Raw genomic sequence first — 288,358 nt, 5'->3', positions numbered from 1 at the left:
CTGAAGCTGCCGAGCTGTGAAAATCATGTCCACTATTCCATAGTTTGGTCAGAAGTCACAATGGCTTTTCAGAAGGATTTCTTCAGAGACAGGGCTCCCTGGAGTGGTACCCCTATTATAGGGGTCCCTGGGGTGGCGGGTTGGGTCACCCCCGTTCTTTGGGGTAGGCAATCTGGGGTGGGGTGGTTCAGGTCCAATTTGCTGTGGGGACAGAATCAGGGCTGATTTGCGGTGCAGCGGGCCAGCCGGCCAGGGGACCTCAGTATTGGTCCACCACTCAAGATGACGGGATTCCCGGGGAATCCCTTGTATTCCACGCCCTGCATAAATTTGCATGGCATGGAACACTAAATTGCATCCTGCTTTATGACCACAAGGGGGTCTTGAAACTGGTGCAATTTAGTTCTGGTGGGGAGAATAGGGCCAGATTCTCCGATTCTCCGGCCTTTTACGTGGAAAAAATCGGCACCGCCACCTCACCGATGCTGTGACTGTAAAACTCCCGGTCTGCATGAAATAAATGACTAGAGAATTGCCGGGTCATGCCGCGCAAGCGCTGTAAAACATGGCGCTGGCCATGCGTGGACCCGACCTGCCAGATAGTTCCCCACCTGGTCAATCCCTCACCACCCCCCACCAGTCCCCCCCAGCCATCGCGGTAACCGCCCTGGCCAACAGCACGGCTCCCACCCGACTTTGACGGCGCTGGACACAGTCCACAGCCACCATGCCGGGTTCCCGCATGGCTGAGACAATGAGTGAACCGTGCCTTTGTGAACTCAGCCCATCGGGGGCAGAGGATCGGGGGAGGGCCTTCAGGGGAACGCGCTGAGGTGTCCCAATGCTGTTTCAGAGGGGGTGGCACATGCAAAACCTGTGTCAAACAGGCGCCACTTCTGATTTCGGCATCTAAAGGGAATTTCCACCCGATCGCCGATTAAGAAATTGGCATCAGGGATTGAGAATCTCGCCCGTAGTCTCCGAAATGGAGAAACCCGCCCCTAGTTCCCGCACAGTTCAGTTGTAGAATATCCTGATGGTGTAACTCTCACTTTCCCCAGTACTGGTGCCAGGGACCCGTGAATTGAAATCAATTTCTCCCACACCAATCTTTGAGTATGTATTCATCTCTCCAGTTTGATTAACCCAAAACCAATCTGCTCATAACTCTGGATTATTACCTTTGTGGTTATTCTTTTTAATTTAGCACCTAGATGCTCATAATCCTGAAGCAAAATCTCTGATACCCATGTAGACCATGATAACTGGATCCTTTCCTTCCCACAGCATGTTCTTCTCCAACCCTGGGCAGATGTCTCAAACCCTAGTGTTAAGCATTCAACACAGCCTTTTAGACTGTCTCTCTCGATGAAAGAGAACTGTGTCTATCCCCCTGACTACACTGTCCCATTCCATTCCTCTTTACTCTTTCCTCGCCCCACCCTCACAGCCACTTGAACATCTGCCTGAACCATGGTCCTGTGGTCAGTTCAGTCCTCCATCCTGCTGCACCCTCACTCATCCATACCAGCTGCAAAAACCTCAAATCTGTTGGACAGTTGCAATGGTTCCACCACTCCTACTTTCTAGGTTCCCACACCTGCTTCACTCACAGTCACAGCCTCCTGCCCTTGACCATAGACTGAATCTGAAGGGTTTTTCAAAGTGCGGGTTGCGACCCATGGTTGGGTTGGGGGCGAGAGTCAGAAGGGTCACGGAGCCAAGTGTCGTGGTGTGCTCGCCGCGGACTGAAATAGTTCTTTAACAGGTAGATTTTGCATCATGTTCTTTGTATCAGTATATCTTACCCTCTATGCTTCACTTCTGATAAGCAGCATCGGGAATTACTTCCGCCAGCCTTTGCCTGGCAGATAACGATTTGTGTTTATATATATATAGATTTAGAATAAGCAATTCTTTTTTTCCAATTAAGGGGCAATTTAGCGTGGCCAATCCACCTAGACTGCACATCGTTGGGTTGTGGGGGCGAAACCCACGCAAACACGGGGAGAATGTGCAAACTCCGCACGGACAGTGGCTCAGAGCTGGGATTCGAACCTGGGACCTCGGCGCCGTTAGACAGCTGTGCTAACCACTGTGCCACCATGCTGCCCATGCAGATAACCATTTTAAAACAAAATGTTAAAGCTGCACTTTTCTCCTGAAAGCATTATATAACTTGCTCCTGAGAGACTGCAGGGGTATTACAATGCATGATAATATCAACACTGTTAGTTTCCTTCTTGTCGATTCCCTTATTTCCCGTTCCTTTAATTTTTGCCGTTATAGCTTTTGATCTATGGATGCTTAATGGACATGTATCTTAACTGAAGCAACAGAGAAAACAGAGAATTCAAAAAGTTGCGACATAGTATATGGTGGTCAAACAGAACTCAGAATTGTGCAGCCGAGAGATGGGTGGGACTTGGTTTGATTGGTTTGTTGGTGGCCAAGGAATTGGACAAAAGTCTGTTTTCTGCCTGGTTACAGGTGGTGATTGAATCCTGCCTGAGTGGGATGATTTCCAGAGACCTGGACCCCTCAGGGGAAAATACCTACTTTCTCTCTTGTCTTTTCTCCGGAAAACCTACTGTATTTTTGAATCTGCAGAGACCTGTATGAATCTGCAGCGAAAACCATTACAGACTGCAAAGCAGACATCTCGATCTGTAAGACTGTTTGAAAGAAAGTGTGCAAGCAACAACTATCTGAAACAAAGACTCTTTTACTTTTACTTATTATTTCATCCCTCTCTTTCCCTCTGTGTTTGTTTGTCTTGTGTGTGTTTGTGTGTGTATAGCTGGTGGGGGCAAGTGATAGTTGGGGATTAGGAATTAGGTGATAATTAACCAGTTGTATTTGCTGCATATTTCATGGCATCATAGAATTCCTACAGTGCAGAAAGAGGCCCATTTGGCCCATCGAATCTGTACTGACCCTTCAAAAAAGTACCCTACCCATCCCAATTATCCCACCCAACCCAACCTTTGGACACTAAGGGGCATGGTCAATCCACCTAACCTGCACATCTTTGGATTTCATTATCGTTCTTATAAATAAAATGCAATTGTGTTTACATTTATGAACCTTGTAACTGTGGTTATTGGGCAGCCAAGGGCCAAAGACGTTGGGTTATTTTCCAAGAATTATTGGTTAATTCAATTGTATTGCCACTCCGGGGATGGAATAGACCATGCCTTAGCCCAGGATTTCATAACAGCACAAACTATATTCTAACCCAACAGTTAATCCGGAGACTATAATCATTTCCATATAAAGCACATTCTAATTTTTAAGCTATTTGTAATGCCAAGCAGTGGCTAGATTTCGGGGCCAGAAATTTGTTCAAGTCACTGGATTTTAGACAACTGACTGCAGGTTTAAACGGCTATTCCTTCACATGAACACGGGGAAGATGTACAGAGAATAATCCCAGTTTTATGCTCTCCGCCTAACCAAATTGCCACATTCCTGGCAAGGCAGAGGAGCACAAAAGGTTTGTAAAATATTGTCACTTGGGGCGGGTAAAACGGAAAGGGAACAACATAGAAAACACAATCTCCAGCTTTATAAGTTTTGAGAAGAGCTTGGGGGAACGGAATCAAAGGCTAATGAAGTGTGAACAGTTGACTGATCACAGACAGTCAAGGCATCTTTCCCATCTTCCAGACGCTGAAAGGCCTATTCTGAACTGATTGGAGAAATTGACCAAAGTTAGTAAATTATGGGACTTTGGTTACTGTAGATCAGGGAATCAATCGTAATATTGGTTTGAGGACAATCCAAGTATCTGGAAACAGAAACTCCAATAAAAGGCTGGAATGTCGAAAGCTGAAGATTAGTTATTCATGGTGACATGAATGTTTGTGGAATGGGGAAGATCAGATCGTTCCCAAGTACCCACCATAGATTTCCCGTGTTTTATTCTGGTTTTAGTAACGATTGGCGTCTCTGCAGCACAATGGCTTAGCACATTCGGCTGTTGGCGTGCTGCTTCGGTCACAACCAAGAATGGCGCAATTTGCTATTGCCCCACTTTAATGCTTGATCCCACGCAATTTGGTTCAGTTGCGTTCCAATAATTGTCGCATATTGTCACCTCTGTTGTTAACTAGTGTGTCCCCATCACGTAGCTTGATAGTATTGGTGACAAATAAAGGATATCGACATCAACCTAATTAGGAATATGCCGTAATTGATTCTGAAGCTGAGAAAATTCATTGATACTATTTCTACAGACACACTCCAAATAGATCGCCAGCATTGGGTACCAGCTGAAATTCACAAGGCAAATCCATCTTAAGCACATGTCTACGCTATAGGTTTATCTACACCAGTTGGCATTTGATTCAATGGCGGCCCCTGCCTGCACATGGTTATGCACGGTGTCTGCACGGTGGCGATATCCAACACCTGGCCATGAGTAAATTAAAAGCCAAACAGTCTAATGTTGTATATATTTACAAGAACCGGTCACTAGTGACAGATTGATTCAACATCGGAATGACTGTGAAGAAGTATCACAAAAATGGTTCATAGTGTTAGAACATAGAACATAGAACAGTACAGCACAGAACAGGCCCTTCGGCCCTCGATGTTGTGCCGAGCAATGATCACCCTACTCAAACCCACGTATCCACCCTATACCCGTAACCCAACAAATCCCCCCCTTAACCTTACTATTAGGACACTACGGGCAATTTAGCATGGCCAATCCACCTAACCCGCACATCTTTGGACTGTGGGAGGAAACCGGAGCACCCGGAGGAAACCCACGCACACACGGGGAGGACGTGCAGACTCCACACAGACAGTGACCCAGCTGGGAATCGAACCTGGGACCCTGGAGCTGTGAAGCATTTATGCTAACCACCATGCTACCGTGCTGCCCCTGTTGAAATGTATTTTTAAAATTCAGTGGCATGATTGATTATTACCCCCCCCCCAAAAAAAATCTACAAATAATTGAGAGATTTCGTAAACATCATCGGATTCCAGCTGGCGAGGGACAATCCCAATGGCTTGTCAACAATTCCGCCCCTACTGCTGACGTTTCCTCGTGGTACGGCCTGTTTAAAAATCCAATAGAATTAAGAATGAAAGTATTGTATGAAATTGCAGAGAAAATCAGGACATCCGTGATCACAGATAAATCATTCCTTAGGTATGTAATCAGTGCCCGTTATTTTATCGCTTCCCAGTTGTCATGGAAACAGTTATCAATAGGTTCCAAATGCTTTCTGCTGGCTGTACGTCTCTCTCTGGCCACGCCCCTAAACATTTTCCATATAATTATGTTTACAATCGAAAATCATAATCAAAAGCAAGAGTGGAATAAATACAAGCAAAAAAAGGTTCAAGGTGAGTTGGCAGTAGTTGGTTCAATGGCAGCAAAAAATACTAGGAACATACGAATTAGGAGCAGAAGTAGGCAATTCGGCCCTTCGAGCCTGCTCCGCCATTCATTCAGATCATGGCTGATCTCTTCCTTCTCTCAAATTCCTGCCTATTCTCCATATCCTGTTTAGGGGCTGTTTAGCACACTGGGCTAAATCGCTGGCTTTGAAAGCAGACCAAGGCAGGCCAGCAGCACGGTTTGATTCCCGTAACAGCCTCCCCGAACAGGCGCCGAACTGTGGCGACTAGGGGCTTTTCACAGTAACTTCATTGAAGGCTACTCGTGACAATAAGCGGTTTTCATTTTCATTTCATTTCATATCCCATGTACTGCGTTGTATCGTTCTATATCCCTTTAACGGGTTTTTATCAATAATGGAACAGCAAGTTGGAAGAATTAGGTGGCAAGTAGCTTGAAAATCAATGGAAAGTTGTGGGCAGGAAATGAAACAAAACTGTGTGGACAGGCTAGAAGACATGAAACCTGATTAGAGTTAGATTGTGAGGACCAAGCAAGCTCACTGGTCACATTAAAGGTAGGCGAACATGGCATGGGTCCCAAAGGTCAGCTGGTTGTCACAAATGGGTCCAAAGAAAAAAAGTTTGAAAAACACTGACCAAAGAGGTGTGACTGCCTTATGGAACAAAGTGTCCAGTTCTCCTGACCTTGGTCCAGTTCTCCTGACCTTGCCCCCCCCCCCCCCCCCCCCCCCAACCCCGCACCACCTCCCATGATGCTTTGCAAGCTCAGGATCAGGCTCATCAATTCTGAGCTTAATATACCGATTCTATTCATTTAGTTGGCACGTTTGTGTTAACATAGAGATACACAACACTGTATGAGGTTATGAGAGAGGATTAGTTGGAGCATTGTGGCAGTATAATGGTGGAACAATGGCACAGTGGTTAGCACGGCTGTTTCACAGCACCAGGGATTCTGGCCTTGGGTGACTGTGTGAAGTTTTTACATTCGTTCTCCCCATGTCTGCGTGGTTTTCCACCAAGTGCTCCGGTTTCCTCCCACAGTTCAAAAGATATGCAGGTAAGGTGGATTGGCCACTCTAAATGACCCCTTAATTTCCAATGATTAGTTGGGGTTATGCAGATAGGGTGGGGGAGTTGGCCTGGGTAGTCTGCTCGTTCGGAGGGTCGGTGTAGACTTGATGGGCTAAATGGCCTCGTTCTGCACTGTCGGAATTCTCTGATTCCATGATTATGTTCAAAATGTCATTGCTGACATCAAATCAGCATTGCACACTGATTGATATCAATGTCTGCTTACTCTACATAGCTCTGGCAAACGTTCACTATGTGCATGCAAATACCTCACCAAAATTAAAGTTGACATTATTCACTCAAATTGTATGAGTCAGGATACCAGTTTTCAGCGCAAAGGCCCTTGACACACCAAAGAAAATGGGTGTAATAAGACAAAATGTCTCTGATGTCTTCAGATATCAACATGCCACTTTTCCAGTTGTCCCGCACTGCCACTCGCAATAATCCTGCCTCAGGTTAAAAGCAAACCTACCATCGTATCAACATATATCTGTGTCATTTTTTGCACCATGTTTAATAACCTGCATCTGTGATCCATGTTGACGAGAATTTTTACAGAAATCTGTAACTCACTGCTTAAAAGGCTGGTAGAGAGAGAGAAACCCTTGTCTCATTCTTTAGTTCCCTAACCTTCGCCCTTCCCAAATTCATAGGGTGGGATTCTCTGTCCCACCAGAAATCTGGTGCGGTGCACCCTCAGGATTCTCTGTCTTGCCAGCTGGCCAGTGGGGTTTCCCATTGTGCGCAGCCCTATGCCATTGGGAAATCCCCGGGCTGCCGATGCAATGGAGAATCCCGGAGAATCCAGCCCATGGGATCTTCCTCAGTTTGGGTGAAAGACAGTCCAGCTCATAAAGGCTTCATTTATGCCTATCCCAACAATTAAACTGAAATCCAACCTTTAAGTCATGTCTAAAGATGAATAACAGATGAGACTGGGATTTAATTTTATCTGTAAGTCAAGGGTCTGATGCTGCAACATTATAGCTACCAGCTCATCCTTGTAACATCTTTAAATTCAGCACTTGTATAAATATAGAGAAGATAAAACTCTAATTGCAAAATGCTAACCTATTCTATAAAACATAAAAGGGTAAATGCAGCAGAGGCATTGGGTGCTATCAGTTACAGTAAATCAATCAATTCATAGAATAAAAATGCTTATTTAAGTACTAAGATACTGTGCCAAATGGGTTTCAATAGGTTGGTTATGAAAAATGATTGACAAAAGTATTTGGTACTCTTCTTAAAAGATACACTGTCTTTGCACAGTTTTTCAGTACAGGGGTTACTTTTAAAGTAGAAAGATTATTAATCATACTGAAATCTGCAGATGACTTTGTTTTCTACTTGTGAAAATCTTCAATCTGGGTGATCTGTATCTCGACAGTTTTTGTTTGATTATTGTTCAGCTGTAAAATCTACCTGATTAATTGTTTCTGGCATCCAGTCAAAAGGCTGGAAGGCATGGAGCTTGGAAACAGACTCAAACCAGGACAGTGTGCCAGACTGTAACAGTAAAACAGAGCCCCTATTGTGTAATCAAGAGTAGTGTACTCTGTATTTCCAACCTTTTTTCTTCCTGTGACAGTGTGAAGAGCGGAAATGAACTGTTGGTTTCTCAAATGAAGCATGCTGTGAAAAGTGAGTGCACATTTCATCTTTGAAAACCAGATAGGTCATTAGTCTTAATCTCAAGGGCTCAGTTTGTCATTATTAGTTAGCCTCATAATAGCAAGATCTTGTTACTGCAGCTATTAACCTGTTTCCACGACCAATTGTACGTGCAAAAAGGTGATTATCTCCAATAGTAATTGTTACCATTTAGAGACTTCTTACAAATACAGAAATACAGCACAGAATGAATGTGATATTCTTAAAATATTAATTTGCACATTGATATAACATACTTTTATATATCATTGAAAACAAACATGTTTAATAGAATGTCCCATTGGTGATAATGCGCAATGTCATATTCTGAGTTCTAAAAGAGATTAATACAACAGAATAAAAGTTCCTCCATATTAAATAACTGTACCTGGAGGTGAGAAATGAATACAGGCTCAGAAAGTCCAGGTCCAAGTCCTGGATCATTGAAAAGTCACATTGTGTTGTTCACTGTGCTCACAGTCATGTATTAAGATGGACACAGTGTCACAGGAAGACAAGCCCTTTGCAGCTTTAAGTTGACAAGAAAAAGTTTTGATGGTTCCACTCCTGCACACCTCAGCCACTTGGAGAAACATTCCAGCTGCATCTTGTCCCCATGATTAATAATCTGCGACCTATGTTGAGGGGGAACTTGTATACAGAGGATGGTGGGGATCTGTAATTAACTGCCTCAAAGGGTGGAATAGACAGAAACCCGTGAATGTAATAAAGAAATACATGGCAGCCAAGTATCGTACACTGTAATTATCTCCCCGGTACCTAAATGTATATTTTCCTCCCCAATTCCTGCCCCCCCCTTCCCCCCATCCCTGCAAACAGTCGCCTACCTACGTGGTGTAAATAATTTTGCGAGGTGTACAGAGCTGCCGCTGTCGAGCTGGTGTACAATACCCTACCAGTTATTCTATTTCATATTTTATTGTGTTTTATGTTGGGGTGTGCCCTTCTCTTCCAAATATGTGTGTATATATATATATATATGTTTCTTATTCTGTGCACATAACGGTAATTATACCTTGTTCAAAAACCCAATAAAAAAACATTTACATTTAAATAAAAGAAATACATGGCAATGCACTTGTAGTGGCATAATATGCAGGGCTACAGAAGAAGAGCTGAAAAGTGGGGTTCTCTAGATTGCTGTTTTCCACTAGTACAGACAGACATGATGGACTAAAAGGGTAATGCCTGGAAGGGTAAAACCTATAGTTCGATTCATGCTGAACAAAAATATTTGTAAGTGCGGGGATTCGTTAAGTTCTAACTGTATTTCTATTGTGCTTAGAGAGGGATACATTATGAAGAAAACAAACCAGCAGTGGTTGCTTAACAACTGGGGCCTTGTAAGGCAGAGAAGTTTTTAAGTGTTCATTTAGCTAATTTGATTGCTGTTGGACATGTCTAGTGAGAGAAAAAGCAGCTCTCACAGCTCTGCTAGATGCAGTTTGTTTTAGAAGGCTAAAGAGGGAGCATCTCTCTCAAGATTTCTAGAAGGAAAAGCATACTGTGGAGTAAGGGTTAAGAGAACAAATGCAGGGCAGCACGGTGGCACAGTGGTTAGCAGTGCTGCCTCATGGTGCCGAGGTCCCAGGTTCAATCCCGGCTCTGGGTCACTGTCCGTGTGGAGTTTGCACATTCTCCCCGTGTTTGCATGGGTTTCGCCCCCACAACCGAAAAATGTGCAGGGTAGGTGGATTGGCCATGCTAAATTGCCCCTTAATTGGAAAAAAAAATAATTGGTACTCTAAATTATTAAAAAATAGAGAACAAATGCTGGAAATCCAAAGTCCAGCTAGTTCAGGAAACTGGAGAAATAAGAAGTTTTGAAGAAGTCTGGAGGTAACAGAACAGAGGAAGCTGCATGGGACTCATCCGGTTAGGGATGATTGTCCCCTAGTGCTGATTGGGCTATGGGTTAACCAGTACAAGTATACAGGTCAGCTGCTGTAGCAGCTGACAGGAAAGAGTAAGGACCCTGAGACATGTAACTGGGTCCTGTGCAAACACTGTTGTTATGCTGAATAAATGTCTTTCCTATGAATACTTTGGACTCCCCTTTGCTGTTTACTTCATTGGCGATGAGTATGGGGTCATTGCATATCGTGTAGCTAAAGCCCTGAAAATAAATCTTTGATTTCACTCAACTCGGTGTTGATTCCCTTTCCTTGTGGATACAAAAAGAACAGATTACTGTTCATTAAATTTGCAGAGAGTTGAAAAGACACTGGATCGTGAGAGACCAGAAAGATATCTGCATTAGTGCTAAGGTTTGTGAGAAATTCCTACAGTCGGGAGACATTATTTGAAGTAATTGTGGAAATCAGAGGCTGGGTGTCGGAGTTTGTGTAAAAGCCTTCACGGCTAAGAAAACCTGAAGGGAGAGGTATAAAACCAGAAAGAGAAAATTTGATGGAAGCAGAGGAAGGAAAGAAGGAAAAAAAGCGGGAGCTGAGAATCAGAGCGGAGATTTAAAAAGAGCGGGAGCTGAGAGTCAGAGCGGAGATTTAAAAAGAGCGGGAGCTGAGAGTCAATATCATAGCCCAGCGCTGAATCCTTGCAGATGCAATGGGTGGGACTGCTTTGTCCTCATGGAAGAGGCCTAGCAATGGCTTGTGATTGGTGATGATAGGAAAATGACAGGCAAATATTGGTGAAACAGTTTTAAACCAAATATGACCACCTGATCCGCTTTTTTGATCTATGCAGTTTTTCTTATGGCCGCAGCCAGTGTTTGGGAGGCAAAAAAAATCAGACCTCATGGCCATCCTCCATTCAATGGGGCAAAACTGTCCAGTGCCATACGATGAAGTTACGCACATGACATACAATGGTTTTTGTGGCGTCAAAATGTGTCAACACTTCGGAAGAAGATAACCATCGCTTCACCGTGTTAATGCCGTATCGTGGGCAAGTGGAGGGGGGGTGAGGATGGTAGCTAAATATAGAAATAAGGAATTCATAAAGTTTACAAATCCAAGAAAAAAGCAAAGTTCCGTGGCATCTCGCGCGCAGTGATATTGTGATCAGCTGTACCTTCTCGGTGACAGTGTGTAGGCCATCTCGGTCCACCCGATATCCCAAATATACCATTTCCTTTGCATGAAACACGCATTTTGCGTTATGCTGCGCAGGCAGACCCCATATTCTGAAAACCATTTTAACACTGCCTCGATGTTCTGCAAATGTTCATGCTCCAAGCTCCTGTGACTAATGATGTGTTGGGCAGGCTGGGTCTATGTGGACTGCGTTTGATGCAGTGTAGTGAGAGACAGGTTTCCAACACTTGATGAGATGCAACATGATTTTATTTAACATCTAACTATTTTACATGTTCAACTGTGGGTTGACACTAGGCTGACTTGACTGGAGACCTGAGGCTAGCCTGACCAGACTTACTGACTACCACATGTTTGCACCGGCTATGCTCATGAGCTCTGACTGTCTCAGAGGCTGGATCCCAAGAGAGCGGGAAAACTGGTGCCCTCTGGCTTTATAGTGGTCGTGTCCTGTCTGGTGATTGGCTGCTGTGTTCTGTGTGCTTACTGGACATCCTGTGTGTCAATCACTGCCTGTCTGCACTCTATCATATACCTGGATGTATATTATGACAACTAACACATCACCTAAGTAAACCGAACTTACGGCAATCCACGCAGGATGTTCTCTATGACACATTGGAAGACAGTGCACGCCAAGGAGACTCCCAACGGAAGCCAGGTATACTCCAATGCAATCTGCATACCACCACAACCGGTCCTCAGCAGACGCTATCTCCCTGGCCTTACACTCATACCTGGAGAATCTCAACAGCAAGGACTCCTACGTCAGACTCCTATTCATTGATTACTGCTCCGGTAGCACAGTGGTTAGCACTGTTGCTTCAAAGCACCTGGGACCTGTGTTCGATTCCCAGCTTGGGTCACTGTCTGTGTGGAGTCTGCACGTTCTCCCTTTGTCTGCATGGGTTTCCTCCGGGTGCTCCGGTTTCCTCTCACAAGTCCCGAAAGACGTGTTGTTCGGTATTTTGGACATTCTGAATTTTCCCTCAGGTTACCCAAGGTGCTGGAGTGTGGCGACTAGGGGATTTTCACAGTAACTTCATTGCAGTGTTCATGTAAGCTTACTTGTGACAATAATAAAGATTATTATTATTATCCCAGCCAAACTCATATCAAAACTCCAAAACCTAGGACTTAGCGCCTTCTTCTGGATCCTTGACTTCCTGACCCATAGACTACAGTCAGTAAGGATAACAACAACACCTCCTCCACAATAGTCCTCAATACCAGGGCCCCACAAGGCTGTGTGCTTAGCCCCCTACTATACTCCTTATACACATATGACTGTGTGGAAAAATTCAGCTCCAACTTCATCTACAAGTTTGCTGATGACATAAACATAGTGGGTCGGATCTCAACCAACAATGAGTCAGAGTACAGGAGGGTGATAGATAATGGTGCAACAACAACAATCTCTCCCTCAATGTCAGCAAAACTAAGGACCTGGTCATTGACTTCAGGAAGCGAAGTATCGTACAGATCCCTGTAAGTATCAATGGTGCCAAGGTGGAGATGGTTGACATCAAATTCCTGGTCGTGCACATCACCAACAATCTGTCCTGGTCCACCTACGTCGACGCTATGACCAAGGAAGCTCAACAGCGCCTATATTTCCTCAGGAAACTAAGGAAATTTGGCATGTCCAAATTGACTCTTACCATATTTTAGAGATGCACCATAGAAAGCATCCTATCTGGCTGCATCAGTGTGTGGTATGGAAACTGCTCGGCCCAAGACCGTAAGGAATCACAGAGAGTCATGAACACAGCCCAGTCCATCAGACGAACCCGCCTGGCATCCATTGACTCTGTCTATACCTCCTGCTGCCTTGGGAAAGCGGGCATCATAATCAAAGACCTCTCCACCCGGCTTATTCTCTCTTCCAATCTCTTCCATCGGCAGAAGATATAAAAGTCTGAGAACACACACTAACAGGTTCAAAAACAGCTTCATCCCCGCTGTTACCAAACTCCTGAATTACACTCTTATGGACTGAACTGATCTCTCCAGGCATCCTCTTTACTGTGTAGCACTAGACCCTGTGTGGTTCACCCAATGTCTATGTCGATGTATTTATCATATGTCCGTTGTTTTTCATATATGGAATGATCTGCCTGGAACAATATTTTTCACTGTACCTTGGTACACGTGATAATAAATCTAAATCTAAAAAATAATCTAAATCTGTACTCCGCGTTCTTTGTGCGTGTTTATTGTGATGTACTTCTGTGAGGCTTTATCGAGCTCCAGCTATAGATAAGCGTTGCTCTTCTCCAAGTTTTTGAATGTTACAGCCACCAGCCAATGTTTCCCATAAATCCTCGAGGCGAGGTAAAAGGTAACGGTCCAACCTTGAAGTCATGTTCACTGTCAATTTATAGTCTCTGCAGAGGCAAACCATCATATCCGGCTTCATTACAGTGCCACCCAATCAGTGAAGCGCCAAATGATATCCAAACTTTCCAAACGCTGATGTTCGATCTCAACCTTCTCCACTAGAGTGAAGGGGAACAGGGCGAGCATGAAATTAATGGAGCAGGGCTTCTGGATCCACCTGGATATTGGCCACACACCTTTAGTGGTACCAAAACCTGGCTGGAAAACCTCCGGGAATTTGCTCGGTACTGTACACAACTCGCCAGACCCCACTTAGAGCAAATGCTACCAATCCAACTGCAGCTGTTGTTGCCAATCATGGCCCAACATGCTAGAGCAGTTCCCCTGCACAACAATGAGATGAAAGACACTGTCTGCTGCCCACAAACCACCGGAGTGAGAATGGACCCAATGATATTTAGCCATTTCCCTGTAGAAGTGGCCAAACGAGCCCTTGTGTTAGCCAAAGACAAAATCTGCACTCTTTGCTTGATAAGATCAAAAGTGCTCTCTGCCACTACCGAAATGGCTGCTTCCATATCCAGCTCCATCTGGAGCATATGACTATTAGCTTGTATTGGAACATGAATAGGGGCCATACGGGGCACTGCCAAACATTTCAGCTGCATCTCAACCTCATCCTCGGCCTCTTCTGGGTCATCCAGATACACAGCCAGGCCCCGGGGCTGATGCCTACCTTGCCCGGGTGCTTGGAGTGCTGGACCTGCTGGTGCTAGCAGGTACGCCCAGACCAGCGTCCACATGTAGCACATGGGCCAGAATCACCTTCAGCCGAGTTCAGATACGTCACACATCTCAGCGGCCTGCTCTTTACCCAGAAGGCAGAGTCACAGCGGTGTTCAGTCGGGGCCACGGGGATACCATATGAGGGGAGACACCCCATAATGTTTACCTCCATCCCTTGTATCGCTTGGATGCCACGGTTTGTGTGTTCTTAGCATAGGAAGATCTGCAGCACCTGCTGAAAAATTAGGGAAACTTCACCCAAAGCTTTTTCTGGGTTTCCATATTGTTGCCACCGCAGACCAAGCGATCGCGGAGCATATCCGATAAAACAGTTCCATGCTCACAGATCACGTCTATCTTCCATAACCGAGACACAAACTCAGTGATGGACTCACCGGACGGCCTCTCCACCCTTTTAAACCAATATCTTTGAGCAATTCACAATGGGGTTGGGTTAAAGTGTTGCTCCACAGTCCCATGAGCTGGTCAAATGTTTGTGTACCCAATGGTGCCAGGTACTAGAGACTCCGGATCATTCCGACGCAAGCCGTCCACAGGCCATTAATACTATAGTAAGAAGTCTTGCAACACCAGGTTAAAGTCCAACATGTTTGTTTCAAACACTAGCTTTCGGAGAACTGCTCCTTCCTCAGGCGATTCACCTGAGGAAGGAGCAGTGCTCAGAAAGCTAGTGTTTAAAACAAACATGTTGGACTTTAACCTGGTGTTGTAAGACTTCTTACTGTGCTCACCCCAGTCCAACGCCGGCATCTCCACATCATCAATACTATGGCTACTTGGTGCCCGTTCTCCATGATATTGCTGGCCCAGGTGAAATAACGCAGTCGTTCAGCTTACTGACTCCAGTCTTCAACACCAGCGTCAAATGCATCTACCCACACAAACAGAGGCAAGGCGAAGCAAAGAAATCCAAACCTGAGTCCAGAAAATCAGGGAGGTGGCTCAGCTAAATAGGTCGCAGTGTGGACAGCAAACCAGTTTACTCCTCGTCGCAAGTTAATAAGGACACTGGTGTCCAAACCAAGTAAAAGTAAAAACAAAGTTTTATTTACAAACAGTGTATTTACACTCCCTAGTAGACCCCTACCGGATACTTCCCTGGTCAGTGCCTTACTGGCTTACCTTATATACACTGGGTAATAGAGGCACCCTGCATCTACCGGGAGAAGTCGTACTCCACAAGGAGCATGGGGAAGACAAGCATTCTCACCCCATCGTCCTCATGCGGGATATTACAGCAGGGTTGCCTTGTTAGTAAGAAATTAAATTAAATCAATAGCAAAAAGCGTAAGGTGTAGAATCTGTGTGGGTAGAGTTGAGGAATCGCAAAGGAAAAAAGACCCTGATGGGAGTTATGTACAGGAATCCTAACAGTAGTCAGGATGTGGGGCACAAAATAAATCAGGAGACAGAAAAGGTATATGAGAAAGGCAATATTACAGTAATCATGGAGACTTCAATATGCAGGTGGACTGGGTAAATCAGGTTGGTAGCAGATCCCATGAAAATAAATTTATGGAATGTCTAAGATAGTTTTTTGGAGCAACTTGTGGTAGAGCCCACTGGGAACAAGCAATTCTGGATTTGGTGATGTGTAATGAGGCAGACTTGATTAGGGAACTTAAGGTGAAGAAACCTTTAGGGAGCAGTGACCACAATATAATAGAATTCACCCTGCAGTTTGAGAGGGAGAAGCTGCAATCAGGGGCGGGATTCTCTGATCCTGAGGCTAAGCGTTGGCGCCGTCATAAACGCCGTTGAGAAACGCAACAGCATCAACATGGCCTCAGGAGCAGCAATTCTGACCCCTACAGGGGGCCAACACGCACTGGAGCAACCCACGCTGCTCCAGCTGCCGATCCCAGAGTCAGATGTGCACCGCGGATCTTCGCATGCGCAGTGTGACCGGCGCCAATGTGCGCATGCACAGTGGGACCGGCGCGATTGCCGCGCATGCGCAGTGGCTCCCTTCTCCATGCCGCCCCCGATGCAACATGGCATAGGGCTACAGGGGTCGGTGTGGAACAAAGAGGCCCCTAGCCCGAGAGGCTGGCCTGCCGATCAGTAGTCCCCCATCATGGGCCAGGCCACAGCGGAGGCCCCCCCGGGGTTGAAGTCCCCTCCCACCCACCAGGCTGCTCCCGGATGCATCCACGCCGAGGTACCGCTGGGTAAGAGCAGGTGTGAATGGCGCCGGCGGGACTCGGCTTTTTTTGCGTGGCAGCTTGGCCCATCCCGGGCTGAGAATCGCCGGGGGATCCCCATGGAACGGCCCCCACCCAGGCCGGCTCCAATGGCGCCGATTCTCAGAGGATCGGCGGACCGGCGTCGGGGCAGTGTAGCGCAACTCGCACCCATCCCGGCGATTCTCTGGCCCGGCCCTGGGGTGAAAGAACCCCGCCCAGATGTAATGGTATTACAATTGAATAAAGGTAACTACAAAGACATGAGGGAGGATCTGGCCAGAGTTGATTGGAAAGGGAGTCAAGCAGCGAAGATAGTAGAACAGCATTGGCTGGGGTTATTCTTTGGGGTTATTTGGGAGGCACACTAGAAATTCATCCCAAGGAGGAGGAAACATATTAAGGGTGGACTAGGCAACCATGGCTGACAAGGAAAGTCAGGGATACCATAAAAGTAGAAGAAAAAGCATACTGTGGGCACAACTCTTATTGAATAAGGCCGTACATAGCCCCGTTCTGTACACTGGGAAGCTCTGCTTGCCAGAACTCCCCATTGTAGCCAGAGATCGAACAACATTTTTAAATGGTGCCCCGATCTCCAAGGCCCCTGGAATCGACCTCCAACCCAGCACGAATGCACCATGGTTGGGTCCCTGCCCAATTCCTGCTTTCCCCCAGAACCCCAAATACACACGCAGGGAAACATGCCCAGTCGCGTGCAAACAAAAAAAATGTGAGCTTGGCACCTTGCCAAATGGGCATGCAGCTGGGGGCCTCCGGTTCCCTGGGAGACCCCCACAAGTGCCGTTCTGTCTAGTCCACATTTGTGGTGACCAGTGCCGAACAACACTCACCCAAGGTCTTTGAGACAAAGGGGTTGAATCGTTAAGCCTCAGGTACCTCGGGAATCTGCACATTAGGGTGAGGCTTACTGCCTCACTTTAATATGCAGTTTTGCCAAGGAGTGATCCCGCCCATTGTGGATAAAACACCTGGACCACTGACTACACCCCAGAGTTCTGAAGGAGCTGGCTGTGGAGATTGTAAAGGCATTGGTAGTGATGTTTCAGGAATCACTGGAGTCAGGGTGAGTTCCAGGGGACTGCAAAATAGCTAATGTAACACCCCTGTTTAAGAAGGAAGGGATGCAAAAGACAGGAAATAATAGGCTAGTTAACCTGACTTTGGTCATTGGTAATATTTTGGACTCCATTATTAAGGATGAGATTGTGGAGTACTTGGAGGTGGATGTAAAATAGGACTCAGTCAGCATGGCTTCGTCAAGGGGAGGTCATGCCTGACAAATCTGTTAGAATTCTTTGAGGAGGTAATGAGGAAGTTGGACAAAAGAGAGCCAGTGTGCGCATGATTTATTTGGATTTTTTGACAAGGTGCCATACAGGATGCTGCTGAATAAGATAAGAGTCCATGGTGTTAGGGACAAGGTGCTGGCATGGATGGAGGATTGGCTGACTTGCAGAAGGCAGTGGGAATAAAGGGATATTTTTCAGGATGGCAGCTGGTGACTAGTGGTGTTCTGCAGGGGTCAGTGTTGGGACGACAACTATTCACAATGTACATTAATGATCAGGAAGAAGGAACTGGGGGCATTGTTGCTGAATTTGCAGATGATACAAAGATAGGTAGAGGGACGGGTTGTGTTGAGGAAGTGGGGAGGCTGCAGAAGGACTTGGACAGGCGAGGAGAGTGGGCAAAGAAGTTGCAGATGGAATGTAATGTGGAAAAGTGTGAGGTTATCCACTTTGGTAGGAAGAATAGAGGCATAAACTATTTTCTAAATGGGGAAAGGCATCGGAAATCTGAAGCACAAAGGGACTTACGAGTCCCAGTTCAGGATTCTCTTAAGGTAAACAGGCAGGTTCAGTTGGCAGTTAGGAAGGCAAATGCAATGTTAGCATTCGTTTCAAAAGGGGTAGGGATGTACTGTTGAGGCTGTATAAGACTCTGTCAGACTCCATTTGGAATATTGTGAGCAGTTTTGGGCCCCATACATAAGGAAGGATGTGCTGGCCTTGGAGGGGCCCCCGTGGAGGTTCACAAGATTCATCCCCAGAATGAAGAGCATGTCATATGAGGAGTGATTGAGGACTCTGGGTTTGCACTCAATGGAGTTTAGAAGGACGAGAGTGGGGGGGGGGGGGGGGGGGGGGGGGGGGGGGGGGATCTCATTGAAACTTGCAGAATACTGAGAGGCCGAGATAGAATGGACGTGGAGAGAATGTTTTTCACTAGTAGGAGAGACTAGAACCTGAGTGCACCACCTCATGCTCAAGGGACGATTCTTTAAAACTGAGATGAGGAGGAATTTATTCAGACAAAGAGTGGTGAATCTGTCGAAGTCATTGCCACAGAAGGCTGTGGAGGCCAAGTTACTGAATTTTTAAGACAGAGATAGATAGGTTCTTGATTAATAAGGGGATCAGGGTTACAGGGAGAAGGCAGGAGAGTCAGGATGAGAAACATATCAGCCATGATTGAATGGCGGGGCTGACTCAATTGCCCGAATGGCCTAATTCTGCTCCTATAGCTCATGGTTTGATGGTTCTGATGGGGCTGTGAGGTGTTTGCAGGGAAAGGAAAGGAGTGCAGCTGCAAAAGGGTTGACCTCAAGGTGCTGTGTAGAAGAATGCTGGAAAGTCAGTAGGTATTGGCATGTCAAAGTGTTATACCGCCCAAGTTTTTTCATGCCCTCCTGCGGTCCTGGATCCTCTTGTTGCACTGCCTCCAGATTGAAGAGAATACACTCTGACTGATGATGTCCTCTGCCACTTCCGCCACACCTGATTGGTTGGAGAAGTTGTCCTCATGCTCCTGTCGTTGGCTGACTCACCTCACTGCAGCCCCCTAAGATTCTGCAACAGGGCCTTCATGCAGCCTTCCCAGGTCATCCACTTACCTGAGGTTGGCACCACCTCAAATACCCAAGTATTAATGAGCACTTGTGACCCACATTCCAGGTTCCTTTAGTTAGAAATCCTTCCTTTGGAACAATGGGCATGTCCCTAAATTGGTTAGGAAGCCCAGAAATGCAAAAATGTTTGATTTTCTTTGGTAAGGAAAAAAGGCCGGCACACAACTCAATCAGTCAAGTTCCCAACCCAGAAGTGACTGCCATTCAGGCAGGAACTAAGGTCAGAAGAATCTGCCCTTTGAGTAAATTACTGGTAGACTACAGACTATATAGTGGTAACTCATTTATAATCCATGCATTAGGTCAGCTTGGAGCTACTGATATTATTAACTTGGCCAACTCACCTGGCTACATTGTGTCAAACAGACCCATATAATATATATTGCAATAATAAGTACTTCTTGAAAAGACAATAGAGTTTGACATTGCATTAATTTGGAAAAGGATCTACTCAACAGTCAAGGTTTTGTTCCTTTCAAGAGTTGCCGGAGAAATATGACCTCCTTGAATCTGTATTTGTATAATATCTACAATTCTGAAATACAACCTTTTATTTATTTCCATGTCCCGGTTTTCTCCCTTTAGCCTCTGAAATGGGTATAAAATCCTTCTTAGCATGTGGTATCAATCATGTTTGTAATTTTCTATTATAGGCTAAATGTAGAGATGGTCTGGTACACTTTATTAACAGTGCTCCTAACAATAAGGCAGACAGGAAGAATATTGGGAAAGTTAATTACAGCCTCTAATAACTATCTTTATTTCTGTTAAAGTTGCACATACAATCTGCAGACACTGATGTAAATCTTGATGGATTTCAAAATGTGATACTTGAGGATCATGACAGCTTGTTGCCCTGTTTACAAATGTTAAACTTCTGTCAAAATAAACTGACTTCACAGAATTTCTGAAAATGGTGGGCATAAGGAAGGTGTTTCATACCAGATGACAAACGCACAGAAAACATTGCCCTGTTGCTGGACAAGTGCAGTAACATTTATCAAAGAATACATTGCAGCATTGATACATCCAAGACCGCATCCATTTTCAAATAAGTTGACAGGCATTGGTAATACACTCTATAGATTTTTCATGTCCAACTCTCTTGTGCTTCTTAAGCCACACCAGGCGATGTTTAACATAAAGCTGAAACATAATGCAAATGATTCCGCCCGCATTGCCGATCCCGCACGTGGTTAGTTTGGGTTCAAAATCGCCTCCCATGGCACAGTTCTGTCAGAACCTAATAAATATATTAAAGAAATAGTTTTGCATTTATAGTGTGTCTTTCATGATCCCATGTGTTTTACAGTAAATTAAGTGAAATTACTGAAATTCACGACCCAAAGCGATTAATTAACCATATAAAATGCGTCAAAATAGCTTGTTAAAACTCCAATTACAGCTGATGAAACTAGTGCAAGGTGCCAAAGAAATGGATCTTTAAATTCTCATCCTGTAACACAATGGACAAATATGCAGTCATTCAAATCACTGCTGTAATATAGGAATCATAGCAGTCAACTTGCGCCCAGCAAGGTGAAAACAATCAACACTGTGTTAACAATGAGGTCATCCTTTTTGTAATACTGATAGAGAGATAAATATTGACCAGGGTATAGGGGATAGCTATCGCGCCCTTCTTCAAAAATAGTGCAATGGGACCTTCTACTTGGACCTGAGAGGGCCGATGGGCCTTGGTTTAAGGGGATGATGTAGCACTCCTTGGCTGAGTACAGGACTATCAGCCTTGATTTTTGTACTTAAATCCCAGAATGCGGTTTGAACAAAGAACCTTCTGACTCAGAGGCTTCCAACTGAACGAAACGCGTGCATGGATCTGCAACTATTCAGGGGCTTTTCACAGTAACTTCATTGCGGTGTTAATGTAAGCCTACTTGTGACAATGAAGATTATTCGTATTATGTGGGTGGAATGGGTTGAAAATGTTAAATTTGATTATTTAAATCACTGACTAGATTGTTAGTTTGTAAACTGGGTTTTAAATAAAGGCCCATCTCAATTACATACTACAGTGGATTTTCCCTCTAGCTAAAGGAAAATGATACAGCTTCTTTTATCCAAAATAATCTGCAACTGGCTGTGCTGTCAACAGCCAGTAAAGCCCCAAGAGCCTGAAAGGATTTTGTTTTATATTGGTGGGGATCTTGAAGTTATCAGCTAACCTTAACTGTTAAAGAGGTCACCTCCCTGTGTGGGAACCAATGGTTTGTACTCATCAACTGTTGCTCAAGTAGATGGACATTGGATCTGGTTTCTTCAGCCGCAACTACATATGGCCATGATCTGCCTGTAAGGCTGGATTCTCCCAACACGTACACAATACAAAACACATTACAATGCTGCCTGTAAAAGACGGAAGTTAGTGCCAGAAGTGCTCAGCTGTTAAACTGAGATCACTTCAGCCCTGTCTGAAGCAATGGCACAAAGCACACCGAGACAATCACTTTTTGTCAGGCTGTCAGATTACTATACACAGAGTAGAATAGCATAAGCAAAATGGACGCTTCTCAGTTACACCAAGGAATCTTAATTCCTATCTCGCCAGCCTTTTGTCATTTATTTACAAGCATGATGGACAGGACCAGAAATAATTTATATATCAGAAGGGAGTTATGAAGAAATGTTCTGGCAGGTTTTGTTGAATCCTGTCTTAACAAAGGATAAAAATCAATTTCTTGCTTTTTAAGAAAAATTTAGATTACCCAATTAATTTTTTCCAATTAAGGGACAATTTAGCATGGCCAATCCACCTAGCCTGCACATCTTTGTGTTGTGGGGGCGAAACCCATGCAAACACGGGGAGAATGTGCAAACTCCACACGGACAGTGACCCAGAGCCGGGATCGAACCTGGGACCTCAGCGCCGTGAGGCTGCAGGGCTAACCCACTGCGCCACCGTGCTGCCCAATTTCTTGCCTTTTAATGGTGGTTTCGCAGTCTTTACAATTGCTGTGAAAATCAGATGGTGATTTCTGGGGGGAAATAAACCATGCTTAATGATGCAGGAACATTAGATGAGGATATAGGATATACATCAAAACTAGCGAACTTTGTGTCAGAAATTAGGTACAGCACTGGAATTCAAGTCAAAAGTATTGCAAATTATAGTCCTGACTGACAAGAAAACTTCTTGTCCTCAATGATTTGAGTTTTCCAGGTTCATGGTTAGTTAATTGAATGGGGCACTTTAATCATGCAAGTAAAGTATCGGATTTCAGAAGCAGGGAAAAATATGATAGGTTTGCTTCTCTAGTGGTTCAACATCCATTAAACCACTGATTCTCAGTTGTGTGGCTTATTGCCATTAAATGATGGCAATCATAAGGAGTGCACAGATGGCTATTTTTTTTCAAAGTCTCAGGAATTAAATAAGCCTAAAGTTAAGCAAATTCTTTGAGCTTTTAAAAGTAAATCAGCATTCGCTTTTTTGTGGATGCTTCTGTTCTTCTTTCCTGGGACCTTGTGGGCGGGATTATCCAGCAGCTGATGCCGAAATTGGGAAAGGAGATTGGGTGGAGAATCGATTTTGGTGCCGAAATCGTAGCCAATGCCGGGTTCATGCCATATCGCATTCTCCGGTGCCTCGACAGTGGCACCAATGCGTTCTACTCTGCAGGTTCATTTGTGCTTTTATAAATCGGAAACATGCGCTGTGGTTGATGAGGGAGAGAGAGGAGGAAGGACAAGGAGAGGCGCGACCATGGGCTACGGTGCTGACATTGACCGGGCTGACTTGGTTGGGGGGGGATGTGACCAGGGGATGGAGGGGGCACCAGAGGGTTACAGGGCTGACCCAGGGTGTCCAGGGACAGACCACCATTGCCATAGCCTGCAAGGCAGCCATCTTGCTGCGCACCCCACTGATCACCCACCTTGGCCCATGGTTCTGCAAAGTGGCACCAGCCATATGCGTGCCCCCAACCCCATCACCCCCCTGCACCCCAGCTCCCACCCGCCACCCCACCAACCTCATTCAGGTGCCAGGGCCGCTCTGGAGGTGCCCTCCAGTATAGCTCTGGGAGGGTCTCCCACATCGGGGTGCCTGCCGCGTCCACCACAACATTGCGGAGCAGAGGGGGGATGTGCTGGAGGAGGAGGATGAACGTCAGCCTTGGTACGATGAGAAGGATATAGGGGAGGGCAGGGTTGGGGAGGACATGGTGCCTGGGAAGGCACAGGAGGCCACACGAGTTGTGCACCTAGGCCGATGCACACGGAGCACTCTAATCACCTCCAGATTCACCGACTGGGAGGCCTGGCTAGTGGCATGGACATCCAATCCTACCCCCACTGCCCCCACAGCCAACTACCCCCTCCTATGAACAACCCCCTTGTGCCACCATGCCCCTCCCGCTCGCTGCAACCTGCGCTGTGATTCCTATCTGCTTTACTATGGGGTTTGGCAGTAACAGCGGTATTGTGTTCTTTGTTTTTGTTCTTTCAGGATGGTCAAGGTTGTAGTTTTAACAAAGAATAGCAAGCAGTGTTTAACAAACAAAGCTCATTTATTACACTACACTGAATTAGATTTGAACATATTACCAAGGAGTAGTTAAGATTGCACTACACATCTACAACTATGCTATCAGTTAAGCTATCTCACACCTACTCTGTCTGGCTCCCTTCCACTCTCTCCCAGAAGTCAAGGAGGCATGTGATATGTATATGGTTGCTCTATAGCACCATCTAGTGACTATAGTAGTAGTAACATGACATTAACCCTTTATGTGCTTTACGATATTCACATATTGTGACATCCCCCCCCCCCCCCCCTTCCTTTGAAAAATTTGAATTTGCATTCACATATACATGCAGGTAGTGTATGGGAACTGTACAACAATGAACATCATTAAAAGTTACACGAGTTAAATCAGTGTTTTACAGTTCATAAATTGATAAGATCAGGTTTCTTTCTGGATCTCGTTGATCTTCTCAATCCAACTGCCATTGATACTCAGTTTTCCGATTTCTGATTGATTATTGCATCAGTAAGTTGAGTATCAGATGATGAAGTATTCAGTTTCACACACCTCCAGGAAACCTACTGTTGGAAAATAATTGTTGAGGCTTAATTGGAGGTTGAATCGGCTTTGGAGATTGCTTCACATTCAGCAATGTGCAACGATTTCTCCTGAATATCGAGCCTTCAGACATTTTTACACGATAGGAATGTGGTGCTGTCTGACTTAAAACACGAGCAGTGCAGGACCATCCTTCTGTTGGATCTTGTACATGTGCACAATCTCCTGGAACTCCCGGAATCAGCTGTTTGGTTGACTTGTTATAATACAAGCTATGAGTTTGCTACTGCTGTCTCATCTTGTTAAAAATTGGTTTATCATCAAGATTCGGTACAGTTAGACTTGATAATGTGGTACGCAGATGTCTGTTCATAAGAGGTTGCGCTGGCGAGAGACCTGTCGATAAAGGAATAGCTCGTTAACTTAATAAAGCTAGAAAAATCTTGTCTCTATGTCATCTTGCTGTGAACCAACTCACCAATTGGCGCCATGAATCGTTTTCACAAGATTCAGCATTAAACAAGCATCAACTATTTCAAATTGCACTGGCAAGTGGATATCATTGTTACTTACTGTTAGACAACACAATCCTCTTCTGCGAAAGATTTTGACATTGTAGTTCCTTAATTGGCATTTAGTAGCTTCAATTTGAGGAGGACATTGTATTTTAGAGAGGTTTGATTCAGTGATCAAATTTGCATGAGCTCCAGTATCCAACTTGAAGCCATTTTTGGACCCATTTACTCTTAATGGAACATTCTAATCTTTCTTTATATAAGCAGATGATATCTCCTTGAAATGTCGTGTTTCAACATTATCAATCTTGTTGACTGCATCAACAAAGAATATGTCTTCTAAATCATATTGTTGTGCTTCAACATCGGAATGAGAAATTCTTTCTTTATTTGATCCGGTTTGCACACTTCGAATCTTCATGGCCTTGTTAAAAGAGCTTTTTGTTTTAATTTGAGGCTGTTTTGTACTTGAATGGCACTGTGAAGCATAATGATTATGTTTGCCACAGTTCGCGTGTACTTTCCCGATGGCTGGGCATTGTTTCTCTGGTGGGCGTGGCCACAACATGAACATATCACCATGCTGCTTATGTCATTAGAAAAATGGCCGACAGCTGCAGCGTGCCGATTTTTAAACTGTGCCACAGCATTAGTGGTGTCAGCCACGTTGTCGTTTTTTGTGTCGTTTTACTGGGATTGTACATCTGCATACTGGCAGCTCATTCGCTCGACATAAACTTATTTCATCTTCTAACAATAAATTGTGCTGCCTAAGCAAACGCTCGCGAAGTTTTTCAGTATTAATACCAAACACAATTTGGTCACAGAGGAATCTACCACTGTTGAAAAGTTGAAAGTCTGCGCTCTTAAACGGAGACTCATGATGAAAGAATCTTCCCACTCGCCTGCTTTTTGGACCCGTTTTTTAAACATACATTTCTCATATGTTTCATTAATCTGAGCCTTACAATGCAGATCAAACTTTTCCATTACTGCCATAACGTTTTTCTTGTCATCACTATTTTCAAAGCTAAACGCTTTGGGGACAGTTCCATGGTTTGTGGTGCAGCCACAGTGAGAAACAAGGCAATTTTCTGCTGGTTACTGGCTGACTCTACAGCTGGAGCAGAGAGGTACAACTGAAATTGTTCCTTAACATTTCTCCAATTTACATCTAGTTTACCAGAGGTTTTGTAGTGTTTGGGATTCTCCAGTCTTTCCATCTCTTCTATTTTCACTCTATGTTTCTGGATGTGACTGGCTTGTAGCGTGCAATGTTTAGATTTTTTCGATGATTGTTTTTTTTGACAAAGTTTTTTATTGACGATCTTCTTTCTAATCTAACTAAACCTTACTAAAATTCTTGAGCAACCACTTCTGGTACCATGTTGTGTTCTTTGGTTTTGTTCTTTCAGGATGGTGTAGGTTGTAGTGTTAACAAAGTAAAGCAAGCAGTGTTTAACAAACAAAGCTAATTTATTACACTACATTGAATTAGATTTGAATATATTATTAAGGAATTAGTTGAGTGAAGATTGCAGTACACATCTACAATAATAAACTGCTATCAGTTAAGCTATTTCACACCTACTCTGCCTGGCTCCCTTTGACAATATTTATATGGTTGCTCTATAGCACCATCTAGTGACTAGAGTAGTGACATTACATTAATCCTTTATGTGCTTTACAATATCCAAATATTGTGACACGTGAATCTGGTCCATGGGATGGAGGATGATGACAACCTGTTCTGCGATGAGCTCTGGTGCTGCAAACCATTTGCCAATGTCTGACTCCTGCCCTCGGTAGCCCATTCTACCTCCACCTGGGTGATCTCTGCATGCAAGCTGGCCATTCCTTCACATGGTCCCACCTAACCCCTGGGGTGGCAGAGGTTGGAGTAGGGGGGATGGGGCATGGCACGGGAACAGTGAGCGCTGGCTGTACTGGGGTCTGTGGCCAAAGCCTCTCCTGACCTTCCACCCAGCAGCACCCTTGCCTCCAGCACACCTTCAGCAGCCAGCTCTGCCCACGCCTCACTCCTTCTGACAGAGCACTGAGGCAGGTTGTTACATAGTGAACACGTGTTTATCGTGAACATAAATGTACAGGTTTGGGCCCTAGCCCCTATCTCTATGTTGTATGCTGCACCCGTGCCAGTGCTGTACCGTGCCTGGTATCTAACATCCTGGTCGTATGGACCCTAACGCTACATCTAGGTAAATCACCAGATGGTACATTAGGAGTGGATGCGGCCAACTGCGATTTCCACCCTGTGAGCTGGGTCCCATTGGCAGCCATCATCTAGGGCGACCAAGCCTGGACGGGGCCAGGTATCCCAGGTGATGCGGTGCTACCTGTTCTGTCCGCTGCCCATTGTTGTGCCAGGGAAGGAAGGGCGGGCAGTCTGTGATGCTGCAGTGTTCTGGCACCTCCCCTGCAGGAGTCACCAACATGGACCCGATCACCTTCTCCTCCCTCGGGGTGCCCGATGACCCCCGGGCTACTCCATGGGACAAGGGTACGAGGGGAACTAACCCCTGAGGCTCCCCTGCCACCTGGCACTTCTAGGGTTAGTCCTGGAGTCCTGCTTTCATCTGGACCAGGGTCTGCATGCTCGCAGCCAGGGAGCATAGGGAGTGGACCACCACATTCTGGGACTGCACCACATCACGCTGAGAGTGTCCCACCACCTACTGGGTTTGTGCCACATCAGCAAGTGACTGCGCCATCTCCCTCTTGGATTGGACCATATCTCTCAGTGTCTGTGCCACCTCAGCCAGCACCCAGGCAATTCCGCCGACGCTGTCAGCCATTACGAGCTGTGACTGGGCCAGGTTCTGGAGCACCACTGCAATGGCCAGGTGGCTCTGCTACATGACTGCTTGTGAGAGGGCAGTCCTGTCCTGGGCCTCAGCCACCGCTTGCACAGATAACACCAGGCCTTGGACATATTGACCCATGGCCGAAACGTTCACCCCCAAGATCTCCACCGTGAACACCACCCATGCGGTGTTGGCCTCGGTGGCACACATGGTTAGCACCATCTCCTGCTCCTACACGTGGTTGAACTCCTGCAGTGTACCTGCAGGTGCTGGATGGTTGCTGACAACACATCATGTAGTCCCTGGCTCTGTGACTGCATCTGCACGATCAATGGGACCGTCCTTTCCAGAAGCCCGATACCCATCTGAATGGCGGCTATTCCCTGGGGTAGACTTGCCCTCTGACCCTCTACCCCCTCGGGGGCTCCTAGCTCCATCTGATGTATGTGTGTGATGTGCACCAGATAGAGCCCAAGGATCTTTACATTTTAGGTAGTTATTTAATGAAGCATATACTGCAAAAAGCAAAAATCACACATTTCAGAAGTGCCCAACCAAGGTGAGTGTCTGGGATGGTGGAGGGTGTTGGAGACAGCTGTGACAGAAAGTCGGTGTCATCACTAGACCCGAGCTGCAGGGTGTCACAGGGTACGCGTCGAGGGCTCCTGTCGCTGTCCGTGTCCCCATCCTAGCAGCTATACACTTATGGTTTGGGTTGGAATTGGGGGTAGTGACCATGAGAAGGGCCCACGCCTTCACCAGGAGCTCCTGCAAGACACAGGACAGGATGCATGATTGCATCATGGGCTGGGGGGAGTGGATGTGGAGGGGATGTGTGTGGGAAGGGGGGAGGGGGGATGGAGGGTGCGTGTTGGGTGATGGTGGGCGTGGAGATGGGGTGGCAGTGGTGGGGGGGGTGGGACGCATATGCCATGGGGAACCTCAATGCAGCGGGGTCTCACTTACTCCCCCAATGCCGACGTCCGCCTCGGCCACTGCCATCTCTCCGGGCGCACGGTCCACGTCCAGTACTCTCTGTTCCACTCCGCTGAGGGTATCACAGGTCCAGCAGTCCCCCTCCAATCTTCCCCCTCTCATAGCAATTGTGAGCAGCACGGTAGCACAAGTGGATAGCACTGTGGCTTCACAGCGCCAAGATCCCAGGTTCAATTCCCTGCTGGGTCAATGTCCGTGCGGAGTCTGCACGTACTCCCCATGTCTGCATGGGTTTTCTCTGGGTGCTCCAGTTTCCTCTCACAGTCCAAAGACGTGCAGGTTAGGTGGATTGGCCATGCTAAATTGCCCTTTGTGTCCAAAAAAGGTTAGGAGGGGTTATTGGGTTGCGGGGATAGGGTGGAAGAGAGGGGTTAATGTGGGTCGGTGCAGACTCGATGGGCCGAATGGCCTCCTTCTGCATTGTATGTTCCATGTTCTCCTGGGAGGAGAGGAAAGAGAAAATGCACAGTTAGACAGTCCGATGATACATGAAGCCAAGGAGGTGGTTAGTTGGTGGCTTCATGGGTCAGGGCACCCGGCCATTGCAGCTGTATGGGTGATGGCATGAGGTGCAGGGTGGGTGTTCGGCCACTCTCTGGGTTGGGGGGTACGGGAGGGTGGTGCTCGGGGCACAGTGCTGCCTACTCACCCTAGCCCCCCTGAGGAGGCTGTACAGTTTTTTTACGGCACTGCTGTCTGGTCCTGGCAGTGTTGCCCAGGGCGCTCACAACCTCTGCCACTTGCGTCCAAGAATGCCAAATGGTGGAGGCTGGCAGCCTCCTTCCCACCCCGGGATCTCCAATTCAGTGTCCATGAAACGGGATGCCACTCTCCTTCAACCATCTTGTTTGCTGGGGTGTTCAGTATGTGCATGCGGCTGCAGCTAGTCAGCCTTGAGTGTTATGAAAGAATATTTATCAATAAAAGCATTAAAGTAATCTCAAAATTGTTAACCTTGCTAGACAGCACTCATCCCTGTGGCAATGGAGAATCACTGTCTTAAACTAAGCTTCCTGGGATCAAAGCTGCCTGTGTCGTGGTGCCTTTGCTATACAAATACCTTCTGTTGTGACATGTGGTTCCAATCGTTATGTTATGTAAAATTATGACACCTCCATGTATCTTTGTAGGATAAGGAATTTTATCAGTTTCCTTATCAGTATCGATGTTACTGTATTCACATAGGAAAATAGATTAAGCCAATGCATTGTGTTTCTTGTGTCAGTAAACTTGCCTTTTTTTCTGTTTAAAGATCCCCACCTCCAAAACTTTGGTAGACTGAGCTGCAGGAAACAGAGAGAATATCTTTCTCTCTGTGTTGTTAAAAGCTATGTCTCCTTGCAAGCAAAACAGACGTGAATAATGATTACCTGTATTTACGTCTAAACTCTTGTTTGAGAGAATTTCTTTGACAGTGTCAATCGCAAATCTGGCGAATCCAGCACCATTTCTCATTACAATCAATTGTGTTCTACGTGGCACCAGTCCTAGCTCCTTAACGGTCGGTGAATTGGTCAAGGTGCGGCGGCAGTTTTGCTGTGGTCGAAGTTCACTAATGTTGCCCCGCCATCAACACGTAGTCTCAGGAACGGGAAATCCAAGCCAGTATATCTCCCACATAATGGGCGGGATTCTCTCAGCCCGGGGCCGGGCCGGAGAATCCCCGTGACCGGGCAAAGACCCTCGACGCAGATGTGGTTGGTGCAGCGCCGGTCGCGGACTGCTCTACGCGGCCGGCCCGCTGATTCTCGACCCGGGATGGGCCCAGCGGCCGTAATTAAAACGCTGAGTCCCGCCCGCGGCGTCCGCACCTGCTCGCAGGCGGCGGGAACTCTGCGTGCAAGGATCAGGTGGCGGCATGTCGGGGGAGAGAGGGGGGCTCCGACTCGAGGGGGTCTCCGATGCGGCCTGGCCCGCGATCGGGGCCCCCACCAATCGGCGGGCCGGCCTCTCTGTCCCCCGGCATCTTTTCTTACGCACAAGCCCCTGTAATCCAGCGCCATGTTGCGTAGGGGCCGGCGCATTGAAGGAGGCCACTGCGCATGCATGCGTTGGTGCTGGTGCCACCGCGCATGTGCCATTGGCACCAGGGCCACTGCGCATATGCTGAGCCCGGGGCCTCAGTTCACGTCGGGATCGGCAGCTGGAGCAGCGTGAACTGCTCCAGCGCTATGCTGGCCCCCTGTAGGGGCCAGAATAACTCCTGGCAGCGGCCCATTCACACCGTCGTAAAACGCGACGGCGTTTACAACGGCGTGGACACTCTGCCGCAGGATGAAAGAATCCCACCCAATGTTTCAGCTGTATTTCCCTTTTGAGAGACTGCCTCTGTGATTTGGACCAACAATAATGAAACACGTTCTGGTTCACCTCCTCTATAATTAAAGGTGAGCTATTTTTTAAATAAAATTGTTTTGAGTTGCTTTTTGATGTTGAAACCATTGGGTCTGTGCGTAATCATCTTTCTCTGCCACGTCCTAAGTGATTGGTTTATTCAGAAACAAGTTTATGCGTGTGATATAATTAAAAGACATTGGACATGATTTAAGCACTGCGTTGCACCCGGCGAGGATCTGGGCAATTTGGTTCGGTAGTGAGAAAGGCCAAAATCAAGATTCGCACGGAGCGAATAAATTTGCTATCTAATTGGCCCACTCCCGATGGTCAGTTCTGGATCACGTCCAAATATGCCGAGCATAACATTAACTCTCACTTGCATTCATTTTCATCTCATTAGTGAGATGGAAGTTGAATGCAATGGCCTCCTGGGAATTAACCGGCTACCCAGCGAGAAATCATGTGGGCATCGTTTAGTACTCCTTTTTTAAAATATGAAGCCTGCGCAATGGCTGATGAAGGGACTGAGGAGGTGAGTCATGAGGGAGCTCAAGGGCTGCATGCCAGAAAATGGCATTTGAACCATCTTTAGATATTGTGAATACTCATAACAGGGGCAACTGCAGCTGCTGTCTATCTGTCCTACCAAACACATCCAGGACAGAACCCTGTTTTTGGTTACATGCTGAAGTACACTTGAGCTCCCTTTGATATCTATTGGCAGGGTCATGTGCTACTCCTGCAGGATGTGGGGCATCATGGACACTTCAAGTGTCCCTAAGGACTACATCTGTGGGAAGTGCATTCAGTTGCAGCAACTCACCGAACACATGGATCAGTTAGAGCAGCAGCTGGAAGCACTGAGGAGTACACAATTAGCTGAAATTGTTATAGGTAATAGCTACAGAGATGTGGTCACACCCAAGGTACAGGAAGATAGATGGGTGACCGCCAGACAGGGTAGGCAGACAGTGCAGGGGTCCCCTATGGCTGTCTCCCTATCTAACAAGTGTGCCGTTTTGGATACTGATGAGGGAGAAGGTCCAGCAGCAGTGGCCAGAGCGAAAGCACCATGACTAACCCTGCTGCACAGATAGGGGGTAAAAGCATAGCAAAGCAAGAGGGATAGGGGATTCAATAGTTAGAGGGAAGATAGGCACTTCTGTGGCCGCAAAAGAGCCTCCAGGATGATAGATTGCCTCCTTGGTGCCAGGGTCCTGAATGTCTCTGAGTGGGTACAAAGCATCCTAAAACAGGAGGGAAATCAGACAGAGGTCATTGTCCACATTGGCACGAATGACAGAGGTAGAAAGAGTAGCGAGGTCCTATAATGGCAATTTAGGGAGTTAAGTGGAAGATTAAAAAGCAAGACCATTAATGTAGGAATCTCAGGATTACTCCCCATGCCACCTGCTAGTGAGGCTAGGAACAGGCAGCTGAACATGTGGCTAAGGAACTGGTGCAGGAGGGAGGTCTTCAGTTTTTTTGATCTTTGGGATGTCTTCCAGGGAAGGTGGGGCCTGTACAAGATGGACAGATTACACCTGAACTGGAGGGGCACCAATATCCTGCCTGGGAGGTTTGCTAGTATAGTTTGGGTGGGTTTAATCTAATGTGGCAGGGGGGTGGGAATCAGAACAGTAAGCCTGCAAGTGTAGACTGGGGATGAGCATGCTGCCAGAGTCAGGCTGGCTAAGAGGAAGGGTAGACTGGGGGAGGTCGAACTCAGTGGGCCTGGAGGTCTCGAGTGTATCTGCTTCAATGTACAGAGTATAACAGATAAGACAGATGAACTTAGAGCCTTGATTCATGCGTGGAACTTGGATGTGGTTGGTGCAGCAAAAGGGACAGGACTGGCAGTTAAATATTCCGGGATATAGGTGTTTTAGGTGAGACGGGGGTTAGGGGGAGGTAATAGAGGTCGGGGAGTTGCAATACTGGTTAGAGAATGTATTACAGCTGTTCAGAGGGAGAACACCTTGGATGTATCTAGTAACGAGGCATTGTGGGTAGAACTCAGAAACAGGAAGGAGGCAGTCACTATGATGGGGATGTACTACAGCCCTCCCAACAGCCCACGGGAAGTTGACGAACAGATATGAAAGCAGATTCTGGATAGATGTAGAAATAATAGGGCTGTTGTAGCGGGAGACTTTAATTTTCCTCACATTTACAGGAAATCCCTTAGGGCTAGGGGTCTGGATGGTGAAGAATTTGTTAAGTGTGTCCAAGAAGGTTTTTTGGAACAATATGTGGATAGTTCGACGAAAGAGGGGGCTATATTGGACCTAATACCAGGGAATGAGCCCGGCCAGGTCATCAAAGTTGCAGTGGGGGAACATGTGGCGAACAGTCAGCACAATTCCGTAAGTTTTTGGATACTCCTGGAAAAGGACGGGTGTTGTCCTAGGGTTCAGGTGCTAAATTGGGGGAAGGCTAACTACAACCAGATTAGGCAGGATTTGGAGGCTGTTGTTTGGGAGAGGCTGTTTGAGGGTAAATCCACATTTGGCATGTAGGAGTCTTTTAACGAGCAGTTGATGGGAGTGTAGGACAGACATGTGCCGGTAAAAAGGAAGAATTGTAACAGCAGGATTCAGGAACCATGGATGACCAGGGAAATTGAGAATCTTGTCAAAAAGAAAAAGGGTGCATACCTGAGGTCTAGGCAACTAAAAACAGATGAAGCACTTGAAGAATACAAGGAAAGTACAAAAGAGCTCAAGCAGGGAGTTAGGAGGGCAAAAAGGGGGTCATGAAATGTCCTTGGCAGATAGGATTAAGGAGAATCCCAAGACATTTTATACATATATTAGGAAGAAGAGGTTAGCTGGAGAAAGTTGGCAAGGACAAAGGATGGGAATTATGCATAGAACCAGAGTAAGTAAGTGAGGTCCTTAACGAGTACTTTGCATCGATATTCACAAAGGAGATGGACACGTTGATTGGTGGTGTCTCAGAGGGATGTGTAAACACTTTAGAACAAGTCGTTATTATGAGGGAGTTATGTGTTTTGTGTTTTAAAAAGCATTAAGGTAGACAAAACCCCAGGGCTAGTTGGCATCTATCACAGATTACTGAGGGAGACAAGAGATGAAATTACTGGGCCTACGACAGAAATCTTTGTTTCCTCGATGGCCACAGGTGAGATCTCAGAGTATTGGAAGCTGGCCAATGTTGTACCATTATTTAAGAAAGGTAGCAAGAATAACGCAAAATTATAGGCCAGTGAGCTTGAGATCAGTGAAAGTGAAATTGTTGGAAAGGATTCTCAGAGATGTAGGGCGGGATTCTCCCGTACCCGGCGGGGCGGGGGGTCCAGGCGGGACGGAGTGACGTGAAATACTCCGGCATCGGGCCGCCCCAAAGGTGCGGAATCCTCCGCACCTTCAGGGGCTAGGCCCGCCCCGGAGTTTGTGGCGCCCCGCCGGCCAGCGGGATCGGGGCCTAGCGCCATGCCAACTGGCGTTGAAGGGCCTCTGCCAGCCCGCACGAGTTGCCGCATGCACGGGAGTGCCCGCACGTGCTGGCGGCATGCCCGCGCATGCGCAGAGGGATTCACTTCCGCATCAGCCATCGCCGAGGACTGCAACAGCTGATGCGGAAGGAATAGAGTGCCCCCACGGCACAGGCCCGCCCACGGATCGGTGGGCCCCGACCGCGGGCCAGGCCACCGTGGAGGCACCTCCCGGGGCAAGATCCCCCTGCAACCCCTCAGGAACCCCGGAGCCCGCCCAAGCCACCAGGTCCCGCTGGTAAGGGACCTACTCTGATTTACGCCGGCGGGACCGGCTACAGGCAGACGGGACTTCGGCCCATCGCGGGCTGGAGAATTCGGGTGGTCCCGGCGCCCATCGAGTCGGGCCGGACCCCACCATTCTCCGAGGCGGGTGGCGCGACTCACACCGAGCTGGTTTTTGGGGGTCGGGAAAATTGGGAGGACGGCAGGGGCGGAATTCATGCCTACCCCCGCCGATTCTCCCACCCGGCGGGCGGTCGGAGAATCCCGCCCAGGAGCTATGCACATTTGGAAGTGAATGGTCTTATTAGCGACAGACTGTATGGTTTTGTACGAGGGAGATCATGTCTCACTAATTTAATTGAGTTTTTTGAAGAGGTGACAAAATAATTGACGAGGGAAGGGCTGTGAATATTGTCTACATGGACTTCAGTAATGCATTTGACAAGGTCCCTTATAGCAGGCTGGTGTAAAAGAGTAACTCAATGGGGTCAGTGGGGAACTAACTAAATTGATTCTGAACTGGCTTGGCCATAGAAGACAGAGGGTAGCTGTGGGTGGAAGGGTGTTTATCTGAATGGAGGTTTGTAACTAGTGGTGTTCCGCAGGGTTCAGTACTGGGACCTCTGCTGTTTGTAATATTGTAAATGACTTGGAAGTAAACGTAGATGGTCTGATTAGCAAGTTTGCGGATAGTGATGAAGATTGTCAGAGAATACAGCAGGATATAGATAGGCTGCAAAATTGGGCGTGGAAATGGCAGATGGAATTTAATCCGAACAAATGTGATGCATTTTGGTAGATCCAATTTAGGTGGGAGCTACAAAATAAATGGCAGAGCCTTCAGGAGCATAGACACGCAGAGAGATCTGGGCGTGATGGTCCATAGTTCCTTAGAAGTGGCAGCGCAGTTGGAAATGGTGGTAAAGAAAGCATATGGCATGCTGGCCTTCATAGGATGGGGTATCGAGTATAAAAGCTCGAAAATGTTACAGTTGTATAGAACATTGGTTAGGCCACATTTGGAATACTGTGTCCAATTCTGGTCATCACACTACCAGAAGGACGTGGAGGCTTTGGAGAGAGTACAGAAAAGGCTATGTCCGTCAGCTCACCCCCATTTCCCAATCCCTACTTCCTCCCAATCCCCCCCTTACTCCAATCCAACCTTCCCCAATCCCTCTACTCTTCCCCCATTCCCCTACTTATCACTCATTTCCCTACACTCTCCCCCATTCCCCTACTTCCTACTCATTTCCCTACACTCTCCCCATTCCCCTACTTCCCACTCATTTCCCTACACTCTCCCCTATTCCCCTACTTCCCACTCATTTCCCTACACTCTCTCCATTCCCCTACTTCCCACTTATTTCCCTACACTCTCCCCCATTCCCATACTTCTCACCCATTTCCCTACACTCTCCCCATTCACCTACTTCCCACTCATTTCCCTACACTCTCCCCCATTGCCTTCCTTCCCACCTATTTCTCTTCTCCCTCCCCCCACCCACCATTCCCCAACCCACCCACACCACCTTCCCCCCTCCTCCCCCACCTACCATGTTCCGCCACCCTCAAAGGGAGGAGTAACATTACCCCAGGGTAATGGGCCTGTGTCGGCACTGTCAATGTATCAATATTCAAGGCAGAAGAGTGATGACAACTCACCGTGAGGTTAGCTCTGATGCTCCTCAGTTTATGCCAACGTCTGACTCCTGTCTTTCTGCTGACAGCGTGCTCACACCCATCCTCTTCTAAAGGGGGTCTACATCGGGGGAATTTGATCTTGGATCATTGAAGCAGCCTGCTGCTTACCACGTCCTGTGGCCTTTGATGTCCCTGGCTGGTGTTCACTGGGGTTAGAGGGACCCCGCGCATTTGCCAATGGCACATGCATAGCATGTCACCCTGTTTCAGGTGCTGACTGCAAGTTGCAGTGTCGTCAGCGGGGTGGAACCCAGGGGATTTGGTGGCCACCGTCACCCCTCCATAGGACAGGTCCGGCTTGGCACCCAGCGCTCCTCTTCCCGGTCGATGCCACTGGGTCCGTCCGGGAGTTCATCTCAGGATGGAGAGGCAGCTGGATTGAGCCCCGACATTCCCTGCGCCACCTGGCCCTGCCAGTCCTTGCTCTGCAGTTCCTCGGCAATGCCCACCTGCAACTGGGAAAAATTCCGCAACATTTCAGCTATTCCCATCTGAGACTGGGACATGTACCGCAGCGCCTGATCAAGGTCCGCCTGGTACTGGGACAAGTCCCCCAGCAAGTCAGACAGTCTACTGAGACTCTCAGCCATGGCTGTCACCAACTGCGCCAGACCTTGGACACCTCCACCCATGCTGCCAACATCGTGCACCAGGTTCTCCACTCTGCTTGCCACCCTCGCAGTGTTAGCCTCAGTGCACGCATTACCGGTGCCAATGCCTGCACCCATAGCATCTGGGACTCCGCAATTCCCCTATGGACCTGTTGGGGTGTTGCTGACATCCCCCTCTGAATATCATGGCTGAAACCTAGCCTCTGTAGCAGTTCTGGGTTAACCAGGTCCAGAGGCTTAGCATCTGACTGGGACCCCTGTCATCCAGGACCTCTGGCTGCTGTCTCACCTGGGCATTCCTGCCTCCACCTGATGTGCATCTGCAATTGTGTGGTGCTCACCAGAATGTGCCCCAAATGCCTGACCACAACCGTTGCCCACCAATATGCGTGTCTGCGCTGATGGAGACTGCTATGACAAATCATTGGTGGCATCCCAGGAGCTCTCATCTGAGGTATTCTCATGGGAGGCTGGGTGAGGGACCACCCCGGATGGGCCAGTGCCATTAGCTGGAGGTCCTGTGGGAGAATGGACATGTGGTCAGTGGGAGGAATGGGTCATTCAATATGGCAATAACAACTCACGGTTGACAGTCCATCTGAATGGGACCCGGTGGATCCTGACCTCTGCCCCATACGCCAACCTCCTCGTTGGTGACCATTCTGTCCTCGGCCACCCCCATAACCTCCAGGGCCCGTTCTTCAAAGGCGGCAAGTTTCCTGATGTCCAGCACCCTGCCGCCGGTCTGGATCCTTTCCCAACGGTTGTGGGACTAATTCTCCTGTGGGGACAAAGAAGGGGCATTGTTAGCCGCATGAGTGGTTCACCTTGGAGGGATAAGGCTTGGGGGGGGAGGAGGCTTGCAGTGAGGCGGGGCACCCGGGGGGGGAGGGGGGGGTAGGATTTTTAGGGGGGTTGGGAGGGTGTGGCATGGGCAGCATCATTGACCTTGTGACACTGGGTGCTGGACCTCCTGATAACGCTGCCAAGCTTGCTGCTGCTGCCTGCTCCATCCAGACGACCCCGGCTGCCCAGTGTCTGACCCTCCTGGGCCCTCGGGGGAACAGGACATCCCTCCTGGCATCAACCACCTCTAGGAGCCTCCCCAGGTCGGCATCCCCAAATCACGGGGACCGGTCATCTTGGTGCCATGGCTGCGAGCTGAGTGGGGTTGGCTGTGCTGGAGCAGTTTGTGTATTAGCCAGAGGCTGACGAGCACAGTCCCGGCGAATCAGCTGGCGAGCTTTGATTTGCAGCATGAAGGCCTGCTTCAGTGGATCAATTAACATTAGATTACGGTGGAGGCCTTGATGGGTTGAGTACCAAGAAGCTGGCGGCAGTCCCTGCTCAGTCCCACACTTGAATTGCACCCATAGAAGCATGCAGCACAGAAAAGGCCATTCAGCCCATCAAGTCTGCACCAGTAAAAAACAACCACCTAACTATTCTAATCCTATTTCCCATCACTGGCCCACAGCCTTGTGTGCATTGGGATCGCAATTGCACATCTAAATACCTCTTGAATGCTATGAGGGTCTCTGCCTCCACCACCCTTTCAGGCAGCGAGTTACAGACTCCCACCACCCTCTGGGTAAAAAAGTGTTTCTCCACATCCCTTCTAAACTCCTGCCCCTTAACTTAAATCTATGCCCCCTGGTCATTGATCCCTCCCCGAGGGCGAAGAGTTCCTTCCTGTCTACTCTATCTATGCCCCTCATAACTTTATACATCTCAATCATGTCCCCCTTCAGCTTCCTCTGCTCCAAGGAAAACAATCCAAGTCTAACCAATCTCTCTTCATAAATAAAAGCCTTCAGCCCAGGCAATATCCTGGTAAATCTCCTCAGCACCCTTTCCAGCACTATCACATCCCTCCTATAATGTGGATTCCAGAACTGCACACAATACTCTAGCTGTGGGGTAACCAACATTTAATACAGTTCCAACATAACCGCCCTGCTCTTAAACTCTATGGGCACGATTCTCCACAAATCCGGCGTGCCGTGAAGGCTCGGAGCTCCGTCCCGAGACCCGATTCTCACCCCCGGGCGGGTCTAGTATCGGGGCCGGGGGAATCACGGCGACGCGGAGTTAGCGAACGTCGCTAACTCCGCCTGCCAAGAGTCCAACCCGCGCACGATGAAGTCAGCCGTGCATGCGCGGATGACGTCATCACGCAGACGCATCAAACCCGTGCATGCGTGGGCCGTCATGCCTCTCAGCCGCCCCGCGGACTGATCCTGCAGGGCGGCGGAAGAACAAATAATGCGCGGGTATCGGACCTGCTGCCCGCGATCGGTGCCCACCGATCACAGGCCCATGCCACCCTTGGTGCGGCCGTGCCAATCGGTGCCATGGTTGTCCGGGACGGGCACTTTGCGGCCGTTTTCACGAACACTGAAAGCAGGTGGTATTGGGGCCATCGGCCTGCGGAGAATCGCTGTTCGCCGTAAAAAACGGTGAGCAGCGATTCGTGTCGGGGAGCGGCCGGAGGGGGGGAGAATAGCGGGAGGCCGTGAAAATTGTCGGGAAGGCCCTCCCGCTATTCTCCGACCTGTCGTGGGTAGCGGAGAATCGCGCCCTATGACTTGGCTACTAAAGGCATGTATACCATATACCTTCTTAATCACGATATCCACCTGCTCTGCTACCTTAAGGGACCGGTGTAGATGCACACCAAGATCCCTCTGATCCTCGTTGCGTCCCAGGGTCCTGCCGTTTATCATGTATTCCCTTGCTAAGTTTGTCCTTCCCAAGTGCATCACCTCACACTTAGCCTGATTCAATTCCATTTGCCATTGATCAGCTCATCAGTCGTCTATATCCTCCTGTAATCGAAGGTTATCCTCCTCATTATTTACCACCCCACCAATTTTCGTATCATCCACAAACTTTTGATGAACCCTCCTTTATTCATATCTGAATCATTTATATAAACCACAAACAGTAAGAGCCCCAACACTGACCCCTGGACCATCACCCTCTGCTTCCTGCCACTCAGCTAATTTTGGATCCAATTTGCCCAATTTCCTTAAATCCCATGGGCTCTTACCTTCGCTCTCAGTCCCCCATTTGGGACCTTATCTAAAGTCCATGGCAAATGCATTTCTCTCATCTACATACCTGATCACCTTTTTGAAAAACTCAATCAAATTGGTCAGTCATGACCTTCCATTAACAAAACCACATTGACTGTTCTTGATTATCCCTGCCTCTCCAAATGCAGATTAATTCTGTTCCTCAGAATTGCGTCCCATACGTTCCCCACCACTGAGATTAGACTGACTAGTCTGGAGCTTCCTGGTTTATTCCGTCCTCTCTTCTTGAATAGTGGCACCACATTGGCTATCCTCCAGTCATCCAGCACCTCTCATGTGGCTGGCAAAGAATTGGAAATAATTTCCAGTGCCCCTGATATTTCCTCCCTTGCCTCACTCAACAGCCTGGGATAAATTTCATCTGGCCCTGGATATTTATCTACTTTTAAGCCTGCCAGACCACTCAGAAGCTCCCCTCTGTCTATGTTGATTTTATTATTGTCCCTCTCATGGGTGAACACAGAAACAAAGTATTCATTTAGAACCCAACCTACATCCTCTGGCTCCACACACAAATGACCACTGTGGTCCTTAATGGGCCCGACTGTTTCCCAAGTTATCTTTTTACCCTTAATGTACTTGTAAAACAACGTAGGATTTCCTTTATTTTACCTGCCAGTATCTTTCATGTCCCCTTTTTGCTCTACTAATTTACTTTTTAATAATAATAATAACCTTTTATTGTCACAAGTATGAAGTTACTGTGAGAAGACCCCTAGTCGCCACATTCCGGCGCCTGTTCGGGGATGCTGGTACGGGAATTGAACCTATGCTGCTGGCCTTGTTCTGCATCACAAACCAGCTGTCTAGCCCACTGAGCTAAACCATCCCTGAATTCCTTCTTGCACATTCTATAAGTTTCTCGGGCTTCTGCTCTTTCTGCTCCTTGATATCTGCCATAATCCTCCCTTTTTCTCTGTATCAAATGTTGTAATATTCCTTAATATCCTGATAAGGGGTATTGTTGGTCCCACCCTTTTTCTTGATTAGAACATGTTGGCCCTCTACTCTCCCTATTTCCTTCTTGAATGTGGTCCACTGGTCTGTCACAGATTTACCTTAAAGTGTCTGCTCCCAGTCCACTCTGGCCAAATCATATTTTATTAAAATCGGCCTTCCTCTAGTTTAGAAGTTTGATTTCTGACATATCCATATCCTTTTCCATAACAATCTTAAACCTAATGGACTTAGTCGAAGAGCCTTCTAAGATATCGTCCCTCCTTACTGGTGTAATTGATTCCCTGATTAAAATTGCGCCACCCATCCCTCCTTTTGTATCTCCTTCCCTATCTCTCCTGAAGATCCTGGGCGGGACTCTCCCATCTGAAGGCAGAGTGTTGACGCCATTGTAAGAACTGGAGTGTTTAACGAAGGCATCATCGGACTGCTATGTGCAGCGATCCTCTGCGCTACAGGAGGCCAGCACGACACAGGAGCGACCCATGCCACTCCAGCTGCCGATACCGGCGTCAAATGGGCGCCACGGGTCTGCGCATGTGCGCTGTGACCGGCGCGAATGCGTGCATGCGCGGTAGCTCCCTTCTCTGCACCGGCCCCGACACAACATGGCGTAGGGCTACAGGGGCCAGCGTGGAGCAAAAGAGGCCCCCACCGCGAGAGGCCAGCCCACCGATCATAGGCCCAATCGCGTGCCAGGCCATGGTGGAGGCCCCCCCCCCCCCGGGATCAGAACCCCCCGCCCCCTCCCCCACTAGGCCACCCCACAGGATGGAAGCTGAGGTCCCGCCAGCTAAGACCAGATGTGAGCGGCGGCAGCGGGACTCAGGCTTCTTTGGAAGGCCACTCGGCCCATCCCGGGCAGAGAATTGGCGGGGGGGGGGCCACATAGAGCGGCCCCTGACCGGCGCCGCGCCGACCGCGCCGGTGCCAATGGCGCCGATTCTCCACTCACCGGAGAATCAGAGGACCGGCGTGGGGCGGCGTCACGCGATTCATGTCTGGCCCGGCGATTCTCCAACCCGGCGTGGCCTGAGAGAATCCCGCCCTCTGTATTCTGGAATATTGAGCTACCAATCCTGCCCCTCTCTCAACCATGTCTCAGTGACAGCAATGGCTTTATACTCCCATGTTTTAATTTATGCCCTCAATTCATCTGCCTTGTCCATCAGACTGCTTGCATTAAAATAAATACCATACAATCTTGCCAAACACCCTTGTGACTTAACTGGTCTAGACATTCTATGACTTCCTGACTCACTTGATGTCTCTTCTAACTTTGGCTGTGGATTTATCCCTGCTGAACCTTCTCTGAGGATCCCAGCTGCCATGTTAGGTTAAACCCTCCCCAACAGCACTCGCAAACCTCCCTGAAATTGGTCCCATTTCAGTTCAGGTGCAAACTGTCTCCCTTGTACAGGTCTCACTGTCTCCAAAAATGGTCCCAATGTCCCAGAAATCTAAAGCCCTCTTTCCTGCATTATCTCTCCAGCCACATATTGGGGGCAGCACGGTAGCATTGTGGATAGCACAATTGCTTCACAGCTCCAGGGTCCCAGGTTCGAATCCGGCTTGGGTCACTGTCTGTGCGGAGTCTACACATCCTCCCCATGTGTGCGTGGGTTTCCTCCGGGTGCTCCGGTTTCCTCCCACAGTCCAAAGATGTGCAGGTTAGGTGGATTGGCCATGATAAATTGCCCTTAGTGTCCAAAATTGCCCTTAGTGTTGGGCGGGGTTATTGGGTTATGGGGATAGGGTGGAGGTGTTGACCTTGGGTAGGGTGCTCTTTCCAAGAGCCGGTGCAGACTCGATGGACCGAATGGCCTCCTTCTGCACTGTAAATTCTATGATGATATTAATCTGGACTAACCTCCTATTTCTATACTCACTGGCATGTGGCACCAGAAGTAATCCAGAGATTACTACCCTCTTGGGTCCTGTGATATAATCTACATCCAAGCCCTCTAAATTCTGTTTTCAGGATCTCATCCTTTTTTTTCTGCTTATATTATTGGTACCGATGTGTACCACCAGATCTGTCTGTTTGCCCTTCCCCTTCAGTATGCCCTGCAGCCGTTCAGTGATATCCCTGACCCTGATACCAGAGGGGCAACATACCATCTTGGAGTCTCTTTTGTGGCCACAAAAAAGCCTGTCATTATAGCCCTGACATTCTTCCTCCTCCCCTCTTGTGTAGCAGGCCCGCCAAGTTGGCTGCCACTGCTCTCCCCTATCCAGTCATCTACCCCAACAGGATCAAAATGGTACATCTGTTAGAAAGTGGGATGGCCACAGGTGATTCCTACACTACCTGCCTTCCTCTACTCTGCCTGATGGTCACCCATGCCCTCTCTGCCTGTTCAATCCTCAACTTCAGTGTGACCACCTCACTATTAAACACTATTCATGGACCATGTGTTGCTGCATATTTTTCTTCCTCTTCTACACTTGCCCACTTGCCATTTGGGGTGGATTCTCCATTGACCGACGCCAGTATCAGGTTTCCTGATCTGATGAAGAATGAAGCGGTAGCTGAAAAACAGAATTGGCGCCGAGTGCTAATCCCATTCCGATTCTCCTGTCCCCCACCAGCAGTGGCTGCGAACTACACACCCTTGCTAGCAGAAGCCCGAGACTCCACACCTTGTTATCCACCGACCCACACAATGGGAAATCCTCTTGTCAGGAATTGGTGGAAGTTTTGCTAGGTGTGTCCCTGATGCGTGGACACCGTATTGAGTCAAAGTGGTCGCTGAATAACTAAGGTGCTCCCAAAGGTTTGTTGGAAGGCCCCTCCCCCCGCAATGCAAATCCCGTCTCCCCCGCCTAACCTTCCCATCAGAAACCCCCATCAGAACACCAGTCAGTCACCCCCATCAGGGACCCCTGCTTGAAAGCTTAAGAGCAGTCCAAGAAGTATAGTGAAACATCATTGCATTTTGACTTACCCTTCCCTTACATCTGCTGCATCAGGCACATTGTTTAAAGCAGCATCTGTTACAAGTGTCAGAGGATTCCTCAAACGCCCAGTGCACTTCAAAGGGTTTCAAATCGCTTGACAGACTGTGAATTGCAAATCTTCCATTCAATTTCACATAGCAATACATTGTATTAGCCAGTGATTCACAGTTTTTTTTCTCCAGAGGCAGGTGCTTGGTGGATTGTTGATCTATATTTCTCTTGAATGCATGGCTTCAATGAATCTCCATCACCCTGCTTTGATGCTAAGCGCAATGCTTATAAATACTCTTGCTATTATTGGCAGTTCCACACCACATCAAAAGCAGCTAAGTGCTTTCTGCTGTGAAAAATAGGAAAATAGAAAACTCACTGCCTTATTTCATAACTTGAGCCATTGGCAGTATATGTACCTAGGCTACCACTTTACATTATCAGTTTGCTGGCAACTAAGCATTGAACACAATAGCAGCTTTATCTACTCTGGCTAATATAATGCAAATTAATTGATATCAATTATAGCACTTGATCATTCATTGACATTAAACATTGATCAGTAAGATACTTTCACTGGATTACAGATTTGGCGAATTTATCCCTTTAATTTCTCAACTACAAAGTGCTTTAGGGCATAACGTTTGAAAGCTGAAAAACAGTTCAAATACATATAAATTTAGCAACAAAGTTAAAAACAGTGCAGCTTTTGAAAGGGCATTGTACTAGAGTCCATCATACTAAGAGGGAACTTTATTGTTCATAAATCTTCATAATTGTTTCCTTTTGGAATAGCTGTAAACTTGTTTAAATTACTGTTGCCTCTGACATCACACATATGATGTGGTAGCTTGCTAAATGAAATTTTATGGAGAAAAAATTAATTGTACAGATGTTATACATCATATGTTCACTGTTAAAATTGCTACAACAAAAAAAATAGTATTTCTTTGTTTTTGGCAGTTTAGCCTGTTTCCACTGTGCACTCAATCAGCAGAAAGAGGACTGAGATTGGATGAAGCATTTTTTCCACTTCAGAATTCAGACTTGGGGAAATTGAGGATTATATTCCTGGATATCTTTTTTTTTTTACCTCAGGAGTTCACATATCACCACAAGCTATTTAGCTACTTCTCTGTTGTAAGTAGTGTGTAATCCAATTCCCCCTGTTCTGGAGCATGTGTTACCTGGCAGAAAAGACAGAGGCTTCAGTCGAGAACTGTTGGCAACACACTGAGGGTTTCCTTAAGGTCAGCATCCACTGTGTCAGCAAAATCCTGACTGCTAATTCAGATGAACCTTTGTTCACCCCAAAGTTTAAATTCTGCATAGTGACATTATAAATATCGAAATGTATTTTTCCAAATGTGTTTGCGGACTTAAACATACTTCAAATTAGGTCTAAACTGTTGACAAGTGTATGCACGCTGAGTAAAGCGTACTGAAAATAGGTCATATATTTGGAGGGGAAAATAAGATATAATACTTCAAGTATCATTAACACTGTTGTATTGAGGTTGAGTTCTACAAATTTAATAAAACCCATGTAGCGAGGGCAGTGTGTTAATCCCTTGGACTAACTGATCAGTTTACTGCATTCTTACGACTAGTCAAACAGACGTACAGTTTATGTAACCCTATTACCTCTAGTCAGCCAACAGAGCCAGCTCTCTCCCAAAACTCTTGCAGATCTGCAGCCTCATGACCCAGAGCCAAAGTGATACTTAGAGTATAAAGAATCTTTAGTCATGGCCAGGACTTGCTGAATTATTCACATTGCCTGCAGCAGTCTTTTCTTTTTGGAAGGTTATTATGTTTAAAATACTTTGCTTTATCTAGCAAGTGAAAAAAATACCTAATTTGGATATAGTTAACAGTTAAACAACACAAACAAAGTTCACCTTGACAGGAACTATTTTAAAATATAAATACTTTGCAAAATTACAGCATAACATTGTAATACTGAAAACATGCCTTTGAAGTACTGACAGTTTTACCTTTGCTTGGAAAATTTGAATTATTTCCCTGCAGTAATAATGTTGAAAAACACCCTGGATTGATCATTAAAATAGAATTCTTGGCATATATTGCAAAAATGATTGTAAATCCATAAGAATGTGTTAAAAACTGCACATTACAAACTCTGCTCAAATGGTATAGGCATTGGTGAGATTAAGGATCTAAAATGTACAAGATGCTTTTTATGACCATGTACTTTTACTGAATGCGGCTAACAGACTTTACTTTACCGCTTACCAATTTGAAATATACAATTATTAAATCTAATATTATTAAAACCTTACAATAGTTCAAACTATTTTAGAAGAAATCAGCAAGAAGAAAAAGTTATAACATATAATGAGACCTCACTTCTGTTTAGTCTGTACTTTAACCTTGAGATAAATGTAGCTCTAAACAATACTAAACTCTTTGATCATGACTACTTCATTTAATGCTTCCCTGGGGAGGTTTCATAATCTCTGGGAACAGTCTGAGGGACTGACCACACCTGTTGTGCTTAGGTTTCACGCATATCCCATGAATGCCTTGTTACTCTTCTGCTGTTGTTACCCTTGGGCAGCGAAACACTTTTCTCAATGACTTGCTTAAAGGGATAGTATCTCTTTTGTCTCAATTAAATAAGATGAATTTAAAAATGATCAAAAGCAACTGCTTCATAATTTACTGTATTACTTACATCATTAGTTTAAGATGCTTCAGCAAAATTCAGGGGCGGGATTCGCCGTTTGAGAGACTAAGTACTGATGCCGGGACAGAATCAGTGGACTTCTACGACTGCAAAGTTGGCGCATGTCCCGGAGCAGGTCCCGTTAATGGGCTAGTACCGGTGCCTCGTACGATTGATTCCAATAAGAAACGGTGTCGGATACACCGGAGTCGGGATTGACACTCGAGAGGTTGACAAGCTGCAGCCGCATATTAGCACTTCACTTCCCACACACACTCACCCAGCCAAAAAGATGGTAGCCTGGAGAGTGGCACCCTCGTTCGCGGAAGCTGAGCTTGAGACCCAGCTGGACGCCATGGAGGAGAGGTGGGCTACATTGAACCACGGGGTGGGAAGGAGGCTTCCGTGCACTGTTGTGCACTGGGTCTGGACGCAGGTGGCAGACAGTGGTAAACCACTGTATTGTATTATACCTGCTGTATGTAACATGCCTGGGCTTGTCCCTGCTGGCTCCGCCTGTGGCTCCTCCTCTCGGGCTCAGGTATAAATGTGGCCAACCTCTGGCCCTGCCTTCAGTCTGGGGCCGGCTGCCAGTAGGTATCTTTAAGCTAATTAAAGCCACTGTTTCACTCTCAACTCATCTTCTGTCGTTATTGATGGTACAGGACAGGACAGCAGTGGCCCAAACAATTGCACAACCTCCTCAGGGTGGCCAGGGTGAGTAGGCAGCACTGTGCCCTGGCACCAATCCTCATCCCAAACACCCGTAACCATGCTCCCCCGCCCCTCCCACCCCCCAGAGGGTGAGTACCCCACCCTGCACCACATGCCTGCACCCATACCGGCCACCTAGCCCTAATGCCTTGGCCACGAAGGCCACCAGCTATCCACCCTCCTGTGCGGCCTGCGGCCGACTGTCTAACACTGTGAACTTTCTGTCTCCCACCCCAGAAGGCGATCAACTACTGCCAGGAGAGGGAAAAGACTGGAGGGGGACTGCCGGGCCTGTGGTCCCTCACCGCAGTGGCGCAGCGGGCACTGGACCTGGTTGGTGGGCCCGGGGAGAGGGCAATCACTGATGTGGAGGTTGACATTCTGTGAACAAGGGAGACCCTGCTAAGTTGCGGTTCCCTATGGCACGTGTGTCACCACCCCTATCACCACCCGCACTACCCCACTCTTCCCACACCACCTGAACACCCACTCCCCCAGCCTGCTCACACCATCCACACCCCTCATCCTCCACCACCACCCCTACAGCACCCACCACCCCAACCCACTGTCCAAACATGCGCCATGTCTTGTGACTTGCATGATCACCAGGTGATGAGGCAGGCCCTTCTGGTGTTGCTCGCCCCCGACCACAGCGACAACCCCAACCCCAAGTGGATAGCAGTCAGGAAGAGGATACGGATAGCGACAGAGCCCTCGAACCTCAGCCCGAGGCACCCGGAGCACCAGTCCGGGGACAACAGTGACTTCCTGACACAGCTGTTTCCAACACCCTCCACCATCCCACACTTACCTCAGTTGGGCATGTTCGTGAAGAGGTCCTGGGGTACTATCTGGTGTGCACCGCAGAGGTGCTGTTGTCCATCAGTTGGAGCTAACAACCCCCGAGGTCGCTGATGGTCAGAAGGCAGCCGACCCCAGGGACCAGATGGGTTTTGGGCTTCTGGACTGCCGGCCTCATTGCTAATGGAGATGCAGTCACAGAGCCTGTAACATAAATTGCATTAAGCTTTTCTTTGTATGCATAGGCATGGTCTGAAATGATCTCACTATTACGACATCTTAATTGCACCTTCTGCAGCGACAGTGCCTGTTTTCCTTTTAAATCAGGATTTTAAAATATTATTGAAGCAGATATTACTGCTGCCTCACAGCGCCAGGGACCTGGGTTCAATTCCAACTCTGATGTCTGTGTCGAGTTTGCACATTCGCCCGTGTCTGTGTGGGTTTTCTCCGGGTGCTGTGGTTTCCTCCCACAATCCAAAGATGTGCAGGTTAGGTGTCTTGGCCATTCTAAAGTGTCCCTCAGTGTCCAAAGTTAGGTGGGGTTATGGGGTTACAGGGATCGGGGAGGAGGGGAAAGGGAGTGGGCCTAGGTAGGGTCATCTTTCAGAGGGTCAGTGTAGACTCAATGGGGTAAATGGCCTTCTTCTACACTGCAACGATTGTATGATTCTATGCTATATACACTGCACCCCACACTTTTAAAACCATTACACCACATATAATATTATATATATATATTCCCATTCATTACATTCAGCACGCCTCTCCCATTTAAAAAAATGAAACAGCAATATCCAAAGATGGCTTCATTTTCCAAAGCCTTTTAACTTTAAACAATACTCATTACTAAACACCACTAATATTAAATATACATATCTTATTATATTTAACCATGCAAAATTAAACACGAGTATCGCCCATTTCAAACTTTCTTTTCCAACTTCCAAAGTTCCAGCCGTCTTACATCTCAGTCATGATAAAGCACCCGCAAACACATTTTCTCTTCTAGGTATAATATTTTAAGTTAAATGGTTATAGCAATAAACTCGATCGCTTCTCAATGGTAGAATACTTCTTTTGATTAATATTCAGTTTCCGAAAAAAATAACCAACAGGCCTTTCTATCCTTTCGTTGTCTTCCTGTTACAGTACAGCACCAACACAAATTGCATCAATTGCCGCCTTACATTCCTTGCTTAATGAGGCATTGCAAATACTGGTGTGGTGGTTAACACAGTTTTCAGGGCCTGGATTCTCCACGACCCGAGGGGTCCCGGCGTGTTGGAGTGGCGTGAACCACTCTCGCGTCGGGCCGCCCCAAAGGTGCAGAAGGAAGCAACTTTAGGGGCCGATCTCTCACATTGAGGGGCTAGGCCCACACCGGAGTGGTTCCCACTCCGCCGGCTGGCGTGAATGGCCTTTGGCGCCACATCAGCCGGGGCACAAAGGACTTCGCCGGACGTCGTAAGTCCGCGCATGCTCCGGAGCGTCAGCAGCTGCTGACGTCATACCGGCGCATGCGCAGGGGAGGGGGTCACTTCCACCTCCGCCATGGTGAAGACCATGGCGAATGCGGAAGGAAAAGAGTGCCCCCATGGCACAGGCCCGCCCGCCGATCGGTAGGTCCCGATCATGGGCCAGGCCACCGTGGGGGCATCCCCCGGGGTCAGATCGCGGCGCGCCCCCCCCACACAGGACTCCGGCGCCCGCCCGCGCCGCCAACCCTGCCGGTCAGGTAAGTGATTTAATCCACGCCGGCGGGAGAGGCCTGTCAGCGGCGGGACTTTGGACGGGCCGGAGAATCGCCGCGGGGGTGCCCGCCAACCGGCGTGGGGGCCCGCCAACTGGCGCGGTACGATTCCCGCCCCCGCCGAATCTCAGGGGGCGGAGAATTCGGGGCACGGCGGGGGCGGGATGGACACGGCGGGGGCGGGATTGACCCCAGCCCCGGATGTTTTAGTAATAAAAAGGAATAAGAAAAAAAAGAGAACAGGACACAAATAAGCAGTGCATGAAAAGGAACGAAGCAGGGGAGGTAGTGGAAGGATGTGGAATAGGGGGGCCCGGGTCGGGCATAATTAAGGAAATTCCATGTTTTCAGCAAGAGTGTGTGAATTTAAAGATAAAGTTACAATTCGTGATTTGAGATGGTCGGCAACTTCAAAGGATATCAAGCAGTAGTCTTGGTTCAGCCGGTACATCGGTCCGGGGCCCGGAGAGACAAGAAGGGGCCCGTGAATCTCTGAAGGGCTCTTAAAAATTATAATTAATTAGATAAATAAATCTCCAACTTCTTTCCTAAGATTTGTATTCTAACTTAATTAAATATAATTGTTTTTAAAAAGAGCAATACCAAATAAAAACACAATAAAGAAACAAACAAATAATCACTCAGGGTATGAAGGAACGAAGCAGTGTTAAACGGATGTGAAAAGGAGTGGAGGCGGGGGGGGGGGGGGGGGGGCTGGTTCACCTGGGTCGGACATAGTTGGAAATCCACGTTTTCAGCAAGAGTGTGTGAATTTAAAGATAAACAGTTCGTGATTTGAGATGGTCGGCAACTTGAAAGGATATCAAGCAGTACATAGGGTCGTGAGGTCAACGAAAAGGAGAAGCGGTACCTTTGACCGTGAATCATGAGGTCAAAGATATTGAAGTGATAAGCCATGATCGGTAAACTCAAACGGTTGCGACTTGTAACACTACACTGGTATCAAACTGGACATGTTAACTTTGGTCGTGGGACCATTCTTAATGTCTTACTATAGTCGGACCAAACTTCTAAGTTTCAACAGATGTCTCAGTTGCTTGCTGGTGTGAACACTGGACAGTGGATTGTCTCCTCTTCTGAAGCTGCATAGGCTACAGTAGTATTGACTAATGAACATAGCCTATTGAAGTGCAAGTAAGTTATTTTATATTTTTTATCAAGTAGGGGTTTATCTGGCGTTCCTTCAAGTTATTCTTGCAATCATCAATATTCATTTTTCCCAATGTGGGCTATTTTTAATTAAGTTTTTATTTCAGGAATATTACCCCTACCAGCATGGAAAAGAAAAAGCATAAAGCTGGGTCACTAAAACGCAAAGAACAAAAAGACGCAGAAAGGAAGGAATCAGCCAAGCGATGCAGGCCTATTACAGAGTTTATAATACCATAAGCACAATCCACATCAATATCCAGTTCTGCAACAAATAATCAAGAAGCAAGAAACAATGCTCATGGTGATGATGCAATGACATGCGAGTTACAAGAACATAGAAGAGCTACTTTGAATGTAGAGACAAATACAAGTGCATCCATTACTAATCAACCCAGGCCCAATATTTCTTCTGGCTTCCTTGTTCCGGTATCTGTACTGCCTGTAGTTGCAACATCTAAACACATAGCTTCAACTAGTGACAGGGAATCAGTTATTCCTTCAAGCATAAATGACTTGGTTTCTGAAGCACATCCTGTAAATGAACCTACGCAAGAAAATGAAAGATCAATTACTGGAATCTTCCAATATCCATCACGAGCAAAGCTAAAACAGTTTTTTGCTCAACATCCACTTCAGCCACTTGATGATCTGCCATTTGATGCTCGTTTGTATGAGAGGAAAATTATGAATGACTCAGTCCCAAGAAAATAGCTAACATATAACAAAGTAAATAGATGCTTATATTGTTCATACTGCTTAGCCTTTGAGTTTCCCAACACTTGTAATCCATCACCCTTTGTACGTGGCTTTAGTGACTACAGGTGTATTAGCCAGAGCTTGACTTTACATGAATCAACAACAACACATGTCAGAAATGCTCAGCAATATATCAGTGTGGTTAATGATAGCACCTTAGATAATTTTTTTGCAGCATCACTAATTAAAAGGAAAGAAAAAGTATTGAAGCAGAGAAGTATTGTCATGAGGATTATAGACATCATAAATATGTTAGGCAAGCAAGCACTTCCTTTTCGAGGTCACAGAAATGAATCGGCCTACACTCTAGATAATGAGGTTCTGAACCATGGCAATCTTTTAGCTACAGTGCAGTTGATGCAAAATATGACCCCATTATGGTAGCTCACATTTCTGCAGTGCAAAACAAGTCTAAACAAAGAATCAAACAATTAGAGCAACAAGGAAAGGCTCAAAGTAAAGACCGTGGTGGACTTGTTACATACCTGAGTAAAACAACTATAAACATGTTAATCAAAATTATGAAGAATATGATACAAGAAAGAATTAGTCATGAAGTTTCTCAAGCAAAATATTATTCTATTCAGGTTGATTCAACACAAGATAATTCATCCATCGATCAGTTTAGCATTATTATTCGGTATGTACTTAAAGGTATTATCTGTGAGCGACAACTTTCAGTTGTGCCAAGTAATGATGGTACAGGACAGGGACTTTTTGATCTATTGATTGAAACATTACAGCATCTTCAAATTGACTCCCAAAAATATTTATCTGATAGCACAGATGGCGCTGCAAGCTACCATGGCCAGTATAATGGTTTACAAAGTAAAATTGCTGATGTGGCTGCTCAACATGTTCATATATGGTGCTATGCCCATGTCTTGAATTTGGTGATAACTGAAACAACAAAATGTTGTGTGCCTGCAGTTTCTTTTTTCAATTTGCTCCAGAATATAGCAACTTTTGTGAAAGCATCATACAAGAGAATGGCTGTATGGATAGAAGTTGTTGGAAAACATCTATGACAAGAAAAAATGAAACGATTAAAGCTAATTGGTGAGACCAGATGGTCAGGAAAATCCAATGCAGCAACAACTATATTTGGACGTTTTGATGATGCCGCTGCCAGTACTTTCGTAAATCTGCTGACACGCTTATCAATGATACAAGATTCAGAAAAGTTTGATGCAAAAACAAAACATGAAGCAAATGTTTTACTTCAAAGTCTTCTAAAGTTTGAAACCATATTGACAGCATTTACTTACTTGTATATATTTGAAACTACAACCCCGTTATCAAGTTAGCTACAGACAAGTGGTTTAGATATGTTTACTGCATGGAGTTTGGTAGATTCAGCTATAACAAAGTTAAAGGAACAGACAAAAACATTTGATAACGTTCACAGCAAGGCTTTGGAATTTGTAAATAAATGTAATGACAGGATTTCACAGATAAATATGGATGAAAATCAAACATTGGAAATTGATGCTTTGGAAACAGCATTGCCAGTTAAGAGGCAGAGGAAGAAGAAAAGAATGGCAGATGAGCTTATTGATGATGAAAGAAATTCCTCAGATTCTCTAGCTGATTTTCGAGTAAATGTGTTTAACCTAATAATGGATCGCATTGTCCAGTCACTAGAATCACGCTTTGTACAACACAAACAGTTGTATAAAGATTTGTCCTGCTTGGACCCAGCAAAGTTTAAAACTATTGCAGAGAAGGGCCTTGAAGATGAAGCATTGGAAGTTATTGTTAAGCTGTTTCCACAAATCAGCAAAGATCAAGTTATATTGGAATTGTTTTCTTTTGCTTCAAACTTTGATGTATTAAAGCTGTTGCTTAATGATGGTGAGAATATGGATTCCAGTTGCAACAATTGTAAAATTTGCAGCACTTGCCTAAAAATTCTGGCATCCAACAGACTTCATGACAAGGCATATGATAACCTTTCTGAACTTTATAATGTCATCTGCACACTATCAGTTACTCAAGTCCAATGTGAGAGGACATTTTCAAAGCTAAAGATCATAAAGACAAGGTTAAGAAATTCGCTGTCTGAGGAGAATTTGGAATCATACATGTTGCTATCTATTGAAAAGGAATTGTTAGATGAATTGGATGCAGAAGCAATTATTGGCAGATTCGCACAATCATCTAGCGAACACAAACAATTGCTCTTAATATAGTGGACTGCATGCAATGCTCTATTGTGCTTTTGAACTATCTGTTAATGTGTAATTTGTGCAGTAAACTATTTAAAAATATCAACCAATTACTTAAAATTTTAAAAAATAAATAAAAAATGCAATTATAAAATTCTGTATATTGGTATCTACTGCCAGTAATATGTACAGTACATGTACACTGTAATTACTAAGAAATACACATTTTTTTCCACAAAAATTTTAATTGTACCCTTTTTTCCATATGTATTTTTTGAAAATGTTATTTATTAGTTATGAAACTTAAATGATAGCATTGTAGTTGTGGGTGGGCCCTCTTTGTCTCCTGGCAACCAATATTTTTAGACCCAGTCCGCCACTGCCCACACAGACATGGGGTGAATGCGTGAACTCCACACAGACAGTCACCCAAGGCCAGAATTGAACCTTGGTCCCTGGCATTGTGAGGCAGAAGTGAATATGAATGTCACTGTGCCACCGGGTCTTGGGGCTAACTGAGGCAGGGAAAGGAGCTTGAAATGCTGTCTAAGCTGCTTCCAAATTCTCAGGGAGAAGATCACTACTAGATTCTATGAAAATCGAACAGCGGAAAAAGGCAATACTGCATCAACTATTGCACGAAGATTAGAGGCAGTATAGGACCGCATTTCCATTTGTCACTGTGATCGCTAAACCACGACAATATTTTCCGAATATAGGCTGCCCAATAGTAAAACAAAACAGTTGGGGAGGGCCAAGCCCCCTGGCTGTCTGTCCCTTTGGATCAAAGGACCATGGATTCTGGGAGCCCTACGCACCAAAATAAAGGAAGATATTGCTGTGATGCCCTGGGCTAGTGCACGGTCAAGTCCAGTCCCACAGGCTCCCTTAAAATGGTTATGGGTTTGGCTACATCAGTTGAGGAAAACGGGGTGATCTTCCCCATAGGCACAAATTTGTATATCTCTTATTCCTCACACCTGCTCCCACAAGTGTTCACCTCAACTCTCCTAACCCTACATTCGGCACCAAAGTATTCTCCAATTTTGTTCCCTCTTCACAATCCTCCCAATCTACCCTCACAAATCCCATGGGCTTTCCTTGCAACTTCTATCATGCTGAATGAATGTGTCCCACTTTGTTACAAAGGGTGACACCTAAGTTGCCTAGGCTCATCTCCAGCCACAATACCTTCCTTCCTGGTCTGAGGAGGAGATCTTGGAGCATTCCTCACTTTCCATTGTCTACCTTGTCTATCTGCCTTCCTCTCACTCTCCCACTTCCTATCCTTTTCAAAGTTATGGGGGTGAAGGAACAATGGTTTAAATTTATAATAATAATAATCTTTATTGTCACAAGTAGGCTTACATTAACACGGCAATGAAGTTACTGTGAAAAACCTCTAGTTGCCACATTCTGGTACCTGTTCGGGTACACAGAGGGAGAATTTGGAATATTCAAATTACCTAACCGCACGTCTTTGGGGACTTGTGAAAGGAAACCGGAGCACCCGGAGGAAATCGGCACAAACACAGGAAGAACGCGCAGACTCCACACAGACAGTGACCCAAGACGGGAATCAAATCTGGGACCCTAGAGCTGTGAAGCAACAGTGCTAACCATCAGCCATAATTGTGCCTGTCTCGCAGTTTGCACCTCCTGGTCTTCAATTTGGGTTTTTATTATAGAAGGTAAGGAATTCTTAAACTCCTCGAAAAGAATGACCTCTCTCAGAGCCTCATAGGTAGATTAAACTCCCAATGTTCATACTCACCAATTAAAATTAACCCTTTCAAATTTTGTCCCGGCTGTCTTCTTAAATTTCCAAACTACTGCCTATATGCCTCAGGAACCAATTTGCATGCATCCAGAATAGTCTTCTTTAGGGTCCCATAATCCTTAGACTCCTGATCTATCTGGGTTGTATGAACATCTTGCCCTGTCAATTTTCTCTGTAGTGGTAACGTCCTCTTTGCTTTTGGCCACTCTATCTGGGTTGCTATTTTCTCAAGTGCCCTAAAGACCATTTCCACAACCTTCTCTTCAGATTTTTGGGAGAGCCTGTGTAAATTTAAACATATTGCCACTGGGTTCCGTTCTAGGACTAAACTCCCCTCTACATTCTGGCAGCTTCCCACCTATTTCCAGTACCCTAAAACTAAGCTGGAAGTCACTCTCCTTTCTTGTTCTCTCTCTCTTTCTTTTCCTTTTGTCTCTCTTTTTGTCCTCTCATTTTCTTTTTGCTCTCTCCTCATTTCATATCCATTTCTCTCTGTTTTTGCTGCATCTCTATCTCTATTCATTTAAATTCCCCTCTATGCTCTAACTACAACTGAACTCTCTCCAATTCAATATCCCCACCAGAAGACATCCCTGATGCAACACTAACTCGTTGGCTCCACTGTGCTCCTCACACCTCCATCAAATTTAAATGTTTAGCAATTTCTTCGATTACCTCTGTCTTCTTAGCTCTTGCTGATATAACAAATTTTAATTTCCCTGCCAATTCAACTAGCGGGTCTTTGTGAAGCCCCTCCAAATAAACCAGAGTTAAATTTTTCACCTGAACAAATTGCGATGCAGCTTCCATGCCATTCTGTGATATCACTACAAACCTGGGGCTCAATTCTCCAAAAATGGGGCTATGTCCCCACGCCAGTGTACAAACGCTGGTGTTTCACTCTAGACAATTCTCAGAAAATTCTACAGCTATTCTCCTACCATGCAGGGGTTGGGTGGGCCCCGGAGTGCTTCTCGCAGCTTCAGCTGCGGATACAGGCCCCCACACTTCCGGTCGTGAGTCCGCGCATGCACATGGCGGCGACCTCCAATGGGCACACCATTTGTGATGGCGGGCTCGGACCGCGGACCGGCATCTATAATGTAGGCACCCCCGAGATGGCGCATGACCGTGGATCCGAGCCACCCGATCGTTGCCTTGGCCACCCATGAAGGCCCCCCCGGTGCTCGTTCCCCCCCCCGCCCCAACTGGGGCGGCCGTGAACTGAGTCCGCAGCCACCACCTGAGGGTCCCGATGGCCAATACATGGGTAGAACCACGCCATCAGGAACTCAGACAGTTTTGCCCAGAGAGTCGCGCTGTGTAAATCGCGCGAGTGATTCTCTGGGGGCAGCACCGGCTACGATTTCTACGTAAACGGGGATTCTCCGCCACAGCGCCGAACATGTTCTCAGCACAGGGTTGCAGAGAATCCAGCCCCTGGTGTCTCTTTTTAGTTTATGCTGTAACCTTAATTCACCGTCTAATGTTTCAAATCCCGGACGAGCTCCCAATTTATGTTACGACACCCTGGGTGAGGGCACAGTCAATTCCGGCCCCACACGCCCTTGGGTCCAAAAGAAATGAATGAACCAATAATTTATATATAGTTTCTAAGATCATTGGCCCTTGACTGCTACAATGGCTTACAGGCACCAGATACGTAAGTGAAACACAACAATTGTGTATTTATATCAAAAATAGAGATAAGGTATGCAAAAATTATAATAGAATAACAGTCAGTTAATCTACTGCTCCCTCCTTTTACCGTCCCACCCTTTACCCAAACACAAATCGAGGCAAAAAATAAAGAGAATTAATATGAAATAGAAGATGAGTGTACTTGCTTTGGATGTTGAGGTTGTTGTAGCAGGCTGTCCTCCCAGGATATTTATGGATCAAAGCTACTAATGTATGATTAGGGAGGATCTCCTGGAAGTTGCATTCAGTCAGTACTCTCCAGCTGTAAGATTCTCTCTGGGAAGTACTTTCACGTTTATTAACCTGGGCCTTCACTCAGAAGATCCGCCTCAGGCCTGTGTAATTCGTATTTGTTTCCAACTCCACCAGAATGGTCCCCAGCTTTACTGAGAAAAAACAGAGTGTCCCTTTCAAGATTTTAAAGAGAGTTCTTTAAAGAACTGTCCCTGCCTGCAGCTATTGCTGGACTGAACTTCCTCGAAGTTCTTTCTGACTGTAGAGAAAGAAAGGTCTTTACTTTAGTCAGTGTCCATCAGGTAAGAGAGAGAAAGATCAGGGCTGATGCCCTCCAGCTTCTTGATCAAACCAAAACTAAAAGTAAAAAACACAGGGCGGAATTCTCCGCAGGGGGGGGCGAATTCGTGAAGGCCGTCATGAACTCGGCCAAGTTCACGACGGCCTCGGAGCCCGCTCCCCGCACCTAATTCACCCCTACCCGGGGGGCTAGGAGCGGGCCTCCATCGTTCTCGGCAGCGACCTCGTCACGCCAAGAATGTGAAGTCATCCGCGCATGCGCGGGTTGCCGGTTCCAACCCACGCATGCGCGGATGACTTCATTGCGCAGACGGCACGAACCCGCGCATTCGCGGTGGCCATCTTTTTCCTCAGCCGCCCAGCAAGACGTGAAGGCTTGATCTTGCCGGGCGGCGGAGGGGAAAGTGTGCGTCTGTTTTGGACGCTGGCCCGACGATCAGTGGGCACCGATCACGGGCCTGTCCCCTCCCAAGCACAGTCGTGGTGCTCCCGTCCCAATCGGGCCACTAGATGCCCCAAACGGCGAGCGGTGATTATTCTGAGCGGGGGGGAGGGGGAGAATCGCGGGGGCGCCAGGGGGGCGAAATAAATGTCGGGGGCCCTCCCGCGATTCTCCCAGGCCGCGTGGGGAGCGGAGAATCGCGCCCACAATCTCACAGCTTATGGAACATTCCAGAGAAAACCAACCAATCAGCGCGATTCATTGATAAGGCCCGGCAATCTGAAACAGTCTATTGGCAGACAGTCAAGTCCATCAAGATGTGTCATCATTGATGTCAGAGCAACAGCACAGTCTCTTCAGGGTTCATTTTTTTAAAAATTAGTGAAGTCCATCCTAAAGGAATTCGCAACTTTCTGACCAGGTACAAAAATATAAAAGCCACAACAAAAGAAAAGCAAGGGAATAAACAAGAGGTGGACAGGGATACAACATTAATTTGCTGACCTTAAAAAAAAGGATTTGGGGCGAAAAATGGGGAGAAACTGAAAGAGAAATAAAAATCTCATGAGCATGTTCATTTTAATAGTCTGAACCTCACCCCCCAAGTACAGGGGGAGGTTGTTCCACCTCTACAAGCCTGTTTTAATACTGCTAACCAGACTAGTGTAATTTATGAAGTGAGGCCCAGTTGTGGCCACAGATAACTAAAGCTAGTCTTGGCAAGGCAAAAAGGTAATGTCTCTAGTTGGGCTCTCCTCTCAGGGGGGTTGTCATTCTTGTCTAAGTTCAACCTGTACCTAGAAAAGGAGCCAAAAATACGAAGCAACTTCATTATCCTGTCCATGGAGGATGCTGGGTCCGTAATATAGAGAAGTAGGTCATCCGTGTCGAGTGCCACCCGATGCACCACCCCTCCCCGATTTATCGCCCTCCACTTAACAGTGGACCTCAGCACAATAGCGAGCGGCTCCATTGCCAAAACAAACAGGAGTAGGGCAATGGACAGCTCTGCCTCATGCACCTGTTCAACAGAAAATAATTAGAATTCAGGACGTCCATACAAACATCTGCGGGGGTGCCTTATACCATAGATGAAACCAAGAAATAAATTTGTGGCCAAAACCAAACCTCACATGTATCTCAAATGATACTCCCTCCCACTGCTCTTGATCAAATGCCTTTTCTGCATCCAGGGAAACAATTACCTCCAGTTCGAGCACCGAGAAGGGGGAAAGGGCAGCATTTTAACAGCTGACATATATTGGGCAACAATTATCGATCCCTAATGAAGCCCGTCAGATCCTTTGAGATTATGTTTGGTAGGCAAGGCTTCAGCCGAAACAGCAGCCCCTTGGCAAGTAGCTTGACGTCCGAGTTCAAAAGTGGAATAGGACTCTGTCTCATCTTTGCCTTCTTATGAATCAAAGAGATAGAGTCCTGTGTGAGGGTAGAAGGCCATGATCCCCGGGATAAGGAACATGTTCAGAAATAAAAGAACAAGTGCTCTGAGAACTTATAGAATTCAATCAGAAAGTTATCCAGACCAGGGGCTCTGTCAGTCTGCATCAAACCGAAGCATTTTAAAATTTCATCAGGGTATTACCGGGATTCCAACTCACCGCTCCTCTCCACCTCAACATTTGAGGCTGGCAAGGTAGTCCAAAAAGTCAGACATGACAGAGTCATCTACAGGAGACTCCGATCTATAAAGATTGTGCAAAAAAGATTCTAACGCTGCATTAAACTGAGGAGGGGCGGAAACTAGGTTACCGCTCAAATTGCGTGTGATCTCCTGGGAGGCCGGCTGCCATTTAAGCTGGTGAGCCAAAAGACAACTGGCCTCCTCCCCATATTCGTAAAATAGGCCACTTGCAACTGGCTTACTGCTGTGCCAGATAGCAATAGTTGGAACTATGTCTGCAGTTTTTTCCTACTTGCCAACAACTTTGGGGTAGGACCAAGCGAGTACTGATGGTCCACCTCAAGAATGGAGTCAACCAGCCTCTTCTGCTCCACCCTCGCTGTCCTCACCAAATGTGTTTGAGAGGAGATAATTTCACCCCTAAGGACCACGTGCGTTCCCCAACCAGAAACCATGGTTTAACCGGGAGATCCACTCCCTTCTGAAGTGCAGGTCTGAGGCATTCAAGACGGGCGACCCTGACCTCGACAGGAAATCTAGGTAAGACCTCCGCAAAACCATCAGGGTCGCCAAGAGACTAAGCTACAGTCACAGACTAACGACACAGACTCTCGTTGGTAGTGGCAAGGCTTAAACAATAAAACGAGCTACAAAGCAAAGCCGGGTTGAATCTCTGGCAACAGAGCACTCCTCCCGAATGAACTCAATGCATTTTATGCTCATTTTGAGCAGGAAGCCAAAGAACCAATGTCACCTTCCCAACAGCCTCGGACATACTACCTACCTTCACAGCCTCAGAACTTAGACCTGCTTTCCGTGGACCCACGGAAAGCAACGGTACCTGATGGAGTTGTTCATTCAGATCCTGCATGGACCAACTGGAGGCTGTATTTGCAGGCATCTTGATCCTGTCTCTACTTCATCTGCGGTCCCCACCTGTGTGGTAAACCACTGTTGCACCTATATTAGGTGATGTATGGTATGACCTGTACTACAGTACGATGGTAGTCCCTGCCTGCTGGCTCCGCCCAGTAGGCGGAGTATAAATATGTGTGTCCTCCGTGCAGCAGCCATTTCACCAGCTGCTGTGGGAGGCCACACATCTTAGAGCAATAAAGCCTCAGTTGTATTCACCTCTTGTCTTTGTGCAATTGATTGTGCATCAACCTGCTTCAAGAAGATCACCATTGTACCGGTGCCAAAGAAGAACCAGGCAACGTGCCTCAATGACTACCGTCCAGTGGCCCTGATATCAACCGTAATGAAGTGTTTAGAGAGGTTGGTCATGAAGCGCATCAACTCCATACTCCCAGAACGCTTTGATCCACTGTAATTCACATACCGCCACAATATGTCCACAGCAGACGCCGTCTCCCTGGCCATAAACTCATCCCTAGAACATCTCAACAACAAGGACTCCTACATCAGATTCCTAGTTATTTACTACAGCTCCGCCTCCAACACCACAATCCCAGCCAAACTCTTAGCAAAGCTCCAAAACCTAGGACTTGGCTCCTCACTCTGCAACGAGATTGTCAACTTTCTGACCCACAGACCACAGTCAGTAAGAATAAACAACAACACCTCCTCCACAATAATCCTCAATACCGGGGTCCCGCAAGGCTGGGTACTTAGCCCCCTACTCTACTCCCTGTGCACACATAACTGCGTGCCAAAATTTGGTTCCAACTCCACCTACAAGATTGCTGATGACACGACCATAGTGGGTCGGATCTCGAATAACGATGAGTCAGAATACAGGAGGGAGGTAGAGAACCTGGTGGAGTGGTGCAGCGACAACAATCTCTCCCTCAATGCCAGCAAAACTAAAGAGCTGGTCACTGAATTCAGGAAATGAAGTACTGTACACATCCCTGTCTGCATCAGTGGGGCTGAGGTGGAGATGGTTGACAGCTTCAAATTCCAAGGGGTGCACATCACCAAACATCTTACATAGACATAGAATTTACAGTGCAGAAGGAGGCCATTCGGCTATTCGAGTCTGCACCGGCTCCTGGAAAGAGCACCCTACCAAAGGTTAACACCTCCACCCTATCCCCATAACCTAGTAACCCCACCCAACACTAAGGGCAATTTTGGACACCAAGGGCAATTTATCATGGCCAATCCACCTAACCTGCACATCTTTGGACTGTGGGAGGAAACCGGAGTACCCGGAGGAAACCCACGCACACACGGGGAGAATGTGCAGACTCGCACAGACAGTGACCCAAACCGGAATCGAACCTGGGACCCTGGAGCTGTGAAGCGATTGTGCTATCCACAATGCTACCGTGCTGCCCTGTCCTGGTCCACCCACATCGATGGTCCCACCAAGTAAGGACAACAACGCCTGTACTCCCTCAGGAAACTAAGGAAATTCAGCATGTCCACTGACTCTTACCAACTTTTATAGATGCTCCATAGAAAGCATCCTCTGTGGCAGCATCACAGCCTGGTACGGCAACTGCTCAGCCCAAGACCGCAAGAAACATCAGAGAGTTGTGAAAACAGCCTAGTCCATCACTGTTACCAGACTCTTAATTGACCCTCTTATGGACTGACCTGATTAATACTACACTCCTGTATGCTTAACCCGATGCCGGTGTCGAAGGGCGGGATTCGCCGACCCCCCGCCGGCTGGGAGAATCGCCAGGGTTCGGCGTGAATCCAGCCCCCGCCAACCTCCTAATTCTCCCGCCCCTCCAAAAATTGCTCCAGCGTGAGTCGCGCCGCCCGCCTCGGAGAATGGCGGGGTCTGGCGCGACTCAATGGACCCCGGGGCTGACCGAATTCTCCGGCACGCGATGGGCCGAAGTACCGCCGGTTCTTTGCCAGTCCCGCCAGCGTAAATTAGAGTAGGTCCCTTACCGGTGGGACCTGGCGGCGCGGGCGGGCTCCGGGGTTCCTGGGGGGTCGTGGAGGGATCTGGCCCCAGGAGGTGCCCCCATGGTGGCCTGGCCCGCAGTCGGGGCCCACCATTCCGCGGGCAGGCCTGTGCCTTGGGGGCACTCTATCGTTCCACACCGGAGGCCATGGTCCTCCGCCATTCCTGGTGCGGAAGCGAATCCCTCTGCGCATGCACGGGGATGACGCCAGCACACGCTGGCGCTCCCGTGCCAACTCTCACCGGCCGGCGGAGGCCCTTCGGCGCTGTTTGGCGTGGCACCAAGCCCCTTTCCCACTGGTCGCACCTTTGGGGTGGCCCGACGCCGGAATGGTTTACGCCACTCCTTCCTGCCGGGACCCCCATGCCTCACCGGGTAGGGGAGAATCCGGCCCTATGTATTTACACTGTAGACCTTGTGTTGCCCTATTATGTATTTTCTTTTTATTTTATTTTCTTCTCATGTACTAAATGATCTGTTTGAACTGCTCTCAGAAAAATACTATTCACTGTACCTCGGTACACGTGACAATAAACAAATCCAATCCAAGCGCAGGGCGTGGCCCGAAGAAACAACCCACTGAGCACTCAGTCGTCACCATTGAAGGCAGGCCCCCTTCTCCCCCCCCCCCCCCAATTTGCGTCATGAAAGGTGACAAAGCCCTGGCCACCTCTGATGTATCAAGAGATTTCAAACGATCCAACCTAGAGTTGAAGATACACTTCAGGACCCCACCCAAAATAAACTGATGTGAGTCTTAATTAGGGAGAGAGGCCAGCAGGGTATTAATAAAATTTGTGTTGTCCGAGTTGCGGGGGGTAAATGGTATCCATGAAAACCGGGGTGCTCACCAGGGAACCACAGACAATAACGTATCTATGTTGGGGTCAGTTAAGATCTTAGAGGCATTAATTAAAATCGCCGCATCCCTGGTCCTAACATCGAAACCCGAATGAAAAACCTGCTCTATCCACCCATTGCGCAGTCTAGTTTGGTCTGACCCACAAGTGTGCAAAAACACCACGTCGGAGTTTGAACTCTAAAGATGAACAAATGCCCTTGATCTTTTCACTACGCCATTGAAACCCCTACCATTCCGGGTGACCAGCCCTGTCCACCAAGAGAGATTACCCAAGGGATATTAAAAAGGTAAGAGCAAATAGATCCACGCAAGATGGCCACCCAACCAAATCAAAAACCTGGACAAAGACAAATCTGCAGACACCATCAGTAAACTACCGCCACCCCTTTCCCCCAATACCATCGCACTTGATACGCCCACACCCAAGCACAAATACAAATAGAAACAAGGCAAACAAAAACTACTAAAGTCGACATCTAACAAACCCAAACAAAAGAAGAACTCAAAAGTCATTATCTAAAATACTACCATAATGAGCTGCAGCGAACCCTTCAAAGCCGCTCCTATTACTTAGCCACTTCAAAGCCGCTCCCGTTACGTTAGCAGGGAAGTTCCCAACTGGAGATAAAGAAAATAGTTATAATCAACAAAATAGCAAAACCCCATGTACCGTATGCTCCAAAAAGAAGCTACATATTATCATAACAAATAGAACCCCACATGGTGCAAAGCCCCAAGCGTGGCTCCCTGGCTTCCACGGTTTCATTAGTTTTTCATAGAGCTGCTCAACTGGGGGCCATTTCACCAAGATATTAGAAAGCACCTTGGTAGACAGAGCACCAGACACTGACTCCGCCATTTTACCTCCTGATGAACTCCGAGAGCCTTCGACTCTGTCAACAAGCTTCTACTCTCAGCCTTCTCTACCCTGACTTTTTTTGGGGCATTTCAGTTGTACAAAATGTTTACTACAATAACTCTGTGCGTTTTCAAGAATAAACAATCTGTGGTAGTAAGAAGAGGGCCAAAAGGTACAATACTCCAGTGGGAGCCAGCACATGCGTGCCTTCCCTGTAACATTACACTACCAGAAATCCATGTTAACACTTATAAAACAAGACAGCAGAATCCAACCGGTTGAATTTACACATGTAGTGCTTTTGTAGTTTGGCTCGCTGTGGGATGGAGAGTAACCTTAAAGAGTTAACACTCCATGCATAACAAACAGAAACACTACCTGTGTGAATTTCTCTGCGGTGTTGCTTGGAGACTCCCAAGCATGGGCTGTGTGCCAGGCTGACTAAAGGAAATCTGGAGGGTATTCCAGCTTTCCTTTTATCCTATTCTCATCCAATATCTAAACTTTCAGTAGGGTTCCATTAGACAGTGATTTGACAAGAATAGAAACAGAGGTTGACCCTTTTCCCTGACTTCATGGTTCACGATCTCAGAGGCCAATTTTACGACCCATGACCATCCTGCCAGGATTGTCCAGGAGTCTCCAAGAATTAAAAATTCATCTCGAGGAAGAAAAACAGGGATATTTAAAATTTATTTTCAAACATTTTTTTTTAAGAAACATTTTATAATCATAAAAATGTTGGAAATGGGGTGGGGAAAATGCATTTTAACTGGACTGGTAACAAAAAGTGGCTACTTCAGTAGTTGAGAAGTTGAAGTGACTGTTGGATTGTTGTATGCAATGCATTCAATGTCTAGTTCCTAGCAGTAATTCATGTTTTATCGTTCCATCTGCACAGTAAATGATATATTTTCTAGTTAGCAAGTTGCAGCAATTAACCACTCTATTGGGGAAATAAGTGGACAGTCTTTTTGTCAGAGGATGCCATGCAACTTTGCATTGCTGTTTTCAAAATGGAGCTTTTTTGCCTTTCAACAAAGCACACAGAAATGTTGAATCAATAGATAGGAACTGAGTGTCCATTTTTACCAAGTGATGGTGCTGTATCCTTGGTTGAAACTACAAATATCAACATGGAGAGCCTTTTTGCTAAACATCAACTTTTACTCTGGAACAATGGGTACTAACACTTACACACGCGTCAAATTCCACCCCCTGTCAGTTCAAGCATGAACCTGTTTCATTTGAATAGGTTAATGGCTTACGTAAAATAGCATGGGTAATTTCAAATGACAGGTGAGACAGTGCAGCTAGAAACAGGATGTTTCCAATGATCGAAAGGAAAAAAACATAAGATTAAATAGGGAACGAGAGGAATGTTTTTCACATGGAGGGTTTATTAGGTTGCGATTGAAGCAGAGAAGTTTGGAGGCATGGTGGCACAGTGGTAAGCACTGTGGCCTCACAGAGACAGGGAACCAGGTTCAATTCTGTCCTTGGATGACAGTCTGTGTAGAGTTTGCAATTTCTCCCCGTGTCTGCATGGGTTTCCTCATTCCAAAAATGTGCAGGTTAGGTGGATTGGCCATGCTAAATTTCCCCTTAGTGTCCAAAGATATGCAGGTTACAGGCATAGTGCAAGGGAGTGGGCCCAGATGCGGTGTTCTTTCAGAGGGTTGGTGCAGACTCAATGGGCCAAATGGTCTCCTTCTGCACTGTAGGAATTCTATGAAGGTACCAGCATTTAAGAATATATTTCATAGATGAAGGTAAGAGGAAATGCAAGTTGCAGGGAATAGAGCCGAACAGGACCGTGGATTGTGTGAAGGTGTGAAGAGTCTACATGGATTTCAGTAAGGCCTTTGAAAAGGTCCCTCATGGCAGACTGGTGTAACCAATCACTATTTGTCGATGTACTTTGTCGATTATTCTTTTTATCTGCTGTGTACGTACCGTGTACGTTCCCTTGGCCGCAGGAAAATGCTTTTCACTGTACTTCGGCACATGTGACAATCAATCAATCAATCAATCAATCAATCAATCAATCAATAAATCAGAGGTGAACTCATACAGGATCAAAGGTGAGCTGGCAAGATGAATATAAACTGGCTCGGTCATGGAAGACAGAGGGTAGCAGTGGAAAGGTGCTTTCCTGAATGGACGGCTGCAATTAGTGGTGTTCTGCAGGGATCAGTGCTGGGGCCTTTGCAGTTTATAGTATATCAATGATTTGTAGGAAAATGTAACTGGTCTGATTAGTAAGTTTGAGGATGACACAAAAGTTGGTGGAATTGTGGATTGCGATGAGAACTGTGAGGGGATACAGCAAGTTATAGATCGGTTGGAGACTTGGCTGGGGAGTTGGCGGATGGAATTTAATCTGGACAAATGTGATGTAATGCACTTTGGAAGATCTAATACAGGTGGGAATATACAATAAATGGCAGAACCCTTAAGAATATTGACAGGCAGAGGGATCCTGGTGTACAGGTCCACAGGTCACAGGTGGAGAGGTTAGTCAAGAAGCCATACGGCATGCTTGCCTTCATCGGCCGGGGAATTGAGTATAAAAATTGGCAAGTCATTTTGCAGCTGTACAGAACCTTAATTAGGCCACACTTAGAATATAGTGTTCAAGGGCAGCACGGTGGCCTAGTGGTTAGCACAACCGCCTCACGGCGCTGAGGTCCCAGGTTCGATCCCGGCTCTGGGTCACTGTCCGTGTGGAGTTTGCACATTCTCCCCGTGTCTGCGTGGGTTTCGCCCCCACAACCCAAAAATGTGCAGAGTAGGTGGATTGGCCACGCTAAATTGCCCCTTAATTGGAAAAAATAATTGGCTAATCTAAATTTAAAAAAAAAAAGGAATATAGTGTTCAATCCTGGTTTCCACACAACCAGAAGGATGTGGAAGCTTTGAAGATGGTACAGAAGAGGTTTACCAGGATGTTGCCTGATATGGAGGGCATTAGCTATAAGGAGAGGTTAGATAAACTCGGTTTGTTCTCACTGGAAAGACAGCGGGTTTTTTTAAAGAATAATCTTTTTGCCACAAGTCGGCTTACATTAACACTGCAATAAAGTCACTGTGAAAAGCCCCTAGTTGCCACATTCTGGTTGAGGGATGATCTGATAGAAGTCTACAAAATTATGAGGGGCATGGACAGAATGGAAAGCAAGAAGCGTTTTCCCAGGGTGGAAGAGTCAAGTACTAGGGAACATAGGTTTAAGGTGCAAGGGAAAAAGTTTAGAGGAGATGTGCGAGGAAAGTCTTTGACACAGAGGGTAGTGGGTGCCTGGAACCTGCTGCTGGGGGAGATAGTGGAAGCAGGTACGATAGTGACGTTTAAGGGGCATCTTGACAAATACATAAATGGGATGGGAATAGAAGGTTTTAGGTTAAATGGGCAACATGAAGGGCTAAAGATCTTGTTCCTGTGTTGTACCTTTCTTTGTTCCTTGGGTATTCAATGTCCTGAATACCCAAGGAAGATAACCAGCAAGAGTTGGCACCTCTACCTATCACTGCTCTATACCTCAACAATGACTGGGGAAATTCCTACCTTGTCAGTGTGGCTTCAAACTGAATGGGTTCTTTGCAAATTGAACCATTGAGATACTAGATAAATGGCAAATAAAAAGATTGGAAGGATAGGCAACTTAAAGCATGCGAAAGAAAGGCTCAGGAACAAATTAGTTACATCTTCAGCATTAGATACTACTTGAATATGAAATATAAATGGCAATGTTCTAGAGGTTATCGACTGACAAAGCTCAGCCACCATACAAGTATGACATTTCAATGTGCTTGAATTGTGACTGAAAGACACTGGGCAAAGAATATGCACTCACTGATATCAATCTTAAAGCTGTAATTTCCAAGGCTATTTTGAAATACTTTTAGATTCAAGATTAGAACATCAAATTATTTCTTCTGATTGAAATGCACAGTATTTTGATTCATGACCACTTCAAATACAGACTAAGTAGTCAACTGAAAGCAAATCTAGTGCAATGATAAGACTGAATTACATTAATGCATAGAGTGGAGACCACTGTTCAAACAGTTTATTGGTGTTTGGTGTGCTTATCGTTCCTGAAGAAAAGGTGATGACTGAGAAGCCTCTAATTCTGTCAGTGTTCAGCTTTATACAGTGCCTTACCAGGCACACTGGGAAATCTTATGTCACAGTGGTGATGCTTCTGGGGAATATTGCATGAGTGACTAAAGTATACACTTCTCAGTTAACACCACCAGTGCAACTTTAAGTGGATTTGGTTTCCTCATTTGTACAATGAGTAGCAGGTCACAGCTACCTAATCCCTTACTTGCCTCAAGTGACAAGTCCGATGTATTGTAAATAACAATGAATTCACCCCAATGCGAGGATGAGAGAACATATCTTAAAAAGCTTCTGAAAGTGTCAAGGTGATTGAAACTACATTCCAAGCTCAGAAATACAGTATACTTTGTAAAAGAATGCTACACATAAACTGTGTGTATCCTGTAAATCAGTTTACAAGTGACATCTACTGGAGTTGCACCACAACTTCATAAAACACCCTTTCTCTTTAAATTTAAAAAGGACATTTTAAATAAAATAATAAAATTTGTCAGAATCATGACTTGCTTTGGATGCTTATAGGCAGTGAGCATTTAAGAATCATAGCAACAAATGATACAGTACTGGCTCTGAGCCTTGTGTTTGTCCAGCATAACACAAAGTAGGATAAATATGTTAAAATATCCACATGATGAATAGGATTAGTGCAGCATTTTCAATGCTGTAGGTGAATTATTTATTCAACTAATTTATTATAAGTCTAAGAGTAAATATTTGGCAATGTTTCTTGGTAGAAATTGATATGATGTTTTGATGGTTTAATTTTCCTACATGGAATCATTTAAATATTTATGTCCAAATTTCTCTACCCCTGCGATGGCACAAATTATAGTGATAAATCCAGTCTACCTCCATAATACAAGAGGGGGAGTTTCTAATGCTGAATTCACAAACAGTTATGTTTGTTATTCATTTTCTAAGTGAAGACCTGCTCCGTTTCCATGGAGGGTTTGACAGGATCTTGTTTTTCTGCACTATCCTTTAATGCTAGTAATGAGTAACGTAGAATAATGTGCCCACAAATTGTAAACCATTGGTTGAAGATGTCCACATAGAACATAGTCAGTCGTGAGGACTTTCCTGGGTCCAAATTGTTGGCAATGATCTATTCTATCTGATAACAATGTTATAGAACATTTTCTCTATCACCATTAGAGGGTGCAGATTTGAAAGAGAGAACAATTAATTATCTGTCAAATTCTCTGAAATTTTGATACCATGCTGGAACATGAATGATGATACAAACCCATAACATTACAAAGATACAAATAATCAAGAGAAGATTTTACTGACGGTGGAGGAAACAATTAGGCAAAAACAATTAGTTCAGCCATTTTGTCCAAAGATATAAGTGTCGAAATGCTGTCGAAATAGATTGACAGTTAGAAGTCTTACAACACCAGGTTAAAGTCCAACATGTTTGTTTCAAACACTAGCTTTCGGAGCACTGCTCCTTCCTCAGCTGAATGAAGAGGTATGTTCCAGAAACATATATATAGACAAATTCAAAGATGCCAGACAATGCTTAGAATGAGAGCATTTGCAGGTAATTAAGTCTTTACAGATCCAGAGATAGGGGTAACCTCACGTTAAAGAGGTGAGAATTGTCCCAAGCCAGGACAGTAGGTAGGATTTTGCAAGCCCAGGCCAGATGGTGGGGGATGAATGTAATACGACATGAATCCCAGGTCCCGGTTGAGGCCGCACTCATGTGTGCGGAACTTGGCTCTAAGTTTCTGCTCAGCGATTCTGCGTTGTCGCGCGTCCTGAAGGCCACCTTGGAGAACGCTTACCCGGAGATCAGAGGCTGAATGCCCTTGACTGCTGAAGTGTTTTCCGACTGGAAGGGAACATTCCTGCCTGGTGATTGTCACGCGATGTCCGTTCATTCGTTGTCGCAGCGTCTGCATGGTCTTGCGACTGTACCACGCTTCAGGACATCCTTTCCTGCAGCGTATGAGGTAGACAACGTTGGCCGAGTCGCACGAGTATGTACCGCGTATGTGGTTGGTGGTGTTCTCACGTGTAATGGTGGTATCCATGTTGATGATCTGGCACACCTTGCAGAGATTGCCATGGCAGGGTTGTGTGGTGTCGTGGTCACTGTTCTGAAGCCTTCAGAGAACACCACCCACCAGGTACACAGTACATACACATGCAACACGGTATAACCCATAGTATAACCTTTCAGACTATGGAGATTATCCTGGGTTGGAGCCACTTGGTATACTGAATGGGCAGCATGGTTGCATAGTGGCTAGCACTGCTGCCTCACAGCTCCAGGGACTCGGGTTCAATTCCGGCCTTGGTTGCCTTTGTGGAGTTTGCACTTTTTACCCCATGTATGCATGGGTTTCCTCCAGGTGCTCCAGTTTCCTCCCACAGTCCAAAGATGGGTAGGCTAGGTGGATTGGCCATGCTAAATTGCTCCTTAGTGTCCAAAAGGTTAGATGGGGTTACTGGGTTACAGGGTTAGCACGGAAATTCAGCTTAAGTAGAGTGTTTTTTCAGTGCGTCGGTGCAGACTCGATGGGCTGAATGGCCTCCTTCTGCACTGTAAATTCTATGAAATCTATGAACATGGAATTGGAGTGAATGCCCGTGAAGGTAACCACCTGAACCGCCCATATTTATCTTTCCTGTTTTACCAAATGATTCATCAGCTACGCTATACAAAGAAAGGACATAACATTGTGCGTTTCTCAGAAAAGAGACCTGGTGATGTATTTCATGGTGTAATTTACTGAGTTGTTTTATTCCCTCCGCAAAATATGAAGCTATATTCCACTGATTCTGTGTGAAATTGCATTGCATGGTGTGATATAGAACCATAGATCATGCAAGTCCCAGGGTTGATTACTGGTCAATGCTGTGTTATTGATCATTACCAGGATTACAGGTCACTACAGCTTGGTTCCATTTCCATGAAGCAGCAGAAAAATCAGGTAAGGTTCCCACCTGTGACCATTAACCCTTGCAGACATGCACCTGGGTGAGAACTAATCCAACCACCTGTCTTATAGAAGTGGCAAGGTGGCATTCACAGTTTCAGAATTCAAAAGTCAAACTTACAATGATTTTCGACTTTTGTGGATCTATCTTCCTGATATTTTCACCAAGGAACATACAGTTCCATTAATTCAAAGGTTATAGAAAATTGAAGGTGACCTTACAAAATGTGCCTCCAACCCCTTAATTTTCTCTTGGGATCTCCAAGGCTTTCCTGGGTTTTGGGGCAGAACGGGGGTGGTGAGCAGAGCTAGATTTACACCTATCAGTGACAACAGTTGGCACGCAAATATGGCCAGAGGGCTCATTCATTGCTGGTGTCTTATTTTGCTGAGATTCCACTCATTGAGCCAAGCGATGGAGTGGCAGTAAAATGCCACTCCTGTGATTTAGATCCGTAAAGAAGAACTAAAGAGAAACTTTTAATTGTCGCCACACATCCATTCACTGGGAAGTTCAAATGTAGATAGGGCCTTCTGGATACTGATTTCCAATAGTCTTCTGAAGGTCCCAATCTCAGAAGACTGATAGTAGGTTTCAGATGGATGAGGCCTGCAGCTGCACTATTGTCTGCTCCATTTACCAGTATTAGGCCATGCCAGGGGCTGAGCTTGCACATGTACCCAGGCCATGTTAACCTTAAGAGACTACCGGATAAGGACCACCTTTCAGTCCATTTTAAATCATCCATTAACCCCTTGTTCCCCATTACCGCATCTTATTGTCTCTTAAATGATTCCAAGGTTATCTTCTCCCTCTCACTGCCCAGGAGTCCTTCCCGAGTGTTGATCACTCTTAGCATGGAAAAACATCCTGATATTATTCCTAAAGTAATCCTTTAAAAAACAAAATGAAAAGAATGGCAGTTATTGCTTATCTGTGTCCCCTAGTTTTACTCCTTTCCCGCACCCAGGCAGAAAGATTTGACCAATCAAATTTGTTTGTTTGAAAGGATGCAATGCTGCAACGCATCATACACCATCTCAAGAATGGGTGGTCGAAAGGGCAGTGTCCTGAATTTCAAAATGTTTTTGTTATGTCACAAGAAACATCCCTGGGGACTTCCATAACGTGAAAGATCAAGTGAAGTGAATTACTAAGAGTAGAGCCCCATCATTGTGAACATTCATTCGAAAGGTGGGGGCAAAGGCAGATCATTTTGTAGCCCAGAGTCTGAAACTTGTTGAATGACAATACAATTTTCTCCTCAGTTTTACTGAAGGGATGGCGGGAGACGGAAACAGCAAGAGAAACCAACCGTTAGGAAAAGGTTATGTTCATGGCAGTAAAGAAATATAGCATTGTTTACTAACTGGACTGTTGTTGACTGCTGGCATGTCATTCTCCAACATCAACCTCCATAAATCCGACAGGAGCAAAAGCCACGGTTATTGGTCTTTTGTTCCATCACCAGAGGCACTAACACTTTGTCAATACGCTGAACCACTCCAATGCAAAAATGGAAAATGTGCATTATGGCACATTGACAAATCTTTGCAAGCCGGGTCGTAAAGGCCGGCTGGCCTGGGTCCCGAAGGTCATTGGTTGGCAAAAGTTACTGGGTTAAAAGTTTGAATAACACTGGCCTAACCATTTGTGAGGCATTGAGGGCCAGTGAAAACAACTATGTTCCGAAGGGGAGAAGCACTATGGCATTGGGAGGAGAGTTAACAATTCTGAGGGGTTAAGGTGGTGAGCAGCAATATTATTTAATTCAATGTCCTACCCAATTGTAAAGTGACTTTGTCCCCCAACTACTAACCTAACTTTACCCACACCCATGCGGTGCCCCTACAATTCTATGGACCTCCAATACGTCTAGGTGTGTTCCCAGGATGCATATCAGAGGTGGAGGTGGCCCCTGCATTTCACACGCTTGGCAGACATCTTCTGGACGGCCAAGACCTAGAGGGCTCTGGCCTGCCTTCGAGTGACGCTGGTGTTACCACAGCACCCTGGTCAGCCTGCTGTGCATGTGTTGAGCCGGTCTCAGGAAGGGGGGATTCTGATTCCCTGGTCATTCCCAAGTTCTTCTGCGTGGAAGGCCCCGGGCTGTGCTCCAGTGGATCGTCCTCCCTCTGGGTGCTCGTGGGCCGCTGCATAGGATGGAGGAGCAGCTGGAGTGAGCTGCAGAATTGCCATTGCCAATCCTGGAGGCCTGCAATTGTCTGAACCATTCAGTTGAACCCCTCAGTCATGGTCTTCAGGAGTTCTCCCACCATGGATCTGACCTCAAGTCCCAGGCCAGGCTTTCCACTGCGGACACCACCATTGCTGTGATGGCCTGGGTGTCAAGCATTTTTGCACCATCTCCTATGACAGAAGGTTGTGAGATTCCTCCATTCAACCTTGCAGTTGCAGGGGGGGGGGGTCAAGTCAGGCCAATTTAAAAGACCAACTTGTAACTCACTCCCTGTGAGTTCTCCCAGTGATCCAGAGAAGACACAGCAGAGTGAGACACAGCAGAGTGAGTTTGGGAATTTGAAGCTAGGTGGGAATTCAAAACTGGGTGGGGAAGAGATGCTCTTTATCCCTGGTAAGTGACTGGTAAGTAGTTTTTCTTTTCATTTGTCTAATTATTTATTTATTTATTGTTTTTTTGAATTCTAGTTGTATAAGTTAACTTAAGGTTTAAGACATGGCAGGAGATCCCAGACCCGTGTCATGCTCCTCGTGTGCGATGTGGGAGCTCAGGGACACACTCACTGACCCTGGCTCCTTCACGTGCAACAGGTGTGTCCAGCTGCAGCTCCTGTTGAACCGCTTGACTGCACTGGAGCTGCGGGCGGACTCACTTTGGACCATCAGTGAGGCTGAAGACGTCGTGGATAGCACGTTTAGCGAGTTGGTCACAACGCAGGTGGAAATTACTGAGGGAGATAGAAAATGGGTGACCAAAAGACAGAGCAAGAGTAGGAAGGCAGTGCAGGTGTCCCCTGTAGTCATCTCCCTGCAAAATAGATACAGCACTTTGGATACTGTTAAGGGAGATGGCTCACCAGGGGAAAGCAGCAGAAGGCAGATTCATGGCACTGTGGCTGGCTCTGCGGCGCAGGAGGGCAGGAAGAAGAATGGCAGGGCTGTTATAGGGACTCAATCGTAAGGGGAATAGCTAGGCTGTTCTGCAGATGCAATCGAGGCTCCAGGAAGGCATCTTGCCTCCCTGGTGCAAGGGTCAAGAATATCTTGGAGCAGCTGCAGGGCGGGGTGGGGGGGGGGGGGGGGGGAGGAGGGTGAACAGCCAGCTGCGTGGTGCACATAGGCACCAATGATATAGGTAAAAAACAGGATGAGGTCGTACAAGCTGAATTCAGGGAGTTTGGAGTTAAACTAAAACGTAGAACCACAAAGGTAGTAATCTCAGGATTACTACCAGTGCCACGAGCTAGTCAGAGTAGGAATGTCAGGATGAATACGTGGCTCGAGAGATAGTGCAAGAGGGAGGGATTCAAATCCGTGGGGCACTGGAACCGGTTCTGGGGGAGGTGGGACCAGTACAAACTGGACGGTCTGCACCTGGGCAGGACCGGAGCCGATGTCCTGGGGGGGGGGGGGGGGGGGGGGTGTTTGCTAGTGCTGTTGGGGAGGGTTTAACTAATGTGGCAGGGGGATGGGAACTGATGCAGGAAGTCAGAGGGAAGTAAAACGGGGCCAGAAACAAAAGCAGTAAGGGGGAAAGTGTAAGGTCGTCAAAAATCAAAAAGGGCCACAGACAGGGTACAGTGACTGAGGAGAGTGTGAAAAGGGAGGTGTCAATGCAGGATTGAGGGTGTTGTACCTAAATGCGCTCAGTCTACGGAACAAGGTAAATGAGCTTGTTGTGCACGTTGAAATTGGCCGGTATGGTGTTGTGGGCATCACAGAGACGCAGCTGCAAGGGGATCAGGGCTGGGATCTAAATATCCAAGGATATATGTCCTATCGAAAGGACTGGCAGATGGGCAAAAGGGGTGGGATTACATTGTTACTAAGGAATGAAGTTAAATCGATAGCAAGGAGCGATATAGGATCAGAAGGCATAGAATCTCAGTGGGTAGATTGGAGGAATCGCAAAGGTAAAAAAATCCTGATGGGTGTTATGTACAGGCCCCCTAGCAGTAGTCAGGATGTGGGGCAGAAAATAAATCAGGAGATAGAAAAGGCATGTAATAAAGGCAATATTACAATAATTATGGGGGACTTCAATATGCAGGTGGACTGGGAAAATCAGGTTGGTAGTGGATCCCAAGAAAAATAATTTGTGGAATGTCTAAGAGAAGGTTTTTTGGAGCAGCTTGTGACAGCCTACTAGGGAACAGGCACTTCTGGATTTGGTGATGTGCAATGAGGCAGACTTAATTAGGGAACTCAAGGTGAAAGAACCCTGAGGGAGCAGTGACCACAATATGATAGAATTTACCCTGCAGTTTGAGAGGGAGAAGTTGCAATCAGATGTAATGATATTACAATTAAATAAGGGGAACTGCAAAGACATGAGGGAGAGCTGGCCAGAATTGATTGGAAAAGGAGCCTAGCAGGGAAGACAGTGGAACAGCAATGGCAGGAGTTTCTGGGGGTCATTAAGGAGGAACAACAGAAATTCATCCCAAGGAGGAGGAGACATGCTAAGGGGAGGACAAGGCATCCATGGCTGACGAAGGATGTCAAGGACAGCATAAAAACTAAAGAAAAGGCATACAAAGTGGTGAGGATTAGTGGGAAGCCAGAGTATTGGGAATCCTTTAAAAGCGAGCAGAGGAAAACTAAAAAGCAATAAGGGGGGGAAAGATAAAGTATGAGTGCAAGCTAGCGAGTAACATAAAGGAAGGTAGGAAAAGTTTTTTTCAATATATAAAAAGTGAGAGAGAGGCAAAAATAGACATTGGACCACTGGAAAATGTGGCTGGAGAAGTAATAATAGGAAACAAAGAAATGGCAGACAAACTGAATAGCTACTTTGCATCAGTCTGCACAGTGGAAGGCACTAGTGGGATGCCAGAGCTCCGGGAGACCCAGGGGCAGAGGTGAGTGCAGTGACCATTACTAAGGAGAAGGTTGTGGGGAAACTCAAATGTCTGAAGGTGGATAAGTCACCTGGACCAGATGGACTACACCCCAGGGTCCTAAAAGAGGTAGCTGAGGAAATTGTGGAGGCATTGGTGATGATCTTTCAGGAATCACTGGAGGCAGGAAGGGTCCCAGAAGACTGGAAAGTGGCTAATTTAACACCCCTGTTAAAGAAGGGAGGGAGGCAGAAGACGGGAAATTATAGGCTGTTTAGCCTGACTTCGATCATTGGTAAGATTTTAGAGTCTGTTATTAAAGATGAGATTGCAAAGTACTTGGAAGTGCATGGTAAAATAGGACTGAGCCAGCATGGCTTTGTCAAAGGAAGGTCGTTCTTGACAAATCTGTTAAGAGTTCTTTGAGGAGGTAACAAGGAAGTTAGACAAAGGAGAACCAGTGGATGTGATTTATTTAGATTTCCAGAAGGCCTTTGACAAGTTGCCACATACAAGACTGTTAAATAAGTTAAAAGCCCATGGTGTTAAGGGTAAGATCCTGGCATGGATAGAGGATTGGCTGACTGGCAGAAGGCAGGGAGTGGGGATAAAGGGGTCTTTTTCAGGATGGCAGCTGGAGACTAGTAGTGTGCCTCAGGGGTTTGTGCTGGAACCACAACTTTTCACAAAATACATTAATGATCTGGAAGAAGGAATTGAAGGCACTGTTGCTAAGTTTGCAGACGATACGAAATCTGTAGGGGGACAGGTAGCATTGAGGAAGCAGGCGGGCTGCAGAAAGACTTGGACAGGCTAGGAAAGTGGGCAATGAAGTGGCGGATGGAATACAATGCGGAAAAGTGTGAGGTTATGCACCTTGGAAGAAGGAATTTAGGCATAGACTATTTTCTAAATGGGGAAATGCTTCGGAAATCAGAAGCACAAAGTGACTTGGGAGTTCTTGTTCACGATTCTTTTACGGTTAATGTGCAGGTTCAGTCAGCAGTTAAGAAGACAAATGAAATGTTAGCATTCATGTCAAGAGGGCTAGAACACAAGACCAGGGATGCACCTCAGATTGTAAAAGGCTCTGGTCAGACCCCATTTGGAGTATTGTGAGCAGTTTTGGGCACCGTATCTAAGGAAGGATGTGCTGGTCTTAGAAAGGGTCCAGAGGAGGTTCACAAGAATGATCCCCAGTATGAAGAGGTTGTCGTTTAAGGAATGGTTGAGGACTCTGGGTCTGTACTCGTTGGAGTTTAGAAGGATGAGGGGGGAATCTTATTGAACCTTACAGGATACTGCGAATCCTGGATATAGTGGACGTGGAGAGGATGTTTCCACTTGTAGGAAAATCTAGAACCAGAGGACACCATCTCAGACAAAAGGGACGATCCTTTAAAACTGAGGAGGAAGAATTTCTTCAGCCAGAGGGTGGTGAATCTGTGGAACTCTTTGCCGCAGAAGGCTGTGGAGGCCAAATCACTGAGTGTCTTTAAGACAGAGACAGATAGGTTCTTGATTAATAAGGGGATCAGGGGTTATGGGGAGAAGGCAGGAGAATGGAGATGAGAAAATATCAGCCATGATTGAATGACGGAGCAGAGTCGATGGGCTGAGTGGCCTAATTCTGCTCCTATGTCTTATGGGGAAAACATTTTCAGTTCAGTTCTGAGCTGAATGGAGCTGCTGCACAAGTGAGGCAGTTCTGTTCTCACTACGGTTAGTTGAAATAGATTAACAGTATTTAAAGCAGAGCCACCTTGCTCAGGCTAAGGGGGAGCTGAAACAAGCCAGTTGAAAGTTTTTGAAGACATACAGCCTTAAGTTGGTATTTAAGGTGGATTGAGAGCTGAGATGATTGTTATCTTGTTGTTTAAGTGGGAATAAAGATAGCAATTAAGGGTATTATATTCACTGTATTAAGTAGTATTGTTTAAGGAGCAATTGTAAGATATTTTTAGGCATGACATTAAAGATTTAATACTGTGTTAGTAATAAAGTTTGTTTTAATGTACCTGGGGCAAAGCATCCTTTCCTCAGAGACTTACAAAATTAAAACAAAATATTGGAGTTTCTGTCCAGTATCCTAGTCACTGTTAGGGTCTGATCTGGGACCGTAATAGATGGAAGAATGCCAAATTTCAATGGTAACAATAAGTTATACAGTAAGAAGTCTTACAGCACCAGGTTGTAACCTTCGGAGCATAGTTCCTTCATCAGGTGAGGTTGACTCACCAGATGAAAGAGCTGTGCTGCGAAAGTTTGTGATTCGAAAAAACCTGTTGGACTTTAACCTGGTGTTGTAAGACTTCTTACTGTGTCCACCCCAGTCCAACGCCAGCATCTCGACATGATAACAATTTATACTGCATGAGGAAAGAGCTGCTGACTGGTTGGTAAGCCAATTTGGATTAGGCGAGAGATTGCCATGGCGAATGCAACAGGGTGCTATTGTCCATCATGCTTTTATTTATTCAGAAATAGGTGCATTCTCTGGCCATATTCTATTTGCCTGCAGAGGACGGATCCCTGCATATGAAAATATGTAGCTTCTAGTCTTGTAAGTTTAAGTGAGCTATATAGCAAGCCCGGCTAATGATCTTAAATTGATTGTTAGTGTAATTCTTAGCACACTCAGGATTGTTCAGCTAATGTTGCCCAATCTCAGAATCACGTCTAATTTTAGACATTGGACGTGATCAAAAGTGTGGTAGCGAGCGGGAACTGCCATGAGCACCCCGATGCTCAGCCTGACAAGGCCATCACTGCTATAAAATGTTAATGAGTCTACTTAAAAAAGCCCCACGGGCTTCACGCTGCAAAAGATGGTCCCATCGACTGATCTGTCGGGACTGAACTCGCTGGCCCTCCGCTAACAATGGAGAGCAGTATTTAAACAAATCCCCACTGAGCTTGCAGCCATGGTGTCGAGAAGACCAGCCCATGATTCTGGGATGCTGACCTGGGCAGATTACTGGATGCGGTAGAGGCCAGACGGGATTCCCTGTTCCCCCGAGGATCTCGGGGAATCAGCCACAGGGCAGCCAGCCAGATGCCTCCAATCAGTGGGAGGTATGGGTCGCCACTGGATCAGGCAGGGAGGGTTGCCCCCTCCGGAACAGGACCACATAATCCAGAGGTTGGCATGGCAGATGTACAGCTATGTCCCAGCCCAACCCATAGGCAGCCACTCCCCCACCCCCCACCCATGGCGGCCCACCTTGACTGAGACTGGCACCCCCTGGGGGGCTCCCCCACCCCTGCTCCCAGCACCAGGGCAGCAGGCCAAGTGCCTCCCCGGCTCATTGCCTGTGAGCAAAGATGGCTACTCACCTCCTCGAGTCCCTACAGCAGCCTTCCACCAGCTTTACCTTTTTAAAAGGAGAACTAATCGGCTCACATGATCATTTGCTGGGGAGGCCTCTCGAACCGGGGAGGCCAGTAGATAAGGGGTCGCTTCAGTTAATTGTATGGAAAATGGGTTTAAGTGGTGATTATTGGTTTCTCTCTATCGCGGGATGCAGATTTTGCCAACAGAGCGGGTCGGTTAGATTGCGAACAGATCCGCGTCCGGTACCGTTCTCGATTTTGGCCTCTCCCGCAATTTAACGGCCGGATCACGCTTTCGCTTAAGTGCAACATGGTCATTAAATCGTGCCCGTTATGTTGAGTGTTGCAATGTGGATTAGTTGAGCATGGTCAGTACTCTGCCTATTGCAAGGGATGTGCTGATTGATACAATCATCTAATCGTTGGGATGAAGACCTATATATCTGGCATTGCACCAGCAACAACCAATTACTCCCCTGTGGGCGAGGCAGGATACCTTGACAGCAGCATCCCATTCGTGGAAAACACTTGTGTTGCTGTGACATCTTAACAGTGTGAACTGGCTAGCTTCACTTGTTGGTCAGGTTTTATGAGATACCTTACCCTTCCAGTGAAACATGACGTAGACTGGGCACATTTCAGGACCAAAAGTAATAGCTTTATACTGATTTGAGAGTATGTGTGATATGCAGTGAGTAGTGATTTGATTGATATAGCTATTATCCAGAGGATAGCTTTGATATTTTGGTGTTCTTAATGCAGCTGCAGATTCAAATATAACAAATGTGCCATTTATGCATCATAAATGTACAAAGGGTGGAATGTTGGTGATCATTCTGTCAAAAATGCATTTGTCGTGGAAACCGATGAAAATGTTAGAGAGTCAGTTCTTGTGAGTCTGGGGCGGCCGATACATACATGAACAGAGTAAACCGTGAGGATCTTATCATGTACAATACAAGGCAGCTCACTATCTTACTCTGACAAAGCAATGCTGACTATTCTTGATCAAACCTTACCTCTCCGTGTCCAGATAGATTCTCTCTTAACAGAACTTTCTCCAGTAGCTTCCCGACCACTGACGTGAGACTCACTGATCTGTAGTTCCCTGGCATATCTCTACAACCTTTCTTAAATAATGGGACCACATTAGCTGATCTCCAGTCCCCTGGCACCTCCCCCGAAGTCAGAGAGGAATTAAAAATATGGGGCAGAGCCCCTGCAATCTCTTCCCTCAGCTCCCCCAGCATCTTGGGACACAATTCATCCAGATCTGGAGATTTGTCCACCTTGGTGCCTGTTACTCCTTATGACAATTTTCTCAAGAACCTCACGGTATCTCTCCCAGAGTTGCTTATCTACCTCCTCATTCTCTTGAGTGAAGACAGATATGAAGTATTTTCAATCAGCTTTTCATTATATTTGCTTTTTCATTAAGTATATTTACAACATTGGAAGCTGAAACAATCAATCAATGAGGTGGAAACTGTGTTCACACTCTTTGTTAGATTGCTATAAGGAAAGTGGTTGTGAGGGGACAACTTAGAAACCAAAATTGCAACCTAGAATATTTATTCCAGTTTGATTAGAAAGGGCAAACTTGGCCTGGCAACAAAAGCATGTCGTTGGGTTGGGGGGGGGGGGGGGGGGGGGTGGTTGCCGAGGCTCAAAATTGTGTTATTGTCCCATTAAGAGATGATGAGCAAATTTAGCGTAGAGGGACACTTTAAAGGCAAGTCACCACATCTGGGGACTCAAATATGTTGATAAACCTATATAGAGGCCGATAATATTTTAAAATCTGTATATTAAGCCTTTCTAAAAGATTTGTGGGTAACAAAAATGACTGACTAAAACAAACAGCTAGAATATTACTCCTGTGGTCAGAAGAACATTTAAGATTTTTACCAGCTAGAAACTTTGGTTGAGGAAGGTGATTGTTTGCACTCCAGGCATGCTCTGCAAAGCGCTGGAAGGATGATAGTCCTACTAATGTAGTAGCACAGTAATATAGAGATTGTGTTGTTCAGCTAAAGCATGAAAAAGTAATTAGGCTCATATGTGCTCGTCCCACTCTTCATGGGCTCATCTCCACGTACCTACCTTTCTTCTCCCTGCACCAACTGAGTCAGGCAAAAAACAGAGACCTGCGTCCAATTTAGGAAACTTGTCTCAAAAAGTACTTCAAATCCTCAAAAGCAATCAGACAAGTCCCAAGAGATGCCAAACATGTTTGAAAAATCCATCTCCTTTTTCTTCTGCTGTAGTCATTTTGCTTTTCAAAAAAATATGGCCGATGCCTCCTTGAAGGGGTGCAGAGCCACTCCTCACTGCTACCTGTGGAATCTAGCTCCGCAGGCCAATTAAACTCAGAAAAAACATTTTGAACCTCATTCCCTGCTTTCCTGGTGTAAATGAGTGGCCCCTTGTTCCTTCCAACCCCATTACTTTGCACAACTTATTTTCATGCTTTGATGCCTTTAACCGTAACTATACAGTTGCTTAATAGCTCCATGCCCATGTTCGATTCCCGGCTTGGGTCACTGTCTGTGTGGAGTCTGCACATTCTCCCTGTGTCTGCGTGGTTTTCCTCCGGGTGCTCCGGTTTCCTCCAAAGATGTGCAGGTTAGGTGGCTTGGCCATGCTAAATTGCCCTTAGTGTCCATAAAGATTAGGTGGGGTTACTGGGTTATGGAGATAGGGTGGAGGTGTGGGCTTAAGTAGGGTGATCTTTCCATGGGCCGATGCAGACTCGATGGGACGACTGGTCTCCTTCTGCACTGTAAATTCTATGATCGATGATCTCTCCACCGGTTGGAGTCAGTGGCTACCCCACCGTAGCCATTCTGGACCTCCTCACTCTGATTTAATGTCAATCAGAAACTAATCTGGTTGATGAAAGGTTCTTTAGCATCTTTAGGGTAGATATTCAGGTTGTCACTGCCGGTACTGTAGTAGGTCAGGTTGAAGATCATCACTGGAGCCTTGAAGGAATGGTCGGTGAGGCAGGAGGTCATGGTGTCGGGTGGGGGCAGTGCTTAGTATAAAGGCCAGTCTGGGGCTTCACACATGTGCAGCCTTTGCCACTGACAGGTCTCTCCATTGGGGACCCCCTCCACCAGGCACCAGGTTTAATACCAGCGGCAGAGCGATGAGGTCCTAAGTGGCCATTTGATGGCCTCAAATAACTTCTGGGTAGAAAGGCCAGTAAGAAGTCTTACACCAGGTTAAAGTCCAACAGGTTTGTTTCAAACACTAGGTTTCTTACTGTGGTCACCCCAGTCCAACGCCGGCATCTCCACATCATGGGTAGAAAGGCCGTTGTTGACCTTTCTCACCCCGGACTATACGGTGGGAGTCAGGAGGGCATCCTTGTGGAAATTCCTATCCCAAATGAGGCTCAGCAGTGATGTGTACCTTGGTCAAGCAGCCTTGTGAACACTCAGCGCTGAGATTCAAAATGGGAAGAATATCAATTTACTTTTGATAGTGATGCGTGATGAATTTGCAAGTATACCCCATCACCGCTTAGTCCATGTACAGTCCATAAAATCTTTGATAAACCTGGAGTAAAAATTATTTTGGGGGGTGAAACATAAAAGTACAATTTTCCTTTGTACACTTGTTTAAGCCAAAATGAACCTCTTAATAAATTGCTAAATTGGCTGATATCAATTAAATAAAATTAATATAAACATTACTTGTACCAATGAGAAAAATGTGAAACTGAAATATTTTCAGTTAACATAGGCTATTAACCTAATTTGCGTTCATGTAGATTCAATAATTAAAACAAGACCAACTTCTGTAAATCTCTTGTATTTGTATAAGCAGATGTGCATTCAAAAAGAGCAGTAAAACATTTTTATTCCAATATATTCACATACAAATAAAACCTGGATAAAATTTACAAGGTTCAAGAACAACTATATCCCAGTTACATCAGCCCAACAATACTTTAAGCAGCTCATATTCTACTTTACATTGTGCATTGAGCAGAGAGATCTGCTTGGAAAGTCTGTAATATAATTGCAACATAACTCTATCTTTATGCAATACATGACAAAAATCATTTAAAAAATATCAGAAATGTTTTTAAACAATTGAGCCTTCATTCATATTGCAAGTATTGTGCATCTAGTTAACTACCATTGATACATCAATGAGTTATTTAAAATACAATAAGAATTATGAAGTTTGCAGAGGATTGTAGACAATTTATTTTATAATTTAATTAGTGTGCCTTTGTGAGCTGAACTTATCTAGTACCCTGGTTGGAATATTAGTGAGGAAGATCATAGTAAAGTTGATAGAAATGCAATGTGCATTTCTCATTGCTATATGAAACCATAAAACATGCATGGTATTTATAAAACATGGAGTTGACCCTGTGTATGGTGCTTTGTTGAACTACAATTGGAAATGCTTCAAAACTATTACCAATGATGGAGATATATTGGACTGCTTTCACAGAATGCAAGGATACAATTTATATAGATTGTGAATGATAAAAAGATAAAAACAGTAGGTGCTGGACAAACTCAGCAGGTCTGGCAGCATCTGTAAAGACAAACAGTGTTGACATTTCAAGTCCAATATGACGCTTCGTCAGATGAAGATCAATATAAACTCTCAGTAACAGATAAGTTCCATTATCAGTGGAAGGGAGAGTGGGAAAGGAAACAAAAATGCAAACAGTACTGACTTAGAAAATTACAGGCACCTGTTCTAATATCTATATTAACATAAAGTAGGGGAAATTATTCTAATAGGTTACATTCTGAGACTTCCCTTTGAAATTCCATTCTAAATGGCCACAGCTCTTTCAGAAGGACTCAAAGTCAATGAAGAGCTCACCTACTGAACACCACAAACCTTTAGCAGACTACGGTAATTCATACACAAAACTGAAATATTTTCTTTGGCCCTTCTGGACTGCTCCATCTCACAAGGGCAGGGTATATAGGCTAATGCTCGCCCCAGGAAAGCAAATTATCTGCCCCTAGGATTCAGGGCGGGATCTTGGCCTAGGGTAAGACGAGTGAAAGTTCTGATCTGCCACATTTACCCCAGCAGATGGAATTTCAAGACCATAGCATTAGGCTTGGAAAGAAAGGAGTGTTGGGCAGAGATATGACTCTGTTCTTGAATCCTGCTTCTAAAATATCTTAATTAACCTGAATGTGTTTTCCAAAAATAAACCAATATTAACAGGCTGCAGATGAAGATTTGCAGAAAGATGGAGAAATGAAATTTAACACTAACAAATATATAGTGCACACTGGTTAAGTAAAGGTGGTTTTTAAGTATACCATGTGCTCATTTGCATGGGGTTCCTTTCTCAACTGCTGAAATTTAAATGTTTAGACATTCAGATGGCAACTTCCACACACTGTAAACATTTAACATGAAGATGATTTAGAAATGCCCCAAGAATTGAAATTATACACACAGTGAGACTGCTTCCTTCAGGAGCTCCAACACTTAATTAGACCAAGATGCCAGCTTTAGTGTGAAACCTCAGCATCGCAGTTTGGCAAAAGCTGCCATATAAATGGATTCTTAGAAAAAGACCTTGCAATGAAGGTGGTCATCACTTTTAAAGGTTAGATTACAAACATTTTTAAAATGTTACCATAATGCAAAGACACACTGATAGAACAGTAGAGTACAGGTCTATAAGGAATTATCTTCGGACTTTGTAATGTACGGTCTCAGGTCACACTTCAATGTTGCAGTTAATTCTGGTCATGCCACAAAACGTGCATGTATAAAGCAGACAGACAGATACACACACACACACACACAAACATACAGGTGAGGATGAAAAGGGCAGCAACATGCTTGATTCCCAAGTGTAAAAGGAAAGGGCTATAAAGAGAAACTTAAACCAAAACTCTGGAAAGAAAATGATTAAGGAGAACCCATGCAGGTACTGAAAATATGCAAGGAATTTGACTTGAGGCTATGAGAATATTAAATTAAAATTGCTAAAAGCATATTTAATCACCTTACCAAAAGAGTGACAAATGTATGGAAAATAGTAAAGCTGGAAATATTCAGGGCATTCAAGAAGCATTTGGATGATGTAGGAGAGTAAATGTACAAGAGGGCTGCGCTTCAATGAGCCAAATTAATTTTCATGAGCGTGACTCTTTTTCTTAAGTAGATTTTAAGCAGGATTCAGGTCCTCGTAGCAATCTGCTACACAGCCCACATTTTTTGTTCAAAAAAATTACAATAAAAAGTTGCTTGTTTTTGCAGATCAATACAACGTTACCTATTGTTATTTTAAGTGAACTTACAGTTAAAATAAATTTCTGTAAATGCTGAATTACATTTAAACACATTGCTCTATAAATTAGACTTTTGATAGTTGTGAAGTACATATCTGATGCAGTTACACCATTATATTAAACAAAATGGTGAATATCTTCTCATAACTCAATTCTGGAAATCATACTCAAATGTGTGGTCCAACCTCTTGGATCTCTGCAGTCGACAGTGGCTGCCTTGTTTCTCAGCATACGGTAATGCAGTCAGTCCGTGAAGTCTTTTACTGTGTTGCTGAGATGGTTGCTGTCAAAACGAAGTTCCTGAGAAAGAATGGGCCTGTGTGAACGAAGCAGGATTGCCAAATGTACTAATATGGGGATGTGACGGGATCACTGAACTGCACACATTGAACTTCTAGGAGGGTTCACAGTTCTCACCACAGGCTCCTGGCTGTAATTCACAATATCTGCCTTCACTACACACTGTCAGAAAATAAGAAGTAGAGATGTTATGGATCATTCTGCAAATTCAGCATAAAATACAAGTCAAAATAGATTTATTAGAGAGGGCATAAGTTTGCTAATACAAGTCCAGTAAAACGTTCAATTACAAATGAAGTAGATAATGTATTATTGCATTGCTGAGCATCGAGGCAATAAAGTAGAATTAGCTTAATACCCCATAAAAATAAACGTACAAGCTTTAATAAACTGTCTCTTACTATGCGTGAGTTAAGTTTCAACAAACAAACGACTGAAGGGGATCTACTATAATATGACAACCACATGTTAGGGTTTTTTATTTCTTTAAAGGCACAATACTGATGCAAGAATTGCTATACTGAATGGGGGTGAATATGCATGAAGTTATAAAATTAATATTTAAAATTTAAAATAACTGTCTAAATGTGCTACATTTTTGTCCTTCATTTTATGCAACTTTGCTAAAAACAAACTGATGGGTTCAAGTTTCTGCTGCAGTACCTGAATTATTGTATGGCACATACTTTACTCCGGCATGGTGCAGAGCTCCGTGATAGATTCGCATCATGGGGGTAATTTACCAACTCGGCCCTGACAATATGCTGCCATCAAAAAGATACCAGGACAACAAAAGAGTGAAGAAATAGAGGGGAAAAAATGAAAGGAGAATGAAGACAGAGTTGAAATGTTTCACATTTTAAACGAGTAATGACGAAAGTGAACTTAAAATATAGCAAAGTAAAAAAAAAAAACAGATTTCTCAATTGACTTTATTTTGACACCACCAGCAACCCATTCTTCAAATAAATTATTAATGTTAAAATAATGTGGATCAGTCTAATGTCGATCCGTAAATTCAAGCAATGAAGAAAACGTACAGAGCAGGACAGGAGGTAAATTAAGCCAAAGGACATAGCTTTCCTTTGTAAAATAAAGATCAAATTTAACCTTATATCTACAAACAAAGTTGAATTGCAATAGTTTATAAAGTATTAAAAAGCACACAGCTATAGAGCAGTTTAATTTTTTTTAAGAAGTTTTAATAACAGTGATATCTGGATGGAAAAAAACATTAATTATGCACAGAAAATGTTTGAACATAAAGTACAGAGAATAACTGTACTCTACTAGGCCAAGGAAAAGTAACATATCGCAGGTTTGCCTCCAGAGTTAATCCTTTAAAAAATGACATTGGATTGGGATTCCCAACCCTGCCTTCTGGGCTTCACTGGGGTGAGATTGAAGGAAACCTCGGACAGCTTCCCGTTAAGTAATCAAAATATTCAAGTAACGCCTTGATCCCGGGTGAGCTCGCTAAAGTAGGTTTCAAACCTACTTAAGCGAGTGCAGCTTGGTCACACCCATTGTGGGTAGAATCCCGATCTCGACACCTTGTGAGATCTGCGTAGATCTCCTGTGGGAGGCTTCACCTGGCAGGCATCTACCAGCCACACCACACTCTTGTTTGACTGTGATGCGGCCGGTAGATCAGGCCCCATCATTTTTCACCAGCCTCTTTAACCTTACATAATGGAATACTGCTCACTTCACCATTAATTCCACATATTACCACCCTTTTTGGCAATGCTCTTTCTGAACTACATATAGAACATAGAACATTACAGCGCAGTACGGGCCCTTCGGCCCTCGATGTTGCGCCGACCCGTGAAACCATCTGAAGCCTATCTGACCTACAATATTCCATTTTCATCCAAATGTCTATTCAGTGACCACTTAAATGCCCTTACATTTGGCGAGTCTACCACTGTTGCAGGCAGGGCGTTCCACACCCCTACTACTCTCTGAGTAAAGAAACTGCCTCTGACATCTGTCCTATATCTACCACCCCTCAATTTAAAGCTATGTACCCTTGTGTTGGTCATCACCATCCGAGGAAAAAGACTCTCACTGTCCACCCTATCTAACCCTCCGACTATCCTATATGTCTCTATTAAGTCACCTCTCAGCCTTCTCCTCTCTAACGAAAACAACCTCAAGTCCCTGAGCCTTTCCTCGTAAGACCTTCCCTCCATACCAGGCAACATCCTAGTAAATCTCCTCTGAACCCTTTCCAAAGCTTCCACATCCTTCCTATAATGTGGTGACCAGAACTGCACGCAGTACTCCAGGTGCGGCCGCACCAGAGTTTTGTACAGCTGCAGCATGACCTCGTGGCTCCGAAACTCAATCCCCCTACTGATAAAGGCTAGCACACCATATGCCTTCTTAACAGCCCTATTAACCTGGGTGGCAACTTTCAGGGATTTATGTACCTGGATGCCGAGATCTCTCTGTTCATCTACACTACCAAGAATCTTGCCATTAGCCCAGTACTCTGCATTCCTGTTACTCCTTCCAAAGTGAACCACCTCACACTTTTCCGCATTAAACTCCATCTGCCACCTCTCAGCCCAGCTCTGCAGCTTATCTATGTCCTTCTGTAACCTATAACATCCTTCAGCACTATCCACGACTCCACCGACCTTCGTGTCATCTGCAAATTTACTAACCCATCCTTCTACACACTCTTCCAGGTCATTTATAAAAATGACAAACAGCAGTGGTCCCAAAACAGATCCTTGCGGTACACCACTAGTAACTGAATTCCAGGATGAACATTTGCCATCAATCACCACGCTCTGTCTTCTTTCAGCTAGCCAATTACTGATCCAAACCGCTAAATCACCTTCAATCCCATACTTCCGTATTTTCTGCAATAGCCTACCGTGGGGAACCTTATCAAACGCCTTACCGAAATCCATATACACATCAACCGCTTTACCCTCATCCACCTGTTTGGTCACCTTCTCAAAAAACTCAATAAGGCTTGTGAGGCATGACCTACCCTTCACAAAACCGTGTTGAGTATCGCTAATCAACTTGTTCTTTTCAAGGTGATTATAAACCCTATCTCTTATAACCTTTTCCAACATTTTACCCACAACCGAAGTAAGGCTCACAGGTCTATAATTACCAGGGTTGTCTCTACTTCCCTTCTTGAACAAGGGGACAACATTTGCTATCCTCCAGTCTTCCGGCACTATTCCTGTCGACAAAGACGACATAAAGATCAAGGACAAAGGCTCTGCAATCTCCTGCCTGGTTTCCCAGAGAATCCTAGGATAAATCCCATCTGGCCCAGGGGACTTAGCTATTTTTACACTTTCCAAAATTGCTAACACCTCCTCCTTGTGAACCTCAATCCCATCTAGCCTGGTCGACTGTACCTGAGTATTCTCCTCGACAACATTGTCTTTCTCCAGTGTAAACACTGATGAAAAATATCCATTTAACGCTTCCCCTATCTCCTCTGATTTCACACACAACTTTCCACTACTATCCTTGATTGGCCCTAATCTTACTCTAGTCATTCTTTTGTTCCTGATATCTCCTTATCTCTTGCCATTAAAGATTGTCTTGCTCTTGTATCCCTTAAGATTTTAACCTCCTTACCTACTCCACCTTGTACACGAGTAAATCTTACCCTCAAAAATGAAATCTTTTAAAAAAATTGACACCTGTTTATCAACCAACCTCTGAACAGGCTATACACACTTTTGCACCTCTTCAGCTGTAACCATGATTTCCTGTGCCACTATAATAAACCCCACTGGCTTATCCTGTTTTAAAGAGCCTGCATTCCCAGTACTTTTCTTAAGCAACCGACACTGTGACGTTGTGTGTCCAACTTTATTACAATGAAAACATCAGAGTTTTCTTATCTCTCTTTCACTCTCGTATCTCTCTTTCATTCTCATGCTTCCTTTTTAACTGGAGGTAAAATCTCCTTTGCCTTGACCACCTGTGGATTTTTCATATCCCAGTTTCTATCCTTCACAGACTGAAAATGTTAAAAACGAAGCCTTGGTTGAACATATTCAAAATCATCTACTATTTTGCAGCCTGTCTTGCAGTCTTAACCCTTTGTTCTTTCACAAGAGTTCTCACTACTGTGGAAGTGAATCTTTAAATTCCTCCAGAATAATAATTTTCCCAAGAGCTTCATACGTTCGGTCCATTTTTAATGCTGTTATTCATGTTTCAAAATTATTTTTGTTTGATTCTTTCAAATTCTATATAGGTCGGACCGGTTTCTTTCCTTAGATTCTAAACTTCAGTCTATAGACTTCTGGCACTAGTTCCTACGCACTTAAAATGGCTTTTCTCACCTCATCATAATCCTTCGATACCTCCTCTGACAGTGACGCAAACACTTCAATAGCTCTACCTACAAACTTTGATTAACCCAATAATACCCACTAGGCTTTTGGCCAATTCAATTGTTTAGCTACTTTCTTAAGAGATTTTTTAAAATGCTTCTGCATCCTTGTCGTCAAACCTTGGCAATGCTTGAACATATTTAAACTTATCACCACTAGGATTTGGACTGGGAAGGGTTAGTCCTTCCTCTGGACTTTCCTCAGCTTTTGCCTTTAACTCCAACCTTTTAAGTTTATATTCTCTATGTCTTTTCAACTCCCTCTCCTTCAGATCTATTTTCTGAAGTTCAAATTCTCTCTTCTGCTTCTAATTAAAGCTGTTTAATTTCTTTATCATGTTCCAATTGTTTCATTTGTGATTGAATTTTAGCCAATTTCAATGATTCTTGCTGTGTCTCTGGCATTCCTTACAAATTTAAATTCGGAACGATCGCTTCAATTATCTCTACCTTCCTTATTCCTACAGATAAATTCAACTGCAGCCTGCCCACCAATTCAAAATGTTTTCTTTTAACCACCTTTTGTAAACCAGCCCAAGTTACTTCTTCAATGCCCAAGAAATTCTTAGCCTCTGAAAGAGCCATTTTACAATCACTCCCTATTAAACTGACAGAGTAACACCACCTGAAAGCAACAGTGCCTCGCACTCGCTTTATTTAAATTCAACAATTTGCATTTGGTAAAACTGTGAGGAAATGGTACGACACCACAGGCGTGATAACACTGACCAGTAGACAGCTTTTAAATTAATAATAATCGTTACTACTGTCACAAGTAGGCTTACATTAACAGTCAATGAAGTTACTATGAAAATTCCTTTGTCGCCACACTCACGCATCTGCTTGGATACAAAGAGGGAGAATTCAGAATGTCCAATTCACCTTAACAAGCAAGTCTTTCGGGACTTGTGTGAGAAAACCGGAGCACCAGGAGGAAACCCACGCAGGCACAGAGAGAATGTGCAGACTCCGCACAGACAGTGACCCAAGCAGGAATCGAACATGGGACACTGGTGCCGTGAAGTAATAGTGCTAACCACTGTGCTACCGTGGCACTCTATATTAAAACAAACTTTAATTTAAACACAGAATTAAGCACATTAGCAACAAAGTAATAGCTTGATAGTTACAGTTACAACATCTTAACTTGCTTCTTGAAAACTGCCGTTACTTTCCAATTAGCAAACCCATATATGCCACTTATCTATGAAGTTGACAAACAGGTTCTACTTGCTTTTCTTGGTGCAGAGTTCTTAGGAGAGAGAAACCTTTTTTTTTAAAAAAGGGACCACGCTGAAAACCTTCTGTTCAGCTAGGAGCCCTTGAAACAACTCCTCTGCCCAGGTAGAACTGGCCCCTCCCATCAGATACACCAGCTGCACTCAAAAGCACACAGGATTCGTTTTCTCTTTTTACATGAAATGAAAAATGAATGAAATGAAAATGAAAATTGCTTATTGTCACAAGTAGGCTTCAATGAAGTTACTGTGAAAAGCCCCTAGTCGCCACATTCCAGCGCCTGTTTGGGGAGGCTGGTACGGGAATTGAACCGCGCTGCTGGCCTGCCTTGGTCTGCTTTAAAAGCCAGCGATTTAGCCCAGTGTGCTAAGATGTGACTTGAGTTGTTTGGCCAGGCTCAAACTGTTGCTACACTATATTATTTGCACAAAGGTAAAATGTTTTTTTTTTTTTTTTTAAATCACAGCTCCAGCAGACATACTGGGCGAGATTCTCCGCAACACTGCCGTGTTGAAACTGGCGTGAAGGCCCGGCCGCTCGGCCTCGGAGAATCGCCACTCCCGTGCGTCGGGCGTGGGGGGGTGGGGAGAATAGCGGGAGGGCGTGAAAAATGTCGGGAGGCCCTCCCGCTATTCTCCCACCCGGCATGGGGGGCGGAGAATCGCGCCCAATGACTGTAAGCATTTTAAAACTAGGTTTTTAAAAGTAATTTTATTAAATTCATCACAAATATCATTGTCCCTTTAATTAGACATTTATTTTAACAAAATGAATGCGTCAACCTGCTCACTGCGACCCCCCCAATATTCAGGGAGCCAGAGATGAGATGTGAATGCCATGGCTTGGCAAAACAGCCTCAGCAGAGACCATTTCTTCATCATTTGGATTCCCAACTTGAAAATGATCCTGTTGTTCTGGCAGTGGCCATGTCTAAACAAATTCCATCCGCTAACTATTTCCAGCATTTTTTATTTCCGACTTAACACACCTATAATATTTTGCTTTTAAAGTAGATACCTTATTTGAAGTTTTCGGATGAAAACCCACTTGAGGCAACTGAGATCTTGGTCCTGCTCTGGATCAAGCCAGCTGAACTCCATCAGTGGCTCCATGTTCCCAAACTATTCATACCTCAGAACGAGAACATGATGCTAGCCACCCTCCCAAAACCTCTAGTTACCCACATCTGTGCGCCATGCTACTACTGCTATCTTTATCCCATCCTTAAAAACTACCAAGAATATAATTGGCAGGGTATAAAACAGGCAAACAATCTGATCCTATTTGTTTCCCCGTGTGATTGTCCAGGATAGAGAGCAAGAGAATGAGAGAGTACCCTTTGAGTTGGAATTACTTTCTTTTTCTTTCCTAATGCCAATAAAATCTTCTGTCCAAACCAAGTCTTGGTTGGAGCAAAAGTAAAGCATCAATCTGGGCAAAAAAGTTCCATTGACTGCAGTTCTGAACCAAAGAAATGTTTGGACAATATTGCAGTGGGGTGTGGAATCAAACTTGAACTTTTCAAAAAATAAATTCCAAACATCAGTAACCTTTGGCTCCTTCAAGAGAGCAAGTCCTTAAATAAATCTGAATAGTAGTTATATATTCACTACGTAACTGAAATAAACAGAGCTTGGACTGAAATTGCAACTCTTGAGCTTTGGTTACACTGGAGAGGTGGGTGGGTTAGCTAGAATCTGTTATGGTCCTGGTAACAGAGAACTTTGATAATCAGAAAAGGATTACGGAGTCAACACTGTTTAACTGAAACAAAAAAAGTGTTTGACAAATCTATTTGGGTTTTTGAGGTTGGTAGATAAGGGGAAAACACAAATGTAGTGTACAATTATTTTCAAAATGCATTCAAAAAGGTGCCACGGAGGATATTATACAAAATGTGTGTTGTAGATTTGGAGGTAATCGCATGAACTGAGGACTGGTTAATGATCAGAGCAGAGGTAGTAATAAACAGTAATGTTCAGGTTGGAAATGTATAACTAGCAGGGTACGACAAGCAGCAGTGCTTGGTCCTCAGCTGTTTAAAATTTATAACAATGACGTTGATGAGGAGAGTGAGTATAATTCTGCGGACAACACAAAGTTAGCTGAGAAAGCAAGCTGTGGTGAGGATGCAAATGGAAAAAGACTGGTTAAATAAGTGAGCAAGAATAGGGGGCGGGATTCTCCCTTCTGGGGACTAAGTCCCCATGCCCACCAGAAAACGGGCGGGAATCACTCCGGACTTTTTCCTAGAAGGTCCGGGGTGATTCTCCATCTTCAAGGGGGCCAGCTCTGGCTGCCGGCGGCCCTGCAGATACGCCCGCGCATAGCAGCCGGTGGCGGATCCGCGCTTGCACACACCAGCCATCTTCGCGCTTGCCCCCTGTGCAACATGGCAGTGTCCTACAGGGGCCAGGCATGAGCGCGCCCGCCAATCGGTATCCACTGATCGCAAGCCTGCCCATCGTGGAGGCCCCCTCCAGAGTTTGATCCCCCCTTCTCCCCACCAGGACGGTCCCCGCAGCCAGAAAGCCAAGGTCCCGCCGGGTGGGACCACATGTGAACCACGCTGGCGGGACACGGGGGCCACTCGGCCCATTGAGCGCGGAGAATCGCCGAGGGGGCTGCTTTCAATGGCCCCCGACCGGCGTTGTGTCGATCGCACGCGCGACTGGCGGCGATTCACGGAGAATCGCGTGCCGGCCTGGGAGCCTATTTTGGGTAATTCACCGCCCTTGCGCCGAGCGCGATTTTGGCGAGAAGGGTCGGAGAATCCCGCCCATGGTCAATGGAATATAATCTCGGTGGGAGCAGAGGAGATGTCACTGGATCAGCAATACCAAAGCCCAGGCTTGTATCCTGGGAACATGGGTTTAAATCCAACGACAGCAGCTGGTGAAATTTAAATTAAATTAATAAATCTGGAATACAAAGTTAGTCTCAGTAATGGTGACCATAACAAAGATCATCAATTGTTGCCGTCTGATTCACTAATGCCCTTTAGAGAAGTAAATCTGCCATCTTTACCTGTTTTGGCCTACTTGTGGCTCCTTGACTTTTAACTGCCTCCTGAGATGGCCAAGCAATCCACTCAGTTCAAGGGCATTTAGGGCTGGACTGCAAATTCTGAACTTGGTATCTCTTTAATTTGAAAAACTTCCTTTGACAAAATGGACATGCCATCCTGATCACCCACCCTGAATGACTCAGGCCAAGAGTGTACAAGGCCTTGTTGAAACCACACCTGGAATACATATATACAGTTTTGGTGTCCTTACCTACAAAAGGATATATTAGTTTTGGTGGAAATGCAATGAAGGTTCACCAGACGGATTCCTGGGATGCACATATGACCTAGAGGACAAAATATGGATGAGGCCTATAATCCCTACAGTTTAGGATGATGAGAGGTAATCTCATTGGAACGTATTAAATTCTTAACAAGTTTAACAGTGTAGATGCTCAATGAAGTCTGGAACTGAATCACAATCTCAGAATAAGAGACAGCAATGAGGGAGAATTTCTTCACTCCCAAAGTGTTGTGAAATTCTCTATCCCAGAGACCTGCCGATGAATATATTCCAGACAGACACATAAAGATTTTTGGATACTAAGGGAATTAAGGAATATGAGGATAATGTGGGAAGGTGGTGTTGAGGTAGATCATCCATGACCTTATTGAATGGTAGTGCAGCCGCGAAAGGTCTAATCTTTTTAATTACTTCATTCATGCGATGTGGGCGTCACAGGCTGGGCCATCCCTTGAGAGGGCAGTTAAGAGTCAACCACATTGCTGCCACATGTAGGCTAGACCAGTTAGGGATGGAAGATCTCCTTCACCAAAGTGCACCAGGTGGGTTTTTATGACAATTGACAATGGTTTAATGGTCTTCATTAGTCTTTTAATTTCAGATTTTTACTGAATTCAAATTTCACCATCTGCAGTGGCGGGATTTGAACCTGGGTCCCCAGAGCATTACCCTGCGTTTCCGGTTTACTAGTCCAGTGACAATACCACTATGGCATCCCCTCCTACTTCTTATTCTTATGTACTTGTGCATGTGGGACATACTGTGAATGCCAAAGTGCAAACTCTCCATCCTTCCTAATGTGCCCCCTACCGAGTTGCTCATAGCAGGACCCAAAGATATTAATCTTTTACTTTGGAAAATTCCTGGTGAATTTGGGAAGGTATGCATGAGAAAACAGTTCCATCATCTAGGGACTGTCACAATGTGATAATGAGCGTCTTAACACCTCATTGAAACTTACAGAATACTGGGAGGCCTAGAGTGAACGTGGAGAGGATGTTTCCACTCGGAGGAGAAACTACAACCTGAGGGCACAGCCTCAGACTGAAGGGAAGATTCTTTAAAACAGAGATGAAGAGGAATTTCCTCAGCCAGAGGGTGGTGGATCTGTGGAACTCATTGCCGCAGAAGGCTGTGGAGGCCATATCATTGAGTGCCTTTAAAATAGAGATAGGGCAGCACGGTGGCACAGTGGTTAACACTGCTGCCTCATGGCGCCGAGGTCCCAGGTTTGATCCCGGCTCTGGGTCACTGTCCATGTGGAGTTTGCACATTTTCCCCGTGTTTGAGTGGGTTTTGCCCCCACAACCCAAAGATGTGCAGGCTAGGTGGATTGGCCACGCTAAATTGCCCCTTAATTGGAAAAAAATAATTGGCTACACTAAATTTATTTTTAAAAAGAAAGAAAAGAAAAAAAAAGGATAGAGATAGATAGGTTCTTGATTAATAAGAGGATCAATGTTTATGAGAAGAAGGCTGGAGAATGGGGATGAGAAACATATCAGCCATGATTGAGTGGCAGAGCAGACTCAATGGGCCAAATGGTCTAATTCTGCTCCTATGTCTTATAGTCTTGTGGTCTAACATCAGATACTCTTTTTAAAAACTGCACAAACAGGGGTGAAGATTGTCTCATAAGCCATCTGTAAAGAGTAATTTCATTGACTGATTCAAATTCAATTGTCAAACCTGTGAAGCCATAATATCTCCACCTAGATTGATTACATTTTGACAAAGTGCCAAGCGAACAAAGTCATGTTTGACTTTCGAAAAAGCCAATAAAAATAATCACTTCTTTGAAATGGCTGAAACAAACTGACAGTTCCCACAGAGCTGAAACTCCACCTGCAAACACTGCTGTTCTCAGGCCACAATAAGAAGCTCACTGTGGACTTGACAGTGCCCAGCTTATTCCACAGATCTTGGCATTTTTCTTAGACAAGTACTTCACAAGAAAAACATAAGGCTGTTCCTAAACATCAAAGGGGTCAATTTCTTCAGAGGTTCTGTGGCTGTTTTGCGGTAACAATGGAAACTTTGTTTACATTTGGGAAAAGGGTTTCTGCCCAACTTTCACTCAAATTACCATGTCTAGTGGGAAAAGCACCAAGAAAATCACCCCTTCATCCACCTGCAGAAACATAGGGTTGAATCATCACAAAAGGTAGTTTGGGGCTGAAAGGGTTTTCTATGCACAAAACTGCCTCCAAATTGCCCATTTTTGTATTAAGTGAAGCCGGAAGGTGGATTGCCCACTAATCTAATCCAAGGAGTTGGATTGCAACTTTAAATATGATAACGAACCTGGTGTAGGGAGGGAATTTCAGTGCTTTGTGCCTAGGTGACTGATGGCACAGCCACCAATGGTGCTTTAATGATGATTGGGAATGCATAAGACGCCCGAATTAAGAGTGGCACACATATCTTGGAGGGTTGAGGTTCAAGGAGAGAACAGGGGCAGCACGGTGGCACAAAGGCACATGTTGCCTCACAGCGCCAGGGACTCAGGTTCCATTCTGTCTGTTTGTAGTTTGCTCTTTTTCCCCATGTGTGCATGGATTTCCTCTAGGTGCTCCGGTTTCCTCCCACAGTCCAAAGATGTGCAGGTTAGGTGGATAGGCCATGCTAAATTGCCCCTTGGTGTCCAAAGATGTGCAGGTTAGATGGGGTTACAGGATTACGGGGATAGGGTGGGGGAAGTGGGCTTAGGTAGGATGCTCTTTCAGAGCGTCAGTGCAGACTTGGTGGGCCGAATGGCCTCCTTCTGCACTATAGGAATTCTATGGTTCCCTATGATAGAGAAGGGCAAAAGGATTTTAAAATCAAGACGTTGCTTGACTAGTGAGCACAGGGGTGTTAGGAGAATGGGACTCGCTCAAGCTTTGGACATAAAAGTAATTTTTCAACTTTGAAATTATATTTTGTGTTCTTCCATGGTTGAAACAAAGCTGCTCCATCTCACCCAAATCTGCCTCAATCTCACCCTTGAATTTTCCAAATGCAATTACACAATAGGATCCTACAACAATTTTTCATTCAGCCCATCGAGTCTGCACCGTCCCATGGAAAGATCATCCTACGTAAACCCACACCTCCACCCTATCCCCGTAACCCAGTAACCTTTTTGGACACCAAGGGCAATTTAGCATGGCCCATCTACCTAACCTGCACATCTTTGGACTGTGGGGGGAAACCGGAGCACCTGAAGGAAACGCACGCAGACTGGGAGAACGTGCAGACTCCGCACAGAGTGACCGAAGCCGGGAATCAAACCTGGGACCCTGGTGCTGTGAAGCAACTACCGTACCCCCCGTGGGCACAACCTGTTTGCTCTGCATAATGCAATGCTAATCCAACCTTTCATCTCTTGACCCGTCCAACCATGCCTTTTTTCCCAATCTAAGATGCCACCTACAGATGAGCCAAAAACAAATGGTCCAATATATAGTGGTCAGTCTCCCTTCTATTTATTCCCAATTCAGAATTTATAGTTTGAAACCTGCCACTTGCAAAACCACAGGATAAGCCTACATATTTCCCCAATATTCTGGGGATGTGGGCGATGCTAGCAAAGCTGCATTTATTGCCCACCGTTTGTCATTATTTGTACAATTGAGTGGATTATTATGTCAGAAGATGTGGTGTTGGTTAAAGATATATGTAGGCCATATGGATTCACTAATGTTTGTAATAACAATGCACACATATACATATAAAACATACATGCATGTATGTATATGCACACATGTACACATACATTTATAGGAATATATACAATAAGAATATTTGTGGGATAAATACATGGACAAATATCGCCACAGCCAAGGAGGTTACAAAACAAATTACAAAAAATTCAAATCACTTAAATCCTAATATTTAAACATTCATTTCTTTGAATCAACTTTTTGTTTCTGTCTTACTACCAATTTTGTGTTTTGCAAAAGGCACTTATGGTTTAAGTTCAGCAAATTAGTAGTATAAGATTAGAAAGTAGTACCCCACCATTTCTACTGGCTATACTCAGTAATGCCGAACATGCATCCCAATTTTGTCACCTCAAACATAAGAGCTTCAGGTGAAATAATGTCACAAAAACAGAAATTGGTTTCAGTAGAGGCCTCAATTGACTGATACAAGTTTAAACACCCCTGAACCAGCAGACTCAACCATTAAGTAGACTTAAGTTTATCTAAACCGTATGCAAACTGGTTTTATCAAAAATTTGGACCACTGTTGTATTACGGCCGTGCCGCAGTGCAGTGTTTAGAATCTTAAAAGAAACCGAAGCTTACAATAGGGAGGCAAAACTCAACCAAAAAGTGTGTAAGCAAGACTGTGTGCCTCTTTATATGTATTTCATTCATATCAACACTTGCACAAGTCTGATACAAAATTGCTTTAAAAATTGTTCCTTACAGACAGTTCTAAGTCTGTGCACTACAATGGAAAGGAAAGAAGAGTCTCAGAATGTTCTCTTTTTCAGTGCAACTGCTCCATAAATTGATGATTTCACGCACTACAGGTATTAGTATTCAATCCAAATTACGTTTTTGTTCAAATAGTCATCAGTTCAAGTGGTGTAAGTAATGCTAAACCAGAAAATAGCTTTAGACTGCAGAGATGAGTTCAGTACCATAAAAGGCAGATTTTGCCCATGATGCTTAATAATCAGTGCTCTGCTAAGGTTTCAATTGATCACCTTCACTTCATCTTATCTAAAAATCTAAATTAATTAAAGCTTCCCTTCTGATGCGATCATAAAACAGGTCACTAATTTCCACCTAAGGTCATACAGGCTGTAGACTTCTCAGCAGCTTTATCTAATCTCAAAATTTCTGGCCTCTTCATCCAGCAATCCATGCAATCCACCCCAATTAACTTCCAACATGTTGGTTTAAATTGCAAGATCCAATCATACATAACACGACATTTAACAAAGAATAATCCTTTTTAAGTTAATATATGTAATTAATTAGAATGAGATGAATTCAAAATGCAAGTCATTAGATACAAATCACATTAATATGATCATCCACCAGTCAGGGGCATGCTGCCAATCGCCCATAATAAGCCACTTCCTAGAGTTTGCACCAATCCTTTGTCAAAATTATGGTGGTACATCAGGAACTGTTTATAGAATTTCGCTTATCATTCTCCGACCCCCCGCCGGGTCGGAGAATCACCGGGGGCCGGCGTCAATCCCGCCCCGGCCATGTCCCGAAGTCTCCGGCACCAGAGATTTGGCGGGGGCGGGAATCGCGCCGCACCGGTCGGCGCCCCCCCCCCACCCCCCGGCAATTCTCCGGCCCACAATGGGCCGAAGTCCCGCCGCTGTCATGCTTCTCCCGCCGGCGTGGATCAAACCACCTACCTTACCGGCGGGACCAGACGCCGTGGGCGGGCTCCGGGGTCCTGGGGGGGGCGCGGGGTGATCTGACCCCGGGGGGTGCCCCCACGGTGGCCTGGCCCGTGATCGGGGCCCACCGATCGGCGGGCGGGCCTGTGCCGTGGGGGCACTCTTTTCCTTTCGCCTTCGCCATAGTCTTCACCATTCCACTTTCCGTTATCATATTTGAACATTAATGATAACAAGAACATTGACCCCAAAATGTTAATCCATCCTTTACCTTTTTGTTGGAATGTCATTGAACGAGTAATCCAGAGAGCCAAGATAATGCTCTGGGGACATGTGTTCATAACACTACTGCAGCTGGTTTAATTTGAATTAAATTAATACATCTGGGATGTGAAGCTAGTCTCAGTAATGGTGACTACAAAATTATCATAAACTTCCACCTGGTTCACTTATGTCCTTTAGGGAAGAAAATCTGTTCTTACCCAGTCTGGTCTACATCTGACTCCAGACCAACCGCAAGATGGTTGACTCTTGAACTGAACATTTCAGAGTTAAGGACAATGAGGGATAGCAATTAGCGATGCCTACATTTTATGAATGAATAAAGAACCTCTGTCAGTTCCGGGAACTGGAGGTCAAAATGGATAGCTTCTAGAAACTGGCATCAGATGGCACCAAAGACTTTCAGACTCTGTCCAGCACCATTCCTGCCCTTGGTGGGCCTGAAATTCAGCTTTATGAAAGATAGATCTTTCTGTTCCCAAATAGACATCCATTTCACTGGATGCAAAGATTTGGTTGTATTTTAGGTGGATCACTTATTTTTTTACATTTCCCTGAGATTTGTGGTATCTGAGGTGGCAAAGCTGTACCTAGGCACATTACAGCTTTGTAAATGTGACAGTGTGGATCTGCTCCCAGCATCCATCATTTCTTTGCTGGGGCCTACTGACTTCAAAATCCAGTGCATGGGCACCAAGTGAAACGTGACTTGATGGCTTATCTCTCAGTACCAGAGTATTCTACAGAGCCCAGGGGCAGGTTGAAAGTATGGCAATAGCAATTCCTTACTTCGTCCACCTCCTAAAATTATGTTTTGCGACATGCAGAGCTGATCTTGAGCAGCCCAACACTGTTGAAAAACTTCCAACTATGTTAATATTTCCTCCCCTTCAGCCATATACCCTATCAGAGGGTGGTTTCAAGTGTTCCTGAACCTGGGAAGGTGTGATTTTATGGATCCCATTTATGTGCCATCAGTCTGTCAAATGTCATATGATAGCTCTTTATTCTTACTTACAGATGGAACTCCATGTTAAGCTCCAATGATAACTATATAATAAGAACTAGGAAGCAAGTCTGGATTTCTTAGACTCCAATTTTATTTTCTTCATTAATCACGTCTCCATTAACAAAACAGTGCCATCTGTCTCCCCTTTATATACTGGTGCAGTCTATTAAACAATTAAAACTCCAGTTCTAACTTAAAGTATTAGGGAACATTAGCTCTTTCCTAACAGATTCCCCTCTTAAAAGACAAAAAGAATTATTACGTTTGACGCAAATTATAAGATACAATAATATAAATGTTCATATATATTATTTTCTTCTGCAAAAAATGCACCCTTTTCCCAACTTTTTCCACTCACATATCCCTTGTTAATAGGGAAAGACCCCCCTCTTTAATAAGTTCTTTGAGCTTTGTTTAAATATTGCTTTGTTCAAACATTACTTTCTTCAGAAGAAATCATGAAGTAGAATTGGTAATTTTTAATAAGTGTTCAAACACGGAATTCCAATTTTATTAAAGTTAGAGCTCTGAAACAGAATAAAACATTAAATAAGACAGACCCAAAATTCTTCATCTCAGCATGTAGCTTTCAATCAGTTTCTATTTGCAGATATTGAAGGTGAAAATATGCAGTTATTTTTAAGTTCTTATATTATTTGCTATCAGGGATTAGTCTAATAATATTACTGCAAGGTAAAAGGTACAACATTTGAAATTATGAAATGCAAAACCAATTTGAAGAAATTTGGAATCAACTTAAAAATGTCATATTGAGAAATGCTCAGTAATTAAGAGTTCATACCCATCAAATAAAACACTGATGCAACTTGGTGCTCCAAACCACTGGGGAAGGAACTGAGCAATGCAGTGTTTAAGCAGTGCAAATGATTCTTTTGGGCAACAAATAAAAAATATAAGCTGATGTAACCTAGGCATTTCACATGCATCTCTTTGTAGCTGGCTCAAGGCCATCACTGTCAGAGACCTGGGAGCAGATTGTCTGCCCACCCACTTAGCTGGGAAATACTGTACCACAGGCAGAGATGTTGAGGGAGTGGGTGGAAGTTGAGACAAATTAGATATGACAGGGTATGGAAAAGGAATCACTCAATAGAGGTTATTAGCAGAAAAATGTATGACCCGTTGATAACTAATCAAACTTTCAGTACCAAGGTAACTTTAACTGAAATAAACTAGATACTTCATCATCCAAAAATAAGGTGCTGAATCTGCCATATCACCCTAGTACACTTTGTGAGTGTGAAGAGGTCAGGCTGGATGACAACATACTGAATGACCCCCACATTTTCCAGAGCCAACATGTCTCCACCAAAACAATCCCAGAAAAAGAAAAATGGATTCTTAGGAAGCTAGGGAAACATATCATTAAGGTCCCAGACTTCCCAGATAACATATCTATTTGGGAGTAAATGCTTGTCACTGCAGCACATACCTAAAATCAACATCCCAAAGTATTAGAATTTTCTTACTGTCTACTGAAACTACATTTTTGTGAAAAATGCATTCATAAGAGATCGTCGATATTTATTTTTTCTTAGTCTTTCAGTCTTTTGCAACAAAGGAATGTGCATTGCTAATTTACAGAACCACCTTCTTTTGAATAACTACATTTTAGTTATTTTTCTTGCACCTGAAAACTTTTTAAAAACACTACATACAATTGTCAAATGCCCTTTCCAAGTACACTCAATAAATTCTGACCATGGTATGTTTATTTTGAAAAAAATCTTCCGCTCTCCCATGATTGATAGCTAATACTGGGTATGGTTACTGACACAGCCTTCTGTACCTTGCCCAAACAACTTCAGTATTCTTCATAGGTGAGCCTATAAATTGTATGTCAGCAAGTTTTTATTGACAGGGGAGAGAACTTCACAACAAACTGCATCCTGATCAACAAAATAGAGCTGAGCAGCAGAAATCAATCAGCAATTAATAGGAGCAAACACCTGCCCCCCACTTCCCCCGCCCCCTCATCTAACACTGTAATGAATCACCTCTACCCTAGCTAAAGTAAGTTAATTCAGCACAGTCCATGGATCAAACCTGGACCTGTCTACTCAGAATAATTCAAGACTAAAGTGACTTTACAAATTTTAGGTTATCACTCAATAACCTTTCAGGTTTTATGTCCTATAAGCTGATCCTTATGATCACAAATTGCTCTGTAGCCCAATATCTGGTCATACAATTGCATTACCCAAGTGTCATAACCATAGAATTACAGAGAACAGACACCACAGAAGCAGGCCACTTGGCCCAACAAGTTTGTGTAGGTGTTTGTACTTCACTTGAGTCCCATCCTATTCTATCCACCATATATCAGCCTTTCAGCATATCCCATTATTCTCTTTACTCACTGGTTTCCATTTTGAAAGCAAATGGTCAATTTACCTCAATCATTTCTTGTGGGATACAGTGACATCCCACGGAAGCCATCATTGCTGGCTGTCCTGTGGGAGAAATCTGCAGTTTGTTGCAAAGCCTTCCACTACACCAAGGGAAGAGAAATGTCATGGGTGAGTAGGTGACATTGGTTGCATTGTCTCTGTGCCTCGGTCTGGGGCCTCCTCAGTAGGGTCAGTTGCTTCAAGAGATTTTCCTTATTTCCAAGGATCCACCCTTACACTTTAGGGGTGGAAGTGAAGATTGGAGGCAGCCTGAACGAACTGAAGAGGTCATGGCAGCAGCCAGGGAAATGCTCGCACACATGGAGGAAGCATTTGTTGTGGTCAGAGATTTGTCGACTGTTGAGGGAATGCAAGTCTTTACTGTAGATTGGTCTCACTGGCCGGTTACTGAGTGCCTTGATGGGCACATAGGTTTCATTCTCCTGCACTTAAGGGAACCTAGCAATGGAGGCAAGGCTCTGCAGCTGATCCTTGGAAGGACTGTAAGTGAAGAAATCCAAAGCCCAATGACTTTTATGGCCACTGACAGGGCATGGTAACCAATTCATGGCTTTGGGAGCACAGGAATCTGTGATCATCTGCCGGAAAAGTCACAGGCTCTGCAGCAGCATTTTTCAATCACTTGTGTTGAAGATTTTGCTCCATTGCCTTGCTGCCCTTCTTTCCTCTCCTGTGTCCTCTTGATGCCCAGTGTCCTTCCTGCAGGGTGCATTGTCCCTCATCGTTACTGTGCCCAAAATGAGAGAGCTGTGCCCCCGTTGTTGGCTAAAGCGTTCCTTGCAGGCAGGTGACAACAAAATTGTCCTTGATATTCTTGCTCTCTTTCCCCACAATGGGGGAAGGAGGAGATGATTAGGGAGCCAGAATGATACCATGGGGCAGTCATAACTGGTTCTTCATTGATTTTAAACTATTCTAATTGACCTGAATTGGAAAGAGAGCAGGATTCCTGCCCCACTCACCCCCCCAATGCAGCTCCTTATTCCTGGTGTTGTGAATGATACCGTGACATTGACATTGTTGAAAGGAAAAATGGCTAACATTATGTCGTGAGGCATGTTGGTAAAAGAGGCCAACACACAGTGGAAAACTGCAACTCAGCATAATAAGTTTTGTGAGAAACAACTTGTACATCTGGACTCTTCACTGATCACATTTTGTGTTGAAACAGCGAAAACAAGACTACCCAAGGACAACTGGGGTGGGATTCTCTCATCCCGCGGCAGTGTCCACGCGTGTCCGTCGCGTTTTACCCCAGTTCAAGCCGCTCCAGCTGCCGATCCGCGCATGCGCAGTGGCACCGGCACCAACGCGCGCATGCACGGTTGCCTCCTTCAACGCACCGGCCCCGACGCAACATGGCGCAGGACTACAGGAGCCGGCGCATAGGAAAAGAGGCCGGGGGACAGAGAGGCCGGCCCGCCGATCGGTGGGCCCTGATCGCGGGCCAGGCCGCATCGGAGGCCCTCCCCGGGGTTGGAACCCCCTCCCCACAGGCCGCCACCTGAACCTTGCACGCAGAGTTCCCGCCAGCTGCGAGCAGGTGTGGACGGCGCCGGTGGGTCTCAGCGTTTTAACTACGGCCACTCGGCCCATCTGGGCCGGAGAATCATCGGGCCGGCCGTGTAGAGCAGTCCGTGACCGGCGGTGCGCCAACCACACCGGCGCCAATGGCGGGAATTGCGTGCCAGCGTCGGGGGGCGTAGCCCGGTCACGGGGATTCTCCGGCCCGGCCCAGGGCTGAGAGAATCCCGCCCCTGATACCTACATGGCAAAGGACTGTTTGTAAGAAAGAACTATAAATGAAAAATGTATAAAAATAAGCTTCCGAGATTTAAGCAGTGATAACCCTGCGAGCAACATTCACAAAAAGGGACCTTGTGTTTGGAAACTCAGAGCAGAGCACACCTCCAGAACCGGCTTAGTCAGTTCTCTCTATTGGGCAGCATTTTGAGTTCAAATTGTGAGTCTTGAAACTTATGTAACTGTCCAAATAAGCAACTAAAGTCTTAGTGAGCTGAATAAAGTTCGTATTGTGTACAATCGCCATTATGACTGATTTGTCTGTCTCGTCAGCTGAAGCTAGTAGAGGGCAATAACATGTTACCGAGTGCCAGTATTTTCAGCACCATCCCCGCTTCCGTTCCCATGTTCAGCATCTATGAAAATTCAGCCACTAGTTTTGGATTCAATCACAAGTAAAAACAGTTTGTCCACATCTATTCTGAACGACCCATACATAAAAGGCTTTTTATCCAGTCACCTCTCCTCCAAGTCTTATATTTTCTGCAGAAATAAGTCCCAACCTGTTCAATCTTTTTCAACAGTTGTAATCTCTCAGTTCTAATATAATTCTTGCAAATACCGCACTTTCTCCAGTGCTTTCAAGTCTTTTTTATTTAAAGTTGGCAGAGCTGCACAGTACTTCAAATGCTGCCTCACCAACTCTGATATAACATCATTACTTTTGAATCATTCACAGTGCATTGTTAGCATTTTAAATTGCTTGCTGACCAGCTGCTTTAAATGATCTGTTTATCTCTTCCACTTTCTTGACTAGTTTTTATTCTTTGAGGGATGTGGGCATCACTGGCAAAGCCAGCATTTGTTGTGCATCGCTTATTGAACTAAGTGGCTTACAAGGTCATTTCAGAAGACAGTTAAAAGCCAACCACATTGCTGTTGGTTTGGAGTCACTACAATGATAGTTTCATGCTGCCATTACCAAGAATAGCTTTCAATCCCAGATTTAGTTAATTCAATTAAAATTCCACCAGCTGCCATGGTGAGAAGATTTGAACCCACGTCCCCAGAGTTGGGCGTCTGGATTACTTGTCCAGTAACATTATCAAGACACCGCCATCTTGCCTTCTGGTTTTAATAGGCCAGTTGAGTTGACAATTTCCAGGCATGAAGCCTTGGGGTCAGATCAGGTGATGTTTCTATTTCTCAGCCTCACATTTATGCACGTTAAATTTCATTAGGATGTTACAATTTAATCAATTATGCCATGTACTTTTTCAGGATGGTGGACTGATGAATATTTTATGGAGGCAAGACCAATTAAACGTCAATAGGCAGATTTACTTCACAAATAATTTGTGAATTTGTAGTGAATTTTAATTTATTTTGCAAAACAAATCAAAATATACCAGCACTTTTATCAAGCTAAGTCTGTCATTTAACGTCTAATTTTCCCCAAACTGCCCACCTTAAAGCTTAAAGTTTGATTGTCAGCTGTCAGCAGACTATGACAATTTCCCACTTATTCTTTCATAAATGAGTTTGAAATGAAAAGCTTGACGTCTGATCTGACCCCAAGGCTTCATGCCTGGAAATTGCCAACTCAACTGGCCTATAAAACCAGCACCTGATTGCAGCTTGATCTTACTTATTTCCCATTTTTCTGGTATACGTCTTCCAAACATTACTGTGTTAAATTAAAATTCAGAGTTTATTTCACAATGTTTGAAGTCAGATTTTTAAAGTATTTATTATATTCATAACTAATATTTTTTTGTAAAACTTAAGTTGGAGAGATGGACAGGAGTGTCCAGTTATATTTAGTACCAGGCTTTGTTCAACCTACAGCCCGGTTTCCATAATTGCTACCACATTATAAACCTCTCAGATTTTAGATCTTCTATTTTATTTGAAGCATGCCTTTCAGTGGCAGAAACATTTGATCACCTTGAACTCCAGTCCATGTTTATATTACCTACTTATCATTTTCTATTTTCACTGCATGAGGCAATTCTCATGATTGAAATCTTATGTCTCAAAGTAAAATCATGGGGCTGGATTCTCCGTTAGCTGACGCCGATATCGCAAAATGCAATCGGGCGGGGAATAGGTTCCGTCGGCGAAATCGTGCCAGACGCCGGTTTCATGCCAAATCGGGATTCTCCAGCCCCCGAAAAACGTCGAAATTGCGACACCCGCTGCGAGGCTTTGAAAGTACAGTAGGCATACCATTAGTGGTCCTGATGACCGATTCTCCGGGGCCTCCGTGATTCAGCGCCTCAGATGGGCCGAATTCACGACGGCATGTTTCTAATGTGCCATAAAAATTCATGAACCTGGCGTGTTGGCTGCAGCAGAGAGAGAGGGGGTAGGAAGTGCCGTGGGGTGACTGTGGGCTTCCGGATCGGACACCGGCCATGATTTCTGCTGGGGGCGGGGTGGCGAGCAGCTGGGGAGCCCCCGACAGGACAGGGGCGGTACCCAGGCACCGACCGACATTACGGCGGCCTTTTTGCTGGCGGGGTTCGTTGCCGTCCCCGGGATGCCCTGGGTCCAGGGGTTCATAGACGGGATGCATGTCACCCTACACCCACCGGCGAATAACAGGTCGTTGTTCACAAACAGAAAGGGCTACTATTCGATGAACATTTGGAGAAGGGATGCTGGCGGCGGTCAGGGAGAAGGGGTGCTACACGGTCCACCCACTGGGCCTCACTCGTCCACCATCCCCCACTCACACTGGCCAGCACTGACCGCCCCACCCACACTGATCAGAAGAGCACCAAGGCAGGTTTGAACGGTATGACTATGCGTTTATTGTGAACAAATAGACAGCCTGCGCTCTAGCCACTGTAACTAAACTCTGCCCTGCACCGTGCCAACGTAACTGTTGTCTAACTTTCTGGCCTTACGGGCTTCAACACTATGCCTAGGTGGTTCCCCAGACGGGAAGTGTACTGCAGAAGTGGAGGCGGACTGCTGTGACTCCTGCCTTGCGACAAGGATTCCTGTTGGCGTAAGTCTCCTGGGACGGCCCGGCCTGGATGGGTCTGGCTGCTCCTCGGGCATCCTGGGTGGCGTGGTGCCACCCTATTCTACCCACTGTCCACCAGATGCACCAGGGACAGGAGGGTGTGGGGGAGGAGGGGTTCAAGGTGCTCCGACACCTCCCCTGCAGGAGTCACAGGCAAGGGCCCCACCACCTCCTCCTCCATTGGGGTGCCCGATGGCCCCTGGGCTTCTCCATGGGACGGGGGTCCCCCAGGCAATATGGCGGAGCCCTACAGGGGCCCGGCGCAGAGGAAAGAAATCCCTCCATGGAACAAGCCCGCCCGCAGATCGGTAGGCCCTGATCGTGGGCCAGGCATCATGGGAGCCCCCCTGGGGTCGAATCCCCTCCCGCCCCCCCGCCCCCCACCCCCTCCGAGGACCACCCCTGCACACTTACCTGCCACGTCCCGCTATGTGGGATCTGAATAACACACACCAGCGGGGCTGGCAAAAACTGGATGGCTGCTCAGCTCATCGGGGCGCGGAGAATCGCCGGGGGGGGGGGGGGGGGGGGGGGGGGGGGGGTGGCGTTGACCGACGTGGCGGGAATCCTTCTGCCATCTAAAAAACGGCACCGGAGAATAGGGCAGCCGATGTCGGGGCAGGTTTCGTGCCTCCCCCCGGGGATTCTCCGACCCAGCTGGGGGGTAGGAGAATCCCGGCCCATATCGCTCCGAGAAACAAGAAAGTGGAGCGAGTCAGATCGACCATGATCTTATTAAATGCCGATACATGCTCAAGGGGTATATGGTCTATTCTTGCTCCTATTTTGTACATTCTCATTAAAAGGCAGCGGCAGATAACATCGATTACAAACATAAATTAACTCCTGGTGCAAGATTAACAGTGCGAGTTTTACTCAATCCAGAGATGTTCTACAGCTTTGAAAAGTGTATGTTATAGTAGGCAATAAATGCAACTTGCTTGCATCCCGAAAACTAATGTGTTGAATTACAATGATTTGCATGGTTTCTAAATTCAATTTAGATTTTTTTTTTCATTGCTTTTGGATGGTAATGGGAATGTTTAGCTCCAATTTGTGCACTGTTAGCTTAAAAAAGTGATATCACCATTTATTTTGGATATAAAGCAAAGAAGATAATTTTATGCCTACCTAAATAGAAATTAACTGCTTCATAAACACGTCACTCGCGACTGAAATTATGTTTCTCACAGATCTGCTTCAGCCTTGACCAAATCAATTCTGGGATAGCCCCACAAATTACATATTAATTTATTTCTTCGTTAAATCCTGACAAGAGCCCTTAGGTAAAATGAAAATATTGAGTAAAGTGAAAGAATTTAACAAATAAACATTAGGTTTATGTTGCAATTCATTCATTCATCAACGTTTTACAATACCTGTGACTGTTCGATTTCTGCTTTATTTAGCTTGATACCAATGATGTCAGCTGCAAATCTTTGAAAACAGAGGAAGACCTGCAAAAGAGAACAGATTAAATTATCAGAAATAAGCAAAGATACAGCAGGCAAAATACCAGATTCATCCCTTTTATCCCCCAATCAGCGGACATTTATAAGACCATAAAATGTAGGAGCAGAGTTAGCCTATTCAGCCCGTCGAGTCTGCACTAGCGTTCGATCATGATTGATATGAAGCGGCAACATGGTGGTGCAGTGGTTAGCACTGCTGCCTCATGGGGCTGAGGATCCAGGCTACTGTCCTTGTGGAGTTTGCATTCTCCCCATGTCTGTGTGGGTTTCTCCTCCACAACCCCAAAAATGGTTGATGTTCCTCATCACCATTCTCCTGCCTTTTCCCCATAACCCTATTAATCAAAAACACCAGATTTGTGCTTGAGGTGCTGTTACCCACAAGTGACCAAGAGCTGGAAGGTGGAATTTGACAGAATAGTTATCTCGTAGAACACAAGAACAAGACACAGGAGTAGGAAGTTTAACGACTTGAGCCTACTCCACTGCTCAATAAGATCATGGCTGATTGTGGATGGAAACCGGAGCACCCGGAGGAAACCCACGCCGGCCAGTCCTCGCATGCGCGAGATCACGCTGGCCATTCCACGCATGCGTGAACCTGCGCCAGCTGGAGTGGCAGCAACCCCTCCGACGTCCACCTAGCTCCCGAAAATTCAGAAAATTCCTCACTTTCGTTGATGCTGGAGTGATTGGCACCGGATTTCCCGCCGGCGTGGGGACTTGGCCCCCAGAAGGGAGAATCCCGCCCCACAAATCTATCTATCCCAGCCTTGATGCACACTCAAGAGGATGGAGCATCCACAACTCTCTGGAATAGAGCATTCCAAAGGTTCACAACTCTCTGAAGAAATTGGTCTTTATCTCAACCCACAATAATAGACCTCTATCATGTGGCTGTACCCTTATGTTCTAGATTCCTCAACCAAGTGAGCAACCTCTTAGTAGCTATGCTGTTAAGCCCCTACTGAATCTGTATATAGCTAAACTGCTCAATTTCTCTTTGTAAGACAAACCCCTGATGGAATCCCTACAGTGCAGAAGGAGGCTATTCTGCCCATTGGGTCCACACTGATCCTCTGAAAGAGCACCTTATCCATGCCCACTCCCCGCCCTTCCAGCCGAAGGTGGTTATATAGTTCACCCAGCCAGGTCGCTACCCCTAGTGGCGTTGCTGACCGCCCCTCCAATGAGATTTGTCGCCGGGCAATCAGAGAGGCGAAGGCCACAACATCGGCCTTCCTCCCCTCCATCAGCTCCGGTTTTTCAGATATCTCAAATATTGCCACAAAAGGGTCCGGCTCCACTTCCTCCCCCACTATCCTTGCTAGCGCCGTGAACACTCACGCCCAGAATCTCTCCAACTTTTTGCAGCCTCAGAACATGTGTGCGTGATTCGCTGGTCCCCGCCCGCATTTCTCACCCTCATCTGCCACCCGCTGAAAGGACCCACTCATTCTTGCCCAAGTCATATGTACCCTGTGTACCACCTTGAAAAGTAGCGGGCTCATCCTTGCGCACGAGGAGGTCGCATTTACCATTCGTAACGCCTCACTCCATACTCCCCAGTTTATCTCCCAACTCAGCTCCCCTTCCCATTGTTCCTTAATCTTCACCACCTGCTCACCTCCCTGTTCTCCCAGCCACCTCTAAATGTCTCCTAACTTACCCTTCCCTTGTGGGCAGCATGGTAGCACAGAGGTTAGCACAGCTGCTTCACAGGTCCAGGGTCCCAGGTTTGATTCCCGGCTTGGGTCACTGTCTGTGCGGAGTCTGCAGGTTCTCCCTGTGTCTGTGTGGGTTTCCTCCGGGTGCTCCGGTTTCCATCCACAATCAAAAGATGTGCGGGTTAGGTGGATTGGCCGTGCTAAATTGCCCTTAGTGTCCAAAAAGGTTAAATGGGGTTTACAGAGATAGGGTGAAGGTGTGGGCTTGAGTAGAGTGCTCTTTCCAAGGGCCGGGGCAGACTCAATGGACGGAATGGCCTCCTTCTGCACTGTAAATTCTATGACTATGACTGTCCCTGTAACCCCATAAACCCATCTAAACTTTTGGACACGCCAGGCAATTTAGCATAACCAATCCACCTAACCTGCACATCTTTGGGTTGTGGGAAAAAACTGGAGTACCCGGAGGAAACCCATGTTGACCAGGGGGTGAATGTGCAAACTCCACGCGGCCACTTGGGGATGGAACCAGGTCCCTCGTGCTGTGAGGCAGCAGTGCTAACCATTGTGCCACTGTGCCGCTCTTTCTGGAATCAATCTCCTGAACCTCCTCTGAATTGCCTCCAATGCCACTACATCTTTCCTCAAAGGGGAGCAAAATTGTGCACAATACTCCAGGTACAGTCTCACCAATGCCTTGTATCCATCAACACTTCCTTACCTTTATACTCTATTCCTTTAGCTATAAATGCTAACATTCCATTTGCTTTCTTTATTACCTACTGACCCTGCATGCTAATTTTCTGCAACTCCTGCACGAGAACATCCAGATCCCTCCACAGCGGAGGAATCCAAGTCTGGACTGCCTCCAATAACAGTATATCTTTCCTTAGATAAGGAGATCCAAACTGTTCACATATGCCAAATCCAAAAAAAGTTGATTGATATAGGGCGGGATTTTCCGACCCCCTGCCGGGTCGGAGAATCTCCGGGAGGGCGGCGTGAATCCCGCCCCTGCCGGCCGCCGAATTCTCCGGCACTGGAGATTCGGCCGGGGCGGGAATCGCGCCGTGCCGGTCGGTGGCCGCTCGCAGCGGCACACCCCCCGGCGATTATCTGGCCCGCAATGGGCCGAAGTCCCGCTGGTTCTTTGCCAGTCCCACCGGCGTAGATTAGACTAGGTCCCTTACCGGCGGGATCTGGCGGCGCGAGGCGATCTGGCCCCGAGGGGGTGACCCACGGTGGCCTGACCCACAATTGGGGCCCACCGATCCGCAGGCAGCCCTGTGCGGTGGGGCACTCTTTTCCTACGCGTCGGCTGTGTCAGCCTCCGCGATGGCTGATGCGTAGGTGAACCCCCCCCATACGCATGCAGCCGCTGACACTCCCACGCATGCGCGGACCCACGCCGGCCAGCGGAGTCCCTTTGGCCCCGGCTGGCGTGGCGTCAAAGGCCTTCCACGCCAGCTGGCGAGGTGCAAACCACTCCGGCGTGGCCTAGCCCCCGAAGGTGCGGAGGATTCCACACCTTTGGGGCGGGCCAACGCCGGAGTGGTTCATGCCACTCGGTCCCGCTGGGACCCCTCGCCCTGCTGGGTACAGGAGAATCCCACCCCTGAAGTGTGATCAACCACCATTAAGACCCAATGTAACATGGAAAGGTTGAGGAAGGAATGACCTGCAGAAATTACTTTGTTTTCTAATGCAGCATAATGCAAGTCAATTTTGTTAAATGTATTTTCTTAGAAGCCAAATATAAATTGGATCCCAATATCACACAATGAGTCATTCATTGCTACAGCTGATTCTGCCACAACATATTGACAGAGTTGACATTTGAACCCAGTGCTGATTCTAAACAGACCCAACTTTTACTGCAGCAAGGGTCTTATCCTACAGTGTGGAAAGTACAATTCTTTGGAAAGGTTGCAAATACACTTGAAGGGCGGATAAGGTGTGTAAAACTGTCAAGCTACCAAGTTATTTAAATGGCCAGCCCTTGAAAAAATTTTTTAAAGGCTGTCATGTGTTAGAAAGAATTAACAAAACTGTTCTAGCAGTTTCAATAGCTGTTCGTTGATATAATCCCAAGTACTTCCACTAGAAAATTATTAATGCTTGGCCACTTTCCTTAACCTACCATCATCATAGTGTAGGGTTAGAAGTTTGGAGTGTGATTGACAGTTCAGAGGGTTTTAAAGGATCGCTAACTTTGATATGACGTTACGAATGCAAATAAAGGAATAAGCGTTTGAGAGGATATAAATTAATTAAATGGGCATTTTGGTCAACTTTGTAATCGACATTTAGAACTTTATTTAATCTCAGAATATCTCGAGGTCTGCCAGATTCAAGCTACCCGATTCAGTAGCAAAAGTTCGGCTCATAGTAACCATTTAATGTAGAATATTTGCTAATTCACATTCTACAATCCCAACAGCAACGTAAAACCTGCAGTGGGGCTTGACCCCAAAACCTTGTGACACATAATGTAATAATAAACATCATTTTAGTCAACCTTGAATTGTTCTGAAAGTTAGAAGAATGAAAAATACAAAGCTTCAATGTAACATTAAGAACTTGTATGATAATAAGCATGATAAGTATGATAATCAGTGAACTAAAATGCCTTCTAGTTTAATAGAAATTAGCTCAAAGCATAATATTCTACCGAAAAATAAATTATGACTTTTGATAGGCAGTATCAACACGTGTGGTGGAACGTGTACTTCAGCTCCCTGGCTAAAATCCAAGCCCAAATTGGTGAGGGTCTTTTTTTTTTTACAAAATATGCTTCAGGCTCCTTAAATAAGTAAATGAGGTGTCTATTACCTATTTTGGATTCCCTGGCAGAAATTGCTTTGGGATGAGGAGACAGGCCTGTTCTGCTCAGAACATATTAGTATCTGCTGTGACCAAAGGAGTGGCTATTGCCAAAACAATAAGTTTAAAAAATAATCTGATCAAAATCATTCCCATGGAACCAGTAGGAGTAGGGATGCTCCCCCCAACTCCACAACAGACTAATTGATTCCACCCCTTGTTGCCCTCAGGACTTGCCTTTTAGTTGCTGTTGGCATGAGTGTCGCTGGCAGCTGTGTTAGATAATGGCCATGAGACCAGAGGACCAACTTTAAGCTGGCCCTGAACCTCCTAGTTGGTAAGCACGACACACTGCAAATGCGCCTAAATGAATTTCTATCCCATGTTGCCTTGTACCAATGAAGCAAATTGAATAGAAACATAGCAAATAGGAGCTGGAGGTGGCCATTCGAGCATACTCCGCCATTCATTATGATCGTGGTTAATTTTCCAATTCAATAGCCTAATCCCGCTTCCCCCCCACCCCGTATCCTTTGATTCCCTTCCCCCTCAATACTATATCTAACTGCTTCTTGAAAACATACAATGAATTCCAGAGGCTCACCACTCTCTGGGTGAATACATTGCTCCTCATCTCTGTCCTAAATGGTCTACCCCATATCCTCAGACTGTGAACCCTGATTCAGGACACACCCACCATTGGGAACATCCTTCCTGCATCTACCCTGACTAGTCCTGTTAGAATTTTGTAGATTTCTATGCAATCTCTCCTCGTTCTTCTGAACTCCAGAGGATACAATCCTAACAGATTCAATCTCGCCTCATACATCAGTTCCACCATCCCAGGAATCAGTCTAGTAAACCTTTGCTGCACTCTCTCTAGAGCAAGAACATCGTTCCTCAGATAAGGATACCAAAACTACACATAATATTCCAGGTGTGGCCTCACCAAGGCTCTATATAATTGCAACATGGCATACCTGCTCCTGTACTCGAATTCTCTTGCAATGAAAGCCAGCATACCATTTGCCTTCTTTACCACCTGCTGTACCTGCATGCTTACCTTCAGTGACTGGTGTACGAGGACACTGACGTGTCATTGCGCATTACCCTCTCTTAATTTATGGCCATTCAGATAATAGTCGCTTTCTCGATTTTGCTACAAAAGTGATTAACCTCACATTTATCCAAATTAGACTGCATCTGCCATTCATTTACCAACTCATTCAACTTGGAGGGCCGAAGGGCCTGTTCCTGTGCTGTACTTTTCTTTGTTCTTTGGCCAAATTACACCAAAGGATCTCTGCAACCTATGCATATTCCTCATAGCGCACATTCATTCCATAGCTCAATACTTGAGCTTGTGTAAAACCACTCCAGATGTGGAAGTTGATTCGCCATCTTTGAATCATGAAAATAAATAGAGGCCCTAGCAAAAGCCATTTGGGATTTGTACAAGATCATTGCTGTAGATGTTCTGGTTACAATCAGATAGGTAAGAGCGTTGAACCAAGCAAATGCAATTCCATTGAGCTAGACTCATTGTTGGTCCCTTTTGACTGTGAATACAGTATGATTTTGTTTTGAGACAATAGGCAGTTGGCCGTCTATGAGGCAACGCATTAGCCTGGTTTAGGACAATATATAGAATAGTGTTCATTTTAAGTCTGGCTAGACTCAAACAACAGTATTCGTACATGTGTATTTTTACTCAAAGACAAATTGTACTTATATGCAAAGTGATTCCAAGCACATTTATTGTTTCATATGTTCACTTGTTGAGAAATAAAACAGCTTAAATTTGTATGATTGCATCTCGCCAAGTCTTTCGTCAATTCACCAAAGTGTTGAAAAGGTACATGCATGAATATTTAGTTCAGATCATAAAGAGATAATATAGTTAAACTTTTAGATCATGTATCATATTGTTAGATATTGTGCAACATATCCTTAAATACAAGGCACCTGGACTGATTAAGGAGTAACTGGAACTACTCTACCCACGAGAATAATCAAGGCAAGGTGTTAAACTTGTAGTTTTGAACTATACATTATAGGAATGATTTTAAGGCAACTCACTTCCATTGCACATAATTTGTGATCGAGGGATGAAACTTTCACTCAAAATTGTGGTGAAGACACAAGTTAATAAATCCAGTCAATCTGCTGTTTAATTGTACCAGTAATAACAACACATGCAAGCAGTTCATTAAATGTTAGGCAGAATTGTTAAACAGCATATGATACAAAGTAGGGAATGTGGTATGTTATTGGTTTAATTTGTAGTGCTCCATGTCACGAGTTCCATTTTTCATCTATGATGGCAGAAGGTAAACGGATTGGAACCAAGAGTCATACACTCACTAGAGAGAGAGAGTAGCGTGGTATAATGCTTGTTTGATGCACATTTCATAAAATTGCAAAACTCATAATACTCATTTTTGCTGTGAGAAGTCATTAAACTAAATTGTACAGATCAGGAAGCAGCCTGATAGACCCAAAATGCAGCAGTCACACATTATTAGATTGATGCATTAACCTCAATCAAAGAGAACAAATATTGTGGAAAGACAATATTAAAAAAACAGAAGTCAAGTGAGCTACTTCAAATTTTCTTTCCACAGCTAGGCTTTTCTGTGCAATGCGGATCCTATTTTGTGCTCTTCCAGCACAGGACTGGTTCGAGAAATATCAGAAAACAGCTGCCTGTAATGTCAAGTACCATGCAAGATATTCTATCAAGCTCCAAGGATTCACTACACAGCTAGCCTCCATTATCAGGCACAGTAACTTACAGTAAATGCCAGTGGAAATGTGCCTTTGAGGTAAAGGTACTTTCTCCTTCAAAGAGATCTCTGCACAATGTATAAAATCCATTTAACTTGACCAGTAGATTTCAATGTCATTTGGGTCTGATTTTTAATTATCACCTGTGTTGCTAACAACGGGAACATCTGCACTGCCAATCAATTTGTTGTCCTTCGGTGTAATATTCAATAAAATGACTGATTCATCACTTATTGGAGTCATATCTAATAGCATATAGAAAGATGATTGGGGTTTTGAAGACCAAACATTTTTATTTTATTCATTCATGGGATGTGGGGTCTCTGACTAGGCCATTGTTTATTGCCCATTCCTCGAGAATGTGATGATGAGCTGCCTGCATGAACCGCAGCAGTACATGTGGCGTAGGTACACTCACAGTGTGATGAAGAGGAAGTTCCAGGATTTTGACAAAGGGACAATGAAGGAACAGTGATATATTTCTAAGTCAGGATAGTGATTGGCTTGGAGGGGAATCTCTAGGTAGTGGTGCTCTCGTGTATCTGCTGCTCTTGTCCTTCGATTGTAGGTTTGGAGGTACTGTCTAAGGGAGCCTGGATGTGTTCCTGCAGTGCATTATGTAGATGGTAAACACTGCTGCCACTGTGTGTCAATGGTGGAGGGAGTGAATGCTTATGAATGGTGTGACAATCAAGTGGGCAGCTCTGTCCTGGTTGACGCACTCATCCAGCGCCATCACACTCCTGACTTGTGCCTTGTGGACAGGCTTTGGGGAGTCAGGAGGCGAGTTACTCACTGCAGGATTCCTAGCCTCTGATCTGCCACATGAAGTCACCAGTATTTTTATGGCTAGTCTAGTTCAGTTTCTGGTCAATGGTAATCCTCAGATGTGGGGAATTCAGCTATGGTAATGCCACCGAATGTCAAGGAGCGATGGTTAAATCTCTCATTGAAGATGGTCATTGCCTAGCGTGAAGGTTAATTGCTACGTGTCAGCTCAAACCTGGATATCGTCCAGCTCTTAGTGCATTTGGACATGGACTGCTGCATAGTGTCCGAGGAGTCATGAATAATACTGAACACGGTGTAATCATCAGCAAACATCCCCACTTCTGAGTTTATGATGGAAAAATCTCTGCACTAGTTCCTCGGGATGGTGCCCGAGACCCAATCATCTTCAGTTGCATTATCACTGAATCTCTCATCAACATGCTGGTGGTTACAATTAACCAGAAACTTAATTGAACCAGCCATATAAATACTGTGGCTACAAGAGCAGGTCAGAGCCTGGGAATTCTTCAGCAAGTAACTCACCTCCTGACACGCAAAGTCGTCCCACAATGTACAAGACAAGAATGGTCTCCATTTGCCTGTTGTTCGAGCTCTTATCTACAATGTTGTGTTCAGTGATACGAGTGCAGCTGATTCTCTGGACATTGGAAAACATCTAGAGTTCTGAAGAACCTTGTTGCTCTCTTTTGTTGTTTTTGGCCAGTGGTGAATGTCTTTTATTCTAATTGTTTAGGGAATGTGAGCATAACTGACAAGGGCAGCATTTATTGCCCATCCCTAGAACTACCCTTTAGGTAGTGTGAGCTACCAGCTCGAACCACAGTTCCCATGTGTAGGTATGCTCATACTGCTGTTAGAGAGTGGGTTCCAAGATATTGACCCAGTAGCAGTGAAGGACCAGGATTTATAGTTCCAAATCAGGATAGTATTGGACTTGGTATTTCAATGTGTCCACTGTTTTTGTCCTTCCAGCTGATAGAAGTTAAAGGTTTGGAAGATGCAGCCCAAGTAGCTTTTACAAGTTGCTGCACTGCATCTTAAAGATAACAGACACTGCTGCCATAGTGTGCTAGTGGTGGAGTGTATGAATAAGTGGTGGATGGAGTGCCGGTCAAGTGGGCTGCTTTGTTTCGGTTGGTGTTTATAGAATCCCAACAGTGCAGAAGGAGTCCATTTGGCCCATTGAGTCGGCAACAACCCTCAGAAAGAACACTCCACTTAGGCCCACTCGCCCTATCCTCGTAACCCCCACCTAACCTGCACATCTTTGTAGACACTAAGGGACAATTTAGCATGGCCAATCCACATAATCTGCATATCTTTGGACTGTGGGAGGAAATCAGAGCAGACGCGGGGAAAATGTGCAAACACCAGTCACCCAAGGCCAGAATTGAACCTGGGTCCCAGGTGCTGTGCCACTTTGCCGCCGATTAAGCGGTGTGGGAGCTGAAATCACCTAGGTAAATGGAGAATATTACATCACATTTCTGCTTGTGCCTTGTACATTGTGGACATGTTTGAGAGTCAGGTGAGTTATTTGCTGAAAAATGCCCGTGCTCTAACCTGCTCTTGTTGCCACAGTATTTATATGGCTGGTCCAATTATGTTTCTAGTTAATAGTAACCCCCAGAATGTTGATGAGAGGTTTAGTGCTAGCAATGCCATTAAATATCAAGGAGAGAGAGTTTAATTCTCTCTTGTTGGAAATGGTTATTATCTGGCACTTGAATGGAGTGAATGTTACTTGCCACTTGTCAGCTCAAGCTAAAATGTGTCAAGGCATCCATGCAGGCATAGAGTGCTTCATTATCAGAGGAGTTGTGAGTGGTACTTAATACTTTTTAAACCTCCATGCTGATGTAGTACGTGACAACCAACATTTCTCATTGGAATGCATCTATTCTATTTGGGGCGGCCTGGTGGCACAGTGGTGAGCACTGCTGTCTCACAGCGCAAGGGATTCTATTCCGACCTCAGGTGACTGCCTGTGTGGAGTCTGCACATTCTCCAGTGTCTGCATGGGTTTCCGCCGGGTGCTCCAGTTTCCTCCCACAGTCCAAAGATGTGCAGGTTAGGTGGATTGGCCATGCCAAGTGTCCAAAGCTTGGGTGGGGATACAGGGCCAGAGCAGGGATTGGGCCGAGATAGGGTGTGCTTTCGAAGGGTGTGTGTGGACTCGATGGGCCGAATGGTCTCCTGCACTGTAGGGATACTGTAATAGTCTGTGTATTCTGAAATATCCCCCAAAATGTCTGCCATTTTATTTCGATTGACCTATTCCTTAATCTAATTTTCCTGGTCACTTTGCCAGCTCTGCTTTCATGCCTTCATAATTGGCCCTATTAAGTTTAAAATCCTAGCCATAGACCCACACTTCTCTCCCTCAAACCCAACGTGAAATTCAATCATATTATGATTCCTACTACCTCGGGTGTCTTCAGTAGAGGTTATTAATTAATCTTCCTGTTACTTTGGCCCATCTGATTTTTCCAGTCTATAAATAGATCAAAATCCCCCATGATTATCACTGTATATTCTGGTAAGCTCCCATTATCTCTTCCTTTGTACTCTGTCCTTTTGTGTAGTTACAATTAGGAGGCCTGTACATCACTCTCACAAGTGACTTCTTGCCTTTATAGTTTCTCATTTCAACCCAAACTACTTCTACATCCTGGTCTCCTTGCCATTTTCTCTGCAGGCTCAGGGGGCACAATTTACCGGCCACGTTATGCCCGAAAGGCAGCGCAGTGGGTTGATGCCGGGAGGTCCCTCTTCCAGGATCTACCCAACTTGCCATGCCTTGCGAGATTTAATGTGATCTCATGAGACGTCACAATGTGAATCCCACTCACATTTTAGCGAATCTGCATAGAGTGAGACAGCTAGTCTCACTCTAACATGCACTCCCACGATCTACCCAGGTGTTGGGATCTAATCCCTTCACCTCGGAAACCTCGGGTGAGTGTCATTTAGTGCTAGTCTCTACAAATGGGGACTAGAAAGAGTGGAACCCAGGGGATCAGAGGCCCCCACTGGGCAGGGTGTCACCCTGGCAATGCTGGTGGAACCCAGGCACCCTGACAGTGCAACCTGGAAGTTAGCCTGGCACTGTCATGGTGCCCAGGTGGCACTGCCAACTGGCAGGGGTGCTGCCAGGTTGCCAGGCTGGTAGTGCCAAGCTGCCATTTTTACCGCGCCGGGGGTCTTTCCAGGGGTGCCCTGCTTCTAAAAACAATCATTTGGGGCTTCCAGAAATAATAATTCTGTACAAAATTAAATGTGACTGGGGAAATTGTAGGATAGTTGCGAAAAGCGTTGAAGAGGTAACCAAGGGTTGATGAGGACAATATGGTTGATGTGGTGATACAGCACCGCACAACAGAATTGTGAAAAAATTGAGAGCTCAAGGAATAAAAGGGACAGGAGCAACACGGATATGAATTTGGCTGAGTGACAGGAAACAGAGTAGTGGTTAATGGTTCTGTTTTTTGGACTGGAAGGTTCACAGCGGTTTTCCCCAAGGCTCTGGACCCCTTCTTTTCCTGACAAACATTAATGACACAGGTCTTGGTTACAGGACACAATTTCAAAATTTATGGCCAATACAAAACTTGGAAGTATTGTGAACGGTGATAATAGTGTAGACTTCAAAAAGAACATAGACAGGTTGGTGCAATGGGCAGACAAGTGGCAGATTACATTTAGTAAACAGAAACGTGAAGTGATTGATTTTGGTAGGAAGGACCCAGAGAGACAATTTTTAAAAGGGGTCCAATTCTAAAGGGGGTGCAAAAGCAGAGGGGTCTGGGTGTATATGTGCATAAATCATTGAAGGCAGAAGGACATGTGGAGAGTGCAGTTAATAAAGCATATGGCATTTGTGTCTCGGGGCAGAAAGTATAAAAGCAAGGAAGTTATATCAAACTTGCATAAAACACTGGTATGACCTCAACTGGAATACTGCACCCAGTTCTGCACACCACACTTTAGGAAGGATATAAATACATTAGAGATGGTGCAGAAAAGATACACAAGAGTAGTTCAAATCCCTTCATGACCTCTCATCTCTCCATCTCTATAATCTTCTCCAGTCCCACGACCTTCCAAGATCTCTGCGTTCCACCAATTACAACTCCTTGCGCATCCCTAACTTTAATTCTGGAAATCTCTCCCTAAACATCTCCAAGACTCTACCTCACCACTCTCCTTTTTTTTTTTAAATAATTTTTATTGAATTTTTCAAAATACAAACATTTTAACCCCCCCTACCTTTACATTTAAATTATAACAAAACAAAGTCAAACCCCCCTACTTAACAAGAAAAAGAAAAAAAATCCCCCCCCCCCCCCCCTACCCGCGCGTCCCCCCCCCCCCCCCCCCCCCCCCCCCCCCCGCCGGCGAACCGACAGTCAGACCAACTTATCATTTCTAGCAGCGTCCTCGGGCAGGCCTTGCCCGTGCCACCGCCGCTACCGTACTTCCTTCGTCGTTGTCCCCCCTCCCCCCCCCCCCTCCCCCCCTCCCGCCCTCCCCTCCCCTCCCGGGTTGCTGCTGTCATGGCCTCAGTTTCTATCTCTGATCCAAGAGGTCTAGGAAGGGTTGCCATCGCCTGGAAAACCCCTGCACCGACCCTCTCAGGGCGAATTTGATCCTTTCCAATTGGATGAAGTTTGCCATGTCGTTTAACCAGGTGTTAACACTCGGAGGCCTTTCGTCCCTCCACTGAATCAGGATCCTCCTCCGAGCCACCAAGGACGCAAAGGCTAATATTCCAGCCTCCCTCGCCTCCTGTACCCCCGGTTCCACCCCAACCCCGAAGATCGCAAGTCCCCATCCTGGCTTGACCCTGGACCCCACCACTCTCGACACCGTCCCTGCCACCCCCTTCCAGAACTCCTCCAGTGCCGGACATGCCCAAAACATATGTGCATGATTCGCAGGGCTTCCCGAACATCTAATACACCTGTCTTCACCCCCGAAACACCGACTCATCCTTGTCCCCGTCATGTGGGCTCTATGCAGTACCTTAAATTGAATGAGACTTAGTCTCGCACATGACGACGACGAGTTGACCCTCTCCAGGGCGTCTGCCCATGTCCCGTCCTCTATCTGTTCCCCCAGCTCTAACTCCCACTTATCTTTCAGCTCCTCTACTGGTACCTCCTCCACCTCCTGCATAATCTTATAGATGTCCGAGATCTTCCCCTCCCCGACCCAGACCCCTGATAGCACCCTATCACTCACCCCCCTGTCGGGGAGCGCGGGGAACCCCGCTACCTGTCGTCTGGCAAATGCCTTCACTTGGAGGTACCTGAACGTGTTCCCCGGGGGGGAGCCCAAATTTCTCCTCCAGCTCTCCCAGGCTCGCAAACCTCCCCTCTATAAACAAGTCCCTCAGTTGTCTAATACCCGCCCTCTGCCAGCTCTGGAATCCCCCTCCTGTGTTTCCCGGCGCAAATCTGTGGTTCCCTCTTAGTGGTGCCCCTATCAGACCTCCCACTTCCCCCCCTGTGTCGCCTCCACTGCCCCCAGATCTTGAGGGTGGCCGCCACCACCGGGCTCGTGGTATACCTCGTGGGAGGGAGCGGCCATGGTGCCGTTACCAGTGCCCCTAAGCTTATGTTGCCGCAGGACGCCCTCTCCATGCGCTTCCAGGCTGCCCCCTCCCCTTCCATCATCCACTTTCGTACCATCGATGTATTTGCCGCCCAGTAATATCCTGAAAGGTTGGGTAACGCCAGCCCTCCACTATCCCTACTCCGCTCCAAAAAGACCCTTCTAACTCTCGGGGTACCATGTGCCCACACATACCCCATGATACTACTCGTTACCTTCTTGAAAAAGGCCCTGGGGAGGAAGATGGGCAGACACTGGAACAAAAACAAGAACCTCGGGAGGACCGTCATTTTAACTGACTGCACCCTCCCTGCCAGCGACAGCGGCACCATGTCCCACCTCTTAAACTCCTCCTCCATCTGTTCCACCAGTCTGGAAAAGTTCAACTTGTGGAGGGTCCCCCAGTTCTTTGCCACCTGCACCCCCAAATACCTAAAACTTTTAACTGCTCTTTTGAAGGGGAGCCTCCCAATTCCCTCCCCTTGGTCTCCCGGGTGTATTACAAAGACCTCACTTTTCCCCAGATTTAATTTATATCCCGAAAAGTCCCCGAACTCCGCTAGTATCCCCATTACCTCCGGCATTCCCCCCTCCGGGTCTGCCACATACAACAACAAATCATCCGCATAGAGCGAGACCCGATGTTCCTCCCCTCCCCTTGTCAGTCCTCTCCACCCCCCTGAACCCCTCAGTGCCATCGCCAACGGCTCGATCGCTAATGCAAAGAGTAAGGGAGATAGGGGACATCCCTGCCTAGTACCTCGATGGAGCCCAAAATATTCTGACCTCCTCCCGTTTGTTACCACACTTGCCATCGGAGCTGAATAGAGCAGTTTTACCCACTTGATAAATCCCTCCCCAAACCCAAACCTTTCCAACGTCTCCCACAAGTATTCCCACTCCACCCTGTCAAATGCCTTCTCCGCGTCCAGCGCTACCACTATCTCCGCCTCCCCTTCCACTGCTGGCATCATAATCACATTTAACAATCTCCGGACATTTGTGTTAAGTTGGCGTCCCTTCACGAACCCCGTCTGGTCTTCATGGACTACCCCTGGCACACAGTCCTCTATCCTGGTTGCCAGGACCTTTGCTAACAGCTTGGCATCTACATTTAAGAGGGAGATAGGCCTGTAGGACCCGCACTGGACCGGGTCCTTGTCCCGCTTCAAAATCAAGGAGATCAGGGCCTGCGACATTGTTGGAGGCAGAACCCCCCCCTCGCGCGCCTCATTGAAGGCTCGCACCAGCACTGGACCCACCAAGTCCACAAATTTCCTGTAAAACTCCACCGGGAACCCATCCGGCCCCGGCGCCTTCCCCGCCTGCATCTGGCCTATCCCTTTAATTAGCTCCTGCAGCTCTATCGGCGCCCCCAACCCTTCCACCAGCTCCTCCTGTACCTTTGGGAACCCCAATTTGTCGAGAAAGTTCTTCATTCCCCCTCTCCTCTTCGGCGGTTCAGACCTATACAATTCCCTATAGAAGTCCCTAAAGACCCTATTCACCTCTTGCCCCTTCTGCACTACATCCCCACCCCTCTCTCTCACTCCCCCAATCTCTCTGGCTGCATCTCGCTTACGAAGCTGGTGTGCCAGCATCCTGCTCGCCTTTTCCCCGTACTCATACGCCGCACCCTGCGCCCTTCTCCACTGCATTTCCGCCTTCCTAGTGGTCAGTAGGTCGAACCTGGCCTGCAAGCTACGCCGCTCCCTTAATAGCCCCTCCTCTGGCGCCGCCGCATATTTCCTATCTACTTCTAGGAGCTCCCCCCACCAGCCTCTCCCTTTCCTGCCTCTCCTTCCTCTCTCTGTGTGCCCTTATGGAGATCAGCTCTCCTCTAATCACTGCTTTCAAGGCCTCCCAGACCGTCCCCACCTGCACCTCACCTGTGTCATTCGTACCCAGATAGTTCTCAATGCCCGTTCTCACCCTTCTGCACACCTCTTCGTCCGCCAACAGCCCTACATCCAGGCGCCACAACGGGCGTTGGTCCCGCGCCTCCCCCATGTCCACGTCCACCCAATGTGGTGCATGGTCCGATATCGCAATGGCCGAGTACTCCGTGTCCTGCACTCTCGGTATCAGCCCCCTGTTCAATACGAAAAAATCGATCCTAGAGTACACTCTGTGGACGTGGGAGAAAAAAGAATACTCCCTCGCCCTAGGCCTACCAAATCTCCATGGGTCTACCCCTCCCATCTGCTCCATGAACCCCCTTAACACCTCTGCCGCTGCCGGCCTCCTATTCGTCCTGGAACTCGATCTATCCAGCCCAGGGTCTAACACCGTATTAAAGTCCCCTCCCATGATCAGGCCCCCTGCCTCCAGTCCCGGGATGAGGTCCAGCAGGCGCCTCATAAAACCCGCGTCGTCCCAGTTCGGGGCATACACATTTACCAGTACCACATTCTCCCCCTGCAGCCTACCCCTCACCATCACGTACCTGCCCTCCTTGTCTGCCACCACCTCTGCCGCCACAAACGACACTCTCTTTCCCACCAAAATCGCCACCCCCCGGTTCTTGATATCCAAGCCTGAGTGGAACACCTGTCCCACCCACCCCCTTCTCAGGCGGACCTGATCTGCTACCCTCAAATGAGTCTCCTGCAGCATTGCTACATCAGCCTTCAGTCCCTTCAGGTGTGAGAAGACCCTTGATCTTTTGACCGGCCCATTCAGCCCCCTTACGTTCCACGTGATCAATCGGGTCGCAGAGCGACCCGTCCCTACTCCCTGTCGATTAGCCATGTCTTGTCCCTTGCTCGCCCCGGGTCATCCCTTCTTTTCTGACCCGCTTCCCATAGCGATGACTCACCACTCTCCTTTAAGGCATTCCGTCAAAACTAGTTCTTTGACCAAGCTTTTGGTCACCTGCCATAGTATTTCCTTATGTGGCTCAGTGCCATATTTGATTTATGTTGTTCATCGTTCAAGGTGAACTTGACCACGTCCTTCACCTGGAGCGTTTGGTAGGGTTCCAGTGGGTGCGTAGGTGACCGCGCCAGAGGGTTCTGCAACAGAAGGTTCTGTTGCAAATATAACAGGATACCACAGATAATTGAGTTTTGAACGAGTTGTCGGCTCAGAATCTCCTCTCTGTGCATTTTTGCTTTGTTTCAGATTGTGCTTGCTTCCAGGATTGCATCCTTTATTTGGTTATCCCAGGTGCAGTGATGCTTGACCAGCTTTCCCCAGAACTCGGGGTCAATATTAAAACTCCTAAGCAAAGTCTTCAGAATATCCTTGTAGCTCTTCCTTTGACCGCCATTCGAGCACACCCTAGACTCGACCTCTCTGCCTGTGTGAATATCTTGGGATTTTTTATTAAATGTGTTTTGTAAATACAAATTGTTGTCGTTTCTAATAATATGACTGCCTGTTATAATTCATACCTTAGGGCTATGCATTTCAAAAGGCCAATGTGCATTCTGCCTACTCCTTCAACGTATGGTACCCTGGGAGATGGCGAAGAGGTGGAAAGGCCATAAATGGAGTGCCTTCACAACCAGAGTATCACAACAGGACTTTGCAATATGTGGTCAGCAAAATTGGCATTCTCACTCTATAACATCCAAATTGACAGCAATTTGCTCAGTAAATATTTGGATTTGTCTTTCCAATGCTATTTTAGCTGCTTAACTGCCATTTAATTACAATTCAAGTGCTGGTCTCTTTTAACAAGCTTTCCCCTTATAAGGAAAATATAGCCCATGTTTTTGCTCTCAGATTGAAAATCGCACAATCATGAGTAAACAAGCACTCTTGGTTACTTCCAATAGTATTTACTACACCAACAATAAATTATATGTTTTTCTGCATTTGATGACAACTGTGCATTTATTTCCTGGAGGGCTACAGTCAAATCTGACTAGTTTAGTCAAACATAACTGCATTCATACAGTACACAATGTTGCTCTACCCTCCTGCAGCCCTACAACTACCTCTCTTCCTCTCCACTTCATGATAACTAATTTCTCTGACTCTAGCCTTGTGCATTCTCCTCGTCCTCCCATTGCCCCACCATTAGCAGATGTGCCAGGGCCTCTGGAGTTTCCTTCAGAAACCTCTCCACCTCCCTTTCCTCCTTACGGCCCACTTATTCAATCAATCTTTCGGTCACCTCTCCTATTTTTCTGCACAAAAAGTGTTAAGATAGGAGACTAGGAACGGGATTCTCCAGCCACGTCCGCCCAGCGACCGGAGAATCCCGTCTGAGGTCAATGGACTTCTCCATTGTCCGTGGCTAGCCTGTGGCGTTCTTGCGGCGGGCGGGGTGGAAGAATCCCACCCTTGGAGTTCAGAACAATTTAGAAATTGATCTGTATTGAGATGGTGTGTTTTTCATTAGTTATCATTGTATGATATGATGCCCAGTTAAATTACAATCATTAAAAAAAGGATGCGGCAAATGTGGCCTTTGTCCTCTCAGTGCCTACTACAGCAAATGTTAATTAGCAATTTATGAGAAACATCCGTCTATCTTCATTTGTCCTGTTTTGTATGCATTATGATGTTTATCCAAGACATTCTTACTCTAGTCTGATTTGTGCAGATATGGTATTATTGACAACACAAATACACCATTTTTTTAAAGCACTGTAAAGAAATAAAATAATCTACACATCAAGTAAGTGGCAGTGCCTTCCATGTTACTAATTCTGGCTTCAATCTCAGTCTGGTCATTTTACCATTTGCCCATTTCTATTATCGTCAGCTGTTGCAAAATGGTTTATATGTTTTGAAGAAGCAGTTCAAACTTACAGAGTCTCCAGTTTTGGCAGAGACGAAATGACCACTGATGTTATTTTCCTGGCAAAATCTTTGATGCTTGTCTGTCTTCACAGTTCGAATATGTTCCAAGTCAACTGGAGAGGGGGGGGGGGGGGGGGGGGGGGGGGTAGGGGGGGAAATTGAGAATTTGGTTATGCATTTTGTGGACATGTTTTAATATTTAACCATACGCCTGTTTCATTCAGGAAACTAAGCCAATTATATAACTATAATGGTGTTTTGCCTTTTGTTTGCCAAGCATGTACTATAGAATACACAATTCATACTGACGCAATTATCAGCATCAAAATATTACTGAATCACTTATTGTATATGATCTGATGACTGAAATAATGCAGATCTCCTTTCAAAGTGTGAAAAGCCCAGAATCTTAAATATTTTGACTATGCTTCATTGCTTTTTCAGTGCAATTTGCCCAGATTTGCCCAAAGGAGCACAAAAGATTCCAGGATTTTAAGTGTACATAATACCCAGGACATAATGATTCCATGAACATTTGCGCTGATTTAAAAATATATCGGCCAGGATTCTACAGGGCCACTCGCTAGCCGAATGATTCAGTGGGTCTACCCTTTCCGCAAGTAAAATACTAGTGGGGGCAGAATTGGGCCCCTAAAAGTGCCCGCATAAGAGTCTCAATAGGCCCAAGAGCAGGCAGACAGGCCTTACCCACCCGCCGCCCAATAAATTTTCAAATGACAGGCATGTGGTGGTAATGCCACCCTCTGGATTTCATGTGCAACCCCCTACGTTCAAAATAGAGAAGCGTAAAATCTAGTCCATAGTGTGGGCTTTGAAGCAAACAATGATTTAACTTGTTCAGACTGAACAAGTGTCTGAGGAGGGAGTAGAGTCATTATCAAAGAAGGGGAATTAAACCAGGGGCTGAAAAATGGCTTTGGTATTTCCCCAAGTGCAGTTGAAGAAAGTCACAATTCCACCATATCAGATATGCAGTCTTACAGCACAGAAATTAATCAAGGGTTATGGGGAGAAGGCAGGAGAATGGGGATAAGAAACATATGTCACTGAATGGTGGAGCAGATTTAAATGGGCCGAATGGCCTAATTCTGCTCCTATGTCTTGTGATGTTAAGTGATTGTACATTGGAGAGATAGAGATGAGCTCCTTCAGCATATAGGAAACAAAGGTCGATTGAACTTTTGATTGGTGATACCTGTCTGCAATTCATGTACAGGGTTTTGTGCCTTTCATTAATTGTACACTACTGGTGTTTTTTTGAACAGTGGTAAGTCAGTAAGTTCCAAAATATGTTTCAGTCCCACAGATGCTTCAGTGAATAGTTTACTTAATTTAATTAATTAGAAGCCCATAGGATCAAATTTTTATCACAGCCTACTGTACAATGTCCCATGCAAAAACTGCAGTTTTACAGTACATATTTAACAGGAATAGACTGTGATTGTTACCTAGATAAAGTCTTAACAGAGCACAATCACACATGAATCATCTGCTTCGAGTTACAAATGTCACTGCTGAAATAAGAAACTGCATCATCAACAGTGTAGAAGATATACATCTACAAGTTTCAAACAAAAATGGTCAGTTTCAATTTGAATTACTAAACGATGCATAAACATTCAAGTTAAAAAGCAGTCTGATATTGAACATTATTACACTGTGAACAAGTCAATTAAATAGACAAATTTTATCACAAAGCACCATCAGATGCAAATGCAGTAGCTTTCACTAGATGGGAGTACTGTTCTGACAGAATTTTCAAAATTGCTAATGGTTCAGCAAGATATAGACATAATTCATAGCTTTGTAATGCAACAGTAGTCAAAAGGGCTGCTTATTTCTTTTTCAGTGTGCACAAGATGACTGGCATAACTATTAGAATTGGATTCAATTACATGAAATGTACATTTTTTCCAGCAACATTTTATTCTCTAGAGAATCATACCAGACGAAAGCAGGTTAAGTACTGTATGAATCTGTATACTTCCAGGTCTACAAGCAATAAATTTATTTAATAATATATTTTGCTCAATCACTGCTTTCAGTATTGCTTCAGTTTGAAGCTGGCCAGAGACATGCAATGAGTGTCAGAATTTTCATGTTTACAGAAAACTCAAAATGGTCTTGGATTCATTAGCAGTTTGTTTATGGAGCCTGTTTAGTTGTATGACAAACGGATTGCTCTTAGTCAGGAACATTGAGAATCGATCCTGGTTAGTAACCTTCTATGGAAGGATAAAGCAGCTATGCATAATAAACACGATGCTACTCTGACGATACATAAATGCCCAACCTCAAAAGTTTCTATTAAATCAAGAACAGGAGGAAACAGAGCACCACTATGAGTAACCTCCCCACCACCATTAGTACTGAAGCCAGCATGCCTCATAGAATATTTAATAATCTCAATATATATCCATTACCTCCAAACTCCTTACAGAATCAATGTTACAACAAATAAAAATAAGTTTATTCAGCCATCAAATTTGTAGATATTCTTCTCCACGATCTACGTGGCCAAATTCCAAAAGTAGAATCCAGCAGATGCTGGGAAACTGAAATAAAAACTATAAATGTTGAAAATACTCAGCAGGTTGGGCAGAATCTATGGAGCGATTTGAGTTCGGATTTTTAAAAAAGGCCATTGACCTGAAAACTATATTTTCTGTCCACAGATATTGTTTAACCTACTGTGTTTCCAGAATTTTCTGTGGTATAATCTCACTCTTTTGCTCACTTTCCAGATGTTAGTGATCTGCCCAAGGCAGGCCCGGTGCTCATTTCTTCACATCTCATGGCTTTGAGCTTTGCTGCTGGTAGTAGCTTCTCATTTTCAGTTTCAAATTGTTGAACATCATTATTGTTCTCTCTCGATCTATATCCCTCTGATCTTTCTTCAATTATCTCTTAGCAAGTTCTCATCCCTTGGAATATGGTCAATTCAACATCATTGCCTTTTCTTAATTATATCTACGAACTACCCATTCTCCTCCACCATCCTCAGATCTTCATTTCTCCCAGTCCCTCCAACTGACCGTTCTCTTTTCCCGCTGGCAGTGAACCCCCGCCCGCGGGTTTCCTGGTGACGTGGGGTGGCTTCAATGGGAAATCCCATTGACAAGCAGGTGGACCGGAGAAGCACGCAGAAGTTCTTACATGGACTTGATACAGACGGGGAGCGGTGGTGGAATAACTTTTCCCCTGTTTCCTCACCTCTCAGCAAGATATATATATATCCTTTTCATATATATATATATATATATATATATATATATCTCTAGTGGAAAGGAGATTTCTAAACCTTTTGAGTGTTGTGACTTTAAAGAAAGACACAAACAAGGTTCAGTTAACAAAAGAACAGTGCAGCACAGGAACAGGCTCTGCGGCCCTCCAAGCCTGCACCAATCATGTGTCCTACCTAGACCAACCGCCTATATCCTTCTATATTCTGTCTGTTCATGTGTTTATCGAGATAAGTCTTAAAGGTCGCTAACGTATCTGCCTTAACCACCTCACTGCAGTGCAATCCAGGCAACCACCACCCTCTGTGTAAAAAAAACATCCCTCGCACATTTCCACTGAACCTAGCCCCCCTCACCTTGAACTTGTGCCCCCTGTAATTGTCATTTTTGCCCTGGGAAAAAGGCTCCAACTGTTCACTCTATTTATACCCCTCATAATTTTATAAACTTCTATCAGATCGCCCCTCAGCCTCCGTCTTTCTAGGGAGAACAATCCCAGTTTATTAAATCTCTCCTCATAGCTTATCCGTCCGTACCAGCCAACATCCTGGTAAACCTTTTCTGTACTCTATCCAAAGCCTCCACATCCTTTTCTGGTAGTGTGGTGACCAGAATTGGACACAGTATTTTAAATGTGGCCTAACCAACGTTCCTCTAACATAATTTGCAAAGTTTTATACTCGATGCCCCGTCCGATGAAGGCACGCATGCCATATGCTTTCTTTACCACCATTTCTATCTGTTAAGTTTAATTTGTTTAAAATTAAAGGGATGTGGCATCCACACAAGGGATGTGGCATCCACACAAGGGATGTGGCATCACTGGCTAGACCAGCATTTATTGCCCATCCCTAATTGCACTTGAGGTTAGGGTGAGATGTCTTCTGGAACTGTTAAGTCCGTATTGTGCAGGTATACCCTCAGTGATATTAGGAAGGGGGATCAAGGATTTTGACCTAGCGATAGTAAAGAAATGGGGTGCTAGTTCCAAGTTATGTTGGTGTGTGCCTTGGAGGAGGACTTACAGGCGGTGGTGTTCCCATGTGTCTGTTGTCCTTTTCCTACTAAGTGTTAGAGGTCTCGATTTTGGAAGATGCTATTGAAGGAGCCTTGGTGAGTTACTATAGTGTACCTTGTAGTTGGAACACATTGCTGTCATTGTGCATCGATGGTGGAGGGAATGAATGTTTAAATCAAAAGAAAGGGAACATGTTTATTTACCCAACATCCTAAAAGTAATACAACAAAACACCCATCCTTTAAACACACAGCAACACAAGAAAAGATGAACTCTAGAGATGAAATATGCACTTAGATTACTAACAGAGTAACGAGAAACAAACATTCTCTCTGATGGTTCTTTGAAGATAATGAGGTTGGAAGTTTTGGGGATTTTCATACAATATCACGGCTGTGCTTTTGTAGAGAAAAAATATATAATCTTGCAGGTGTAAACAAATTAGCCTCTTTCACAGTCTGAGATGATGGTCTTTCAAAGGCAGATTTTACTTTCTTCTTTGCAAGGTGTCATCCCTCTATGCTGTTGTCCCAGGCTACCTCTCTGGGTTGTTTTGTACACAAGGTTTTGGCTGGCTTTGGCCATGTGATGACAGTTTCAATGCGCCTCAATTTCCATATAATAGGTTGGAGCCGAGGTGATTGCTGCACAATGTGGTTGGGGGCACGGAAAGAGGGGGTGGCAGAGGATTGGTATCCTGTCAACATATCAGTTATGCACATTCTCCCCATGTCTGCGTGGGTTTCACCCCCACAACCCAAAGATGTGCAGGTTTGGTGAATTGGCCACTCTAAATTGCCCCTTAATTGGGGAAAATAACTATTTGGGTATGCTAAATTTATTTAAAAACAAAAAACATACTAGTTATGATTAGCTCACTGAAAGACCTTATTTGACATTCGATCTTTGGGTGGCACGGTAGCATAGTGGTTAGCACAATTGCTTCACAACTCCAGGGTCCCATGTTCGATTCCCGGCCTGGGTCACTGTCTGTGCGGAGTCTGCACGTTCTCTCAGTGTCTGCGTGGGTTTCCTCCGGGTGCTCCGCTTTCCTCCCACAGTCCAAAGATGTGCAGGTTAGATGGAGTAGCCATGATAAATTGCCCTTAGTGTCCAAAAAGGTTAGATGGGGTTCCTGGGTTACGGGAATGGGGTGGAGGAGTGGGCTTAGGTAGGGTGCCCTTTCCAAGGGCCGGTGCAGACTTGATGGGCCGAATGGCCTCCTTCTGCACTGTAAATTCTATGATTCTATGATTCATGGTGTCGACACATCTGGTAGCCATTGTCTTTTAAATCTTTTGCATTGAAATGGTGAGAGGCAGTCAATTTGTACCTGGAACACACCATTCGCAGTTTTAAGCAACTTCCGAGACATTTTCTTTCTGTGTGTCCAGAAACCACAAACCGAAGTTACCGGACTTTCCAGAAACCATTCTGAGAGTACACAGTGTCCATTGTTCCATGTTGCTTCCTTTTCTTAAAAAAAAAGAGCCCTCTACCCTATTATTTTTATGGGCACGACATGACCATCACTGACTATACCACACAGCAACCGACAAAACTCTCAGATGAAATTTGGCTAAGGCTAGACAGTTTCAGATATATGTGATCATGCTTCTGATTCAATACATTCTAGACGGCAGTCAAGAACTTCCCAAATCCCATGATTGCTTTCTTAGTCCCTATAATTTAAATTTTACAGTGATTAATGACCCTTACAGTATGCAAACTGGTACAATTTTTGAATCATCACAAGTGCGTTCATCCCTCTGCTTCACTCTCTTCCCCAATACACAAACGTGTAGCTAAAGCAGCTATATAAGAATGGAAAATAGTAATATTTGTCCCCTTTCAGGAATGGACAAATAGCAAGTGGCCTTGGTACATGTGATGCAACATCCTCCATAAATACTATAGCACATCAATTTAATGTTGGCGATACAAGGGGGTGATGCAAGTGGAAAAACAACATGGCAGCTATGATGTTAAATCGGAGATCCAACAAGCCTCAAAGCCCATTAAAAAAAGATTCCAAGTTACTTTTGTCCAACTGTCCCTTGGATCTCAACAGAAATTTGGATCTGTACAACACTCAAAACCCTGCAACAATATCTAGCCATTTTATTCACAATGTAAGAACACCCACTAACAATGACTCAACTAATATAACTAATATAACACCAGAATCTTTGGACCCAATCACACAATATACAATAATCACATGTATATGCAGCACTTTTCACAACCTCATGTCCCAGAGATTTATAGTCAATTAATTACTTTTAAATTGTAGGCACTGTTAAAAGGCGAGAAATGTGGCAGCTAATTGTACATAGCAAGGACCCACTAATAATCATTAGATAATGACCAAATAATCTATTTTAGAGATGTTGGTTGAGGGACACGAAGGCAAACCACTTCAAAAGAGTTCATGGGATCTTTCACATCCTCCTGGGAGGGCAGAAAGGGCCACAGTTGAACATCTCACCTCAAGGACTGTGAAGGATTTTCTTAATACTGTAGCGCAACTCAATTTTGTGCACAACTGCCTGAAGCAGAATTTGAACGCATAATTTTCTGACTCTGGAGGGGGGGGGGGGGCAATGTTACTAATTGAGACATAGTCGACACCCCATGAACACGGACACATCCTGTTCGTTGTACCAGGGACATTTCCTGCCAAAGGTGATTGGGTCGATCTTTTATTCTGGGTTTACATTTCACTTTTTTTGATATCAGCATACTATTTATTTGGATTGGTGGGAGAAGGTGATGGTGGTGGTAGAAAGCAGAATGGGGGAAGAGAGATAAAATCCCAGTTAGGAAAACTGCAACTAACTGTTTACTTATCAATTATGGAAACTGTCCACATTCTGTAGAGAAAACGTTTCTAATCATACATGATTTCAGTTTGCTTTTAGCATAGGTGTGTCTGAATAAACCAACTGCATTCCAGCTAAATGACCTTTGATTGAGTGAGGGTCAAAGAGAGAATGGGAAGAAGAAAATTTATTTAGCCTAAATAAACACATTTTCCTAAAACTGAAGGAAGGAGGGGGAAAGGGAGTCATTAAAATCTAATCCAGAAGACACTTAGTAGTAATTATTAGGAGTTCTGCCATTGCTTACAAACAACATTTCATGAAGATTGATGGATATTAATATGATGGAAGCCATGCCAGGATGGAGGTTACAATTGATTTCAAAATACAAGGCTTCCCCTGCAAAGTGTTTACAGCTGTGCATGTTGCTGACTAGACCACAACGATCACAGAACACTACCAATAAAGGAGGACACTTTCTGTACATTCTTTCCAATGATTTTTAAAGAACTGCATAAACAAAGAATCTTCCCACATGAGTTGGCTGTGCTTAGTTCCTTTAAGCTGAGAAGTACAATTAGTTTATAACTAGTTTTCATCCTTTGTAATTATGCGGGATCAGGCAAGAATCTTGTTCACTGATCTGGTTTTGCTCATTTCTAACAAACTGCGTGTCACATTAACTACCCCCAGGAAGTAATTCCAAACACAAAATAAACTGTTTATGCTTTTGCTCAGATGCCTATGGCAGATTGCTATTCGTTGAAAACAGATGAAGTACATTCATTTAACTCCTCATATTTGTTTATCTTAAGTACCTTTATGTACAATATTGTGAAGTGCATAGCAACCTTAACACTAAGTAGTACAAACTATTGAAACAGGAGGCACAGTAATACTCAGTCATATAAATTTGAAAAATGTGCAGCTGGTGGAGACCTGTTCATAGAAACATTAAAAGACAAAAACTACTGAAAGTATGAGTACTATTTAACACAGATATCACAACATTTTGGCTTGTTCGCACCATAAGTCTGTTATACACTTGATGGACAAAGTGAGCTTATGGTCAGCACATCAACAGGTTGCATAATAGTCACAAAACTTGACTCTATTCAATGCATTCTATGGTTGTGAAATCTGATCATATTACTGTCATGTTGGAGTTAAACACGTTCTCCTGGATCACCATAGATCATAGAATGATACAGTACAGCCGTTCAGCCAACTGTGCCTTTACTGATTCTTTGAAAAAGCTCAGCAATCAGTTCCACTCTCCTGATTTTCCTATAGCCCTGAAAATTTTTATAATTAAAACATACTCCAATATTATACTCAATTGAAAGTTATAATTGAATCTGATTACATCAAATTTTTCGGGCAGTCCATTCTAGATCACGGCACAATCATTTTCTCTTCCCACTTCTAGTTAGAGGGGCTGGTTTAGCACAGTGGGCTAAACAGCTGGCTTGTAATGCAGAACAAGGCAAGCAGCGAGGGCTCAATTTCTGTACCAGCCTTTCCGAACAGGCGCCGCAATGTGGCGATGAGGGGCTTTTCGCGGTAACTTCATTGAAGGCTACTTGTGACAATAAGTTATTATTATTTTGCCACTTCTTTGCATTAAATATCCTCCATCATTTCAACCCTCCTCATTGTTCACTAAATTTCTGAGTTTCATATAATCTGCAGACTTTAAAATTATGTCCTCTATTCCTGAATTCAGGTCATTAATCTGAAAGTGCAGTGGTCCCAGTACCAACCCCTCATGGGCACAACTGTCTACTACCAACTCTTCACCATTACGCTGTGCTTTGTTCCTTAGTAAATTATGTATCCCCTGCAGACAATGCGTATTTAATCAAATGGGTTTAAATTTTTTTAACAAGTCTATTGTGTAAAAGTCTACACAACATAAACTGCACTAGCCTCATCAATCCTCTATTATGTCATCAAACAACACAATAAATTTAGCCAAACACTATTGGCCTTGAACAAAATCAAGTTAGCTTTCATTTATTAACTCAAATTTGTCAAATTGTCAATTAATGCTGCCCTGGATCATTGTCTCTAAATAGGTCTCTGCGCCACCAATGTAAACTTGCGAGGCTGTAATTGCTAGGTTTATCCCCATTTTTATTTTTTTAATTCTTGAAAGGTTGTGGGCATTTCTGGCCAGGTCAACATTTATTGCTCTCAGGAAGGTGATGAGCTACCTTATTGGAACTGCTGCAGTCCCTGTGGTGGAGGTACATCCACAGTGCTGTTAGGGAGGGATATAATATTTGCAATCCTCTAATCCTCCAGCACCACCCCCATATTCAAGGAAATTGTAAAATTGTGACCAAAGTCTCTACAATTTCTACCCACTTGGCTCAGCAACCTCATCATTACCATCATTTCCACCTCTGTCACACTGGACTCCACCCATGCTTCAGTTTATATGCTGCTTAAACCCTCATCCATGCTTTTGTTAGTTCTGAGCTTGAATATTCCAACACACACCTTCCACTCTCCATCAACTACAGTCTACGTCTAGACCAGAGCAGGACCACCCATCTTTGCGGACAGTTTGTTAGAGCTGTTCGGAGGAATTTAAACTAATTCGAGATGTGGGAGAGTTTTAAAGATGAACAAACAAATGTGTAGAAAGAAGAAATTAGTAATAGTGAAAGCGAACATGGATCCCTTAACAGTAAAAAAAGGGAAAATAAAAGAGACTTGGAGCAGGGTGTTGGAACAGGTTTATCAGGCTGGGTCTGCATGTGATGGGTGTGAGCGAGCACTCATCATTCAGGCAGGGCTCAGACTATGGTATAGATTGAGGAGCACCAGCACTCAGCTCTGAGGGTTATCACTCCTCTGCCCTTGGCAGTGACCCGCTGACGGTGCCGACACAATCCCAGCATCCTGGAGTGATATGACACATACCCTGGGAGGGTTGAAAATGGGAGTGGGCTTGGTCCCTGTCAAAGATGATGTAGTTTTCTGTCAGGGAATACAAGGCATCCGTGACCTGTCAGATGCACCGGTGGCCTGCGAGATGCCAAAATGATCCCGAGGTGGAAAAGGTCAGAACTGCGGTGACCTTGATGGCTACTGGGACAGGGGTGTCCTCCTCCTCCTCCATGTGGTGCCAGGTCCGCGAGGACATGGCACAGGTGTTGCACTGTCGCCTTGTTGAGGCGGAGTCTCCTGCAGCACGCACTGTCTATCACCTGATCAAAGGACCAGCGACGCCTGTACACCCTGGGCCATCGCAGGACTCCCCCTCTGGGTCCCTCCCAGGCCTGGTGGTCTGCCGGGTTCTCATGGTGTGGAATGGGGTCTGGCACATCGGCCGCTGCCTCGAACAGCTGCAGACACTGCTACTGCCACCATATCCAGCATCTGGCCGCCCGGCCTAGCAGCAGCACCACTAGGGCAAATTCTGCATCCAATATCCCTGCCATAGCTTTCAATAGCTGTAATGCATTGGGAGAGAGTGTTCGAATGACAAATAGCGATGGCTCCCACCCCATTCCGCTCCCCGCGCCCCGGCTGGTTCTCGTTTTCGGTCTCTCCCGCTATTCACCGGCCTCGTTTCGCTTGTGCGAAAGCATAACTAGCCGGAGAATCGTGCCCAAAGTGGGGGGCTAAACCAGTAAGAAAATCCCCAGGGCACAAAAAAAGACTAAGTGTCGTTTGATAGCGGTGGGGAACTCGCCGGCCAAGCCGGCTGGAAACTCCCTGCAAAATCTGCCACAAGTGAACATAGAAATGCTTCCATTAAATTCCACCTATATGTTCTTATTGAAGATAAATGCAATGTACATTTTTGTAACAACCATGCCCTTTGCCTCCATATGATCATCATGTTTGTCTCAAATTGGCTCAACCCTTCTTTTAAGTATCCTTAGATATAAAAGAAGCTTCTGGGCTCTCTGGTACCTGCTAACCTATATATGATCATATTTGAAAATTTGAAGTTTCAAGTGAGTAAAGTCAAAAGATGTTGATTGAGTTAGTGCCAATAAAGTACAGCTCTGTCTGCAAGGACATATTACGCGCATGAGCAACAAGAGAAATGATGTGGCAGGGATTCCAGAAGTGGACAGATAGAATTATAAGAACATAACATAAGAAATAGGAGCAGGAGTAGGCCATCTGGCCCCTCGAGCGTGCTCCGCCATTCAATGAGATCATGGCTGATCTTTTGTGGACTCAGCTCCACTTTCTGGCATGAACACCACAACCCTTAATCCCTTTATTCTTCAAAGAAAATTTATCTCTATCTTAAAAACATTCAATGAGTGAAACAGTGGAAACAACCTGCATGCATCTATCCTGTCTATTCCCTTCATAATTTTATATGTTTCTACAAGATCCCCCCTCATCCTTCTAAATTCCAACGAGTACAGTCCCAGTCTACTCAACCTCTCCTCGTAATCCAACCCCTTCAGCTCTGGGATTAACCTCGTGAATCTCCTCTGCACACCCTCCAGTGCCAGTACGTCCTTTCTCAAGTAAGGAGACCAAAACTGAACACAATACTCCAGATGTGGCCTCACTAACACTTTATATAATTGCAGCATAACCTCCCTAGTCTTAAACTCCATCCTTTTAGCAATGAAGGACAAAATTCAATTTGCCTTCTTAATCACCTGTTGCACCTGTAAACCAACTTTTTGCGACTCATGCACTAGCACACCCACGTCTCTCTGCACAGCAGCATGTTTTAATATTTTATCATTTAAATAATAATCCCTTTTGCTGTTATTCCTACCAAAATGGATAACCTCACATTTGTCAACATTGTATTCCAAGTGCCAGACCCTAGCCCATTCACTTAACCTATCCAAATTCCTCGCAGAATTCCGGTATCCTCTGCTCCTTTTGCTTTACCACTCATCTTAGTGTTGTCTGCAAACTTGGACACATTGCATTTGGTCCCCAACTCCAAATCATCTATGTAAATTGTGAACAATTGTGGGCCCAACACTGATCCCTGAGGGACACCACTAGCTACTGATTGCCAACTGGAGAAACACCCATTAATCCCCACTCTTTGCTTTCTATTAATTAACCAATCCTCTATCCATGCTACTACTTTACCCTTAATGCCATGCATCTTTATCTTATGCAGCAACCTTTTGTGTGGCACCTTGTCAAAGGCTTTCTGGAAATCCAGATATACCACATCCATTGGCTCCCCATTATCTACCGCACTGGTAATGTCCTCAAAAAATTCCACTAAATTAGTTAGACACGACCTTCCCTTTACGAACCCATGCTGCGTCTGCCCAATGGGACAATTTCCATCCAGATGCCTCGCTATTTCTTCCTTGATGATAGATTCCAGCATCTTCCCTACTACCAAAGTTAAGCTCACTGGTCTATAATTACCCGCTTTCTACGTACCTCCTTTTTTAAACAGTGGTGTCACCTTTGCCAATTTCCAATCTGCCGGGACCACCGCAGAGTCCAGTGAATTTTGGTAAATTATCATTAGTGCACTTGCAATTTCCCGAGCCATCTCTTTTAGCACTCTGGGATGCATTCCATCAGGGCCAGGAGACTTGTCTATCTTTAGCCCCATTAGCTTGCCCATCACTACCTCCTTAGTGATATCAATCATCTCAAGGTCCTCACCTGTCATAGCCTCATTCCCATCAGTCACTGGTATGTTATTTGTGTCTTCCACTGTGGACCGACCCAAAAACCCTCTTCAGTTCCTCAGCCATTTCCTCATCTCCCATTATTAAATCTCCCTTCTCATCTTCTAAAGGACCAATATTTACCGTAGCCACTTTTTTTAGTTTTATATATTTGTAGAAACTTTTATTATCTGTTTTTATATTCTGAGCAAGTTTACTCTCATAATCTATTTTACTCTTCTTTATAGCTTTTTTAGTAGTTTTCTGTTGCCTCCTAAAGATTTCCCAGTCCTCTAGTCTCCCACTTTGTATGCTTCTTCCTTCAAGTTGATACTCACCCTTATTTCCTTAGATATCCACAGTCGATTTTCCCTCTTTCTACCATCTTTCCTTTTTGTTGGTATAAACCTTTGCTGAGCACTGTGAAAAATCGCTTGGAAGGTTCTCCACTGTTCCTCAACTGTTTCACCATAAAGTCTTTGCTCCCAGACTACCTTAGCTAGCTCTTCTCTCATCCCATTGTCATCTCCTTTGTTTAAGCACAAAAGACTAGTTTAAATTCCACCATATTGTGATCGCTCCTTCCGAGAGGATCCCTAACTATGAGATCATTAATCAATCCTGTCTCTTTACACAGGACCAGATCTAGGTAGTTCCCTCGTAGGTTCCATTACATACTGTTCTCAGAAACTATCACGAATACATTCTATAAACTCCTCCTCAAGGCTGCCTTGACCGACCAGGTTAAACCAATCCACATGTAGATTAATTGAATACCATCCTGCTCTATCATACATTAGACAGCTTTGAAAGCGGAAGCGGGATAAAATGTGATGTCAGGAACAACTAAGTGATTCAAATAGACTGCTTATATAAACACTGCAGGGAAGTTCTGGTCTTCACCGATTGGATTGAACGGTTATGAATGAAAACAGGAACTTCCAGTAGTAACGATGTGCTGAGCGGTCGCACAAAAGGCTCTCCCTGGGAAACTTCTATTTAGTCCTGGCTAACTTCTATTTAGACCCTTTTACCCCATAAATCGAATACAAAAGTAACAAAAAAACAACCCTCACCCCAAACTAACAAGCATTGAAGTAAACGCCTTTGAACCAGCCAGGTAACCGGAAAAACAGTAGCAATGGATACAGCTTCTTTCAATAGAGCTCCAATAACACAGAGACTCTGGGTACGATTCTCCAGCTTCATTACGCTCTCGCTCAAGCGAAACGATGCCGGTGAATAGCGGGAGAGGCCAAAAACGAGAACCGCACCAAGCACCAGTTTGTAATGCAACCGACCCACTCCGCAAGACAAAAATCGGGATCGTGCCGCAGCGTGGCGAGAAGCCAATTATCACCACTTAAGCCCTATTTCCATACAATCAATTGGAGCCACCCCATATCCAACGGCCTTCTGGCATTCAGCGGCCTCCCCAGCAAGTCATGCTGGCACCGCTGAGGACTCCTATTACCCCATAACATGAACCTGGGAGAAGGGCTTCTGCAGGGAGCCGAGGAGGTGAGTAGCCATCTTTGCTCACAGGCAAAGAGCCCGGGGGCGCTGAGCTTGCCACCTCAGTGCTAGGCTGGGAGGTGGGGGACGCTCGGCTGCGGATGCGCTGGGGGGGGCGGGTACAACTACGCGCATCACCACCATGCCACCCCCTGGAACATGTACCCATTCCAGGGGCAACCCTTGGCCCTGCCCGTCTGTCCTGCCGACCACCCATAACCTCCGCTGACTGCCAAGACCTCTGGATGTGCAGCTGATAATAGGGAATTGGGTATCGTGGTTGAGCACTTCACACAACCCAAGTGGATTCCTATGGGTGGGTGGGCTATGAGTGTATGTGGGTCATTGAGTGGGTGTGTGAGTGGGTGTGTGAGTCATTGTGAGTCAATCAAACCGTGATGCATCTACACTGTGCTTGCACATTGCCACACATGCAGCAGCCAACATCTGAACACCAAGGGGATGGGACACAGGTCCGGGGACATGTCCATGGCCGGAGGGTGGGTGAATGTTATGGGAAAGGGAAGGATGCCTGAAGAGATGGGCCAACGGTTCGGAGGTCAGCCCGTAGAGCGGAAAAAAGTGACAGAGGCACCTTACTGGTTGTGCGCAAGGATGTTGGTGTTGAACAATTCCCCACTCTCCCGATGGTGCTGCCCCCCACCCCCTACGTGCACCCCTCCCATCCTCTTCCCCCTCCTCCAGTGCCCTCGGTGAACCTCGATGTGCTATGCCTTCGTAGCTCTGCAGCTGCATCTAGGTGCATCCTCAGGATACACATCAGAGGTGGAGGCAGCCAGCTGCTCACGTAATTCTGTGGCCTTCGATGCCCCTGGCAGGCATTCTCTGGCACTGGGCAGAACTTGTTAGCGGCACACTTGCGACTGGGACCAGCTCCACAGTGCCTTGGCCATTCCCATCTGAGAGCTAAACATGTCCCGCAGATCCTCATCAAGGTCAGCCTGGTACTGGGTAACATGACTTTCTGCCGAGACCCTCAGCCATGGTCGTCACCAGCTGCACGAAGCCTTGGACACCTTCACAAGCGGTGCCAGCATCGTGCACCAGACTCTCCACTGCGAACGCCAATCTAGCAGTGTTGGCCTCGATGCCATGTATTGCCAGCGACATCTTCTATGCCCACAGCCTCTGGGACTCCTCCAATCAGCCATGAATCTGCTGGAGTGCCGCTGATATCTCTCTCTGAATGTCCTCACCACTACCTATCGGCTCCATCAGCTCCGGAAATACCACTTCCATAGGCTCAGCATCAGGTTGGGACCCAGCTGGGTGTCTCACTTGGGGTTCCTCTCTCCACCTGATGGGCATTAGCAGCAGTGTGGTCCAGAAGCCTGACCACTAACATTTCCCACCAAGGTGAGTATACCAGCAAGGTGCGTGTACCTGCGCTGGTGGAAGGTAGGGATGATAGCTGTGACGCCTTGATCGTGTCTTCCTCAGAGGTGGTCTCGTAGGAGGCTGGGGAGGGTGCCCGCGGGGATGTGCCAGCACAGTCTGCTGGAAGACCTGTGGGGAAATGGAAATATGGTCAGTGGGTCAGTCAGTATGGCAATAACACCAACACGTTCTGGTCTTGCCCTAGATTTGCCAAGTAGTTCACTGCCTTTTTCAAGGCCATGTCCAAGGTTGTGGGAGTGAGGGTGGAGCCATGCCTTCTAGTAGAGGTCTTCAGTGTATCGGAACAGCCAGAGCTCTTTACGGGGAGAGGCATTGCCAGAAATTCCTTCTCAGTTGGAGATCAGCAGAGCACCGAAGGCCGAATTCCTCAAATTGGAAAAGATAAAATTCACCATCAGAACATAGAACATTACAGCGCAGTGCAGGCCCTTCGGCCCTCGATGTTGCGCCGACCTGTGAAACCACTCTAAAGCCCATCTACACTATTCCCTTATCGTCTATATGTTTATTCAATGACCATTTAAATGCCCTTAATGTTGGCGAGTCCACCACTGTGGCAGGCAGGGCATTCCACGCCCTTACTACGCTGAGTAAAGAACCTACCTCTGACATCTGTCATATCTCCCCTCAATTTCAAGCTATGCCCCCTCGTGCAAGCCATCACCATCCGAGGAAAAAAGCTCTCACTGTCCTCCCTATCGAATCCTCTGATCATCTTGTATGCCTCAATTAGGTCACATCTTAACCTTCTTCTCTCGAACGAAAACAGTCTCAAGTCCCTCAGCCTTTCCTCATAAGATCTTCCCTCCATACCAGGCAACATCCTGGTAAATCTCCTCTGCACCCTTTCCAATGCTTCCACATCCTTCCTATAATGCAGCGACCAGAACTGCACGCAATACTCCAAATGCGGCTGCATCAGAGTTTTGTACAGCTGCAACATGACCTCCTGGCTCCGAAACTCAATCCCTCTTCCAATAAAAGCTGACACACCGTACGCCTTCTTAACAACCCTATCAACCTGGGTGGCAACTTTCAGGGATCTATGGACATGGACACCGAGATCTCTCTGCTCGTCCACACTACCAAGAATCTTCCCATTAGCCCAGTACTCTGCATTCCTGTTACTCCTTCGAAAATGAATCACCTCACACTTTTCTGCATTAAACTCCATTTGCCACCTCTCAGCTCAGCTCTGCAGCTTATCTATATCCCTCTGTAACCTGCAACATCCTTCCGTACTGTCCACAACTCCACCGACTTTAGTGTCATCTGCAAATTTACTCACCCATGCTTCTACGCTCTCCTCCAGGTCTTTCATAAAAATGACAAACAGCAGTGGCCCCAAAACAGATCCTTGTGGTACACCACTAGTAACTGAACTCCAGGCTGAACATTTCCCATCAACCACCACCCTCTGTCTTCTTACAGCGAGCCAATTTCTGATCCAAACTGCTAAATCACCCTGAATCCCATGCCTCTGAATTTTCTGCAATAGCCTACCGTGGGGAACCTTATCAAACGCTTTACTGAAATCCATATACACCACATCAACTGCTTTACCCTCGTCCACCTGTTTGGTCACCTTCTCAAAGAAGTCAATAAGGTTTGTGAGGCACGACCTACTCTTCGCAAAACCGTGTTGACTATCCCTAATCAAATTATTGCTTTCTAGATGATTATAAATCCTATCTCTTATAAACCTTTCCAAGACTTTGCTCACAACAGACGTAAGGCTCACTGGTCTATAGTTACCGGGGTTGTCTCTACTCCCCCTCTTGAACAAGGGGACAACATTTGCTATCCTCCAGTCTTCTGGCACCATTCCTGTAGACAATGACGACATAAAGATCAAAGCCAAAGGCTCAGCTCTCCTCCCTAGCTTCCCAGAGAATCCTAGGATAAATCCCATCCGGCCCAGGGGACGTATCTATTTTCACACTTTCCAGAATTGCTAACACCTCCTCCTTATGAACCTCAAGCCCTTCAAGTCTCGTAGCTGTATCTCAGTATTCTCCACGACAACATTGTCTTTTTTCTGCTAAGAGGATTGGAGGAAGGCACGGTAGCTAGCACAGTTGCTTCTCAGCTCCAGGGTTCCAGGTTCGATTCCCGGCTTGGGCCACTGTGCGGAGCCTGCATTTTCTCCCTGTGTCTGCGTGGGTTTCCTCCGGGTGCTCCGGTTTCCTCCCACAGTCCAAAGATGTACAGGTTAGGTGGATTGGCCATGCTAAATTGCCCCCAAAAAGGTTAGGCAGGTTGCAGAGATAGGGTGGAGGTGTGGGCTTAGGTCGGGTGCGCTTTCCAAGGACTGGTGCAGGCTCAATGGACCTCATGGCTGCGAAACTCAATCCCTCTTCCAATAAAAGCTAACACACTGTATGCCTTCTTAACAACCCAATCAACCTGGGTGGCAACTTTCAGCGATCTATGTACATGGACACCGAGATCTCTCTGCTCATCCACACGACCAAGAATCTTACCATTAGCCCAGTACTCTGTCTTCCTGTTACTCCTTCCAAAATGAATCACCTCACACTTTTCTGCATTAAACTCCAATTCTGCACTGTAAATTCTATGATCTATGAAGGCTTCCACAGTACATGGAAGCAATTTACTAACCCGCTCAAGAAGAAGTGAGGAGGGAAGACATTACCCAGAGTACAGGGGAAGCGGGGCAGAAGAACCAAAGGGCACCGAAGGGAGGAGTGCCATGGGTGCAGCCATGCACCCATGGGGCACGCTTCTGTAGCCACAAAAAACACCCCTGTACGTTTTAATACCAGGGGGCACATTAAATGTAAATAGTCAAGCAACATGGTTATGGTAACCGATCACTGGGGGCCTAATGTAAACAGGCCTCGTAGCTATATACATGTTTCTTAAGCATTCATACCCGAGTACTCTGCTGTCCCATTTCCGTTTTAGTTTTCAGTCTTCATTTCTTAAATTCTGTTGTCTTTGTTTAATATTGCATAAAACAATTAAAAATATATATTTGTAAATGAATGAAAACAATTTCTTTAAGCATTCATCTTCAGAATCAACCACAAGGAAATGCTTACCTAATGCATATTTCTTGTATTTTGTTGTTTCCTCAAGATCCCATTTACTTTGGACAACAGAAATACTGAAAAGTATTGAAACAGCATGGTAGCACAGTGGTTAGCACAGTTGCTTCACAGCTCCAGGGTACCAGGTTCGTTTCCCGGCTTGGGTCACTGCCTGTGTGGAGTCTGCACGTTCTCCCCGTGTCTGCGCGGGTTTCCTCCAGGTGCTCTGGTTTCCTCCCACAGTCCAAAGATGTGCAGGTTAGGTGGACTGGCCATGATAAATTGCCCTTAGTGTACAAAAAAGTTAGGTGGGGATACTGGGTTACGGGGATAGGGTGGAGACGTGGGCTTAAGTAGGGTGGTCTTTCCATGGGCCGGTGCAGACTCGATGGGCCGAATGGCTTCCTTCTGCACTGTAAATTCTATGATTCAAAGGATGCTACACGGTTATGAAATGAAGCTCAGCAACCTTTCATCATATTAATATGGCTCCTTTTCCAACATACAAAATCTTTGGCTGTTTGAAAGTCAGTGTGAGTAAAGCCAGGCAAGAGGATGTTTACTGGTCTATCAGACCACCTTACTGAAAAGGACTTGTAATATAGCTCATGGATAATGCAGCCATGTAGAGCTGTTTTAAAACAGATATCATCAGAAATACCGTCTAAGCTCCAACTAACTGCAAGAAGACGACACAGTTATAGTAATATACAGCTATACCTTGAAAGTGGGAGCAGGACTCTCCTCCCAAACGTTCCAACTTCAGGTTCACCTGAATACCGGCCTCCTGGTGATTCAACTCCAAGAGGCCTTACAGCTTACTGAGTTCTCTGCCTTTACAAGTCCTCCACTCCAGATACAGCATCAATTCACCTAAGAAACTACAGGCCTGCTACAAGAGACTGAAATAATTCCAGATCGCAATCATATTATATTTCTTCACATGCATCTAATCTTTGTGAACATGATAGTGTGTGCAGGCCTGCTACAAGAGTCTGAAGCAATTCCAGATTGCAATCATATTATTTTTTTAAATCTGCATATAATCTTTGTCTACATGATAGTATGCGCAAGATGTCAAATTTAAACCTCCAGGCTAACTGTGTGCTAATGAACAATCTACTGATGTTAAGATTCACAAACGCTTGCTGCTCCAATCGGTAAAGTGGGACATACCACTCTGAGGTTAAGAAAACATACTAACCTCACAAATTAAAACACTGATCATGCACAACAATAAAACCAATAAACTTGTCGGTGACCATAAATATAGAAGCATTAAAGGGAGATGGTGGCAGATTGGTAATGTCTCTGCACTAGTAATCCAGACTCCCAGATTAATGCTCTTGGGTCATTAGTTCAAATCCTAGAAATTTAAATTCAATTAATAAATCTGGAACATAAAACTAGTTTCTAAAAATAATAATCTTTATTGTCACAAGTAGGCTCACATTAACACTGCAATTAAGTTACTGTGAAAATCCTCTAGTTGCCACATTCCGGCGCCTGTTCAGGTACACAAAGGGAGTATTCAGAATATCCAAATTACCTAACAGCACATCTTTCGGGACTTTGGGAGGAAACCAGAGCACCCGGAGGAAACCCACGCAGACAGAGGGAGAACATGCAGGCTCTGCACAGACAGTGACCCAAGCCGGGAATCAAATCTGGAACCCTGTCGCTGTGAAACTAGTGTTAACCACGATCAGTGACGATGGCCATAATAATCATAATTGATTGTTGCAAAAACTCAACTGGTTTACTAAATGTCCTTTAGCCAAGGAAATTTGCCATCCTTATCCAGTCTGGCCTACGTGGGACTGTAGGCCCAAAACACTGATAGTCCATTGCTAACTGCCGTCTGAAATGGCCTAGAATGCACTCAGTTCAAACATATTTAGCAATGGGAAACAAACACTGGCCTTGCCAGCAACATATGATCAATGTTCCGTAAGAATCCTCAATCATTTGTTATCTCATCAATGTAGGGATTACAAAAACAATAAAATATTATTTTGAATCATATTCCAAGTTTCTTTGCTAAATCTCCATGTATCCTTTTCTGATGCAAAATGACAGTTTTGAAAAGTATGACATATTACTTGCATTACTTGGTGATATGATTGGCTATGATTAGAAATGTATGCAATCAGTAAAGAAAAGTCCTGTGGAAAAATAATCCATACAAAATTAGCTCTTGAACCTTCTTCTGGACAACCCCATCATTTCAAAAAATAATGAATTTATACCAGCCAGACTAAACGCAATAATGGTTCTCAATTGGATTAATATTCTTTCGTATTTCCACACGGTGTACAAAAACAGACTCATAAGTATTCAAAATACATATACTACAGTGACAGAGGGCGATAAAGCTGCTCAAAACCATGTATGTATGTATGTACAGGAAGCTATTTAATTGTTTTCAAACCTGAAGGCACACGGAGTTGATCAATTTGAGTAGAATACTGGATGTATTTTCAGATGAATTTCTAAATTAATTTTACAAAGGACAAAAGCTGCACTGTTGGAAACCCATGTTAGTAATAGTTCTGATATTGTAAAGCTAGAGGGCACATTTAATAGATCAGCTATGCATGCAACAAGTTATATACTGAAAACTAAAATGTCTAATTCAGATGGTGAAGCATATCAATTTAAAAACTTAAGAAAAAAAGCATTTTTTATATTAGTAGCAGTTATGTATCAGCATCATAATCTCAGAGAATTAGCATACATAGGCTTGTCTTTATACTGAAATGATAAATTTCTGGCGCCATTGAGTTTTATTTTATGCATGGTTCTGCTGAACAGCGCATGTGCATCCAAACCATTTTATTTGCCTGTTAACATAAATGTTTAATTGCAATCTCAGGTTCACAAGACTGCAAAAATAACAGTTCGATGTAAGTTTATGACAAATTAAGTGCCCAGTCTCTCTGTTCTCTTCCCATAGTGCTGTGTTGTCCACTTTTTCAAATATTTATCCAATTTTCCATTACAAGGTGTAATGGTCTCAGCTCAGAATGTTTCATATAGCATTCCAAGCTCAAGCAACCCTTTTCTATTTCTCCTTTTCCTCTACTCAGTGGCATTTTTATACGATAGATCCCTTGTTACTAACTCCCAAAATTAGAGGAATTAGTCTAATAGTCTTTCGCTAGTCACCATCAAAAAGCCTTCATAAATTTTAGTCTCTCAGACTTATCACAATTTTAAGGAACTAATGTATTTGGATGCCTAAATTTCTCTGTCTACAATCTCCAGAATCCATCTATTGAGTACATAATGAATGCAAGAACATAAGAATCAGAAGAGTAGGCCTTGAGCCTGTGCCACCATTTAACATAATCATGGCTTTACTTTCCCACGCAACCTCCATATCTCTGGGTCAGAAATTTAACAATCTCAGCCTGAAATCTACTAAGCTCCACAATGTTCTGACATAGAGAATTCCAAGGCACAACCTCCAAGTGAAGACATACCTTGGTCCAAAATCCTTATCACAAGACCATGCCCCTGGTTCAAGACTGTCCAGCCAGAGGAAACTTCTCTCAGCATCTATGCTGTCAAGCAGTCTCAGGATCTTACGTTTCAATTAGTTCACTGCTCATTCTTCCATAGGCACATTCTACTCAATCCCTCCTCAGAAGACAAAATCTCATCCCAGGAGAAATCAATCTAGTGAATCTGTTCTGCACTCCCCAAGGAAAGCAAGTGTATCCTTCCTGAGGGACAGAGACCAAAACTGTACACAGTTCTCCAACCATGGTGTCATCAAAGCCCTGTGCATTTGCAGAAAGACTTCCTTATTGTCCAAATGATTTGATGTACCTACATGTTTAACATACACGTTTGCTTTGTGTTCTTGTACAAGGACCCCCAAATCCCTCAAACACCAACATTTAATAGCTTCTCACCATTTAAAGAATATTATTTTTTCTATTCTGACTATCAGAGTGAATAACCTCCCATTCCCCCACATTATGCCCCATCTTCTTCTCACTCACTTAGACCATCAATATGCCTTTGCAGACATTTGGCATCCTCCTCACTTTCTCACCTAGTTTTGTACCTTGGACACATTACACTTGGTCCTTTTGCTCAAATCATGAATACAGATTGTAAAAGCCGAGGTCCAAGCACTAACTCTTCCAGCACCCAACTAGTAACAGCTTGTCAACTTGAAAATAACCAGTTTATTCCTACTTGGATTGCTGTCCTTTAAACAGTCTTCTACCCATGCTAATATACGCCCCTAAATCCATGTAGCATAGTAGTTAGCACTATAGCGTCACAGCGCCAGGGTCCCAGGTTCGATTCCCGCTTGGGTCACTGTATGTGAGGAGTCTGCACGTTCTCCCAATGTCTGCGTGGGTTTCCTCCGGGTGCTCCGGTTTCCTCCCACAGTCCAAAGATTTGCAGGTTAGGTGGATTGGGTTACAGGGTTACGGGAATAGGGTGGAGATGTGGAGTTAAGTAGGGTGCTCTTTCCAAGAGATGGTGCAGACTCGCTGGGCCAAATGGCCTCCTCTGCACTGTAAATTCTATGATTCTATGATTATCAAAAACCTTTTTAAAATCCAAATACACATCCACTGACCCTTGTGCTGTGCCAGGAAATTCCAGGTCATCAAATCTCGCAGTAAATTCACACTACTAGAAATTCAGCATCAAGTTTATTCGTCAATAATGCTACATGATAATGCCAGATCCGAAGAAGAGTCTTATTGGACTTGAAACATTAACTGTTTCGCTCACCACAGATGTTGCTGGACCTGCTGAGTTTTTCCAGCGCTTTGTTTTATTTTAGATCTCCAGCATCTGCAATATTTTGAGGTTTTTTTTTTGGGCAGCGCGGTAGCATAGTGGTTAGCACTGTGGTTTCACAGCACCAGAGTCCCAGGTACGATTCCCGGCTGGGTCACTGTCTGTGCAGAGTCTGTACATTCTCCCTGTGTCTGTGTAGGTTTCCTCCGGGTGCTCCGGTTTCCTCCCACAGTCCAAAGACGTGGAGGTTAGGCGGATTGGCCATGCTAAACTGCCCTTAGTGTCCAAAAAGGTTAGATGGGGTTATTGGGTTCGGGGATAGGGTGGAAGTGTGTGCTTGAGTGGGTCGGTGCAGATGTGATGGGCCGAATAGCCTCCTGCACTGTATGTTCTATTATTATGCAAACTTGGCTGCTCAAACCCATAAAAGGTGTTGCTTCAATGTAAATACACAAGGTAAGAACTGATAGCCATTGTCAGCCCCTCAAAACGAGGATGACATCTGCCACACTTCATGGCAGGTTCCACAAACTCATACATCCTATACAGTTGACTATGTTTTCAAAAAAACAATGAATGTATATTTCTGCTAGTTACATCACATATAGGTTTCTTATTAAGGTAATACATTTTACAATGTATTAATTTTGCCAATTGTAGGTTTCATTATTAATATGGCAACTAGAATTTCACTGCCTTCCCTAGCAAGAATCTATTGCATGGTCTGGCACCAAGTGGGCAAAAAAAGCAGCAATTTGTAAGAAAGAGAGAGATGGTGACAATGATTCAGAAATTGAATATCTGCTCCTCTTCTGGAACTTGGAGAAGAGATAGACTGGTCAGGAGGTGGGATTAATTGTCCTTGTATCTGCAAAATGATGTGTGCATGCCACTGACTGTGGCAACTTCGAACCTCAAGAACTGAATTAAAATTTTAAAATTTATTAAAATTTCCTGAATGCCAAATTTGGAATTAGATCTTAAAATCAATGTTAGTAAAGGAGGGTGACTAGCTTCTCCTCCTGCAAAAAGGTCTTAACAATATATTTGTTTGAAAAATAGAGACTAGAAAGCAGAGCATTTGCCTTTTGGTACAACTGTGCATCGGTTTGCCAAGGCTGCTGAATGATGGTAATAAAACAATTTGCATATATTAAAATATTCTCTGGCACAAAGGACAGTGGAAATGCTAATTTTCACCCCATGAACGATTCAACTACAAAAAACAGGAATACGTAAAAACATTTTCCGTACATACATGCATGAAATTTAAATAGTCATTCTTATAAGTAACTTAGTGTAAGACAATACAAAAGCTATTCCATCATCATACTCCAATTCAACAGACTTTAATGGCCAAAGTTACAAAATCAATTCACTTGTGAGTAAAGGGAATGGTTCACAACTAGCAGTACACCCAGAAACCAGGGAAATGGAGTACTTTGTATCCCATATTTCCTGGAGCATTACAGCTTTTTTTCCAAAAAGATTAGCATAGAATTTTCTATCAGCATAATAATTTATACAAGTGGCATCTGCTCGGTTGAGATAATTACGGAGCTTGTGCATATCTTGTCGAGCATGATAGCTTTAAGTTCCTAGGGGTCACCATCACCAACAATCTGCCCTGGTTCACTCACGTTGATGCAACAATCATGCAAGCTCAACAAAGTCTCTACTTCTTATGGAAGCTAAAGAAATTTGGCATGACTGATAGACTCTCACAAACTTCTACAGATGTGCGATGGAGAGCATCCTATCCGGCTGCATCACAGCCTGGTATGGTAACTGCTCGGTCCAAGATCGCATGAAACTGCAGACTGTGGTGAACTCAGCCTAATGCATCACACAAACTTGCCACCCCCACATTAATTCTGTTTACACCTCTCGCTGCCTCAGGAAGGCAGACAGCATTATCAGAGACCCCTTCCACCCAGGCATTACCTTCTTCCAGACCCTTCTATCAGGCAGAAAGTACAGAAGTCTGAAGACCCACACATCGAGACATAGGAGCAGCTTCTTCCCCACAGCTACAAGACTCCTCAACGACTCCCCCTCGGACTGATCTGTTCCCTGTAAGAATACTATTCACGACGCCCTATGCTGCTCTTGCTCATGTATTTGCTTTGTTTGGCCCCTTGTTCTGCACTGTAACCAATCACTGTTTTGTCCATGTACCATTTGTCAATGTTCTCTGTTGATTATTCTTGTGTCTACTATGTACGTATTGTGTACGTTCTTCGGCCGCAGTAAAATACTTTTCACTGTAATTCGGTACATGTGACAATAAATCAAATCAAATATGGCAGTTTTTTTTTAAATTAGACTGTTCATCTTCAAACAGAGTGTGAAACCAACCAGTCAAAGCAAGTTTTCTCACAAATTCTACTGATGAGGCAGGAGGGCAGTAGAGGCTTACCACATTGTCACATATCAAGACAGAGGCCTCACACCAACCGTATTAATTGGCTTTCAGTGTTTCCTGTCACTTAAGTTAATGGAGAAACAAAGAGAAGAACAATGAAGGCCTATCAGTACTGTCAGAAAATATTCCATTCAGTTAAAGTTCAGCCAATTGCAATTTGTGAGAGTACGATATTTGTAGGCCCAGATTAAGCAAGGAGTTAAGTGCAGAGTTGTACCCTCTGCTTCAAAGTGACTTGCAGTCAGCCACTTTCACAGGGACAGTACTACAATTTTTTTAACGCAACCAACTCCTTAAAGGCAAGAATACAAAACAATGAATCTGCTGTCCAAACTTTCTTTTAAAATTTATTCAGTCACAGGATGTGGGCGTCACTGACTGGCTAAGCCAACATTTATTTCTGAACCGTAATTGCTCCCGAGGAGATGGTGCTGGACTATCTCCTTGAACCACTGCAGTCCATGATCTTTCTTTTTCTCAATGCATTCTTGGGATGTGTGCGTCGCTGGCTAGGCCAGCAATTGTTGCCCATCCCTAATTGCCATTGAACTGAATGGCTTGCTTGACCATTTCAGAGGTGGGCAGTTAACAGTCAACCGTATCACTGGAGTCACATGTAGGCCAGACCGGATAATGATGGCAGATTTCCTTCCCTAAAGAACATTAGTGAACCAAATGTTTTTTTTACGACAATCGGCAATGGTTTCATGGTCATCACTGTACTTTAATTTCAGATTTTGTTTTATGGAATTCAAATTTCACCATCTGCCATGGCGGGAATTGGACCCGGGATCCCAGAGCATTACCCTGGGTCTGTGGATTACTAGTCTAGCGACAATACCACTGCACCACTGCCTCCCCATCTGGTACAGGTAAACCAACAGTGCTGTTAGGGAGAGTGTTTCAGAATTTTGATGGAGCAATGGTGAAGGAACATTGATATTGTTCCAAGTCAAGGTGGCATGAGGCTTGATGGGGATCTTGCAGATGCTGGTGTTCCCATGCATCTACTGCCCTTGTCCTCCTCCACAGTAGAGCTCATGGGTCTGAAAGGTTCAGTCAAAGGAGCTTTGGCAAGTTGCTGCAGTGTATCTTGTAATTTGGTAATAGAGAGGCAGTGTTTAAGGTGGTGGATGGGGTCTCCATTAAGCTTTCTCCACATTGTTGGAGATTGTTGGAATTGTTGGAGCTGCACTCATCCAAGCAAGTGGAGAGTATTGCATCACACTCCTGACTTGTGCTTTTTCGATGGTCGACAGGCTTTGGGGAGTCAGGTGAAGAGTTCCCCTCCACAGATCTCCCCGCCTCTGACCTGCCTTTGGAGCTGGTTCAGTTTATCAAGGCAGCATTTGACCAAGTGTGGCATTTGGTTATATTGTTTCGACAAAAGTTTAAAAAAATGTCTTACTTTGTTTCTCCTCCAGTAGATTCTTCACTCTCTCTAATCTGACCTAGTTTTCAGTATTAGCATTTTCAACACAGTTACTTAGTTTACAAGAATCTATTATATTAAAAATGATTTCATTCCTAGATCCATTGATAGTTGTATTAAACAGATTACCACTGCACTGTTCAGTGGGGCCAATACCTCTTTTCCTAGTGAACAGAAATAGTTACATGAAAGGTATACCCTATTTAACAGCACTGCTGGATTTTCCAATGAAAAGGAAGCCAAGTGTGGCGCGGATGCTCCTTCCAGCTCCCAGGAAAAGTACAGTGCTCGATATGAACATAGGCCTTCTGCTCTTACTCATTGTGTAGCTGATTGCTGACAACCAACACTGTTGCATCTCTATCGACTCACCAGAAATCATCCACAATATTTTCATTTAAAAACAATTATCTGTACTAGGTTTACTTGAAGGAACAAAGATTTAAAGGAATAGGAATACTGACAGGATGGGGTCCTCAAAATCCAAGCATATAAATTTTTGCCCTAATTAAATCATGTGACCACAAAAGAGTGCAGATACAACAAAATCTGGAACCGAACCATGGAGAAGGGAGCAACTCAAAAGCAAAAATAGAGCAGGATGCAACACTGATCACAAGGGCAGCTGCAAAAGGACCAGTGTCGGTCAGGAAAAACCCTAACACAAGCGCTTATCAAAATGATTGATTGAGCTTTTCCGGCAAGGAACCCTGATATCCACACAACTCAAAGAGATACTGCATTTCTTCAATGATCAATGGCATTAGCTGTGTTGTGCTGCCATCGCATTCATCATACAAAAATCTGACAAAAGTTCAAATAGGGGTGGATGATCAATTCTGGACCTAGAGTAGAATCGCTTCTGATCCCCACTGGTGCTAGGAGCTGTGCCCAGGAGCAATTCACTCCCCTTCTCAATGCAAATTTATGCATGAAGGGGAACTTGTGGGATTCTTTCGGAATCCCAGTATCGGGTCACCACTTTGAGCAGGCAGCATGATACCGAGGTCCAGTGGCTGGCAGCACATCCTCCCGCCCCCCCCCCCCCCCCCCATGACAAGTAGGGGCATCCTCTTTCCACTCTCCCTACCTACCGTGGGAATTACAGGTCACCACCCCTCCCCATAGCATGAGGGTGACCCAAACCCCCTCCTCACCGAACCGCACTCCCAATCAGAGACCCCCACCAACACGAGACCCCCCTCCCCCGCACTCACACCTGGCCTGAAAGCTGAAGAGCAATCCAGGCAGTAGGTTGAAAATCACTAATTTCATTTGTCCTTTGCCAATATCTGCTGCCTCAGACAAAAGTGCTCAAAGCAGCAGTTTTTACAAGTGATGGAGACTTCCTCAAAAGCCCGGTACATTTCAAAAGGGTTGAAATCCCTTGGTAGCCTTTGAATTGAAGATGTTTCATTCAATTTCATGTGGCAATACATTGCATTATCCAGTTATTGACAGTTTTATTACTTGGTGGATTGTTCATTGATCTGTCCATTTATGCTTGAATGCATCTCCATTACCCTGCTTTGATGCTAACCACAATGTGTATAAACTCTCTTGCAATGATTGACAGGTTTGCACCACATCAAAAGAAACTACGTGCTTTGACTTCTATCTTTTTCACAGCAGGAAGTACTTAGCTTTGCACCATTTGCATCCTTGCGCCAGTGTGGGGAGTGCAGCTCACTGCCGCTGCTGGCGGGGGACTGGAGCATCGGAATGGGATCAGTGCCTGATTTTAACCCAATGCTTGATTCTCCGCCGGATCGGGAACCCAGCTGCCGGCAGCAGGTGGCGGGAAATCTGGTCCATAGAGTGCAATTAATGTTAACTTGCTTTGTGTCAAGACTTAATATAATTCATTAATTTCTCGTGTACCTTCTCTATATATTTGCTGTTGTTTGTTTGATTTGTAACCACTAACCAGTTATTCCTAAATTGAATGAGTAACTGTGCTGACTTTCAGTGGAGGCCAGTTGAGGTTCAAGTCATAATCATGCACAACATGCTCTACAAATATCTCTGTCAGATCCTATAACATGTTAAAATTGGCAAGAAAGCCCAACATCTCCAAAGTAGTGAAATGTTTGTGAGATTAGACACCAGAAACTTATTGGTTTGTTGCAGATGTCCCTGGACTTAATCCATTTTCATGGCAGATTACTGATGGACAATCCCTCATCTACAGTGATTCAGACCCAACTAAGAACTCCTCCACAATTCTAGTCCGATCTTGCACAACATTTTGGACAGACTCAATTGACTCTTGTCGACCAGCCTGTTCTGGCAGGAACCTATTTTTTGCTGAAGCCAAAGTCTGTGAACTGCCACTGAGGAAGAAACTGAGCTGTCCCTCTGTCCCTTTTCTACTATCACCATTGCTGCTCCTCACCTGTGCACTGTGATACAACTGGTACTATCTCCTCAAGCTCACTATGTAAATCCTCTGGGTTTTGTGTAGCTCTGAAAGTTGGTGACAGTGACGCAGAATGCTAAGGGTGCTGGCATGTTCAGAGCAACAGGTTGTTCTTCCAGGCCTACAAAAACAGAAGAGGAACACATGTCATAATACTAGCTCCAAGAGATCTTCGATTGCAATATGCCGTATGTGATATTTTTATGTTGAATAATCACGTGCATCAAGTAAGACAAAAAGATATAAAAATAGATAGAAGTTGTAACGGGCCATTGAACTCAATAAGATCTTCCTGGCAATTGTTTTTAGAGTGAGTGGGCAAATAGTTTTCATCAAATTTACCTGTTTTGTTCCCATATCTATTTAAACTAATTTTTTCATTCATCAATCTAAAATAACCTTGAATGGTGACATGGGCCGGGATTCTCCCCTACCCAGCGGGGCTGGGGGTCCCGGCGTGTTGGAGTGGCGTAAACCACTCCGGCGTCAGGTCGCCCCAAAGGTGCGGACGTCTCCGCACCTTTGGGGCCAAGCTCTCACATTGAGGGGCTAGGCCCGCGCCTGAGTGGTTCCCACTCCGCCAGCTGGCGTGAACGGCCTTTGTCGCCCCGCCAGCCGGGGCCAAAAGGACTTCGCCGGCCGGCGTCAGTCCGCGCATGCGCCGGAGCGTCAGCGGCTGCTGACATCATACCGGCGCATGCGCAGGGGAGGGGGTCTCTTCCACCTCCGCCATGGTGAAGGGCACAGGGCCGCCCGCCGATTGGTGGGCCCCGATCGCGGGCCAGGCCACCGTGGGGGCACCCCCCGGGGTCAGATCGCCCCGCGCCCCCACCCCCCAGGACCCAGGCGCCAACCCGCACCGCCAATCCCGCCAGTAAGAGTGGTGGTTTAATCCACGCCAGCGGGAGAGGCTAGTCAGCGGCAGGACTTCAGCCCATCGCGGGCCAGAGAATCGCCGCAGGGGGCCCGCCGACTGGCGAGGCACAATTCACGCCCCCGCCGAATCTCGGGGGGCGGAGAGTTCGGGACACGGCGGGGGCGAAATTGACGCCGGACCCGGGCAATTCTCCGACCTGGCAGGGGGTCGGAGAATCCCGCCCATGGTTTCTATCTCTAACAGAAACTGGGGGCTGATTTAGCTCAGTTGGTCGGACAGCTGGTTTGTGATGCAGAGCGAGGCCAACAGCGAGGGTTCAATTCCTGTACCAGCTAAGGTTATTCATGAAGGCCTCACCTTCTCAAACGTGTCCCTCACCTGAGTCAGCTCTCCCGGTCAAAGGGGAAAGCAGCCCATGGTCATCTGAGACTATGGTGACTTTAGTTATTTTCTTAACATTTCCAGAAACTGCAAAATTAATTTTTGTCTCTCAATTCTGTGGAAAAAAAATGATCTTGCCTTTTGTTCTAAATCCTTGTATTTAATCTTCTATTACCGCTTATTCTCAAGAACTCAAAATATCTTCATCTTCTATTTTATCCTTTCAAAATTTTAAACATTTCTATCATGTACACCATATTTCAGTACAGAAGCCAATACGTCACACACAGTAGTCTGAGGGCTTAAAGTTTCATATAGGCTTATCACCTCCTCTTGGCTTTTATGTTCTACACTTCTTGGTATAACCTAATCCTGTCTTTACCCAAAGTGCTGCCTTTAATATCCTGAGAGTTTGCATGCCCACATCTTTCTGCTCCTCCATAAAACTAAGTTCACATCTATTCAGAGTATAATTATTGATGTCATTTTCTTCATTCAAAATATACCTTCTCACACTTAGAATTCATGGAATTTACAGTGCAGAAGGAGGTAATTCGGCCCATCGAGTCTGCACCAGCCCTTGGAAAGTGCACCACACTCAAGCCCACACCTCCACCCTATCCCTGTTACCCAGTAACCCAACCTAACCTTTTTGGATACCAGACAGTTTAGCATGGCTAATCCACCTAAGCCTGCACACCTTTGGACTGTGGGAGGAAACCAGAGCATTCGGAGGAAACAAGTAGAATGTGCAGACTTCGCACAGACAGTGACCGAAGCCGGGAATCGAACCTGGGACCCTGGAGCTGTGAAGCAACTGTGCTAACCACTGTGCTGTGCCGCCCACTTCACAGAATTGAATTCTGCCACCTTTTATCCCATTCTCCCTTTTATCAATAATCCCCGTGGTCTTCTAAAGGGGGGCTTTTTGAACTTTAGGTCATGACCCATGGATCATTCGCGGGCGTGTGTCAGGATTGTCGCAAAGCGATCGGCTGCGGAGTTCCTGATCATGGGAGAAGTGCCCAATGGCCGCAACCGGCTTTTAAATTGAGAATGCCGGCCGAGACCAGCTTTTAAATGCAAATAATGCAGTCTACCCACCAGAAGCAGCGGCAGGGAGCAGGTCACATAGCCAGCACATGCACGGACGTCATGTGCCCTATATGTACGTGCTCAGTAGAGCCCATAGCAGGACAAAGAAGTGCTAGGGTGAGCTGTATACAGATCTCCAGGGCCATTGGTGTACAGCCTAAGAAATAATTGAAATTGGGAACAAAGCAGATAAAGATGATTTCTGAGGTTTGGCTTTGTTAATTGTGCCAACACAAATCAAGATGAAAAGCCAATGTGTGTTATGTGCAAGAAAGTACTGGTAAGTAAGTTTAAAACCCTCACAATTTGAATTTGAAGACGTAGCATGTCGAGTTAGAGGACAAACCTCTTGATTTTTTTCAAAGGATGCAGCGAGAAGTAAATCAGCTGAAGTCCTCAGGAGAAATGTAACACTGAATGACAAGACAAATGAGATCTTGGGAACCAAGTCGGCTCATGTGTTGCATTAAAAGGTAAGGAAAAATGGTGTATCACGAAGGTTGGCCGGCATGGTTCGCGGACATCAGCCAGTTGGTAAAAGTGGGTCCCAGGAAAAGAAGTTTGAAAACACTTTTCTAAAGTATTAAATATAGGGAACGTAGACCACAGGCATTCAGAGCACCATAAATCATGGCATTGAACTGACCACTCCAGTACCATTTGTTTCAAGCAGTCGATTTCTAAAATGTAAATTTGAATGCTATAGTATATATCAGATCCAATTTTGAGGTACCACTGATCAAAGTAAATACCGAACATGCTCAATCCTTTGGTGATAGACCCAGAGCATCTTAAAACAGCAAAGCTTAAAAGGGCTGTTCGGGTCATTCCAAAACTAGGCCGATTTATGTATTTCATGTACAGATTTTGTAGGACCAGAGTGCATAAAACCCTTCTCACCCAGTCGCGACTGTCTATGCCCCCAACACCTTAACTGGATTCTCCCCAAACCCTCAACATTTAACTTAGCCCATATTAGATTACCCCATAGAGGCACCATCAGACATCTTAAACTGCGCTACGATTAGAAAGTTCTCTGTGATTATTGGTTTGAAATGTAAATGAGACCAAGCAATTAAAATGGCTTGAGCTACTTGCTGAGGACAGCATGTGTAGTGGGCACACTGCTGCCCAATGTCCCGACAGTGGAAATCGGTCCCTTTGCCTCTTATTTTGGCATCCCCTGCAGAATTTAACATCGTTCCCTCAAGCATATGTCCAAATCATTGTTCAGTGAACATAAATGACCCCAGAACTCTACCATCTGGGACATCGCAAACACACGAGTAATGAGCAGTAGGCCATTCAGCCCCTCGCGTCTGCTCCACCATTTAATAAGATCATGGCTGCCCTGATAGTAACTTCAAATCTGCATCCGGCTTATCGCCGATTAACCTTACTTACCAAGAATCTACCTAGGTCTGCCTTAATAATATTCAAAGACCCTGCTTCCAATACCTTTTCAGGGACAGAGCCCAAAAGACTCACGACCCTCAGAAGTAAAAAACAATCTCCTAATCGTGTCTTTATATTTGAACAGTGACTCCCTAGTTCTAGTTTCTCTCTTAAGAGGAAATATCTTCTCCACACCCACCCCATCAAGACTCCTTACCTCAGGATCTTACATTTTTCAGTCAAGCTGCCTATTGCTGTTCCAAAACCAGCAATACAAGGCTACCTTGTCCAACCTTTCCTCACAAGACAACCCGCCCATTCCAGGTATTAGTCTGGTAAACCTTCTCTCAACTGTTTCCAACATACTCATATCCTTCCTTAAATAGAGTGACCAATACAGCACACAGTACTCCAAATGAGGCCTCACTAGTCTTCTGTATATATGAATCATAACCTCTGCACTTTTGCATGTAATCCCCCTCGCAATAAATGATAACATTCCATTAACTTTCCAAATTATTTGTTGTACATGCATACTAGTCTTTTGCGATTCATGCACTAAAATAAACTCAGATCTCTGAGCTCTGCAATTTTTCTCAATTTAAATAACATGCTTCTTTTTTATTCTTCCTGCCAGCATGGACAATTTCACATTTCCCCACATTATACTCCATTTGCCCAATCTTTGCCCACTCACTTAAACTATCTATATCTTTTTGTAGCCTGAAGTCCTCTTCACAATTTTTCCTACAGATCTTTATGTCATCAGCAAATTTGGTAACCAGCCCATCAATCACTTCACCCAAGTCATTTATATAAATTGTAAACAACTGAGGTCCCAGCACCGATCCCTGAGGCGCATCACTCATTATATCTTGCCAACCTGAAAAAGACCCATCTGTGTCTGCTGTTTTCTATTAATCAGCCAATCTTCTATCCATGTCAATAAGCCCCTAAACTATTTTCTGCAATAACCTTTGATTAAGCACATTAATCAAGTGCCTCCTGGAAATCTAAGCATAGTACATCCTCTGGATCCCTTTAGCCACAACACAGGTTACTTACTCAAAGAACTCAATATGTTACTTAAACGTGATTACCCTTTTGTAAAACCATGTTGTTGATTTTTCCCCAACTACCTTGAACTTATCCAAATGCCCTATTGTCACAACTTCAATAATAACTTTGAATATTTTTCCTGCGACAGATGTTAAGCCACCTGGCTTTTAGTTTTCCGCTTTCCGTCTCCGTTACATTTGATATTTTCCAATCTAATGAAACCTTCCCCGATTCAAGCGAGTTTTGGAAACTAGCCACTTCTTTTAAGGCTCTAGGATGAAGTCCATCAGGACCCAGGGACTTGTCAGCTTGTGTAGCTCCAACAAATTACTCAGAACCACTTCTCTGCTGACTAATTTACCAGAGTTCCTCCCTCCCTTCGATTTGCTGATTTATAGCTGCGTCTGAGATGTTAGTTGTATCCTCCATAGTGAAGAATGATGCAAAACACCTGCTCAATTCATCTGCCATTTCCTTATTTTGCATTATAAATTCTCCAGACTCACTTTCCATAGGACCAACATTGCTAACTTGTTTCTTTTTAAAATATTTATGAAAACGCTTAACTGTTTTAATTTTCCTGGCTACCTTTCTCTCGTAGTCTAACTTTCCCCTTTATTAATCTTTTAGTCATCCTTTGCTGTTCCTTATATTGTGTCAAATAATTCTGCCCCCCACCCCCCTACCTATCTTTGCACAATTATGTGGCTTTCCTTTAAGTCTGATACAACTTAACCTTTCTAGTTAACCAGTTGGTGTGTCCGTCCCTTGCTCTTTTCCTTACTCACCCATATTTAGCTCATCTGCTTCATTACTAATCTACCAGATCTAATGCATTTGATTTAACTTTATCCCTCTGCTTCATATACTTTGTGAGAATATGTTTTTTTTGCCAGAATAGCATCAGAGCTTATTTCCGCTTTCACTGCTAATTAATCCGGTGATGAATGTAGGAATGTCAGATGTATTGTATTATAGGTATTTGGTGCAATAAGGATTAAAAGCTTTGGTTAGTGTATGTGACTGTTGATATCATGTTCTAAAAGAAATCCTCGTTTGAAAGGCAAGTAAATTTTGGGAGTCAGGGATGCAATTAAACCATCGTAAAAAAGCTTGGGCTCATGAATTTTGTTTTGACTAAGGAGATTCCCTGTGGAGTTAATTAGGCACAGTGGTTATCACTGTTGCTTCACAGTGCCAGAGTCCTAGGTCCGAATTCTGACTTGGGTCACTTGTCTGTGCAGTCTGCGTGGGTTTCCTCCCACAAGTCCCAAAAGGCGCCACAGTGTGACGACTAGGGGATTTTCACAGTGACTTCATTGCAGTGTTCATGTAAGCCTACTTGTGATAATAATAAAGATTATTATTATTAGATTTCAGCTTGGTTAGATGTTGTTGTTGCTGGGTGGAACTAAGGCATCAGGAAATCCGAGAAAGCAGTTCAGTTCTGAGCTCAATAAAGCTGTGACCAGAAGTGAAGCAGTTTGCTCTCACTGCAGTTCAGTTAAAAGAGATTAATCATCTTTAAAGCAGTGAAGACTTGTTTGAAAACAAGGGGGAGCTGAAACAAGCTGAAAAGCATCTTCTGAAGAAATGCAGCCAGAGTTTCTGCATGGGTCTGACAGGAGTCAGATCTCTTCTTGAAAGCAGTGTCAAGAGATCTCTTTCTCAAAAAAATCTGTAAAACAAGTATCCCCATGTGCCATTGGTCGATTGAGAGCCAAGATAGTTTTTATTCTTGTTGGTTAAGTGGGAATAAAGATAGCAATTAAGGGTATCGTATTCACTGTATTGAGTTGCGGGGTAACTGTAAGTGTGATTTTAAAAGATGTTAATACTGTGTTAATAATAAAGTCTGTTTCAATATATCAAATTCCCATTTCTTTCTGCAATCACTCTAGGAGCAAAGTATTCTTTCTGCAGTCTTGCAAAATTAAAATAAAATATTAGGGTTTCTGTCCAGTATCCTAGCCACTATTGGGGTCTGGTCTGGAATTATAATAATCCTCATTAGCTTTATTTTTTTAGCCACCACTTCCCCGCACCACCCCTCCTACCCATCCCCCACTTAACCCTATCTTCTGATTTTAAATACCATGGGAGAAAAAATAGATAAGGCCTAAAACAGGCATGGGATCATGATCCACAATTCATTACAGTTCATTCTCTGTGATGCAGGCAGCATGAAGTTTGCATGCTGCCTGCTAATTTAATAGAAAGTAGCATGCTGCCCAACTCTAAACAATGCTATGTATTTTCACACCTCAGTAGGGGACCCAAGTTTGTGCGAGTATTACTTGAAGTTAGCCTGTAATACCTGAAGTAAGTCTACAGCTCTAAAAAATGTCAATTCTGGTTGCAGCAGGTGCTAGAAGTGCTGGGGAGAACTGTACAAGGAGGGCAAGGAGTGAGAATGGTGCAAAAGCGATGGAAGCATACTCCAAGGTACTCTCTCACAGCATTGTAGGTATTGGTGCTGGAAATGGAAAGGAGAGTGGTCCTTTGCTCACAGCAGGTCATAAGATCCTCCACACAGACATTGACTGTCTACTTCCATTGGCCTCTCATCACTGCGAATGTAAGCAATCTAACTCAAGATGCAAGACGCAGTGCAGGAATAAATTTAATGACCATACAAGTGATCATATTCTAATGCCACACCTTTATAACTGAACCACCAATCTCATACTGCTCCATTCACGACAACCCCTTCAGCCAGCTACCAATATCCTATATCAAGCATAGCTCCCATCTAACAATCAGAACCTGATCTCACACAGACTGAGATTTAAGCCTCACATCCATATCTCTGCTTGCACATACTGTCAGCAATTCAACTATGATAGGTACATAACCCAAATACATTGCATCACACACACTATCACACTTCCCTCTCTCTTGGTTTCATGTACATACCCCTATAGATATGAGTGGTGGCCATCATTGCTGTGGGCATGACTGAGGCGATGGACAGTAACAAGACTGGAAGCACTAAAGATCAAATATGATCATTCTTCTTCAGCCCACAATTTTTCTGATTTACAAGTGGCAGGTGTTGTAAACTTTCACCTTTTGATCCTCGCAACCCTTCCCTCACTACAACATTTCCCTTGTGCATTTTTCCATTCACATGCCCGAGAACTGCAACCATATCAGATAAAGGCATGGGAGTATAAAATCCCATGGAAACAGGAAGCTAATAGTGACGAAAGGCCATTACTATTTCACATTTGCAGGCACCAGCTCAGATACTGGAATTGCACTTTCTTTAGAAAGTGCTGATAAATAACAGAAGCAGGATCTACATGTGCAGGGTCACTAGGCAGGAATGAGCTGCAGCCAGGGCCAGGAGAAAGGATCATGCAGGTGCCAGCACCTCAAAAGGCAAGGCCACATTCTCGTGCTGGTGCAGGTGTCACAGATGAGGGCTTCAGTGGAGCAGCATACACAGAGGTTGATAGGCATGCACAATTAAACACTTGGCAGGCATGTCAGACAACTGCTGACATTTTCCAGGAGTGTGGAGGAAGCTGTCACTTGGCTTTGCATGTGGAATTGGTGGACCACTTAGAACATACAGTGCAGAAGGAGGCCATTCGGCCCATCGAGTCTGCACCGACCCACTTAAACCCTCACTTCCACCCTATCCCCATAACCCAATAACCCCTCCTAACCTTTTTGGCACCAAGGATAATTTAGCATGGCCAATCCACCTAACCTGCACTTCTTTGGACTGTGAGTTTCCAAAGCCGGAATCGAACCTGGAGCTGTGAAGCCACAGTGCTAGCCACATGTGCTACCATGCTGCCCACTTCTTCAGGATACTCGCAATCCCAAGAATGATGTAGCATTTGATGGCCTAACTTTCAGCTTCCAGTTCAATACAGGCAGTTGCAATCCAATATTAGAGTGCCGCAGTGAAAATATACATCATGCCATCAAAGTTTGCTGCCATTATGGTTGCTATTGAGACACCGCAAGCCACTTTTGAGTGCAGCAAGCTGTCCGCAAACAAATTACTGGAATTATTAGGGTCTGGAATGCACTGCTGGAAGTATTGCGGAAGCAGGTTCAAACGAGGCATTCAAGAGGGCATTAGAAGATTACTTGAACGGAAAAAAACATGCAGGGCTTTGGGAAAAAGACAAGAGAATGGCACAAAGTCATGATGCTCGTTTGGAGAGCCAGTGCAGACACGTACAAATTCTGTAATTCTGAAGCACCAGGGGAGTTATGCTGGCTCCTCTCAGAAAGGCAGAATTCATCCCCCCACCCTTGCTGTTGCCAGTCTGACAGCCAGCCCAGGCGGCTCACCCACACAGAGACAGTGCAATCTGAGGTGGGCTTTCTAGGAGTAGAACTGACTGCAAAGGCAGGGAGAAAGGATCATGGCGAATAGGCTATAAGGCCACCTGCAACCTCCCCCACTTAAAGTCAGCAGCATTCTGCCAATCATGTTGCAATTACCTGGGTAGAACTGCGTAAGACCACAAGGACAGGCAAATGAACAAATTGAATGCGTGACAATGACTAGATTTCCAGAGAACAAATGAAAATAGCAAAAAGTTGTTATCCACAGAGTTAAAAAGATATAGAGAGGATGAATTGGTGAAGAAAATAGAAATCTTGGAAAATGGTTGATGCTCTTCAGCTTTTACAAAACTGTGGCTTTGTACATTAGTTTAAGAAAAAAATGTAGTTTAAGAAAAAAATGTATGACAGAAGAATTGTAATAATACAGAAGTAGATAGGACACTGGATATGATCACCATAGCTATGTAGTTCGGAAAATACTGTTGGAACTCAAAAATGGAAAATGGTTTCGATAGCATATATTAAATCATACCAAGAGAAGGCAGAGGGAAAACAGCAGAGGCATTAACCATGATCATTCAAAACTTCTTTTGCTATGAAAGCTGTTTTAGGGTCCATGCAATATAGACTGCAAAGCTTAATGTCTATTGGGGATTTATTGCCAAAGTCTGCAATCAGGAATAAAATTGAGATGCATTGATGAAGTAGTCTTTGTAAAAGGCATGACATTTCCAACAAGCTGAATAAATACTTTGAGGAAATAAGAATTAATAAGAACATAACACATACGAATAGGCCACACAACCACTCAAGTCTGCTCCAACAATAATGCAGGCCACGGTTAAACTGCACTTTCCTACATTATCTCTATTTCCCTTGGTTCCTTTAGTGTGCAAAATCTAAAGCTCGTAGTCTTGAATACAAGTGTCTGAGCATCTCCAGCCCTCTGAGATTGAGGATTCCAAAGATTCATAACTTCAGAGTAAAATGCTTTTTCCTCGTCTCCCCTTATCCTAAGACTATGGGCTGGATTTTGGCTACCAAGTTGGCACCTTAAGTCAGGGCCGACAAGCCTCAGTTAAGGGGCCAGAATCAAGCAATTTTCACTCAGAGAAAGTGGGCACAGGGTGGAGTTGGTCCAGCTGACCCCAAATGCTGATTTTAGAGAGTCCCGGGGTGGGCGGGTGTTAAGACAGAATGGTAGAAGGTATGCCTTGGTTCTCTAGGGCCTAAGGCCATCCAGCCCTCACCACTGCCCCCATCCACTCCCTGTGGCCCCATATATCCTACATGCCAGCAGCTCAACATCTACTCATGCCCCCCCCCCCCCCCCCCAGCCACTCCCATGGCCCCTTCCATGCCCTTTACACTAGGTAGAAAACCAATGAGCCATATAAAAATAATAGCAAATGTGCAACTGGAAAAAAACGCATTCAGAAATGTCCCTTGAAAAAAAACTGCAGTCCTTAGAAACGTATTCAAGTGTTTCTACCAACATAATAAAGTATCAGACAGCTCATTTTAAGTATGAATAACAGAGGATTAAAACACAGAAGCACAGAAATAACTGTTACAAACACTAAAAGATGTAAATCAAGCAAAATCAATACAAATATGGTATAAATTTAGCTAGAAGCGCAAATTTAATCTCCCAAAACTTTATGTTCTTTTATTCAGTATCAGAATAACTGATTAGATGTTGCAATTCGAAAGAGGTAACAAGGCACTGGTCCATCAGGATAATAATTTGCTGTAGTTGCCTGGACAAACCTACATGTCCAATTAGGTAGCACATTTAACTATTAGGACATTCCAGTTAATGTTCCCCCTGCTACTCTGCACCCTTATAATAACATTAAATTGAAATGCTGCAGGTGCTGTAAAGGGGGCGTTTCTCCGGCCTTGATGTGCTGACACAAATCTCATTACGTCGATAGAATTGCGGCGGAGGCCCGAAACGGGATTTTGCTCAGTTTTCGATTCTCCCGCGCGCTCCAGCTGGTGTGGAAAGGGCGAGAGCCTGATCACAACTCATTCGCATTCATTTTAATCTCATTAGCGAGATTAAAGTTGAATGCAGCAGCCTCCCGGTATTCACCCGCCCGCCCCAAGTGGGAAGTTACCTGGGCCCAAATCATAAAATGCGAATCAACTTCCAATGGCGGCCATGGAGGGAGTGGTCACACATAAGGTGGCTCCTGCCCGAGGACGGGGTCTTTGACGCTTCTTGCCTGTTTTACAGAGATGGTGCAGATGGAAAAGTGATAATATTGAAGAACTAGGATTTCTCACCAGTGGGTGATGTCGAAGAGTTACCAGAAGAGGAGTGTGTCGAGCAAGGGGTATCCTTTGGACCTGGCGGGCACAGGAGTGGAAAAGATAGGGGAGAGACCTGTGGTGTCCTTGCCCACGTAGTGGTCAACGGAGAAGTTAGTCGAGTGCCTTTCAACCAAATTTTTAAAACGGTTGGTGGTCACTGAGGACTTGGCGAGAGTCACATAGCCAATCCAGGCTGCCTTGGAGAGGGTGGAACAGTGGCAGGAGACCCAGAATGCATTGATTCAGAAGGTGGAGGAGACTGTTCCGACCACGAGGATCAGATTGCTTCTTTGGAGACAGAAATGATGATGGTGATATTGGAGGGACAAGTAAGCTGAGGAACTGCTCAAGGAGGCAGAACTTGAGGATCGTAGAGCTGCCCGAAGGCATTGAGGGGACACGAACCATGGAATATGTGGCCAGGATGTTCAAGCAATTGGTGGGGGACAGGGTCTTCAATCGCCCTCCTGAAGTGGACTGGGCCCCATCAGTCATTGAGGAAGAAGCAGAGAGTTGGGGAACCACCAGGGGCAATTATCATGTGGCTAATCATTATTTGGACAAGGAAAAGATCCTGAAGTGGGCAAAGGAGATCTGTGAATGTAGCTGGGAAGGGCATACTGTTCCTATCGATCAGGACTTGGGAGCGGAGGTGGCTAAGAGAAGGGCTGCGTTCAACAAAGCCAAAGCTGCTCTTTTTGGGAGCAACGTGCAATTTGGCATGATGCACCTGGCTCACTTGTGCATCATGTATAGAGAGCGAGAACATTATTTCGACAAACCGGGAGGTGAACAACTTTTACAAAGGACCATGTACTGGGGGACATTTAAGAATTCTGGGTGAGTGACTCGGACATGAAGCAGTTTCTGGATGGCTTTGATTTCCCGGAGGTGGAAGAGGGGCAAGCATAGGGGCTGGGTGCCCCACCTGGGCTGGAGGGGGTGAAGAGGTGCATTGGTTTAATACAGTTTGGGAAGGCTCCGGGCCCAGACCGATTCCCAGCGGAATTTTATAAAAGATTTGCGACGGAGTTGGGGCCTCATCCAACGGAAATGTATAATGACTCGTTACCCAGCAGAGAACTCTCGTCCATGTTGGCACAAGCTTCAATCTCGTTCATTTTGAAAAAGGACAAGGATCCAGAAGAACATAAAAACATAAGAATTAGGAGCAGGAGTAGGCCATCTGGCCCCTCGAGCCTGCTCCGTCATTCAATGAGATCATGGCTTATCTTTTGCGGACTCAGCTCCACTTTCCGGCCCGAACACCATAACCCTTAATCCCTTTAATCTTCAAAAAATTATCTATCTTTATCTTAAAAACATTTAATGAAGGAGCCTCAACTGCTTCACTGGGCAAGGAATTCTATAGATTCACAACCCTTTGGGTGAAGAAGTTCCTCCAAAACTCAGTCCTAAATCTACTTCCCCTTATTTTGAGGTTATGCCCCCTAGTTCTGCTTTCACCCACCAGTGGAAACAACCTGCCCGCATCTATCCTATCTATTCCCTTCATAATTTTATATGTTTCTATAAGATCCCCCCTCATCCTTCTAAATTCCAACGAGTACAGTCCCAGTCTACTCAACCTCTCCTCGTAATCCAACCCCTTGAGCTCTGGGATTAACCTTGTGAATCTCCTCTGCACACCCTCCAGCACCAGTACATCCTTTCTCAGGTAAGGAGACCAAAACTGAACACAATATTCCAGGTGTGGCCTCACTAACACTTTATACAATTGCAGCATAACCTCCCTAGTCTTAAACTCCATCCCTCTAGCAATGAAGGACAAAATTCCATTTGCTTTCTTAATCACCTGTTGCACCTGTCAACCAACGTTTTGCGACTCATGCACTAGCACACCCAGGTCTCTCTGCACAGCAGCATGTTTTAATATTTTATCATTTAAATAATAATCCCTTTTGCCGTTATTCCTACCAAAATGGATAACCTCACATTTGTCAACATTGTATTCCATCTGCCAGACCCTAGCCCATTCACTTAACCTATCCAAATCCCTCTGCAGACTTCCAGTATCCTCTGCACTTTTTGCTTTACCACTCATCTTAATGTCATCTGCAAACTTGGACACATTGCCCTTGGTCCCCGACTCCAAATGTAAATTGTGAACAATTGTGGGCCCTGAGGGACAACACTAGCTACTGATTGCCAACCAGAGAAACACCCATTAATCCCCACTCTTTGCTTTCTATTAATTAACCAACCCTCTATCTATCTATCCTCTATCCAGAGGAGTGTGGTTCTTATTAACCTGTTAAATGTGAATGCAAAGTTGTTGGCCAGGGTGTTGGCAATGCACCTGGAGGACTATGCGTCGGGAATGACAGTGGAGGATCAGACGGGGTTCGTGAAGGGGAGACAGTTATCATCCAATATTAGGAGGTTATTGAATGTGGTGACGACGCCCCCGATGGTTCAGGCAACGGAGGTTATAATATCCATGGGCACAGAGAAGGTTCGATCGGATTGAGTTAAAGGAGTGTCTTTTCAAGGTACTGGGGTGGTTTGCTTTGGACCGGGGTTTACGAGTTGGATTAGGTTGTTGTACAGGGACCCCCCATATCAAGTGTTTGCCCGAATGCAATAAGTTTGGGGTATTTTTGTGTACAGGGGGGGAACAAAGCAGGGATGTCCACTTTCCCCATTGCTTTTTGCATTGGCGATTGAACCGTTGGCAATGGCACTTAGGGCATCGATGGAGTGGAGGAGAACAGAGAGGGGTGTGCGGAACCTAAGAGTGTCCCTATATGCGGATTACTTGCTGTTATATGTGATGACCCGATTTAGAGTACGATTAGGATTATGGAGATGCTGACTAAATTTGGGATGTTTTCAGGGTATACATTAAATGTGGGGAAATGTGAGGTGGGAGGTGTTCCCAGTAAGTTCCCAGGTACAATGGAGGGGCCTGGAGAAGTTGTCATTTTGACTCAGGTTGAGTTTTCGGTATCTGGGAATACGGGTGACACATAGTTAGGTTCTGTTGCAACAATTGAACGTGGCCAACTTGGTAGAGGGCATGAAGGAGGATTTCTAAAGTTGGAATGTTCTGCAGCTATTGTTGGCAAGCCAAGTCCAAACTGTGAAAATGACAATCCTTCTGAAGGTTTTATTTATTTTCCAGAATCTCCCGATTTTCTTTTGGGATGATAATTTCAGCTTTTATGTGGGCAGGTAAGTGGCCACGGATTCGGAGAGCATTTTTGCAGAGGGACAGACGATTGGGTGGGGGGCAGGGGAGGTGTTGGCTTTGCTAAATTATTATTGGACTGCCAATGTGGAGAAGGTTCGGAAATGGATCAATGGGTCATGGAGAAAGGGTTGGTCTGGGACTGGATGTTATAGGGATGAGTCCAAGGTCACTGGTGTTGTCTCCGCCTCCGTTCTCGCCGGCCACATACTATAAAAGTCTGGTGATGGTCGCTTCATTAAGAGTTTGGAATCAGTTTAGATAACATTTTAAGTTAGGAGGGCATGTCGCAGTGGGTGCCAATTTGTGGAAACCATAAGATTTATTCCAACAGGGTTAGATACAAGGCTTGGAAGAAATAGAGAGGTTTAGGGACTTGTTCATAGAAGGTAGATTTGCAGAGTTGGGGGAACAGTGAGAGAAGTTTCAGTTGCTATGGGGCAACAGATTCCGTTATTTGCAGATTAGGAGTATTGTGGGGAAGGAGCTCGCCACATTTCCGCAGTTACCGCGACCTCTCTCTCATCAGTTGTGGCAAGACTTAAACAACGTAACGTGCTACAAAACAAATCTTTTCACAGTAACTTCATTGCAATGTTAATGTAAGCCTACTTGTGACAATAAAGATTATTAACAAAAGCAGCGGAGAATCTCCGGCAGCAGCGTACCCCTTCCCGATTAACTCAATGCATTCTATGCTCGGTTCGAGCAAGAAAGCATCAAACCATTGTCAACTGCCCCAGCAGCCGCGAACATGGACATACCCATACCCACCGTCACAGCTTCCGAAGTCAGGTCAGCCTTCTTGAAAGTCAACCCTCAGAAAGCAACAGGTCCTGAACGAGTCCCTGGTCGTGCACTCTGATCCCATGCAGACCAACTGGCTGGTGTGTTCGCAGACATCTTCAACCTCTCCCTACTCCGTTCCGAGACTTCCACTTGCTTCAAGAAGACTACCAATATTCCAGTGCCAAAGAAGAACCAAGCAACATACCTCAATGACTATCGTCAAGTGGCCTTGACACTTATCATTATGAAGTGCTTCGAGAGATTGGTCATGAAACACATCAACCCCATACTCCCAGAATGCCTTGATCTACTGCAATTTGTATACTGCCACAATCAGTCCAGGGAAGACGTCATCTCCTTGGCCCTACACTCATCCCTGGAGCATCTTGACAACGAGGACTCCTACATCCAGACTCCTATTCATTGACTACAATTCAGCCTTCAACACCATAAGCCCAGCCAAACTCATATCAAAACTCCAAAACCTAGGACTTGGCTCCTCCCTCTGCAACTGAATCCTCAACTTTCTGACCCACAGACCATAATCAGTAAGGATAAACAACAACACCTCCTCCTCCATGACAGTCCTCAATACCAGGGCACCGCAAAGCTGAGTACTTAGCCCCCTACGCACACGACTGTGTGGCAAAATTTGGCTCCAACTCCATCTACAATTTTGCTGATGAAATAAGTGGTGGGTCGGTTCTCGAACAATTATGAGTCAGAGTACAGGAGGAAGATAGAGAACCTAGCCGTGTGGTGTAACAACAATCTCTCCCCTCAACGTCTGCAAAACTATGGAGCTAGTCATTGACTTCAGGAAGCAAAGAATTGCACACACCCCTGTCTGCATCATTGGTGACCAGGTAGACATGGTTCACAGCTTCAAATTCCTAGGTTAGCACATCACCAACAATTTATCCTGGTCCACCCACGTTGATGCTACGACCAAGAAAGCACAACAAGAAATTCAGCATGTCCACATTGTCTCTTACAATTTTTACAGATGCACCATAGAAAGCATCCTATCTGGCTGCATCACGGCCTGGTATGGCAACTGCTCTACCCAAGACCGTAAGAAACTACAGAGACTTCCTGCCTCCCATCCATCAACTCTGTCTACACCTCCCGCTGCATTGGGAAAGCGGGCAGCATAATCAAAAACCCCTCCCACCCGGGTTATTCCCTCTTTCAACTTGTTCCATCAGGCAGGACATAGTAAAGTCTGAGAACACGCACTAACAGATTCAAAAACAACTTCCCCGCTGCTCCCAAATCCGGAATGACCCTCTTATGGACTGAACTGATCTATTCACACATCTTCTCTACTGAGTAGTACTACACTCAGTATGCTCACCCGATGCCTGTGTCTATGTATTTACATTGTGTATTTATGTATGTCCTATGTATTCCCATGTATGGAACAATCTGTCTGGACTGTACGCAGTACAATACCTTTCACTGTACCTCGGTACACGTGACAGTAAATCAAATCCAATCAGCTCTTCATTGCTAGAAATGATAGCGTCTAAGGACAAGATGGGGAGGGCAAGATCTCTGACATCTATGGGCCATTAGTTAATGGAGAGAGGGAAGGCTTCGATAGTGATAAAGTGGAAGTGGGAAGAGGAGTTGGGTGGTGCATTTGATGCGGCGGGAGGGGGGGGGGGGGTTGGATTGAGGCCTTGCGCAGGATAAACTCGGTCTCCTCATGTACAATACGGAGTTCAATTCAATTTAAAGTGGTGCATAGAGCACATATGGATGTTTTTGTTTTCAGCGGTGGAGGACAGATGCAAGCGGTGCTGTAGGAGGGCCGGAGAACCACACATGTTTTGGTCCTGTCCAAAATTGGTGGGATTTCGGGGACAATGTCAGAGATCTTGGGGGTGAAGATGGCCCCGAACCAGAGGGTGGTGATATCTGGGGTATTGAAGGATCCTGGAGGGTAGGAGGGGAGAGAGGCTGACATGTTGGTCTTTGCCTCCCTGATAACCCGAAGGAGTATCCTCTTAGGGTGACAGGCTCTGGAACCGCCAAGGATGTGGGATGGATGAGTGACCCGGCAGAATTTTTACACATGGAAAAGTCAAAGTTTGTTATTAGGAGGTCGGTGGAGGGGTTCTACTCAAGGTGGAGGCTGTTCATCTCCCTCTTTAAGAGTTGGTTAGAGTCAGCAGGGGGCGGGGGGTTGTTTTGTTTTATATTATAGTTATAAGTTCAAACTGTATAATGTTAGATGGATTATTGTGTCCTGTATATAAAATGAAAAATGTCCTGAAAAAAAATATATATTTTTTAAACGGGAACCGAACACCATGGGGAGCAAGGGGGCAAGTACCCGCTCTAAATGCATCTCCAGTAAACTGGAAGGGCTCGGGCCTTCGCAGGAGGGGGGGGGGGGGGGGGGGGGGGGGGGGGTAGTGTAGCAAGCCTTCTTTCTGTAGTGTTCAAAACCTTTAATGTTTTCCCAGCATATCAAGTTCAAAGATCTGTTAGATGAAGGTAAATATTTTCCCTCTGATGCATTGGAAATATTTGAAATGCTTTTTTCACGTTCAATTTCATCCCCAACTTTTTCAAGCTAGTGGGCTTGCTGAGAAGTCTAAAAGCTTTGAACTGCATTTTTTACATTCAATTTCACAGTGCATTACTTTTTACAAGCCTCTTGATTGACAGGTCCACGCTAATTCAAAGGAGAGTAGAGTTTGTTTTTATACCTCTTCACAGTCCATTAACTCTGAAGTGCTTCCTATTTTGAGCAGGTGTTGTTTCTAACTGCAGTGCTACACTCTGTGCTACTGTGCCTGCTACCCACTGTGCTACCGTGCCACGAAGAAGTTATATTTGCAAAACAGAGATATATAGGTATAACAATCTATAGCTTAATGCATTTCTCACTTGAACTTCGATGGATTATGTTTTACAGCAGCAATGCAAAGTGTATTATGCTGGATACGGCAGAGAAAATTTTATTTTTGGGTTGTGTTCCAAGTGGCAAGATTTAGTGATTGGCAAATCAGGATTATTCTGGCACCTATACCCCACTCCTTTAAGGAAAATAGATTTTTATTGACTAAATGGAGGATAAAGAGGAAATAAAATATGTTAAAACCCAAATCAAAAATGGCTACAATGAACAAAAATATTTTGCAAATAAAATGTCCTGAATAAATGGATATTCATGTTAAAAATTGTTTCAATCAGTGCATTTTTCAGGAAACCGCTAGACTTTTAACTACATACTTTTGTAATTGGGTTTCTTGGCTTATATAAAGAGTTACTACTACAAAATATTATAGTAAGAAGTCTTACAACACCAGGTTAAAGTCCAACAGGTTTGTTTCAAACACGAGCTTTCGGAGCACGGCTCCTTCTTCACCTGAAGAAGGAGCCGTGCTCCGAAAGCTCGTGTTTGAAACAAACCTGTTGGACTTTAACCTGGTGTTGTAAGACTTCTTACTGTGCTCACCCCAGTCCAACGCCGGCATCTCCACATCAGGACAAAATATTATGGCATTTATATTGGAGGAAGATTTACTTTGCATCGTCATGAAGTATATATTGGTAGCAATGAAAACAATAGAAATGTGTTTTAATCTAAACTACATTGCAAGATTACCAGTGATCCATCATACAAAGGGTTTAAAAAAAAGGTATGCAAATCGACTTCAATATGATATGGCAAATAGTCCAAACGTCACGTTAATTATGGATTTTGGCCCAGTCATTGCAACATCACTACAATGGTATTGTGTAATTTTTGCTACTGCTTAATTAAACCACCCATTCAATCCTACTTGTAGTCATTCTGTATTGGTGTTCCAGCAGAATGACAATATAAAAGCATACCAGAATATCTAAAAATAGAAACTGCAGTCTATTTTCCTCCAAATAGAAACTTAAATTTAGCCTCAGTGTTTAAAAATCCACAATGAACAAAAGCAAAAATATCTTGCCCTTAATGTTTTGACTCAAAAGTATGCATCTCCTGATTAGTTCATAAAGTGACATGTTACAACTCGTGGTAAATTAACAGTTACAACTCCATGACTTGTCCGATAACCTTTTTCAAATTCCCAGAGAAAACAATATACCCCCATGCTTGAAAAGAGCAACTCTCTTGCCTGCCTCCTTAATCTTGTATAAATGATTGCAGCATTTTATATCTTATCCCGTTTGATCATTAATCTTCTACCACAAACTGAAGAGATTCCACAGTAGTTAACATAGCCATTACCACAAATCAGCATGCTGTGCTGTTCGAAGAAAAGCCTATTTGACTGCAATGATACAGCCAGACTGCCACAGATCAGGTGGTTACTCACAGTTAATGATCTGTGACATACCACACAAGTAGTTATAAAAAGACTTCTTATACACAGCACGTGTAACAATATTTGCTTTCTGGATGGTTAAATGAATGAAGACATTGAATGCAACTGTAAATGTTAAATCAAAAGAAAACTTACAAGAAACATGTTTTCTTTGAGTAATGCAAATGTGAACATTTTCCATTAATACTTAACCTTTTTGCGCAGGACAGTGACCACAAAGAGCAGCCAAACCAATGAGACAAATGTTTCTTTTAATGTTGTAAATTTACAAATTGCAAAAAGAAAGTGCTTGGGGACCCGAAAGAGGGATAAATTGCTGGATTATAATTATTGTACTAATGTTTTAATAAGTATTACAATGCTGCAATGCTATTTTACGTCTTAGCGCGACAACATGTTTCAAGGCTACCTGAAATTTACGAGTAATGCTGGGTTATATAAACAATCATCCACCTCAATAGAGGTAGAGTAGAATATTGAAGTGTTCCCACTGAATGGGCTACTACAATACAATTTAATTCAAATGATTATCTTAATTATGCACTTGTTAGGCATATTCACAGAGCAAAAAGGATATTTAATTTCAAAGGAACTCTTCCTGTTGTCAAAACATTTGTCCTCTGGAAAACCTGAAATGGTTTGGTTTAGATTTTGTTGTGCTAAAGAACATAGAACATACAGTGCAAAAGGAGGCCATTAGGCCCATCGAGTCTGCACCGACCCACATTAAGCCCTCACTTCCACCCTATCCCCGAAACCCAATAACCCCATCTAACCTTGTTGGACACTAAGGGCAATTTAGCATGGCCAATCCACCTAACCTGCACATCTTTGGGAGGAAACCAGAGCACCCGAAGGAAACCCACGCACACACGGGGAGAATGTGCAGACACCTCACAGGTAGTGACCCAGCGGGGAATCGAACCTGGGACCCTGGTGCTGTGAATCGACAGTGCTATCCACTTGTGCGACCGTGCTGCCCTTATTAAAGGTGGTGGAATTCACAGTGCTCATTATTATTGCACTGGCAAGACACAGCAAGTTCAGGCATATACACTGTTACATGTAAATCCGGAAGTTGTCGTGGGCCATTCTGTGCTGATCGAGAGCTTTGCATTTGCACTCGTTTACTTCCAAGGTTAAAAGGGAAGAAATGCACTGACCGTCCACTAATAAGCAAAGAATTTTGCTACAACATCTTAGGGTTGATTTTTTCCAGGCAGAAAGAGTCTTTGGAATCACCTATAGGAACAGAAGTAGGCCATTCAGCCTCTCGAGCCTGCTCTGCCATTCAATTAGATCATAGCTGATCTATGGCCTAATACATACCTGCCGTTGGCCGATTTTCCTTGATAATTTTGCTTCACAAATATTTATTTATCTCAGATATAAAATCAACTCATCTAGCATCAATCGCCGTTTTTGGAAAAGTGTTCTGAACCTCTACTGTCCTTGATGTGTAGAATTACTTCCTACCATCTCTCCTGAATGGTCTGGCCCTAATGTTTAGACTATGCCCCCTAGTTCTAGAACCGCCACTCAGTGGAAACAGTTTACATTCATCCACCCTGTCTTTTCCTATTAATATCTTAAAGACTTTGATCAGATCATCTCTAAACCTTCTAAATTTTGGAGAAAGCAGCCCTAATTTGTATAATCTCTCCTGATCTCTTAACCCTGAAGTCTAGGTATCATACTTGTAAACCGATGTTATACTCCCTCAAAGGTCAAAATATCCCTCCTACGATGCGCTGCACAGATCTGCTCACAGTACTCAGAGGTCAAACTCGGGTTTTGTAAAGCTACAGCAGAACCTTTGTCCTTACACTCGAGTCCTTTAGGAAATGAAAATCGCTTATTGTCACAAGTAGGCTTCAAATGCAGTTACTGTGAAAAGCCCCTAGTCGCCACATTCCGGCGCCTGGTCGGGGAGGCTGGTACGGGAATTGAACCGTGCTGCTGGCTAGCCTTGGTCTGCATTCAAAGCCAGCGATTTAGCCCTGTGCTAAACCATCCCCTTTAGATTTAAAGGTCAGCATATAATTGAAGGGAACCAGCTATTTCTGATCGACAAAAGGGTCATTGATTTAGCCATTTTAATGTAAATACTAAAGCCCAACTTGAAATACATTTTAAAACGGATTTCATCATAAAACTTCAAGCATAACTTAGATCACAAAAACACACAGCCTGCATTAACAAAAGCACAGAATTGAAACATCTCCAGTCTTGCTAGAAGCTAATCCAACATTTTTACTGAAAGGTTAAATTGACATTATAAACTAACCATTGTTCTAATGAACAGAATTGCAGAAGTTATTAAACTGTACCACAATCTGATCAAGGTCAAAATAAGCACCATGACAATATGAATCCACCATTGTTCAGAGTATGAATAATAGAATATGAATAATATAGTAGCCAGCAGAAAAACCAGTAAGAACCAGAATTGATTAAAAGTATACATCACATTCCAACACACGACAAGCATCTAAAAAGCAACATATCTACAGCGATGTTGCATATTGATGATTGACAGCTGGCCATGCAACCAAATGCATTTGAGACTCATCCAAGCCAATTAGCAAATTACACGGGTAGGACAGATGGAGGCAGACTGAGTCGGCAGCACGGTAGCATTGTGGATAGCACAATGGCTTCACAGCTCCAGGGTCCCAGGTTCGATTCCGGCTTGGGTCACTGTCTGTGCGGAGTCTGCACATCCTCCCCGTGTGTGCGTGGGTTTCCTCCGGGTGCTCCGGTTTCCTCCCACAGTCCAAAGATGTGCAGGTTAGGTGAATTGGCCATGATAAATTGCCCTTAGTGTTGGGTGGGGTTACTGGGTTATGGGGATAGGGTGGAGGTGTTAACCTTGGGTGGGGTGCTCTTTCCGGGTGCCGGTACAGACTCGATGGGCCGAATGGCCTCCTTCTGCACTGTAAATTCTATGTCTATATCTATGATAACATTCTCCTTAAACATAGAGGTCCAGGCAGCCATTTTCCATTCCAGGATCACTCTATACTATTTACCTAACTATTTGCTGTTCTTATTTCGTATTTTCATATTTCCACTCTAACTCTTAAAGTCTGCGCAAGTTGTTTTTGCTTTGAGCAAGAAACCATTATTGTATTTTTAAAGTTAAATCTGTTTGTAAACTACTAAATTGATTATCTCTTAATTCTTCTGCTGGCAGGGCTTTATTAAGGACATTTAATTTGTAACCACAAAAGATCTCAAACTCTCAGTTATAATCAATAGACACAATAAAAGATTTTATTTCGCATCCGAGACGTGTAATTTAAATTTCTACTGAGTTCAAAGTGTATACGATACTACAACCGCATGGTAGATTTCTACAGCCAGCACGTAATAATAATAATCTTTATTGTCACAAGTAGGCTTACATTAGCATTGCAATGAAATTACTGCGAAGAGCCCCTAGTCGCCACATTCCGGTGCCTGTTCCAGTTCACAGAGGAGAATTCAGAATGTCTAATTCACCTAACACTACTTTCGGGACTTGTGGGAGGAAGCTGGAGCACCCGATGGAAACCCACGCATACACAGGGAGAACGTGCAGACACCGCACAGACAGTAACCCAAGACGGGAATCGAACCTGGGACTCTGGTGCTGTGAAGCAACAGTGCTAACCACTGTGCTACCATGTCGGCCATTGGAGTGGGAGAAAGAGAGAGGGCAAAATAGAGGGCAGGAGTGTGTTATATAGTGGGAAAGAGAGAGAGGAGGAATTAGAGGACTGACAAAGTTGAAGAAGGATGGAATGAGAGAGCAATTAGGGAGAAGAGCAAGTGTGGGAGAGAGAGAGATAGGAGAGAGAGAGAGAGAGAGAGAGAGAGAGAGAGAGGAGAGAGAGAGAGAGAGAGAGAGCACAAAAGGAAATATATTGACTGGTAATATTATAGAATTTGAAGAGAGAACAAGAGGGAACATGTACCCCATTATCCTTTTGATTACTTTCTGCACTTGTGGCATTTTAAAGATCTATGCACCTGACCCCTTCTACTTCGTTCCCACTGATGTAAACAGGGGCATGTTCTCCACTACGCTTCCTGAAGTCAATGATAATCTCCTTCGTAAACCTTAAACTGAAAGCGTAAATTGAAGGAAGGTGTGCTAGAAGACAACCACCTGAAACAAAGACTCGTAACCTTTTTATTTTAATTATTATTTTACACCCCTCTTTTCTACTCTGCTTTTGCCTGTCTTGTGTTATGGGCCATGGTTTTAAAAGACACGTCTCTTTGGGCATCCACTGAATTTAGTTTCATACTATCTAGAAAGTACCCTGATCTATCCGTTTTTGATCCAAAATGAATAACCTCATACTCACATTGAAATCCATCTGCCAGTTTTGCCCATTCACCTAGTCTATCCTTTGTAACACCCCTTTGCACATGATGTCATTCACAAGGTCGACAATGCCACCCAACTTTGTGCCATCAGCAATTTAATTTAAAGTCTAGGCCAATGCAAATGCTGGTAGTGGAACGATTTCAACTTTCAAACCATCTATGAGACGTGCAAGGGCTCTTCCTATTGATTCCATTATTTCGTGTTTCTTTATTTTTGCTGTTATCATTTGGGTCCATGGATGCTTAATGGACATATGTCTTTCAGTCAAGCAGGAGAAGTGAGGAACTCAAAGGTTACACAAGAGAGCACCTTGCTATCCTTTGGGTAGCAGAACTCAGACTTTCTGGGCACTCGAGAGATTGGTGAGACTCAGTACAAATAGTCGATTGATGGTCAATGAATTAGCCAAAAGCCCTTATTCTGCCCGGCAACAGGCAGTGATTGAGGGCGACCCAAGTGGGATGGTTTTCAGAGAACCAAGGAAAGGACAGTTGAGTCCTGGAAGCTCAGAAGCTTGATCTCGCTCTCTTTATCCAGAAAAGCTGCATAGATGTACAACGAAAATCATTACCGGTTGAAAGCAGAAACCTCGATTTGATTTTGATTTGATTTATTATTGTCACATGTATTAGTATACAGTGAAAAGTATTGTTTCTTGCATGCTGTACAAACAATGCATACCGTACATAAGGAAGGAAGGAGAGACTGCAGAATATAATGTTACTGTTATAGCAAGGTGTTGAGAAAATATCAACTTAATACGAGGTAGGTCCATTCAAAAGTCTGATGGCAGTAGCGACAAGCTGTTCTTGAGTCGGTTGGTACGTGACCTCAACTTTGGTATCTTTTACCTGACGGAAGGTGGTGGAAGAGAGTATGTCCGGGGTGTGTGGGGTCCTTAATTATGCTGGCTGCCTTTCTGAGGCAACGGGAATTATAGATAGAGTCAATGGATGGAAGGCTGGTTTGCGTGATGGACTGGGCTACCTTCACATCCTTTTGTAATTTCCTGTGGTCTTGGGCAGAGCCGGCTCCATGCCAAGCTGTGATACAACCAGAAAGAATGCTTTCTATGGTGCATCTGTAGAAGTTGGTGAGGGTCGTAGCTGACATGCCAAATTTCCTCAGTCTTCTGAGAAGGCACTTGCGTTGGTGGGCTTTCTTAACTTCTCTATAGTGTCGGCATGGGGGGAACCAAGACAGGCTGCGGTGATCTGTACACCTAAAAATTTGAAGCTCTTGACCCTTTCTACTTCAGTCCCATTGATGTAGACAGGGGCATGTTCTCCACTACGCTTCCTGAAGTCGATGATAATCTCCTTCGTAAACCTTAAACTGAAAGCGTAAATTGAAGGAAGGAAGAAGACAACCACCTGAAACAAAGACTCTTAGCCTTTTTATTTTAATTATTATTTTTACCCCTCTTTTCTCCTCTGCTTTTGCCTGACTTGTGTGATGGGCCAAGGTTTGGAGAACACAAAAGTATATCATGGAGTTCACCTGACGCACAACTTTCAATAGATTTTGGTTATGAGGCACAAGGGCCCACTTTCCAGGTGTGATGCAACAGAGATCTTAAGTAGTTTTAAACAAAACAATATTGATTCTATGAATCCAGTTAACATTTTATAAACACACAGTAAACATCTTATCAACTACCAACACTGACACCCCCCACAAAGATATAGTACTCTTATGGTAACCCTTAGTAACCTTTCTAACAACATCCATAAGTCAAACACCCTTTTTTCCTACAAAAACAGTAGGTTAGCATTCCTTACAGAAAAGGTATTACTTTGAAATTATCAAGTGATCTGGAGACATTCTTTAGCATGCAGAGAGAGAGACCAAAACACACTTCCTGGATTGGATGCAGCTCCTCAACTGAAAACCGAAAGTAAAACTCAGAGCCAAAAACTGCTTCCAGCACAAAACGAAAGTAGAAAGCAGAACCAAAGACCAACTCCACCCACACAATGACATCACTGCAGCCACTTGAGAAGACAAACATTTCTTAGAGTGACATTCCCATGACACTTGCGTGTGTGTCTATATAGAGGGTTCAGAGAGTTTATTTAAGTGGGGGGTTATGAATTAGAGACTAGTTAACCTGTTGTATTTGCTGCATATTTAATTATAGTTATTGATATTAATAAAATTAATTGCATTTAAATTTACAAAACTGGTGACTGGAGTTATTGGGCAGCCAACGGCCAAAGACTTTGGGTGTTCTTCTCAGAATGATTTATGAATTTCAATTATGTTGCGACTCCGGGTCAAATGGGGCTGAAATTGACCACGCAGTAGCCCGGGGAGACGTAACAGGGGGTCCTGAATTTTTTAATGGTTTAAAGACTTTATTATTTTTCTGATAACTGAAACATAAATTTATTATCTGGAAAATTTATCTAACTTTAAAATGGTTTGTTCCAATGGCTCACCACCACCCACCACCTTCTCACGGGCACTTAAAATGGGCAGTAAGAATACACAAACATAAGAACTAGGAGCAGGAGTAGGCCATCTGCCCACTTCGCCACTCAATAAGATCATGGCTGATCTTTTTGTGGATTCAGATCCACTTACCCGCCCGCTCGCCATAACCTTTTATTCCTTTCGTGTTCAAAAATCTATCAACCTTTGCCTTAAAAATATTTAATGAGGTAGACTCAGCTGCTTCACTGGGCAGTGAATTCCACAGATTCACGACCCTTTGGGTGAAGAAGTTCCTCCTCAACTCAGTCCTAAATCAGCTCCCTCGTGTTTTGAGGTTATGCCCCCTAGTTCTGGTTGCACCCGCCAGTGGAAACAACCTCCCTGCTTCCATCTATCTATTCCCTTCATAATTTTATATGTTTCTACAAGATTCCCCCCTCATTCTTCTAAATTCCAATGAGTATAGTCCAGATCTGCTCAGTCTCTCCTCACAAGCCAATGGTCTCAACTCCGGAATCAACTTCTGCACCCCCTCCAGCGCCAGTACATCCTCTCAAGTAAGGAGACCAAAACTGTACACAGTACTCCAGGTATGGCATCACCAGCACCATACACAGCTACAACATAACATCCTCCCTGTTTTTAAACTCCATCTCTCTAGTAATGAAGGATAAAATTTCATTTGCCTTCCTAATTACCTGCTGCATCTGCAAACCAGCTTTTTGCGATTCATGCACAAGGACACCCAGGTCCCACTGCACAGCAGCAAATGCTGGCCTCGCTAGGGACACTCGCATCCCACGAACAAATAAAAATAGTTTAACATGAATCTTCTGTGAAAGATACTGCAGTCACTATATTTTTTTAAAATAATATTTTATTAAGGTATTTGAAATTTTTTATGACAGTAACGTAAACAATGACGTCAACATAGTCCCAATCTTCACACGCCTCAACCATACAACAATCTACCCCCCCCCCCCCCCCCCGGAATACTGCATCTGCTGACATTTACATTTCCCCCGAGAAAGTCGACGAACGGCTGCCACCTCCGGGTGAACCCTAACATTGACCCTTTTAAGGCGAACTTTATTTTCTCGAGACTGAGAAACCCAGCCATGTCCCTAACCCAGGTCTCTACACTCGGGGGAGCTTCGAGTCCCTCCACATTAATAAAATCCGTCTCCGGCCTACCAGGGAGGCAAAGGCCAAGACATCGGCCTCTTTCGCCCCCTGAACTCCCGGATCTTCTGACACTCCAAAGGTAGCTATCTCCAGACTCGGCACCACCTGTGTTTTTAGTACCGTGGACATTGCCTCAGCAAAATCCTTCCAAAACCCTAAAAGCTTCGGGCATGCCCAAAACATGTGGACATGATTTGCTGGGCTTCCAACGCACCTCACACACCTATCCTCAACCACAAAGAACTTACTCAACCTAGCCTCTGTCATGTGTGCCCAGTGGACTACCTTAAACTGTACCAGGCTAAGCCTGGGGCAGGATGAGGAGGTACCAACCCCGCTTAGGGCATCCGCCCATAGCCCTGCCTCTATCTCTCCTCCGAGCACGTCCCCCCACCCGCCCCCAAACTCCTCCATCGGAGCCCCCCACCGGCCCCCGAAAGCCCGCAGCAAACATCCGATACCTTCCCCTCTCCCACCCAGGCACCGGAAACCACTTTATCCTGTATCCCCTGTGGCGGCAGCAGCAGAAAGGCCGGCACCTGCCTTCTCAGGAAGTCTTGCACCTGCAAACACCCAAAACCATTCCCTGCTGGCAATTTAAATTTATCCTCCAAAGCCTTCAAGCTGGGAAAGCTCCCGTCTACAAAGAGATCCCCCATCCTTCCGCCAACTCCGAACCCGCCATCCAGCCTACCCAGTACAAACATGTGGTTATTATAAATCGGGGTCCAAATCGATGCTCCCTCCACTCTCCTATACCTCCTCCATTGCCCCCAGATCCCCAGAGCCACCACCACCACCGGAGCCCCGGAGCACCGGGCCGGCGAGAACTGTAGAGACATCACCAGTGCCCCCAAACTGGTGTCTTTACATGACGCCACCTCCATCCCCTCCCATGCCGACCTCCCCCTCACCCCCCCCCCCCTCCCCCGTCCACTACCCACTTCCCAATCACGGCTATATCGGGGGCCCAGCAGTAATTGCAGACGTTCGGCAGCGCCAAACCACCCTCCCCCAGACTGCGTTCCAGCAATACTTTCTTCACTCGCGGGGTTTACTCGCCCACACAAAGCCCAAAATAATCTTATTCACCCGCTTGAAAAAGGCCTTGGGGATGAAGATGGGGAGGCACTGAAAGACAAACAGAAATCTGGGGAGGCCCATCATTTTCACGGTCTGTACCCTCCCCGCCAGTGATAACGGGAGCATGTCCCATCTCTTAAAGTCCCCTTCTATTTGTTCTACCAACCGGGATTGCTTTAACTTGTGCAGTGCCTCCCATTCCCGGGCCACCCGGACTCCCAGATATCGAAAGCTCTTCCCTACCATTCTAAACGACAGCTCTCCCACTCTCTTTTCCTGACCTCTTGCCTGGATCGCAAACATCTCGCTTTTCCCCATGTTCAATTTATACCCCGAAAAATTTCCAAATTCCCCCAAGATTCGCATTACCTCCCCCATCCCCTCCAACGGGTCAAAAATGTACAAGAGAAGGCCATCTGCGCAGAGCGAGATCCGGTGCTCCACCCCCCCCAACCAGCCCCCTCCAGTTACCAGAGGCTCTTAATGCCATCGCCAATGGCTCTGTGGCCAGAGCAAACAGTAATGGGGAGATGGGGCACCTTTGCCTCGTCCCTCAGTGGAGGCTAAAATACCCCGACCCCAGCCGGTTCGTACGCACACTCGCTACTGGTGCCTGATGGAGCAACTTCACCCAGTCAATAAAGCCCTCACCAAACCCAAACCTTCCCAGCGCCTCCCACAGGTAATTCCACTGCACCCGATCAAAAGCCTTCTCCGCATCCATTACTACCACCACCTCCGCCTCCTCTCCTTCTGAGGGCATCATAATAACATTTAGAAGCCTTTGAACATTGGCCTTGAGTTGCCTACCCTTAACAAATCCCGTCTGGTCCTCCCCTATCACCCATAGGACACAATCCTCTATCCTTGTGGCCAGTATATTAGCCAGGAGTTTGGCATCCACATTCAGTAGAGAAATTGGCCTGTATAACCCACATTGCTCCGGATCCTTCTCCTGTTTCAGGATCAGTGAAATTGAGGCCTGCGACATTGTTAGGGGGAGGACTCCCTTCTCTCGTGCTTCGTTAAATGTCCGCACCAGCAGTGGGCTCAATATCTCTGAAAACTTCTTCTAGAATTCCACCGGGTAGCCGTCAGGTCCCGGGGCCTTGCCCGACTGCATGCCCTCCAGCCCCTTGATTATTTCCTCAATCTCAACTGGGGCTCCCAGCCCCTCCACCAGGTCCTCCTCCACCCTCAGGAACCTCAACTGATCCAGAAACTGCCTCATCCCCTCCACTCCAGCCGGGGGCTCCGACTCATTTAATTTACTATAAAAGTCCTTAAACACCTCGTTCACCCCCGCTAGGTCCAGGACAGTATTACAGTCTCTACTCTTTACTTTACCTATCTCCCTGGCCGCCTCTCTTTTCCTGAGCTGGTGCGCCAACATTCTGCTTGCCTTTTCCCCGTACTCACAGATCACCTCCCCCTTGCCTTCCACAACTGTTCCACTGCCTTTGCTGTGGTCAACAGCCCAAACTCCACCTGCAACCTCCGCCGCTCCCCCAGCAGCCCCGCGCCCGGGGCCTCTGAGCATCTTCCGTCCACCCGGAGCACCGCCCCAACCAACCCTTCCCTCCCAGCCCGTTCCACCCCCTCTCCGTTGGCCCGCATCAAGCCCAGCCCCCTCTGACCACTGCCCTCAAAGCCTCCCAGACAGTCGCTGCAGAGACCTCCCCTGTATCGTTTGTGTCCAGGTTGCTCTGGATGGACTTGTTTACACGCCCACAGATCGCCTCATCCACCAGTAACCCCACATCCAGTCTCCACACCGGGCGTTGCCCTCTCTCCACACAGCCCATTATTTCACATAGAGCTACTTAAATTTATACAACCCAGCACCACAAATCGTCGCCACAGTACTTCTCCAAGACTTCAGTATCTTTTAATTCGCCTCCAGCTTCATTTCTTTAATCAAGGTCCATACTTCGTCTGGCGTTTCAAAGTAGAAGCCCCGTTCCTCATGTGTGACCCACAGACAGGCTGGGTACAGCATCCCAAACTTCACGCCCTTCTTAAAGAGGGTCATTTTTGCCCGATTGAACCCAGCTCGCCTCTTGGCCAAATCTGCTCCCAGGTCCTGATAGATGCGCAACTCACAGTTCTCCCCCTTGCTGCGCCGTTCTTTCTTGACCCACCGCAAAACGTGTTCTTTGTCCACGAACGGTGCAAACGTACCACCATGACCCTCGGCGGCTCGTATGCTCGGGGCTTCCCCGCGAGGGCTCTGTGCGCTCTGTCCAATTCCAGCCCCCATCAACTTCTCCAACATGTCCGTCACATAGGTCCGATCTCTCACTGCCTTCAGGGAGGCTGACAATTCTGAGATTCTGCCTCCTGGACCTATTCTCCAGGTCCTCCAGCTTCTCCTGCATTCTGGCGGTCATTCATCATCCCCACCTTCTTTTCCAGCAAGGTTATATACTCCTCGTGCTCGGACAAGTTTTGTTCCACCTCCTGGATCGCTCTCCCGTGGGTTTCCTGATTCTGAGCCACTTGATCAATCGAAGCCTGAATCGGGTCCATCGTGTCCTTCTTCAGCTTGGCGAAGCAATCCTCGAAAAACGTCACCAGCTGCTCCGTCGACGACTCGTCGTCTCCACACGGTCCTGCTGCCCCACCATGCTGTCCCGTGTTACCAGCTCTACTTGCGTCTCCCTTATAGGACACACGGCCATTTCTGCTCCAATTCTCCATACACCGGAGGGGGATTCTCCTTACTGTCTCACTCTTCACCGATTTATCCCATAAAATCTGAAAATAAAATGGGGGAAAAAGGTCCAAAAGTGCGTTAGAGGTGGAAACTATCAAATGTGCGACCTATTCCCCATGGCCACCACCGGAAGTCTGCAGTCACTATAGTTTTGATGTATTCTTTTTGTGTGGCTTCCATTCGCTGCACCACATGATCCGTCCTTTTCACCAACATTGGAGAATGCTGCTAAGCCACTCTTGGGCCAACACCAAGATGAAATCTTCACTCCTTGCAAGTGAAATTCTGATTTCCTCTCACACCACCATCACCCCAGCATTAGACAAGCTCTCTCTTTACTTCAACATCAGCAGCAAGCTGAGCACAAAATCTTGGCCACATAGTTCACATTGCTACAGATTGTCTGTTTGAAGCCAGATAAGAAATGTGGGAATATTTTAAAGTAAAATATGCTTTCCTCAACTATTTATATAAACTGACATTTTTTTCCTCAACTTTCCACAAAGAAAGGAAACACCAGAGGCTGGATTCTCTCACCCCGGGCCAGGTCAGAGAATCGGCAATTGCGGCGTATTTTTTACGTAATGCCGTTCCGCCATTCTCTCAACCATCGAGAACGGCAACATCGTGATCGGCGCCGCACCGCCCAGAGAATCACCCGAGGAGGCACGTTCAGCGATTCTCCGGGTTCCCGTGGATTCTGCGGCCCGGATGGGCCGAAGTCCCGATGGTGTGCTGGCTGACGATGCGGGAGAGGTGAGCAGCCAGCGTTTGGGGGGTTACTGAGTCTGCCGGGACGGCCACGGCCGGTTATGGGGGCTGGGGGGCCCCCCATATTCGAGGGGTGGGCGGGAGATGTGGGGACGACATGCCAGCCGGCCTGGACCGGCCCGTCAGTGTTGGGCGGTGCCTAAGCATTGGACGCCAGTACGACGGCCAGGCTGATGGGCACCGACCCCGGGCGCTGGCTGTCCGCAAGCCTCCCGGCCGTGCCCATGGGCGTCGGACCCCCCAGGAGCTGGACCTCCCAGCAGCCGGCATCCATCGGCGGGATGGGCCAGGGCCGCACCCATGACAGCCCCCCCATGAGGGCATAGCCATCCTACGGTGGTGTTATCAGGAGGGACGGGGCATAGCGGGTGGAGCACAGAGGGTGTGGGCAGGGGTCTGGGTGCATGCGTGGCTGTGACGCAACCAGCCAACCGGGGCAGACATGTATCCCATGCCACCTGGCTATGGGGGGGGGCATCCGCCATCCCTAAACATGTTGTATACACCCCCAACTCCCTGCAGATCATAATATTTGGGCATCAACCAGCGATGTTGGCCGCCGTGGCGGGAGCCGCTGCACTGCATGTGGCCCTGTGGCAGCATCGACGCAGGCGGCTCAGAGCGGCTGCAGCAGCGGTGGCTGCAGCAGAGGGACAGGCTACAGTGGGCCAGGTGGCACGCGCTCAGGCTGCAGGGCCGCCCGCTCGACGGGTGCAGGAGGAGAAGGCGGACGACGACCGCAACGAGGAGGAGGCACAGGATGAGGACATCGATGTGGATAAGGAGCAGGAGGAGGAAGAGGAGGTGGTGGTGGTGCCAAGGCGCCCCATGAGGTCTTGGGATGGGCCCCTAGAACCTCCTCCTCCTCCCTCGGGGTGCCCGGTGCCCGGTGGTCCCCTGGCCTTTATGGGACAGGGATGCGAGCGGAGACGAGCCCCGAGGCACCACAGACACTTGGCGATGCTGTCCTGGAGGCTCGCTGTGGTATCAACCAGGGTCTGAACGTTAGCAGCGATGGAGCTCAGGGCGAGGGCCATCCCATTTTATTTTTTATTTTATTTCATTTAATTCTTCATTTCATTTTTCATCCCAGTCTAGGACTGCACCACCTCCCTCTGGGCTTGTGCGACGCCATCCAGCATCTGGGCAAGGCCGCCGATGCTTTCAACGATGGCCTGCTGAGACTGGGGCATGGCCTGCTGAGACTCGGCCAGACTGCGGATCTAGGCTGAGGTGTCCAGCTGGCTCTGGCACATGGCTGCCTGTGAGAGGACAGCCCTGTCCTGGGCCACCGGTAACATATGCACATAAAGCCCCACGCCTTGCAAACCTGACCCATGGCCAAAACCGTTGCACCCATTGCCTCCACCAAGGACGCCACCCGTGTGGTGTCGGCCTGGGTGGCAGCCATGACTGGCACCACTCCCTGCTCCTGGACACGGATTGACTCCTCCACCTGCGTCTGCAGCTGCTGGAAGCTGGCCGTCATCCCGTTGTCTAGTCCTTGGATGTCAAATGCATTGGATCGGTGGGTGGGTCTGGAAAGTCCAGGATCCCGGGGCCCGTCTGGGCGGCAGCTGGTTGCTGGGTCTTGGCTGCCCTCCGACCGTCTGGCCCCTCGGCTCCTCCTACCTCCACCTGCTGTACCAGTACAGCTGTCAGTGTCCCAGAAGCCTTTTCACTAAAGTGCCCAACTAAGGTGAGAATCTCTGCGATGGTGGAGGGTGAGGGAGACAGCAGTGCCGCTAAGTCCATGTCCCCATCGGGGCCAAAGTCAGGGGTCTCCTGCGTCAAGCCTTGGCCCAATGTTCCTTGTGTTGCCTCCATCTGAGGGTCACTGTCTGGTCTATCTGTCAACTGTGTCGCCGTCCTCTGTACGTCACTGTCCTGGCTGTCGTGTTCATCCGTGTCCAGCGTCTTTGTATTCTAGCTGTCCATGCCTTGGGTGGCCGTCCGTGTCCTCGGTGACCGTACTCTGCTCGTGGACTGTGAGGGGGTGCAGTACAAATAGACCCCCTCCGTCGTTTCTCTCACGCTCCCTATGGTTGTGGCGGTCTTATCCGGGAGGGGGGGGGGTGGCATCTGAGTTAGGCGGTCCGCAACATCCCACACAAATGTTGGCTAGATGATGGCATGGGAGCATTGGGCACCCGTCCAAGGCGGCGCTCAGGGTTGTGTGCAGCCCATGCGTGTCAGGTGCGGGGTTTTGTCCCCTCCTTGTGGGGGGAAGGGGTTACTGTCACTTATGTGTGGGTGATGGGGTGGGATGGTGCTAGGGGCACATCCCGGTGTACTCACCCTGGCTGCCAACGTCAGGTCGTGAATCTTCTTCCGGCACTGTTCGCCGGCCCGTGGAGTGTGTCCCACCATGCTTAAGGCATTGCCCACCTCACACCAGTTACGTTGGACTGTGCTACCCAGGTGCCGGTGGCCCCGTCTCAGGCACAGCATCGCCCTCCTCTCCTCGACCGCGTCCAGTAGCGTTTCGAGGTCATGGTCCCGAATCTCGGGCGGCATGGCGGGGGGGGGCATGTCGCCAGTCTCGAGGCTTTGCGCCGCTCGCGCACCTTAAGCGACGCGGAGCCACGTCATCGGGGCATCGTGCGAATCCGACGCCAGTCTGGTGCCACGCCCCCCACACTTCTTGCAGTGTTTGTGGGCCAGAATCCATCCTCGGAGCAACCCGTTCATGTCGTCATAAAACACGATGCCGTTTACGACGACGTGGACACTCTGCTGCAGGATTAGAGAATCCCGCCCCATATACTTAAACATTTTAAGATATTCAAAATTTCAAAGTACTGAAAATAGATTATTTTAAGGTATTTTTACAAGCAGTTCTAGAGGATGATTAGTGTGAAAGAGATCCGACAAATTTTAAATACTGGGAAAAAAAGAATGTTAAAGGTATGTTGATGGCAATGAAGTAATACTATGGATATAAAGAGAAATGTACACAAAGACATGCTTTAAATATAAAAATACAAAGAATTTTTAAAATATACTATAGTAACGACAAGGGAAGTCTGTCAAGTTCACAAGGAAACATTTATTCAGCTTTACAGCAGCACATGTATAGGGCCCGGTTACCCACTACCGGGTTCTTACTCCTTTCTGTCAGCAATTACAGAGGCCGCCCGATTATACAAACACTGGTTAATTCCAGGTCCAATCAGGACAAGAGAACAATCATTCCAGCTGGATGAACCTCATGCATGACACTTGCAGGTTATTACATATAACCTGCATGTGACATACAAGATTTTGCTAAAAGTTTTGATCAATACTTTCCAAAGGTTTTTCTGAAAATAACGGCAATGTGGCAGGCTTAAAATGTGTTCAGTTTTTGATGGCGTTATCAATTTTGTAATTCAGGAATTAGACATACAGATGATGCTACATTTCACATCAATTCTAATCATTGTTTTTAGATGTTTCACTAAATTTTAAAATTAAAAGGAAAACACCACATCATTAGTCATCAGGTTCCCAGGTTCGATTCCCGGCTGGGTCACTGTCTGTGTGGAGTCTGCACGTCCTCCCCCTGTGTGCGTGGGTTTCCTCCGGGTGCTTCGGTTTCCTCCCACAGTCCAAAGATGTGCGGGTTAGGTGGATTGGCCATGCTAAATTGCCCGTAGTGTCCTAATAAAAGTAAGGTTAAGGGGGGGGGGTTGTTGGGTTATGGGTATAGGGTGGATACGTGGGTTTGAGTAGGGTGATCATGGCTCGGCACAACATTGAGGGCCGAAGGGCCTGTTCTGTGCTGTACTGTTCTATGTTCTATGGGCTCTCAAACTTTGACTACATGCTGTATTGGTTGCAATGAAGCAAGTCAGGCACAGTTTTACATCCGGTGTCAAACTGCAAAAATCGCAGATAAACCGTGATATACAAGTTGGAAAAGGGTGTGTGAAGATGGAATTTACTCATTGGATTAGAGTACTTCAGATAATGTGAATCAAATTATTCACAACTGAAATAATGTTTCAATCAGACACTTGAATATTCATCATATTCTTTCATTCAGGTTCCATGTGAATGGCCTTTTTAATGCTCCTACATCATTCTGCCTCTGAAAGCATTGAGGAGTTTTATCAGACTGTTTTACAGAGGAGACATACCAGGAATTGTAACACTAGCCAAGTAAACCAGAGATGCTAAACTCAGTTTATGCTGGCTCAGCATGGGCCGGACATCTAACCTTGGTCCTTCCTGGTCAGTATGTGTTGGCCACTTTCTAGGTCAGGGTTTTTAAAACTTGGGTGTGTGGCCCGCATGGGGGTGTGTCACAGAGCGTTAATGGTGTTCCCGATCGCGGGAGAAGTGCCCAATGGCCACAACCTGCTTTTATGAATGACAGCCACGACCGGCTTTTAAGTTGAGAATGCCTGCTACAACCGGCTTTTAAAACATTGAAGTCTTCCCGCCAGAAGGAGCAGCAGAGAGCAGATCACACACACAGCATACACACTGATGTCACATGCTCTGTGCTTTGGGCGCAAAATCAAAGAGAAGAGATTCTTCCATTTTCTAGCTGCCGGAATGCAAGCAAACAGGTTTGTGAAAAGCTGAAGATAGGTCATTTTGTAAAAAGAGAGGACCAGAGACCTCAGAACTGAATTTGATGGAGGGAGCTGCACAGGAGAGTCCACGGCAGTGCTGGTGTGAGCTGGAGACAGGGCTCCAGGGCCTCTGGTGAACTTTCTATATTAGAAGTGTAGCCACCTGGGGTGGCCACTGCCCAACACAAAATGGAAGATTGCAAGGAATGCAGGGAAAATGGACATGTTGTAAAGCAAGCAGCTTGCAAAGCGCTTGTATATTTGGACTGCTGCAGAAACCAGTTTTGACTGCTGCAGAAACCAGACAGCACTGTGAAAAGAAACCAGTTAACATACTAATGAGGCGATACCGGGCGATCCCCAGATACAATGGAAACAAGTTAAACACAGATCGACACATTGAATGGAAGGCCAGACTTTTCAGCGCCAAAGAAGCCCAAAACAATAAGTCCCAAGAACCGCCCCAGTGACCGAGGAACTGCCCCATTATTGGGGGATTCAAACATATCGATTGGGAAGAGACCCAATCGATTCCAAGCAGGTAAGGGAGTCCGCCCAAAGGGGCGCGGATCCCCTGGGACCTATAAAAGACATATGGTTCAGTCTTCTGATCCAGCCCTCCAGCCCTTCTCTCTCTTTGACCAACACTCCTCCGTGGACCAGCACGTCGACCAGCTTTTGCCAAGAAGACCTTGAACGAGAGAGGAGGGGGTTCGGACAGCAGCCGCCAACAAGTAAGTGCCTCACAACGATCGCTACCAGAGATAAGCACTCCTGACCCCTTTTAACTTATACCAACCTGAAGTCTGCAGACCAGAGCAGAGCAAGAGGCCTTGTTCCCTGACTCAGCAGTTCTTTCGAGCTAAGTATTAGTTTATTTAGCGGTAGGAATAAGTTTAATCCTTTTAGCGTGTGCATGGGTAGTTATTATAATTGTATTATAATAAACTCAGTTGTTTGGACTTACTAATTGGTGTATGGGTTTATTGCTTTTAACTTCACCTTGACCTTGTGGCGGTGTCTTAACGACACCTGGCGACTCCAGAGCCAAATTGAGTGTTAAGCACACTCACCCAGAACGACCAACAGAAGAAACTGAAATCAGGAACAAAGCAGTATAAAGATGATTTCTGGAAGTATGGCTTTATTAATTGCACCAATGCAAATCAGGATGTGAAGCCCTTGCGTGTTATATGCAGGAGAGTACTGGCAAATGAGAGTTGAATGCTAACAATATCTTACCTTACAGACACCTTTTCAATTCTAAATAAACTGAACCTCAAATTGCAAGGGAAGGATGATTGCTTTTAGCACTGTGAAGAATTAGACGCTTTTCAAAAGTCATTGAAAGTTTGGCAAGTGCGAATAAAAAGCCAAAACTACTACATGTTCCCCACGCTGCTACGACGTATCAAAAACAAAAAAACACGTTAGTAAGGGAACTGTCAAAAGACTGGAAAGCCTTACTCAATCGCATCTGGCAGCACTGAACAACAGTTTTTACTGCTACTTTCCAGAGGACAAGTTTCAGATTTTGAACGAAAAGAGGTGGCAAAAAATCCTTTTGAGTTTGAGACCCCAGAGTCAATTATTAATTTACAACCAACTCCAAATGAGGAGACTGAATGTTAGTGCCTCACCTATGGCAGCATATTAAAAACACGCCAACAGTCCACGAGGTTGTCAGCAATCTGGAGTAGCATTTCCGAGGAGTATCCTGTGCTGAGTAAACCAAGCATTTTGTTGCTATTGCCATTCACAACGACCTACATATACAACGTTGGAATTTACATCCTCACAAAAAAAGACAGCTGAAAGGAACCAGCTGGACACTATACCCGATGTTTACATTGCCCTCTCTTCCTGCGAACCCGTGAGGTCCAAGCAGGCTCACCAGTTGTATTAAAGGTAAGCAAAAATGGTGTGCTGTGAAGGCCGGCTGACGTGGATCGTAAAGATCAGCCAGCTGGATGAAAGAGGGTCCTGGGGAGAAAAGAAAATTTGAAAAACACTGTTCTAAATAAACCTAAACCCATAGGTTAACTTCCTACCTCAGTGTTACAATGAAAACAATCCTTTCTGCATTTTTCTGAGTCTGCAGAAAACAAATATTCAGGCATGCAGTTTAAGGCTACTAATATTTAATGTAGCAAAGCATTTTTTTCTACATAGAAATTATTTTCCCCCCTCATCTTTTTTCATGGTAAACTATTTTTTTTATTCTAGCCAAGTTAGGATTTAGACAATCCAAGTGTCGGCCCTGTGCTGCTAGACACGTCAGACCTTCAAACAATTTCTATTCAAACATAACCCAATTCGGTGCACCACATCTTGTTCACCATATGTCTATTATAGCATTGCTATTCCCAATAGCATAATAAAAGGCTTCTTAATATAATAACCAACAGTTGTTAAATGCAATCTAGAGCCAGAAACAACACCCTTAGTGAACCACCATCGGAAGTCAATTTAGCTTGCATGTCAGACTGTGTAGCCATCCCTTTATTACAACATACAGAATCATAGAATGATTATAGCATAGCAGGAGGCCATTTTGTTCCGCTGGGTCCCTGCAATAGCTGATCAGCTAGTCCCACTCACCAGTTTTTTCGCCATAGCCTTGCAACGTCTTACTACCCAAAGAGCCATGACTGCATTTGCTCAGTCTGTGCATTCCAAACCCTAACCAATTGACCCATGATAAAAAGGTATTTGTTGTTGCTGCTGTTTCTTTTCCCAGTCACCTTAAATTTGCGTATGCTGGTCCTAAACTTTAAGTTCTGCCAATGGGAACAGTTTCAACCTATGTGTTATGTCTAAGCCCCTCATGATTTTGAACAAATAATTAGGCCTGTCAGATGTATTCCATAGTTTTGTAAGCTTCAGTTTTAAATAACCATTTCTTCCACTGATTACAGTGGCGTCAATCCAAACACTGGAGTTTTCTTAGTTTCGGAACACAAATATACAATAAAAAACTAAAATGTATTGAAATGCATTAAACAAACTAAGACACTGAATAATTTTCTGAGACTCATGTATCCAGCACATTACATTATATAGCAATGTTGAAGAGACCGGCCTATTTTATATACTCTCTCTTTTATGTTAACATGTTGTTGGGGGTAAAAGTAGGTTCGGGTCAGGAAAAAGGCCTTACCTGATCCCTCAAGGAGCTTAAATAGTTACCCACTGTGTTTGGGTGGTTGCCCAGTGTACAGTGTAGTGATCTCTGTATATTATACATGATCAATGTATGTAAATGTAGTACAGTCAATTTAACACTAGATGTCTCACTATCAGATGGTATAAGAAAGACTTTCCTGCTCTTTCTGAGAGAGTGTGCTTCAGAAGACTGAACAGAAAAGACATATTATTTTGTATAGTTGGTTGGTTATCTTTAGGTGTATTTTATTTATTTTACTAGTTGAGTATTAAGTACAAAGGACTCACAAAATACTATTTATTTTACTCATTAAATTAGTTCATCTTTAAAAGAAGACTTGTTTATTTCATCAACTCGGCTGGTTCAAAGACATTACGTAAGGTAATATAACATACAGAACTTGCCAGCTCTTGCAAAAAAAGTCGCTGATAGGGAAGGCCAAGTTGGAAAGTCAATAGGTCACTCAGGAAAATGAAACTGCAGTCTTGCCACCCTCTTCAGCCAAATGAAAGTTCATCCCAATATGTCAGTTTGGCATAGTTTGTAGCACCTGCCTTGGGGTTTCAGACCCATATATGTGTGCCCATAATCTAGTCTGACATTTCAGGCCAGCACCGAGGAATGATTGTGCTCCCAAAAGGTATCTCTTTTGTTTGAATGTGTTCCACAAGATGCTCTCTTGACTGAAGAATGTAGCGATACAGTTAACAAAAGCAAGAGCTGGCAGCATAAACAGAAAAAAGGGATAACTGTGATTCAATTAGTAGTAACATTGGCCAGAATTTTTCAAAAAGGCAGGTATTCCCACTGCTGGGACCAGACAAACATCCAGATTAGGAGTTGACCACTCGGCCCCTCAAGCCTGCTCCACCATTCAATAAGGTCATAACCTTACCGTGGGCAGCACGGTGGTTAGCACTGTGGCTTCACAGCGCCAGGGTCACATGTTCGATTCCCCGCTGGGTCACTGTCTGTGCGGAGTCTGCACGTTCTCCCCGTGTCTGCGTGGGTTTCCTCCGGGTGCTCCGATTTCCTCCCAGAAGTCCCAAAAGACATGCAGGTTAGGTGGATTGGACATGCTAAATTGCCCCGAGTGTCCACAAAAGGTTAGGAGTGGTTAATTAGGGGCAGCACGGTGGCCTAGTGGTTAGCACAACCGCCTCACGGCGCTGAGGTCCCAGGTTCGATCCCGGCTCTGGGTCACTGTCTGTGTGGAGTTTGCACATTCTCCCCGTGTCTGCGTGGGTTTCGCCCCCACAACCCAAAAATGTGCAGAGTAGGTGGATTGGCCATGCTAAATTGCCCCTTAATTGGAAAAAATAATTGGGTAATCTAAATTTATTTAAAAAAAGGAGTGGTTAATTAGGTTACGGGGATAGAGTGGAAGTGAGGGCTTAAGTGGGTCGGTGCAGACTCGATGGGCCGGTTGGCCTCCTTCTGCACTGGATGTTGTACGACTGATTGTAATCTCAACACCATATTCCTTACTACCCTGATAACCTTTTACCCCTTGTTAATCAAGAATCTATCAAGCTCTGCCTTTAAGATATTCAAAGAGTTCTTCTTCCACTGCCCATAAAGAAATGAGTTCCAAAGATTCACGATCCTCAGGGAGAAAAAACATTCTCATCTTTATATTAAATGAGTGACCCCGTATTTTTAAACAATGACCCCTTTCTAGATTCTCCCACAAGAGGAATCATCCGCTTCACACCGACCCTGTCAATACCCCTCAGAAACGTAATGGTTTTGATCAAGGTACCTTATTCTCGTAAGCTCCAATTGATACAAAGAAAACCTCTCCAACCTTTCCACATAAGGCAACCTGCTCATTCCAGGCATTAGCCTAGTAAGCCTTCTCTGAACTGTTTCTAACACATTTTCATCTATCCTTAGATAGGGAGACCAGTACTGTGCATACTACTCCAGATGTCTCACCAATGCCCTATACACCTGAAGCAAAAGCTCCCTACTTTTGCAATCAATTCCCCACTGACCAAATCAGAAGACCCTATCCTAAGAAGCGACTTCCTCCTGGTACAAAGCAACCAGGTAACTTTTCCCTCCTCCTTAATGTGTCAGAGTCTGCAGCTCAGTCTCCAGCTCAATGACTGAGCCAAAGTTCCTCAACTGAAAACACTTGGTGCAATGTTCCCAGGAACATAATGTCATCCAGGAACTCCCATTTGCTGCAACCTTAATACATCACCTACCCTGCCAAATTGGTGTTTTAAACAACTACTTAAAATATTTACTTATTTATGTTTTTTATATATTTTATTAATTTCACCACCAAGTTGAGTAGTTTTAAACCTTAGGGATAGAGTAGAATTTACCCACTTACCAGATTCCCAAACGTTAACTCCTTTCCATGTAGTAGAGCAAGAACCAGTTCTAAAGGACAAGATAGAAAAAACGAAGGGAAACAAAATCCCCCACTTACCAAACTCCAAGTTTGCACTCTATCTGAACTGAGTTTATAGAAAACTGAACTCGAATTACAGTAACCAGATTAAATCAGTCACCTAAGTAACTAGTCAGCTTCCACAGCTGAGAGCGCGTTTACTGTGTCCAAACTGCCAGAAAGGATAAGCCTGCTTACACAGTACTTTCCAGGTATTGCTAATTGCAGACTAGATTAGATTTTATAGTAAAATTTTAAAAGATTAGCAATTTAAACTGCCCCATTTCCCAAACTCCAAGGTGCACTCTTGTTTTCTTACTGCATTCTGCAGGTGCCAAAATAGTGGGCGACTAAAATAAGAGGCTGCCACAGGACCACTGTCCAATTGAGGAGCCGGGCAAACTCAGGTTTGGCAGCACTACTGACAGAGGTATTGACTTATGAGGCTGCAGGAAGAAGAAGAAAGCATCTCCATCAGGAGATGCAATAGAAGGCCAAGTCAGTTATTTGTATTTATCATACCTGGAGAAGGGAGGCAGGCCTAGCCATCATGTAGGGGAGTAAGTAGGTATTGCTCCAGAGGTGGTGCTGCAGACACCTGGTGGGCAGGGAAAGAAGAAGGAGCCACCATCACCCATGGGTTCTCTCCATAGGTCATAAAGTAAAAGAGGCCTTCCCACCCAAAGAAGTTGCTGGAAGACACCATGGTTGACCTGGTGGCCTCCCCATGCACATCAATCTTTTCTGATGCCAGTTGTTAAGGGCAGGAGAGCAATGGTAGGATGATTCTCCTTATTCCCAACTTTCGAATGAGCACAAAGAGAAAGTGTTTTAGCCCCTTGAATGTTGGACCTCCAAGACAAAAGGACAATTTTCTTTCCCCTCATTCTAGCGGAGGTGGGCAGTCAGAGAAGTTCTGGTACACCGTGATCCTCCCTAATTAAAAGCCTTTCCTACCTCCAAGCTAGCCACCAGAGAGCAGCCAAAATTCCATTACACTCGAGTCTTTCCCGATGGATATTTAAAACATTGCAGGCCTGTTGATTTCCTTTTGGTTCACTGATGAAATGAAGGTTGGAAGTTTTTGGTGATGAATTTGCAGTGAATTGTGGGCATGCGAACGTGTGGGCAGCACAGTAGCATAGTGGTTAGCACAATTGCTTCACTGTTCCAGGGTCCCAGGTTCGATTCCCGGCTTGGGTCAGTCTGCGCGGAGTCTGCACATTCTCCCCGTGTGTGCGTGGGTTTCCTCCGGGTGTTCCGGTTTCTTCCCACAGTCCAAACATGTGCAGGTTAGGTGGATTAGCCATGCTAAATTGCCCTTAGTGTCCAAAATTTCCCTTAGTGTAAAGTGGGGTTAATGGGGATAAGATGGAGGTGAGCTTGGGTAGGGTGCTTTTTCCAAGATCTGGTGACAACTCGATGGGCCAAATGGCCTCCTTCGGCACTGTAAATTCAATGAAATCTATAAGGTTTCTGATTGTGCTCTGGTTCAGGTGCAGTTGAGCTCCTGTAGTGAGGATTTGGTTTGGTTCTTCAAATTGGCATGTTAAAGGCTAGCCCCACTTCTCTGCTTGTTGGTGGACTCTAGGCAGTCTCTTTCCTTTCCTGGGTGAGATCTCTTCCCTCTAAGTCTCTTTGTCTCCCACGCTAACTGAAATAAGTGTGTTAATAAATGTGGTAATAAATCATTCTTATCACAAGCTGGCTTCTGTCAAGTGACCATAGTATCGGTTTCCCATTGTCCACAAAGGATTTGAATTTTGGCCATTTGCATCTCCAAACGCTAAAAGTGGGTTTGCATGCACATGCGTTCTTATGAATTCCATTCTGCAGCCGAAAAGGCTGCAGGGACCATAGGGCACTGGTTTCTGCAGGTATCTGGACACTGAAAAGCTGATGGTGTTGGGAGTGGCTGAGGGTGTTGCAGAGGAAACAGTCCCTTTGGAATGCTGAATAGGTATATTATGCTTTCTTCAAGGAATCATCATAAATCAAATGCAGACAAATGCTGAATAGTGAATTGGAATAGCATGGAGTATAAACTCTAGTTACTGGATTAAGCTGAATTCTGGAAGAATATTTTTCATCCTGAAAATTAATAATTGACTATGAATGAAAACCCAGTTCTGATATTAAAAAGTAAATTGTATATAGTTCAAAGTGAATGCATTTGTGTAATCTCAATTTGTTCATGGTAATGCTGTCAACATTCATGGGCACCCACAACTACCTCACAAAGTTTACTGCTGGACCCTGGACTGGAGCAAGGACTCTAAAGCCTACCTAACCATGGCTGCAGTCATCAAGCAATTGCAGGAGCAAGGCGCAGAACCAGTCATTCTATTATCCAGCAAGATCCAATAAGAGCGAAGAACACACAAATCTTAATTCCTTCATTGAATAACCATTTAAACAACCCGAACGCTTAATTGTGGCACTAATTGTGCATAGTCTCTGTTATTTTTAATAAAACCTGTATTAATTCCTTGTATACTTCATGTATAATATCACAGGGATAATTTATTAAACAGTTGAAATAAATAGAACACTTAGCTGCTAACGCTAGCAAATTTAAAATTGCTGCTATCACCAGCAACTTTAAAATTGAAGTTAATGCGGTTGGGTGGTGATTGGTATATTTGACCAACAAATGTGACGGACTATTTAAAATGTGGTCCTATTAAGTAGTAAGGACTGCAGAAAGACCCACAAATTTTTTTATATACACAATAAAATTTATGGATAATATGAAAATCTAATTAAAGATTTTTCTTGATCCAGCAGAGCAGTATTTACAATATCACTTCCCATCCAGCTCATGCCGGCCTTGAAGCAGGGTTGCGGATTCTCCGTAAATGTCTGCATATTGGGACCAAAATGTCCATTACTTCTGCTCTTCAGCAACAGTCTCCCCATATTTCTCAGATTTGTCTAGTTTTCCTCCTTGTAGGGGTTCATGGCATCATTACTGTGATATCTTCTAATCGGATGTCCTGTTAACCTAACTAAACTATAACAATTATTTTTGTTTAATTATCTAGGATATTGGAGATCCCGTTGTTTTCTCCTTTCCTCCAACTCTGTTTCCATTTAAAGTACCTTGTTTGCAGAGCGAATATTACTTATTTATTCCATTTCAGTTTGAAACAGAAATGCAGTTTGCAGTATTGTAAAGTAGTTTTCAAATGTGACAAGCAGCAAAAATGTTTGGTTCCCATACCTTTTTTTAAACCACTACAGGAGCAGGATTTGTAATGCTAGTAGTCATTCTCTTCAGTATCCTATTACTGGATTCAATCAGAATGCAGGACATATATTTTTCATTAAAGTATTGTAACATACACACACACACATCTCAAAGCTAAAATCATGAACATATTAGTTCAGAGAGTTCTTTAGAGACTGAAAATTAAGGTACAGAAATTGGAAAAATTGAGAAACAATTTTAGCCACAAAGTGTTTCCAATTCCCACTGTGGTTAAAAATTAAATAGAAAAATGATCCACAGATAAAATTGCATTATGCTCCCATGCCAACAATTTTCAGTTTTTTAAAAATAGCATTAGTTTACACAGTGAGCCTTAGAATTAAGCTTTTATCCCCCCATCCAAAAGGTGAAATAAAGCAATAACGAATAGTACTTCTCCCTCCAATTTCTTTCCTTCACCCTCCCTGCTTTCCTGAAAAGTGATCACTCAGACAATTGCATTGGTAATGGTTAATCCCCAGTACTTTACCCACAGGATAGTCAACCATCACAGCAGTGCCTGATCCTGCCCTCATGCAGGAATCATTTTTCTGGCAATTAGAAAGAAACAGAAACCCTCGTTGCCTTTTCCCTAATCTGGCTATTAGACTGAAATCATTGGAACTTCCTTTTTGAAAATGACAGAAATAAAGTTTCAATCATTGCAAGCAAAAATTGGAGTGTATCTTTTAACCTGAGTAACCCAATGATGTAACAGAAGGATTTCCTGAAAAAGCATGAATATTAATTTTAACACTTTTCAATTAACCTGCCCATGTGATATTCAAAGTGTTTCAAGAAACACAAAACTTGCAAAGGAAGTGGGATACACGTGGAATTGGTAAACAGAAAGCAATTTTCCCCATACATTAAAAAGGACACTTTTTTGAAAAATGAATGTTGACATTAGAACATGTAGCTCAGTAGATGTTAGTAATTTAACATAAAAAGTGAAACATCCTGCAAAGGTCCAAAATTTACGATATGGAAAGGAGGGCTACTGTTTGCAAAAGGCTTCTGAAATCTCTTCTTTTTTTTTAAATGCATTCATAAATGAAAAATGTAAAGATTTATGAAATGCCAGAGCTCGTATTTATTACTCCTTGGTAAATGCAAAAGTAAAAATATACAAATGTTACCTCCTATTGCTGTCCTGGGGGAAATTAACTGAACCATACTGGGTTTATAAATAGATTACAGAAATAGCTTTACCAAACGGTGTCACTGTAAATTCTGAAGCTAATGCATCACCACCAACAGCAGTACACACAAATTAAAACATACTTTAAGATTTAACCTTTCACCTAGCAATGTATCACTGCATCATTTCCTGTGTAGAGATAGCACTCCTGTACTAATCAATCACAGCTAAAGAGAACATACAGTCAACATTCTTAATTAGAGTCTATCCACTCTCCTCCTCGCTCCCATCTGTCACACGCACTGTTTAAAAATAAGTGTTATTAGTCTTTATTTGGGAGTAGATCTGGTTAACATCTCCATGTCTCAACAGCAGAAATCATTCATCCATCTGAAGTACACTGGTGCCTGATAATTCATACCCCTGCATAGAAGCTGCAGATAACCAGAGCCCCAAACCCACTTGAGTATCATAAATCACAATGTATGCAGCTCCCATGCAACCTGGGTTAATTTCTGTTTACAATAAATCTGCTGAGAAAGTTCGTTTGACACTTAAGGAGTCTGGTTTCAAATCAGATGGTGGGAAAAGCAAAGAAACCCGACACAAGCTCCAACCAAGCTAAACGTTTTGCCTTGGGGATGCATGAAGACTTGGATGGCATTAACAATGGTTGTCACAACTGTAAAAGATGACAGACTTCAAAACAAAACAATTGTTTCAAGTAATTTACTGTACAGGTAAACATGGACTAGTGATAATGAGTGTTATGTCTCTCTCAAAGGATACACAAATTCTTAAATAATCTCAGGTGTGTTAACTCAAAATCTGAAGCATTAGCTACAATAGTTAAAACTAATATACACCATACATTATTTCCTCAGCCAGTTCCAGCAAGCATTCACACTGCAACGGATTGTGTAACTTAAACTGCAATGAACTATTGCTAATATTTTCCAAAACAGTATAGAACAGTTAAACCTCTTGTTTAACGTCCAAGATACATAAACAAATAAGCTATATTTGTTATATATATATATATATACACATACACACACACACCTCTAATTGATAACATTTCAAGAACAATCTTAATATAAATCTGATTTTTAACTTTTTAAATTACATAACAAGTAATAAATGTCAATGTTCAAATTTAAATCTGTGAATCTTCTTTTCAAAAATGGTTTCTGGATTCCTATTATTATTTTCCTGAGCTTGAACCAATTTTATTTTATACAGTAACACATTTATTGGATTTAAGGAACTTATAGAATATCACCAAACTGTCCTCGACATCACAGCTATTACTGCATGAATCTTAAAGAAAATAATAACTGGTATGTAAACCAAAGATATGAAGGTTAGGTGAATTGGTCATGCTAAAATTGCCCCTTAGCGTGCAATGGTGTGCAGGTTAGGTCGGGTTATGGGATAGACAGGGGAAGTGAGCCTAGGTGGTCTGCTCTTTCAGAGGGTTGGTGCAGACTCAATGGGCCAAATGGCCTCCTGCGGCACCGTAGGGATTCTATCACAAGGATAGCAAGTGAAGCACAACATATGATGAACATTAAAAGCACAATACATGCCTAAAATACAATAACATACATGATGGGGTATATAACGTGGGTGAAGTGTGTTTGGCATTTTGAAGAACAAAATCATCAATACTGTAGTTCAAAATTCATGTACCACCATTCCAGCACAAGCTTATTTTGGAAGAGTGATACATAATATGTTCAGAATCATTGGACACCTTTTCTGTGCCAAAACCCTTTTTAAATTCCAAGAAACATCAAAATGATCTTTATCAAATTAAATAATTTCCTGCAACTTTTACATTTGCATATAAAATTGCTTCACAAAAAACATTAATAAATACAATTAAACAATAGTTTAACCACAACATAAAATATTACTGATTAGTTATTTCAATGTCTTCATCAAATAGGATACATCCATTCTCCATGTCACACAAGAGCTTTTTCCAAACTTGTAGATGGATTCATTGATTTTAAAAGCTACAATTTAAATCAATGTGATGTAATATCAAAAATGTACCTTCAACATTTAAAATTAAGGAAACATGCAGTATGGAGTTGATCATACTTATAATCTAAATAAGGAAGCCTGTAGCAGGTTCAACATTTTCAAGTTTCAGAAAATATGCAGAATTTTTATTCTTATGATCAAAGTGAACACCTTCACATTTTTCCCACATTATACTCCACCTGCCACCTCATTGTCCACTCACTTAATCTCATCTCTTTGCATGCTCTTGATGTTCTCCTCCTTGAATTCTAATCTAGTTTTGTATTGTCAGCATACTTAGATACATTGTTCACTGTTTTTGTCTATGTCATTAAACAAGATTGTAAATAGCTGAAGCCCAAGCGCTGCCATTTGCGACAGTCAACTGGTTACAGCCTGCCAACTTGAAAATTATTTTTTCATGGGTAAGGGTTATGGGTGCCATTGACAATGCCAGCTTTCATTGCCCATCGCTAATTGTCCTTTAACTAACTGATATACTGGGCCATTTCAGAGGGCATTTAAGAGTCAACAACATTGCTGTGAGTCTGGAGTCACAAGTAGGCCATACGAGACATGTGGTAGAAGGTAAATGACCATTTAAAGAAACAAGTCAAAATCTTCGGAATTTACATTTAATGATTGATTCTGGAATTAAATGCTAGCCTTAGTAATGGTGACCATGACAACAATGATCGTTTGTCATAAAAACCCATCCGGTTCACTAATATCCATTAGGGAAATAATTTGGAAATAAATGTAAATTCTACCAGCTGCCCTGGTGGGATTTGAACCTAGTGGCCCAGAGTATTAACCTGAGCCTCTGAATTACTAATCCAGTGATATTACCACTACCCCATTGTCTCTCCCTCCCCTGGGATTATCACTACTCTGTGCTCCCTGTCCGTTAACTAATCTGTTAACCACACTTCCCCAGAGAGCAATGCATGGATCTTTCATACTTAATTTTTGTTTTTCCAATGGAATGTATTTTTGTTGAAGATCCTTGCTATTCCTAATCTCCACCCAAAAGGATTGCACGGCCTGGCTTTCTCAGCCAAGATCCTTTCTCACGTGTGTCCTAATGTCATTCTTTATTATGAGGGCTACATTTCTCCTTTCCATTCTGTCTGCCTTTTCAAAATATAGCATACCCTGGAATTTCCAAACCTTCGTCACCTTTGTTAAGAGATAATTTAAGTAATTTGTGTTAGAAATAAGATGCAAGTTTAATTTGTGTTTCTGTATGTGTGCTAAGAAAAGGTCAAAACTTCAGTTTAGATTCATGTTAAACAAAGGTGCCTAGTTGATCACTTTAAACTTTGTCTGCTTTGCAATTAAGGTTTGATGATGTAAAAACAATTACAGGGGTTAAAAAAACTTCCTTAGCAACCAGAGGCTCACACTGAAAAGAGAAGCACTGGAGTTCAGTTGGAATCAGGAATAAGCAAGAAGCTTTCTACAAAAACTGCCAGTATAAACAGGACAATACAGAAGAACATGAAGCAAGTCCCAGAAGCTAAAGAACAGTTAGAAATCAGGGAATGAGAGTTCCAAGAAGCTAAAGGAACAAAGAAGAGAAATCTGGAAAAGAGTTCTATTTTAGAGAGGCTTCTAGCAAAAGTCAGGGCTGCAAGGTACAAGCATGGAGACATCAACTAGCGAGAGCCACACATCAGAGGTGGTACCATGGGTGGTAACACCTTAACACAGCCTGTGAAACAATGATGTTCAGTCAGCGTGGTTTGGTACCTGTGAGAGAGATTGTGTGGAAGTTTGAATGCACATGGTGTTCCATGGAAGAGAAACAGTGAAAGGAGAGGCTGAAATCCTGGACGTGGATCCTTGGTGAAGGCATCCAAGAAAAAGGGTTGTTTGGGGGAAGTTTCCAAACGTGTTCTGCGAAAGTGGAACTTGGATACCCTTCTGTGAAAGTCAAAGATCCAGTGAGAGCAGTTGGCTCATCAGTGTGACAGTTTGTTTAGGCCAATCCATAGGCATTGTTTTGGGTGTCAATTGGTTTCAGAGTGTGGTGGGTCTGACCACATTCCACTTATTGGTTTACATGGACTCTGTACTTACTGAGAGCATTAGTTGGATTGGATTCTAATTGGATTTGTTTATTGTCACGTGTACCGAGGTACAGTGAAAAGCATTTTTCAGCGTGCTGTTCAAACACATCATTTAGTAGATGAAAATAAAATAAAATACATAATAGGGCAACACAAGGTATACAATGCAAATGCCTAGACAATGGCATCGGGTGAAGCATACAGGAGTGTAGTATTAATCAGATCAGTCCATAATAAGGTCATTTAGGAGTGTGGTAACAGTGGGGAAGAAGCTGTTTTTGAACCTGTTTGTGCGTGAACTCAGACTTTTGTATTTCCTGTCCGATGGAAGAAATTGGCAGAGTGAGTAAGCCAGTTGGGAGGGGTCTTTGACTATGCTGCCCATTTTCCCAAGGCATTGTGAGGTGTAGATGGAGTCAATGGATGGGAGGCTGGTTTGTGTGATGGAGTGGGCTGTGTTCACAACTCTCTGAAGTTTCTTGCGGTCTTGGGCCGAACAGTTGCCATACCAGGCTGTGATGCAGCCAGATAGGATGCTTTCTATGGTGCACCTTGTAAAAGTTGGTAAGAGTCAGTGTGGACATGCTGAATTTCCTTAGTCTTCTGAGGACGTATAGGCGCGGTTATGCTTTCTTGGTTGTAGCATCGACGTGGGTGGACTAGGGCAGATTTTTGGTGATGTGCACACCTAGGAATTTGAAGCTCGGCCCCATTGATGCTGACAGGGGTGTGTATGGTACTTTGCTTCCTGAAGTCAATGACCAGCTCTTTAGTTTTGCTGGCATTGAGGGAGGGATTGTTGTCGCTACACCACTCCACTAGGTGCTCTATTTCCCTCCTGTCCCTTCTGGTTACCATTACCTGTATCAGTACCCTGCACTATTGTCTTGTCTTTTCTTCTAAATTTCCCCTCATGAAAACCCTCCCCTCCATTATTTAGTTTAAAGTCCTCTTTACAGCTCTATTTATACAACTCGCCAAGACACTGGCCCCAGCGCTGTTCGGGTGAAGACCATTCTAACAGTACAGCAAGATGGAAATGGAATCCAAGTAGAGATAAAAGATAATAAAGGATTTAATCACACCAGTAGAAATAAATCTACATTAATACTGCAAAAGAAATATGCTAACAAATAAGGGAAATTAGTATTAAAAATCACGAGAGATTTCAACTATCCTGAAATTAATTTACCAGAAGAGGGAGGCAACATGGATAAGGGAATGAGGTCCCACAGCGTAATGTGTTTTCCAACAGTATGCAAGAAACCCCAACAATGGAGGATTTACTCCTGGATTTGCTAATGTGGAATGTGTAATAAGTCCACGGAAGCAGAAGTCCCATCACCAGAATCCCTTTATTAACAAAACCAACAGCAGTACAACCAGATGAAATGAAATGAAAATGAAAATCGCTTATTGTCACGAGTAGGCTTCAAATGAAGTTACTGTGAAAAGCCCCTAGTCGCCACATTCCGGCGCCTGTTCGGGGAGGCTGTTACCGTGCTGCTGGCTTGCCTTGGTCTGCTTTCAAAGCCAGCGATTAGCCCAGTGAGCTAAACAGCCCCTTGCATTCAGCTTGCCATCTACACTCCCTGTTATATACAAAGAGGTTCCCTGATTGGCCCACTAATCAGGGAACTTGTATCCCAATTGGCCAATCTCAAAGGCCTGGTCTAAGTAATTACCGAATGAACCAGAGCAGACAGGAGAAGGAAAAATAGGGAAACATCCAAGTAATATTGAGCATAATATTGGATGGTTTAAAATAATAATTGAGCATGATTTGAATATAATAATGTCCAGGATAATAAACTGGAAAAAAGTTTGATTTTGAGGGGTTGACATTAGAACTTGGAAAATAAAACAAACAATATTGGCAAACAAGGATGTAGAACACACTCCAAGAAAGTATATTCTGCTAATAACTCTAATTTTGCATCAGGGATAAATAAAGGCAGAGGGGAAAATTGAGGGTAAGGAAAGAGGCAGACTGAGTACATGAACAGCAGGGAAGAGCATAATAAGGAAGAGTTTAAGGAAATTAGGAGAGAAGTCAGAGAAACAATTAGGAAAGCAAAAAGGAACTATGAAAATAAATTATCAAGAAGCATGAAAAAAATATTCTACAGGAATATTCATTTAAAAATAAAGGTTGGAACAGGAAAAAAGGTGATCAAGGGGTAGATGAGAAGACGAGATTAGAAATAATGGGCGGGAAATTCCGGTCCTGTGCCACTGCACGGGTTTCCCGGCAATGAGGGATACTGTCACCTGGAGATCCTATTGACAATGTCAGGGTTGGTAGATTTCCACTGGCGGGCCGCCTCCACCAACGAAAAATACATAAATCCTGCCCAATAGAACACTTAAAATACATAAGAGAAATGTTAAATAAGAAATCAACTTGAGAGTACATCACTCCGGTCCTGATGAATTGCATCTATTTATTTTAAACAAATCCAACAAAGAGGTAGCAGAAGGACTATTAAATATATTTAATCGTTTATTAGAAAAAGATCTCATATCAGATAGCAATATTTAAGGGAAACAGAACATGGCCAAGGAACTATAAAACAATTGACTTAATATAGTTACAGGAAAAGTAACGAAATCTCAACTAAAGGGGAAAACTCAAAAATTCTAATGATGAATTTTAAAATGGGGAGATCACGTGATTGACAGAAATCTGAAAATTGTTCAGTGGCAACTTTACAAGTGATCTCTCAATTAAGTTTGCTCAAATATGCTCCTGGTAACAATTGTCTAACTGGTAACAATGTACCAATAACATATGGAAATTTTGAGAGTTGTACAAATCAGACCTCCAACCATGGCATTGCCATAATAATAATAATCAATCATCATCATCATCATAATAATAATAATCGTCTATTGTCACAAGAAGGCTTCAGTGAAATTACTGTGAAAAACCCCTATGTGATACAATTAGCTGTCCTGTGAGGTAGAATTAGTCCATAGTCTCTGGAGTTTAGAAGAATGAGAGGTGATCGCGCTGAATCATATAAAATTCTGAAGAGGGCTCAAAGGGGAGATGCTGGTAGACTGGCTCTAGAACTAAGAGTCCTAATCTCAGGATAAGGCACCAACTATTTAGGACTGAGATGAGAAACATTTTCAGAAGGTTGAAGCTTTGGAATTCTCCAACCCAGAGAGCAGATGCTCAGTTAATGGATATATTCCAGGGAACAAAAAAAATAGATCTTTAGGTCTGAAGGGAACCAAGGTAAGTCACGAAACTCCAGCCACAGCCTTATTGAATGGTGGAGAAGGCGTGATGGACCATATGACCTTCTCCTGCTTCTATTTAATGTTCTCCTTTCGGAGGAAAATTTATGATCAATTTTAAAGATCATTATATCAAGTTCTCTTTCTCCACTCTGCTAACCAGTTTAAATTAGGTATTGACCGGTCTTTAACTGGTCTTTGCGCTTTATGTTCCCTTTCCTCACTGGACAAGGTTCGACAGAAATAGTGGTCCAGATTAACCATTTTTATTCCACTTAATGCTGTAGAACTTACTCAATGCCCTAGCTGCCCAAAGTCCCATTTTCGTCATCTTCCTTAAAGTTGTAGCATTATTTGTAGCGTTTTTCATATTTTTCTGATATTAAAGCTCATCTTCACAGGATATGTTCAGATGAAGGTCATTCAACACAAATTGCCTCCTCCTCTCCGAATAATAAATATTTTTATTAAAATATTTAGTTGCATTCAAAAGTAGTGTATTCCATCTCCAATAATCTAGTTAATTATCCTCTATAGTATTTCCTGGTATCCATCCTAAATTTTCCATTTATATCCCTGAACTTGTGCCCTATAATCTTGCTGCTTTAGTGTGTCTGAATTGTCTAACCTTCTGTATCCAAGTAAGTTTATATAGCACTGTGAAGTCCTCTTTCTGGACGAACACCAATTTAGAGTCATCCCTTATTCTTCTTCCCTTTGACAGTGGTCAGCCTCATTGCCTTCCTCTACGCTGGCCTTCCTCTACGCTGATTCTAGCTCTACACGGATTCTAGCTCTACACGGATTCTAGCTCTACACGGTTCCCGAATGTCATTGTGATTAGGAATAGAGGCGGTACGATGCCACAGTGGTTAGCACTCTTGCCTCACAGCGCCAGGGTCCAAGGTTCAATTCTGGCCTCAGGTAACTGTGGAGTTTACACTTTCCCCCTGTGTCTAGGTCCCAGTCTAAAGATTTGCAAGTTATGTTGATTGGCCATGCTAAATTGCCCCTTAGTGTCCAAAAGGTTAGGTGGAGTTACCAGGATAGGGTTGGGGTGTGGGCCTTGGCAGGGTACTCTTTCCAAGGGTTGGTGCAGACGATGGGCCAAATGGTCTCCTTTTAAACTGTAGAGATTCTATGAATGCTTAGATGCAGCCTGACTAAAGCAAAACACAGCTCCATCATGATTTTGGGGACTTATTCGCCAGATTTGAAAATATAATCCAGCATCCATTTTCTTAACAGCTAATGCTACTGATCAACCCAGGTGCAAACTTTGCTTACGTTATGTACAAATTTTAAGTTTTTCAGGAGGTAATACTGCAATTCCATTTCTTTCAAATATACGTACTAGGAACCGAACTAGTCCCAACACATTGCTCCGTGACATCCTACGTAAGGTTCACCACTATTGCAATCTTGATTAGCCAGTGTGTCATTACTTCATAAGAAAGTCAAGAGTGCAGGGGACAGGCAGGAAAGTGGAGACTCCTGTTCGATTTCTTACTCAATGATTACCACAGCCTTCCTTTTTAATAGATTAATAATCCAACTCTTATCACAGAGACCAAATGACCTCACTTTGCAAAGGTGTCTTTCATGTTAAAACAGGCATATTCAAACTACAGAGTTTCGGCCAATTCCAGTCCTCGAATTTGTAATTCAGTCCAAGGAGCTACGGCTAGTCAGTTCTATTTACATTGATATATTTTGCTTGCTGGTTTTGAACAGGGTGGTTCTTTTGTACCATTACTGCAATTGTAAAATTAATCCAACTGCAGAGATCCCCAGCTGGAGATCAATTGGAATGTTGATTACAACTGTGTGTATGATCAATAAGCCTCAAGATGTGCACTTCACATATTAGAATTTGTTTTATGGGTTACTTACATAATTGAAAGGCTTGGTATTTGCGCTTGTACCTGATCAATTTAAATTCTTGAAGTTATAGAGACAGGGTTGACGGGGGGGGGGGGGGGGGGGGGGGGGGGGTGCTGGAAAGCTCAGGTAGGAATTCTGCTCTTCATAGTTATCTAAGGCCCATGCTAGTACCCCATGCTCAGAAAGATTTGGCTTGGTTAAAGCCTCCTTTCTGAAGCATGAGAAATTGGGCCATTCACAAAACACCTGGAAAACCAAGGTCCTCTTCCAACCATCATTGGATGGCAGCACAATGCATCACCAAGACCCAAGAAAACATTGGCATATTTCTGTATCCAAATGTCTGCCTCCAACGTGCCAGTTCAGCCTCTGGCCAACTAAGAAAAAGAATATTTGAGCATCAGCATCTCAAACCCAAGAGAGATGATAGTGGTGATTTACTGGATGGCAGTGATTCTACATTCTATGCAGTCCTAGACAACTGACAGTAGGCACCTCAAAGCATTCAAAATGTGGTACCTTCGCATGATCCTCTAAATCCAGTGGCTAGAAAGGCAATCCAACAACAGAATACACACAAGCCATCATCTCCAGCATTGAACTGCTACTCAAAATCAGCTCCACTGGACTGAGCACATTGTTTGTGTGCCTGACACCAAACTCCCAAAGCTACTCTTCCCAGGAAGAAAGCAGAAACACTTGGGGATATTCTGTCAGGAACAGGCAACGGTGAAATCAAAGCACGGAGTGCAAAAACCTTCAAACAGATCTACCCAATCCTTCAAGTGCCATCTGCTCCACAAGTGGTAGAGTCTACAAGCTCTACAATGGACTTAGCTCAGAGTGGAAGCAAATCATCCTCAATGCTGAGGGGCTGCCCAAGAACAACAATCGCCTCATGATAGCAGCATTGACGAGCTGGCCTGTTTCAGTTTAAAATTAAAACATGACAACTTGGCAAAGCCACGAAGCAGTAATTAATAGGGTGATTGAATTTACTGAAGGCAGAGTTAGATATATTTTTGATAGACAAGTGAGTCAATGGATATGGGGGTGGGGGTGAATGGGCAGGCAGACAGGAAAGTGGAGTTGAGGCAGGTGCAAAGAAAATACAGCACACTGTTGAGTATAGAATCCAACCCAAATGCAATGCAGATATGAAACTTTGAAAATAAGACCAAATGTACTGTAGTCCCCAATACCAACCTTCTTCTCATTGGTCAGAACAAATATCAGGCAAAACATCAAGACCGAATGCATAGCACAGTTCATCACAGCAGGTGAATTTTACTGCTGATATAAATACAGATTAATGGATTTACAGCAGGTAACAATAAGCATTTGTGTAACATTATAGAATCTTATTTTGAAAGTTCAGTCAGAAGTCAATAAGGAAAAGGTTTTTGACGTATCCATTGAGCATATATGAAAGTTAATTGCAAAGTAGTTACCAAAGTAAATATCAGATTTCAGGCTTCATCAGGTGGGTAAAGCTAATTTTGGAGTATGCTAGCCCTACCACAAAACAATGTTGATGCATCAGAAAAAGAGAGAAAGCTGACCAAGGCTTTCATGGATTAAATTACGGCCAGCAAATAAACTATGAATTGAGGGAACACAGGCCTCAAAAATAACATTGAAGCAAGCTATTTAAATTGTACAGCACATATAGGTCACAAGTACAAATTTACAAACCTTAAATTGGGGGAAAAAGCTTTTATTTCCCGTACCAGCCTCCCCGGACAGGCGCCGGAATGTGGCGACTGGGGGCTTTTCACAGTAACTTCGTTGAAGCCTACTCATGACAATAAAGCAATTCTCATTTTTTCATTTCACCACTGTACAGTAGACACGAGGAAACAATACCAAAAGAAAGTGGTGATTCAGGGTCAGTAGACATCAGTAAAAGTGAGCTGGAATGATCCTGATCTCGAATGTTGAAGATATTAGGAAATAAACAGTTTGATTTTTCTTCAGAAGTGAAATATAATAAAAACAGGCTGTATAATAGCCCAGCATTTGCAGCGCTGAGGGATCTCCTCTGCTACTGGAATCGCTATAAATGTCCTTCAGTTCAAAATAGGCATATAATTATCACAGAATATATCCCAATGGAATTCTGACCCACAACCTCCGATCCAAATGCATTCTGAAATGTATGGTGCCCCCATCTCAAAGATATAGATTCTGTAATGTCTGACTTGTTCTTGCAAGGTTTTCCATCATCTATGTCGCACTGCTTTTGACATGCTGTATGCGAGGGTGTGCACCATTTTGCCATGGCTTTATCCTTTCAATGTTTCTTTTTGTACAAATGGAAGCACCAGACATAATGATTAAGCTGAACCAGCTACAATGGTATCCTCCTGTCTTTTTCTGTATTCATGTATGGTGAAATATTCATGCTGTACTGTACCAGTTGTAAAAATGGAAAAAGTCAATATTTTTGAAAAATGTGAAATAAAGGAATTCTCAAATCAGTAGGAGGGAGGTATTAAATGATAGTATCTTTTATTATCTATGAGGAACAGGCATGCTGAGTCACAAAACAAAACCTTTCTGACTCTGGATTTCATATATTTAAAGTAATCAGATAATACTCAGTGTACTATAAGTGAGCTTATATGATAATATTATCTACTATACACAAAATAATTTCGCTATTTAATAAATTACTTACTTTTATTTCCAACTAATGAAACTACAGGTTGTTGGTCGGACTCGTCATTTACTTTCTTCACTACAGCATACCAATCTTCAAGGTTTTCAAAACTCTGGTAGTTTGTGATGTCATATACCAATAAGATACCCTGTGGGAGGGTGGAAACAATAAAACAGCACTTCAGTCACTTCAAAGGTCTCTTTAGCATTGGTGCAAGAGAATGTAAAACATAATAAGGCCCTACAAAGATGCACAAGTTTTCACTAGCAATAAACCCAAGACCTTTTTATCAGGTTAAGCATTCGATAGTTCTGCATAACATCATCAGGGCCAACACTTGCTTTGAAGCATAGATCCTTTGGTAATGACTGCTACTGAAACATTGACTGTCAGTATACTAACAAAGACTTTTAAATAATATCAACTACAGTATGATCTGAAAGTTATTAGAACACAACAGTTGCCACTGTTTTAGCAGTTTATTATTGTGCATAATATGGGCATCACTGATCACCAAACAAAAATGTCAGGCAGCATCAGGACTTCTCCAATAAGTACGTCCCGGTTTTCTCAGTAAATTTCAAGATTCTTTATGGATCATGAGTAATAACTTACTTCTTCACAAATTCGAGGGGAAAAATTAAAATTTCCAATACTTTATTTACTAGAGGTCCAGGGATGCATACAGATCTTTCCATAATGTGACTATGCATGCTAAAAATCCTTAATGACTACTGCATCTTATTAACTAAATGCATACAATGACATAGCACATGATGATTAGATGTTAAAATTAACTCTCATATTTCAATCTGACTTTAAACAACTTAGTAATGCATAATATAAAGAAGTCACAAACAAGCTACTTTAAACATGCGTTTTAACATTCAATATTTTTCAGTGCAGTTGATTAGTCCTGAACAAAAAGGCAGCCAAAATGTTTCAAGACGCAACCTCATCATGCTTGACACGATGAGCATTGGACATAGGAACAGGAACACGTCATCTGGCCCTTCAAGCCTGCTCCACCATTCAATAAGATCATGGCTCATCTGGCCATAGTCTCAGCTGCCTTCATGTGTGCCTGCACATTCCCCCAGCCACAACCTCCCTTGCATATCAAAAATCTGTTTAACTCTGCCTTGAATAAATTCAATAACACATCCTCCACTGCTTTCTGGGTAAGAAAAATCCTCAGTGAAGGATCAGAGCCATCCTTAGTACTGCTCTGATACGAGTCTAAATTTAGTGTTCAAATCACTAGAGTAGGACCTGAACTCTCAAACTTTAGGCTCAGAGGTGGGTGTACCATCACTGGGCCACAGCTGCCACCTATACTGAAGAAACACATTGGCAAGCAGGCTGATCAAATATGGGGAAACTCTAAGAACTGAACACAGTTACGTGACTAGGAATGATAATAAGGTCCATCGCAGGGGTGGGATGTCAGTCACTTGCCCATCTCCAAGGGTGGCCACTCTCATTATGAACATGGGGCATAATTTTCCCATAATGGTGTCAGACTCTGACTGAAAACTGGCGTGCATCTCCCCAGGTGCACTGCCGAGTTTTCAGACCAGACCTTCAGCCGCACGCCAAAAAATAAAATCTGGGGATATGGTTTGCGATGTCAGACTGGTGGGCTGGGGTCTGATAGAGGGGGCAAGTATGGCTCCACAGACATAGGAGCGGATCAGGATGCCTGGCTGAAGTTATTCAACCCCCCCCACTCCCCAGCGGACACAGAAGACCCCCACCCTCCCATAAGCATCTGGACAGCCCCACCATGAAAATAATCAACACGGTGAATTTCTATCAAGTCTATTTGAAAAGCCTCTTCAAAGCAAGTATTTTTTCTGCTGTAAAGGCATTAGCAGATGCATTTTAAAAGGCTATATTAAAAATATGTTATTTATTGCGAAATGAACCAACGCTACACAAATTAAACTAATAGCAGGTTCAGTATAATTTTTTAAATAATTGGCAGTAATTTAAAATCAGGTTCTGGACTAGAAATTTTGTGGTAAAACTATTTTCTACTGTATTAATAGAAATGCAACGTGGAGACCACATCCCACCGCACCCAAGCACCCACATATGCAGCCCACCACCTAACTTCTACTCGCCATCCCGACACATAAACCCTGCTCCTTCCCCATAACCCATCCCCCGTTACAAATAACAACCCCACACATAACCCACTTTTTAAAAAAATCAATTCAATTTTTGTCATAATCATGTTGGAATGCTTGGTCTCCCACTATATAAAAACTACTACACTCCCTCTTTCCAATTCCCATACGATGAAGGGTCTTTTGTGATACTGTTTGCCAGTGCAGTTCAAAAACATTCAGTTGGTCCAAATAAGAAAAAAAAAGCAATACAGTACTATTTTTTTCTAGTGGACCAGTGAAAGACAGGCAGTTAAACATTATAACTCATAAAAGGCTGCAATGTTCAACTCCCCAAAAGGATATTTTGTCCATTTATGCTTAATTAAGGATACACAGTAGTACGGAAAATGTTTTGCCCTTAGGAATGGTAGTATTAACTGCCTCTTAGATAGGTGGATTCCAAGTTTGTTCTACTACGAATTCTCTATATCTTTTAAATGTTTTTAAAAGGTAACTGAAAGTCTTGATTCGCGATAAAGCAATTCAATTAATGATGTACGTTGATTAAGTTTGCATTTTCTCCAACCTCTCCAATAAAATAAGTTTATTTTCAATGATTCACTTTTTCTACACATCTTCGTCTTGGGTAGTCCCTCAGCGTCGAGGATGACTTAGTTCCACTCCGGGGAGGCAAGGTTTCACTGGCAGTGAAGCTACTCAGAGGAAGCTGCACACTGCAAGTGATTTAATTCAAAAAGCTGCTGTGGAAGTTGCCACATCTATGGAGCTAGTGACGAGAGAAGCTTCGCAGTTAGGGGCTGGAGTGAAGATCCACAAAGTGGATACCTCAAGGAACAAGACTGCAAAGTTGCAACCATGTCATTGTTGTACATGATGGGTTGGACACTCGGCGGGGAATGCTGGAGTAAAACAAATACATGCAAAAACTGTGGCAAGAAAAACTACATTGCCAAGGCACGTAGCGCTCAGAAAATTTCTCCTACACCAAGAAGGTGCTAGAAAACAACAGTCAAACAATTTAATTGTGTCTCCAAATTAGTGGATGAAGCTCAAGACCACAGAAAACAGAGCTACTGCAAGAACTAAATCCAGGTGTTTTGTCAATGTTTTGCGGCATATCCAAAACTTGAAGGTCATGAAATTAAAATGAAAGTGGACATGGTTGCACCAGAGAATCAAAAGTGGAGGCAACTGCCTTTAAAACTATCAAACGCGATCTTGCGGATGCACATTGAAGGGGTCGTACCATTAAAACAATGCATTATAATGAAAGTAGAAGCAAAAGAATAGACTAGTGTGTAGTTGCCTATTCATGTTGTCCGTGGATTTTCCTGCTCTATTTTGCAGAGCATGGTCGGCTAAGATCAGGCTTAACTGGGAAACAGTCAATCAATTGGTACAGTGTTTTTCAAACTCCCCTCCCACCCCCGCCCCAAACTCACTTTTGCCAACCAGCTGACCGTTGCGACCCACACCACATTCACTCACCTATAATGTGAAAGGAAAGCCTGCTTGGTCCTCAATCTCATTCCAATCAGGTTCACCGGAGAGAGCAATGTGCAGGCTTCAGCCAGTTTTCACCTTTGCGAGAACAGAAAATCTAACCTCGCACATGTAGGTCGTCATGAAGGGCAATTGCAGACAATTCATTTTACTTAGCGCTGGATACTCCTGGGACACGCTACTCTGCTGACAGCCTCATGGGCTTTTGGCGCGTTTTTAATGTGCTGTCATCGATCAGGCACAACAGCTTAGTCTTTTAATTTAGAGTCAGCTGTTAATAACTGACTCTGGGGTTTCAACCGCAAACAGAATTTTTCACCCACCACTCCTCTTTCATAATCAGAAACTTCTCTCATTTTTCAGTACTTTCCTGCATACAAACACATGGGCTTTCCATCCTTATTTGCACAATTGACAAAACCGTACCTCAAGAAATCATTTTTGTACATATTTGTTCCCAAGTAGTTTCTTCTTTGTAGGCTGTTCACCACAGAGCTAGCACTAGCACTGCTCTGTCCTGCCGTGGACTCTCCTGGGCTGCTCTCTCCAGTATATTGAAATGTGGGATTCTGGCCAATAGCTATACTGCCCATTTGTGTGTCTGGCCGTCTTTTTCTTGTAACAAAACGATTCATCTTCACAGTCGCCTTGCTTTCTAGCAGCGAGAAAATTGAACGCCTTCTCCATGTTGTGATACAGAAGATTTCCTTTTGGAATAACATCTGTGCCTGCTCTTTCTCAAAGATCCATGGAACAAATTCTGAGTGGGTTGAATGGAGTGCAATGTTATTTAGGTGACATACTCATCACCAGTGCAAGTGAACAGGAACACTTGGAGAATTTGGAAGCTACCCTGAAGTGGTTATGGACCACAACCCGAGAGTTACAAAATAAAATGTATCACTTTTTAAAGTCATCCATAAATTACTATGGTCATATCATCGAAAAAGATAGCTTGCACAAGGAGCTTACACAAGGACCCACAATTAAGGTAGTTTTTAGCACTGATCAATTATTATGGTAAATTCATGCCAAATTTAGAAATACGATTAAAGCGTATACACACTTTGCTACGTGTCAAACAAGCATGGCACTGGTCAGAAGCATGTGAGACTGCATACGAGAAATGAAAGAAGCTTAACTGAAGTCACAGTTGTTGGTTCATTATAATCCCAAGATGAAGTTGCAACTTGCTTGACTCCTGGGGTTGGTGCAGTCATCTTGCACATTATATTTTTAGTTATCCACTAAGCGCCAAAACTTCTGTATCGAACTATATTACACACACAAGCCGTTTAACTGAAATTGTTAGCTGCAGAACATCAGCCCAAGGAGACATCTTGCTGCTCCAGGAAAGAGAAACAACAGATAGCCGTTATCAAGGATAGCAATGAACAATATGGGATTTTTTCACCATTTATATTGGTGTCAAGTTGTCTGGAGGAAAGACAATCATACAAGATTGTATTGCAGTGGGCATTTTTACCTTGGGAAGGCCATTATACTTAGGTAGGGGAGGTGATTTATACATATTCTTGATAATGGAGAGCTGGTGATGAATATTAGGACACAGCATGAACATGTCTTTGCACTGATTGGATATTATAGTTAAGTAAGCATGCATGCACTTGTTGTAAGTGATTAATTGTACTCGCATACTATGCATGATGACTATGCATGATGTAAACCTTAATCGATTGTCATGATTGGATATAGATAACTGGTAACAAATGATTGGTTATATGGCAATTTCATCTTCTCTACCCATGTGACTGGGGTTAGGGGGGTGAGGTCACCGATACAACTAAGGGCACGAGGTTTAAAGCGGCCTGTCAGCAGCATGCGTAGCCGCACAGCTGCCTTGCCGGCTGCGGCAATGGTGTTGCATATCTGTCCACCCCGACCCCACAGCCCACCTCTTGGCCACCCCCCACTATTCTCCCCAGCCTTGGCAGAAGCACCCCGGCCAGCGACACAGCTGTCGGTATAGCGGTGCTGGACACTGTCCATATGCCCGGTCTCTCTCTCAGCAGCTAACACGCTAAGTTCACGATTTGTGAGAGCACACGTGTGCCGTGCCGTCGGGAACTTGGCCCATTGGAGGCAGAGAATTGCGAGTGCGCCCACTGATGATCTGCGACCAGTGCTGCAACTCCTCCTGTTCATGCCTCTCTCCCTTCTTAAACAGAGGGGTTATATTTGCTACTTTCCAGAATCTAGAAAACTTTGGGAAATTAACACCAACGCATCTACTACCATCCATGATTATTGCCATTCTTTTATCACAAGCATTTCTTCCTGTATACTTTGTCCTACATTGTGGTAACGGTTAAGGAACCTGTAGAACACTCCCACTAATGACTTCTTCCCCCTACTATTCCTCATCTCCTCCCAAACAGATCTACATCCTGATCTCCTGAACCGTCATCTCTAACTATTGCACCAACACCTCTTTTGATCAACAGTGTTACCCCTCCACTTGTACTGAGCTTCCTATTCTTCTGGATTGTCATATACCCCTCGATATTCAGAATCCAATTCCTGTCGTTCTGCAGCCACATCTCTGTAATAGCGATCAGATCACATTTATTTACTTCAATATGCACTATCAGTACATTTATTTTATTAATACCATGTGGATTTAGATAAAGAGCCTTTGGTTTTGTCTTCTCGTTATCATTGTAACATCTTGTCTTAAATATTGGTACATTCATTAGGTTTTATCTCTGTCTCTTCCCATTATTCTATGACCATCATTTACCATATTATTGTGGTCTTCTACTTTGAATATACCCCTTGATTTGCTACATCTACTCGAGCTTGATCCCTCACCCCTTTTGTTTAGTTTAAAGCCGTCTCTACTCATCCCAGCATGGTTCAGATCCCAACAGGAAAGTCCCCACTTTCCCCAGTATTGGTGCCAGCATCCATGACCAGAACCAACTTTGCCCACACCATTCTTTGAGCCACACATTCATCTCTCCGTTCTTATTTTCCCTATGTCAATTTGCATGCAACTCCAGCAATAATCTGCAGATTATTACCCTTGAGGGTCTGCATCTTAATTTAATACATAGCCTCCCATTCTGACTATGCAGAATTTCTTTCCTTGTCGTGCCTATGTTGTTGGTACTTACATGGACCATGAGGACTAGATGCTACCACTCCCATTACAAGTTCTGCTCAGGGCTGATGTCCAAACCTTGGTACCAGGCAAGCAAAACAACTTCTGGACTCTCCATCTTTGCTGCAGAGAACAGTATCTAACCCCCTCACTATACGGTCCCCTACTACATTCTTGGATGCTCTTCTATACTATGGTGCCACGGCCAGCCTGCTCATCCACCTTTTAAACCTTACCTTTGGTCAGAAAAGAATGCAACAAGGTAAGCAAGCACAAAGGCAGCAGTTCAACACAGAGTGTAGTTAGTCAGATAGTGAATTTGGTAATTTGGTGAGTTCAGGGCAAGGAAACAGGTAAGTGAAGTGTATTGGCAAGTATTTCGCTCATTTGTCTCTCAAAACTTTTAATTAGTAATAGTAATTGAGAGGTTTTGTTAGTAGTCAGGTCACTAACAGAGGTTATTATAATTAATTGACTTAATTTTTCATAAAGGTGGCAGAGCAGGTGATGTATTGTGACTACAGTACTTGGGAGTTCCTGGATACTGGTATAATGCAGAGAAAAGACGTCTGTTGTTGTTGTCAGTGTCGGCGGCTTGAGGAGCTTTGCTCAATCAATGAGTTGGAAGTTGAGCTGCAAACACAGCGATGCATCAGGGAGGGGGAAAGTTACCTGGAAAATTAATTCCAGGACGCAGCCACATTCCTTACATTATGGTTTTTTGGCATGGTCGTGGCCAGGAACAGGAGAGTGTATCTGCAAGTGAGGCATGTCAGGGAATTGCAGTGATAGAAGTGGAATGGCCTCAGTTCTGACATCTGTCCAATAGATTCACATTTCTTGCAACTTGTGGAAACAAACGCGAGCACTGCAGGACAAATGAGCAAACTGGCCGTGGCACTGGAGTACAGGAAGTCATTCAACTGTGGGGAGTTAATAGGAATGTAGTGGAAGTAGGGGACAGTACAGTCAGGGAGATTTGCACAGTTCACTGCAGCAAAGAGAGAGTCCAGGTGGATATGGTGCCTGCCCGGTGCCAATGTTAAGACTCTTTTCAGGGCTGTCAAGGAACATTCAGTGGGAGGGGAAGGATCTAGTTGTTGTTGTCACCGTTGGCATTATAGGACTAAGAAAGAGGTTCTCCTGAGGGGTTTTGAGCAGCTATGGGCTAAATTAAAAAGCAGAACCTCAAAAGCCAATAATTCCTGGATTATTTACCTGAGCCATGAGAAAATTGGCACAGGGTAAATAAGATAAAAGACATGGATACATGGCTCAAAGACTTGTGACGAGAAATGGGTTTTGATTCATGGAGCTCTGGCACCAGTATTGCAGAATGTGGTAGGTGTACCATTGGAACTGTCTTTACCTGAACCGTACTGGGGTCAGTGTTCTGGTGAGTCATTGAAGTATGGTGGTGGAGAGGATTGTAATTAAATAGTGGGGGGTGGGGTCATGAGAGAGCAGGTGTAATAAATCAAGGGACTAACAATAGCGATTTGGGTATAGTTAGTCAGAATATGCAATTTGTATAATGTTAATCAGAATATGGCAGGAAGGGACAGAGAGCAGAGTGCACCATCAGATGAGGTCAAATGCAGTTAAAGGCTCTGGGCAAAACTCTCAGGAAAGCTTTCAAAGTGTGGTAGCGAGCAGAAATTGCTGTGAGTTTCCAGGCACTCGGCCCAGCAAGGCCGGCAGCGCAATTCTACGTTAATTGGTCCATTTAATGAGGCTTCATGGGCTCCTTGCCGCAAACAACGGCTCGCTGGGACCGAGCTTGCCAGTCCCTGCTAACAAGGTTGAGCAGCACTTAAACAGCACTTGCTCAGCCAACCCCATCCAGCTCGCAGCAATGGCGCCGAGGAGACCAGCCCCAAGATTCGGGGACGCTGACCTGGGGAGGCTGCTGGATGCAGTATAAGCCACAAGGGATGTACTGTTTCCCCTGTTCCACAAGGCAGCCAGTGCTGCCTGGGATGAGGTGGTGGCAGCCGTAAATTCAAATAGTATGGCCAAGGGACTGGCCAGCAGTGCAGGAAGAAGGTCAACGATCTACACCGGGCAGCAGAAGTGAGCAGACATCAACACCGCCGCCGCCACCCTCCTCACCCCGCTGAGCCCCCCGCCCACTGCCGTGCACTGGGGTGGCAAGCCCATGCCCCCGTGATTTTTTCCTGTGAGCAAAGGTGGCTACTCACCTCCTCGGCTCCCCACTGAAGCCCTTGCGCCAGGTTCACGGTTTTCAAAAGGAGTTCTAATCGGCACCGACGTGAGCTGTGGAGGCCGCTGAATGGCGGGAGGCCGCTGGATATGGGGTTGCTCTTGTTGATTGTCTGGTAATGGGCTGAAGTGGTGACAATTGGTTTCGTGCCACAGTACGCCGAGATCCCGATTTCGCCAATGGGAGCGGGCCAGTTACATCGCAAACTGTTTGGTGCCCGGCGCGGATCTCGTTTTTGGCCTCTCCCGCGATTCACCGGCCTCGTTTCGCTTGAGTGGGAGAGTAACAAGGCCGGAGAATCGTGCCCTCGGTATCTGAATGCGTGCAGCATTCATAATAAAGTGGATTCATTGTCTCAAATACTTCCTCTTTCACAATGACCTGGGCAGCACCTTCCTCCTTGGAAAGACAGATGCGAAGTACTCAGTTAGTATCTCAGCCATGCAGCCTGCCTCGAAGCATAAATCACCTTTTTAGTCCATAATCAGCCGCAGTCCTCCTTTTACCAACATTTTACTATTTATATGCCTATATACGTATTATATATTATAAATTATAAATTGAAGTTTCTAAATAGAACATAGAACAGTATCTAGAAAATAAGAAAATCATTTGAAGCAAACATTACAGATTTCAAAATGAAAGATCATGATTGGCAAACCTGATAAGGGTCATGGAAATGACAGCATGTGTAACATGGGGAAAATGCAGGGCACATAGTGAACAGAGACTTTAGGCAGCAATTGACAAAATACCAAATAAGAAACTATTGAAGATTAAAGAATATGGAATTACAAGTATGACAGCAAACTGGATTAAGACAGGGTAGAAATGAGGGGGATAGAAATGAAGAGGGGAAAAAAAGAGGTTAAAGGCAGTTTCCTGAACCAGGAATTTACAGCCCTGCCGCAGAGTCTCCTCCCGGCGGATGCAGCGAGCCAGTTAAACCTCCATTCAGCTGAACGGATCCATAATATCCCCCAGACAGGAGGGGGGCATAAAATCCTAGCCTTGGAATAGTTGCGAGTGGTTATCCCAGTTCCATAGGGTTCCATTTCTGTTCATTAAGTGCAATGATTTGCATATAGTCCTGGAGGGAGTAGTTTTCAAATACTAAAATAGGAGGCACAGATCACACATGTTCCATTCTCCATCATTTCAACTCAAATAACTCAATTTAAGCTCAGCAGCAATCATCCCGCCCATACAAAATAGACATTTAGCAACACTAGGCAGACAGAAGGGGATTTAGGAGTTTTAGCATGTACTTCACAAGTTCATTTCCCCCTTCCACCCCACCGAGGATTTTAGTATTTTGTATTTACACTGGTAACATTTTAAAAATTAGACTTTTGCGCACCTCCTCATGCTAGATTCATTTTAGATCACTTTCACGGGCAAATCCCAACTCCCCAAACTTTTTAAAGTGTGTCAATACTTGCCTTTAGATCTTGGAGTAAGGTTTGAGGAAGAATCCTGGGTAAAGGAACAAAAAACCCAGTTTGATAATTTCAAGTACTAGACTGTCTTAATCCTGGTTAGGAATGTGGGAAATTAACTAGATTAAGAAGTGAATTTGGGATGAAAATAAAATAACAGACAAGACTAGCAGGCATCTAAAGTAATAATGAGATGTGATTTGCCCAGTAACAAGATTAGCTGGAGTCTAGAGAAATTTAGGCGTAAATGGCCACATCAGTGGGGCTATACAAATGATAATTTCTAAAGACAAGGAATGTTTGAGAGAGGTAGACAGACAAATCCACAAGAGGAAAATATCGAAGAGACTGAACAATATAGCTGCTAGTTGCCTCATTGGAGAGGCAACAACATTCCATCCATTGTCAGACAGACCAGTTGTTCCATCTGTGATCCAAGCCACAGAGGCCTGTTCCATCTAACATTTAGCGCCACAGCAGATATTCCCCTCTAAAAGATGCAGTTTTGTGCCTTTGTTGGGCCAGGAAGAGATGATTTCCCTGGCTTGGTCATCTAAGAGGCATTGCGTGACAATTATTAACTGGATTTATCTATAGAGTTACTATTGTTGGATGCTGCTTGGGAAAAAGAGTGTCTCAGTGAGTTCAGGAAACGTGGGTATATTTTGGGAACAAGAGGTAACTTCAGACAACACTATTTAGTCATTCATATACTTAAGTGTCATAATGTAGATTAGTCTTTTGTTTTTTTTTAAAACTTAAAATCAATATTCTTTATTAATTTACACAACGACTGGACAAAAATATACCATTAAGAACCAGTGTTTCAAGTTATCTTTTGGGGTATGAGACACTCTCACAATTAACATTAGCAGAGTTCTTAAATCCTAGAGAATCCTCCACACTGTTTGTGTGGAGTTTGCACTTTCTCCCCATGTCTGTGGGTTTCCTCCGGGTGCTCCGGTTTCCTCCCACAGTCCAAAGATGTGCAGGTTAGGTGGAGTGGCCATGTTAAATTGCCCCTTAGTGTCCAAAAAGGTTAAGTGGGGTTACTAGGTTACGGGAATAGGGTGGTGACATGGGTCTAAGTAGGGTGCTCTTTCCAAGGGCTGGTGCTGATGTGATGGGCCGAATAGCCTCCTTCTGCAGTGTAGGAATTCTATGAATATCTCACTTGACACTCTTCAAAACTGATCACATCAGGCCTTGTTTGGAAGATTAAAATTTGAAGTAAACTTATTAATAAAAAACTAACCAAAAAATAATCTGATATAATAGTCACAAATTTACAATAGTAAATATTTGACTCTAGTAGATTTTAAAAATGAATACAAATTTTGAATAAATCCTTTAAAATCAGAATTCTTGTGTTTTTCTTTGCTCTTCAGGAATATTAAACTCATTTGAAATTTTGAACTGCTTTTGTTGAACGGTATTTTTCTTTTAAAAATTACATTGCAGAAGGGTTACCACAATGGTATATTTTGAATTCAGTCCTCTTAAATTCAGAAAGGGAATGTCAAACACAAATTCAAAAATGACAAAATTTGTATGTATTTGAAAATCCATTTTGACCCCTTCAAAACATGTTACCAGGATCAATACAACAACAAACTTAGCAACAGTGCTCGAGTACAAGATTTGATGCAAAATGACATTAATTTAGAGAGCTTTTAATCTCACTATTCACAATCAATTTTAAAGGGGTAGCACCAATAAATCCTAAATGTGAACCAAGGACAGTGGTCTAGAAGCCTGTGCTTCACAAAAGGAGCTATGTCAGATGCTTCAAAGTAACCTATGGCCCTCCTCCATCATGGGTACCCCACTTGCAGTGCCTGTAGAAGGTCCACAGCTGTTCTGATCTTTAATGCTCCCAAGTACATTATTAACATTAGTGAGTCAGCTTTGTACAGAGGCACAGATTGCGAAAACAAGACTGTTCATGGATTTCCCCATGGCAAAAGGACAACAGCATTGTCCGGGCACTGTCATTTTAGAGTGTGACTATGGAGGATTTCACCTACATGGTGTAGCTGGCATCAAGGAAGCACACAAGATCAAGAAATAATTCCACAATCTCATTTGCAACAAAAAGCATGTCATCATGCACGTGAATGCTTGCTCTCCTGGGTGAACTTCAATCCGTTCATTTTAAGACGGTCGCATCATACCACCAAGTTTGGCTCCAGAAAACCGAGTCTCCAAGTGGCGCTTGAGAAATCAAGACATAATGGATGACTGTGTGCATTCCACGGGCACCAGATAATTAACTATTTTTCTACCAGAACAATTTCAGAACACAACAAAATGTGGAAGATGTGTTTCAAGTACCAAGATTTATCTGTGGATGTAATTCAGTCAAACTAGGATGAGGACATAAGTAACTCTTCATGCTGTATCCAGGATATACTGAAATATAAACAATAAGTGCTGGAAATATTCAGCAGGCTAAGCAGCGTGTGTGAAAAGATTAAGAGTTAACGGGTTGAGTTAACCATCAAGTTAACATCAGCAATGAAAGAGACCATAGAGTGTGATCTGTGGAGCAGAACATTTACATCAGGTGTTGGAAAAGAGACTGGACTAGAGGATCTTGATGATTGAGATGCCTCTCAACACATTGTAGCATTGTTGCAGACGTTGGCTATCTAAAATTCAGGAATGTGTTCAATCAAGACAGAGAGAAATTAATTGGGCGAGAGGTCGAAGACAGGAGTCACAAATAGTTACTGGAACAATCACATATATAACAATTGCAGTGACTCAAAGGGTGGTCTTGAGTACGACTAATATTATAGAGCACAGGACTGTCCAAGGAACGAAAAAACAGGTGAGCCATAAGTATGGTGGTAGTAGTGGGGAATTCCATCCGTTAGGGCTATGGACACCTTTCTTGCCATTCATGAGGTCCAAATGGTACATTACCTCCTTGAACCCAGGATTAAAATCCTTATTGACCGGGTGCAAAAACCTCACAGCAAGAGATCTGAAGGTGTTATGGCAGTTGACTGAAAAAAACAATACTTCAAGGCTCTTACAGTCTCAATTGCATCACAAGCCATGCATTGGAGAGGCAGCTTACTCAGGTTAACTTTGGCTGAGATGTTGGTGCAGGAAAGAAAAATATGCATTCTTGGAGTAGTTACAGCAAAGTCTGAACTAAAATGACAACAACATAATTATGACCAATACAAACAGAGCAGTCAGGGAAGATTTAAACCAATATGGGGTGGGTGCAGAAAATATAGCGTGAGACAACTGTTGCAGAATCAAAAGCTGAAAAAGTGAGAATGGAAATGGAAGCTTTTAGTAGTGAAACACATAAAACTGTTGGCCGAAGGTCAAAGATAACAAGTTAAATGAGAAAATTAGGAAAAGATATGAGTCAATGTTACAACAACAAAAAAAGCATCAAATGGCTTATAAATGAATGTGCAATGCATTATTTCATTCTAAATTTAAAAACTTTAGTAATAATGGGCCAGTATGATATTGCAGCAATTATTGAAACGTGGCTTTAATTCCCAATAGCATCCAAACCTAACATTTTCTGGAAGGAGACAATCAATGACAGTATATTCTGTACAAGGATTTCAAACAGGCCTTTTGTCAAGTGCCATGTAATAGACTCGTCAGCAAAATTGAAACCACAGGATTAAATCAAAAGTGGCAGTGTGGATATGAAATTGATTGAGAAGCTGAGGAGTGATGTATTCGGACCAATATTCCTTCTATTTTTTTCTTTGGACTGCATGGGAAATTTGTTCAAGTGTGTGACCCCTTCAAACTTTTTCCCATAGTAATGCATATGGAAGAATTAGAAGAGTGTATGGCCTGTTCAGGGACATTCTGGTTGCTCGGTGGCTATGCAGCTTAATGGAAATATTGATGAGAACCACTTCTTTTGATACATATTAATTACCTTGGCTTAGGTGTACAGGGCATCATTTCAAAGTACTGGCACTAAACTTAACAAGGAAGCTAACAGACTTCAGGATGATGTAGATAGACCAGTGAATGGACAGACCGATGAAAAATTAATGGAGAGAAGTGTGACATTATACATTTTGCTTGGAAGAATGGAGGAGGAAATATCAATTTGAATTTCTAACTTTGGAAGGGATGTAGGAACACTGTGCCCATGGGATGCACATATAAATCTTTGAAGACGGCAGGACAATGAGAAGACTGCCAATGATATGGGATTCTTGGCTTTATTAATAACGAAGTGAGTACAAAAATAAGTAAATTATGCCTAATTATTATAAGACACTGATTACATCCTCAGATGGATGTATTATGTTTAACTCATGGCACCAAATTTTAGGCATTGTGTCACAGAGTTTACAGAGTTTGCACTGGCCCTTGGAAAGAGCACGTTACTTAATCCGCGCCTCCACCCTGTCTCTGTAACCCAGTAACCAAACCTAACCTTTTGGACACGAAGGGGCAATTAAGCATGCCCAATCCACTTAACCTGCACATTTTTGGACTGTGGGACGAAAACCACGCAGACATGGGGAGAACATGCACACTCCACACAGACAGTCATCCGAGGCGGAAAGTGGACCCAGGACCCTGGAGCTGTGATGCAGCAGTGCTAACTACTGTGCCACCGTGCCGCCCAGCTTAAAAGAGAGTGCAGAAGAGATTTATTGGAAAGTTACCAAGAATGGGGGATTTTAATTATGGAGAGAGACTGGAGAAGTTGGGACAGTTCTCTTGAAGCAGAAAAAAGATACAGCAGGTTGGATAGAGGTTTTGACCACAGTATCAGAATGCAAGGATGTTCTGGGAGGTTACACAAAGACAGAATCTATAAGGGCAAAGATATAAATTTGAAAAACAAATTGTACAATTAACCGTGTGCACTATACCATTGTTTGATAGCCTGTGCAGTGAAAATTAATAGAATTACAAGATAAAACAGATAAAACGAGAGAGGCAAGAGAACAGGCAGAAAAACCATGCAGCAAACTAGAAAAAATGGCAGATGTAATGACAAAACACACAAAGTACATAGACATTTTCTTAAACAATGGAGTTTACATCAGAAGTGTGTTCGCTGCAGTTTAGCCTGATTCCTGTGGTGATTTCTTCAGTCATTTATATGTATCATTCTGTAGCACACATTGACCAGCTCATGATTCTTTGACAGAAATAGACCATATCGCAGGTCTTGAATACATGACAGATATTTTCAAATCGCACAGTAGAGCGAGGGACCATTATTTCTCAATCTAGGGGACTCACATTCTGTAACGATGCTTTACAACATAAATACTTAAAAATTAATTGCAAGACGTAAATTTTCAAAACAAAAAAAGGCGCATACATCTTTTACATTCTCAAGTTTACTCCATAAAACATGCAAATCCATCTCCTTAATGAGAGGAATAAAAACAGTACTAGAAAAACTCAGGAGGTCTGGCAGCATATGTAGAGCGAGAAACAGAGTTAATGTTTTGACTCCGATAGGATTCTTCTTCGGATTGTCTAAATGAGAGGGTGGGTTCACTCAAATGCTCCTTTTTATTTTGCAATATTCTGACGAAAACAAAGCAAATCAGCAGTGACATTTTACTGTGACTTTATGCAAACTTCAGCTTTAAGTTAAAACTACATTTCCCAAAATGTTTTACATATGAACACAGCCTGTAGGGATCCTGAGGAGAGCTTTACAGAAGTGCAAGAAATTCAACATTGAAAATTACTTAACAATCTTATCTTGTGTTTTCAGTTCTATAGTGAAATAATCACAACAAAACTAAAGTCAAAGCCTGGTGTTAAATCTGAATTCAATGTACTCTTAAAATGCCATTTACATGACTTCAATTTTATATTTTAAATGTACCATTCTAAATTTTAGATTTTGTCCCAAGTACAGCAGTATTTTCAGATCATGATTAAATTATGTACAATCTAACAATACAAACAATTACTCTGTTCCATTGCAGCAAACTAGATTCATATAAATTCATATAATCTGTTACATCAACACTGCAAACAGTACTAAAGACATGTAGAAGACAGCTACATCATACATGGACCTCTTTAATACAACCCAACATTCTTTACAGGCAATACCCATCTACATTGATCAATTAAAATGTACTGCCACAAAGCTCACCGATCTTGCGGTTACTATATTTTTGCTTTATTTATACAATATTCTGGTCAAGCCAGTCCCTATATAAAAGTAAATTTATTTTTTCAAAATGAATTTGGAATACCCAATTATTATTTTTTTTTCCAATTAAGGTACAATTTAACATGGCGAATCCACCTAACCTGCACATCTTTGGGTTTGGGGGTGAAACCCTCGCAGACATGGAGAGAATGTGCAAACACCACAGTGACCCGGGGCCAGGATCAAACCAGAGTCCTCAGTGCCGTGAGCAGCAGTGCTAACCATGTGCCACCGTGCTGGCATATAAAAGCAAATTCAACCCATTTCAGGAATATCTAGAATGATAGAATCCGTACAGTGGCCATTTGGCCCATCAAGTCTACACCGACCCTCCGAAAGAAGGCCCTAAGCAGGCCAATCGCCCATCCTATCCCTGTAACCCCACAAAAATTTGGACACTTGGGGGAATTTAGATTGGCCAATCGACCCAACCTGCACATCCCCGGACCGTGGGCAGAAAACGGAGCACTCGGAGGAAATCCACGCAGACACCGGGGAATGTGCAAAATCCATCATCTGAAGTTGGAATCAAGCCCAGGTCCCTGGCGCTGTGAGGCAGCAATGCTAATCAATGTGCCACCCCTTCCAATTTCTTCCAATCTAGGGCATAGTGCATATCCCAGACCCTTTACTTAAAATACTATTATTTTATGTTTTACAATGTAGAGATCATAACCATATTATAGCATTCAGGAAGATTTGTTTTTAAAAGCACAAATTCTCACCTGAGCTCCATAGATGTATTTGTCCAACATCTTTCCTCCGATGGTTTGTCCACCAATATCCCAGACTTGCAGCGTAACATTTAAATTCCCTGCAAAAAACAAGTGAATGATTTCAGTTAAATTTCCTATGGTGCAGTGTTAGCGGAGTAGTGATAGTTAAAGTGCCATCCACAATGTAGACACGAGTTGCTTCCTTTTGATTGCTTGATCTCAATAAAAGATGCACACCTAAAACATGAAGTCTATCTTTTAAATGTATTTGACTAACTATGAATACTACACAAGGAAGATGCCTGTTTACTTTGCCTCATCTCGCAAAAGAATTTAGTCTTAAAACAGTGGTTAACAATGCTGCCTCACAGCGCCAGGGATCCGGGTTCGATTCTGACCTTGGATGACTGTGTGGCGCCTGCACATTCTTCTTGTGTCTGTGTGGGTTTCCTCCGGGTCTCTGGTTTCCTCCCACAGTCCAAGGATGTGCAGGTTAGATGGATTGGTCATGCTATATTGCCTCTAAATGGGGTTACAGGGATAGGGTGAAGGATTGGGCCAGGGTAGGGCTCTCCTTCCGAGGGTTGGTGCAGACACGATGGGCTGAATGGCCTCCTTCTGTATTCTAGGGATTCTATGATTTACCAGTGTTTCTCAGGCCCGGTTTATAATGGGAAGTCCAAAATACGACATTATACAGGACTACCAACCTTTAGCAATCTCCTGCGAACTATTTAATAACTATTCAGTTTTGAAAATTCCTGTGTTAAAAAATAACATTTTAGTAGCATTATCCAGCTAAGAAGTTATAAAAGAACCTAGACCTGAATTACATTAGAAAATTAATATATAACAAACATGATATTTGGAACCATTTTAATTTCTGAAATACAGACTGACCAAAATCAATATTTATAAGTATAGGATCACATTTTTCAGCAGTTTACACATGGTTGCTACAGTCAACAAATTAGAGAGCAAGCATTTATCTAATACATACTAGAGATCTTTTTCAGACAGTTTCAAGGACGGTCTCTCCTCATCATCATACATTACAGGAAGAAAGTGACAAATAGCAGCAATGGAGGAAATAAACAAAAAAAAAAACAAATTTAACATTGTATTTAAAGAAAACTGGGCCAACACACTGACCAGTTCATACTGGGCAAAATTTAAAACCACCATTGGGATTTAGCATTAACCTTATAAAATATTTTTGGCATAACTCTTAACCTTATTTTAAGTGTCAAAAGCCAAGTTTTCATTAACAAGACTGAAATAATCCATTCAGTGGGATAGACCTATTTCCTGGATGCCACCCAAACGACTATTAAAACATATTTTACAGTAGATCCTTTAAGAGTTATTTTATAATAATCAAAACTCTTGTGAACACATGCAATGTTGAGACAATCACACATTTGTTTCAAGCTAGTACCAAGGATCCTCAGTTTTGAATACTTTATTGCTAAAGGACTTTACACAGGATTTTAAAATGTTCACACTCAACTTTGAGTGTTAGTATTTCTCACCAAAGTTGGTTTGGACCTTCAGCGTTGTCAATCACTGTTCAAGAGCACTTCACATTCCTAACATTTTATGAAAATTTCAAGGCCATATTATTTTGGGAAACAAATTATTCTCCAAAACCATTTGATTTCCTTCAGAAAAATGAACTGTCCAAAACCTACATTTTCAAGAGATTGGAATATTATTAAAATAAATAAATTTAGCACCATAGTAATACAGTGTGCAGCAGCAGCAAGAAGGGTTTGTCGCAAAATATTCACAACTCTGGCAAGTTCACTTTAATTGCTAATTTTCGTCACATCCTTTCCTGGGTGTGATTTGGTGATGAGGGCCATATTGTCACAGTAGTGGTTTAGAAGACAAAGCTAGTGGAGAGATAGTCCGATGAGTTTGGGACTTCAGTAAAGGGTAAGGTATCTCCATCCATAAGCCAAGTTTCCTTTTAAAGCTATAAATCACAGAATCTTACAGCACAGAAGGAGGCATTTCATCCTGTCATGTCTAAAAGTGCTGTCCAATTTAGTCCCACACATCATTTTCATCATGTCCAATTGCCAATTGAAAGTTCGTCTGAATTTGATTTATTTTACCGCCATATTGTTATGGGAGAGGTGTTTTCAGAACCCCAAAATGTATCATGGAGTTCAACCAACCCCCACCTTTAATAGATTGTTGCTTTTGAAGCACACGGTTTGTTCCCCAGGTGTAGTATTACAATTATGGACACGTGGTTTTTAAAACAAAACAATGTTTATTCCATGAACTCAAATTAACCTTTTAAATAAACATTGGATCTCTTAACACCCCTTACTTCAAAGATAACCCCGAAAACAATACAACACTACCCAATCCTGCCAACTGTTCCTTTACACATCCAAAAGACTTAACAAATCCTTCAAACAGAAGCACATTAGATTTATATTCAATACTGAGACCTTTTTACAATTCAGATTTCACCAAAGGATTAAGAGATAGTCCTTCATGGCAGAGATCACCAGAAATGCAGCTCACAGCCACACCCAAGCTTTCTTCAAACTGAAACTAAAACTCCCAAAAAGCAGAATTGGGCTCAGCTCCCCCCCGTGACATCACTTCAGAAATATGATCAGCTTCATTTCTTAAAAGGTACATTTCTTAAACATCCATTTCTTAAAAGCACTCTCACATGACACCTCCCCAAGAAAAAAAACCCATCAACTTCAAGGTGGTTTCATTTTTCACTTTTGCACCATCCACTAAAAAATGTACACAGTAAATATATGTTTTCTTTTTTTTAAAAACACACGCAAACAGGCATAATAATAAAGTCAATTTTTCCTATTCTTCTTCCTCCAACTGAAAATCTTCTCAATTGACAGTCTCATTGAAAAAGACAGTCTCTGCGCGATCCATCCAATCCTCTACTCCTCGGCATTTCTCTTTAGAATCAGATACTTTAGTTCAATCTGACCACAGAGCCCTTGCAATTCTCCAATACAGGAGTATTGGTGATCACAGCTTTCAGGCAGTCAAATGTCTGTTGAAAGTCCCCTGTACATTGAATCTTTTTACGTTTCTTCAGTAATTCCATCAGTGGAGCAACCACGCTACAAATCTTTTGCACAAAGATTCGATCAAATTCATTCATGCCAAGGGATCGCATTATTTCCCTTCGTCTTGAGGGTATCAGAAACTCCGCAAGGAAAGTGATTCGGGCTTCTCCAAATGCACTTTTGGCTAGGTTCATCACCAAACCCACCTCCTGAAGTCGATCGAAGAACTTCATACGATGTTTTAAACGTTCTTTCTATGTCTGGAAGTTGGAAATAAAAGCAGATTGTCCCACTTTCTCAATGCAATCCTTCAAACGTGGGATAGGGTAAGAGTCGGTTCTTGTAACTGCATTCACCTTTCGATAGTCCACACACAACCATTGGGTACCATCTGGTTTAGGTACCATCACTATGGGTGAGTTCCATTGGCTGCAACCCACTTCAATTATGCCTTTTATAAGCATACTCTCAATCTTTTTGTTAACCTGTGCGAATTTTAAAAGATGAAGTTGATATGGATGCTGTTTGATAGGAACAGCATTTCCCACATCTACATCATGTATAGCCATTTTAATACTTCCCAATTTAACTCTACAAACTTGCCCATGTTTTTCCTCTGGAAGGTAACTTAACAATTCATCCCAATTTTTAAGAACATCCTCATTTTCCAATTTAATTTGAGGTATGTCAAATTCACAGTCATCTGGATTTGGTTCGTCACTTTCAGTTAGAATTATTAAAACCTCCTTTTTCTCTCCTTCCGTTTAAAAGTGCCTTTTAAACATATTCACATGACACACTCAGTGAGTCTTCCTTCTATCTGGTGTTTTTACCACATAATTCCTTTCAATCTGATACGGTCCACAAAGCCTAGCTTTTAAAGGCTCCCCTACCACTGGTAACAACACTAAAACTTTATCTCCACTTGCAAAACTACGAACTGTGGATTTCTTGTCCGCTATCCGTTTCATCACATTTTGTTCAACTTTCAAATGTTGTCTAGCCAATTCACCTGCTCTATTTAATCGTTCCCTAAAATTTGACACGTAATCCAATAGTGTAATTTCCGATTTCTCACCCATCATCAATTTAAGTGGTCCTCTTACCTCATGACCAAAAATTAGTTCAAAAGGACTAAATTTGGTTGACTCATTAGGTGCATCCCTAATTGCAAACAGTACGAATGGAATTCCTTTATCCCAATCCTCTGGATAATCTTGACAATAAGCCCTCAACATTGTCTTTAATGTTTGATGCCATCTTTCTAATGCTCCCTGCAATTCTGGATGGTACGCAGTTGATTTAAATTGTTTTATTCCAAAGCTATCCATAACTTCTTTGAATAACTTTGAGGTAAAATTTGATCCTTGATCCGACTGTATTTCTGTGGGTAGTCCATATCTAGTAAAGGATTTAAGTAACTGCTTCACAATCTTTTTAGCTGTAATATTACGTACTGGAATGGCCTCTGAAAACCTAGTAGACACATCCATTATAGTCAAAAGATATTGATTCCCACTTTTGTTTTTAGAAGCGGTCCTACACAATCAATTAGGACCCTTGTAAAAGGTTCCTCAAATGCTGGAATGGGTATTAAGGGCGCTGGTTTTATCACTGCTTAAGGTTTCCCTATCACTTGACATGTGTGACATGATTGACAAAATTTAACTACATCTTTATGTAGTCCAAGCCAATAAAAATGTTTCTGGATTTTAGCTTGAGTTTTCCTTATTCCCAAATGACCTCCCACTGGTACCGCATGTGCAACTCGCAACACCTCCTTTCTATACCCTACCGGCAATACTACTTGATGAACTTCTGCCCACTTTTCATCCGCCTGCATATGTACAGGTCTTCATTTTCTCATCAAGGCATCACTTTTACGGTACTAACACTCTGGTATACTCTCAGATTCCTCTTCCGTATATGCTGTCTGACACATCCATTTTATTTCTACATCTTTCTGTTGTAACTCCGCCAAATTTCCTGAACTAAAAATATCCGCCTCATCCTCCACCTGTTCTTGTTCTTTTTCAGCCATCTGATCAAAAATCGTTTCTGATACTTGCACTTCAACTTTATCTGCACTCTTTGATTTCTCCTCTTGTCTTAACCTGTGACTTTGTGACCTTATTACTACACAATCTGGAAAAATCCCAGGATATTCGTCCTCCAACACTTCAGTTGTCTGATTTTCCACTGGCTTATCAACCACAGTAGGCATCACTCCCACCTGCGATCCAGCTATATCATTACCCAAGATAAACTGTATTCCTGAACAAGATCGTTTCTCTATTACTCCTACTACCACTTCACCACTCTTCACTGGACTTTCCAACCTTACCTTATATAATGGAACGCTACTCCTCTCACCCTGAATTCCACATATCACCACCTTTTCTGGCAACATTCTTCCCAAATTATATAATTCCTCATCGCTTACCATTGAAGATTGACTAGCCCCTGTATCTCTTAAAATTGTGACTTCTTCACCTGCTCCTCCTGATACACATGAGTAAGCTTTACCTACACAAGTAAATTCTTGAAAGACATCTGGCACCTTCTTAACAATTACTTCTTGAACAGGCTGTACAATCGTTTGCACCTCCTTCGCTTCCCTTGGGCTTTCCTTTACCATTCTAACAAATCCCACTGTCTTATCCTGTTTTACCACATCGGCCTTTCCAGTGCTTTTCTTCAACCACCAACACTGTGACTTTACAAGGCCTAGTTTATTACAGTGAAAACACTTGAAACTTTTCATTTCTTTTCCACTCTCCTGGATTTCTGTCTTAATCTGAGGTACACTCTCTTTATTGTCTCCCATCAGATCACCTTTTCCTTTACCACTTGAATATTTCTCATGTCCCCAGTTTCTATCCCTCACCGGCTGAAACTGATGTCGGAAACCAATCTTTGATTTATGAACTAATTCATAATCATCTGCCATTTATGCTGCTAATCTCGCAGTTCCAACCCTCTGTTCTTCCACATGAGTTCTCACTACATCAGAAATTGAATTTTTAAACACCTCCAAAAGTATAATTTATTTGACAGCTTCATACGTTTAGCCTTTCAAACTCCATGTATGTTTGACCAAATTATTTCCTTAAATTTCTAAACCTTTGTCTGTAAGCTTCAGGCACTAGCTCATATGCACTTAAGGTGGATTTCTTCACCTCCTCAAACGTTCCAGATACCTCCTCCGGTAGTGATGCAAACACTTCACAAGCTCTACCTACCAGCTTTGTTTGAATTAGTAACACCCACATGTCCTGTGGCCATTTCATTTGTTTAGCTTCCTTCTCAAATGAAATGAAAAAGGTTGCCACTTCCTTCTCGTCAAACCTTGGCAATGCTTGGACATATTTAAATAGATCCCTGCCACGCCTTCAACTTTGACGCTCTTTCTCACTACCCTCATCGGTATCATCCAACTGTACGTTTCCCTTTACATCTGCCAATTTTAACCGACTGTCTTGTTTCATGGCCATTTTCTGAAGTTCAAACTCTCTCTCTCTTTACCTTTTTCCCGAATTTGAATATCTTTTTCCCTGATCTGTATCTCCCTTTCTCTTTCTTTTTGTTCTGCTAGGGCTATTCTTTCTTTTCTCCTTTCTTCTCTCTCCTTTTCTTTTTTCTCTCTCTCTCTACTTCGTATTCAAGCCTCTTTAATTCTCTCTCATGTTCCATTTGTTTAATTTGCAACTGAATTTTTGCCATTTCCAATGAGTCAAATTGTATCTCAGGCAACTTTAAATGCTTAGCCACCGCCATAATTACCTCACATTTTCACATTTTGTCAGGTAATGTTAACTGCAATGTTTTTGCCAAATCTAACAGTCTGCTTTTAGTCTCTGTCCGTAAGGTACTGCGTGTGACAGTCTCCACCCCCAAAAACGTCTGAGCCTCTGAAAGAGCCATTGTTCACAACACTCTCCCCACTTAAACTAAAATACCACACCGGAAAAGCAACAATCCTTCACTGTCTTTAAGTTCACAAAAGTCAATCCAATAGTCCTTCATGGCAGAGATCACCAGCAATGCAGCTCACAACCACACCCAAGCTTTCTTCAAACTGTAACTAAAACTCCCAAAAAGCAAAAGTGAGCTCAGCTCCCCCCGTGACATCACTTCAGTAATATGATCAGCTACATTTCTTAAAGGTACATTTCTTAAACATCCAATTCTTAAAGGCACTCTCACCTTCTGTACAAATAACCTTCTGTACAAATAAATTTCTGCTCGTTCTTTTGTCAATTACGTTAAATCTATAAACTCCAATGATGGGCGCACTTGATATTGGACGCGATCTACCAAACACGTGCCCGAAAAGCAGCGTGCCATGGCGCAATGTGACTGGTAAATGCTGAGAGACCCTGCACCCGGAATCTACCCGGCTCGCCATGCCTTGCTAGATCTAACGCGATCGCGTAAGACGTCGCGATGTGAAGCCCACCCATTGTGGGCAGGATCGCTTTTTGTAAAATCTGCATATTACAGCGAGGCAGCTAGTCTCAATTTTAACATGCAATTTCCGGAGGTAATAAGGCGTTGGTCTCCAAGACAAAGGGCATAAATACCTCCCACAAACGGCGACCAGATGGAATCGCAATCATGCCGATCTCCCAGAGGATCGGAGGCTCCCAAGTGCCTGCCCTCAGAGCAGGGCAGTACCATGGAACAGCTGGTGCCAGCCTGGCACCCTGACTGTGTCACCTGGGTGCCAGCCTGGCACTGCCAAGGTACCTAGCTGGCACTGCCAGGTTACAGGAGCATTGACAGGGTACCAGCCTGGCAGTGCCAAGCTGGCTTTTTGTTTTGCATTGCTGTGATTGGGCCCAGGGGTGAACTATGCATAAGAGGTGGGGCGCAAGGGTGGACTCAGGACCTTTGGGGGGAGTTCAGATCTCGTGTCCAGGGGTCAAGAGACCGGGATACCATTTAAAAATGGTGTCCTCAATCTCTCCCTGCACTGAGGAGTTTCATCAAGCAAAGCTCCTCAGTGCAGGGCCGCACATTCCCGCTGAGCCCCATATCTAACTGGAGTCGCGTTAGATGGTGTTGTGTTTCTCGGTGCTGCAGCACTGGGAAACACACGGCTAAACACGCTCGCTGTGGGACTCTGTTCTCATTTGGTTCGATCACGTCCAGTGTCTCCCAGCTTTCTCAATCAAAACCATTATCATGTCTCTTGGGTCTACTCTTAACCATCTCTCCAAGGAAAACAAACCCAGCTGCTCAAATCTTTCAGTATAACTCAAGTTCCGTAGTTCCAGTGTCATCCTACTAAACCCCCTATGCAACATCTCCAAAGCCTTGACGTCCTTTCGAAAGTATGAAAATTGTAGACAATACTCCAACTGAGATTTTACAAGACATTTGCAAAGGTTTTCTGTGGGTTAAAGAATAATGCTGCTTTATTCATTTTGTCTTTTTGCAGTGGGAAGTTTGCAAGTGGGGAAGAATATAAAAGTGTGAAAGTACTGGGGAGGAAGATAAAGGGTGGTGCTAGTCTGTAACCACCGAACGTATAGTGGAATTCTTGATGGCAGATCAACGATGGGATCAGGGAAAATAAATATGCTTAGGATAGTGGCAGCAGAAGCAATGAGAAGGCAAATTTGGATCAGACCAAGGTCATTTAGATCATTAATTACAAGCAGTGGTAGAAGGAAGTGGCAATCAACATTCTGGGGGTAACCATTGATCAGAAACTGAACTGGACTAGCCACATTAATACTGTGTATACCAGGGCAGGTCAAAAGCTAGGAATCCTACGGTTTACTCCGGGTGCTCCGGTTTCCTCCCATAAGTCCCAAAAGGTGTGTTGTCAGGTGAATTGGGTATTCTGAACTCCCTCTGTGTATTCTTGCTAGTGTCACACGGGAGGGTTTAATCTAGTATGGGAGGGGGCTGGGTACCAGAGCAATAGGTCAGAAGATGAAAAGATTGAGGGAGAACTAGGAAATAGGACCAGTATGGCTCTGAGGAAGAGCAGAGGGAGATGTTGCTGAAAACAGCAGGACTGATGGCCTGAAGTGCATATGTTTTAATGCAAGAAGTATAACAGGTAAGGCAGATGAACTTCGAGCTTGGATTAGTACTTGGAACTATGATGTTGTTGCCATTACAGAGACCTGGTTGAGGGAAGGACAGGATTGGCAGCTAAACGGTCCAGGATTTAGATGTTTCAGGCAGGATAGAGGGGGATGTAAAAGGGGTGGAGGAGTTGCGCTACTGGTTAGGGAGAATATCACAGCTGTCCTGTGGGAGGACACATCAGAGGGCAGCGAGGCTATATGGGTAGAGATCAGGAATAAGAAGGGTGGAGTCACAATGTTGGGGGTTTACTACAGGCCACCAAACAGCCAGCAGGAGATAGAGGAGCAGGTAGGTAGACAGATTTTGTAAAGGAGTAAAAGCAACAGGGTTATTTTGATGGGAGACTTTAACTTCCCCAATATACACTGGGACTCATTTAGTGCTGGGACTTGGACGGGGCAGAGTTTGTAAGGAGCATCCAGGAGGGCTTCTTAAAACAATATGTAGATAGTCCAACTAGGGAAGGGGCTGTACTGGACCTGGTTTTGGGGAATGAGCCCGGCCAGGTGGTAGAAGTTTCAGTAGGGGAGCATTTTGGGAACATGGACCACAATTCAGTAAGTTTTAAAGTGCTGGTGGACAAAGATAAGAGGAGTCCAAGGGTGAATGTGCAAAATTGGAGGAAGGCTAATTATAACAATATTAGGCGGGAACTGAAGAACCTAGATTGGGGGCGGATGTTTGAGGGTAAATCAACATCTGACGTGTGGGAGGCTTTCAAATGTCAGTTGAAAAGGAATTCAGGACCGGTAGGTTGCTGTGAGGAAGAAGGATAAATATGGCAAATTTCAGGTACCTTGGATAACAAGAGATATTGTAGGCCTCATCAAAAAGGAAAAGGAGGCATTTGTCAGGGCCAGAAGGCTGGAAACAGACTAAGCCTGTGTGCAATATAAGGAATGTAAGAAGCAACATAAGCAAGGAGTCAGGAGGGCTAAAAGGGGTCACGAAAAGTCATTGGCAAATAGGGTTAAGGAAAATCCCAAGGCTTATCACACATAAATAAAAAACAAGAGGGTAGCCAGGGAAAGGGTTGGCCCACTGAAGGACAGGCGAGGGAATCTATGTGTGGAGCCAGAGGAAATAGGTGAGGTACTAAATGAATACTTTGCATCTGTATTCACCAAAGAGAAGGAATTGGTGGATGTTGAGTTTGGAGAAGGGTATGTAGATAGCCTGGGTCACATTGAGATCCAATACGACGAGGTGTTGGGCGTCTTGAAAAATATTAAGGTGCATAAGTCCCCAGGGCCTGATGGGATCTACCCCAGAGTAATGAAGAAGGCAAGAGAGGAAATTGCTGAGTCTTTGATAGAAATCTTTGGATCCTCACTGTCTTCAAGTCTTGTCCTGCAGGACTGGAGAATAGCCAATGTTGTTCCTTTGTTTAAGAAGGGTAGCAAGGATAATCCAGGGAACTACAGAACTACACTTACGTCAGTGGTAGGGAAATTACTGGAGAGAATTCTTCGAGACAGGATCTACTCCCATTTGGAAGCAAGTGGACGTATTAGCGAAAGGCAGCACAGTTTTGTGAAGGGGAGTTTGTGTCTCACTAACTTGATAGAGTTTTTCGAGGAGGTCACAAAGGTGATCGATGCAGGTAAGGCAGTGGATGTTGTCTATATGGACTTCAGTAAGGCCTTTGGCAAGGTCCCTCATGGCAGACTGGTACAAAAGGTGAAGTCACACGAGATCAGTGAGTTGGCAAGATGGATACAGAACTGGCTAGGTCATAGAAGGCAGAGAGTACCAATGGAAGGGTGCTTTTCTGATTGGAGGGCTGTGACTAATAGTGTTCCGCAGGTTGCAGTGCTAGGACCTTTGCTGTTCGTAGTATATATAAATGATTTGGAGGAAAATGTAACTGCTCTGATTAGTAAGATTGCGGACGACACAAAGGTTGATGGAATTGCAGATAATGATGAGGACTGTCAGAGGATACAACAGGATTTAGATCGTTTGGAGACTTGGGTGGAGAGATGGCAGATGGAGTTTAATCCAGACAAATGTGAGGTAATGCATTTTGGAAGGTCTAATACAGGTAGGGAATATACAGTGAATGGTAGAATCCTCAAAAGTATTGACAGTCAGAGAGATCTAGGTGTACAGGTCCACAGGTCACTGAAAGGAGCAACACAGGTGGAGAAGGTAGTCAAGAAGGCATACGGCATGCTTGCCTTCATTACCTGGGGCACTGAGTATAAAAACTGGCAAGTCATGTTAGTTAAGCCACACTTGGAGTATAGTGTTCATTTCTGGTCGCCACACTACCAGAAGGATGTGGAGGCTTTAGAAAGGGTGCAGAAGAGATTTACCATGATGTTGCCTGATATGGAGGGCATTAGCTATGAGGAGTGGTTGAATAAACTTGGTTTGTTCTCACTGGAGCGAAGGAGGTTGAGGGGTGACCTGATAGAGGTCTACAAAATTATATGGGGCATAGACAGAATGGATAGTCAGAGACTTTTTACGCAGGGTAGAGGGGTCAATTACTAGGGGGCATAGGTTTAAGGTGCGAGGGGCAAGGTTTAGAGGAGATATCCGAGGCAAGTTTTTTTTGTAAAAACACAGAGGGTAGTGGGTGCCTTGAACTCGCTGCCGGAAGAGGTGGTGGAAGAAGGGACAATAGTGACGTTTAAGGGGCATTTTGACAAATACATGAATAGGATGGGAATAGAGGGATACGGACCCCGGAAGTGTAAAAGATTTTAGTTTCAACGGGCAGCATGGTAGGCTTGGAGGGCCGAAGGGCCTGTTCCTGTGCTGTACTTTTCTTTGTTCTCTTTGTACCCGAACAGGCACTGGAATGAGGCGACTAGGGTTTTTTTTTTTACAGTAACTATCATATGGTGTGGTGGCAATAGGAGCAAGTGGTTGAGGATAAGGGCTTTGCAGGACTCAAGACAGTGAGTGAGAGATCGCAGAAAGCTGCAGGAATAAGGAAGTAGTGTCCTGAGTGTATACTAGTATCTGGAGTGGTCGCAGGATAGGTTGAGAGGGCAGTAAATAAAGTATACGGTATCTTAAGCTTTGTTAATAGAGGCAGAGAGTGCAAGAGCAAGGAAGTGATGTTGGACTTGCATTAGACACTAGTTGGAACTCGGAATACTGCATGCAGTCCGGGAAGCATTTTAGGGAGCATATGCAGAAGATTCACAAGCATGCGTCCAGGAACGTAGTTATGAAGACAGATTGGAGAAGTTGGGACTGTTTTCCTTGGCAAAGAGAAGGCTGAAAAAGAGATCTGATACAGTATTCAAAACCATCAGGGGTCTGGAAAGAATAGATAGGGAGAAATCGTTCCCACTCACGCAAGGATCAAGAACAAGACGCATAGATTTAGAGACACCAAAGCAACATGAAGAAAAACAGTGGTTAGGGTCTGGAATGCACTGCCTGAGTGTGTGCTGGAGGCAGATTCAATTGAGGCATTCAAAAGGGAATTAGACTGTTATCTGAACAGGAAGAACATGCAGGGTTATGGGGAGAAGGCAGGTGAATTGCTCAATCAGAGAGATGATGCCGAAGCAACTGGCCTAATGGTCTCGTCCCCGGCATCAATTCTGTGATTGCGAAATAGCTCCAATAATAGAAGCCTCACTGAAGACAACAGCACCACCTGCCTTGGAGACCATGTAACAAGGAATACATCACAGAACCACTATTTATTGTGGATGAATAAGACTCATACACTTATTTTAGGTTTGACATGAGTGATGGAAGAATCTTCTGGCAAGTATGCATCATCTACAAGACTTATATTTTTACTAGATCAGCCATGACATTTCTCATAAGTGAATTGCAAATGCCATTTTATAACAATGAACAGTGTTTGTTGTATTATCAGTGTGATTGATTTATGACAATTAAATAAGATAAGTTCCATTTTTATTGTGGAGAACAATTCTTCAACACTCCATTTTCACATACACCAGTAACTTCTGATTATGTGTTCCTTTTTCTACAGTAAGAAGTCTTACAAAACCAGGTTAAAGTCCAACAGATTTGTTTCGAATCAGCTTTCGGAGCACAGCTCTTTCCTCAGGTGAATGAAGAGGTGGGTTCCAGAAACATCTATATAGACAAAGTCAATGATGCAAGACGATACTTTGAATGCGAGTCTTTACAGGTAATTAAGTCCTCACAGGTCCAGACGGAGCAACTGGAGAGAGGGATAATTCCAGGTTAAAGAGGTGTGAATTGTCTCAACAGAGCGTAACAGGCATCTACAGACGCTCAAAGATGTCCTCATAAAACGGGATATGGCGCTCAACATCTCGATCGACAGTTCAAACACGCCACAGCAAAACACCGTACCGACCTCCTCAGAAGACAAACACGGGACAGATGCCAAGGTCATCCCCGCAGCCCCACTACTTGATTTCAAACAACCGCGCAACCTCAAACAGACCATTGTTTGGTGCAAACTACCCAGCCTTCAGAACAGCGACCACGACATTCGCATTCATGTTGCATTACATTCACCCCCCACCATCTGACCTGGGCTTGCGAAATCCTGTCAACTGTCCTGGCTAGGGACAATTCACACCTGTGATTATCCCTCTCTCCAGTTGCTCCATCTGGATCTGTAAAGGCTCAATTACCTGCAAAGACTCGCATTCAAAGTATCATCTTGCATCACTGACTTTGTCTCTATGTGTTTCTGGAACCGACCTCTTCATTCACCCGAGGAAGGAGCTGTGCTCCGAAAGTTAGTGATTCGAAAAAAACCTGTTGGAGTTTAGCCTGGTGTTGTAAGACTTCTTACTGTGCTCACCCCAGTCCAACACCGGCATCTCCACATCATTCCTTTTTCTAGGTTTCTTAATACACAGGGAGGTGGTAGGCAGCATGCTGGAATATAGATATGGGGCTGGATTCTCCGCCCCGCCACATCACTTTTGAGCCTCGATCCGCCGGCGGGATTCTCCGTAACGCTGGCCGGTCAATGGGGTTTCCCAACATCGTGGGGCAGCCCCACGATGTCAGGAAACCCCCGGGTGCCAGCAAAACGGAGAATCCCGCCGGCAGAGATTCCCGCCCATGATGTAGGAGGCACTGCAGGAAAAATACAATATAGGCAAAAATAGCAGAAACCCTTGGGGCATACAGAAGGTACAAGAGGGAACTTTTAAAAGGAAATTAGGAGAGCAAAAAAGGGACATCAAAGGATACTGGCATATAATCCCAAATTGTTTTACAAGTACATGAAGTGTAAAAGGATAAATAGGGAAAGAGCAAGGTCCATTAAGGACCACAGTGGCAATGTGTGCGGAGCCAGTGAATGCCAGTTTCACTCACTTGTCTAGACAGCTGGTTCGTGATGTAGAGAAAGGCCTGCAGCGGGAGTTCAATTCCCGCACCGGCTGATGTTATTCATGAAGGTCCACCTTCTCAGCCTTGCCCGTCACCGGAGGTCTGGTGATCCTAGTCAGCTTTCCCCTTTGAGCCTATGGTCATCTGGGACTACGGCGACTTTACCTAGGTAGGGTTCAAAATGAATACTTTGTCGACGTTCATGAGTGAAAGGGCCAGTGTGTGTATAGATATCAGGGAGAAGGACTGTGAAAAAAATAAAAGAAATTAACATAGCCAGAGAGGGAGTTCTGAGTGGTCAGTCACACTTAAAAGTAGACATATCTCCAGGGCCATTTAAATGCATCCCAGGCTGTTGAGTGAGACAAGAGATTAAATAGCAGGGGCGCTGGTAATAATTTTCAATTCCTTTCATAATATTTGCTTACTGTCACAAGTAGGCTTCAATGAAGTTGCTGTGAAAAGCCCCTAGTCACCACATTCTGGCACCTGTTCGGGGAGGCTGGTACGGGAATTGAACCCGCGCTGCTGGCCTTGTTCTGTATTACAAGCCAGCTATTTAGCCCACTGTGCTAAATCAGCCCCTAATGTCAGAGGACTTGAGGATAGCCAATGTGGTACCACTATTCAAGAAGGGAGGACGGGATAAACTAGGAAACAACAGGCTAGTCACTCTAATCTCAGTGGTGCGGAAACTATTAGAAGCAATTCTGACAGACAGAATTGATCTGCATTTGGAGAGGCAGGGACCAATCAAGAACAGTCAGTGTGGTTTTGTTAAAGGAAGGTCATATCTGAGCAACTTGATTGAATATTTTGAAGAGGTTACCAAGTGTGTAGATGAGGGCAATGCTTTTGACGTAGTCCACTTGGACTTCAAGGGGAAGTATTAGATTTGCTTTGTTCGAGATGGTCATTGCTTGGCATTTGTGTGACATGACTCTTAATTGCCACTCAGCTGAACCACAGCCTGAATATTATCCAGGTCTTGCCTACACAAGCATATAGACTTTTGTTAGAAGAGTTGTGAATGGAACTGAACACTGTGCAATCAGGGAACATGGCCATTTCTGACCTTATGATAGAAGGAAGGTCATTGATGAAGTAACTGAAGGTGGTTGGGCCACGGACACTACCCTGAGGAACTCCTGCAACAATGTGCTGGGACTTACCACAATCATTTTTCTTTTGTGCGAGGCATGACTCCAGTTATGTGCTTATACCCAAATAAAGTGGAAACTATTATATCCCAACATGAATAATATCAATTTACAACCATTCTTTGCATGGAAGAGTGATACCTGGTGGATAGAAGTCAGTTGAATTTCCTTCCATACCAGGGCACTTGAGTTTCATAGTCTGTTATATTTCATTGGAAATCTCTTGAAAATCCTATAATTTTATGCCTCATCCTCTCTCCTCCCAGTCCCTCCAAAAAAAAATCCTTCCACTTTCTTGAACAAGGGACATACACCATTTGTCGCTTTCCATCATCATAATTCCTTTTTCCAAATATTGTCGTGCCTTTACTATCTCCTTCAGTACTTTAGGATTCATGCTATGATAATTTTTGTACTCTTAGGACCATTGACTTTCTTAAAACATATCTTCTCTAGTATCTCTTCCACGATCGTCTTCTGCTGGATCAACAACAGGAAATTAACAAAATCATTAGTTTAGGCCACACTGGAGAGACAGTGAAGAGTGTTTAATGGGTAGTTTCTTCCACTGTCAAAAACACTCAGGTAAAATTATATGATTAGATGTTAAGAAAAGCTATGTCGCAAAAAATCTAATTAAGCTGGACACAATTCACCAACCTCCAATGACACCAAGGCCAGGTTCACATCTATTTAAAACACAAGAGAATCTAATCCAACAGGATTCTCGACAGGTCCTAATATTACCCAGAAGCTAACCGGTAATTTATAAGCTTTGTTTTCAGAGAGAAATTGAGAATCTTGTGAAGCACAAAACTAAGTGATTGCCATTAAAGGCTAGAATGAAGCAGAAGCTTAACTCCCACCAGGAAATTCCAATTTCCTGGTAGAATTGCACCAACCTCTCTAGAAAAAAATGATACATTTTAAATCCAAAACAAATAAAAAGTAAAAAAAGGTGCAAAAAGTCATCCCTCAAAAACAGATGAGGTTAGAAACAACTCTAGTTCTTATTTTGAAGACAGAGCAATGATCAAAATCACAAGAACATTTTCTTGCATGCAGATTACTTTTCTAGGTCAGGGCTTTTTTGTTATCTTTAGGTTTCGCAATTCTATACTTTACTTGAAAGCTTACTCAATTTGATCAAGAATACATAAAGAAAAACAACGATTGGAAGGAGAATGGGCTCCTCCTTTCTATATCGGAGTCTGAGACTGATGGATGCACAGTGCGGGCAGCATGACGACACAGTGGTTAGCACTGCCACCTCACAGCACCAAACCTAGGAGAACCACTAGCCAACTCTATGTTCCAGCAGGTCAAAAGATCAAGAAGTCTCAGAGATGATATAGAAAGATCATTGTGTGCTTTCATTGGGTAAGGCTCCAGAATGCAGTGAAACCTGGGCTAGATTCTGGCGTTGGATGACTTTGTGTGGAGTTTGCACATTCTCCCAGTGTCTGCGTGGGTTTCCTCCAGGTGCTCCAGTTTTCTCCCACAGTCCAAAGATATGCAGGTAAGGTTACGGGGATAAGGCAGTGGAATGGGGTAGGGAGCTCTTTCAGAGGGTCAGTGCAGACTGGATTGGCCAAATGGCCTCCTTCTGCACTGTAGGGATTTGCAGGGATTCTATGGATTCCAAGTTATAAATAGATATATTTTATATTCCTGTTTTCAGTTTTGAAATCGAAAAGTTAAAGTAAGGACAATGAAAACAAAGAGAAAAAAAAGAGAGGGAGGAAGACAGCAAGACAGCAAAACAAAAAGCAAAATAGCTTGCAGTTTGAAAGCACCTGACCACCAAAACAGAGGTACTTTCAAAGTATAGGCACTTATGTATTCTAGGAAACACAGCAATCAATTTGTGCAAATTCAGCAAGCTCCCAAATACAGCAATGAGATAAGGACCAGGTAATGTTAAACAGAGGCCATGTCTACCCTCTCGGACAGATGTAAACATTCCCGTGACTATTCCGAAGAAGGGCAACGGCGTTCTCCCTGGATTCTTGATCAACATTCCTTCCTTAATCAATTTTTTAAAAAGATTATCTGGTCATTATCTCATTGCTCTTAGTGGGAACTTACTGCAGAACAACTCTACTAGGTCATTGCCTGAAATATTAACTCTGGGCTGGATTTAACATTTTCCCACCAGTGGATCTGAAAATCCTCAACAGGCCCGTCCCCATTGTGATACAGCAGTAAGGGCAATGACAGGTAGCCCACCCACCAATTTAGGTCTGAAAATAGGCAACGTCCACTTAAGTGCCTCATCCCACCATCACGGAGGTTAAATCAAGGGCGACAGAGGTCCATGCCAAACAGCCAGCCCAGCAGATTTTCCTTCCCCATGATCTCTCAGATCCCAGATCCAGGAAACGCAAATGCATATGTACCACCACCACGAAAAAGTGACAATTACAATGCGACAATAGACATTTTCCACTATCAATATGGACACAGGAATTTGTAATGGTACAGGAAGTTCGCGCAAATGCAAAATCTATCAATAATGCACCTATTCCAATTAACACTTTTTTACACGTTGAACAGTGCAACTTTGCTGAATGTTCTTACCTGGTAGAGAGATCCTTTTCAGAAAAAAATCCAACCCAATTGTTTGCTTGTACTGTTTCCCAAAAGCTTCCTGGGCGAAACGCATTGCCAAAGAAGTCTGCAACAGAAAGCACGCGTTATCAATCTTCATTGTTGGCAGAAGCGAGGACGACCCCAGCAGGACAAGCCTCGGTGCCCAGCTTGCGAGTGCCGGCCCGCGATCCCCGCCCTCCTCACCTTCCCCGAGGCGCCGTCCCCTAAAATGACGATCTTCAGCTGCCGGTCGTGAGTTTCGTCCTCGGAGTCGGACATGGTGCGGCCCCGCTCTCCCCGCGTCCGGGGCTCCTTCTGCCGCCGCTGTCCCCGGGCCCAGCTCTCCGCCTATCCTCCCCTCTCTGTGTCCCTCGATGCCCCACTTTCTCTCTCTCTCTCTCTCTAAGCCCTCTCCCTTTAACCTCTGCCTATCCTTCCCTCCGCTCCTCCCTATCCTTCCCTTCGCTCGGCTTCGCCGTTGCCAGGAGCCATTTCTCCACCGGGAACAGCGCAATATTGCTGGGGAAGGAAACTTTCCACAATCACATCTTCTCCCACATTTAGAGGGAGGGAGAAAGGGATAACGGACGGGAAATGCAGGAATAGTGGTATATTTAGATGAAGAGTTTCATGAAGCCATCGCCTGCAATGGTTTACTTGTATTTATCTGTTGATTCATTTGTTCCCCCCCCCCGTTGTTAGCAATGGGCTCTTCCGATCCTGACGCAGTTTGGTAGCTAAGGTAAAGGTTAGAGTTCAGCCTGACAGACCAAACGGTGAATTCTTCCAGTTAAACACCTAAAGTCACAGCAATGTGCCATCACGTCTCTGGCTGAGATTCATTATTACTGAGGGCGAAGAATAGGAAACTCCATCACTGGCCCACTGCGGTGTGTGTTTTATTCAGACATGAAGGAGTGACCAGCCGAACTGCGCAAACTTCACCCTGAGTGTATAACTTTTTTCATCACTTCATGGGATGAGGGTGGTGAATGGCGAGGCCAGCATTTATTGACCATCCCTAAATCCCCTTGAGAAGGCGGTGGCTCTGCTACAACCATGTGTTGTAGGTGCACCACGGAGAGTGCAGAACTCTAAAATAATATAGACAAGTTGGTGGAGTGGACAGATAGGTGACAGATGAAGATCAATGTATAGTGATGCATTTTGGTAGAAAGAATGCGGAGAGACAATACAAAATAAGGGGTAAAATTCTTAAAAGGGGTGCAGGAGCAGACGGTCTTGGGTGCATATATGTACAGATCATTAAAAGGGGCAGGACAGATGGAGAGCACAGTTAATAAAGTATATAGTATTCTGGGTTTTATTAATAGGGGCATAGAGCACAAGAGCAAGGTTATGCTGAACTTACACAAGACACAAGTTAGACCTCAGCAGAAATATTGTTTGCCCTATTATGTATTTTCTTTTCATGTACGAAATGATCTGTCTAAGTTGCACGCAGAACAATACACTGTACCTCGGTACACATGACAATAAACAAATCTAAACCAATCCCTTCTGGGTGCCACACTAAGAAAGATGTGAACACATTGGAGAGAGCATAGAAGAGGTTTACAAGAATGGTTCCAGGGATGAGAAACTTCAGTTATGAGGATAGATTGGAGAGGTTGGGATTGTTCCCCTTGGAAAGAAGAAGGTTAAGAAGAGATTTGATAGAGATGTTCCAATGAAGGGACTGAACAGTGTAGATAGGGAGAAACTGTTCCCGCTCCTAAAAGGATCAAGAACGAGAGGGCACAGATTTAAAGTGATTTGCAAAAGAAGAAAATGTAATGTGAGAAACAACTTTTTCATACACCGAATGGTTCAACTCCAGAATGTACTGCCTAGAAATATGGTGAAGACAGGTTCATTCGAGTCATTCAAGAGGATATTAGATGATTATTTGGATAGAAACAATATGCATGGGTATGGGGGAAAAGGCAGGGCTGTGGCACTAAGTCATGATGCTAGTTTGGAGAACTAGTGCAGACAAAAAAGGCCAAATGGCCTCCTGTGACATAACAATTCTGTAAATTATTGCTGCTTGGGAAAGTTACAGAATTTTGACCCAGCGATAGCAAAGGAACCAGTGATATAGTTCCAAGTCAGGATGATTTTTCATGTGTGACTTGGAGAGGAATTTGCAGGTGGTTCCCATTCACTGTTCCCTTGCCCTTCCAGGTGGCAGAAATTGTGGGTTTGGAAGATACTATTCAAGGAGCCTTGGTATGTCTTCAGTGCATTGTGTTTTTTTTAACTAATTTACAGTAATTTGAAAATCCTATAGAATTAATGGATCTAAGTTTATTTTTAATTGCTTTATTTGTAGCAATGAGACAAGCAAAAACAAATTGCAGCCAGTCACTATAATTCTTTGAAACTTAACAGATGTGAATCTTAATGTGTTATATTTATGATGGTAACAGCATTGAATTAAGGAAGTGTGCCAAACCAGTAACCACGGATACCCCATATACATAAATATAGTCTGTTGTTTCTATGGTGTAACGCAAGAAGGAGAATGTAATAACATAACTAATCCACCTCCATGCAATGAATCCGTCGGGCTTTATTGAATTGTTGCTAAAATTCATTTTACATTTCTAACTGACTCTAGTCATAAGAAAGTAGGCCGTTGTGAAATGCATTCAATCTATTCAGTCCAACATTAACACATAGCTAAGAAAATGGAAGAAAGTGTTTGTGATGAAGAAAATTGGTTTATAACTGGCATGTCTCACATTTTCTCTCACAAACAATTTGGTTGTGTATTCATACAGGCACAAATTTGTTCTCATTCGATCAAGGGATGTATTTATTGTTCATTCTTAATTCCTGTGAGAAGGTGATGATGCCTTCTTAGATTGCGGTAGCCCATGTCCCGTAGATACGCCCACAGGGTTGTTGGGGAGGGTATTTCAGGAGTTTGACCCAGCGACAGTGAAGGAACAGTGAAATATTTCCCAAGTCAAGGTGATGTATGAAATGGGGGAATCTTGCAGGTGGTGGCATGAGCCAGTGGCGGACTGGCCAGGGTGTCAGCTTGCCCAATGGCAAGTGGGCCCCTGATGAAGTGGGCCCCCTATATCAAATTAAAATGCAACAAAGAAACAAACACAGACAACTGTTTTAGTAATAAAAAGGAATAAGAAAAAAAAGAGAACAGGACCCAAATAAGTAGTGCATGAAAAGGAACGAAGCAGGGGAGGTAGTGGAAGGATGTGGAATGGGGGGCCCGGGTCGGGCATAATTAAGGAAATTCCATGTTTTCAGCCAGAGTGTGTGAATTTAAAGATAAAGTTACAATTCGTGATTTGAGATGGTCGGCAACTTCAAAGGATATCAAGCAGTAGTCTTGGTCAGCCGGTACATCGGTCCGAGGCCCGGAGAGCCAAGAAGGGGCCCGTGAATCTCTGAAGGGCCCTTAAAAATTATAATTAATTAGATAAATAAATCTCCAACTTCTTTCCTGAGATTTGTATTCTAACTTAATAAAATATAATTGTTTTTAAAAAGAGCAATACCAAATAAAAATGCAATAAAGAAACAAACAAATAATCACTCAGTGTATGAAGGAACGAAGCAGTGTTAAGCGGATGTGAAAAGGAGTGGAGGGGGGGGGGCTGGTTCACCCAGGTCGGACATAGTTGGAAATCCATGTTTTCAGCAAGAGTGTGTGAATTTAAAGATAAAGTTACAGTTCGTGATTTGAGATGGTCGGCAACTTGAAAGGATATTAAGCAGTACATAGGGTCGTGAGGTCACCGAAAAGGAGAAGTGGTACCTTTGACCGTTAATCATGTGGTCAAAGATATTGAAGTGATAAGCCATGATCGGTAAACTCAAAGGGTTGCGACTTGTAACACTACACTGGTATCAAACTGGACATGTTAACTTTGGTCGTGGGACCATTCTTAATGTCTTACTATAGTCGGACCAAACTTCTAAGTTTCAACAGTTGTCTCAGTTGCTTGCTGGTGTGAACACTGGACAGTGATTGTCTCCTCTTCTGAAGCTGCATAGGCCACAGTAGCATTGACTAATGAACATAGCCTATTGAAGTGTAAGTAAGTTATTTTATATTTTTGATCAAGTAGGGGTTTATCTGGCGTTCCTTCAGGTTATTCTTGCAATCATCAATATTCATTTTTCCCAATGTGGGCTATTTTTAATTAAGTTTTTATTTCAGGAATATTACCCCTACCAGCATGGGGGGAAAAAAGCATAAATCTGGGTCACTAAAACGCAAAGAACAAAAAGAAGCAGAAAGGAAGGAATCAGCCAAGTGACGCAGGCCTATTACAGAGTTTATAATACCACAAGCACAATCCACATCAATATCCAGTTCTGCAACAAATAATCAAGAAGCAAGAAACAATGCTCATGGTGATGATGCAATGACATGTGAGTTACAAGAACAGAGAAGAGCTACTTTGAATGTAGAGAAAATACAAGTGGATCCATTACTAATCAACCCAGGCCCAATATTTCTTCTGGCTTCCTTGTTCCGGTATCTGTACTGCCTGTAGTTGCAACATCTGAACACATAGCTTCAACTAGTGACAGGGAATCAGATATTCCTTCAAGCATAAATGACTTGGTTTCTGAAGCACATCCTGTAAATGAACCTACGCAAGAAAATGAAAGATCAATTAATGGAATCTTCCAATATCCATCACGAGCAAAGCTAAAACAGTTTTTTGCTGAACATCCACTTCAGCCACTTGATGATCTGCCATTTGATGCTCGTTTGTATGAGAGGAAAATGGCTAACATATAACAAAGAAAATAGATGCTTATATTGTTCATACTGCTTAGCCTTTGAGTTTCCCAACACTTGTAAACCATCACCCTTTGTACGTGGCTTTAGTGACTACAGGCATATTAGCCAGAGCTTGACTTTACATGAATCGACAACAACACATGTCAGAAATGCTCAGCAATATATCAATGTGGTTAATGATGGCACCTTAGATACATTTTTTGCAGCATCACTAATTAAAAGGAAAGAAGAAGTATTGAAGCATAGAAGTATTGTCATGAGGATTATAGACACCATAAATATGTTAGGCAAGCAAGCACTTCCTTTTCGAGATCACAGAAATGAATCGGCCTACACTCTAGATAATGAGGTTCTGAATCATGGCAATTTTTTAGCTACAGTGCAGTTGATAGCAAAATATGACCCCCATTATGGCAGCTCACGTTTCTGCAGTGCAAAACAAGTCTAAACAAAGAATCAAATGATTAGAGCAACAAGGAAAGGCTCAAAGTAAAGGCCGTGGTGGAATTGTTACATACCTGAGTAAAACAACTATAAACATGTTAATCAAAATTATGAAGAATATGATACAAGAAAGAATTAGTCATGAAGTTTCTCAAGCAAAATATTATTCTATTCAGGTTGATTCAACACAAGATAATTCATCCATCGATCAGTTTAGTATTATTATTCGGTATGTGCTAAAAGGTATTATCTGTAAGCGACTACTTTGAGTTGTGCCAAGTAATGATGGTACAGGACAGGGATTGAAACATTACAGCATCTTAAAATTGACCCCCAAAAATGTTTATCTGATAGCACAGATGGTGCTGCAAGCTACCATGACCAGTATAATGGTTTACAAAGTAAAATTGTTGATGTGGCTGATCAACATGTTCATATATGGTGCTATGCCCATGTCTTGAATTTGGTGATAACTGAAACAACAAAATGTTGTGTGCTTGCAGTTTCTTTTTTCAATTTGCTCCAGAATATAGCAACTTTTGTGAAAGCATCATACAAGAGAATGGCTGTATGGAGAGAAGTTGTTGGAAAACATCTAGGACAAGAAAAAATGAAATGATTAAAGCTAATTGGTGAGACTAGATGGTCATGAAAATCCAATGCAGCAACAACTATATTTGGACGTTTTGATGATGCCGCTGTCAGTACTTTCATAAATCTATTGACATGCTTATCAATGATACAAGATTCAGAAAAGTTTGATGCAAAAACAAAACATGAAGCAAATGTTTTACTTCAAAGTCTTCTAAAGTTTGAAACCATATTGACAGCATTTACTTACTTGTATATATTTGAAACTACAACCCCGTTATCAAGTTATCTACAGACAAGTGGTTTAGATATGTTTACTGCATGGAGTTTGGTAGATTCAGCTACAACAAAGTTGAAGGAACAGACAAGAACATTTGATAACGGTCACAGCAAGGCTTTGGAATTTGTAAATAAACGTAATGACAGGATTTCACAGATGAATATGGATGAAAATCAAACATTGGAAATTGATGCGTTGGAAACAGCATTGCCAGTTAAGAGGCAGAGGAAGAAGAAAGAATGGCAGATGAGCTTATTGATGATGAAAGAAATTCCTCAGACTCTCTAGCTGATTTTCGAATAAATGTGTTTAACCTAATAATGGATCGCATTGTCCAGTCACTAGAATCACGCTTTGTACAACACAAACAGTTGTATAAAGATTTGTCCTGCTTGGACCCAGCAAAGTTTAAAACTATTGCAGAGAAGGGCCTTGAAGATGAAGCATTGGAAGTTATTATTAAGCTGTTTCCACAAATCAGCAAAGATCAAGTAATATTGGAATTGTTTTCTTTTGCTTCAAACTTTGATGTATTAAAGCTATTGCTTAATGATGGTGAGAATATGGATTACAGTTGAAACAATTGTAAAATTTGCAGCACTTGCCCATCGCGTGTACTAAAAATTCTGGCATCCAACAGACTTCATGACAAGGCATATGATAACCTTTATGAACTTTATAAAGTCTTCTGCACACTACCAGTTACTCAAGTCCAATGTGAGAGGACATTTTCAAAGCTAAAGATCATAAAGACAAGGTTAAGAAATTCGCTGTCTGAGGAGAATTTGGAATCAAACATGTTGCTATCCATTGAAAAGGAATTGTTAGATGAATTGGATGCAGAAGCAATTATTGGCAGATTCGCACAATCATCTAGCGAACACAAACGATTGCTCTTAATATAGTGGACTGCATGCAATGCTCTATTGTGCTTTTGAACTATCTGTTAATGTGTAAATTGTGCAGTAAACTATTTAAAAATATCACCCAATTACTTTTTTTAAAATTATAAATTAAAAATTCAATTATAACATTCTGTATTTACATTTGGTATCTACTGCCAGTAATATGTACAGTGCATGTACACTGTAATTACTAAGAAATACACATTTTTTCCACAAAAATTTTAATTGTACCCTTATTTCCATATGTATTTTTTGAAAATGTTATTTATTCGTTCTGAAAATTAAATGATAGCATTGTAGTTGTAGGTGGGCCCCCTTTGTCTCCTGACAACCAATATTTTTAGACCCAGTCCGCCACTGGTATGAGCCTTCTGTCCTTCAAAGCAGTCGAGTCACAGATTTGGATGGTGCTGTCAAAGAGGCCTTAGTATGTTGTTGCAGTTCATCTTGTAGAAGGACACATCCATATATGTACCATATTGGTAATCTTCTCAGAAAATGATACAACTCAGATATTTATCCAGAGAGAATTACTGGCCTTTGCTTTTGTCTGGGAAAGAGCTGGTAGCTTAATATTGCAGGCTATTCTTTGAAGTGGTTTCTGCCTTTTTATCTGTACAAGCATGATTATTGAACAATGCAAGAAAGAATATCACGACTGTTCTTTCAAATCAGCTTATAAACTGTCACTGCGCCCATTACCAAGAGGCTGTTTAGTTCACTGGGCTAAATCGCTGGCTTTGAAAGCAGACCAAGGCAAGCCAGCAGCGTGGTTCGATTCCTGTAACAGCCTCCCCGAACAGGCGCCGGAATGAGGTGACTAGGGGCTTTTCACAGTAACTTCATTTGAAGCCTACTTGTGACAATAAGCGATTTTAATTTTTTCATTGCAAGCTGCCAAACCTAGTGTAGAATACCAATCTGGTCGCCATGGTGTCACAGTGGTTAGCACTGCTGCCTCACAGCACCAGGGACCTGGGTTCAATTCCAGCCTTGGGTGACTGTGTAGAGTTTGCACACTCTCCTGTGAATGCGTGGGTTCTTCTGGGTGCTCCGGTTTCCTCACACAGTCCAAATCTGTGCAGGTTAAGTGAATTGGCCATGCTAAATTGCCCCTTAGTGTCCAAGATATGCAGGTTAGGTGGAGTTACGAGGATAGGGTGAGGGAGTGGGCCCAAGTAGGGTGCTCTTTCAGAGGGTAGGTGCAGACTCAATGGGTGAAATGGCCTTCTTCTGCACTGGAGGGATTCTATGGTTCTATTCTATGGTCTGAAAAACACTATTTTGTTGTGAGGAATACAGGCAGGAACATTAACATCATGTATGAAATAAAGCTTTAACTTGGAGTATGAGAGTCATGGAACAATTAGCACTGTTAATGTAAATTTCAACAGTGTTGCAAGAGTAAAAATACCAATTTATATACATTATAAATAATGGATTTTCACAGTAACTTCATTGCAGTGTTAATGTAAGCCTAGTTGTGACGATAAAGATTATTATTAATAATAAATAATAATAATCTTTGTGAAGTTTGATGGAACCATCAATTCCCTAGACACGTGCTTTAAGGTATGAACAGTGGTTTTAATCTACTTACAACAGAGCCAGCCTGTTCCGCATTGAATTCTCAATGAACTGAACGACTGGCTCTGAGCATTGGTATTTATACAGCAGTCCAGGGGGAGGAGTCGGGGGTGGAGCCAAGGGTGGATCCCTGTACAAACTCCTAAGCATTCCCAGCGCTACTCCCCCTAGTGGTCAGGCAACGCAACTGCGCTTACACATGCATGGTCTCATGTATATTCAATACAGTGTGAATTACGGAGTTACATTCACCACATTTACCCCCTACAAAAACATCAAGTCCGGTGGGGGTGGTGGTTCATAAATTGAGTCTGCCCGGTGGTCGGACTGTCCGCTGCAATCTGTGGAGCACCGGGGTTGCAGCCTCTTGCGGCGGCTGGACGGGTGTTGCGGGTTGGGGACTCCAGGGAAGATCACGTCCGAGCTCCATACCCGTCTGGTTCGACTGGGGACTGAGGGCGCTGGGGGTTAGCCGGTGCGGGCGTGCGGAACAGGTGGAGCGAGCTAGTGGGCTCAGTGGGCTCGGGAGCGCGAGGGGGCGGCTGGGTTGCGCGGAACCGATGCAGCGAGCTAGTGGGCTCGGGAGCCTGACGGCGCGGCAGGATGGGGTGTAGGGTGAGGGGTGCATCTGTATTGATAGCGGGGATGCTGGACCCGGCGGGTGCAAGGTCCCGGAGGGATACGGTGTCCTGACAGCCGTCGCTGAACACGACGAAGGCGTACTGGGGGTTGGAGTGAAGCAGTCGCACCTTCTCAACAAGGGGTCGGTTTTGTGCACCCTGACGTGCTTCCTCAGGAGTACAGGGCCCGGTGTCTTCAGCCATGCCGGGAGTGAGACCCCCATGGTAGTGCCCCTGGAAAAAATGAAGAGCCTCTCGTGAGGGGTCTGATTGGTCGCTGTGCATAAGAGGGACCTAATAGCGTGGAGCGCGTCTGGGAGGACTTCCTGTCAATGGGAGACTTGGAGATTCCTGGACCGGAGGGTCAGTAGGACGGTCTTCGAGACCGTCGCATTCTCCCTCTCCACCTACCCGTTCCCCCTGGGGTTGTAGCTGGTAGTCCTGCTCGAGGTGATGCCCTTGTTGAGCATGTACTGACGCAGCTCGTCGCTCATGAAGGACGAACCCCGGTCGCTGTGCACGTAGCTGGGGAAACCAAACAGGGTGAAGATACTATGCAGGGCCCTAATGACTGTGTGGGAGGTCATATCGGGGCACGGGATAGCAAATGGGAAGCGGGAGAACTCATCTATGACGTTTAAGAAGTAAACGTTCCTGTTAGTTGAGGGGAGTGGCCCTTTGAAATCAATCACGAGTCGTTGAAAGGGCCTAGAAGCCTTGACCAGGTGGGTCCTGTCTGGTCTATAGAAATGCGGTTTGCACGCCGCACAAATCGGGCAGTCTCTGGTGACGGCTTTTACCTCCTCAGTGGAGAAAGGCAGATTTCGGGCTTTGACGTAGTGGGCGAGCCGGGTGACCCCCGGGTGGCAGAGGTCGTTGTGGATGACTTTCAGGCGGTCGATCTGCGCGCTGGTGCATGTCCCGCGGGATAGGGCATCCGGAGGCTCGTTGAGCTTCCTCGGTCGATACTCAATATCATAGCTATAGGTGGAGAGTTCGATCCTCCACCGCAGAATTTTATCATTTTTAATTTTGCCCCTTTGCGAGTTGTCAAACATAAAGGCAACCGATCATTGGTCGGTGATGAGGGTGAACCTCCTACCTGCGAGGTAGTGCCTCCAGTGACGAATAGCCTTCACAATGGCTTGTGCTTCTTTTTCGACTGCCGAGTGTCGAAGTTCCGAAGCGGAGTGCGTACGGGAGAAGAATGCAACTGGCCTTCCTGTCTGATTCAGTGTGGCTGCTAGAGCTACTTATGAGGCATCACTCTCAACCTGGAATGGAGTGGATTCATCCACTGCCCGCATGGCCACCTTGGCGATGTCCTCCTTGATGCAGTTGAAGGCCTGGCGCGCCTCAGCTGACAGGGGAAATACTGTGGCCTTAAAGAGTGGGCGGGCTTTGTCCGCATATTGAGGGACCCACTGGGTGTAGTAGGTAAAGAAACCCAAGCACCGTTTGAGGGTCTTGGGACAATGAGGGAGGGGGAGTTCTAAGAGGACTCCGTTTTCCACGACATAGCCGAGGATGGCTAGTCTGGTTGTGCGGAAAATGCATTTCTCCTTGTTATAAGTGAGGTTTAATTTCTGAGCCATCTGGAGAAAACAATAGAGGTTGGCATCGTGGTCCTGCTGGTCATAGCCGCAGATGGTGACATTGTCCAAGTACGGAAACGTGGCCCGCAGCCCGTACTGGTCCACCATTCGGTCCATTGCTCGTTGGAACACCGAGACCCCATTAGTGACGCCGAAAGGGACCCGGAGGAAATGGAAGAGGCGGCCATCGGCCTTGAATGCCGTGTAGTGGTGGTCCTCCGGGCGGATTGGTAGCTGGTGGTATGCAGACTTCAGATCCACCATGGAAAAGAGCAGATACTGGGCGATCTTGTTTACCATGTCTGAAATCCTGGGGAGGGGATACGCGTCAAAAAGCGTAAATCTATTTATGGTCTGACTATAGTCGACAACCATACGGAATTTTTCCCCGGTCTTAACGACCACCACCTGAGCTCTCCAGGGACTGTTGCTGGCCTCTCTGATCCCTTCACTGAGAAGCCTTCGGACCTCCGATCTGATGAACACCCTATCCTGCAGGCTGTACCGCCTGCTGCGAGTGGCTACGGGTCTACAGTCCTGTGTGAGATTGGCAAAGAGGGGAGGGGGGGGAGATTTGCAGCGTGGCGAGGCTGCAGATAGTGAGTGGGGGCAGGGGCCCGTCGAAGCTGAAGGTGAGGCTCTTGAGGTTACACTGAAAATCTAGGCCTAATAAGAGTGGCGCACAGAGTTCGGGCAAGACGTAGAGTTGGAATGTTGCATAGCTAGCGCCTCGGATTGTGAGTGTCGCGGCGGTGCGCCCCTGGATCTGGACAGAGTGGGAGCCTGAAGCGAGAGAGATAGTTTGCCGCACGGGGAAAACGGAGAGCGAACAGCGCCTTACCAGATCTGGGTGTATGAAGCTCTCAGTACTCCCGGACTCGAAGAGGCATGGCGTGCTGTACCCGTTGATTTGGACCTCTGTCATCGAGTTTCGCAGATGCTTCGGGCGCGACTGGTCCAGAGTGACTGCGGTTAGTTGCGGGTAGTTGGCAGATCGATCAGCTGTGCTGGAGTGGCCCCGTGATGACTGCCCTCTGACTTCGTAGTCGTCGAGGTGAGTTTCAGAGTTTGAAGGGGATGGATCCCAAGATGGCCGCCCCCATGAGTCGCACATGGCCGGCCGCATGGAGGAGAATTGCCAAGATGGCTGCCCCCATGATTCGCACATGGCCGGCCGCATGGAGGAGGATTGCCAAGATGGCCGCCCCCATGAGTCGCACATGTCAGGTGGGGGCGGAGTCGGCATACAGGCTGCAGCATTTCGGGGCCTGTGGGCCTGTGAATTCAGGGAACAAGTGCTTTGAGCCGTGGGAGGGTTAGAGGCTGGGGCTTTCTTCGCCAGACACACTCTGGCATAGTGTCCTTTTCGCCCACAGCTGCTGCAGGTCGCGTTGCGGGCCGGGCAGTGCTGCCGCGAGTGCTGATTCTGGCCGCAAAAGTGGCAGGCTGGGGCAGCATTGTGGCTGGGCGGCCGCAAGGAGCCGGCCTGGGGGAGTCGCTGGTCGGGGGCCCATGACGGGGTCGCGGGGTCCGCGGGGAACGAGGTGAGGCTGCGGAAGGAGACCTCCATAGTGGTAGCAAGTTCAACAGTCGCTTCAAAATTTAGGGCCCCCTTTTCCAGCAGTCGCTGGTGCACGTAATTTGACCTAAGGCCCACAACAAAGGCATTGCGTACAGCAAGTTCTGTATGTTCTGCCACGGTAACCGCCTGGTAATTACAGTCACTAGATAACGTTTTAAGCTCTCTCAGGGATTCTGCGAGCGATTCCGTAGGCCGCTGGCGGCAAGTAGTGAACATGTGTTGTGCATAGACTTCATCAACATACATTTTGTCGAGTAGCACTAGGGCTTCAGTATACGAACCGGCACAGTTTAGTTGAGTAGAGATTCTGTGGCTCACCCTCGCGTGCAGTAGGCTCATTTTCTGCTACTCCGTTGTTTCGGCTGTGCTTGCTTCCGCAAGGTAGGCTTTAAAACACCGCAGCCAATGAGAAAAAAATTATTTTGCCTCTGCATCCTGTGGGTCGAGTTCCAGTTGCTCAGGCTTGAGGGCTGATTCCATGATTGATCCTGACTGTTTCTTAAGTAGATTAAATTGATGGAACCATCAATTCACTAGACACGTGCTTTAAGATATGAACAGTGGTTTTAATCTACTTACAACAGAGCCAGCCTGTTCCACGTTGAACTCTCGATGAATTGAATGACTGGCTCTGAGCATTGGTATTTATACAGCAGTCCAGGGGGAGGAGTCGTGGGTGGAGCCAAGGGTGGAGCCCTGTACAAACTCCTCAGCATTCCCAGCGCTACTCACCCTAGTGGTCGGGCAATGCACCTGCGCTTACAAATGCATGGTCTCATGTATATACAATAGTGTGAATTACGGAGTTACATTCACCACAAAGTTCACAAATATTAAATTGAAAACAAAGGTAGAAGGGCAGAGAGTGATGCAGCGAAGTTGAATATTGGGCTGGTTTTCCTGGCATTTTAATCCAATTTTATGACATGACAGCCAAATCCTTACTAGCTGTACAGATCTCGCATTAAAGTAATTTCTAAAATCCAATTTTTTGTCCCCATAGCCCAAAACATATCCATAATGGAGACAGGGAGAGATTGGTTGACCAGCAGGCAGTCTAAGAAAACAAATCTGGTAGTGCAGGAGTCCCCTGGGGTCCCGCTCAGAAACTGGTTTTCCATCTTGGAAGCCGGAACCTCAGTGGAGTGCAGTCAGAGCCAGGTTTGTGGCATTAGGTGGCTCAGCTGTCAGAAGGTGAGGAAGGAGAAAGTAAGAGCAATAGTGATAGGGATTCATTAGTTAGAGGAGCAGACACGTTTCTGAGGTCGTAGACATGGCTTCAGCATAGTATGTTGCCTCCCTGGTTCCACCTCTTCTGAAAGAGAGTGAACTGCCAGCGTTCCTGGTATCCATATTGAGACGGGGTTGGGGTTGGAGTTAGAAAGCAAATTAGTAAACAGGCCTTCAAATGTAGTACTCTCTGGATTCATTCTAGTGCTATGTGCACGTGAGTACAGAAATAGGAGAGTAAGGCAGATGAATGCGTGACTGGAAATATGATGCAAGAAGGAAGGCTTTAGATTTTTGGGACATTGGGACTGGCTCTGGGGGTGATGCACCTGTAAAGCCCAGGCAGGTTGCACCTGAACAAAGCTGGGCGTTTTGCTAGTGCTGTTGGGAGGGCTTTAAACTAACTCCGCAGAGGTGTGGGAACCATGAGGAAATGTTGGAGAAATCCAGAATACACAAAACACTGGGAGGGACAGAATGTTCTAGTATAAAGAATAGTAAGTTAATAGGTGAAATCGGAAACATAGAAAATAGGAGCAGGAATAGGCCATTCGGCCCTTCGAGTCAACTCCGCCATTCAATATGATCATGGCTGATCCTCGATCTCAATGCCATACTCTACCTTTCTCCCCAAACTCCTAAATGCTAAATAGTTCTAAAAAAAAATCTGTCTCTTTGTTGAATGCATTTAGTGACTTGGTCTCCACAGCCTTGTGTAGTAAATAATTCCACATGTTCTCTGTGGAGAAAATAATGATGTCTAAATCAGCGTTACCGTGCATGTATGTTGATGCACGGATTATAGTAAATAAGATTGGGGAATTAAAGGTGCAAATTGCATTGTGGCGATATCAGAGACCTGGCTCAAGGGTGTTAAATATTCCTGTGTGCAAGGTGTTCAGAAAAGATAGGAAAGGAGGAGGGATGGCAATATTAGTCAAGGAGAGCATTTCAGTGCTGGAGAAAGAGGATGTTCCAGAGAGTTCAAAGATGGAATCAATTTGGCTAAGGAACAATAAGGGAGCATTTACATTGCCCGGTTAGTCTATAGACCATCAACTAGTGGGAAAGATGGAGAGGAACAAATTTGTTGGGGAATTGCAGAAAGATGCAAACATTATAGGCCAGTTTTAATGGCGGACTTTATTTACCCAAATGTAGACTGGAACACTGGTAGTGGAAAGGGCGGAGAAGGGCAAATATTCTTGGATTGTGTCCAGTCCAACAACGAAGGATTTTGTTGGACCTGGTACTTGGAAATAAGTACAATGGTGTTAGTGGGGGATTATTTGGGAGACAGTGATCATTGTATTGTAAGGTTTAGGATGACAAGAGAAAAGGATAATAGGCAGCTGAGAGTAAAACTCATTAACTGGGAGAGATCTGACTTCCATGGGGTAAGAATGGAGCTGGGCCAGTTAGACTGGAATGAAAGGTTAGCGGGATAAACTTGGTTGAACAATGGGATACCTTCAAAGCAGAAATGGTGCAGACCCAGTCCCAGTAAATTCCCTTGAAAAGGAAAGGTAGGGTAAACAAATCTCGAGCTCTCTGGATGAAAAAGGAGATGGAAATGAAGGTAAGGAAGAAAACGTGTGTTTATGACAGGTGTCAGGTAGAAAATACAGTTGAGAACCAAGAGGAATACAGAAGGTTCGGAGGGGAGGTGAAAGAGCACATTAGAGAAACAAAGGGAGATTATGAGAAAAGTCTGGCAGCGAGCAGAAAGGGGAATCCCATGGCATTTAAATAGTAAAAGAGTGGTGAAAGGAAAAGTTAGTTCGGGACCAGAAAGGGGATTTACACATGGAGCCTGGGGGCATGGCTAGGTATTAAACATATACTTTGCATCCATCTTTACCAAGGAGGTAGATGCTACCCAGGCCATGGAGACAGATGAGGAAGCTTTATCCCTAGAAGGGTTCAAATTTGATAAGGAGGAAGTGTTGAATAGACTATCGATACTGAAGGTTAACAAGGCACCGGGACCAGATGAGATGCAGCCAAGGATATTGAAGGAGGTGAGAATAGAAATTGTAGAAGCGCTGGTCATAACCTTCCAATCTTCTCGAGACATAGGGGAAGTGCCAGATAACTGGAGAATTGCAAATGTTGCACCATTGTTAAAAAAATGTAGTGAGGTAGCCCCAGCAATTACAAACCAGTCAGGTTAACATCAAGTGAATTATTCGGAACTAATTAATAGACAAATAGAAAATGTGAAAAAGGGGCAATGAGGGTAATCATAGAATTTACAGTGCAGAAAGAGGCCATTCGGCCCATCGAGTCTGCACCGGCTCTTGGAAAGAGCACCCTACCCAAGTTCAACACCTCCAGCCTATCCCAATAACCCAGTAACCCCACCCAACACTAAGGGCAATTTTGGACACTAAGGGCAATTTATCATGGCCAATCCACCTAACCTGCACATCTTTGGACTGTGGAAGAAACCGAAGCACCCAGAGGAAACCCACGCACACACGGGGAGGTTGTGCAGACTCCACACAGACAGTGACCCAAGCTGGAATCGGACCTGGGCCCCTGGAGCTGTGAAGCCATTGTGCTATCCACAATGCTGCCGCGCTGCCCTTAATGTTGTTGATGTGATGTACATGGGCTTTCAGAAGGCATTTGCTACAACACCACAGAACAGACTTGTGAGAATAATTATAGCTCATGGAATATAAGGGACAGGAGCAATGTGGATATTAAATTGGTTGAATAATAGGAAGCAGAGAGTAACATTTAATGGATATTTTTCAGGCTGGAGGAAGATTTGTAGTGATGTTCCCCAGGGTTAGGTATTGGGACTCTTGTTTTCCTTACCTGTATTAATGATCTAGATCTTGGTATTCAGGGGACAAGTTTGCAGATGACACAAAACTTGGAAACATTGTAAACTGTGAGGAGAACAGTGTAGAATTTCAAAAGGACATAGATATGTTGGTGGAGTAGGCAGATGGTGACAGATGAAGTTCAATGTAGAGCAATGTGAGGTGATGCACTTTGGTATAAAGAACACGGAGAGACAATTCACTTTGTTACTGTGGTGAACGTATTGCAGTAACCATTCACCATATATGTAACTGTGCCATGCTGTTGCCCATGAGGGCTCCACCTATGGAACATTGTAAGGTATTACCTGTGATGTTTCATGTTGGTGCCTTTGTAGGCTCCACCCCTGGCTCCTCCCCTTGAAGGGAGGTATAAAGAGCAGTCGCCCTGCAGGCGGCTTTCACTGGCAGGCACTGTTCTAGTCGATTAAAGCCACAGTTTACATTTACACTCTGTTTCGCATGAATTGATGGTCACATCAGGTACAGAGAACATGGAGAGACAATGTAAAATAAGGGATAAAATTCTTAAAGAGTTGCATGAGCAGAGGGACCTGGATGCATATATATATATAGATCATTAAAAGTGGCAGTTAATAAAACATAGTATCCAGGGTTTTATTAATAGGGTAATGAAGTACAAGAGCAAGGAGGTTATGCTGGACGTATGCAAGACATTAGTTGGACCTCAGCTGAAATATTTTGTACACTTCTGGGTGCCACACTATAGGAAGGATGTGAATGCATTAGAGAGAGTACAGAAGAGGTTTACAATGATGGTCCCAGGGATGAGAAACTTCAGTTATGAGGATAGATTGGAGAGGTTGGTACTGTTCTCCTTGGAGAGAAGAAGGTTAAGAGGAAATTTGATGTGGAGATGCCAGCGAAACAGGCAGTCGGCCGGGGGAAACTTTGAGACAAACAAAGAGAGAAACCGCCAGGAGCTGTAAAGCAACTTTGGAATCAGTCATATCATAGAATCATAGTGTTCACAGTGCAGAAGGAGGCCATTCAGCCCATTGAGTCTGCACCGACCCTTGCAAAGAGCACCCTACTCCAGCCCACACCTCGACCAATTCCCAGTAACTCAGAATCCCCACTTAACCTTTTTGGACACTAAGGGCAATTTATCATGGCCAATGCACATAACCTGCACATCTTTGGACTGTGGGATGAAACCGGAGTCCCGGAGGAACCACACGCAGTCACAGAGAGAACGTGCAAACTCCACACAGACATTCACCCGAGGCCAGAATTGGACCTGGGTCCTTGGAACTGTGAGGCAGCAGTGCTAACCACTGTGCCACCATGCTGCCCAGTAATAGAAGATATCAGAAACCAGGAGTGTTTCTGATTTGGTGTTACTAAGCAAGAATGCAGTGAGGTCCGTGCTTGAGCTGGGGAGTCCACAATTGTGCGGTGTTGAAGGGGAGTTGGAGTGTTTGCTTAGCCAGATGCTAGTGGGAAGACCCCAAGAAATCTCATTCCTTGGAGAATAAGTGGGAACACCAAAGTGAGTCCAAATTAATTTAATTGAGGTCTGGCACACATTGGCGGGTTTCTCTGATCGCCGATGCTGAAATCGCGTTCGGCGATCAGCCGGAGTATCAGCATTTGCCCAGAAATTGGAGGTGGCGACGCTTTTGCAACGCGCCACCCACTCAAACGGCGTACTCCAAGAGTACGCCACACACCGTATGGACGGCCTCAGGACGTCACCTGAGGCGTTCCCCTGATGCTCCGCCCCCGATGGGCCAGGATCCTGAGCGTTGCTATTTTCTTTCATGAATCCGGCGTGGCTGCTGCGGACTGAGTCCAGCACCACCACAGTGAGGGGGGGTGGGGGAGCCATTCCGCGGCGGCAGGGGGGGCTTTGCCAGGGGCTGGGGGCACTGGTGGAGGGTGGCCTGGGGGTGGCGTGGGGGGGTTACTGTGGGATAGTATCTGGCTGGCCGGATCCGTGCGCAGCCGGCACCATGTTGCACGGCGCGGCTGCTGCAGGCCATGCGCGGCCAGGGACATGGCAATTCTCCGGCCGTATCCGCAAGTGAAGCCGGGGATTTTCACTGCGTGGCTGCTAGCCCCCCACCAGACAAAGGATCGGTGCAGCTTTTGCACCATTTTCTCTGGCGTAAAACGCAACTGTCCCCATGTTGGCGTCAGCACTTAGTCTTCAATTTGGAGAATCCAGCCTATTGACTTGGTCCTAGGAAAAGTGAAAGCACCCTCAGCACCCTGTAAAGTATATGGGGACTCTTGAGTAGAAATAAAAGTAGAACAGGAAGTGTTCTGTTGAGATTTTCAGGTTTAAACTATTAGTGTTTACAATAGGTAGCGTTGTCAAGAGTGCTTGCTTTCTTTAACTCTCCTATCTTCATCAGCATATGCCCTGATTCTATGCACAAATTTTCCAAGGCCCGTGTGAGTGTAACTGCAGTGGTGGGGGATGAAAGAGAGGCAGATGACAGTGTATCCTCCAGGTGTTCTTGTTCTTCATCATCAGAGGTGGAGTTGTCACTTTCTTCTATGAGCTTTGGGCCTTTGCACCCTATGGTGACAACCTGCAATAGAGAACAAAAAGTAAGGGCAGCACAGTGACACATTGGGTAGCACTGCTGCCTCACAGCGCCAGAGACACGAGTTCAATTCCAGCTTTGGGTGATTATCTGTGTGGTGTCTGTATATTAGCCCCGTGTCTGCGAGGGTTTCGCTCCGGTTTCCTCCCACAGTCCAAAGATGTGCAGGCTAGGTGGATTGGCCAAGATAAATTGCCCTTAGTGTCCAAAATGGGTAGGTGGGGTTACTGGGTTACGGGGATAGGTTGAGGGAATGTGTCTAGACAATTCAGGGTGCTCTTTCAAAGGGTCGGTGCAGACTCGATGGGTCAAATGGCCTCCTGCATTGTGTAGTTTCTATGATTCTATGAACTTCCATATAGCAGTGGGAAGCCACAGGCCGACGATTTTAATAGGGAAATCTGTGCATTTACCTGCGCTCGGATAATGGGTCCAACCTTCCTTTCCCTGTGGCATCCTCGGGCCTCCAGCACCCTGGTCTGCCCAGACTCCAGCGTGGCACAAGAGGAGTACAGCCTCGCCCCCTTATGACGTGGCCAGCTTAACAGAAATTTTGGGCAGGCATTTAAACAACAGATTTTTATTGAAGGGAACAGGCAACTATTTTAACAGGTGTTATGAAGGTATGTAGAAGTTTTTTCACTAGTTTTCTTTTTGCTATTTCTTTTAAACAGGCATGTTGTTGATAGATTCTTATAAAATATTTTTAAATTTTTTATGATTAAAGATGATTAGTCATAAGTGAACAGAGATTTGGTTATTTGTTTTAAATCTGTGAAACTATTTGAATCTGCACTATATTATGATATAACTTTCCATGTGGCATGTGTAAAAAAGTTCATATGTTTTAATTTAGATTATGGTCATAAGATTTTGAAAGCACCCTATTGCTTTTTGCTGTCACTCTCCTTGTAACATCTGATTTTTTAAATTTATGTTTATAGAATCACTGCAGTGCAGAAGAAAGCCTTAAGGCCCATTGAGTTCACTTATGGCTGGCTAGCTCAGCCGGTAGTGCATGCAACTCTTAATCTCAGGGTCGTGGGTTCGAGCCCCACATTGGGCGAGTGTTTCCATTTTGGGGCAGTACAGTGGCAAAGTGATTAGCACTGCTGCCTCACAGCTCCAGGGTCCCGGGTTCAATTCTGGCCTCGGGTGACTGTCTGTGTAGAGTTTGCACTTTCTCCCCATGTCTGCGTGGGTTTCCTCCGGGTGCTCTGATTTCCTTCCACAGTCCAAAGATGCGCAGGTTAGGTGGATTGGCCATGATAAATTGCCCCTTAGTGTCCAAAGGTTAGGTGGGGTTACTGGGTTATAGGAATAGGGTGGAGGCATGGACTTACGCTTAAGTAGGGTGCCTTTTCCAAAGGCCGGTGAAGACTCGATAGGCCAAATGGCCTCCTTCTGCACGGTAAGTTCTGTGATTCTATGATTCTGCACTGACACTCTGAAAGAGCACCCTACCCAGGCCCATGCCCCACCCTAATCCCATAACCCCATATCACCTTTGGTCGTTAAGGGGCAATTTAGCAAGGCTAATCCACGTAACCTGCACATCTTCGGACTGTGGGAGGAAACCGAAGCATCCAGGGGAAACGGTGGCAGCACAGTGGCACAGTGGTTAGCACTGCTGCCTCACAGCAATAGGGACCTGGGTTTAATTCCGGCCTTGGTTGGCTGTCTATGTGGACTTTGTACGTTCGCCCCGTGTCTGCATGGGTTTCCTCCAGGTTCTCTGTTTTCTTCCCACAGTCCAAATAGGTGCAGGTTAGGCTAAATTGACCCTTGGTGTCTGTGGATATAAAGGTTAGATTCGAGTGATAGGGTCGGGGAGTAGACCTAGGTAGGGTGCTCTTTCAGAGGGTCGGTGCAGACCTGATAGGCTAAATGGTCTCATTCTGCACTGTAAGAATTCTATGGTTCTATTCCATGGTTCTAGGAAACCCATGCAGACATGGCGAGAATGTGCTAACACCACACAGCCACCCAAAGTCCGAATTGTACATGGGTTCCTGGTGTTGTGAGGCAGCAGTGCTAAGACATTTCAGTAAGACATTTGTAGAAGCTTGTAAAGTTTAATGTAAAACATTTACAAATAAAAATAATTTTACACATACAAAACTTTGAAACCAGTTAACATTTAACTTAATGTTTTACTTTATCAGCTGATTGATAACATAAAAAGAGCTCAATTTTTACAAATTTCTTGCAAATTTTCAAATTTACAAATTTTCTAAATACAACAGTCAATAAAATATATTTTTCTACATAAACACAATGATTCTGTCTATTTGTAAAGAGGGAGGGAAGAGAGGAGGGAGGGAAGAGAGGAGTGAGGAACGAGAGAAGTGAGGGAAGAGAGGAGGGAGGGGAGGGTTTTGACATTTCAATAGTTAATGTTACAAGCTCAACATCCGAAAGCAGCAGCTTCTGAAGCACAGTGTCCTGGCACACATCTCCTCTGACATCATTTTGGCAGTATGCCATTAGGGATGGGTGATTGATTTGCTGCAATACCTGTCAGAGAGATAGTTCACATCAGCTTCTAGGATTCATATTACATCATGATAATAATATTCTTTATTAGTGTCACAAGTAGGCTTAAATTAACACTGCAATGACGTTACTGTGAAAATCCCCTAATCACCACACTGTGGTACCTGTTCGGGTACACTGAGGGAGAATTCAGAATGTCCAATTCACCGAACAAGCACATCTTTCGGGACTAGTGAGAGGAAACTGGAGCACCCAAAGGAAACCCACACAGACATGGGGAGAACGTGCAGACTCCGCACAGGCAGTGACCCAAGCCGGGAATCGAACCCAGGTCCCTGGCTCGGAGAAGCAACGGTGCTAACCACTGTGCTACCGTGCCGCCCAATCGGGAGACTCTTAAACAACACAGCTTAAAATACATTTCAAAATCCAAATGTAATTTAGCTCTGAATCAGCTGGGAGGACAGGTATGCTAACATTAGTGCCCTTGAAGGAGTCAATAGCAACAGTGTTAAGGTCATGATCATCCGAAACCAACTCTGCTGTGCCACCCATATGGTTAAGATGTCAAAGTCCCAACTGTCAAAGCAAATCTTATTCACCCAGCTCAAGGAAGCATCCTGAACAAGAGGAGGACAAAGGAAACTCTTCAAAGGCCTATCTCAAGAACTGGAATGTAGACGTTAATGCCTGGGAGACCTTTGCTCAGAAAAAACCTAGTTGACGGAGCTTCCTGATTGAAGGGACACAATTCTTTGAGAACACCCAGCAGCAAGAGGAGGCCCAGAAAAGGAGCCTGTGAAAGGCATACCCACGAATCAGCGTCCAAGGACCGCTCCCGCCTTTTGGAAACCCCTACCAAGTGAGTGAGTGAAGATTCGGCTTTACGATTGGGCTCATTAGCCATGCAGAACCCACAGAACCCCTGATCAGTAACATGGAGTATCTTAGCTGAACAATCAGACTCAGCGAGTGATCATCCTCGCATTTCTATCATTGTAGTTCCTTTAACTGCCTACGGCGCTGAGGACCCGGGTTCGAATCCCGGCCCTGGGTCACTGTCCGTGTGGAGTTTGCACATTCTCCCCGTGTCTGCGTGGGTTTCGCCCCCACAACCCAAAGATGTGCAGATTAGGTGAATTGGCCACGCTAAATTGCCCCTTAATTGGAAAAAATAATTGGGTACTCTAAATTTATTTTTAAAAAAAATTGTAGTTCCTTTAATGGCATTAACTTCCTCATGACAAACCAAAGTTAAAGATAAGGCATTCTTTCACCTTGTGTTACTCCAAACTCATTTTATACATTAAAGTTCCCTTTTAATGGAATTACTCGCTTCATGACAAACCAAAGTTAAAAAAACTAAAAATAAATTGTCGTTTCACTTCATTTGCATTTTCAATATATTTATAAATGCTAAACATTAATAATACAAAATATTAACCTCCCAAAAAAATGTCCCCCGATGTCTCCTGCCACTGCTAGACAAAACAAATAAAAGCGCAAATAAAAAGATGTAAAAACTCACCTAAAATCCAGGTAAGTGGTCCACGTTTGCACTGTAGGTGGCTTTTTCATTCAGAAGCTCCAGCGCAGCGCAGGGCTTCAAGCAGAGAGAAATAAAATGGCCAGGAGTTTAAACGCTGCATATTTCCAGCATACATGGCATTACACCCGCACTTCTGCGTTGTCACGCCGCACATTGTGCAGGGCACCAGTGATTTAAGTCGTGAATCCTACAGGACGTTACGGGATTATGTTTGTCAGAAAACCATATTTTCATGCATGTCTAGTATTCCCATGTCTCAAACAAGGTTATAAGCATTCTCACTCTGCTGTCTGGCTAATCCATCCTTGCTGTCTGTAATGGAATGACCTCCCTGCCCTTCTAAAATTTCCATCTCTTCTTCCTCTCATGGCATTAGAACCTTCAACTCGGAAACAAATGAAGTTGCTATCTAAGTGTTTGTAAATGACATGCTCAGAATCTTTGCTCAGACCTGTTACGAAGTTTGATTATGACCTACCACCCTTGCCCAAACATTTAACAAAGCTTTAAGTGGCCATTGATCAATCAAGGAAACATTGTTTTACAGCAACATGCTTGGGCAACCAGGACAAGAATCAACAACATAAAATCCTGTTAGGACATTGTTATGAACATTTTTTTTACACAATTTTCAAGCTGAATATTCAACAGTGTTATCGGAGGAAAGTCTCATTTTAACATTAAAACCTGGCGGGTTGAAAATCAGCAAATTCCAAGATGCAAGAAAGAACCTGGGCCCAAATCTTTAGGTCTCTGAATCATCGGAGATGGGACGTAAAGTGGGAAATGCATGATAGGACCCCGTGGAAGTTCTGATGCACAGACGTGTCTTGTAATTGCAGGTGAAGTTTAATCCCCAGATGGGCTGGTTTCCACTGCCCCTGATCCTTTGTGAATCTCTCCGAATCTGAGCTCAGGGTGGAGACTTGGGACAGATACACATACTAACCCTGGAGATTTTACACTGTTTAATCCTGGTGTTACTCGGTGATAAGTTACAAAACTCAACTGAGCACCACACAGACCCCTCCAAACACCGATCCAAGCCAACCCGACCCAACTACACCTGACAACCCAACCCAACTACTTTCCCAACCACCTGACGACCCTCCAACCCGACTGCCCCACCCAACTACCCCAACCACACTACCCTCAACCCAACTACCCACTCACGGACCTATCCATCTCAGCTACTCATCCACCTACCCATCTCACGAACCTCATCCACTCACCCATTAGATTCATAGATGTTTGCAGCATAGAAGGAGGCCATTCAGCCCATTGTGTCAAAGCTGGTTGACAAAGATCTGACTACACTAATGTCATTTTCCAGCACTTGACCCATAGCCCTGGTGATTATGGCGGCACAAGTGAATATCTTCTTTGAAGTATTTTTATTGAAGTTTTTAATTTTAACAAATAACGCAACAAAACCACAGGAATGGTACAGCTCAGCTCAAAGAAAAAGTCTCAATATATATGGATACAGAGGGGAACATGAGAACTGCAATATAATTGAATCAGTAGAATCATTGGACACAATTTTGTATCTCTATACATGCCACCAGAGAACACGAGGGAGAAGGGTAAAATCATGAAAAAATGGTGCACACCTTCCCACATAGCGATTGTTCATAACGACCACAAGACTTCAAGATAAATCTTTCATGCCACATTCAGGCACACATCAGAACATAACTTCCTCAACTCCTGCCAACACCAGAGGCACCAAAACATACTGTAACTCCATCCCCCGAATGTCCGGCTCATATGTACCCTGCAGGTGTCAATCACGGATTCTAAAGCCCCACTACAAAGGGAATAGGAAAATACAAAGAAAATGCGTGCGAACCCCACTTCTATATATACCACACAAGGTCACATAATCCCAACCTCAGGCACAGTACAGAATGATCACCATTCCAATTATACAGAGAGAACTGGCAGCTATAAATTTGGATTATGGTCAATGTTCCGGGCTGATTGGCTGTTCCGGGGAGATTTGCATACGTGCAGTGCGGTCAGCGTAAGTTGAAGGTGCACCTGCATCAGTGACCCAAGGTGTTCGACGGAAGTCAAGCACCCGAGACACTACACGTGTAGTGTCTCCCACCCGCCCTCCTCCTCTAACCTAATAATAAGACCCATTGGGGTGAGCAGGTGAGTGCCTTATTACATTATTATTTTTCTTTTTCTTATTTGTTAACCAGAACTAGGTTGAAAAAGACTATAGCAGAGGTATCCAAGTTTGTTTTTTTTTTAAACTTAAATTTATACAAAGTAATAAATTAATTAACTAATCAGAGATGGCTGGGCAGGTGATATGCTGTAGCTGTATGATGTGGGAGCTGGCTGTTCCCCTTGTGAATGGCAATGACCACATCTGCAGCAAGTGTTGGTTGCTGGAAGAACTCCGGCTCAGAGTTGATGATCTGGAATCTGAGCTTCAAACACTGCGGCACATCCGGGATGTGGAGAGTTACCTGGACACTTTGTTTCAGGAGGCAGTCACACCTGGGAGATTAAGTAATTCACATTCAGTAAGTGATCAGGGACTTCAGAGTGTGACTGTTAGTGAGGCAGGCAGGGGGAACCTGAGTTCAGGAGTGCAGGAGCCTCAGCCCTTGACCTTGTCCAACAGGTATGAGACTCTTGCTCCCTGTATGGATGAGGAAAAGGGCTCTGGACAGGATGAGCCAGCTGACCACGGTACCATGGTGCAGAAGGCCATTCAAGAGGGGGGAGTAAAAAGACAAGTAGTTGTTATAGGGGATTCTATAATTAGGGGGACAGATAGTATCCTATGCAAGCCGGATCGGGAGTCTCGCATGGTGTGTTGCCTGCCCGGTGCCAGGGTGCGGGACATCTCTGACCAGCTTGAAAGGATATTGGAGCGGGAGGGGGAGGATCCAGTTGTTGTGGTCCACGTTGGGACTAACAACATAGGTAAAGCTAGGGTGGAGGACCTGTTCGGGGACTATCAAGCACTAGGAAGAAAATTGAAATACAGGTCCTCAAGGGTCATAATCTCCGGATTACTGCCCGAGCCACGTGCCAATTGGCATAGGGACAAGAAAATTAGGGAAGTAAACACGTGGCTAAGGGATTGGTGTGGGAAAGAGGGATTCCACTTCATGGGACATTGGCATCAGTTTTGGAACCGGGGAGATCTGTACCGTTGGGACGGTCTCCACCTGAACCGATCTGGAACCAGTGTTCTAGCGAAGAGGATAAATAGGGTGATCAATAGGACTTTAAACTTCTGAGTTGGGGGGAAGGGAAAGTGAAAGCGACAGGGAGCATGGAGTTAAATGGCAAGATACGCAGGAGGATAACATGTAGGCAGGTGGATTTAAGCTTGAGGCAGACTAGGAATTCAACAAAAAGGAAGGATAACTTTGGACATCTTAGGACTTCCAATATCTGTAATGATAAGAAAGTTAGCATTAAGGCACTTTACCTGAATGCTCGTAGCATTTGTAACAAAGTAGACAAACTAATGGCACAGATCATCGTGAATGATTATGATGTGGTAGGCATCACAGAGACATGGCTGCAGGGGGTTCAGGACTGGCAGTTAAACATCCAAGGATATACAACCTATCGAAAAGACAGGGAGGTGGGCCGAGGGGGTGGGGTTGCCTTGATAGTTAAGAACAAAATTAAATCTATGGCACTAAACGACATAGGGTCGGATGATGTGGAGTCTGTGTGCGTAGAATTGAGGAACCACAAAGGCAAAAAAACCATAATGGGAGTTATGTACAGACCTCCTAACAGTGGTCAGGACCAGGGGCGCAACATGTACCGGGAAATAGAAAAGGCATGTCAGAAAGGCAAGGTCACGGTGATCATGCAGGTGGATTGGGTAAATAACGTAGCCAGTGGATCCAAAGAAAAGGAATTCATGGAATGCTTACAAGATGGCTTTTTGGAACAGCTTGTCATGGAGCCCACAAGGGAGCAGGCTATTCTGGACCTAGTGCTATGTAATGAACCAGACTTTATAAAAGATCTTAAAGTAAGGGAACACTTAGGAAGCAGCGATCATAATATGGTTGAGTTCAGTCTGCAGTTTGAAAGAGAGAAGGCAAAATCGGATGTAATGGTGTTACAGTTAAATAAAGGTAATTACGAGGGCATGAGAGAGGAACTGGCGAAAATCGACTGGAAGCAGACCCTAGTGGGGAAGACAGCAGAGCAAAAATGGCAGGAGTTTGTATGCATAATTGAGGACACTGTACAGAGGTTCATCCCCAAGAAAAGAAAGATTATCCGGGGAGGGATTAGACAGCCGTGGCTGACAAAGGAGGTCAGGAAATGTATCAAAGAAAAAGAGAGATCCTATAAAGTGACCAAAAGCACTGGGAAATCAGAAGGTTGGGAAGGCTATAAAAACAAACAGAGGTTAACAAAGAGACAAATAAGGAAGGAGAGGATCAAATATGAAGGCAGGCTAGCCAGTAATATAAGAAATGATAGTAAAAGTTTCTTTCAATACATAAGAAACAAACGACAGGCCAAAGTAGACATTGGGCCAATTCAAACTGATTCCGGAAGGCTAGTGATGGGAGACGAGGAAATGGCTGGAGAACTTAATAAGTACTTTGCGTCTGTCTTCACAGTGGAAGACATGAGTAATATCCCAAAAATTATAGAGGGTCAGGGGGCTGAGTTGAGTATGGTTGCCATTACAAAAGAGATGGTGCTAAAAAAGCTAAAAGGTCTTAACATTGACAAATCTCCTGGCCCCGATGGGCTACACCCTAGAGTTCTGAGGGAGGTGGCTGAAGAAATAGCGGAAGTGTTGGTTGAGATCTTTCAAAAATCACTGGAGTCAGGGAAAGTCCCGGACGATTGGAAAATCGCTTTTGTAACCCCCTTGTTCAAGAAAGGATCAAGACAAAAGATGGAAAATTATAGGCCAATTAGCCTAACCTCGGTTGTTGGTAAAATTCTAGAATCGATCGTTAAGGATGAGATTTCTAAATTCTTGGAAGAGCAGGGTCGGATTAGAACAAGTCAACATGGATTTAGTAAGGGGAGGTCGTGCCTGACGAACCTGTTAGAATTCATTGAGGAGGTGACAAGTAGGTTAGACCAGGGAAACCCAGTGGATGTGGTCTATCTGGATTTCCAAAAGGCCTTTGATAAGGTGCCACACAGGAGGCTGCTGAGTAAGGTGAGGGCCCATGGTGTTCGAGGTGAGCTACTGGCATGGGTTGAGGATTGGCTGTCTGACAGAAGGCAGAGAGTTGGGATAAAAGGTTCTTTTTCGGAATGGCAGCCGGTGACCAGCGGTGTCCCACAGGGTTCAGTGTTGGGGCCGCAGCTGTTTACCATATATATAAATGATCTGGATGAAGGGACTGGGGGCATTCTAGCGAAGTTTGCCGATGATACGAAGTTAGGTGGTCAGGCAGGTAGTGCTGAGGAAGTGGGGAGGCTGCAGAAGGATCTAGACAGTTTGGGAGAGTGGTGCAGGAAATGGCTGATGCAATTCAACGTGAGAAAATGTGAGGTCTTGCACTTTGGAAAAAAGAATCCAAGCTTAGACTACTTTCTAAACGGTGAGAAAATTCATAATGCCAAAGTACAAAGGGATCTGGGAGTGCTAGTCGAGGATTCCCTAAAGGTAAACATGCAGGTTGAATCTGTGATTAAGAAAGCGAATGCAATGTTGTCATTTATCTCAAGAGGGTTGGAATATAAAAGCAGCGATGTGCTACTGAGCCTTTATAAGGCTCTGGTTAGGCCCCATTTGGAGTACTGTGTCCAGTTTTGGGCCCCACATCTCAGGAAGGACATACTGGCACTGGAGCGTGTCCAGCGGAGATTCACACGGATGATCCCTGGAATGGCGGGTCTAACATATGATGAACGGCTGAGGATCCTGGGATTGTATTCATTGGAGTTTAGAAGGTTAAGGGGAGATCTAATAGAAACTTACAAGATAATACATGGCTTAGAAAGGGTGGACGCAAAGAAACTGTTTCCGTTAGGCGAGGAGACGAGGACCCGTGGGCACAGCCTTAGAATTAGAGGGGGTAAATTCAGAACAGAAATGGAGACATTTCTTCAGCCAGAGAGTGGTGGGCCTGTGGAATTCATTGCCGCGGAGTGCAGTGGAGGCCGGGACGCTAAATGGCTTCAAGGCAGAGATAGATAAATTCTTGATGTCGCGAGGAATTAAGGGCTACGGGGAGAATGCTGGTTGGTGGAGTTGAAATGCCCATCAGCCATGATTGAATGGCGGAGTGGACTCGATGGGCCGAATGGCCTTACTTCCACTCCTATGTCTTATGGTCTTATGTACTCTGCGCTTACCAACACATTAAACAAGACACAATTTAAAAAGTGAGAGCCACCAGGAGGAAAAGTTCTCAGGATTAAAGAGGACCTAGATAGAACCTTAAGTCCGTATTCCTCGAGCACACGCCCACCCCCAAGAATGAAGAAGAGAAAAAACTGTTTGTTCATATAACCAAAAGGAGGTGGGCAACTGGATATCAGCCACAGTACAGGACCCGGCTTAACGCCATGCCCTCGTGCACTTAGGAATCAATAACCCAAGGATGGACAAGCACATCAAAAAACTCAGGCTCTCAGGATGTCCCTAATAAAGGCTTTCGAGAAGAGACGTCCCAAGCATAAGAGGGCAACAGGATATCAGTCACAGTACTGGATTTGGCCTTGTCCAGTATACTCTGAGACAAAGGAGTCAATACCCCCAGGTCACCCGACACACACGAGGAGCCACCACCCAGCCGGTCTTGCACCTCACTGACCACTCCCAGGGCAGTACATCAACCCATCGACCAAATCAGGACTTATAACAGCATGTTGCTCACCTAGATGAAGAAAAGAAAAACCCTCCCAAAGTAGGAATGCCTGAGTAAACCCAAGAACATTCGACAGACTAGCACTGTATACTCTTACAAGAAGGACATTAGGGGACACGGCAGCACTACCCAACAGAGACAAATATAGGGACAGCACGGTGACACCGTAGTTAGCACTTCTGCCTCACAGTACCGAGGACCCAGTTCGATCCCGGCCCCAGGTCACTGACCGTGTGAAGTTTGCACATTCTCCCTGTATCTGCATGGGTCTCACCCCCACAACCCAAAAGATGTGTCTGGTAGGTGGATTAGCCATGCTAAATTGCCCCTTAATTGTAAAAAAATAATTGGGTACTCCAAACTTTAAAAAAAGAGACAAATACACTGCCTCCCCATGGAAGACCCAAGCACAACGAGCAGGATATTCAGGAAACCAATATATAAGACCACTTGGAGGAGGGTACCTAACTCCCCATCAAGCCTACCTCAAACTGAAGAGGACATGGGATACAGGCTCTCACTTCAACAAGTCAAACAGGGATGAACTGACCACACCCAGGCATGCACCACAACTCATTTCCCCTACCTCAATAGTCCTAAAACTGCCAACCACAAAAAAAGAATTAGAAGGAATCCGGTCCTCTCCAGGATACATGATCTGAACAGGACTTCAAAGGAGACACGTATAGATTCTCAAAATTCAAAGCAACAAAAGAAAAGCAAAATGAAAACCTGATACAATTAGCTCTAACTAGGGATATCCTCAATCCAAGTGACGATTAATCTAACCCCACCGCCATCCACCCATCACCTCACCATGACTCTACTCATCTTCTCTATAAATGAGATAAGGGGTGTCTAAAATGCATGCTGTTCTCATGGATGCAAGATGACAGTGTATTGAAAAAAAGATAAGACTGTGCACAGACCTGGTAAAAATTTACCAATTTAATATGGTTTTACTAAAACAAACGATCCTTCACCCGGGCTCAACATTGTACACCCTTGTCAGGAGAAAAGACAACAACATGAAATCAAGAGCATAAATCAAGGGAATAAAGTCCAAGATTATTGATGAACTGCAGGATAATAGCACCATCTAGGTTGCTTGGAAAAGCCAAGCCATGAGTGGATCATCAAACAACATTCAGGATCTCTCAAAAGTTCTATCGAACAAAGCGTCTTCACCTCCACCACACCACCGCCAGGCGGCCAGAAGCCCAGGCCCCAGTTGTGAGGAATGACTCGACATGGCCAGCCGCCTCCAAGCCCTCACATTGAGCATCGCGGACAGGACAGCATAAGTCCAATGGGTGGGGCTCCCACCTGACCACAGACCTTAAAAACCAGATACAATGTTCTCCATCGAACCTTCTCAATTCATTAAAGTGTGCACCAAAAACCTGAAACAGAGAGCTGAGATCATCACCCAGAGCATCGTTCACAATGGCGGTCATCACCCTGATGCATATAACACCGCCAAGGCCCGTTCACCAGCAAAACTACCACTGCCAGGGACATAGCACAAAACATAGATCCCAGAAATAAAAATTATGGAATGTACATTCAGAAAAAATAAAGGATTAAAAGATAAGTGAAGCCAGAGCTCCTGAAAATGTAGCCGTTCCCCGCAGGTGCATATCTAAAGACTTCTTAAATGTTAAACGAGTTTCTGACTCAACCACCCTTTCAGCCAATGAGTTCCAAACTGCCACCACCATCTGAGTGAAAAAGTGCTTCCTCAACTACGCTCTTAGCCTTCTATCTATTACTATAGTGGCCCCTGCACTAATGGAAAAAACTGCTTTCTTATCCACCCACTCTATGCCCCTCAATCTTATACACCTTCACTGCCCCAAGGAAAACAGTCTCAACCTATGCAATAGCTCAGACCTCCATCCAGGCAGCATCCTGGTAAATCTCCTTTACACTCTCTCCAGTGCAATCACACCCTTTCGATAAGGTTTTCTGAGATGGGCATCCGCCTCAGTGGAGAAAGTGCATTTTCTACGCCAAAGAAGTTACATACTTACGATAACGTGTGGATCGGGATGGACTGCACCTGATAGAAGATGCAGGCAATTAGGTAAGCCCCCACTCCGTAAAACATGACAGAGTTACAGTCATTCTTGGGTCTTGTAAAGTGCTATGGGAAATTAATTCCTAGCCTAGAGACCATCCTCACCCCATTACTGAAGAAGCACCAAGAATGGGTGTTGAGAGCGCCTCAGGAGGAAGGTTTTGCAAGGGTGAAGCAACTGCTAACTTCATCCGTATTATTGACACATTACGAGCCCTCCAAGCCTCTCTTGGTGACGTGCGATGCCTCTATTTACGGAATCAGAGCTGCATTATCCCACCACATGGCTGGTGGAAGAGAAAGGCAGATAGAATTCGCGTCAAGGACTTTGGCCGTTGCTGAGCGCAATTATGCTCATATCATAGAATCCCTATAGTGTAGAAGGTGGCCATTCAGCCTATGACCATCTAAAACGGCCTCCCGCAAAGAACGCTGGGAAATTTGGCCAAGCTTGAACACAGACAGCCTGCAGCCTGCAAATATACAAACTGTAGCTCAGATTATGCAGAAACGAACACAGGAAAAAGGCCATTAAAAAGGTCTTCAGGCAGAATAGAACAGTCCTGTCAATCACATCATCTACCAGATGCAGCGGCACCCAAAGCCCTGCTCTGAACACTTCTAGGCATGGCCACTGAGTGCCCACCCCAAAATCAATGTGACAGCCCCTGATTGGACTTGATCGATCAGGGCGATGGAGCCCTATCAATTGATTGACAGTGACCCAGAGACTGCCCACAAAAGGGGCAGGGAAAATCCCTGCTGGTTAAAAGGCACTCACAGCCATCACTCGCTCTCTCTCAACTGCAGCATCAACCGCCACCAACACCAGCCAACACCCACGCGATCCACCGAAGGACGATGACGATAACAGAACTACAAGAACTACAGCCTCCACCAGACTACTAGAACCAGATAAGGCCATTGATGCACGATCAATAACTCTCGAAGTGAGACCCCCTATCGCTGTGTATGTAGGTGGGGAAACCGAACAGGGTAAAGATACTGTGGAGGGCTTTTATGACGGTGGCTGCGGTCATGTCACGGCAGGGGATGGCGAATGGGAACCGGGAGTACTCGTCAATCACATTCAGGAAGTACGTGTTGCGGTCGGTGGAGGGGAGGGCCCTTTGAAGTCCATACTGAGGCGTTCAAAGGGACGGGAAGCCTTCACCAGTTGCGCTTTCTCTGGCCTGTAGAAGTGCGGCTTGCACTCTGCGCAGATTTGGCAGTTTCTGGTGGAGGTCCTGACCTCCTCGATGGAGTAGGCCAGGTTGCGGATCTTGATAAAATGGAAGAATCGAGTGACCCCTGGGTGGCAGAGGTCCTCATGGAGGGCCCGGAGTTGGTCCACTTGTGCATTGGCACATGTGCCGTGGGATAGGGCATCAGGAGGCTCGTTTAGCTTCCCGGGACGATACAAGATCTCATAGTTGGAGGTGGGGAGCTCGATCCTCCACCGTAAGATCTTATCGTTCTTTATCTTGCCCTGCTGTGCATTATCGAACATGAAAACTACCGACCGTTGGTCAGTGAGGAGCGTGAATCTCCTGCCGGCCAGGTAATGCCTCCAGTGCTACACAGCTTCTACTATGGCCTGGGCCTCCTTTTCAATGAAGGAATGACAGATTTCTGAAGCATGGAGGGTGCGTGAGAAGAAGTCCACGGGCCTGCCCGCTTGGCTGAGGGTGGCCGCCAGAGCTAAGTTGGACCCGTCGCTCTCGACTTGGAAGGGAAGGGATTCATCGATTGCGTGCATCGTGGCCTTTGCGATGTCTGTCTTTTTGCGACTGAAGGCCTGGCGGGCCTCAGCCGACAGGGGGAAAACCGTGGATTGGATTAGTGGGCGAGCCTTGTCCGCATAATTGGGGACCCACTGGGCGTAATATGAAAAAAAGTCCCAGGAAGCGTTTCAGGGCCTTGGAGCAGTGGGGGAGTTGAAATGAAAATCGCTTATTGTCACCAGTAGGCTTCAAATGAAATTATTGTGAAAAGCCCCTAGTCGCCACATTCCGGTTCCTGTTTGGGGAGGCTGGTACAGGAATTGAACCATGCTGCTGGCCTGCTTTGGTCTGCTTTAAAAGCCAGCGATTTAGCCCAGTGTGCTAAACCAGCCTGGCAGCCGTGCGGCACAAGCTTGATGGGGGATGCATCGGGGTCGGCCGCGGGTGGGTTCCACGCTGCCCGTGGGTCTGCCGCGCGGTCGGGGCGTACGCACGGGCGTTGTGGGAGGCCACATCTAGGGAGCTAGCGAGGGCCCGTGCCTCCTTGAGGCCTAGTGTCTCTTTCTCCAGCAGCCGCTGACGGATTTGGGAGGACAGCATACCTGCAACGAATGCGTCCCGGATTAAAAGTTCTGTGTGGTTGCTGGCTGAAACTTGCAGACAGTCACAGTTCCTACCTAGTACCAAATGTGCGCGGTAGAATTCGTCTAGCGTTTCCGCCGGGATTTGTCGCCTTGTCGCGAGCAGATGTCGGGCGTAAACCTGATTTACTGGGCAAATGTAGTGTCC

At 44.6% G+C, this 288,358-nt stretch overlaps 1 protein-coding gene across 8 annotated transcripts; it reads right to left on the bottom strand.

The window, feature by feature from the left end:
- Positions 1-84,245: 84,245 nt before the first annotated feature.
- On the bottom strand, positions 84,246-254,367 carry rab28 (RAB28, member RAS oncogene family). 8 transcript variants are annotated; one of them, XM_038791630.1, is made up of 9 exons: positions 254,050-254,367; positions 253,834-253,930; positions 235,617-235,705; positions 218,292-218,421; positions 145,396-145,518; positions 129,747-129,850; positions 111,205-111,282; positions 87,702-87,802; positions 84,246-87,200 (listed from the first exon to the last, which is right to left on the bottom strand). In XM_038791630.1, exons 1-8 carry the CDS (start codon positions 254,122-254,124, stop codon positions 87,707-87,709), a joined length of 792 nt encoding a protein of 263 aa, XP_038647558.1. In that variant the 5' UTR covers positions 254,125-254,367; the 3' UTR covers positions 84,246-87,200; positions 87,702-87,706. The 8 variants fall into 8 exon arrangements, with proteins under 8 accessions (XP_038647558.1, XP_038647559.1, XP_038647560.1 ...); XM_038791631.1 differs by lacking the exon at positions 87,702-87,802; XM_038791632.1 differs by lacking the exon at positions 145,396-145,518 and having other exon boundaries at positions 254,050-254,365.
- Between the last annotated feature and the right edge of the window lie 33,991 nt (positions 254,368-288,358).

Source organism: Scyliorhinus canicula, chromosome 3, assembly GCF_902713615.1.
Source record: "Scyliorhinus canicula chromosome 3, sScyCan1.1, whole genome shotgun sequence".
Classification (NCBI taxonomy): Eukaryota; Metazoa; Chordata; class Chondrichthyes; order Carcharhiniformes; family Scyliorhinidae; genus Scyliorhinus; species Scyliorhinus canicula.
The sequence above is the reverse complement of the archived record's forward strand: the minus strand, read 5'-3'. Positions and strand labels throughout refer to the sequence as shown.

What these genes read in the sequence shown, in the direction of transcription:
- rab28 (XM_038791630.1), bottom strand. Translation starts at nt 254,124, where the DNA reads ATGTCCGACTCCGAGGACGAAACTCACGACCGGCAGCTGAAGATCGTC. An exon ending in GGGACGGCGCCTCGGGGAAG is followed by an intron (nt 253,931 to 254,049) that starts GTGAGGAGGGCG and finishes TTTCTGTTGCAG; the next exon opens with ACTTCTTTGGCAATGCGTTT. An exon ending in CCTACCTTCCACCAGCGCAG is followed by an intron (nt 129,851 to 145,395) that starts GTACACGCACCT and finishes CCCCCTCTCCAG; the next exon opens with TTGACTTGGAACATATTCGA.